The following is a 233830-nucleotide window of genomic DNA, read 5'->3' as shown; positions in this document are numbered from 1 at the left end:
GCCTCAGTTTGAGACTTACGTCTATTTGAATGGCCTTGACCTCCTTTACGATAACAGGTCATAATTTTTGAGGTCATGGTGCTTTGTCCACAGTTTGTAAACTTCTCTAACATTTCTTATGACTTTTCTCAAAAACTAAAAGACCTAGAGACCTGATATTTGACCTGTTGCATGCTGGGATGAAGGGCTACCAAGTTGTTAGAATTAATTACTTTGACCTTCATCCAAGGTCAGGGGGGCGTAATAAGTTGAAAGTCTTTAAAGGGACAATTCAGTCTAAGAGTACATTAAAATTTGCACATATTTCGGAATCAAACCATTTCTTATAGAAATTAGGTTAGTTGGTTTTGCCGTGGTATGCCAGAAAAGCCCACTGTAGTGAAATGTATGTGAAATGTTCAAAATCGCTTACTGTCCGCTATTACACAGAGTGGTCGGATGCCATGTATGCTGAATCCTGGACCTTGCCAGTGTAGTAAAGTGTAGTAAAGAATTCTTTATCTAGAACTACTCAAATCGGTCTTACAGTAGTGTGTTTACCTTAATAATTTCATCAACTCCTCAGTGGTTATGTACTGCATTTGTTTAACATGCATGACTTTGGCAAGGGTATGGGTACAGCGTACATGTTGTACCTGCTTAATAGTATTGATCAACGATTTGGAATTTCAATGGTATCAATCAAAACACTAAACAATGTTGTGAAATTTGTCAATATTTCTTGTCATATGTTTCATAAGGAATGTAGAACAATACATTTATGTCATAGTTTGCTTCGTGCAGATGTAACAGAATTAGCCTCATTGAATTGTCCCTTTAAACTCCTTATTGACAATAACTAAAAGGCCTAGATGTATGTAACCTGCTGATGTGAAAGGCTACCAAGTTTGTTCCAATAAGTTACCTAGTAAAGAATTCTTTATCTAGAACTACTAGAGTCCTGAAATTTGAGTTATAGCATGCTGTGATGAAAGGCTACCAGGTTTGTTCAACTGAATGACCTTGACCTTCATTCAAGGTCACAGGGGTCAAATAGGTGAAAATCTACAACAGACTTCTTTTATATAACCAAGAGGCCTAGAGACCTGATATTAGGTCTGTGACATACTGGGATAGAGGGCTACCAAGTTTGTTCAAATGAATGACCTTGACCTTCATTCAAGGTCACAGGGGTCAAAAAGGCTAAAATCTTTAAACGACTTCTTCTTAATAACCAAACAGCCTAGGGACCTGATATTGGGCCTGTGGCATGCTGGGATGAAGCGCTACCAAGTTTGTTTAAATGAATGACCTTGACCTTCATTCAAGGTCACAGGGGTCAAAAAGGCTAAAATCTTTAAACGACTTCTTCTTGATAACCAAACAGCCTAGGGACCTGATATTGGGCCTGTGGCATGCTGGGATGAAGGGCTACCAAGTTTGTTCAAATGAATGACCTTGATCGTCATTCAAGGTCACAGGTTTCAAATAGACTAAAATCTTTAAACGACTTCTTTTTAATAACCAAGAAGGCTAGAGACCTGATATTGGGCATGGGACATGTTGGGATGAAGCACTACCAGGTTTGTTCAACTGAATGACCTTGACCTTCATTCAAGGTCACAGGGGTCAAATAGGTGAAAATCTACAACAGACTTCTTTTATATAACCAAGAGGCCTAGAGACCTGATATTAGGTCTGTGACATACTGGGATAGAGGGCTACCAAGTTTGTTCAAATGAATGACCTTGACCTTCATTCAAGGTCACAGGGGTCAAAAAGGCTAAAATCTTTAAACGACTTCTTCTTAATAACCAAACAGCCTAGGGACCTGATATTGGGCCTGTGGCATGCTGGGATGAAGCGCTACCAAGTTTGTTTAAATGAATGACCTTGACCTTCATTCAAGGTCACAGGGGTCAAAAAGGCTAAAATCTTTAAACGACTTCTTCTTGATAACCAAACAGCCTAGGGACCTGATATTGGGCCTGTGGCATGCTGGGATGAAGCGCTACCAAGTTTGTTCAAATGAATGACCTTGATCGTCATTCAAGGTCACAGGTTTCAAATAGACTAAAATCTTTAAACGACTTCTTTTTAATAACCAAGAAGGCTAGAGACCTGATATTGAGCATGGGACATGTTGGGATGAAGCGCTACAAAGTTTGTTCAAATGAATGACCTTGACTTCCATTCAAGGTCACAGGGGTCAAATAGGCTAAAATCTTTAAACGACTTCTTCTTTATACCCAAACAGTCTAGAGACCTGATATTCGGCCTGTAACATGATGGAATGAAGGGCTACAAAGCTTGTTCAAATGAATGACCTTGACCTTCATTTATGTTCAGTTGCATAATGGTATGACAGTGGAGAAGGAAGATGAAACGTAATGGGGAGGCAAAGGTCCTCAATATTTCGTAACCCAACCCCCCCTCCCACCTCGCGCGCCACAGGAGATACTTGATTTTTTTCATATATCATTACATATAATCCTTGTACACATCAGTTCTATATAGAAAGTGGCGTCGCTAACAGGAAATCAATGAATACGCAAATTAGCGTGGGATTTTGGGGGGGTCCGCGGTATCCCCTGGAAAAATATTACGATTTAGAATTTTGATGATTTTGCGGAGATTTTGGTGTTTGAAGGGTGTGGGGGTTTACCCCCGGAAAAAAATTGTACAATTTTGAATGAGAGAGATGAGTTTTACAATGCATTTGGTTGAATTTGCAAGCGCTGAAGACGCAATTTTTTGCTGTTTGGTGGGCCTTGGATCTCCCCCGAGAAAAATGTTACGATTTTGAATGGCTGAGATTAGTTTTATAATGTATTTTGATGATTTTAAAGCGTTTTTAACACGGTAAATTTTCGATTTAAAGTTACCTGCATTTAGAAATGATAATTGTGAGTGTCGTCATTTTAATCAGATTGGAGTTTTATGCAAATGAATCCAAAACGCATACATCTGATAGCTATATTTAATATTTTAATGACATAAGTTATAAACGTATATGATATCATAAAATGATGTTTTAGACAAGTAAGGCTACGACTACGGTCATTTTGTAGCAGACAAGTTACATCAAAATTTGTTTAACGAATATTTTGTCAACTTTAGTGCTGTAATAGCATTATATGTTTCTGTCAATGTATGCACCTCATTGCAAAGAAAGCAAAAACCCCCAAAAATAATATGACTTAAATTTTAACTTTACTTAATCTCCACTCGATATTGACACACTTTTAAAAAAATACGGTTATTAGTTACTATAACCTCAGAAACATGGTATAATTCAAATACTAGTAAATTAATTTGGACCTGAATTAATGTGTCCATACAGTTTAAAGGCACACTACCTCTTTACATAAAGGTTTCTCAAAATATTAATAACACTCAGAAAATATATAACGATGGTCTAAGATGAGGTTACAATACCAAACATGCAACGGCGTAGCTAGGTCTGGATAGGCCTGCATGCCTGGGGGTGTCCAGGGGCGAAGCCCCGGTAGGGGGTATGGGGGCGAAGCCCCCCAGAAGCTGACGGGAAATTGTTACAATGTAGTAACCATTTTACTTCTTTGGTAACTTTTAACGTATATACCAATAGTTAAATGGAGGTCACGATATTTAGGTGATAACCATGCAAAACTATATACATTGTATACATACTAGACTCCCGTGACAAGTGCTCGAACAAAAAACACGGATTTTGGCTGTAAATATTAAATTAGTAAGTAATGGGAGAACTTTGTGTTATTTTAACTGATGAAAAACTTATGGAGAATATTTTAAACATATAAAACATATTTTAAATTTTTAAGTTTACGTGTTGGTTTGTTTATGACAGCGAGTCAAAGACCACTGTCAAAATTGTAGAAATTGCGTAAGAAGGGACCAGTCCTCCACCACCTCAATAAGAAAAAATAAATATTGTATTAATGACCTATTTTTCAACTTATTCTGTTCTATTTCTAACAATTACAACAACAAAAATTCTTTTCTAAATAAAAAATCTGTTCATATTCGTGACACCGGAAATCACGGATTAACACGCGTTTTAACGGGGCGGAAAGCGAACCAAAATTGATCAATTCACTTTTTCGTTACTAAGGCCAAGAACATGTTGCAATTGCTTTAAGTTGTTTTGCTATCATTTTTAAGATAATTATATGTTTTTATAATATTTCTAACTTTAATTTCATGCGATGTTGTTTATTTTGGTATTCGTAAGTGTTTCCCGATTCAAAATCCATCCAGTAATTGCTTGAGGGATTTTGGTGAAGAAGTCTTCTTCTTTAGTTTAGTCTAATATTGTCTACGACAAAATTCAAACATATTTAACAACTTGGTAACCGGAAATATATAGACTATTCTAATAAATTTCCAGATTGGCCAATCTTCTGGTCTTTCAAATGTGCACAAAGTTATGTTAGGCATACAGTTGAGCATATCATATGTATTTTATACATAATTTATATTCTGCAGCGTTACGCGTATTCAAATGTTGTGTTTTTTTCTGACTGTTCAAAAATCAAGTCAGATTATTTTTTGCATGATTAGGGTTTACTGTTATTCGTATTAAATGTCTCTATCGTTTAATGCGGGCAAATCACGGCAGAACTATATATAAAATGTCGATGTAAATATATTATCAATTCATTGTTCGACAAAATGGCGAGCAAGGAGAATATTCTAGTTTCACAAAAATTACGTCACCTTCTGCGCCTAAATAAAGACTTAACTTGCAATTCCTTCAAATCCTTTTAGTGCTATTGGTGTGTTTTATCGAGCTTGGTTCTATAGCTATTAAATCTCTCCTACTTCCATTGAATTATTGATTACTATTTGACTAAGTGGGATTGTTTTAATATGAAAGTACACAATTACAATAGCTTAAAACAGAAGACATTGAAGCAGAAAATCTCATCATGTTTCAATGTCTTCTGCATAGATGAAATGCTAAATCAATTAAACTTACTGGTCATTGAGCAATGAATGATCAAGTGAGTCCTTGTCCTATGATCAAGTCGTGGAAAACCACTAACTTGCGTATTATACGCAAACTAGAGTATTATAACCCATTGCAGTATGGATTTGCAAGGACATATATGAGAAGGATAAGTCACACTGGGTTTTGGGGGAGTACAATGAAGGAGCTTTTGTGTTTGTGCACTGACCGTGATTTTCCTTTGATATCCGCCGGCGTAGCCTTTGATGTAGCTTGCGGGTCCGAGGGTTACTGTCTTTCTTTCTGATGCGGAGCCGTCATTTCATGAGCTGTCTTATTTTTTAACGAAGATTTAAGACATGTCTCCTAAATCTTCCGTTTTTAAAGCAAGTGATAAAGGTTGTGAAATTTAATAAACTTTACATTGGTGCTTCGTTTGACTCGATAAGACAAGTATTTGTTGAGAAAAGCAGTTTTTATTCCCGGTTCATAGGCGTCTCGCGTGGTGTTCAGTTGTGTAAAGAGACAGTCACGAATCCTTCTCACTTATAAATCCTTGGGATTTGTTACTAAAAAAAACCTAAATTGCTGAAATCTCAGCTTTTGTTATACTTTTCAAAAAATCACATTAATACATGCCAATATGTTTTTAGTAAGACCATCTTTAGAATATGCCTATAGTGCTTGGGACCCATACACAAAGACTGACATACATCAGATAGAGATGGTACAACATGTAGGGCAGCCCGCTTTGTCACCAACAGACACAGGAACATGTCCAGTGTCAGCTCAATGCTGAGCAGTCTGGGTTAGCCAGCCTTAGAGAAGCAATGCAAGGATACGCGCCTCTGCACTTTCTTCAAGATACTAAGTTGTGCATGATCAAATCGACATATCGAAGGACGCACTTGTAGCTCCTATTTGTCTCACCAGGCACTCCCAAGCTCACACCATCCAGGTCCCTTCATGTAAAACCCAAGTCAGAAAACAATCATTTTTCCCACGAGCCATATCAGATTGGAACAGTTTACATCAAGATATTTGTAAAATCACGAAACTCGAAGCTTTCAAAACAGCCCTCACAAAACTACCAAAAAATTCACAATTTTTTTTTCTACTCAATCCTTGGTATTTAGCACACCACCATATGACATAATCTTCATCCTGTTGAAGGTTTCATTATAAAGTAGAAGTAGAAGATAAAGTGCAATTACTAAAATATGTGCAATAGTATCGTTTGTTACTTATGAACTTGATGCAACTTTTCTGAGTTTTCTCAAAGTATTGCATTTATTTTCAATACTTTCTGACATGCAAATGAATCAAATTTTTGCATGTGTGTACTGTTTCATAGTTAAATAAATGTAATCTGTGAAAATATTTGGGAAAAGTGCATTTTAAAGCTTTTTTAGTTATTTTTAGTAACAAAACCATACTCCAATGATTGGGGTATTATACTCCAGTTTGCGTATAATACGCAAGTTAGTGGTTTTCCCCTCGTGATGACATGACCATGCAGTCACCTGTTCTCAAAGTCTCTGCCCTCAAAGACACCCTCCAAGACAAATCTCAAAAGACTTTGAATTTCACTGTGGACTCCAGTCCTGTAATAAGGGATAATGTAGTGACTACCTGACCAGTTAGAACCGGGATCTATCTGAAAAATTCAGTCCCATTTCATAACTATACAAGTTTCCAATGTGTAAAGTGTTTAATATCCACTTAGGAAGTGAATAGTAAGGTGTATGTTTTTGCATTGGTTGTGAATATTAATATTGCCAATGTATTTTTAAATCCACAAAGTAATGATAAGCTATAATTTACCTGCAGTTAGTATGAAGGAGAATACTGTACTGGGAGCTCATATCTTTTTAATTTGGGCAATGGCATAAGCACATCATTTTTAAGAATGATTTGTAGGTAATTTTATCACTAAATTTGTTGAGTTGCAATTTAAAAAAAAACCCAGTCAAGTTATTAAAATAATATATTAAAATGTTTCTTTTTGCAGTCGTACTATAAGTTGGCAAAAGAATTCCATCCCGATAAGAATCCAGCAGCTGAAGATAAGGTGAGAATTCTACTTTTCTAATGTTCTGAATTTCTTCATTTTATGGCAAGGTTTAGTTTCTGTCACCTTTTAATTTTCAAGTTTTCTTACAGTTTTTTTAGCTCACCGGGCCGGTGAGCTTATGTCGTGGCGCGGCGTCCGTCGTCAGTCCTTCAACATTTCCTTTAAATTACTACTAGTCATAGAGTTCTGCATGGATTGTAACCAAATTTGGCCACAAACATCCTTGGGGGAAGGGGAACAGAACTTGTATAAATTTTGGCTCTGACCCCCCGGGGGCAGGAGGGGCGGGGCCCAATAGGGGAAATAGAGGTAAATCCTATAAATCGCTACTTGTCATAGAGTTCTGCATGGATTGTAACCAAATTTGACCACAAACATCCTTGGGGGAGGGGGAACAGAACTTGTATAAATTTTGGCTCTGATCCCCCAGGGGCAGGAGGGGCGGGGCCCAATAGGGGAAACAGAGGTAAATCCTTTAAATTGCTACTAGTCATAGAGTTCTGAATGGAATGTAACTAAATTTGGCCACAAACATCCTTGGGGGAAGGGGAACAGAACTTGTTTAAATTTTGGTTCTGGTCCCCGGGGGCAGGAGGGGCGGGGCCCAATAGGGTAATAGAGATAAATCCTTTAAATCGCTACTAGTCATAGAGTTCTACATGAATTGTAACCAAATTTGGCCACAAACATCCTTGGGGGAAGGGGATCAGAACTTGTATAAATTTTGGCTCTGATCCCCCAGGGGCAGGAGGGGCGGGGCCCAATAGGGGAAATAGAGGTAAATCCTTTAAATCGCTACTAGTCATAGAGTTCTTAATGGAATGTAACCAAATTTGGCCACAAACATCCTTGGGGGAAGGGGAACAGAACTTGTATAAATTTTGGCTCTGGTCCCGCGGGGGCAGGAGGGGCGGGGCCCAATAGGGGAAATAGAGGTAAATCCTTTAAATCGCTACTAGTCATAGAGTTCTGAATGGAATGTAACCAAATTTGGCCACAAACATTCTTGGGGGAAGGGAAACAGAACTTGTATAGATTTTGGCTCTGGTCCCGCGGGGGCAGGAGGGGCGGGGCCCAATAGGGGTAATAGAGGTAAATCCTTTAAATCGCTACTAGTCATAGAGTTCTGAATGGAATGTAACCAAATTTGGCCACAAACATCCTTGGGTGAAGGGGAACAGAACTTGTATAAATTTTGGCTCTGGTCCCCCGGGGGCAGGAGGGGCGGGGCCCAATAGGGGAAAAGAGAGGTAAATCCTTTAAATCGCTACTAGTCATAGAGTTCTGCATGGATTGTAACCAAATTTGGCCACAAACATCCTTGGGAGAAGGGGAACAGAACTTGTATAAAATTTTGGATCTGGTCCCCCGGGGGCAGGAGGGGCGGGGCCCAATAGGGGAAATAGAGGTAAATCCTTTAAATCGCTACTAGTCATAGAGTTCTGCATGGATTGTAACCAAATTTGGCCACAAACATCCTTGGGGGAAGGGGAACAGAACTTGTATAAATTTTGGCTCTGGCCCCCGGAGGGCAGGACGGGTGGGGCCCAATAGGGGAAATAGAGGTAAATCCTATAAATCACTACTTGTCCTAGAGTTTTACTTGGATTGTGACCAAATTTGACCATAAACATCCTTGGGGGAATGGGAACAGAACTTGTATAAATTTTGGCTCTGACCCCCTGGGGGCAGGAGGGGTGGGGCCCAATAGGGGATTTAGAGGTTAATATTAAAATTCCTTCAGAAAATAAACAATGAACCTGTATTCAGAACATTACTTGGCATTACAAACCAGGAGAGCGATACAGGCCCTCTGGGCCTCTTGTTAATTGCTAGAAAAGTAATGTACGTTACACATTTTCGAGTAATAACCTAAATTTGTAGGCATTGCATGCATTATATCATTACAAGTCTGTTACATTACTTAGTTGTTGATGTTTAGTTATTATATTTTTTTTTCTAGTTTAAAGAAATAAGTTTTGCCTATGAAGTTCTTTCTAATCCTGAGAAAAGGGAAACCTATGACAGGTTTGGGCTTCAAGGACTTAAAGAAGGAGGTGGAGGTGGCGGTGCTGGAGGTAAAATGAATATCATAACTGCCATCGGTTTCTGTTCAACTTAATGATAAGAATATTTTGGAATGATCAGAAATAATACCTTAGTAGTTGATAAATATTATGTTAAGCATTATTCTGATAATTCCGTTCTTGTAGCAGATAATGTGTAGTGTCAGAATTTTATGTTGTTCCTGGACACAAATTAGAAGATATTTCCTGTTTTCAGTAGACTCTATCATATCAAGTTTGTCTTTGTTTGTCCAACCCTAAGCTGGTTTTTAGAAATAATGTTTTGTATATTACAGGTTTCTCAGACATGTTTGGAGATTTGTTTTGGGGAATGTTTGGTGGTGGTCCATTTGGTATGGGAGGAATGGGAATGGGTGGAATGGGAGGACGACGTGGTAGAAGGAAGGGCGAGGACACACTTCACCCTCTCAGGTATTTAACCGTTTAATAAATATATTTACTGTTATTCCCTGAAACATAGATTTTGTATCTTCTGTGATTTTTCAGGAAAATTGCTAATATTATTATTACCAGTAAAAAGTGGAAGGAATTATAAATTGGAGTCTCCAATTATGTGTAGATGTTTATCATGAACTGAAGTCCTGGATTTTGTTAGAATTTTTGATGGAATGTGTATTTTGAAAGTAACTTATGAATATTAATTTCAATTCCATTTTCAAGGTAAAATTTTTCATGTTATTTATCCACTGTATCCTTAATTAGGATTTTGACAACAATAAACATCTGTAATAAGTATGCATCATTTATAACTTTCATTTTCAGAGTAACACTTGAAGACCTATATAATGGGAAAACATCCAAGTTGCAACTCAGCAAAACAGTAATTTGCACAAAATGCAATGGGTAAGTATTGTTAGTAAGACTTAGTGTCAATAATTTGGGCAGCCATAATTACAGCCTAGGCTAATTAAGAAACTAGGAAAAACAAATTGGTTCTTTTTATTTTCTATACATTGAAATATGCTAGCATTACAAAGATTCTTTTTACATTTGTTAAGAATTACTAGTGTTTTTTGAAAATTGAAGATGTGTCTCTTTTCTTTCTAGATCTGGTGGAAAAGAAGGTGCCATGCACAGATGTAGGACATGTAATGGCCGTGGTGTAAAGGTAACACTCCGACAACTTGGCCCTGGTATGGTCCAACAAATGCAATCTGTGTGTCCAGACTGTCATGGAGAAGGTAAATATTTAACTCATCATCATCAGTAGTGGTACATAGTGTTCACCATAAATTACTTGTAATTTATAAGTCACATAGGGTGATGCCACTGATATATATATACACTGCCAATTATTTAGTGAAATGACTCAACATAATCTTTTATGATTTTAAGCCCACCATCATCAGATGGTAAGCTATTCAAATCTCCTTTTGTCAGTGGTCCGTCATCAGTCAGTCTGTCTGTTAACAATTCTTGTTACCGCTATTTCTCAGAAAGTGCTAAAGGGACCTTTTCAAATTTCATCTGCAGGTTCCCCTTTGGCCCTAGTTGTGCATATTTCATTTTGGGACCGATCAGTAAACAAGATGGCCGACTGGCGGTCATCTTAGATTTTGATAGTTAAAGTTTGTTACTGCAATTTCTCAGAAAGCACCGAAGGGATCTTTCTCAAATTTCATATGTAGGTTCCCCTAGGATCCTAGTTGCGCATATTGCATTTTTGGACCGATTGGTCAACAAGATGGCCGACTGGCAGCCATCTTGGATTTTGATAGTTATCGCTTTTTGTCAGAAATTACTGAAGGGATATCTCTCAAATTCCATGTGTAGGTTCCCCTTGGGCCCTAGTTGTGCATAGTACCTTCGGGACTGATTGGTCAACAAGATAGCCAAACGACCACCATCTTGGATTTTAACGCTGTTTCTCAGAAAGTAATGAAGCGATCTGTCTTAAATTTTATATGTAGTATGTTGGAAAAAGTTTGAAAAGCAGGAAAAGATCCCTCTTCCCATTGTCAGACATAGATCATTCTTCGGTGGGCGTCAAGATCCCTCGGGGATCTCTTGTATGAACATACCAGGTAATTTAGACATATTCAATTTCTGGTTTAAGGCTAACAATACCATAACACAATATTTCTAGCCTAAAATGACTGAGTATAACTAAATATCCTGATAAGCTGCACTGAACTTAGAGGGGTTTTTCTGGCTGAATTAGGAATGAACATTTTAACCTTATTTTGAGAATAAAACGGGTGAAATGGAAAACAGAAAATAACTTAGGATCAAGGCCCCATTATCGGCCCAAAAAAAGCCCTGATAGTCTTTATTTTCTTAAATAGTCTATACACATGACCCCAAATTGGCAAAATTTGTTTTGAAAAATCATTTTTGCAGTCCGTAAAGAACTATAATTGTTTACAGGTGAGACTATTAATGAGAAGGACAAGTGTAAAGACTGTAAAGGAAAGAAAGTGGTCAATCAAACAAAGATCCTTGAGGTCAATGTGGACAAAGGCATGAAGGATAACCAGAAAATTACCTTTCGATGGGAAGGTGACCAGCTGGTATGTAATTTAATATACAACACATCATACAGTCAAACCTGCAATAGCGGACACTTCTATATAGCAGACACCTGTCCATAACGGACTGTGCTAGGAATCCCCAACAAAAATCACTATATAAATGTCATGTATATAGCGGACAGCGGACACTAAATTTAGTCCGTAAGTCCGTAAAAATTTCCATATAAGGGACACAAAATAAATTTTTCGAACGTCGGTACTTTCACTCGAAAAAACATAAGCTTTCAGTAGAAGTTAGACTACATAGATATACAGTATAGTGGACACAAAAAAAGACATTGTGTTTGAATGAAAATCACTGTATGAATTGAATGTGTATAGCAGACACTTTCTATGAAGAAAGCGGACACTTAAAATTAACCCTATAATACAAACAGCGAACATCTTATCTGAACCTGTGCATCGGTAAAACAACAAAGGAAGCCATATTGGTAATGTTCTTCTGCGTTAGTCAATTAGGGTTATTTCCCTTACGTCACCTTTTGTAACACTCTTGGGTTTGCATTATATTTGTGTTGGAATACACCATCGGACTCGTTGGGTGTGAACCATTGTTTGTAAAGCGACTTTTTGATGTCAGCCAGTTCATGACTACATGTGTTTTACATTTGTTTTGTCTGAAATAACAGAGATTCAAGACAGCGTGGACACTTTACTCAGCTCATTAACAATGTGTTTTAGAACAATTACATGTACGGACCAATGAGTGGCGAAAAGATGGAATCTTCCAAGATATTGTCAACCCCAAATGGAAATTTTTTGAACAAGCCCAAACATCGGTTTTCTCATTTTGTGCCACTTTTTATTTGGGATTTTACAAACACAGACGATATTATGGCTTGTTCAAAACCTTCACGAAAGGCTCTGTCCCTTGATCAACGTGTAGACAGTTAAAAATAATTGGCCAATTCACTAAATAAATAAAAAGGAAATTGATGTTCTCTGTTTTATAAGAATATCTATATTAATCATGAGGCTAATCAGCCCAAATTAATATGTGATAAATATTTTTTGTAATGCATTTAATTGAATTTTATATTTGTTTCTTCTTCTTCATAGAATTTGAGTGGTTAAAGGAATCAAAATGATTTTTGTGTGTTTGATGTTGTAATAGTCATGGGGCATAACTTGTCAAAACACTGACACCTGTCTATAAAGGACACTTAAGCCTTTTCCCCTTGGTGTCCTTTATACACAGGTTTGACTGTATTATGTTCTGATCTGATTAATCTCAAGTTTCAAACTGTCAACAGGGCTACATGTGCAAACATTCACTTTATTAGCACTAATGATTTATGATTTCGTTTTAGTTTTATTTTTAGCTCACCTGGTCCGAAGGACCAAGGTGAGCTTATGCCATACCGTGGCGTCGAAACAAAGAACGTCCGATTTAATAAAGGAAAAAGGACTTTAATTTTAGGTCCGTCCGTCAAGAAAGAATATAATGAAAGTGTAAAATGAAAAAAAAAACGTAAAGGAATAAAGAAGTCAAGTATTAAATAGTATTCTATAATTTTAAATGATTGAATATTGTTGTATGTATGAAATGAGCTTATATTAAGTTAATGTTAATATTATCAGGGCCAAAATGGAATTGGAACAATATTGGTAATTTTATTTTAACGAGTTAAGAATTAGTATGAAACCTAGCATGGAATACGCAAACATAATGCAATGGTAGCATCCAAATAGTGGTGGGGATTCAATATTGTAAATAATGTTGGGGATGTCCCACCTGGGGCCTGAGGGGCGGGTCAAATGGGTACATTAGGTGCTAGTTCCATATGAACCGACTGATTCTCTGAAACCAAGCATGGGATAGCACCCATAATGCAATGGTAGCATCCTTATGGGTGGGGATTCAAAATTGTACAAATGATGGGGCTGACCCCCCGGGGCCTGAGGGGCGGGGGTCAAATGGGGTCAATTTGGCTATTTCCATATAAACGACTTCTTCTCTGAAACTAAGCATGAAATAGCACTCATAATGCAATGGTAGTATCGTTATAGGGTAGGGATTAAAAATTGTACAAATGATGTGGCTGACCCCCCAGGGGCCTGAGGGGTGGGGTCAAAAGGGGGTCAATTTGGCTATTTCCATATAAAACGACTTCTCTTCTCTGAAACCAAGCATGGGATAGCACCCATAATGCAATAGTAGCATCCTTATAGGGTGGGGATTCAAAATTGTACAAATGATGGGGCTGACCCCCGGGGCCTGAGGGGCGGGGTCAAATGGGGTCAATTTGGCTATTTCCATATAAACAACTTCTTCTCTGAAACTAAGCATGAGATAGCACTCATAATGCAATGGTAGTATCTTTATAGGTTGGGGATTCAAAATTGTACAAATGATGTGGCTGACCGCCGGGGGCCTGAGGGCGGGGTCAAGAGGGTTCAATTTGGCTATTTCCATATAAACGACTTCTTCTCTGAAACCAGCATGGGATAGCACCCATAATGCAATGGTAGCATCCTTATAGGATGGAGATTCAAAATTGTACAAATGATGGGGCTGACCCCCAGGGGGCCTGAGGGGGGGGTCAAAAGGGGCCAATTTGGCTATTTCCATATAAACGACTTCTTCTCTGAAACTAAGCACGGTATAGCACCCATAATACAATGGTAGTATCCTTATAGTGTGGGAATTCAAAATTGTGCACATGATAGGGCTGACCCCCCGGGGGCCTGAGGGGCAGGGTCAAAAGTGGTCAATTTCCATATAAATTGACTTTTTGTCTGCAACTAAACATGGGATTACGCTCATAATGCAATGGTAACATCCTTATAGGGTTTGGATTCAAAATTTAGCTATTTCCATATAAACGACTTCTTCTCTGCAACTAAGAATGGAAGAGCACTTATAATGCAATGGTAGCATCCTTATAGGGTTGGGATTTGAAATTGTACAAATGATAGGGCTGACCCCCGGGGCCTTAGACGGCAATAGATGCGAGGTCAAAAGGTCAATTAGGCTACTATTTTCATATTAATTACTTTGTCTCTGAACCTATGTATTGGATAGCATATTTGTATGGTATCACTAGCATCATTGTATGGTTGTGATTCAAAATTAAACTTTGGGAGTCAATTTTGCTTATTTTTCAAATTGTCTGAGTCTTGTGATAATTACTAACAAAAAAACCAGGTGGAGCGATACAGGCCCTCTGGGCCTCTTGTTTTCGTTTTATAAGTTACTCATTAAATTTCTTTCTTTGGCTATGATATTCTCAGTCAATGTTTTGTTTGTTACAGCCCGATATGGAGCCTGGTGATGTTATAATAGTGCTGAAGCAACAGGAACACGAGCTATACCTACACGTGATGGAGAAAACCTCTTCTGTACTTACAACCTTAGCCTCACAGAAGCTCTCTGTGGTTTCCAGTTTACACTCAAACATTTAGATGTAGAGATTTACTCGTCAAAAGTCCCCCTGGTGATGTCATACATCCAGGTAATCCTTTTAACTACTGGGCTATACAATAGGTCAGTTTACTGGAGAGGTGGGGGTCTACATTTTTTTCACAACAACTTTCACCAGTTGAAAATGACTTCTTGGAAAGTTTGTGTTTCTTCCTACTCATTAGAAGAAATTCATATTAACATTTGATTACATTAGTCTGACAAACTGAAATTCTTTAAAACATTGGAAAGATATCATCATTTTTGCTGTATTAATTCATTAAACTAACCCAATACAACAACATGATAGCCCTGTTGTAGGAGCTGTAAAATGTAATAAAAGGAGAAGGAAAGCCTTTAGTACAAGATCCCATTTGACAAAGGAGACCTTTTAGTCAAGTTTGATATCACCTTCCCACCACAAAACTTCGCCCAAAACACAAGTTACATAGGTAGGAATCATTTTTGTTTCAGTATGATTTCATTTTATCAAATGCAATACCCATATTTTTGCGCAAAAAAGTGTGCACCTGCGTATATTGCGCAGATTGTGTTTTTCAGTTTTATTTTTATTTGGGGTGGGGGCGGAGGGGGGGGGGGGGGGGGGGGGATTTAGCAAAAAAAATCTCAGATGTTGTATCTTCATTTGAAAAACTGTTTTGCTATAGCCTTCACGATACTCAGTAACCCTTTAACCCATAATGTAAGCGCCTTTGGACCCTTACCCCTGCCACATGTAACGCCTCTGGACGCCCTTCACACGATCTCGATGCAAGCGACTCTGGACGCCATTTCTTTGACTATCAATGTTTTGCTAGCTTCGGAATCACGTGATAAAAAAGCGCCACCCATGTTCAGCCTTTAACAATATAAATTATAGACGTGACCAAATTTTTCTACCCAATAAAAAAACAGTCGGCACAGTGTTACTATATAAAACTCTGAATAAATTAACGAGAAAATCACACGTGGTGTTCACTGCTTTCACTCATGTTACCACGGACGCCATCGATGGCTTCTGTTGTTGATATTACAGTAGATATTTTGTAATTATATAGTACGAATGTCATGATAGTTTAAGATATAATTCACAGCCTAAAAGAGGCATATAATCTGACAATGCTTTAGACGATGTTTTATTAATCAAAATTTGACCAATCGAAAATCTGACGGTCATGAAGAACGATGAGGTCCCCGTACTATTGCCATTACTTGACGCCGTGGTTGGAATGGACTGGCAAGTTTACAGCCGTGATGTGTTGATAAATTTTGTTAGAAACTTGTTGTCAAAACTTCAATAAAACCTTTTAATATACTGTCAAAGTAAAGTTGATAGATTATTTTCTTGCATTTTTTCAACCCGGCTAAATAATGTACAAACATCCCACAACAACAAACACAAAACTCAGAACGATAGAAAGTGAAAGTAGCGGTGAATGGGGTGTGAACGGCAGGAACAAAGAAGAAAAATAACAGTGTTTTTCCAGAGCAAATTATATTGACTGAGCCAATTGATTCAGATATATATTAGTTTGTTTACGATATTTCAAGTAATTTGTGCAAATTTTTTTTAATAAAGTTATAAAAATCGGCAATATTTTGCGTATTTCCGACAGAGAAAATCAACCATTTTCTGACCTGTAAGGCCAAAAAAAAATAATTGATAGTTTCTCTAAGGCCATGTCCACTTTTTTAAAAAGTCAGTGCAGGGCGGCGGGAATATTTTTTATTTCTCTTGAAAACAAATGCGGCAGATCAACATTTTATTTTTTTCTCACTTGACGGACAATGAAAATCAATGAAAACTTTGTGTTAGAAAATGTAATTTCCTTACTCAGTCTTTAAGAACAGCTTTTAAAAATCTCAAATTCACTATATCCAAGAAAACCAGTTGAAATACATTAATCCTGGAGGAACATTCCGTATTGAGCAAATTTGACATCGGCGCCATTTTTTACGGAATGAAATGGATATGGGGTGCGTTCGAAAGTCATACTAAATGTGGAAGTCCATTTTTATTGTAGTGCAACATACTTTTTTTTTTAAAATAGAATGTATGAAGTATTACTTGTTAAAGTAATAATATGTCATTGATATATTATTGGACATTTAATGGATGATCCTTTGGAACTACAGGAACAACTGCGATTTTCAAGTAGTTATTCTGCATTGCCATTTCAATATATTATATTCTCTCTTATCCTCGCAATGACGTATATTTAGGTCCGAATTATATCAAAAGCCGAATATCAACTTAACAAATGTCCAATGGGTGAACATTGTTTGTTTAACCCAATCATGAAAATCCGTGTTCACAAGATCAAATCATTAACTTTTCAGTCTCTTAAATGGAGAAGTGTTGTTTCAGAAATTCAACAATGCAAATGTTTTTGTGAAACTTGTGGCTTCTTACAAATATTTGTCTATTGGGCTGGATCTGTGAAAGACATTGCAACATATGAAATTTAAATTTTTCTGTATTCAAACTTTATTTTCATCAGAAATTTGTGGGAAAAAAGCCAGCTATCATACCATAATAAGAAAATGAAGAAAAAAAATCAGATTGTGTGGTAGGTTTATTTAGCTCTTGTCATTCAAAGATAGCATAGTTGACAAAAGAATGTCTTTTGGGAAGTTTTGAAACTTTTAAAATATTAACACACGAGAATTAAAGTCCTCATAATTCCAACGAGGGTGATTGAAGAATTTATTTTCAGTAGTCCTTGTTTTAAAAAATATACAAATTATGATTTAGAAGACTAAGTATATTTTTTTCAGACTAAACAACATCAAGGCATCCCTTACCCTTACGAATTCCCGAGACTAAAAACATGCACCAAGTTTCAGCAATTTTTGCCCCAATTCTAACCCTCTTTCATAAAAAGTTTCTGAAATTAAGACTTTAGTTAATAATTTGCATATCAATAGTGAAATGGTTGTTTTCTCTGGCAGAAGAAATGGGGGGTTCTCTGTGTTTACTTGTTTGCCGCAGAATAATTACAACTGTAAATTTTGTTTATTTTCCGATTTTTTCGGAAGTAATAAATAAAAGTACTCAAATTACCATTTAATGTAAAAATAAAGTGACAAAAGTGTATCATTTCACACATTGATACTCAATATCTTAATTAACAAACCTAGTAAAGGTTTACAGCAAAAATTAGCTTGATACAGCTAAAAATACTGGCACAGTGATGATTTAAGTAAAAGTAATTTAAGTAAAAAATGATAAAACTGTGGCTCTACTCAATTTCAAAGCAAAAAAAAGACACAATTTCAAAATGGCTGCCAAATGGGCCATTTCTTAAAATCACCGTACAATATTTTTTACTAAATATAGAAATGTATTTTATTGACAAAATTTGCAACTGGCAGCTTGCTATAGATGTTGATCAATTGTATTCGAAAATCTCATAACTTCTTTGATCTTTGTCGAAACAAGACTTCAACGGGACTAAAACCTCAGAAGAATACATCCTTAACAATATTTAATATGTTAAAAAGAGTAATCATGCATTGTAATTCCATATATGTTTATGTAATCATTGAAATCTCATATTTAAAGATTGCTAATTGGGAATGAAGAAAGCAAAATATTGAACACTTTGAAAAAGATCTTTTTATACTACCAACTTCTTATAATTTTATAGTTCAACTGAGAAATTGTAATGAAAAATGTATAAAAGAAAAAAGTCTTTCAAAGTTTGAAGTTACTATTTATAAATCACTTAAGTGTTTAAAAGGTATTTACAAGTCATTTTGATATTTACTAGTAATCCAGGAAATCTGACGAAATAATTTTTCTACTGGTGAAACAATCTGTAAAAAGTGAGTAATAATGTACTGTTGGACATACAAAATTGGTATGTCAAACCATTGCGAGCGTTTTTTTGTCTTTATAAAACCAGAATATTTGTGATTTTTTTTTTTTTTTTTTTTTGATGATTAATAAACAGCTTTTTATTTGAAACCATTTTGGATTCTTTTATTTTATTTGATTAAGTTTTAGTAGAAGTTGAAAGATTTATATTTGCTTTTAATAGTTGTAGCAGAATAAAAATGTATGGATATTTATCCATAGCCTTTTTGATAGGGATTACAACTCATCAACAGTCTTTCCATAGGGTTGTGTTTCTGCTGGCAATAGAAGCAGTGGGAGGATAGAAGAACTGACAGCCAGTCTGTTGTTTTGGCTTTTGATGAAAGTATAGGTTGGTGTTCCATCATGTTTTAGTGGTCATAGTGACAGCAACCTTCTACTGTAAACAAACTTATCTGTGTGCTGATTGCCTAACAATTAACACAATGATAAATTCAATCACCATAATGGCTTCATAATCGAGATAGTGAAAATATGATTTGCATGGATATTCTGGTGCGAACAGCACTAAATTATGTATGTTTACATTACACAAGATTGAAGAAAGTATGTGGATGCAAGTCACCAGATAAAAAAGAGAATTTTGTGTTGTGCTATTTGTTGTGTCTTTTGACCATGCTTACTGGTAATAGGTTATCATATATTGACTGTTATGCATAAAAGTTTTCATGAGAAATAATTGCTAAATAAAAGCTGGTGTATCGTTTAATTTCATAGCACAAATAGCTATAAAGATATCATTTACAGTATTTATAAGGAATACTAGATTTCATTTGAGAATTGATTTGAGCATGATTTGGTTTAGATATGAGATACATCAGAAGTATCTTAGCCTGGTGATGCATTGTTTGGGTAAGATTTCATACCTTCTGATCTATTTGAGTTATTTCCCTTAGTTCCACCCATTTAGTGTTGTAGGACCTTGATTTGACAGACTGTAGGAAGTGAGAACACACTTGTTTTTGATCAGTGTGTTTCTTACACCTTCATGACACAAAACCGTGTAGTTATAAGGGGGACTTGCTCAATAATAACATTAATATTTCATTATAACCTAACAACTTATATAAATAACACCTTAAATGGCAGTTTACATTAATCAGGTTCCACTTGAAATTTATTTGATAAGATATTCAGTATAAAAAAAGTATGTAGAAAGGTCGCCGAAAGAAATCCCACTATAAAAATAATTTATTTAAGCGTAAAGAATATTTACCTTAATACTGTCCTATATCAATGGTTATTTTGTATATTTGAACAAATGATATTTAAGTTGCATATTCTGAACAAATCTTGAAATTTGGATAAAAAATTGAAGGGGGGGGGGGAATAAAAATAAAAAAACATTTTGGCATCATGATCAAGGTGTGGATATTTTTCATTTTTTAAAACTCATTTGTACACAAATGAAAATTGTTGTTCATCCAACATTTGTATGTGTTTTTTTATATGCATGCAAGGCCTTGATATAAGTTTAAAGTTTCATTATGGGGTATGTATTTGCTGTTATATAAACAGGATAATTGAATGTCTTCATTCACATTGTACAATTGTTTTTTAAACAACTTTAATTTCTTATATAACCTAATGATTCTGGAGACCTAATATTGGTCCTGGAGCATGCTTGACTGAAGTTTTTGCACATGCATGACCTAGACCTTCTGTTAAACTGTAGTGAAAAAGACTTTAATACTTAGCAACTCATAAACTTTGAATTCTGATCCAAGGTATTTATGGATTGAACACTACAGAGCTTATTTATTGGTAAAGGAATGAATGATATGGATGTTTATTCAAGTATGATTAAATCTGAAACCAAGATACCTGGGGATCAGGCCCCGATTTCTCGAAACAAACTTAAGTCATTGACTTAAGTCAAAATATTTTACATAAGTTACATAAAGGAGAAAAACTTAAGTTCTGACTTAAGTCTGCACTTTTGTTTCGAGAAGTCAGGGCCAGATATTGAACAAGTGGCATGTACCAGGATTTCCAGGTAGAAGGTGAGCCATTCTGGCATATTTGACCAACAATATTATTATTTAATTAACCTAATTGTTTCTATTTCCTTCCGCTAATTTAGAAAATTGAACTGGATATTTATATAAAATAGTTCATACATAAAATAAAGAATATTCTTGAAACTTGTGAAAGGTTTACCAGTATATATTTCTCCTGTGTTAGTGAATGGTAAATCCTCTTCATTATTTGAGGGAGAAATTCAATAAATATTATGCACCAACAGTATTTCTGTTTTGTGTCTAAATGTCAAATGTCATACATTGCTGGCTTTTTACCCATTGTTTTTTGAGTCTAGTTACTGAAACTTTAAGGCAGTGGCTAATTAATACCACAGCCACCCCTCATTTCAGACTATGGCAACCAAATGACATTATTATCTCACCTGGCCTCGTCAGGGGCAGGAGGGGCAGGGCCCAATAGGGGAGATAGAGGTAAATCCTATAAATCGCTACTTGTCCTAGGGTTCTGCATGGATTGTAACCAAATTTGACCACAAACATCTTTGGGGAAAGGGGAAGGGGAACAGAACTTGTATAAATTTTTGCTCTGACCCCCCAGGGGCAGGAGGGGCGGGGGCCCAATAGGGGAATTAGTGGTACATGTAAATCCTATAAATCGCTACTTGTCCAAGAGTTCTGCATGGATTGTGACCAAATTTGGCCACAAACATCCTTGGGAGAAGGGGAACACAACTTGTATAAATTTTGGCTCTGACCCCCTGGGGGGCAGGAGGGGTGGGGTCCAATACGGGGAATTAGAGGTTAATATTCAAATTCTGTCACAAAAGAATCAGTGAATCTGCATTCAGAACATTACTTGGCATTACAAACCAGGTGAGCGATACAGGCCCTCTGGGCCTCTTGTTTTTAAAATTGTGTCTATATTCATTCTGATGCTTCCTTTGTAACCATGAGAACCAAATACATGTACATGATGCCTTGAAACCTGTAACCAAAATATGGATTGTATTTGTCGTCCTTTAAAATCCCTCTGTAGCACAATTTTCAGCTTACTAAGACATTATCCATATTTAAACAATCAGTTAAGTTTCCATGGGAACTGATATCAAAACACATGTGCTGTGTGAAATATTAGACATCTCTATATTACATCATTTGACCAAGTTTTAAACATAAACTACACAAAGACTAACAAGTTAGTAGCCATTTTACAAAACTTGTGTATAGTGACCTGGTTACAATGACACCAAATTTTTCAACAAATTAAAGCTTTCTTGAACATCTTCAATAGGTCCACGACATTCCTGTTAAGTTTCATTGAAATTGGTCATGTATAAGTTTAGGAGTTGTTCGTACAAGATTTGTGGTACTGGTGTAACTTGAGAAGCTTGAAATTGGTCTTGTATTTGGAAACTGATTGTGCAATCATGCATGTTACAAAATGACCACTATTAAAGCTGCCATGTGAATTTTTTTTTAATGATATTACTGTAACCCTAGTGAATACTAGCCACAATATACAGCTGGGCTAGAGAGAACTTCTCTTTAGGATTGGGGTAGCTGGGGTCGATCGGTTGAGCGTCAAACTAGTAAGCCCAGAGGTCCCGAGTTTTGAATTCCTGGCAGAGGGCAGTGAAGTATGGAGTTGTATCAAATCATGTGCTCTGTTAACCAGGGACTCGGCGGAAATAATCAGCCATGGCCGATAGGTATCGCGTTTTATGGTATCGGACGGTTCTTGGTCCTTGAGGGGGGACCCCTGTGAATACTTGCCGCAATATATTTTTTTTTTTTTTTTTTTTTTTTTTTTTTTTTTTTTTTTTTTTTGGTGTGTGTGTGTGTTTTTTTGAGTTTTTTTTTTTTTTTTTTTTTTTCTTTTTTTTTCAGAGACGATTTTTTTTTTTTCTGTCCTTGAGGGGGGAGTATGTAACCCTGGTGAATACTTGCCGCAATATATTTGCTCCGCTAGAGAGAACTTCTCTTTAGCTCGATCGGTTAAGCATCAGACTAGTAACCCAGAGGTCCCGAGTTCGAATCCTGGCAGAGGCAGTGATTATATTTGTAATTTTATCATGTGCTCTGTTACAAATTCTTCTTTTGGTTGTCCTTCTTTTACATCCCTAACACTTACCAGCTCAATCATACCAGTAAAACTTGGAAACATTGGAAAATTAATGTGTTTTAAAGAATGGAAAGCTTCAGATCAATTTACCTAGTGAAAGGTGAAAAATTGTGTCGACAAACAGGATGGCTGATGACCTAAGATGAATGACGAAAGAATATGAAGTACTGTAGCTGCATGTCATTTTGAACCTTGGGGTCACATTGTCTACAATGCTATCAGTGGTTATTCTGATCAAAGGTATGTAGCTAAACTTTAAATAATTTGTGTAACACTACCAATTGAAAGAGAAATTGGGGAAAAAAACGTTATTGCATGCACATATTATTCTTTATTAAGGATATAAAATCTGTTCTAGCATTTCGTATTTAAGGCATTTCCATCATTTGATTCAAACAACTAATCTCCCATCTCTCGCTCACTATATTGTATGGAAAATGGACTTAGTACTAGTATACACAAGAGCTACATTATTGTACATACTGATTGTAAATCAATCACACCAAGCAGACGTTTCATTATCAAATGTGGGCATACACATATTCTAAATTTCATAACAAATTCTGTAGCCCAAAAGAAAATATTTGCTTACAATGCAAATCACAATGCGGTGCAAGTAATGTTTTTCTGAAACGCTTTTTGTATATGGCCTATACTAAAAATGAACATTTCACTTTTATAATACATTTCACAAATTACAAGAATATTACTCTCAAGTTGACAACAGATAATTCATTCAACTTTCTTTAAAAACAATTATGTATTTTAATAGAATATGCAGTATTATGTACAAAGAACCACAGTACGCTTTGACCAGTTTCCCAATAAATATAAAACCTTGTGCATTCCATTACAATCTGAAGTGATGTAAATATAGTCATACATTGATGCTCATATCAACAATTAATTTGTAATTTCATTTGACATATTTGATCAAGAATATGATACAATGTATTGTTAACATACAAAATTAAATCCTTGATGTCCTTTTATATATTGTCAAGTCAATATCCTAGCCTAACCATATATGATCTGTCTTAATAATGTATTTCATTTCATACAAACAATATGTTCATGCCAGTTTCTCGGTTTCCTGAGGAAGAGGCACATGGGGCCTGCTGTGGCCCTCCTCCATGATAGCCTCGATCTCCTCCACTGTCCTCGGAACACAAGTGAGACATTCCATTCCATCTTCTGTTACTGTGACATCATCCTCGATCCTAACCCCACCGAACCCTCGGTACTGGTCAATCTGTTCCCTTACCAGAAAGCAAGACTGCTCAGGGTTGTTCAGCGCTGCATCTAAAAGCTGCAGAGGAAACAACAAGAAAATTATTCTAAAGGTGTATTACCAGGTAAATAATACAAAAGTACACAACATGATGCTTAAAAATAAAACATCAGTAGCTATCTAGGCCAGTGATGTTTTTGTTTTGAACTCTTCAATTGATATACATACCGTATAAAATATATTTTCTACCACAATAGGCAGTGTTATTCAACTCTCAGGGTATCAAATAAATGCAGCTGTTGATTAACAAGTTGTTAATACAACATGTGGTAAAAACTCTGTCCGCATTCTGATTGGCTGACAAGGTGAACTTTGACCAAACTACGTTTTTCTTTGGTGTCATGTCATTATTTGTAGACGTCATCAATAACCGATTGACGTCATACTATGTTGTGATCACCACTTGACATCCGAACAGGTGTTGGAAAGCGTATGTGTTGTGGTGGTTGTCTCAAAATATGTTACTTGTTCATGCTGGGTGTAAAATCAACATGAAATACTAATAATATGTGTTAAGCATTTTGATGGACAGGATTTCACTGATGAATTTAGTAGATTAAACGAGTCTGAAACGGACTTGAACTTGATTTCAATGGTCTGATGATTATTTGGCATTTTTTTGCATGCATTTATATAGTCCAACAATGAGTTTTATATTATTGAACCAACTATTAAAAATTGAACTCAATAAGACGTTAAATGAGTAACATTTCAACTTTAAAAAAAATTCAAATTAGAAAAAAATCATACCAACAGATTATTTATAAGAATTTGACTTTTGAATGTTAATTAGTACCTTTTTGCTGATGAAAATATTACTACACCCTATCTGCATATTTCAGCAAATACATATTACCTTATCCTCACCGTATTTCTATCGGCTAAAAGCCAATATCATTGTAGTAGAAACAGGTCCCACGACTCGTGGATGTTGAATATTGAATTTATTCCACACTGGCTAAAGCTCGTATCTTTGGTAACTTTTAAACAAGAGGCCCAGAGGGCCTGTATCACTCACCTGGTGTGTTTTTTTTTAAGTAATTTAGTAATTAGTGATTCAAAAATCACAAAGACTCTAACAATTAGAAAAAATAGCAAAATTGACTCCATGATTTGTTTAATTTTGAATCCCAACATTATAATGATGCTATAGATACCATACGAATATGCTATCCAATACATAGTTTCAGAGAGGAAGTAATTTATATGAAAATAGTAGCCTTATTAACCTTTTTGGCCCCGCGCCTAAGGCCCCGGGAGTCAGCCCCATCATTTGTACAATTTTGAATCCTCACCCTATAAGAATGCTACCATTGCATTACGAGTGCTATCCCATGCTTAGTTTCAGAGAAGAAGTCGTTTATACGGAAATAGCCAAATTGACCCCTTTTGGCCCCGCCCCTCAGGCCCCTGGGGGGTCAGCCCCATCGTTTTTACTATTTTGAATCCCCAACCTATCAGGATGCTACCATTGCATTATGAGTGCTATTCCATGCTTAGTTTCAGAGAAGAAGTTGTTTATAGGGAAATAGCCAAATTGACCCCTTTTGACCCCACCCATCTGGCCCCCGGAGGGTCAGCCCCATTATTTGTAAAATTTTGAATCCCCACCCTATAAGGATGCTACCATTGCATTATGAGTGCTATCCCATGCTTAGTTTCAGAGAAGAAGTTGTTTATAGGGAAATAGCCAAATTGACCCCTTTTGACCCCACCCATCTGGCCCCCGGGAGGGTCAGCCCCATTATTTGTAAAATTTTGAATCCCCACCCTATAAGGATGCTACCATTGCATTATGAGTACTACCCATGCTTAGTTTCAGAGAAGAAGTCGTTTATATGGAAATAGCCAAATTGACTCCTTTTGGCCCCGCCCCTCAGGCCCCTGGGGGGTCAGCCCCATCGTTTTGTACAATTTTTGAATCCCCACCCTATAAGGATGGCTACCATTGCAGTATGGATGCTATCCCCATGCTTAGTTTCAGAGAAGAAGTCGCTTATATGGAAATAACCAAATTATCCCCTTTTGGCCCCTGCCCCTCAGGCCCCTCGGGGATCAGCCCAATTATTTTGTACAATTTTCAGTCAGTAACCCATAAGGATACTACCAGTCAAATTTTGTTGAATTCCGACCAGCGGTTATGGAGAAGAAGTCGATTGTTGACGACGGACGACGGACGAACGGAAGACGGACGCCACGGTATGGCATAAAAATGACTCACTCATGTGGAATAAATTCAATATTCAACAACCACTCATTGTGTTACCTCTATTTATTTAATAGAGTTTTCTCCATGTTTGACTCACCACATCAATGAAATAGATCCCTGGCTCAACTGTGATGACCATTCGGTGGTCAAGTGTCCGTACTGTCCTCAGTGACCGCAGACCTGGCTTATCTATTCTCTCTGTACCCTGTATCAGTAACGTAACATCAGCCTTGAGCCTCTGGGCTATTTTACTCTTCACTTTTTAATTGTTAAATCTACATGAAAGTTTTTTATAAATGCTGAATAATAATTTTTTAAATATTGTACAGTGTCACACGGCAATTAGCAATTGAATAATGAGATACTAGAGAATAGACAGGTTTTCGTAGTAACGCCCCCTAGCAATGGGTGATAGTGTATTTTTGACAGTGCAAAATGTTAACCGCTCAAAAACGATGTGCATTCGTTTCTTTTTCGATGCCATCTTTGTTTTTTGAGGAGTAATACTTTGAAATCTTGTTTGAAACTATTTATTAATATGTTTGCAAAATGAATACAATTATCATTATTTTTTTTTTAAAAATAACTCCGGAGCTTACCATTTTCCCTGTATTTTTGTTTTTACTATCTCATTGGTGATTACGCTCATGTAAAAATGTGATTACAAGTGTCTTCGTAATATTGCAAATGTTGTAAACAGGTGGCAGGGTGAAGCAAAGATTCATTGAGATTTACAAAAGAGTTAATATTCGCTGAAGTACACATATTTTGAGTTTTGCACATTGCACTTGTTCATCAGCTTTATAGAAGCTGAATTATAATTTTACTGTGAATTTTCAACTTTTGCTAAAAATTTGAAATGAAATGGAAATAAAGCAAAAAGTTTTGTTTCTAAACTTTTGTTATGATTATATAAATACAACCTGCATCAGAGGGTGACACTAGGCACTGTCACCTGAGGAAACCCCTACATTTTGTGTGTCTAAAACACACTCTGTGTCTCTGGATAATAACATACCCCCAACCTCCTATATTATGTGTGTGTGTGTGTCTACTCTCCACTGGATAATAACATACCTCCAAATCTCCTATATCAAGTGTGTGTGTGTGTCTACTCTCCTCTGGATAATAACGTACCCCCAACCTCCTATATCATGTGTGTGTGTGTCTACTCTCCTCTGGATAATAACGTACCCCAACCTCCTACATCGTGTGTGTGTGTGTCTACTCTCCTCTGGATAACAACATACCCCCAACCTCCTACATCGTGTGTGTCTACTCTTCCTCTGGATAAACAACATACCCCAAACCTCCTATATCATGTTGTGTGTGTCTACTCTCCTCTGGATAATAACGTACCCCCAACCTCCTATATCGTGTGTGTGTGTGTGTGTGTGTGTGTGACTGTGTGTCTTCTCACCTATGGATAATAACGTACCCCCAACCTCCTATATTCATGTGTGTGTTTGTGTGTGTGAGTGTGTGTGTGTGTCTTCTAACCTCTGGATAACAACATATCCCCAACCTCCTATATTATGTGTGTGTCTACTCTCCTCTCGATAATAACGTACCCCCAACCTCCTTTATCATGTGTGTGTGTGTCAACTCTCCCTCTGGATAATAACGTACCCCCAACCTCCTATATCATGTGTGTGTGTTGTGTGTGTGTGAGTGTGTGTGTGTGTCTTCTAACCTCTGGATAACAACATATCCCCAAACCTCCTATATTATGTGTGTGTCAACTCTCCTCTGGATAATAACGTACCCCCAACCTCCTATATCATGTGTGTGTGTGTGTGTAAAATACCCAACTGTGTGTGTGTGTCTACTCTCCTCTGGATAACAACGTACCCCCAACCTCCTATATCATATGTGTGTGTCTACTCTCCTCTGGATAATAACGTACCCCCAACCTCCTATATCATGTGTGTGTGTGTGTCTACTACTCCTCTCTGGATAATAACGTACCCCAACCTCCTATATCATGTGTGTGTGTGTGTACTGTGTGTCTACTCTCCCCTGGATAATAACATACCCCCAACCTCCTATATCATCTCTCCCTGGATAACAACATAATCCCACCCCCAACCTCCTATATCATGTGTGTGTCTACTCTCCTCTGGATAATAACGTTAGCCCCCAACCTCCTATATCATGTGTGTGTGTGTGTCTTCTCACCTATGGATAATAACGTACCCCCAACCTCCTATATCATGTGTGTGTGTGTGTGTGTGTGAGTGTGTGTGTGTGTCTTCTAACCTCTGGATAACAACATACCCCCAACCTCCTATATTATGTGTGTGTCTACTCTACTCTCGATAATAACGTTACCCCCAACCTCCTATATCATGTGTGTGTGTGTCTACTCTCCTCTGGATAATAACGTACCCCAAACCTCCTATATCATGTGTGTGTGTGTCTGTGTGGTGTGTGTGTCTCTACTCTCCCTGGATAAACAATATATGGTGTGTTACTCTCCCTGGATATACCCCCCAACCTCCTATATCATGTGTGTGTCTACTCTCCTCTGGATAATAACGTACCCCCAACCTCCTATATCATGTGTGTGTGTGTGTGTCTACTCTCCTCTGGATAATAACGTACCCCCAACCTCCTATATCATGTGTGTGTGTGTGTGTGTCTACTCTCCCCTGGATAATAACGTACCCCCAACCTCCTATATCATGTGTGTGTGTCTACTCTCCTCTGGATAATAACGTACCCCCAACCTCCTATATCATGTGTGTGTGTGTCAACTCTCCTCTGGATAATAACATACCCCCAACCTCCTATATCATGTGTGTGTCTACTCTCCTCTGGATAATAACGTACCCCCAACCCTCCTATATCATGTGTGTGTCTACTCTCCTCTGGATAATAACGTACCCCCAACCTCCTATATCATGTGTGTGTGTGTCAACTCTCCTCTGGATAATAACGTACCCCAACCTCCTATATCATGTGTGTGTGTCTACTCTCCTCTGGATAATAACATACCCCCAACCTCCTATATCATGTGTGTGTTCATGTGTGTGTCTACTCTCCTCTGGATAATAAACATACCCCCAACCTCCTATATCGTGTATATGTGTGTGTCTACTCTCCCATGGATAATAACGTACCCCCAACCTCCTATATCATGTGTGTAATGTGTGTGTTTGTGTGTGTGTCTTCTCTACCTCTGGATAATAACGTACCCCCAACCTCCTATATATGTGTGTGTGTGTGTGTGTGTTTGTGTGTGTGTCTTCTCACTCTCCTCTGGATAATAACGTACCCCCAACCTCCTATATCATGTGTGTGTTTGTGTGTGTGAGTGTGTGTGTGTGTCTTCTAACCTCTGGATAACAACATATCCCCAACCTCCTATATTATGTGTGTGTCTACTCTCCTCTCGGATAAATAACGTACCCCCAACCTCCTATATCATGTGTGTGTGTGTCTAACTCTCCTCTGGATAATAACGTACCCCCAACCTCCTATATCATGTGTGTGTGTGTGTGTGTGTGTGTGTGTGTGTGTGTGTGTCTACTCTCCCTGGATAACAACATATCCCCAACCTCCTATATCATGTGTGTGTGTGTCTACTATCCTCCTGGATAATAACGTACCCCCCAACCTCCTATATCGTCATGTGTGTGTGTGTCTACTCTCCTCTGGATAATAACGTACCCCAACCTCCTATATCATGTGTGTGTGTGTGTGTGTGTGTCTATAAAACTACCCCAACCTGTATCATGTGTGTGTTACTCTCCTCTGGATAATAACATACCCCCAACCTCCTATATCATGTGTGTGTGTCTACTCTCCTCTGGATAATAACGTACCCCCAACCTCCTATATATCGTGTGTGTGTGTGTGTGTCTCTCACCTCTGGATAATAACGTACCCCCAACCTCCTATAATCATGTGTGTGTGTCTCCTCGGATAATAACGTACCCCCAACCTCCTATGTGTGTGTGTGTGTGTGTGTGTCTACTCTCCCTCTGGATAACAACATATCCCCAACCTCCTATATTATGTGTGTGTGTGTCTACTCTCCTCTGGATAATAACGTACCCCCAACCTCCTATATCATGTGTGTGTGTGTGTCTACTCTCCTCTGGATAATAACGTACCCCCAACCTCCTATATCATGTGTGTGTGTGTGTGTGTGTGTGTCTACTCTCCCTGGATAATAACATACCCCCAACCTCCTATATCATGTGTGTGTGTCTACTCTCCTCTGGATAATAACGTACCCCCAACCTCCTATATCATGTGTGTGTGTGTCTACTCTCCTCTGGATAATAACATACCCCCAACTCTCTATATATCATGTGTGTGTGTCTACTCTCCTCTGGATAATAACATCCCCCAACCTCCTATATCATGTGTGTGTGTCTACTCTCCTCTGGATAATAACGTACCCCCAACCTCCTATATCATGTGTGTGTGTGTCTACTCTCTCTCTGGATAATAACATACCCCCAACCTCCTATATCATGTGTGTGTGTTCTACTCTCCTCTGGATAATAACATACCCCCAACCTCCTATATCATGTGTGTGTGTCTACTCTCCTCTGGATAATAACGTACCCCAACCTCCTATATCATGTGTGTGTGTCTACTCTCCTCTGGATAATAACGTACCCCCAACCTCCTATATCATGTGTGTGTGTGTGTCTACTCTCCTCTGGATAATAACGTACCCCCAACCTCCTATATCATGTGTGTGTGTTACTCTCCTCTGGATAATAACATACCCCCAACCTCCTATATCATGTGTGTGTGTGTCTACTCTCCTCTGGATAATAACGTACCCCCAACCTCCTATATCATGTGTGTGTGTGTAGTGTCTACTCTCCTCTGGATAATAACATACCCCCAACCTCCTATATCATGTGTGTGTGTGTGTCTACTCTCCTCTGGATAATAACATACCCCCAATCTCCTATATCATGTGTGGGTATGTGTGTGTCTACTCTCCTCTGGATAATAACATACCCCCAACCTCCTATATCATGTGTGTGTGTGTGTCTACTCTCCTCTGGATAATAACATACCCCCAACCTCCTATATCATGTGTGTGTGTGTCTACTCTCCTCTGGATAATAACATACCCCCAACCTCCTATATCATGTGTGTGTGTGTCTACTCTCCTCTGGATAATAACATACCCCCAACCTCCTATATCATGTGTGTGTGTCTACTCTCCTCTGGATAATAACATACCCCCAACCTCCTATATCATGTGTGTGTGTGTCTACTCTCCTCTGGATAATAACGTACCCCCAACCTCCTATATCATTGTGTGTGTGTCTACTCTCTCCTCTGGATAATAACATACCCCCAACCTCCTATATCATGTGTGTGTGTCTACTCTCCTCTGGATAATAACGTAACCCCAACCTCCTATATCATGTGTGTGTGTGTCTACTCTCCTCTGGATAATAACGTACCCCCAACCTCCTATATCATGTGTGTGTGTGTCTACTACTCTCCTCTGGATAATAACGTACCCCCAACCTCCTATATCATGTGTGTGTGTGTCTACTCTCCTCTGGATAATAACGTACCCCCAACCTCCTATATCATGTGTGTGTGTGTCTACTCTCCTCTGGATAATAACGTACCCCCAATCTCCTATATCATGTGTGTGTGTCTACTCTCCTCTGGATAATAACATACCCCCAACCTCCTATATCATGTGTGTGTGTGTCTACTCTCCTCTGGATAATAACGTACCCCCAACCTCCTATATCATGTGTGTGTGTCTACTCTCCTCTGGATAATAACATACCCCCAACCTCCTATATCATGTGTGTGTGTGTCTACTCTCCTCTGGATAATAACGTACCCCCAACCTCCTATATCATGTGTGTGTGTGTCTACTCTCCTCTGGATAATAACGTACCCCAACCTCCTATATCATGTGTGTGTGTGTCTACTCTCCTCTGGATAATAACATACCCCAACCTCCTATATCATGTGTGTGTGTCTACTCTCCTCTGGATAATAACGTACCCCCAACCTCCTATATCATGTGTGTGTGTGTCTACTCTCCTCTGGATAATAACGTACCCCAACCTCCTATATCATGTGTGTGTGTGTGTCTACTCTCCTCTGGATAATAACGTACCCCAACCTCCTATATCATGTGTGTGTGTGTGTGTGTCTACTCTCCTCTGGATAATAACGTACCCCCAACCTCCTATATCGTGTGTGTGTGTGTGTGTGTCTACTCTCCTCTGGATAATAACATACCCCCAACCTCCTATATCATGTGTGTGTGTGTCTACTCTCCTCTGGATAATAACGTACCCCCAACCTCCTATATCATGTGTGTGTGTGTGTCTACTCTCCTCTGGATAATAACATACCCCCAACCTCCTATATCATGTGTGTGTGTGTGTACTCTCCTCTGGATAATAACATACCCCCAATCTCCTATATCATGTGTGTGTGTGTCTACTCTCCTCTGGATAATAACATACCCCCAACCTCCTATATCATGTGTGTGTTTGTCTACTCTCCTCTGGATAATAACGTACCCCCAACCTCCTATATCATGTGTGTGTGTGTCTACTCTCCTCTGGATAATAACGTACCCCCAACCTCCTATATCATGTGTGTGTGTGTGTGTGAGTGTGTGTGTGTCTACTCTCCTCTGGATAATAACGTACCCCCAACCTCCTATATCATGTGTGTGTGTCTACTCTCCTCTGGAATAATAACGTACCCCCAACCTCCTATATCATGTGTGTGTGTGTCTACTCTCCTCTGGATAATAACGTACCCCCAACCTCCTATATCATGTGTGTGTCTACTCTCCTCTGGATAATAACATACCCCCAACCTCCTATATCATGTGTGTGTGTGTCTACTCTCCTCTGGATAATAACGTACCCCCAACCTCCTATATCATGTGTGTGTGTGTCTACTCTCCTCTGGATAATAACGTACCCCCAACCTCCTATATCATGTGTGTGTTGTGTGTGTCTAGTGGTCTCTCTCCTCTGGATAATAACGTACCCCCAACCTCCTATATCATGTGTGTGTGTGTGTGTTACTCTCTCTGGATAATAACGTACCCCCAACCTCCTATATCATGTGTGTGTGTTGTCTACTCTCCTCTGGATAATAACGTACCCCCAACCTCCTATATCATGTGTGTGTGTGTCTACTCTCCTCTGGATAATAACGTACCCCCAACCTCCTATATCATGTGTGTGTGTGGTCTACTCTCCTCTGGATAATAACGTACCCCCAACCTCCTATATCATGTGTGTGTGTCTACTCTCTTCTGGATAATAACGTACCCCAACCTCCTATATCATGTGTGTGTGTCTACTCTCTTCTGGATAATAACGTACCCCCAACCTCCTATATCATGTGTGTGTGTGTCTACTCTCCTCTGGATAATAACGTACCCCCAACCTCCTATATCATGTGTGTGTGTGTCTACTCTCCTCTGGATAATAACGTACCCCAACCTCCTATATCATGTGTGTGTGTGTCTACTCTCCTCTGGATAATAACGTACCCCCAACCTCCTATATCATGTGTGTGTGTGTGTCTACTCTCCTCTGGATAATAACATACCCCCAACCTCCTATATCATGTGTGTGTGTGTGTCTACTCTCCTCTGGATAATAACGTACCCCCAACCTCCTATATCATGTGTGTGTGTGTGTCTACTCTCCTCTGGATAATAACGTACCCCCAACCTCCTATATCATGTGTGTGTGTGTCTACTCTCCTCTGGATAATAACATACCCCCAACCTCCTATATCATGTGTGTGTGTGTACTCTCCTCTGGATAATAACATACCCCCAACCTCCTATATCATGTGTGTGTGTGTGTCTACTCTCCTCTGGATAATAACGTACCCCCAACCTCCTATATCATGTGTGTGTGTGTACTACTTCTGGATAATAACGTACCCCAATCTCCTATATCATGTGTGTGTGTCTACTCTCCTCTGGATAATAACGTACCCCCAACCTCCTATATCATGTGTGTGTGTGTCTACTCTCCTCTGGATAATAACGTACCCCCAACCTCCTATATCATGTGTGTGTGTGTGTCTACTCTCCTCTGGATAATAACGTACCCCAACCTCCTATATCATGTGTGTGTGTGTGTCTACTCTCCTCTGGATAATAACGTACCCCCAACCTCCTATATCATGTGTGTGTGTGTCTACTCTCCTCTGGATAATAACATACCCCAACCTCCTATATCATGTGTGTGTGTGTCTACTCTCCTCTGGATAATAACGTACCCCCAACCTCCTATATCATGTGTGTGTGTGTCTACTCTCCTCTGGATAATAACGTACCCCCAACCTCCTATATCATGTGTGTGTGTCTACTCTCCTCTGGATAATAACGTACCCCCAACCTCCTATATCATGTGTGTGTGTCTACTCTCCTCTGGATAATAACATACCCCCAACCTCCTATATCATGTGTGTGTGTCTACTCTCCTCTGGATAATAACATACCCCCAACCTCCTATATCATGTGTGTGTGTGTGTCTACTCTCCTCTGGATAATAACGTACCCCCAACCTCCTATATCATGTGTGTGTGTGTCTACTCTCCTCTGGATAATAACGTACCCCCAACCTCCTATATCATGTGTGTGTGTGTCTACTCTCCTCTGGATAATAACGTACCCCCAACCTCCTATATCATGTGTGTGTGTGTCTACTCTCCTCTGGATAATAACGTACCCCCAACCTCCTATATCATGTGTGTGTGTGTCTACTCTCCTCTGGATAATAACGTACCCCCAACCTCCTATATCATGTGTGTGTGTGTCTACTCTCCTCTGGATAATAACGTACCCCCAACCTCCTATATCATGTGTGTGTGTGTGTCTACTCTCCTCTGGATAATAACGTACCCCCAACCTCCTATATCATGTGTGTGTGTGTGTCTACTCTCCTCTGGATAATAACGTACCCCCAACCTCCTATATCATGTGTGTGTGTGTCTACTCTCCTCTGGATAATAACGTACCCCCAACCTCCTATATCATGTGTGTGTCTACTCTCCTCTGGATAATAACGTACCCCCAACCTCCTATATCATGTGTGTGTGTGTCTACTCTCTCTCTGGATAATAACGTACCCCCAACCTCCTATATCATGTGTGTGTGTGTCTACTCTCCTCTGGATAATAACGTACCCCCAATCTCCTATATCATGTGTGTGTGTGTCTACTCTCCTCTCTGGATAATAACGTACCCCCAACCTCCTATATCATGTGTGTGTGTGTCTACTCTCCTCTGGATAATAACATACCCCCAACCTCCTATATCATGTGTGTGTGTGGATAATAACGTACCCCCAACCTCCTATATCATGTGTGTGTGTGTCTACTCTCCTCTGGATAATAACGTACCCCCAATCTCCTATATCATGTGTGTGTGTGTCTACTCTCCTCTGGATAATAACGTACCCCCAACCTCCTATATCATGTGTGTGTGTCTACTCTCCTCTGGATAATAACGTACCCCCAACCTCCTATATCATGTGTGTGTGTGTCTACTCTCCTCTGGATAATAACGTACCCCCAACCTCCTATATCATGTGTGTGTGTGTCTACTCTCCTCTGGATAATAACGTACCCCCAACCTCCTATATCATGTGTGTGTCTACTCTCCTCTGGATAATAACATACCCCCAACCTCCTATATCATGTGTGTGTGTCTACTCTCCTCTGGATAATAACGTACCCCCAACCTCCTATATCATGTGTGTGTGTGTGTGTTTGTGTGTGTGTCTTCTCACCTCTGGATAATAACGTACCCCCAACCTCCTATATCATGTGTGTGTGTGTGTCTACTCTCCTCTGGATAATAACGTACCCCCAACCTCCTATATCATGTGTGTGTGTGTGTCTACTCTCCTCTGGATAATAACGTACCCCCAACCTCCTATATCATGTGTGTGTGTGTCTACTCTCCTCTGGATAATAACGTACCCCCAACCTCCTATATCATGTGTGTGTGTGTCTACTCTCCTCTGGATAATAACGTACCCCCAACCTCCTATATCATGTGTGTGTGTGTCTACACTCCTCTCTGGATAATAACGTACCCCCAACCTCCTATATCATGTGTGTGTGTGTGTCTACTCTCCTCTGGATAATAACGTACCCCCAACCTCCTATATCATGTGTGTGTGTGTGTCTACTCTCCTCTGGATAATAACATACCCCCAATCTCCTATATCATGTGTGTGTGTGTCTACTCTCCTCTGGATAATAACATACCCCCAACCTCCTATATCATGTGTGTGTGTCTACTCTCCTCTGGATAATAACGTACCCCAACCTCCTATATCATGTGTGTGTGTGTCTACTCTCCTCTGGATAATAACGTACCCCCAACCTCCTATATCGTGTCCTGTGTCTACTATATCATGTGTGTGTGTCTACTCTCCTCTGGATAATAACGTACCCCCAACCTCCTATATCATGTGTGTTTGTGTGTGTGTGTGTGTCTACTCTCCTCTGGATAATAACATACCCCCAACCTCCTATATCATGTGTGTGTGTGTCTACTCTCCTCTGGATAATAACGTACCCCCAACCTCCTATATCATGTGTGTGTGTGTGTCTATTCTCCTCTGGATAATAACATACCCCCAACCTCCTATATCATGTGTGTGTGTGTGTCTATTCTCCTCTGGATAATAACGTACCCCCAACCTCCTATATCATGTGTGTGTGTGTGTCTATTCTCCTCTGGATAATAACGTACCCCCAACCTCCTATATCATGTGTGTGTATGTCTACTCTCCTCTGGATAATAACGTACCCCCAACCTCCTATATCATGTGTGAACGTGTCTACTCTCCTCTGGATAATAACATACCCCCAACCTCCTATATCATGTGTGTGTGTGTGTCTATTCTCCTCTGGATAATAACGTACCCCCAACCTCCTATATCATGTGTGTGTGTGTGTCTATTCTCCTCTGGATAATAACGTACCCCCAACCTCCTATATCATGTGTGTGTATGTCTACTCTCCTCTGGATAATAACATACCCCCAATCTCCTATATCATGTGTGTGTGTGTGTCTATTCTCCTCTGGATAATAACGTACCCCCAACCTCCTATATCATGTGTGTGTGTGTCTACTCTCCTCTGGATAATAACGTACCCCCAACCTCCTATATCATGTGTGTGTGTGTCTACTCTCCTCTGGATAATAACGTACCCCCAACCTCCTATATCATGTGTGTGTGTGTGTCTACTCTCCTCTGGATAATAACGTACCCCCAACCTCCTATATCATGTGTGTGTATGTCTATACACCTCTTGATAACAACATACCCCCAACCTCCTATATCATGTGTGTGTGTGTCTACTCTCCTCTGGATAATAACGTACCCCCAACCTCCTATATCATGTGTGTGTGTGTCTACTCTCCTCTGGATAATAACGTACCCCCAACCTCCTATATCATGTGTGTGTGTGTCTACTCTCCTCTGGATAATAACGTACCCCAACCTCCTATATCATGTGTGTGTGTGTCTACTCTCCTCTGGATAATAACGTACCCCAACCTCCTATATCATGTGTGTGTGTGTGTGTGTGTGTCTACTCTCCCCTGGATAACAACATACCCCCAACCTCCTATATCATGTGTGTGTCTACTCTCCTCTGGATAATAACGTACCCCCAACCTCCTATATCATGTGTGCGTGTGTCCACTCTCCCCTGGATAATAACATACCCCCAACCTCCTATATCAAGTGTGTGTGTGTCTACTCTCCTCTGGATAATAACGTACCCCAACCTCCTACATCGTGTGTGTGTGTCTACTCACATCTAGCTAATAACGTATCCCCAACCTCCAATACTGTATGTGTGTCTACTCACCTCTGGATACCCCCCTACATCGTGTGTATCTATCCCCATGAAGTGTCCAAGTCCGTGTGGCATAAATACTGCTCCCAGTCTGACTTTCATCATTTCATCAATATCACCCTGAACCAACCCAATCCTCTTTAATTCCTCTAAGTGGGTTCTGTCTGCCAACAGGTGCATGTCTACCCAGGATACACCTGTACAGGAATTCAGAGTAAAGAAATTAAAATTGAAACTTTACAAAGTACATATAAGGGACATTAAAGACTAAGCAATAACTTAAAATTTACAAGGTAAGAAATGTATGGCTATGAGTAATATGCTGAAAAATAAAACTTTTATCTCTATCTTAAATAAATCATTATCTCTCTCACTAATTTTACCATGATTCATGAAATGGAACTAAAACAGTTGTAAGATATGTTTTCAGCCAATGTTATGTCATGGTGACAATGTTGGATGCTAAAGTTTACTCAGCCTAAAGGGATAATGACAATCATATTCATAAGGTAAGCATATGTTAAAACAGGATGGAACAGACATTGGTATATAGCATTATTTGTATGCTCCGTTTTTTCATTACAAGTGAGTAAGCATCATTAATACATATACATTATTATAGATTTAATGATAATTATATAGATTATACAACAATACTCAATTAATGGATATGAAAAATTGCATTATCACAGGTCATAGTGCTGCAGTGTTTAAATCCCTTCAATGTTAGATACTTTCTTAAAGGTTATTCTTGCATTGAATTACTTTCTGTCGTCAGAACAAACTGTACCTGGTTTCATGGCCGCCATGACAGCTCGACTAGACTTCAGCACAGCCTCATATATCTTACGTTGTTTCTCTGAGAATTTCCCATTGGCTGGGTAGGAACATGTGATATCAGAGGCATAGCAACAATATTCACTGCCCATGTCAAACAAACTAAAAATAAAAAATGAAACGTTTGATTCTGAGATAGCAGCTGTAAACATAGCATATTGCACTATCCTTTAACTGAAAACAATACCATACTTATGTCTTAAATGGACTGTAGCACTTCTAACTACAGGCCTGGTACATTCACTATCCTAATCAAATCTCCTTATACACCCCAACCTTCAGATAAACTGATTTTATATTGTATACTCGATCTGTAAATAAGAAGATTTGTTTTCTCATCTCTATCTTCCTGTGCTAGATAGTTCTGTCCAGGGTAATAAATATTGCACATGTGCTAGGGTATGAAAGCCTTGTGGTCGACTTGAGCGCCAAATTAATCTGTGAGCAGAAAATGCAATATTACCAGCAAATGAGTTGTAAGAAATTAATGATGAAGATAAAAATACTTTTTCAGATGCTGGGTAGGAGGGATTTACTTCAGGTATAATATCCGTATCCTTCTTATCTTGGTATGAAATGGTCTTGCTTACCACATATCTCCATCGTTGACCTGTTTAGTGTTCGGAGCTCCAGCATGTCCATAATGTAACACTGAACCATTGTCACCACTGTAAATAGTAACAGATTGACCAATGACCACTGTAGATCTATCTTAACATGGATACACACAGTATACTGACCAATTACTAAACAATAATCAAAAGGTAATGGTACAGAAATAGACAACATTGTATTGATTTACAAGCAGGCTATCAGAAAATAATCGAAAACTATCATTATTCTTAAACAAGAGGCCCAGAGGGCCTGTATCGCTCACCTGGTTTGTAATGTCAAGTCATATTCTGAATACAGGTTCATTGTTTCTTTTCTGAAGGAATTTGAATATTTACCTCTTATTTCCCTATTGGGCCCCGCCCCTCCTGCCCCCGGGGGGTCAGAGCCAAAATGTATACAAGTTCTGTTCCCCTTCCCCAAAGGATATTTGTGGCCAAATTTGGTTACAATCCATGCAGAACTCTAGGACAAGTAGCGTTTTATAGGATTTACCTCTATTTCCCCTATTGGGCCCCGCCCCTCCTGCCCCCAGGGGGTCAAAACCAAAATTTATACAAGTTCTTTCCCCCTTCCCCCAAGGATGCTTGTGGCCAAATTTGGTTACAATCCATGCAGAACTCTAGGACAAGTAGCGTTTTATAGGATTTACCTCTATTTCCCCTATTGGGCCCCGCCCCTCCTGCCCCCAGGGGGTCAAAGCCAAAATTTATACAAGTTCTTTCCCCCTTCAATCAAGGATGTTTGTGGTCAAATTTGGTTACAATCCATGCAGAACTCTAGGACAAGTAGCGATTTATAGAATTTACCTTTATTTCCCCTATTGGGCCCCGCCCCTCCTGCCCCCAGGGGGTCAGAGCCAAAATTTATACAAGTTCTGTTCCCCTTCCCTCAAGGATGTTTGTGGCCAAATTTGGTTACAGTCCATACAGAACTCTAGGACAAGTAGGGATTTATAGGATTTACCTCTATTTCCCCTATTGGGCCCCGCCCCTCCTGGGGGGGGGGGGGTCAGAGCCAAAATTTATACAAGTTCTATCCCCTTCCCTCAAGGATGTTTGTGGCCAAATTTGGTTACAATCCATGCAGAATTCTAGGACAAGTAGCGTTTTATAGGATTTACCTCTATTTCCCCTATTGGGCCCGGCCCGGCCCGGCCCCTCCTGCCCCCAGGGGGTCAGAGCCAAAATTTATACAAGTTCTGTTCCCCTTCCCCCAAGAATGTTTGTGGCTAAATTTGGTTACAATCCATGCAGAACTCTAGGACAAGTAGCGTTTTATAGGATTTACCTCTATTTCCCAGATTGGGCCCCGCCCCTCCTGCCCCCAGGGGGTCAGAGCCAAAATTTATACAAGTTCTGTTCCCCTTCCCTCAAGGATGTTTGTGGCCAAATTTGGTTACAATCCATGCAGAACTCTAGGACAAGTAGCGATTTATAGGATTTACCTTTATTTTCCCTATTGGGCCCCGCCCCTCCTGCCCCCGGGGGGTCAGAGCCAAAATTTATACAAGTTCTGTTCCCCTTCCCCCAAGAATGTTTGTGGCTAAATTTGGTTACAATCCATGCAGAACTCTAGGACAAGTAGCGTTTTATAGGATTTACCTCTATTTCCCAGATTGGGCCCCGCCCCTCCTGCCCCAGGGGGTCAGAGCCAAAATTTATACAAGTTCTGTTCCCCTTCCCTCAAGGATGTTTGTGGCCAAATTTGGTTACAATCCATGCAGAACTCTAGGACAAGTAGCGATTTATAGGATTTACCTTTATTTTCCCTATTGGGCCCCGCCCCTCCTGCCCCCGGGGGTCAGAGCCAAAATTTATACAAGTTCTGTTTCCCTTCTCCTAAGGATGTTTGTGGCCAAATTTGGTTACAATCCATGCAGAACTCTATGACTAGTAGCGATTTAAAGCAAATGTTGACGGACGGACGACGGACGGACGACAGACGCAGCGCCATGACATAAGCTCACCGGCCATTTCTAGTTCAGTTACATGTATATGTACTGGTTAATAGTATAGAGCATACAACCTTCGCCTTTTCTTCTTTTAACGAGTCAAAAGTAGAAATATGATTCAGAAATGCTAATTTCTATAATCAATATATTGTTTTATCCTCTTGCTTAAATCATGAAGATCATGTAGCTTCTTGACTTGCCAGGCTGTTTTAAATTGTGTTTCAAAGTCTCTGGTAGAGTTTTAAAAGATTCTTGCATTATATAATTTACCAATTGATACCAATAATACTTACATCTCAAAACTAATCAAAACATGCAGGGTTCATAGTGATCTTTTAAAATACTGGTTCATGTATAAAGCAAGTTTGATTCTGTTACCATTACGATAAATCTATACAATAGGCATGTGTTGTTCATTGAAAATGTGTATTATTAATGAACTTACGTTTCACACATTCTGTGCCCCTAGGCTATGTGCCTTGTCCCCCCACTATAGAAGCAGAAATGTTGGAAGATGCTGAAAGTAAAGGCAGATTTCACTTACGTTCCACAGATACAGGTATAAGCTTGGTGCCGCGCCCCACCGTTGAAGTAACAATAATGTCGAAATATGCTGTAATAACAAAAACTAATCTTATTCTGGAATCTGTAAATATGGACAGGTATTTCATTTAAATATTAATCCAATATATATTATATTTTTTTCAATTAGGCCAAAAAAATATATATGTCTGTTTAGGGTTACCCGACTGACCCTAATTTTTACCCACTACCCTAATTTTTTTCCCCACTTTTCTCCAAAAAAAGAAAAAGAAAAGGTGGGGATTTAGATCTCAGACCCTTGTTCCGGCAATTATTTTAGAAATCCCTATCTACCGACCCTATGTTTTTTTGCCAATGTAACTCTAAACAAGCATTTTTTTTTGCCCTTTAATAGCAGCATTTTAATTATGTTAAAAACTTACTTCAACTGCAAATCAACACATGGAGATACAACCTAAAAAGGTTATCATTAAAAGTTGGTACATCAACAATAATACGAGAGTTGATTTTATGCTTTAATTGACATAAAGGCATTGTTAAATGTTATACATAGAAAATTTATCTAAAATAACCTCATAACTTATGATAGAAATCTCCCAGCACCCCACAGTAGGTATAAAGGCTTGTTACCTTTCTAGCTGGTACTCGTACATGCCAGGCCGGATAGATCTCATCACCTGTTGTAACAGTGATCCCCAAATAGAATACTGATAAATCATGACTGTTTCATGGCTATACCTTGGTGATCTGCTGGCAGTTTAGCATTTGAATTATTCTAGCGTTTTGTTGCAATATTTGTGTAGATATCATTTTACTCAAGATTTAAACATGCTTTAATATGAAAATGTCCAAATTCTCGAAGTCAAGCTTTGATCAGGAAAACTGTAATACAAGATTCATGTTTAACCAAAGATAAATGGCAACTATATTATCTGTAAAGTATGTACTGTTAACCAACTTCCTTTCATGTGCTATTTACATTAGTGGTGCAAGGAAATTTACAAAATTTTACCTCAGCAAATTAATATCTGGTCCAATTAAAATATGAATTTTCATTCAATCTTTGCGAACTTTTTTTGAAATTGAAAACACAAAATTTAGTAGCTGCGAAAGGGAGTTGGTTAACAATGTCTCCCCATTCCCTGTACGTTACCTCCTTGTGAGCCTCACTGCTGAGCCGGTTACTATAACGAAGTACCTCAAGTTCCTCATCTGTCTTAAACACACGACTAGTCAAAGGAAAATGGCAGGTTATATTAGTTTCATATATTATTAGATACAAAATAACAAAAATTATTGACATCTATATACTGGTAAATTTCAAAACATTGGACTTAAGATTTTAATTTTAAAACAGGGAATAATTAAGTGCATTCTTAAGATTGGTGATCATTTCACCTGAGGCTAAATGAGATTTTTCTAAGTACAGAACAATGTTCTCAAGCTCAATAAGGTCTTTATTGATCAAAATAATACCAATATATTTTTTCTAGTAATGGATGTACAAGTAAACTAATGATGACATAAATATACATACCACTCCATAATCTGAGGATGAAGGGCTGTGTTGTCCAATTTAAACCTGTATATTAGATAGCTTGTTCTGATTTAATATGATAAATATCACATATGGGAACTATTTTATCCAACAATAAGTGAGTTACTTCCCGTTGTTTATTTCACAGTGTAACCCAGTGGATGATACAGGTATTCCAGGCAGGCTTTTCAATCAAACAGTAGAAAGACTTATAAATTCAGAGAGGTGGGGCCCATTGGGTGTGTGGTAAAGGTGTCTAAAACTAACTTTGAGTCATGAGTTTAAGGCCGTATACTTAGTAGAGCTGGCAAGTACCTGGTAGGTTGGTAGTTTATTTCTGTAAACTCAATTGTCCTCCACCAAGAATATGTTTCACATTCTTATAAATCATCATAGAATACAGAGAGAGACTTTCTGGGGCTAACAGTCAATCCATACCATGGAGGTCCATACTTACTCACTGATACCGTCGAAGGCTGCCGCTCTTGTGTAATTACCACTGTCTGTGTCCATCCCTCTCTGTATCACAAACATATAAAGGTAAATTTCATGCCATGATTAAATCTCTATCTCTCAACTCAATAATCTATCAAATGTATCAGCTTTAATGAAAGTGGTCAATCATGACCTTCAGCTTTTAACCCATACATATTTGACCTAGACTCACATTGATCATAATTAAAGCAGGTGTAAAATTATACGCTTTGATGTTATGTTTGGAATGCGAAACAAATACCTTTCAAAAGAGGTCACATGTGACCTTATAACTGGTATTGGTATTTCAGCATTAAATATATAGGACCTTATAAAAATTGTATAAACATTTATGTTACCAAGGTAAGAACAACAGAGGGTGCTTTAGTCTTCAGAACTTCAGCAATCTGTAAGTAAACATTGATGTGTTTTAGTACACAAAGTAGCCATCAGTTAGATAAAAGTAAAATGTATCTAACGTATTTAAATAAACTACAGATAGTTAAAAATTAAATATAAAATTTCTATGGGTCTATTACCCTACCGTTTAATTGGGTAACCAGTACAAGGCTTGTCCAATACCTGCTAGTCAGTCTCAATATCTCTGTCCATTTTTAATGGACATTGCATTTCAGTTTACATTGTTAGATTGTGCTAAATATAGCATGAAAATTATGACTAACCGTGACAACAACAAAATGTCCATGAAACAAAACAACAGCACTTGAATCTTGAACTGTTATGTAATAATAATACTGTACTAACAGACGATATATCATTCGTTTAGAATAAGACATAGGGATTTATTTCTGAAAGAGGCATTTCACTTTTATAAACAAGAGCCAACCATATCACCTTATAATAGTACACACCTTTATAAAAGACATACATCCTTGTCATCAATCGTAGGACATTTAAGTCAAGGGAAGACATATTACACTATAAATAGGTGATTAAGGTTCCATTAATACAATGCTTTAATAACTTTTAAAGATGCTCCACCACTGACAAATAGTTTTTTTTTTAAAACAAAACCAAGAGCAGAGGATTTTTCTTCAGTTACAAAAGTTACTTACTTTACACCATTATCACCATTGAAAAGTTTAAGCTTCTCATTTTACTTCGAGATAAAACATTAAATATAATTATTTCCATTCCAAAACAATTCTGTGGCACCATGTCTTATACACTATGAAGTACTGATTGCGCATGTGCCAAAGGCAAAATGAATTATTTTATATTATTATTGTGTTCATTAGACATATATATACATGATTAAACACCAATTATTGTTAAAATGATGAGTATCATTCACGGTCTGTCGGCGGTGGAGCATCTTTAAGGGTTTACAGTTATGTAACTTTTGACCTTGTGGTCAATGACTTAATTGCTTCAGATACATAATTTTACTTACATCACAGGCCCACTGAGCTTCATCCACACCATACCTCACTCTAAAGTCTTCCAGTTCCAGAAGTCTAAAACAATACAACAATAAAAACTATGAAAAAGAATAATCCAAAATTGATAACGGAGAAATAGATCACATAATGGCACCAATATCCCTTGTTACTGTAATCACGGTAATTAGCGCCCCTTCCCCTATAAGCACCCCTCCCCTTTTCTGGAGAAGAGTTGTATCAACACCCACATCCCATGGATTTGACAATGTTTTACAACAATTGATTCCTCTGACATCAGCATTGTATCCCATATTACATGAACTTGTAAGTCTATATACTTGAATTACAACATAACAATGCATCTGAAAGGATAAAAGGCATCTTTTAGTGTTAAGTGTTTTGATCAGAAAAGGTTTAAATTATAAACAAATTAAAGCTCAATCACCACATTAAAGAAACTGTGAAAAGAAGGTTGGTGTTCCCATTATTCAACATTTTACATTGATATATGTTTTTTTTCCCTTTTATGGCATATTTTGCTAAGATCAAATTACACAAAAACACAACCACATTAGTCTTAAAGGAAACTGAAGTAGATTGGTCAGTATATCAACAGAAAAGAATAGAATTTCGACCAATAACAACATCAAGGTGACAACAGAGCCAGAATTACCAACGCTTCAATGGAGACATCAATGAGGATACCAGTCAAAGGTATGATGCAGCACTTTATCTTGTATCAGGAAATATGTGCCAGTTGGCACAACAAGGGATTAGTGATGTAATGTGATATAACAGTATAGCTACATCAAAATGTTCCATTTGCAGCAACAGAAAGTTTAACATGTTTTGCACTCACTTTCCCATCCACACAGCATAAGACTCAGGCAACTTTGGAGGGAACAATATACTTTTCTGTGTGTCGACATCTATAGCTCCGAAGAAGTCGGGTTCCTCTACGCCAAAGGTCCAATGGAAGTAGGACTCCTGGTAATGGATTATTATATGACACACTTATAATGATCAAAACACAATACAATGTATATTTGTAATATTTGGTATAGTATGGCTACCATTAATATGTTTTCACTTAAGTAGTCACTGGAAGAAAATTACAGTTAAACCTAACTTTGTTGGATGACAGTTGTATATCATCTGACCTCTTAAGATTATCTACTAGGTAAGTATAAAGTCTATGTTTATTGTAAAACAAAATTGTATGTCAGATTTCTATTAATGTGTAAGATGTTAGTTTATCCAACAAAGTGTGATCTGCAAAATGCACAAGCTGCTATGATTTAGAAGTCAATAATGTATTTCAAATCAGTTTTGTTCAGTTTTACTAACCTGTCTGAATATAGGTTCATGATCTGATGAATGTCGTGTCTCTGACTCGCCACCCTGTAGCAACACCAGTGCCCCTTTAGGAACTTTATTCTTTAGACGTTCACACAATCTTTTCCTGTTTATTTGGAAAAGTTCTGCTGAAACAGCTAGAGTATGCACCCCTCTGCAAAATGCAGGCCTGTAAGTAAAAAAAATGAGTCATTGGTCCAATGTCGGTGAAATATTTTGAGAAAATAGGCTCAACAGACCTGGATAGTCATTCATCTGTCCTGAATAAACCGGGGTAGTTTGAGGATACATGCTTTATGGAAATCAAAGCAATCATTCAATTATTATTTCATTCATGATTAGTACAACAATATGTAACACTACAAAACTTCATCATTTAATGTCAATACTAATACAATATATACTGGATTTAACACCTTAGGGTGTAGTGAATTGGCTTCTTGTGACTTAAAAAGTAGGTGAATATCATTCACATAAAGATCGAACTCATATATATATAAATCAACTCTACTTGTCCAGTCAAATGTCTACTCCCATCACCATAATTTTTTTCAACAAACATTTCTTAAAACTTTGAACACACATAATTTGCCTCGTGACATTTAATACATGTCAAAGTTACCAATTTCAAAAAGTTCATTCATTGCAGTATAATGCCATATGCAATCAACATCATGACCCAGGACAGTGACTTAAGAGCAAAATGAGGCCTTAAGAAATCTATTGCAATTGCTTCTCATAGACAAGGCCTTCAAGTTAAACCAAAGTTTTTTTATTCCAAACATATATGTCGTAAATGTACGCCAAATAGTGACGTGATATTGTATATTGTGACGTAATAATATTTATGACGTCATGTACGTTAAATATAGTTGAAGAAAAGGAAGAAGATGGCGTTGGTCATATTTTAGTCCTCCTCCGCATATACACATTTTGGTGCCGTGACTTAACAACGGGTTTATATATACACAATATATAAATGTGTCGGTCATAACAGAAATATTTATGTACGGCTGGGTAGCAGGAACAAGTTATTGCTTTATAATTAACAGGACATATTCTGTTACAAAGTTGCTATTTACTACTGTAACAGTGTATTAGATACAATGCATATAAATGAGATAGTTTGAAGTATGCAAGGGTTTGAAAATATAACTCGGTCTACAGTATATACATGTATATCATTATTACTGGGTATTCAACAAAAATTGGGCATGTGCAATTTCTAGTGGAGCATATAGGTCTTTGTGGTCAGCTGCCCGACAGGGAAAGTCCTGTCAAAAGTTAATTTTGAGTCCTGGTAACCGGTCAATACTAGCTGCAATATACTGCTCGGCTAGAGAGAACTTTGATCTCTTTAGTTTGATCAGTTGAGCGCCACACTAGCAATTCATATGTCCTGAGTTTGACTCCTGGCAGAGGTAGTGATAAAAGGATTTATTATAAATCCTGCCCCCTGTTAATTATCATATACAATAATAATACATCAAGACATGTAATATGTAGTGTTCTGGCAAATATCATCCTAGATACTCCAGGGGTTACTATCACTGACATTATATCCACTCCTGAACTATCTCATAGTAAAACTGGAGGCAAATAAAGACACAGGTAATATTTGATGATCCTTTGTACACATCAAAGGTACACAGTATTGACAGTATTGTTTTGAAGTTGGGTTTCTCTCTCTGTCTAATCTTCAAAGGAAGTCTTTGTATTCCTGTAATTGGTCATTTTTCCCACTAAACAGCATCATGTTTTACTATAAGATAGTCCAGTTGTGGATGTGACGTCAGTGATAGTAACCCCTGAAGTATAAATGTATGCAAAGTGAAAGTAGCAGATTTCAAGTCTGTTGTTCTAATCTTTTCTTTAAACTATTCCTTCTGATACAAAGAATAATATATAAGATGTGTTAACAACAATTAATGTACATCTTGTAACTTACTGAGCCCTGTAAGCAGCCATCAGTAATTCTAGTAGGAGGCGATGAGAGTGTCAGATGACAGTGACAAGTACCTAAAATATATATATGTAAAGATCGGCGTCACCAAAAGGCTTAAGAATAATCACCGCTTATGCCAAGACAGCAAAAGACGCAGATCAATTTTAACATGGCTGCGCCCATGTTTCAAAGTCCAACTTTGTTGCTCTGAAAATTTTGTAAACGTTTCTTCACAATTTGTAAATATGGCAGCTATTCTAAAGCATTGGAAGGAAGCTGCTACGCTAATCTTAGTTGCTAAAAGAGCTAGTAGTGTCGGCAATAGGATTGAGAATTCTGTAAGAAAAAGATATGATTATGACATTTTGATGCTAAAAAGGAGCAGCAAAAGCAAGTTTATGCCGAAGCTTTACGTATTTCCAGGCGGAGCTGCCCACGACGTTGATTTTTCTAAAGAATGGCTCGACGTTTTCAAAAACTGTAAAAGAGATGAGTTGTTTGAGTTTGTCAAACAAGGTGGAGTGGGACCACCTATGTTTAGCAGACGACGCAGTCCGGAATTTGAGTACATACCCAGTGAATTAGCATTTCGGATTTGTGCTATACGAGAAACGTTTGAAGAATCTGGGATTCTTTTAGTGAGAGATGCTTCTGATCCGCGAAACAACAAAAGCTTAGAACCTGTTCCAATCCTTGGCACATGCAGTGTCAGCATTTCAGATTCGGTTCTTCAAACTTGGCGACACAGGGTGAATGAAGATGCCAATGCATTCTTAAAGATGTGTCAGGAATTGAACATCATTCCAGACGTTTGGTCACTTAATGAATGGTCTAACTGGTTGACCCCAGTCATCATGCGTTCAGGTGAAAGTCGGTCAAAAAGACGATTTGATACTGCATTTTATATGTGTGTCTTGGACCATATGCCGACAGCTCTTCAAGATAATACAGAAACTGTACATGCAGAGGTATTAATTATATAAATAATATGAAAAATGGATAACATTATCTTGCTTGATGAAAATAACCTTGCTATTAAGAAAAGTCAAATTTGTTTCAATGAGGGCATTTTAGGGTAATGTTGTAATTAACTGTTTTCATATGAGTACATATATAATAGAATAAATATTATTAAGGTAACCAAATATGTATGTCAGGATAATCAGTTTATTATTGCACGCAAAAAAATGTTTTAGACTACCAAAATAAACTACTTTTATTTGGATAAAAACAATGTTATCAGGGGAACCAAATGTTATATTAGGGTAACAACAGAGTAAAAATCAGAACACTATAACTGAAAGATGTATCTATTTTCTGTTTACAGTGGTCTTCCCCAGACAAACTCATCATTGATCGATCTGAAGGGGGACTGGCCCCACCACAGGTGTATGAACTTTGTCGAATGTTGAACTTCACTGACGTTGACAAATTAAACCACTTCGCCTGGAAAAGGGCGAAGACTTGCAGTCGTGTGGAGCGTTACTTCCCTGTTCCGTGCTTCTGTTCTGATGACATATTTATCACCTATCCGGGTAAGATCAAACAGTATTTTTTTAGGTTATTTGAGACAGTGTCTTTTTTAAATTCACATGAAACTTTTTTTCTTTCAGAATATAACCTTTAACAAAGTTTGATTTTAAAAGTCACTAGAGATCAAGACTCAACTTAAAAGTACAGAGAAAAAGCAGAAAAAGAGGGGCCGTGGTGGCCGAGTGGTTAAGATGTACCGACATATAACCACATGCCCTCCACCTCTGGGTTGTGAGTTTGAATCCTATGTGGGGCAGTTGTCAGGTACTGACCGCTGGTCGGTGGTTTTTCTCCGGGTACTCCGGCTTTCCTCCACCAACAAACCTGACACGTCCTTAAATGACCCTGGCTGTTTATAGGACGTTAAACTAATCAAACCAAAAGAGAAAAAGTATCATTTAAAAAAAAAACAACACCAGAAGCAAAATCTCAGTAGAATTTTGCAATCTATATACAAAATGTACATACTATATCTTGCAAAGGTTGCCAGTCTTTCCATCTTCCCCTATTAAGTATCAGTCTTCCCTTTTTTTCCTTCAAGTACGGTATATGAGCTCCATATCCAATGATACATCTACACTATTGTTGTAACTGGCTAACTTGTGTTGTTTGTTTGCTTGTTTGAGTTTTACGGCCCATCGATAACTAAGGTCATTTAGGGTCAAACTACAAGTCAGGCATTAGTTTTTTTTTCCAATCTGAACTACCATGCATAATATAAATCCAATAAATTTCTTACAGCAAATACAATAAATTATTGAAACATTAAGACTAAACTCTATTGTTCTCAGGTGACGAGCTGTACCCAGAAGATCCAGATGTTGAGGGGAAGAATCCATTTACAAAGTATGATTGCACTACAGAGGAACTGAAACAGAAATATCCACGAATGAACAGGGCATTTGGTGTTCCTGAAGGACACCTCATAGTTAATGTAGAGCCAAAGGATGGACACAAAATGCCATTGTTAAACCTATCCTACATTGGTATGAATGGAGCAAAACTGTGATGGTTATACAAAACATGGAATTGTCCTTCTAGATGTGTACTTATGTATGTAGATATAAATACAATGTAAATGTGGAGATATATAAGTAAAATGTGAAAACAGACTACGGGTATATATACATTACAGTATGATAATGAATTTTGATAATTTAACTGTTAATAATTTTCAGAATCATAAAACTAGCTGTTATCCCTGAACAAAGGACATAACCAGATGCTTTGTATTGATGTGAAAATGATAAAATAGGAATTAAGAAATACACCTGGAATATACCTGTAATGTTATATTAAAGTTCAATGATCAGTTGTCTACAATAAGTGGTTGTGATGCATTCAAATAATATAAATTATATCATTAAAGTTTTAATATTTATTTCTAGTAACATTCATATTAATTTTAAATTTAACTATATATTATTTCCAATTTTGATATGTACAATAGATCTTGTTTACAACTTGTAAACATGGAAAGATTGGAACATGTTGTAGTTAAATTGAAGATTACTTGGTCCACTGGAGCTGGAGTAAATAAGGGCTTGAGCCAACATGTTTCTTGGGAATCTTTTATTCATAACTTGGGGTAGACTTGTCTCTTTGGCATAAAGCTCGATAGGGTGGCATCTTGACCAATGAGAATTTGTGTTTGTCTATCATACATTGAGGAATGCTTGTAAGGTTTTTGCACATGTTATTGTTAAAAGTTCAGATGTGTACTGTTCTATAAAAGAAAACATTAAAGATGGAATATTTTCTGTTCTTTATTTTAAAATTCCTGAAAAAAATTACAATACATTATTCATATAATTTCAGTCACATGCATCAGTAACCCTGGGAACATAGAGGATATATCCCTGGGTATCCATATTGATATTTTAATCAAAACAATTTTACACAATATATTATTATGATATTAAACACAATCTCATAAAAGCTGGGATCATCAGATTCTAATTCAAAAATGCTGCATAATACCAAAGATATTCAAATTGGATTTGAAAATATTTAAAAACTTATCTTTATGTCAATGTCATTCAAAGCATAGAAATACAAGTATAATCAACTTCCTCTGTCAATATACATGTATAACCTTAACATATGAATTTTATTTCAACACACAGTATGGCATACTTACATGGAATAAATCCAAGGAATTAGTTCTGAGTGATGGATCAGACAGAACTTTTAAAATCAAAGCAAAATCATAATAATGGTAATAATGCAAAATAAATGTAAAATAATCAGAAATGTGTACACAGATGTCATGGGCTAACAGCTCCATAAAACATATCACAATTTCAATCAATGCTTGGAAATTCAAGAGCAGGGGAAGCAGAAAATAAAACTAAACAAAAACAAATTTTAAAAAAACCAAAAAAAAAACAAAACTTTGTAGCATATTGTATATACTTTTTAGCCCACCATCATCAGATGGTGGGCTATTCAAATCGCCTTTTGTCCTTGGTCCGTCGTCCGTCCGTCCGTCCGTTAACAATTCTTGTTACCGCTATATCTCAGAAAGTACTGAAGGGATCTTTCTCAGATTTCTTATGTAGGTTCCCCTAGGACCCTAGTTGTGCATATTGCATTTTGGGACTGATCGGTCAACAAGATGGCCGACAGGCGGCCATCTTGGATTTTGATAGTTAAAGTTTGTTACCGCTATTTCTCAAAAAGTGCTGAAGGGATATTTCTCAAATTTCAAATATAGGTTCCCCTAGTGCCCTAGTTGTGCATATTGCATTTTGGGACCGATCAGTAAACAAGATGGCCGACAGGTGGCCATCTTGGATTTTGATAGTTAAAGTTTGTTACCACTATTTCTCAGAAAGTACTGAAGGGATCTTTCTCAAATTTCATAGTTAGGTTCCCCTAGGACCCTAGTTGTGCATATTGCATTTTGGGACCGATCGGTGAACAAGATGGCCGACAGGTGGCCATCTTGGATTTTGATAGTTAAAGTTTGTTACTGCTATTTCTCAAAAAGTGCTGAAGGGATATTTCTCAAATTTCAAATATAGGTTCCCCTAGTGCCCTAGTTGTGCATATTGCATTTTGGGACCGATCGGTCTACAAGATGGCCGACAGGTGGCCATCTTGGATTTTGATAGTTAAAGTTTGTTACCGCTATTTCTCAGAAAGTACTGAAGGGATCTTTCTCAAATTTTATATATAGGTTCCCCTTGTACCCTAGTTGTGCATAGTATCTTTTAGGACTGATGCATAATGCCTTTCGGGACTGACTATTAAACAAGATGGCCAACCGGCTGCCATCTTAGACAAGTCATTGTTGAAGTTTGTTACCACTATTTCTTAGAAAGAACTATAGTGATCTGTCTCAAATTTTATATGCCGTGTGTTTGAAAAAGTTTGAAAAGCAGGGAAAAGATCCCTCTTTCCATTGTCAGACATAGATCATTCTTTGGTGGGCGCCAAGATCCCTCTGGGATCTCTTGTTTATATATACATACTTCATAGCAGGACATCATTGATTTATCACATATATAAAGTCGTTGTTTGTTTCTAAAGGATACAGACAGCCTACACATCAAACCTTCAAATCCACATTTAATAGAAACCATTAAAGTGAACAGTCGGGCAAGGATGGCTAAAGTCGGTAAAAATGGTGTGAATGTATCCAGTATAATTTCTTATGGAATAGAAAAATAAACGTTCTCGTCAAAATCTGTCTGCGTACGTAGAAATTAACTTAAAGTACAGGAATCCTAAAACGTCCTCCCGGCTGACTACGTCCATGGTTACATTTACACGCAGCCTCGCTTTCAATGCTTTCAGCTTTTCTTTATTTCAATGGTCAGAACTGGGAAACGTAAGCAGAACTTGACCGTTGTATTGATATGTGAGAACTTTTGGAAGGCCAATGAACGCATTTAGACTGGTTTTCTTTGCCCGACTATTCACTTTAAGGAAATTTTACAACCTTTGTATTGACCATTTTATCATCAAATACATAATATACTAGTATGTAATATTGGCACATTTTGAAATAATTTGATTTGTTTTCTAATGAAATCAATACTATACAAGCATAAAGACTGGTACCAAAGTAATTATAAAAACATTTACCATCACAGCTAGCTGCAATATTGTAGCTCAAAAGACTTTTAGACAGAAAATCGTGTCGTCTTTAGAGCTACAATTGGTGCCTATTACTGCTAATGGAGCAAAGTAATGATTATGCAAACCATTATAAAACGTTTATTTGCATTTTAGCTTACTTCTTCGATATCGTTTATCTACTAGGCAATGAAATTGAACCACATTAAATATCAAATCCTAATCGAGGCATTATTTTTTTTATATAATATATATGAAGATTTTTCTGAAGAGCAAGTCCACAAATTGTGAATTTGACGCCTTGTGAGCAGTACGGTAGATATTAAGAATGGTAGTTATGTTTGTTTTGGACAAAAATAATATATAAATGAATGTATACGCATAAGATAATTGGAAACTTATGAAAAAGTATAGAAAACTGTGCCCCAGTGATTTTCGGAGGCAGTGCTCCACTACGACACATAGGGACCAATTTGTACCCGGCCGAAAGGTATAGTAGGCCGGGTACGTATATTCGTTCTACATCACAGCTTGACTGCATATTGTCACATTCCATATGAGAAGAATCAAGAACTTAGATTTGATTTATATGTGTAGCTCATCACTGTTGTGACTAGTATCAAGGGGGATAACTCTGCACAGCTTCTCAAATCCAGTTCATTGTACAAAGCATAAATTAACAAATTAATTTTCAATTAAATAATCCATAGGAATCATTCCTTGTCAGTAGCACCCGATCTATAAAGCAGATATAGTACAAACTCCAAATGAACTTAATTATTGTATGAAACAATCAAAATTAAATACAACGAAAATAAAAACATCTTGATATGCATAGATGTAGTGTAATAAACAAAGTAATAACAATATGCAGCCTTTAAATAGCAAATGTAATCATCGTAATTAACCTGAGATTTTCTCCGCATATTTAACTGTCTTTCATATCAGAACATATAATACAATGTACACAGTACTGAACATAGAAGATATGTCAATTTCAAGGCTTATCATTAGAGTTGTAAATCTACTGTCATCATTGTAATTCTAACAACTATTAGTTTGTACAGGGGTACATCCTTAATAGTAGGTCAACAGCCTATCCTTCAATAGTGTTATTTCAGGGAAGTAAAAATGGTTTACCCTTTTTTGATTTAAGAGAACAAAGTCGAACATTTTGTATAGAAGACATATAAGAATAAGATTTGTTCTTACTGACATACAGAATTATCTACCCTGATTAGAATGTATTGATTATTACATTACAGGTGCAACAGTGGCATCATCAGTTTGTGAAAAAAGACTTTTCTATAAAATTATACATGTAATAATTATGAACTCCTATGGGGAGATAATTCAGTGTAATGAAAAGAACCTGTACATGTGTTTTCATAAAAAAAATTCATAAAAGTCTTATCCCCTAGTACAGAATTTTAGTTCTGAAGTTCTTATTTGCATACATGTATTAGAATAATCTTTTATGTAATTTGAAAAATGTATGGATTTGGAAAGCAGGAGTATCCTAATTTAACTCAATTGGGTACAAATATACAGATAACATTATCATTATGTGTGATGACGTCATAATAGAAATGATGTCACAATTTCAGGGACTTTCCAGTATCATGAAGATTCAGGCTGAAATCATTGAACTATTGTGAATTATTGAAAATCCCCTACTTTAGTGAATGAAATGTTATGAAAATGTCACCCAGGTATGCAGTCCATCTCCAGGAAGCAGATTTACAGAATTGTGAGGTGGTGTGGAATTTCAGGGACAGAATTCATCATGTCATTGAAAAGAAGGGCTGACACTTCGTGCACTTTCTTTGACTGAAAATTATTAATTTTTAGGTCACCTGACCATAGGTCACGGTGACCTATTGCAATAGCCTTTTGTCCGTCGTGCTTCGTCCATCATGCGTTAACATTTTGTTGTGAACAGGATAACTTGAGTAAATGTGAACCGAGATTGATGAAACTTTGTATGTAGCTTAATATTAACAAGATCTCGGACGAGTTCGAGTTTCAGGGTTGCTGGGCCAAGTTCAAGGTCACTGCTACTATTTTTAGAACATCCCCATCAGCACTCTAGCGGCTTCATTCCTTGAGTGATTTTGATCACACTTCACACATAGACAAAGGATCATAATTTCTCAGACAAGTTTGAGTGTGAAGATTGCCAGACTAAGGTCAAGATTACTGTTACTATTTTTAGATAATTTCTTTGTCAGCACTCTAGCGGCTTCATTCCTTGAGTGATTTTGATCAAACTGCACACAAATACAAAGGACTGAAAAAGTTTCAAGGTTGCAGGGTCAAGGTCAAGGTCACCGTTACTATTTTTAGAAAATCCTTTTCAGTGCTCTAGCGGCTTCATTCCTTGAGTGATTTTGATCAAACTTCACACAAATTTAAAGGACCATAATATTTTCGACAAGATACAGTTTCAGGATTGCCAGGTTAAGGTCAAGGTCACTGTTACTATTTTTAGGTCACCAGACCATACGTCATAGTGACCTACTGCAATAGCCTATTGTCCATCGTGCGTTAACTTTACTTTGTGAACATGATGACTTGAGTAAATGTTAACTGAGGTTGATGAAACTTTGTATGTAGCCTAATATCAACAAGATTTTGTACGAGTTCAAAAATGGGAATTATTCGACAGTAAGTTATTGCCCTTTGTTCTTATTTTATCATTGTGCTTGTGAACAAGATAACTTTGGTAAATGTGAACTGATTTTGATGAAACTCTGTATGTAGCCTTATATTAACAAGATCTAGGATGAGTTTGAAAAAGGGAATTTTTCGACGGTAACTAGATGATAGAGTTCATGTCCTTTGTAATAATGCTATTATTGGACCTTGTGTTCTAAAGATATTGTGGTGCTTTATCAGAATTGTGAATTTTATAACCCTTGGCCTCTTTGCTTGCCCCTGGGGAGGAGGCTAAGTTTGCTATAGTTTATATTCAATACTTCTTGGGTATATTTTGTTTATTTTCTACTGGAAATTGTTCAAACTTTTGATTCACATTATAACCACAAGAGGACATTTTGCTATTATGTCATTTTGACCCTGTCTCATCCCCAAAGGCTGAGGGGTGGGGTCCAAATGGCTTAAAGTTTTAGGTCACCTGACCATAGGATGATAAAATTAGAAAGAAAAATAACAACCATATGTCAGTTATGATAAATTGTTCCAGTGTGCAAATTCATCCAAGACCTCATTGCATACAGAGTTTTATCAACATCAGTTCATATTTACTTCAGCTTCTGTGTTGAATACAGGAGGGAAAAAATTAACACACCATGTGTTTAAGTCCCTCATAGCTATTATGTTGGCCCTTAAATGACAAATTACTATTGGATGTCAGATGACCGTTAAGGCCTATGGGCCTCTTGTTTTAACAAATCGCAAAATTAGCGAAATGTGACTTTCTCTTGAGTTTCAATATACCGGTAAGTATTAACGAAAAGATTTTTTCCCAGGTTGTTATATATCGTTGTTCGGAGCAGATAATTAACTTTCTTATGGTATATAGATAAAATTCCCTCTATTAAAACATTTTTCATAAAGCATCAAACTCGGGACATGTTTTTTGAGACACCCTGTATAGCATTGCCTACACACCAGATATGAGATGCAGGACAAATTTTGTTAAGTAAAGATAACTATTGGCTACAAACCAGATATAGTTGTGATCCTGATATTTGCTACGGGTTAAAAAAGTTATTGGTATATGATTGGTAATGATAACCTCATCTACAAACCAGATATGAAAGCAATCCTGATATGTGTTGCAGGACAATTATAGACATGTGGAGATATAACCTCCAGACTAGATATGAATTAGGATTAATATACATCATGACATCATGTAGTCAAATGGGACCAGCATGACTTCTCATGTTTACCTATTTTCATGAGAAATTAATGTTTTTGTCATCACATTACTTTTACAAAAAAATAAATGATGTAAATAAAATTAACAAATATCACCAAGATCATTTAATGTATAAAAATAACAAGAAAAGATCCACTTATGCCGAATATGGATGAGCATGGGGAAACCAAATCAGGTATGGTTTGCCAAGATATAACAAGCGAAGTAGATACCAGTATGTGGCTTATACTATCTTTTACAATATGATGATAGGGGTGTAAACTGTAATCTATAAGCCATGACATATTGTGTTACACGGACTGTAATATGATATCAGTGTCTATCAAACTGACTGAAGGTTTACTAGATAAGATAAAAAGTTTTAAAAAGTTGATACAAACTTGGGCATGATGTAAAGCATAAATCACATGGAAATCATTAAAGGGACAATTCAGTGAGGTCAATTCTGTTACATAACCACGAAGCAAAATATGATGTACATGTATTGTTCTATATTCCTTATGAAACATATAACAAAGAATAGTGACAAATTGCACGGCATTAATAAGTATTTTGTTGACACCTGTGAAATTCCAAATCATTGATCAATACGATTAAACAGGTACAACATGTAAGCTGTACCCATACCTGAGCCAAAGTCACGCACATAAGTCAAATGCAATACATGAACAATGAGGAGTTGATGAAATTATTTTTAGACAAGAACATGCATCTTATAAGATAAACACACTACTGTAAGAGCGATTTGAGTAGTTCTAGACAAAAAAATATCTTTACTACAAGTCATCCAACCACTATATGTAATGGCGGACAGTAAGCGATTTTGAACATTTCACATACATTTCACTACAGTGGGTTTTTCTGGTATATCACAGTAAAACCAACTAATCTAATTTCTATTAGAACTGGTTTGTTTCGGAAATACATGTATATGCAAATTATATATTTGTAGACTGAATTGTCCCTTTAAGAATTTCATATCAATAATAGTGCAATATATTAACACAGTGTTGACAACATGTAAAGCAAACTAGGTTATCAGGTACTTATAAAGCCAGCATACTATCTTTAGATAATTCATTGTATTGATAACACCACTAATGTTTACAAATAATACACTAGCACTAGATAATGGTGTTTGTTTGGCATCAAGCATGTACACATTCTGTACTAAAATATCTGACAATAAGGATTCCTCACAAACTGAGAGTCTGAATCAAACAATTAACTTCAAAGTAATCTTCATTACCAAAAAACATCAATTTTGACAGTAAAAATTCTGACAAGTTCACCCTGTCACTATACAGTAAAACACATTTATAAGGAACATGCTTACAACAAATTCATGGTTTTAATGTATTGATTTTCATTCCCATTAAGGTTCATTTAAGATGTCTGTAATTTGTGGATAACCAAATTAACGAACTATGCTTATAACAAAGTGATTTCGTTGGTCTCTAGTTTTTCGTTATTTATAACTGTATTTTACTGTATTGTGTACATTGCTTCATATTTCACAAATTACTTAATAGATTGCCAACCCATTACTATACTTTGCATAAAGGGCAAAAATAACCCTTGGTGAAAAAAACTATTTTATACATATGTACTAGTATTTCCAAAAATTAGAAAACATCTTCATATGTTCATATGTTCTCCGTGTCCACCCCCAGACTTAGTTATCACATCTGACATCAACATGGCAGAAAGTCTTAAGATATTATGCCCAAAAATTGTCTGTTCCATGGCAACATTATTTTTGAAGATACAGCACATAAAAGATAATGTAAAATTTACTTGTTATCTTAAACCTTATTTCAGCCCTCTGATTCGATTTAAACCCAACAATGCTGAAAGTTCCACATGGTGAAAGGCTTTCAACAAGATCACATTAGATAGTATAACAGTAGATTCTTCATATTGTTACTTTAACATCAGTTGTTCTCTTCTTGTTCATTTTGGTTTCTGTCTTGGTGTTGAAGCCTGGCTAGAATCGCTCTACAATGGTTCTGGACAGAGGGGCTTATGAAGTATAGAAAGATGATGAGAGGTATCACAGTTCGTAGTATGGTGCCAACAGTCACTGTGACAACCTGTATCAAACCATAGGCCATTATCAAAGGTAAAACACATAAAGACACAATCATCTGTACTAGTGATACCAGGGTCTCCACAGTAACGTCTGCAATAGTGGAAGCCACCTCCATGGTGCATAGAAATGAGCAATACAGTGGACGGAAGACAATGTAAACCAAGCATGCCATCAGTTCATGAAAGATGAAGAAAAATGTGTGAAACACTGGAAAGATCACAGACTGTATGAAGCCATCTTGGTGTTTGATGTCTACCATCAAAAGAACCACAAGAACAGCCAAGGAAATAGCCACGACATGTTTCCAGTCCTCCGACAGTCCATCCCACTTCCTCTTCAGGGACTCTGTAAGGTAAAGAACACAAAATTAAAACAAAGAAGGCAAAAGATACCCAGTGAATGAAGACTTTAGAAAGACAACGACATGATGTTCACATGGTTCGGAATACAGTTTCAGCCGTGCCACCCCAACTGAGAACAACACGTGTATATAAACCCCTACCGCTCTATCGCTGACTTGTATCAATGTATTGAATGAGTGTACTGTAGCCGTCTTATTTATAGACTCGAGTACTGTCGCCAAATCCACAGGTAAATTGGTACTAGATGCTACGCTCGTGCCTCTCATCCAGCTTAACGAAACTGAATGGCTAATCAGCTTTACCGATCTATATATCATCAACAATGCGTCTGTATCTACTTAAAAACAAAACAAATATTCTTCAAATTGCATCAACATTCACTTGAAGAGTATGTATTTATTTTAGATATTTTAAGAAATCTTCATATTTCTAGTAAAATTGCAAATGAAACTCCTTTTAGATCTAGTAATGCTCAATAGGGAACCGTCATGTGTCCCGGCTGCAGTCCGTGTGCAAAAAGTCAAAACACAAGTGGGATTTATAAGATAAGTCCTAAACTGTCCTATTTTTAGGATTTTCAATAAGTAGTTTGTAATATTATTACAGCAAAACTAACAAGCTACAAGGTTAGTGGCATTTTTAACCGTACTGTTTTATATAATTAGCCATCAGCTTGGATCTCGTTACCTACAAAATGTAGTGGGTTTACTCACAATGTGATTATTTCAAGCCAACGTATCTGCTATCTGATTGCTCTTTAAAGTTTGTTAATGATTTAAAACACACTAATAACTTATTGTGGCAATTTTAAGTAACTAGATTATAATATTTTCAAATAGTTCTGATAACTATTCATGTGTAATATCTCCAGATATTGACGTGTACGGAGTACGGCGGACTGCCAATATTTTTGACATGTTCTGCAAGATATATTTCACTGTTTCAGTTACGGTGGCCAATAAAAGAAAACAAGCACAATGCATTTTTATTATGTTATTTCTTCTAAATACATTACTTTTTTGTGCAAGTTGTCAAGCATTTACTGTAAATGGTTTGCAATAAAATTACCATCTTTATAACATTGAATTTGTGGTTCCCCGGACATCGTTTTCCCCAAAATTTTTGAATGCTCAAAATATACCAATAGTAGATTTTTTCAACATTTTCAGCCCCAAGAAAAAATAAATGTGCAAAGTACACTGGTGTGTAAGTTACACAAGTTTTTACAGTATTTGTAACTAGCTACACTCACTCAATGCATCGATACAAGTCAGCGGTAGAGCGGTAGGAGGTTTATATACACGCGTCGTTCTCAGTTGGGGTAGCAAGGCTGTACCTACTTACCTGTATGTCTATGATGCATGACTTTATGTTTACAGTGACTGAAGCCCTGATGTAGGCGCACCTTTACTAGGTTCACTTTATTCTCCAGACCTAAAATAAAATACCATGTAGCTATAATTATCCAAACCATTATAATCCTATTCACATATACAGATATGTCAAATATATTACATATCTTAAAGTATTCTGTCCATGTTAAAGTCATCATGAATTCACTGAAATTGCAGATATGAAAATACAAGAGTAACATACAAAGGCAAAATATAAAGTCCAAATAACTGCATGTTCTGCAATTCTGCAGAAAGTAAGGAAATAAAGAACTTCACTAAAACTTACCATCACATGAATGGACTTCTCCTGCAAAACGTTTTCCAATTTTCCAGCCATTCTGGGCACAGAGCCACATGTTTTTAACCCAGTCATATGACAGTATTCTGTCTGTAATTGATAAATAGGAATATATTATTATCATTACTAAAATACTCATAAGGAGAAGTGTTTTCAGCATCGAACTCCTTCTCAAATAAAGTACCTGTGGGTGAAACATTTGGAAATACTTTGATAGAAATGACTTTCTGGATTTATTTTACAAGTTACAAAATTTAAGAGTGTCAAAAATCTTTTCTTAAATAATATACATTGTGTACATGTTACTATTGGTTCATATTTTTAAATCATTGTTCATCTGAACTCATCATTCACCTCTGAAATTTCATAAACAATGTTATTCTTACAGTTAAAAGAGTTTGATGTGTCTTCAATGGTAAGTAGAGTAATTTGTCAGTCCTTAGTCTTTGTTTAATATGTACACTGTATCTTGTTATTCAGCTAAAAATAAAGACTTGATCTTTTTCTTATTCAATATCAACTTGGTTCTAATTTCCAGGTGTATTATTTTCAGGTATATCATAACATACAAGTCCTTTTAGTTGTCTTTACCTTGTCCTGACTTTAAAATTTGCCTTATTTGGCTCCTTTTCCAGATATTTCCCAGGGATTTCAATATTGTTCCCACATCAGATTCATCCCAAGGGTTTTCAACAGCGTCGTCATACTCTGCAAGTAGAAAATCTTAATATGCAGGCATTTGCATAATAAACCATCAAACTAATGATTTCCCCATAATATCAACACTGTAGTAAAAATTTCATCAGTGAAATAATAAAATATGAATGAATGGAAGATATTTATAGCTAAATTATATTTAGTTAAATTCATTAAAAGTAAAATACTTTGTGAACTTTTTATAAATTCCAATATTAAGATCCATGAAAAGAGATTCTTCTAAAGAATGTTGTAATATTCTATGATATTTTATAACTATAACGAAAACTGCATTATAAGTATATATCATCAGGGTTTTTGCCAGGCCTTTATAGGGTCCAGTAAACGGACCCATTCCCAATTGAAAAATAGCATTGTATTTTCCCAAATCAGTCACTATTTTCCCAATCATGGCATTAAGTTAAAACCGCACATGATGTCTTAATATACCTTCGGTTTTGGTTATTAATATATAATGTCCTGTACGAGTCCATTCCACATGGGAAACATCATTTTTTAATAGTTTATGTTCGCGGAAGCGTCCCGATTTCTAACCGAGGTACGGACGCAAAACATCAACCAGACATAAAAATAGGATTATAAATGGCTATCACCAATTAATTAACCCCTCAGGCACAATATCTTGGGTCCTGTCAGTTGGTGTTTTTGACACGTGGCCCACTTTCAGTGTGGTAAGTGACAGTAGGGTTGAGCCAGATGTTTCGTCTGCTATTCAATTTGTTAAGTATCGGTTGTAAATTAAAAATTTTGTTTGAATCCATAGATTGTAGTTTGTGTATATACATGTAGTATGTTTCATTTTCAAACGTCTTTGACAATTTACATAGACCTCATGTATTTGCATTTTACCATAATTTCTGCATTGATCAGTTAGGTACTACCTACATTTGTACATTCCTAGTGTTTTATTTTGGACGCTCCATCACCGACAGAGCATAAACTACTCATCATTTGAACTATAATTTGTGTTTAATCGTGTATGTATATGTCTCATTATCACAAAAGATAATATAAAATAATTCATTTTGCTTTTGGTGCATTCGCAATCAGTACTTCATTCCATATGACTTAGTGCCACAGATATTTTTTGGGATGCAATTAGGCTAATTATTTTCATATTTTTATCTTGAAGTAAAAGTAGAAGCTCAAACTTTTTAATTGTGGTAATGGTGTACAGAAATTAAGCAACTTTTGTAACTGAACAAAAATATTTAATCGTCTGCTCTTTTCTTTTTGATAGAGAAAAAATACTGTTTGTCAGCGGTGGAGTATCTTTAACATGCAATAAAAATTACGTACAGCATCAAAAATAATTAAAATGATAAATTTATCATTTTTTTATATTACTGAATACTGACTCAATAGTTGATGAATATTTTGAGTCAGACTTAAATTAAAATGATGAAGATAATTTCCCAATTTTTTAAAAACACTGTTAAAGGCCCACTACCTTTCCGAAACGGTTTTTGATTTTTAAAATGGGAATGTAAAACGAGATTAATAATTTTGTCGAGTGGCAAAAGTTATTAACTTAACGTTAATACTACACTTATTATCACCTCCTAAACAATTTAATTAAAATAAATAATGTTAATTTTCATAACGCGGGTCGTCTTATAATTTCCCCCATCATCCTAAATACCGCGCGGAAGTTGACTATCACTGCGGCAGACGGTAAAACAGCGAAATGACTCGCCATTGTTATCATATATTACACAGGAAATATTGCATATGTTTGATGTTGTAACCTCATCGTAGGCCATCGGGATATATTTTCTGAGGTAATTAATGTTTTTAAGAAATCTTTATATTTTGCTCCGGAAAGGTAGTGGGCCTTTAATATTTTCCCAATTTTTGCTCAGGGTCCTTTTCCCAAAATAGCTAGCAAAAACCCTGATCATGACAACGTGTTACTATTTCAGTCCCTTGGTTTTGAAGATAATAAGATGTTTCTAGTAACATATAACATTAGATATAGTATACCTATGTTATCGACTTCCTCCGAGGTGTCAAACCGGATAATCTGGGCATGTTCTATCTGGTGCCTACACTGTGGACAGTCCTTGGTAGCACCATTGTAGACATTCTGTCGCTGCCATCGTCCAATGCATGCATTACAGAAAACATGCCCACATGGAATACAACAAGTTGGTGTCTTGATGGCGTCTAGGCAGATGGAACAGTTCACCATCTCGTCATTTCTCCTTCTACAACGTTAAGGTTTTAAAGCATATGACTAACATCACTCTTTATTTTGACCTAATGGTTACTGTCCCTAATCAATTCTGTATTTGCATATTACAGAGTATCTGCCCTTGTGGGTTGGTATTGATTGTGATATCATGTGCTGGCAAGCTTAATGTAACACTTTTCCGAGAAAGCAAGGTGAATTGTGCCCACAAAATAATGATGTCACAATGGATACCTACCCGCAATTTATGACAGGTGTATAGATTGGAATACTTTACACTATATGTACATGTACATTGTATTTAGAATGACGAACGATGCACCCACTTGCCAAAAATGCAAGTACAATATTTTTCCACTCACCATTTCAAAAACCAACTCCCTTTTGCCTAGTGAGTGAGTGTTTATTTTGAACCCTTACATTACTACAAGACCCATATCAGGTCTCTATAGACCTCTTAGTTTTTTAATTTAAGTAAGTTAAAGATATTAGCCTTTTAAATTCCTGTGACCTTCAATTAAGGTCAATGTTATTCATTTGAACAAACTTTGTAGCCTATAACTATAATCTCAGCAAGGTACTAGGAATCCTTGATACTTCAGGGGTTACTATTACTGATGTTATATCCATCCCTGGACTATCTCTAGTAAAACTGGAGGCAACAGTTCAGTACAGAACAGGTACTGTAATTTAGTCATTTGATGTACATCAACAGCATTGTATAACAGTACACATAGGGTGGTTGACTGTGTAGCTTTGAAGTTGTGATAGTAACCCCTGGAGTATCGAGGATGTGTACAAGACCAATATCAGGTCTCTATAGGTATATTAGTGTAAATATTTGTTGACAAGAAGACTTTTGACACGTGGTTGATGGGCGCCGGACGCTGCACAACCTAAGTGCGAACAAGTGAAACTGGATACGTAAAAAAACTTCTGTGATGAAATGAAGACTTATAATTACATATAATTTATGTCTATTGTCACTCTCTATCAATAGTGAACTAATCATATAATGATATTATATCAAATAATCATATTGAAAATGACATCATTAGATTAATAACTGATTAATGGTGGACAATAAAATCACACATGGATTATCAACTGGACTCCGTTCCTGATGCAAAACAAATCCAGTGTTGAATCTGAAAGTTCGCTTTAAAACATTGCTGTGGAATTTTCATTAGAACTATGTAATTACTATAACTGGAAAACATGCTTGTCTTAATACGTTGAAAGGGTTGCTTAAATATTCAAAATATTTAAACTGATAGGTCTACTAACCTCCAGGCTTTTTACAAAGAATAGAAACACTTTTTGGCAGCAAACACAATATTATGATAGAGTGACCTCCCCTGGCGGAAATTGTGCCGGAAATGGTCTAACATCCGGGTTCTGTTGCCTGGACAACAAAGTAAAGCCATCTTGGTTGCAAACGGAAAGGGACCGATACCTAACTAACAGTTTTGGCTTAAAACAAACAGAATGGTAAGAAATGCATCTCTTATGCTTCATATTTTGTAATCATATATATCGATACAACGTTTGGCGATCGTTATTATTCAAGTAATGTGTAAAATGTATTGATAAGTTTGTGAATGATTGATTCAAAACAAAGTTTTGTACTGAGCTAAATTACAAAAAGTTACCGTGTTATTCCGCAATTTTTTTTGACGGTTGTGGCTAAAAAGGGTGGTTCATGTCATAGGTAATAGACAAAATGGGGAAATCATATTTAGCACAAACAATCGAGTTTACAAAATGTAACAAAATGAAATGTAACTCATAGATGCTTGATCACTAATGTTCTTGTTCAGTTGTAATGTTGTCATATTGATAAGATGAATGTCAGAATTGTCTTATTAGCTGGTCACTGAGGATGGACCTAGTCCAATTTCGCTATACCTCTATATGAGTATTTGACATGCTGCTGACAAATTACTGAGGGTAATTTGCTCAAATCTCATGTTTTTATTTAAACTGTGAGATTGGGTGGATTTAGATAATTTGCCATGATAAGCAAGGTGATTACCTCTGTAAAAGACAAGACAAATTGTAGTACTATTTTGGTTTAATATTGCTAAAATGTAAGTAAAAATTAATTTAATACATCAGTCATATGATAAAAGTTTGAGTCAATGCCATTTAAGGTTTTAACAAAACTGTGTAACAGACTTAGTTATGTGATCGATAAAGATAGAAGTCACATTAATTTAAAACTACAATGTCCAAAGTTTTTGACAAAATGCTATCATTAATTGTTGTAAGTTAGTTCAATAGTAATGATGTTTAATGTAAAATGACACTTATTTCAGCCTCCTAAAAAGAAGAAGAGTGGGAAGAAGGGAAAGAAGGGGAAAAAGTCTGGAAAGGCAAAAACTCCAACTGTTATCGATGGAATATCTACAGAAGAAATGTCAAAGGAACAGGTAATGCCTTGTAAATGTAGAAATTGTTAAAAACAACAGATACTTTTCTTTCACCAAAAGTGCTTTACATAAATTCATATTAAAATCTCAGATTATGAAGTTAAATATTGACCTGTTTCAGTGAAGTGCAAGTAAAAATTAAAGTTCAGTGATATCTTGTTTCAGTAAAGCACTAGTAATCAAAACCTTGAATCAAAACCTTGAATCAAAACATTTTTGAAAAAACCATGAAATGATTTCACATTTTGCTAGCATTAAGTATCAATTTTGTTAACTATTTATAATATCACTATTCTTGTCGTTGTTGAAGAATCTTGATAGCTAGATGTATGATACATGTATATATATATATATATTATTTTTCTAGTTGGAAGAACATATTGTCCGTCTTCGTGAAGAATTGGACAGAGAACGTGAAGAGAGAAATTACTTTCAGCTGGAAAGAGACAAAGTCAACACATTTTGGGAAATTACAAAGAGACAGCTTGAGGAAAAGAAAGCAGAACTGCGTAATAAAGATAGAGAAATGGAAGATGGTGAAGAAAGACATCAGATAGAAATTAAGGTTATATAATAATTCTTATTTAAACCTGTTTCATGCTTTAGAATATGTAATAGAATTATTAAAAAAATGATCACATCAGTCATTGTCAGAAGTTTATCAAAATAACAGAAATTATGATTCCCCAAGTTCAACTGGACGCCAAACTGTGTTTTCCTTAATCTACAAACAAGAGCTGTTGGAGAACAGCAAAGCTCGCCTATTTACTATTTAAACATGGAAATATGACAAATTAACAGACTCAAAAACTCCCTAAAGGGCCCCAAATTGGTTGTATTATCACGTTCAGCATCCATACACATTAGGAAAATAAAATCATAAACATTTATGATGACTTAAGCTTAAACAATAGACAAAATAGAAACTTGCTCAAAAACTTTAACGTGAAATGGGACGCCAACGCTGACGCCGACGCCGGGATGACAACATTAGCTCCCCCTATTCTTCGAATAGGCAAGCTAAAAAGAAAAATAGTGTTAGAACTCCTCCAAAAAAGTCTTAATTTATTTTGAATTAGTTGATAGTACAATGTCAGTATGAAATGAAGTTTAATACATTTTTATTTTTCTTGCATAGGTTTATAAACAAAAGGTGAAGCATTTATTATATGAACACCAAAACAACATATCCGAACTGAAGGCTGAAAGTGTATGTGCCATCAAATTGGCGCAGGATGAACATAGGTCTGGTGAGAACGAGTTACGGAAAGATAAACGAGGTCTCAAAGTGGAGCTTAAGGAAAGAGAACTCTCTCATGAGGACTACATTAAAAATCTTAAAAAGGTATATATTAACTATGAAAAACCTATATATAACATATCCTGCCTTAATAGGTCATTTTAAGTTATTTTATACACAGTAGGTGATCAGTGAAGTAATCAACCCAAAAAGACACAATTGAATTCATTTATGATATTTAGGGCTGAAAATTGAAATAAAATCAAAATATAAACACATATTGTAAATGACTGCTGTTTATTAATTATTATTGTTTATTTCTCTACAGAAACATGATGAAGTGGTCACACAGCTGAGATCAGACTTTGAAAGACAGTCTCGAGAAATTGAAGCCAAATATGAGAGAAAGATGAGAACTCTAAGAGATGAATTAGATCTGAGGAGGAAAACAGAAATTCATGAGATTGAAGAGAGAAAGAATGGTCAAATAAATGAACTTATGAGAACACATGAAAGGGCTTTTAGTGATATCAAGAACTACTACAACGACATCACACTCAACAACTTAGCACTCATCAATACACTCAAGGTAGACATGATTGTTAAATTTGTGTAAATTATCATTTTGACACGAAACATTGACTTAGATATAGTGTCTGCATATGTATCTAACAGATTGATGCTCCTCAATTGGGGTTGAAAGATGTACATGTGTATATTTATTATTTGATGATATTGAGTTGGGACCAATGTCATGCACACATTTCTAGTGTTGCAAATTGAAAATATTTAAATTAATATTATGGAAATGGTATACAAACTGTGATTTATTTTTTGTTATCCAATCATTCACAGGAGCAAGTTGAGGAGATGAAAAAGAAGGAAGAAAGGATGGAGAAGAGGATGGCAGAAGTTATCCCAGAGAACACACGACTTCGGGAACAGTTGGAGAAGGCCAACGGAGAAGTGGATGATCTCAGAAAACAGCTAGCCAACTATGAGAAGGATAAGGAGACTCTGAGGGTATGTAGTAGACAGTTGTCCAGAAATATTGGATTATCTCCCTTGGTATTTGTAGATGAGTCATAAGATCATGCAGTATTTTCACTGACAGTATATTTTTATATGACATAATTTGAGATTAAAACTTTGCTGGAGTATTTTTCCATACTTTTAAATGTACATGCACAATGAAAAGATTGAAATTGATAAGTAATACTCTGACACCTAAAATATTATTGACTGTATTAATAGAAATACATTTATTTCTTGCTTTTGTATTTTAACAAAGATTGTATACAGTATGTTATTCCAATTGTCTTATGTGTAGATGACCAAGGCTAGACTGAGGGTAACAGAGGATGACCTGAGAGCCATGAAGTGGGAACATGAGGTGCTGGAGCAGAGGTTTGAAAAGGTGAGGAAATGTTAAACCTTTGATGTTAGTAAGCTTAAAAATGGATCCTTCATACGTTTTCTACCCAAAAGAGTAAAGTTCTATTTGGTTTTCCCCAAATGTGAATCCTTTTGGAAGTGTTATTGCCAAAATGAGAGGGGTATGGTAATGAGATTCAATAGTTTCATGATTCAATGGAAAAACAATATATTCACATTATATACCCTAGCTACATAATTTTACTTTTATGCTAATGTTACCGCAATTCTTTACTTTAGCGTCACTGTTGGTATATCAAAATTGTCCTGATGACGGCCGCCTAGCGGCCGAAACATGTAGACAATTTGTTCCTCAAAATAATAAAATCAACTGCAATGGATCTTGAGTATACTTTTATTCTTTGATTATGTCTTCACATCCTAAGGATCTCTGTTGAATATCATGTGATATCCATCCAGCAGTCGTGGCACCGCTTTTCAACACTTCAGAGCGTTGGTTCTCTTACTCTACGTGTTTTATGCTGAAAGTATTAAACAACTTTTAAAAAGCAAACTGTTTTGAAATCAAAGATTTATTTTTTTAATCTTTCTAGACACAAGGTGAGAGGGACGACTTATACAAGAAGTTTGTGAAGGCCATCCATGAAGTCCAACAGAAGAGTAACTTTAAGAATCTGCTATTAGAGAAGAAGCTTGGTGCTCTGGCAGACACATTAGAGAAGAAAGAAGCACAGCTAAATGAAGTGTTATCCGCTTCCAACCTTGATCCCACCGCACTCACTGTCGTCACACGCAAACTTGAGGTATAGTTTCGTTTGCTAATATATTTTTGTACTCGTAATTCTTCTATTTTTATACTTGCCATTCTTCTTAATCCTTTGTTAATAGGTATATTATCTTTTAGACATCTACCTGACCACAGTTCTGAAACATAATGTTTATCCCTAATTAGAATAGATAATAGCAATGTCTTTTTTAACTGTTTATGTAACTGTAAACTACTATAATATTTACATTACAGGATGTGCTGGACTCCAAGAACAGTGCTATCAAAGATCTACAATATGAATTGGCTAGAGTATGCAAGGTAATTACAGTTTTCTACTATAGCATGTAATAGTAATTACATGATTTTCAGTATACATGTAATGTCTGAAACAATCAGCTTTTGCTATAGAATTGATTGAGTTTTTATATTGTTCTTCTTTTATAAAATCATGTTCAAAACAGTGTCACCTGTTATAATACGGTGAGATTGTTTTTTTCTTGCTGAGTTACTTCACTTTGATAAAATTACTATACAGCTATACATACATGTATATTGTAATACAAATGTAACCGTAAAGATAAATGCTATAGTTAGAAAAACTTTATTATAATAGTTTAACATGTGTTTTATTTCAGGCACACAATGATTTACTGAGGACTTACGAGGCAAAACTTATGCAGTTTGGTATACCCACAGAAGAACTAGGCTTCAAGCCCCTGGAAAGTACTGTTGGTGGCCAGGCATTAGGACAGGGACCTGCTGGTCTGGTGTCTGCTCCATCATAGCATCTTAATACATTCTCAACATTCCTCTTATGTCATTCCGTCCAATGGAAATCATGAAAACTAAAACTAATTACATAATAATGCCAACAAATTTGAAAGCATTGATTTTTGATACATATAATAAATAATAATTAAAGTCCAAATTTAAAATTCAAAATAAGTACAAGAGTACTTCATGGACTTTGTGGTGAGAATCAAGGGCAGAATCTAATGTGTAAAAATTGAATACGGGAAGCTTTTTATTGCACCTTTGAATAATGTGAAGTCACAAACATTTTTTCTCAAGGTACGATTTTTGAAAACGCTGTATAACGTACTTGTTTATTTTTTTTAATTTATTAATTCTGCATCATTTTCTTTTTTTTCTGTACATTATTAGTTTGGTATGGATAACTTGCTGGCAAAATGTTTGTGATATCTATAGGGTTGTAAGCAAACAAATATTATAGGCTAATACAATGTAATACGATCTATCTATCGCTAAGGGTGCCTTTCAACGTGTCTTCTGATCTAAATAATTCTTTACCAATATAACATCATTTACACATCCTTGCTACCAAATTGTTGTACTGGAAATGAGAAGGATTGTTGTTGTTATTTATTGAGGATTTTATTTTGTAAATACTTTTTGTACAGTCACTTTTCATTTATCTGTGATAGCTACTCTGTATGTGTACATTTTAAAACAACAATGTATACTTACAGGATAAAATTAAAATAAAAATCGTAATAAACAAACTTGTATTATTTAAATTCATTGTTGTCCTGTCTGTTAACATAAGCTGTGGGTAATACATGTAGATTGTAAATGTATTTTATCAAAACAGATCTTAACTTTTCAGAGTCTAAATCTGGTTCCAAGATCACGAAACAGACTTTTATTCGTCTTTAGCCTTTAAACAGTCTTAAGTTTAGAATTAGCCAGCAAATAGAAATGTTACAAAAAGTTCTGTATTATTTTGTTTACAAAGTCCAAACTTAAGTCTGAGATCTTTTCATGAACCTAAAGCCTGTAGGTGTCTGGTCCAGAGTAAACATGTACATGTAAAACATGAAGATGATATTGATACATGTACATGTATTGATCTTTTCAAATGAGTCAAATTAATAGTACAATCAAAGCTGTCTAAAAAGACCACCCAAGGGGCTAGGGAAACATGGTTCTATAACTAAGTGGTCATTATACACAGGTCAAATTATATTATAAATGACCATGTGGGATCTACGGAAGTGGTCTTAATCAGCAAGTTGAAGAAACGCTAGGCATTATGTCTCGGGATTTGAGATGTAGATCCAAAATGTTCTTGGCCATAAACAGCTTACATTAGTCTATGATGGGGCCAAGTTGTGCATCTTGCATTTTGGGACCAATCGGTCAACAAGATGGCCGACCAGCCGCCATCTTGAATTTTGGTAGTTAAAGTTTGTTACCGCTATTTCTCAGAAAGTACCGAAGAGATCTTTCTCAAATTTCATATGCAGGTTCACTTGTAGCCCTTGTTGTGCATATTACTTTTTGGGACCAATCGGTCAACAAGATGGCCAACCAGCCGTCATCTTGAATTTTGGTAGTTAAAAGTTTGTTACCGATGTTTCTCATATTTTATACAAAGTATGTTTGAAGTTTGAAAAGCAGAGAAAAGATCCCTCTTTGGATTGTCGGATGTAGATCATCCCTCTGGGATCTCTTGTTTCTCTCCACCTTTTCAAATAATGTTTATGAATCAAAGGAGTATATTTTAATCTTCTGAAGGATTGAAAGTAATTTGGCTGACGGGAAATAAAAATCGACGCCGTTAGCTGGTCTAGGACAGGGGGTTGTATTTTACTACATTTAGGTGATATTTGAGAAATAGCAAACGTCGTCTTCCACATATACGCAAACTCTGATTTTTAACCAGCATAATGGTTTTGACTAATTTGAAAACGTGATTGAAGGTGAACATAGGTCCTGGCAGTTCTTGGTATTAGATACGCCTATTTGTTTGTTTGTTTGGTTATTGACAGCCAGGGTAATATAAGGACGGAATCCGATGTATGCGGTGTTTTGCGTGTGTGAAATGCAGATGGGTGTTTTGGGAGACTATGTTATATTCGTGTTGTGTCTTCTTGTATAGTGGAACTCTTGTGCTTTCACTGAAGCATTCCGCCGAAGACAACAAGCAACACACCCCACCCGGTCAAATTATACTGACAACGGGCGAACCAGTCGACCAATTCCTTTAATGCTGAGCTCTAAGCACTAAAGGAGTAGCAGAAACGATTCCTTTTTAGACTTTGGTGGGTATCCACCAAGGGACAGAGCCCAGACCATTCCTCACAGGGAACCAAAGTCCAAAAGTGATGTGGTGTCAAGGAAGACGAAAGTGAGGTAGGAAGAATCGCCTTTTACGATCATGCAAAAGGGGCAGAAGGTACAATTCTTACGCCTTACCTGCAGGGCAGACCCCGATTGATTACTTGATCATTGATAATATATTAAAGAGGGTTAATTTTCACAGACCCTTAAACCATCTATAATTATCAATATAAACGTAAGATGTTTTATCATCACAGATTTTTCACAATTAATCTAGACACCTAAAACGTCTAAAATTATATATGGACTAACAACGCCAAATAGATACAGAATGTTACTAATTTTCGTATTTCTTTGCTGTTTGCAGTAAGAACCCTTCGGATTGCGTGCAAGTTTCCTGAAAGGGAACAAACATACAATATAGTGATAAAGTTGACAAGTCTTGCTATGCAGCAATTTTCATACATGCATACAATGTATTACCTTAATTCAAACCCTGAATTGTAGCTGTACAGACGCCATCAGAGATTTGGCTTTCAGTGTTTGTTTCAAATCCTAACCTGGAACGTCCTCCGGATGGAGAGTAAAAAGCGGGTAACTTTATTCTACACTATTCCATGCGATACTTCCAACTCTCCAGACTTCATCTTCGTTCAATGGAATACAATCACATTGCCGATTGTGACCAGATGAGAATATCTATCTAGATGATGTCCTAAGTTTATATGTCTCATACGTGTGCATGAATTCTCTTTTGAACTACTGCAGAGGTCTGTCATCCCTGCAAACCTTGAACAAAGTTGAAAATATACCTTTTTATTGTTTTCTGCTTCTTTGTTTTTTTTTCTATTTCCAAGTTGTCTGCCAATTCGTTAAGTATCTTGTCAGGGCGTCAAAACAATGCTCATTGGAATTATATCCACGCCAGTTAGGGTTTTCCGATTTCCTTCCTTCGCCACTGTCTTTCCCTAGATTTATCTGACAGTGCACCATCTTCCTCTTACCGGCTTTGCATACTGTTTTTCAGTGTTCTAGACTTTTTACCATTCTTTGTGTGTTAGGTAATCTCAGTGTTTTACTGCACGGCTGACATCGCTTCCTCCATATTAATCCACTGTTATCACTTGCCCTACCTTCGCAATCTTGAATTCCTAAACCAGTGATGAGGTTGGAAGTTGTAGCTCGTAGAAAGCTATTAAAGTCAACATTTAGGATACTTTGATGTACTCTTGAACATTTTCGTAAGAACTTGCTTGTGGTTTATTCTAATAGCTCTTATAAAAGAGATAACCACATACGTCTGAACGGTACATCTCATATGAGCTAAAGTCCACGCTTTTGTCAGAGGATCCCCTCTTGAGTCTGTCTTATGCCTGGATCTATACATAGTCTCCAGGCTTCAAAAAGGATCCAATCCACTTCTTCTGGTTGGTAACGATAGGTGGAATCTCTTTACCCTGCATCCACATCTAGAATTTCACTGAATGTCGTCTATGTGTTAATCTAAGAATGACAAATAAAACAACGATACTTCTCCCGTTTAATAATCTCAAGGATTATTGTCATAACCTAGTTATATTTACCATCGTGCATTATCTACATTATCCGGTAAAAGACCGCCATTAATTATCTACATAACCTGGTTATATTAACCGCCATGAATTATCTAAATAAACAGGTTATATTGACCGCCATGAATTATCTACATAAGCAGGTTATATTGACCGCCATGAATTATCTACATAACCTGGTGATATTGACCGTCATGAATTATCTACATAACCTGGTGATATTGACCGCCATGAATTATCTACATAAGCAGGTTATATTGACCGCCATGGATTATCTACATAACCTGGTTATATTAATAACCACGAATTATCTACATAACCTGGTTATATTGACCGCCATGAATTATCTACATAACCTGGTGATATTGACCGCCATGAATTATCTACATAACCTGGTGATATTGACCGCCATGAATTATCTACATAACCTGGTGATATTGACCGTCATGAATTATCTACATAACCTGGTGATATTGACCGCCATGAATTATCTACATAAGCTGGTGATATTGACCGCCATGAATTATCTACATAACCTGGTGATATTGACCGTCATGAATTATCTACATAACCTGGTGATATTGACCGTCATGATTTATCTACATAACCTGGTTATATTGACAGCCATGAATTATCTACATAAGCAGGTTATATTGACAGCCATGAATTATCTACATAAGCAGGTTATATTGACAGCCATGAATTATCTACATAAGCAGGTTATATTGACCGCCATGAATTATCTACATAACCTGGTGATATTGACCGTCATGAATTATCTACATAACCTGGTGATATTGACCGCCATGAATTATCTACATAAGCAGGTTATATTGACCGCCATGAATTATCTACATAACCTGGTGATATTGACCGCCATGAATTATCTACATAACCTGGTGATATTGACCGCCATGAATTATCTACATAACCTGGTGATATTGACCGCCATGAATTATCTACATAACCTGGTTATATTGACAGCCATGAATTATCTACATAAGCAGGTTATATTGACCGCCATGAATTATATACATAACCTGGTGATATTGACCGCCATGAATTATCTACATAACCTGGTGATATTGACCGTCATGAATTATCTACATAACCTGGTGATATTGACCGCCATGAATTATATACATAACCTGGTGATATTGACCGCCATGAATTATCTACATAACCTGGTTATATTGACCGCATGAATTATTATCTACATAACCTGGTGATATTGACCGCATGAATTATCTACATAACCTGGTGATATTGACCGTCATGAATTATCTACATAACCTGGTTATATTGACCGCCATGAATTATCTACATAACCTGGTGATATTGACCGCCATGAATTATCTACATAACCTGGTGATATTGACCGCCATGAATTATCTACATAACCTGGTGATATTGACCGTCATGAATTATCTACATAACCTGGTGATATTGACCGCATGAATTATCTACATAACCTGGTGATATTGACCGTCATGAATTATCTACATAACCTGGTGATATTGACCGCATGAATTTCTACATCTGTATATTGACCGTCATGAATTTATCTACATAACCTGGTGATATTGACCGCCATGAATTATCTACATAACCTGGTGATATTGACCGCCATGAATTATCTACATAACCTGGTGATATTGACCGCCATGAATTATCTACATAACCTGGTGATATTGACCGTCATGAATTATCTACATAACCTGGTGATATTGACCGCCATGAATTATCTACATAACCTGGTGATATTGACCGCCATGAATTATCTACATAACCTGGTGATATTGACCGCCATGAATTATCTACATAACCTGGTGATATTGACCGCCATGAAATTATCTACATAACCTGGTGATATTGACCGCCATGAATTATCTACATAACCTGGTGATATTGACCGCCATGAATTATCTACATAACCTGGTGATATTGACCGCCATGAATTATCTACATAAGCTGGTGATATTGACCGCCATGAATTATCTACATAACCTGGTGATATTTGACCGCCATGAAATTATCTACATAACCTGGTGATATTGACCGCCATGAATTATCTACATAACCTGGTGATATTGACCGCATGAATTATCTACATAACCTGGTGATATTGACCGCCATGAATTATCTACATAACCTGGTGATATTGACCGTCATGAATTATCTACATAACCTGGTGATATTGACCGCCATGAATTATCTACATAACCTGGTGATATTGACCGTCATGAATTATCTACATAACCTGGTGATATTGACCGCCATGAATTATCTACATAACCTGGTGATATTGACCGCCATGAATTATCTACATAACCTGGTGATATTGACCGTCATGATTTATCTACATAACCTGGTGATATTGACCGCCATGAATTATCTACATAACCTGGTGATATTGACCGCCATGAATTATCTACATAACCTGGTGATATTGACCGTCATGAATTATCTACATAACCTGGTGATATTGACCGCCATGAATTATCTACATAACCTGGTATATTGACCGCCATGAATTATCTACATAACTGGTGATATTGACCGCCATGAATTATCTACATAACCTGGTGATATTGACCGCCATGAATTATCTACATAACCTGGTGATATTGACCGCCATGAATTATCTACATAACCTGGTGATATTGACCGCCATGAATTATCTATACATAACCTGGTGATATTGACCGTCATGAATTATCTACATAACCTGGTGATATTGACCGCCATGAATTATCTACATAACCTGGTGATATTGACCGCCATGAATTATCTACATAACCTGGTGATATTGACCGCATGAATTATCTACATAACCTGGTGATATTGACCGCATGAATTATCTACATAACCTGGTGATATTGACCGCCATGAATTATCTACATAACCTGGTGATATTGACCGCCATAAATTATCTACATAACCTGGTGATATTGACCGCCATGAATTATCTACATAACCTGGTTATATTGACAGCCATGAATTATCTACATAAGCAGGTTATATTGACCGCCATGAATTATCTACATAACCTGGTGATATTGACCGCCATAAATTATCTACATAACCTGGTGATATTGACCGCCATGAATTATCTACATAAGCAGGTTATATTGACCGCCATGAAATATCTACATAACCTGGTGATATTGACCGCCATAAATTATCTACATAACCTGGTGATATTGACCGCCATGAATTATCTACATAACCTGGTGATATTGACCGTCATGAATTATCTACATAACCTGGTGATATTGACCGCCATGAATTATCTACATAACCTGGTGATATTGACCGCCATGAATTATCTACATAACCTGGTGATATTGACCGCCATGAATTATCTACATAACCTGGTGATATTGACCGCCATGAATTATCTACATAACCTGGTGATATTGACCGTCATGAATTATCTACATAACCTGGTGATATTGACAGCCATGAATTATCTACATAACCTGGTGATATTGACCGCCATAATTATCTACATAACCTGGTGATATTGACCCCATGAATTATCTACATAACCTGGTGATATTGACCGCCATGAATTATCTACATAACCTGGTGATATTGACCGCCATGAAATTATCTACATAAGCTGGTGATATTGACCGCCATGAATTATCTACATAACCTGGTGATATTGACCGCCATGAATTATCTACATAACCTGGTGATATTGACCGCCATGAATTATCTACATAACCTGGTGATATTGACCGCCATGAATTATCTACATAACTGGTGATATTGACCGCCATGAATATCTACATAACATATTGACCGCATGAATTATCTACATAACCTGGTGATATTGACCGCCATGAATTATCTACATAACCTGGTGATATTGACCGCCATGAATTATCTACATAACCTGGGTGATATTGACCGCCATGAATTATCTACATAACATGACGCATGAATTATCTACATACCTGGTGATATTGACCGCCATGAATTATCTACATAACCTGGTGATATTGACCGCCATGAATTATCTACATAACCTGGTGATATTGACCGCCATGAATTATCTACATAACCTGGTGATATTGACCGCCATGAATTATCTACATAACCTGGTGATATTGACCGCCATGAATTATCTACATAACCTGGTGATATTGACCGCCATGAATTATCTACATAACCTGGTGATATTGACCGTCATGAATTATCTACATAACCTGGTGATATTGACCGCCATGAATTATCTACATAACCTGGTTATATTGACCACCATAAATTATCTACATAACCTGGTGATATTGACCGCCATGAATTATCTACATAAGCTGGTGATATTTGATCGCATAACCTGGTTATGTTAACCACCATGAATTATCTACATAACCTGGTGATATTGACCGTCATGAATTATCTACATAACCTGGTGATATTGACCGCCATGAATTATCTACATAAGCTGGTGATATTGACCGCCATGAATTATCTACATAACCTGGTGATATTGACCGTCATGAATTATCTACATAACCTGGTGATATTGACCGTCATGAATTATCTACATAACCTGGTGATATTGACCGCCATGAATTATCTACATAATGTATATGACCGCCATGAATTATCTACATAACCTGGTGATATTGACCGCCATGAATTATCTACATAACCTGGTGATATTGACCGCCATGAATTATCTACATAACCTGGTGATATTGACCGCCATGAATTATCTACATAACCTGGTGATATTGACCGCCATGAATTATCTACATAACCTGGTGATATTGACCGCCATGAATTATCTACATAACCTGGTGATATTGACCGCCATGAATTATCTACATAACCTGGTGATATTGACCGCCATGAATTATCTACATAACCTGGTGATATTGACCGCCATGAATTATCTACATAACCTGGTGATATTGACCGCCATGAATTATCTACATAACCTGGTATATTGACCGCCATGAATTATCTACATAACCTGGTGATATTGACCGCCATGAATTATCTACATAACCTGGTGATATTGACCGCCATGAATTATCTACATAACCTGGTGATATTGACCGCCATGAATTATCTACATAAGCTGGTGATATTGACCGCCATGAATTATCTACATAACCTGGTGATATTGACCGCCATGAAATTATCTACATATCTACATAACCTGGTGATATTGACCGCCATGAATTATCTACATAACCTGGTGATATTGACCGCCATGAATTATCTACATAACCTGGTTATATTGACAGCCATGAATTATCTACATAAGCAGGTTATATTGACCGCCATGAATTATCTACATAACCTGGTGATATTGACCGTCATGAATTATCTACATAACCTGGTGATATTGACCGTCATGAATTATCTACATAACCTGGTGATATTGACCGCCATGAATTATCTACATAACCTGGTGATGTTAATTATCTACATAACCTGGTGATATTGACCGTCATGAATTATCTACATAACCTGGTGATATTGACCGCCATGAATTATCTACATAACCTGGTGATATTGACCGCCATGAATTATCTACATAACCTGGTGATATTGACCGCCATGAATTATCTACATAACCTGGTGATATTGACCGCCATGAATTATCTACATAAGCTGGTTATATTGACCGTCATGAATTATCTACATAACCTGGTGATATTGACCGTCATGAATTATCTACATAACCTGGTGATATTGACCGCCATGAATTATCTACATACCTGGTTATATTGACCGCCATGAATTATCTACATAACCTGGTGATATTGACCGCCATGAATTATCTACATAAGCAGGTTATATTGACCGCCATGAATTATCTACATAACCTGGTGATATTGACCGCCATGAATTATCTACATAACCTGGTTATATTGACCGCCATGAATTATCTACATATAACCTGGTGATATTGACCGCCATGAATTATCTACATAACCTGGTGATATTGACCGCCATGAATTATCTACATAACCTGGTGATATTGACCGCCATGAATTATCTACATAACCTGGTGATATTGACCGCCATGAATTATCTACATAACCTGGTGATATTGACCGTCATGAATTATCTACATAACCTGGTGATATTGACCGCCATGAATTATCTACATAACCTGGTGATATTGACCGCCATGAATTATCTACATAACCTGGTGATATTGACCGCCATGAATTATCTACATAACCTGGTTATATTGACCGCCATGAATTATCTACATAACCTGGTGATATTGACCGCCATGAATTATCTACATAACCTGGTGATATTGACCGTCATGAATTATCTACATAACCTGGTGATATTGACCGCCATGAATTATCTACATAACCTGGTGATATTGACCGTCATGAATTATCTACATAACCTGGTGATATTGACCGCCATGAATTATCCAGGTTATATTGACCGCCATGAAATATCTACATAACCTGGTGATATTGACCGTCATAAATTATCTACATAACCTGGTGATATTGACCGCCATGAATTATCTACATAACCTGGTGATATTGACCGCCATGAATTATCTACATAACCTGGTGATATTGACCGCCATGAATTATCTACATAACCTGGTGATATTGACCGCCATAAATTATCTACATAACCTGGTGATATTGACCGCCATGAATTATCTACATAACCTGGTGATATTGACCGCCATGAATTATCTACATAACCTGGTGATATTGACCGCCATGAATTATCTACATAACCTGGTGATATTGACCGCCATGATATTACATAATTATACTGAATTATCTACATAACTGGTGATATTGACCGCCGTATGAATTATCTACATAACCTGGTGATATTGACCGCCATGAATTATCTACATAACCTGGTGATATTGACCGTCATGAATTATCTACATAACCTGGTGATATTGACCGCCATGAATTATCTACATAACCTGGTGATATTGACCGCCATGAATTATCTACATAACCTGGTGATATTGACCGCCATGAATTATCTACATAACCTGGTTATATTGACCGCCATGAATTATCTACATAACCTGGTGATATTGACCGCATGAATTATCTACATAACCTGGTGATATTGACCGTCATGAATTATCTACATAACCTGGTGATATTGACCGCCATGAATTATCTACATAACAGGTTATATTGACCGCCATGAATTATCTACATAACCTGGTGATATTGACCGTCATGAATTATCTACATAACCTGGTGATATTGACCGCCATGAATTATTTACATAACCTGGTGATATTGACCGCCATGAATTATCTACATAAGCAGGTTATATTGACCGCCATGAATTATCTACATAACCTGGTGATATTGACCGTCATGAATTATCTACATAACCTGGTGATATTGACCGCCATGAATTATCTACATAACCTGGTGATATTGACCGTCATGAATTATCTACATAACCTGGTGATATTGACCGCCATGAATTATCTACATAACCTGGTTATATTGACCGCCATGAATTATCTACATAAGCAGGTTATATTGACCGCCATGAATTATCTACATAACTATATTGACCCATATCTGGTGATATTGACCGTCATGAATTATCTACATAACCTGGTGATATTGACCGCCATGAATTATCTACATAACCTGGTTATATTGACCGCCATGAATTATCTACATAACCTGGTGATATTGACCGCCATGAATTATCTACATAACCTGGTGATATTGACCGCCATGAAATTATCTACATAACCTGGTGATATTGACCGCCATGAATTATCTACATAACCTGGTTATGTTACCTACATCTACATAACCTGGTGATATTGACCGCCATGAATTATCTACATAACCTGGTGATATTGACCGTCCATGAATTATCTACATAACCTGGTGATATTGACCGCCATGAATTATCTACATAACCTGGTGATATTGACCGCCATGAATTATCTACATAACCTGGTGATATTGACCGCCATGAATTATCTACATAACCTGGTGATATTGACCGCCATGAATTATCTACATAACCTGGTGATATTGACCGCCATGAATTATCTACATAACCTGGTGATATTGACCGCCATGAATTATCTACATAACCTGGTGATATTGACCGCCATGAATTATCTACATAACCTGGTGATATTGACCGCCATAAATTATCTACATAACCTGGTGATATTGACCGCCATGAATTATCTACATAACCAGGTTATATTGACAGCCATGAATTATCTACATAAGCTGGTGATATTGACCGCCATGAATTATCTACATAACCTGGGTGATATTGACCGCCATGAATTTCTACTAATTAATTATCAAACCAGGTTATATTGACCGCCATGAATTTATACAAACCGTTGATATTGACCGCCTTCATTTATCTACATAAGCTGGTGATATTGACCGCCATGAATTATCTACATAACCTGGTGATATTGACCGCCATGAATTATCTACATAAGCTGGTGATATTGACCGCCATGAATTATCTACATAACCTGGTGATATTGACCGCCATGAATTATCTACATAATCTGGTGATATTGACCGCCATGAATTAATTAGATAACCTGCTTATATTGACCGCCATGAATTATCTACATGTCCTGGTCACATTTACCGCCATTAATAATTATCTACATAACCTGGTTATATTGACCGCCATGACGTATCTACATATCCTGATGATATCGACCGCCATGAATTATCTACACATCCTGGTCACATTTACCGCCATTAATAATTATCTACATAACCTGGTTATATTGACTACCATTAATTATCTACATAACCTGGTTATATTAATTACAATAAACTCTGTCAGGCGTCCCCTGGTTATAACTTTGATGTTCATCACCATGAATTATCTACGTATAACATGATTTTATATGATAAATAAGATTATTATTTTTCGTCATTAATTATCTACATACTAATTACAGAATAGATTTTCCGATTCATTCATTAAGTCGCCATGTTTCCTACTTTTATTAACACTTTATAGGGGACCCTCTTTCTAGTTTTGTATCATGGTTATTATGTGTAGATGAGTGCCTATAACACATTAATCGTTGATTTCTTGTAAACTTCACAATAACAAAAGGATGTTTTGATTCTGACTTACTCAGTATAAATAACTTATCATGCCATGATGATGTGAACGACTTCACTGCCAAGTTGCGTATTTTTCTGCATTGTGTCCTTATCCTGGTCTTCGTGGCATATTGCCAAATCAATCTGAGGATTTTTAGAAACGAAGAAAAGGGTTCAGATGAGATCAGTTACCCCGGAATCAGGTGTATATATTACTTTGTTATTGTGTTTAGGTATTTACAAATATGTAGGCGAAGTAAAAGGGTACACTGAACTCTAAAGCGTGCCGAAATTTGCAAATAATTGGTAATGCGCAATTTAGTCAACTGGCATAAATCGGTGTTCCAAGTGATACTTAAATCACACACGTTTGGTATGTATTTATAACCATATGAAGAAGCATGCCTGAGAAACCAAAATGTTTTGTTACGATATAACTGGAGAAACCAGGTCTGCATCTAGGTCATTAGGTTTATGTTAATGTATCCAGTATCACTGAATCAAAAATATCTGGATCTAGTGTATTGTCTCGTCTCCATAAAAAGGGCGCTATCTTTCTGAACTCCTCACCCTGTGACCTAGTCATATCAAAACACTCCAGAGCTCCTGTCAGAACCTTATCTGTCACTAGTTACAAATATATTTTCTCCTTTAAGTTCAAATGGTGGATATGTCAGTTAAAATTCAGTTCAGTCTTTATCTGGGGAGAGAGGGGGAGAGAGAGAGAGAGAGGGGGGAGGGGGGGGGGGGGGTGGGGGGGGGGGGGGGGGGGTTACACAGAGACATATAAAATTGTGCATCAGATGATAAGGATACACAAGAATTTTCCGATGTTTATTCTGCCGTATTATTAATTCAAAACACCAATTTTAGATATTCCTTTTGCCTTGTAAAACAAGATAAAATTTTGCAGAACTTTAGTTCAGATAAATTATTTTCACTTTATATAATTAGAAATGCACGTTAATATGGCGTGACAGTACTAATACGACTCAACATTACTAATATGACACTGCGAGTAGAAGATAATATTTGTATGTTGTTTTTTTTTCTTCTTTTCTGTTACCGAGTACAATTGGCATATCCTCGTCTAGAAAAAAGACTGAACTCACACACTCGCAACTTAACAAGGACACGATAGGTAGTCTGTAGGATTTTTATGAGTCTAGATTAAATTCGATATAAAGGTTTAGCGCCAATTTTAAAGTACATAAGATTTTTGCAGAAATATGTTATCGCCAAAACTTACACTTTTGCCAACGTGTACGCCATTTCATCACAGTATTTTTTACCAGATCAATTAGCCTCAACTAGCTGCAATATTGTAGCTTTAAAGACTTTTAGACAGAAAATGCTGTCGTCTTTAGAGCTACAATTGGTGTCTATTACTGCTAATGGAACAAAGTAATGATTATACAAACCATTATAAAACGTTTCTTTGCATTTTATCGTACTTTTTTTTTATATCGCTTACTTACTAGGGAATAAAACTGAACTATATAAAATATCAAATTCTCACCGATCATTATTTTTTTTACATAATACATATGAAGGTCTTTCTGAAGGGAATTTATGCGGCAAGTCCACAAGTCGTGAATTTGACGTCTTGTGAGCGATACGGTATTTTAGACAAAAATAATATGTAAATGCATGTATACGCTTAAAGATAATTGGAAACCTACAAAAAAAAGTATAAAAAAACTGTGCCCAAGTGATTTTCGGAGGCAGTGCTCCACTACGACACATAGGGACCAATTCGTACCCGGCCATTCGTTATAAGCCTCAACATGTCGTTCAAGATACGCAATGACTTTGCATTATATCACGCCGTGTTATTCTGCTTTGGCTCGTTGGTGTCACATGATCGAAATCAGAGGTAGTCTGCGGAGCATGAGCCCAAGTGATAGTCAGTGATAGTAACCCCTGAAGTATTAAGGATGTCCTTTCCCAAAAACAATAATAATGATATGAAAAGATGACAGATCTAGGCTAATGTGTAAAATACTGATTTTATTAAAATATCCAGTGACTCCCTCCCAACTGTACTGCATGCAATTCTTTTTCATAAACATCCTATTAGGTATTAGATAGACATATTTCATAAACATATGGTATCTATTATAAGCTCTGGTTGCATGGATCCATATATTATAATGACGCAATATTTTGATTCTTTTTTTTTCATTTCACGTTGCAGCAGATCTAATAATAACACCCAACCAAGCTTTTAAATAACACGATTGAGGTCTACGCACGTGTATTTCTAGGTCAAAATATTTACAAGTATCGTCCTGAAGGGGTCAACTCCGCCTTATGGAAATTAGGCGGGTCAAGGTTGGTGACCTTAAGAAAGCTTATCGCTGATTGGCTGAATTACTTCAGTGTCCATGTGATCAACTTCTGACCTACATGCTGTGTGTATATCAGTTGCAACGGAGATTGAAACAAGCAGATTTTGTGGTGATAAAATGTAGGAACGACGATTAATGTTAACATTTAAATGATTTCAAGATGCGCTTTCAAATAACACAACCGAATTCCATAGTCTTAGAAGTGGATGTAGACCCCAAATCAAACGGACAAGAAGTTCTTGAAAAGGTAAGTTGACATTTTACCTATGAAGTCCCCTTTGGAACGGTACAGACGAGTTTGTATTTTCATGAAAACAGGTCAGAAGTAATTTTGTTAATTAATTTGTTTAAATGTTACATATTTTTACTTTATTGTTTACTACAAAAGCATTGTCATGTTTCTATAACACGTTCCTGAATAACTCTCCATGCTGTGATCGATGATCGACCAGGGTCCAAAGTCCAACCTCGAGTTTCACTGGTCGTTTTGTGTATTGGAACAAAGAAAGAACCCGTCTTTGCTATTTCCCTTCTCTGACATCAACATGAATTGAATACAAAGCATTAATATAAGATGTAAATTGGGTGTTGGTGTTGATTTTTACTTTGTTATGTGTTATTTTAAACATTTCTAACAATATTGTTTATCTGGCAGACTGCGATCAGCTGTAGTGAACGTGATCTATTTTTAGAACATTCCTCGCTTAGCAATCGTTCTGTCTTAGAAACTTTCCCCACATTTCTTCGTTATTCTTCTAATGTTTGTTTAAGTTAAACAGTACTGGTGACACAGACTCCAACTCTCAACCCGAAATTTTGTAATCCCATTTTAAACTATTTCATAGATACTTTCATTTCATTAGAATATTGAAATTGTGATGCAACACAGAATAGATTGTTAATTTTAGAAAGTACATTATGTTACACATGCTCTTATAACATGTCATTCAATTTTTTTATACATTATTTACATTTAAATTACTATGAAAGAATGCTGGAATTACCCAGTAATCTTGAAACTATATAGTAAAAATTTGTTTGTATAAATTTTAATTTAACAGATATATTCAATTAATTAATTTAGTTAGTTAGTAGGTTACATCCTAACATTACTTCCTTTTTGAATACTGTTTATGGGCCTTCATTGTCAAAGAAACAAAGTTTGTACCGGGTTATACATATATATGTTTATTGAATATCTTTATCAAAATCTGTTTATTGAATTAAAAACTTCAAAATATTTTATGTTTGTGAATATAGATAAAAATGACATATCTATTGTTCATGTAATTAATACTATTAAGTCTTTGAAGACTTTGACATTGTCTTATATTTTACTTTAAATTACCCAATATATAATATGATAAATATCTATAGTTATCAGCTTGTTTATATTTTGTTTTCCTTATGATTTATATAGAAACTAATATTTTCCTTGATGAGTAATAAAAAGATGAACCATAATCAGGATGACAAAGTTTGTTTGTTGTTTGATATATAATGTCAACTTTGCTAGCCAAGGGATTCAGTATATGATACTGTCCCTAAAGCTTCATACTGAATACCCATGGCTTAGGTGCATTTGTGCGCGCATTCAAAATATAGCTGTACATATGCTAGGATATCATACAAAATTTGAAAGAGTAGAAAGAATCATTGAGGTACTGAATGTATATACATGTATATATATATATGTGTGTGCACATAAGTTTTACCTTTTGTTTAATTGTTACATTTCCTTATATAATACTCTCTTTCAGATTATATTGTTTCATCAGCAAACAGCTATTATACAATATTGAAAATATGATATATGATATGCACAATATTTAGTATAGAACACTATTTTGAATAGTAATAACCTTTGAATACTGTTTTTGAAATTATAGGTTTGTCAGCAACTTGGGATTGTTGAACAAGACTACTTTGGCCTCCAGTTCCATGGTGCTAAAGGAGAACTTTTGTGGCTAAACAGCAGAAACCCTGTTTGTAAACAAGTGAATGGACCTGCCCCGTACAGATTCCAGCTACGAGTGAAATTCTATGTTCAACCTCATATGCTTCTGCAAGAAGAATGCAGGTAATTGTAGAACTTAGTTAAGAACTTGATTCTTGATCAAATATCTAAATATTTATACCAGTTATTGCTATGCAAACTTAAAGCATATGTGTATTCCTGCTTCCCTATATTAGTCTCTTTATACCCCCATTCGTATATATTAGTGTTATATGGGAGATGTGGCAGTCTTTCGGGTGCTGTCAGGTCTTGTCATGTCATCCGTTGATATATGGAGCTGGACACTATGTCCTGCATACATTTCTATATTAAATTTTCTGTACTTGAGTTCATTCGTTCCAATCCCCTTATATAATTAATTTCCACAGTCAGTTGGAACACCTGATTCTCTAATGATGCATCAGCATGCTGTAAATTAGTTACAATTAACATATGTTGTGTTGTTAATGGAATGTATTATGTAATCATTGGTTTGTTGTCTTTCTTCAAATTAATATTTTAATTATGAGAAGCAAATTCCATCAAATTAACAGAAGTTTAAAAAATTTGAATTATGCACATGAAAATTGATGAATTAACTGTCGTGGGATTGGATTGAAAATTGCTTAACAAAGAATTTAATAAGAAAAAAAGTGGACATGAAATTTATATGGTACACTGTAATAATTAAGAAACAAGAGATATCTTACTAAGCTATTTGGTGATTGATCTATTCTGTGTATGACAATAGTTTCTTTCATTGGATAATATAACTGTCAAATGCTTCGACCGAGATTGATTACTGTCACTAGGAGATAGGCCCAGGGTCATGGTGTCCTGTAGATTCAAATTTATATACCATATCAAAACAGGGGATGTCAAAGTTAAATTTAACTTAGATAATGTGGCCTGCATATAGGTCATATCTGTTAGGTAAAATAGAAACTCTACATCTGAAAAGTTGTTGAACTTTGAACACTGCTGAACTTTAGACTGCCAAGGAATAACAACTTGAGCTCTTTATCAGCTGTAGTTTGAAGGGCCACTCTTCAGAAGGTGATCGGAGGTTTTTGAAGGTAGACATGTATACATTTTTTAGAACAAAAACATATTCTTCAGAATATTTTGTATATATATATACATATATACATGTATATATATAAACTTTCTGGGTAAAGGTAGACAACAAAGTGAGTATTCACCAGGTATCAAACACCTACATAAAATCCTGGACTTTGACCCCACATCCAAACAATGCAATGTGACTCAGAATCAGCTGGTTTGGCCAAAGGCTGGGTTTCACTCACAGCTAGTGTATTAACCTAATGAACAGAGATGAACTTTATATACTTGTAGACTATTTTAAATTAGTTATCAACAACCAACATTTGAATCTTTAACAGGGTTAATAAGGTCATTAACTGAATTTATAAGTTGAATTCCTGGAATGAAGCTAGACCAGTGTCATTGATCTATGGGTAGGCAGGACAATCAATACTTAAAGCCTTATCAACATTGCAGTAGCTACATGACCTACATATATAAAAAGCTGTAAACAGGATCTAGAAACTCGGTCATCCAGGATTACTGCACGCTATACAAAATGTACTTAAATTATAGACATTATAAAAACATGAGTGTCAGGTGTCCACAAACCTAAGGATGTTTTGTATAAAAAAATCTCTGACAATGTTTTAGTCTACTTTCATTTTATTTGTGTGTTAGTTGGGTTTATGTGTACTAGATGCACTCATGAAATCAATTAATGTGTGTGTATTGTCTATTTAACAGGTTAAGTGTTGTTTTGATATTTTATATACAGTAAACCGTTATCTGACCGTATCTACGTTTTAAGACTATGTTGGTTAATATATTCCTCTGTCCTTTTTGTATAAGCTATTGTCATATAAGCCTCTCTGACTCATGCTTTGTTATTGTAAACATGCAGCTTCTGTTATATATTCAGTTTCTGTGACTTTAAACTTATCACCATGCAATATTTATATATAATATTATTTACATGAAATATATGATGCTACACAGAATACCAGTACATCTCCAGTTGGATTGGATCAGTTAAAGTAATAACCTTAATCTTCATTCATTAGTTGAATTGATTTTGGATTGTTTGAGGTGACATCTGTTGATAAAACATGTTTATCATATGTTTATATCATGAATTTATAATTATGAGGTAAAATCTGGTAGGGTATGTGTAGCCCGAGATACTCTGGCCCTGACACCAGACTTAGACATTTTGACAGATGTCTGGTTTAGGGCTAGAGCGCAGTAGTACTCGAAAACCTGGAATAAGCCGACACCGTTTGGTATCGGGCCAGGTACTCTTCGATTCAGACTACTTACAAAATATTACCACCGAGAATCGCCACTTACCTTAGTCTTTTCAACAAATGAATAATTTATCTACTTTAAAATATAGCCATCCATTTCATCACGCATGCATGTTCTATTGTGTCAACACAGTAGTTTCTTTTCCGCAACTTTAAATTTCCCTCGTTGTTGTCGCCATTTTCTCGTAGTATGCAGATCATCTTTAATCTCGACGGATTGCTGTATTTGGGTAGATATGATATTCATTTGTTGTATAGACTAAGGTTAGTGGTGCTTCTCGGTGGTCAGTCTGAATCAGAGAGTACCTGGCCCAATACCAAACGGTGTCGACTTATTCCTGGTTTTCGAGTACTACTGCGCTCTGGCCCTAAACCAGACATCTATCTGTCATAATGTCTAAGTCTGGAGTCAGGGCAAGAGTATCTCGGGCTAGAGTATGTGATGAAATGGAGAGGATTAGAAGATTTAAATTTAGAATGATTCTCTTCAGATATAATGGCATATACATGTCAGAAAACTGGTCAGGTATATATATACAAACCAATTTGCACGGTATATCAGAGTTCAAAATTTCACTTTTACTACCTCAGTATCTATGTCAAATTTTGTTCCCTTGTCAGCTGAGCAATGCACTAGTCTGTACAGTTGTATCCATAAGCAAGATGCTTTACCCATATTGCAATTGATGGCATGTGATATGGTAGTTTTTCTCCTGTTCAATTTAAAATGTTCAATATCAAGAAGTCTCCGGTTGCATAGTGGTTTAGGTCACTAGCCCTCTACTTCTTGATTTTGAGTCTACATGGAGCAGGTGCTAGCTAGGTACTGATCATAGGTTGGTGAATATTCTCATGGTACTCTGGCTTTCCATCATCTTAAATCAGCTGAGGCACATCTTAAAAATGAAAAAAAATGACCTGAGATTTGATCTTATAACTCATTTTATAAGTCTTTCGGATCATCTACTTTACTGAAATTGTACATATTGCAGTACCTTTAACTTTGACAGTAATTTATGTAATTGTATATGGCCCCTATAAAGCACTTCACTGATTTCAAAGCAGATTGTATGACATCAAAAAAGGCAGTGGAATTTCCAAATGTGTGTATATTGATGTTATTAGTTTAAAATAGAACCATCTAATATTATGTCATACATGAAAATACTTTGGGTTTTCCAGTGATGCACGCTATGTGTATACATGTGATGTAATCTTGCTCAATTTACATAAAAAATTATATGAATATTCATGTCTTTGCATCTTATTACAACTTTTATAGCTTGTTAATTTGATTAGTGAAGTCCAAATGAGTGAAGTCACTTTGAAAGAAAATATTTAATTGAAGATGTTATTTGTCACATATGAAAACAAAGTGCACAGGAAAAAAGACCGTTAACCCCGAAGCTATTGTTGCAACCAAGTAAAAAGATCTGTATGACATTATTTACATTCCAGAATGAAGTAATTTAAATTACACGTAAACTCGATTTTGTTCACATGATAATTCTGGGTTTACGCTGGGTTGTCAGTTAATGGGATCCTCCCTAGATCAAATGGGGGCCTTTTATATAATTGGAATGGGCTTTCAGAAAAAAAGTTATTTTCCAAAAAGTATATCCCAAAACGATATGGGGACAGCATCCAAGCAAATCCTGTAATTTACTGGTATTTTGTTTTGTTCAATATGAAAGCTAATTACTCCTTCAGACTTTTATTTAAAATGGACAAATTCTAGATAAATTAATTAATGACTTTTTTACTGTTGAAATGGTTCCAATTGACCAACTTCTCTAAAAGTTTACTTTATATACAAACTTGTGTTAAACTAGATAAATTATTTGACTATACACTAATTAAGGACACTTGAGATCAGTTGCTATTTATAGATATGATGGCCAATTGCAGCTCATTCTGTTTACTATCTAGGTTAGAAGCTTCTTAAGTCATTTATTGTATGGAGTAATTCATATGTAAATTTTTAAGTGTTGGCGTTGTTAATCTACATTTGAAATCTAATTTACCTGTAGTTGTATAGTGTAGTGTATCACCACCTGTAGAATGGGTCACACATCGGTGAATGGTGGTTATGCTCCAGGCTTTACGGTACACAGTGTATATATATCAGATACACATATTAACCTCATTATGTAGTCACTATGAACAGTGAAATGATTAACTTCAAAAAATAATGTAAATATGTACAGTTTTTCTCTGCAATTTGTTGATTTATTTATTTATAAACATATTATTTTACTGCTGTATTAATATTATAGTGTAAATTTAAAAACATGTAATGTAATCCATATGTATCATCAGTTTAAGAATTTTAGCACTTCCTAACAAGAGAGGAACCCTTACAAGTAAAAGGGCTGCATAAAATGATAAAAAAGTAAAGGTATCCTACTCATAAGATAAAGAATGTATATGTATCGGTAATGTGTACCTGATTTCCATGCAGAAACTCTCGAGCTCACTGACAATAAAAAATTAATACGACATACTTCAATTGAAAACATTGATCAAAATGACGCTTTCATTTATAGGACAATAATTCATAAAATTTATATTGCTTTTTTCAGGCATTTATTCTACCAACAAGTGATTCAAGAGTTGAGAAGCGGAAAGCTCCATGTAACAAATGAGGCCCAACTGGTGCGGATTGCCTCCCTTTGTGCCCAGGTGGATTTAGGGGACCAGAGAGATAATCCCATGCTACTGCAGCTGTATGAGAAAATTCTTGAACATTTCACCCCTGACCCCACTAGTGACCTTATCAGAGAGGTCATGATAGGTCATGAAAATCTTATAGGGGTGACCAAAGCCCAGGCAGAGTATCGCATGCTACAAGAGGCATCCATGATACAGAACTATGGGACAGAATATCATGAGGCAAGGAGTGTTAATGGCAATGCCCTCCATGTAGGGGTCGGACCAGAGGGCATTTTCTTGTATGATCTCAATAATGAGTTGATTGAAAAGTAAGTCAATTTACATGTGTTTTTTGCCTTCCAAATTTATTTTATTTCATTTTTCAAGAAGATACAAATATTTTACAAAATTGTGTTTCATTTAAAAGACCGTCAGGAAAATGAATGTATAATCCAATATGTTATATTTTTTTTTACTTTTCTAACTTGGTATATGTGTTCAAACAGATATCTCATGATGAAATGTTAGATGAGACATCATAAATGCAATGTATAACTTTTTTTTTTTTCGAAATTCTGAATCATAACATCATAAAAGGTCACTTTGATCAGGTATAACCCATGCTGTCTAATATAATTAACAAGTGCTTTATAATTAGTATGTTCTACATAGATACGCATTTGTTTACAAAGTTGACAAGATTCACCACATGGGTTTAGTAAGATTCACAATCCATGTGTATATATATACAACAGGATGGTTATCAAGTACAGTATATCACTTGGTAGGAAAACAAGATCATTCTACAATAAACAGCTGACCCTATGGTCATTGTGTGGTCAGTGCGTTTAGCCTTCAGCTCTGTCTGATGGTTGATGGGATTATAGAGTTGGACTTTGGACTGTTCAGTACATGATAAATAACATCAATGCACTGGTCATTGGTAAACACATAGGTCATTTCAGGATTGAGTTTAATATATAAATATCATGCATATAACCCTACACTCATGACCAGCCCAAGATAGTCTTTCATATTCAAAATATTCTTTCATGATATTCAATACATAAATTTTCTGTAATGTTCAGACTCATTACCTTCAAAACATTAATACAACACACTATTACATCTAGCTTTGTGTCAGCTTCAAGTCAATAACTTTTTATATATTTCCCTTTATGATTATTTTATTTCAAAAACGATGCTTCGTGGTGAATGCCATATGTCAAAAAAATAATGATTAAGCCGTTATAATTATATGAGATTGAATCATTTGGAAAGCAAACCAGTGATCAAGTCTGTGTTTATGATAGAATACTGTCTGATCTACACAGCGAAATCTTGATAATCCGAACATTTGTGTCCCCGTCCCAAACTGTCAAGTCTTCCAGATTCAATTAAAATTAGTCAATAATAAAAATTTGTTCCTTGATATTTTCTTCCTAAGTTTTCTGTATAGCTATCATAATACACTGTTTTTGATATACAGTGGACCTGCCATAATCATAGGTGTCTAGATTATGGCAGGTCCACTGTATATCAAAAACAGTGTATTATGATAGCTATACAATCATTTTGTGAAGAAAAATAAAGTAATGTTCTGATCAACTTTTGACAGGCTGGAGTACTCGATGGTAACGAAGGCTATCCACGACAGAAACAAGGTTATTTTGGAGGCCTTAACTGATGAGGGGGACACCAACAAGTTTGAGTTTAAGCTGGTCAGTACAAGAGCAGCCAATGCTCTTTATCGCTGTATAACAGAGATGCATTCCTTTTTCCGCTGTGATACCGTCCACGACGAAGTCAGTTTACAAGTGAGCCATGACCTTAAAGGGATGCTCGCTTCCATCTTCAGCGACAATACAGCATGTGGTTAGTATGTCCGTAAGAAAGAATAAATAAATAATAACTAAATAAAAATTAATTGATATTCAATAGAAAAATCCTTGATAAGATATCTGTTCTGATGATATAATGATATTCAATAGAAAAATCCTTGATAAGATATCTGTTCTGATGATATAATGTCAAACTTATATAAGAGTTACTGCCCAGCACATCAGATTTGATATTCACTCTGTTGTAAATACTCACTGTATACATTTTGGCCCTGATAATATACATGCCTGCAGGTCTGATGGAACATGCATATTCATAAAGTTATATAGCCTTGGACATATCAATTCTACCTGGGAGTAAATGTCAGTTAATGTTAATTGTTTCCATATGATAATCCTATGTTAGCCCCTGTGCTTAGTAAGAATCTGTAGTCTTGAATGATTCAACTTTCTGTTATCTACCACAGTATATGTCAAATCATTTTATAAAATATCAAATTTCTTTTAAAACATTGAGATTTACCAAAATCATTTGAAGGAAATGAAGATTTTATACCAAAGCAAGTTGTCACACAAAATTGTCTCTTGTTTTTCAGGCCAAAATTATGTTTTTGATGTAAAGCAGACCTGTAAAGAAGTGTATGATAGCACTCGCAGAAAACTTTTAAAACAACAACAGGTTCCCATGACACCAACAGCTTGCCATGAGGACCGAGTACAGGTCTCGGATAACCGGGAAAACACAGAGCAACAGCAGGTCCAGGTGTGTATACAATATAACAAAGCGAAAGGCCAGGTGTTGTTGGAGTAAACCCGTCCCCTAAAGAGGGCACTTAATCACACTCTTACCCTACAGAAATGGGGTTGTTGAATAACTATATTTATTTTGAATGCTGAGTAATATTTTTATGCTAGTAGGGGTATAGGTACTGAGTAGTTTTATCAACCCCCTCCTCCTCCCCATATTGGTTCATGGAGGAGGGCTTCTTATCAATCAAAGTTCTTGTGGAATTTATGTTTGTGAATAAGCAAAGTAGTAAGATTGAAATATCTTGCCACATACATGCTGGTGTATACCTACAGTATAAATTATGGGAAATGTATGTGTAACAAAGTAGATTAAAGTTGTGATAAAAATGTCTTGGCAGCCTCAAGGGGCCAATTAGGAGTAGGAGGAAAAACAACATGAGAAAGAAGGTCAATGGATATAACAGGATATATTTGTAGACTTTGGGCCCTGTATATTTCCTGTCTCTAGGACATGTGATTTTGGTGTCTGTGTGATCGGTACACAGCCTCGTGACTATATACTTAATGCTTAGTAAGTAGGTAGGGGTACATATTTAGATATAACCACATCAAATGTTTCCGTTTTAACAATATTTCTTTGTATGATAGTCACTTATACATGTTGATGAATAAAAACCCCTCTGTCCCGTTTGTCACGAAGTTGTCCTATGAAGTGAAACGGAACAAGAACAAAGTCTTTTTCACCCAAGAATATGTGTTATTCAGTTTGGTTTCCCAAAACATTTTTATGTCATACGCTTCAAAGTTCAATTTTGTTATCCTATTTGTTAAATTTTGTGTTTGGAAAATGAAATTATCTGATGTGAGCAGAAAAAAGATAATCTTAAATAGGGTGTTAATAACATTGTTCATGAAAGTGTTAAATAATAAATACTTGGTGTTTTGTTTCAGATGCTGAAAGAGAAATTGGAGACAATCCAAGACTCGTTTGTGTGTAAAGTGTGTATGGACAATGATATCTCGACAGTTCTGTGTCCGTGTGGCCACATGGTTTGTTGTAATGACTGTGCCTCTCAGCTGGCTGAGTGCCCATTGTGTAGGACTTGTATACAAACAATACAACCGGTGTACCTCCCGACTGCCTTTGCGATAAAAACGTGACACATGGAGAGAGGGAAATTCAACTCTTCATGACACGAAAGACAAGATGCTGTGGTTCTGAAACAATGAATATCGATGAACTTGTGATAACAGTGGTCTTCCAAACTTTGGATGGTTGACTTGATGAAAGGTTGTACTTAGTCATGAGTACAGCTATCGGGATTGTGCATTTAAATCATGATCAGTCATTCACATTACTATATATTTTTACATTGTTGGAACTCTCGCGTCTCATTATTTATTATGATTTTCATTGTTCATCATTCAGTATTGTCCACAAAACTTCACAAAAATAATCAAACTTCATGTTAGTAGTTACCATGTACTTAAGATAGCAATAATTGTTGATAAATGTCAGTTACATGTATATGTTATGTTCTGAATAATTTCCTCACACCAAGGACTATATTTACAAAAAAAACCAAAAAACATGTGTAAATATTTTCCTATTTTATTGAATACTTTGTATTTTCCCATCATCAGGGTATGTCTATGTGTAAACATCGATATCTATAGGAAAATGTAAAATCGGTCCTCCAAAAACAGCTTGTTTGAACATATCTAATTCCCATTTATATATTGTAAAATAGTAAAATAATATCACAAACAACTATATCGTTGATTACTATAATCTAAGATTACATAAACTGTAATAGATGTTTTGTTATTTTAGTTATGTTAGTCATGTACAAATTGAGATGTAAGTGTTTTGGATATCATTTATCAGTCTTTCAACACTTTGTTACTTGTAGTTAGTCTGGCATACTTCGTATAAAGGGTATGATAGTTCACGCATGCAAGACTGTACTACAACTGATGACTATTTTCTGTCAACGGGGATAAGAACCAAATGTATAGACTCTGCAGGAGTATCATATTTTCTTGGCCTACTACCTCTTTCTACCAAATTTAAACATTCCAGAGTCTAAAATCGTGGTAGTAGAGCGGTATTCATTATGACTTTTCCACAACGAAAGGGGACTGACATTTGGACTGTATTAAATGGCATTTGTTAAAAACTGTGAAATACTTTTATGAAACCCCTGTGATATTTGATTTTAGATTTTAATTTTGTGGCTTCTATAGATATTGCTTTTGTTAATTGATTGAAGAAATTTGAGCTTCCGTGATGACGAAAAACAGGGGCTTGGATTAATATTTAATTAACGCAAGAAGGCGTACTGGGTTCTTATATACAGTTTTAATATGGCTTCAAGATATGTAGATTCAATTATATCGTTCATTTTCATAAATTATTAAAATGGCATCAGAGTCACAGGGTTTTCATTTTGTACAGTAAAGTTGAAGCTATACACTAAATTTGTAGCAGATATTATTTTCTATAGTGTTTTTTTAATTTGTTTGAAAAAGTAGTTAGAAGTGAATGCCTTGACACTTATGATAATGGAGGTTTCTTTGAGTTAAAGATGCTCCACCGCTGACAAATGGTATTTTTTCACTATAAAAAACAGGAGCAGACGATTTAGTATTTTTCTCCAGTTACAAAAGTTACTTACTTTACACCATTACCACCATTGAAAAGTTTGAGCTTCTAATTTTCCTTCAAGTTAAAAATATGAAAAATAATTAATTGCATCCCGAAAAAATTCTGTGACACTATATCATATATGAAATGAAGTACTGATTGCGCATGCACCAAAGGCGAAATAGATTATTTTATATTATTTTTTTGTGTTAATTAGGCATATATATACACGATTAAACACCAATTATTGTTCAAATGATTAACATCATTTATGCTCTGTCGGCGGTGGAGCATCTTTAAATTATTAAAGTTATGAAAATTGTATCTCTTGTGATTTCCAAGAGCAGTAATGATTTAAATAGAAATCTTAGTTTGGTGCCTTACATACACTGAATGCAATTTTGTATTTGCCTATTGATATCTGAGAGACATATATATTGTACAGAATTTATTTTGCTGACATGAATTGATATAAATACTAGAATCTTAATCTTGTCTTTTAATCTGTATTTTTATAAAGATTCACTGTACACTTACAATTTCTTTCCATATAACTATTTAGTTGTGGGATGAAGAATCCTTTCCATGTTTTATACATGGAATGATGATAACAGCCCCAATTTCCATGGAATATGGAATATGGTCATAACAGCCCCAGTTTCCATGGAATATGGAATACGGTCATAACAGCCCCAGTTTCCATGGAATATGGAATACGGTCATAACAGCCCCAGTTTCCATGGAATATGGAATACGGTCATAACAGCCCCAGTTTCCATGGAATATGGAATACGGTCATAACAGCCCCAGTTTCCATGGAATATGGAATACGGTCATAACAGCCCCAGTTTCCATGGAATATAGAATATGGTCATAACAGCCCCAGTTTCCATGGAATATGGAATACGGTCATAACAGCCCCAGTTTCCATGGAATATGGAATACGGTCATAACAGCCCCAGTTTCCATGGAATATGGAATACGGTCATAACAGCCCCAGTTTCTGTGGAATATAGAATATGGTCATAACAGCCCCAGTTTCCATGGAATATGGAATATGGTCATAACAGCCCCAGTTTCCATGGAATATGGAATACGGTCATAACAGCCCCAGTTTCCATGGAATATGGAATACGGTCATAACAGCCCCAGTTTCAATGTCTTATGGCAGAATTGCTTAGTCTGTTTATTTATACTTATATATAGCTAATACATGTTTCAGGGATAGTGATCAATTAACAGATTTGAATGGTTGTGACCAAATTTAAACATCTCCCTAACCATAAAGCCCTGCAGACTTCATATTTAAGCTAACTTCTGTATCTTAATCACCACTACTGAAATTGTATATGATAAATATCAAACTGATCGAACCTTTGAAGTGGTATAGAAGTGTCTTCTGTGGGATGGGATTCGGGGAAACAAACGAAAGTAACTCTGTTAGATCGGAAGAGTGTCGCTCTCTTTTAGTCTACATTTCGTATTAGGTTGACTGAGGTTTATTGACAGACTATACCAATTACTGTGATAGGATACAACTTAAATTGATACACTTATTCAGTAAAATTGTGATTGAAAAATCTACTGTATTGTATATATATGTACATCATGTACGTGTGTATATGTCATTTGTCATTAGTTTTACTTTCCAGCTAAATATCCTTTACTGTCATTTTATTTTGTGTCATTTGTAAATATTCATTCTCATCTTCTTGATTTTAATTTAATGCTTTTTCATCACACACTATTTTATGAATATTTATCTATTGTAATCCTAGAAATTCATCTATGTGCCATAACAATATATGTAATTTACACCAAGAAACGTTTTAATGGTTTTGTTTGTTTCAGAAGATGTACATTTTGTTTTACTAATGTGCTTACTAGAATTTGCCCAGTAGCAACATAACATGTGCATATAAGATTATTGTTCGACAAACTGTTGCCATCACAAAAAAATAAAAGATAATGCATGTTTTATTTCCTACTATGTTGCAACTTAAACATGTAGAATATGTACATTTAAAGATTATGTAAAGTTTGATTGGATGAGGTATTCCATGTCTGGACTATGTTGTAACCAGTGTCCTTGGATAAAAATTGAAAACTTTTATTTTTATTTTTGTAAGACAAAAACATACCTATTCTGAAGTGATAAATTATTGCTAATAAATAATAAGGAATATTGGTGAGGATGTTTAAACAATATTCCAGACATTCTGTTTACTAACTCTGTTGATATGTTACATTGCATTAACCCTCATTATTCCATCAGAATTTATTTATTGTTGTAACTTTTCACCATTTTATTTTACATCCACATGCTTGGTTAAGACAAACTTTTATATACTTTAATTTGCATAGCAAAGGAATTAAAAATGTCATAAGTTGACATGAATGTATCAAGATAAAATTGAAATACGATACTGATGATTTACTGTATGTCCTTTTTTGGAATCATCTGTTGGAAAAACTCAACCTGTTGAATATCAAAATATGGGAGCAATTTACAAGCAAATGTAGGCTGTTTGTATTATGAAGTACTGCATTAGATATTTTTCAATAAAAATCAAACACAAGTTCAAATGGAAAAGAACAACCAACTTTTGCAATAATTATACTTATTTAGTATATTTCCCATGAAAAGAAATGCTGTTATTGGTAAAATCATTGTAGTGTGAGTTTATGACTGAAGAAATTACCAGTATTTTGGACGAATTTTCAGACCAACCAGTTATTTTGGTTAGCATAGCGCAGAGTGTGAAAACCTGTTTGAAATTTTTAATAGAGTAAGAAAAAAAAAATCTTCAAGTGTTTAAGATGACCATTATGATTATGATTAGTTCATTTATCTGAAATTTCATTTTTAATCAGAATAGGTAATAAGTCCAAAATAATGTAATTTTGATTTCTTGCCTTTTCTCACAATTTTTATTAACTTATACAATATAAACAAAAGTTGAGAACAGTGGATTTTGAGTTTTAAAAGGTTATGATCTTTGTGATACTTGTAATTAGTAGTTTGATGACTGTTTGTCATTCCACACAACGTTGGTAGTGAAGTCCTGTCTTATTGTGTCTATATTAACCTTGTTACATTCCAGCATTTTATATATAACAATGATATTGTATTGTTTGAATATCAGCAATGATTCATTTCATACATGTATGATTGCCTGTTCAAAAATTTAAATCATCTGTTTACCAAAAAAAAACTATCTTTGGAACTGTTGAAAACCTTTTTACGACAAACAATTTTTGAAATACAATGAAAATTTAACTCTTACCTAGATTTTCTGTTCTTAAGTTACAAGCTAATGCTATTCAAAAAGATATAATTTGTTGAAAAGACAAAAATTCTAACATATCAAAATTGTTGTTTTCCCTAAAGTCAATGAGAGATGTTTTAATACTTCATTAAGTTTGGCAGAAATTGAGGTGCTATATGTCTGTGAAGCTGTGAGGAGCTGTAGAGAATATATTGGTGTATAATAGCACCAACTGTTGAAGGTTCTCAGGTACACGGGTAATACAATGTATTAGGAATGTGATGCGATAAGTTATCTTTTATAAAAAATCATTGTTGAGTAGATGTTTGTCTTTCACTTCTTATTGAAGTAGTTCGGTGAACACTGTCGAAAATGTAGATAATTAAAAAAACTGGAAAAACAATATAAAAAAAATAAAACAATATAATAAAATAAAATGATGTCTTTGTTCTTTTTAGCTCACCTGGCCCGAAGGGCCGGTGAGCTTATGTCATGGCACGGCGTCCATCGTCCGTCCGTGCATCAACATTTCCTTTAAATCGCTACTAGTCATAGAGTTCTGCATGGATTGTAACCAAATTTGGCCACAAACATCCTTGGGGGAAGGGGAACAGAACTTGTATAAATTTTGGCTCTGACCCCCCGGGGACAGGAGGGGCGGGGCCCAATAGGGAAAATGGAGGTAAATCCTATAAAATGCTACTTGTCCTAGAGTTCTGCATGGATTGTAACCAAATTTGGCCACAAACATCCTTGGGGAAGGGGGAAAGAACTTGTATAAATTTTGGCTCTGTCCCCCCGGAGGCAGGAGGGGCGGGGCCCAATAGGGAAAATAAAGGTAAATCCTATAAAACGCTACTTGTCCTAGAGTTCCGCATGGATTGTAACCAAATTTGGCCACAAATATCCTTGGGGGAAGGGGAACAGAACTTGTATAAATTTTGGCTCTGGCCCCCCGGGGGCAGGAGGGGCGGGGCCCAATAGGGGAAATAGAGGTAAATCCTATAAACCGCTACTTGTCCTTGAGTTCTGCATGGATTGTGACCAAATTTGGCCACAAACATCCTTGGGGGAAGGGGAACAGAACCTGTATAAATTTTGGTTCTGACCCCCTGGGGGCAGGAGGGGCGGGGGCCAATAGGGGAAATAGAGGTAAATCCTATGAATCGCTACTTGTCTTAGAGTTCTGCATGGATTATAACCAAATTTGGCCAAAAACATTCTTGGGGGAAGGGGAACAGAACCTGTATAAATTTTGGTTCTGACCCCCTGGGGGCAGGAGGGGCGGGGCCTTATAGGGGAAATAGAGGTAAATCCTATAAATCGCTACTTGACCTAGAGTTCTGCATGGATTGTAACCAAATTTGGCCACAAACATCCTTGGCGAAAGGGGAACAGAACTTGTATAAATTTGGGCTCTGACCCCCAGGGGGCAGGAGGGGTGGGGCCTTATAGGGGAAATAGAGGTAATCTTATAAATCGCTACTTATCCTAGAGTTCCGCATGGATTGTAACCAAATTGGACCAGAAACATTCTTGGGGGACGGGGAACAGAACTTGTATAAATTTTGGCTCTGATCCCTTGGCGGCAAGAGAAGTGGGGCCCAATAGTGGAAATAGAGGTAAATCCTATAAATCGCTACTTGTCCTAGAGTTCTACATTGATTGTACCAAATTTGGCCAGAAATGCATCCTTGGGGGAAGGAGAACAGAAAATTGTATAGATTTTGGCTCTGACCCCCCGGGGGCAGGAGGGGCGGGGCCCAATAGGGGAAACAGAGGTAAATCCTATCAATCACTAATAGTCATATAGTTCTGCTTGGATTTTAACCAAATTTGGCCCAGAAACATCCTTGGAGTTAACAGAATTTGTATAAATTTTGGCTTTGACCCCCTGGAGCAGAAAGAGTGGGGCCCAATAGGGGAATTAGAGGTAAATATTCAAATTCCTTCAGAAAAGAAACAATGAACTTGTATTCAGAACATTCCTAGGCATTACAAACCAGGTGAGCGATACAGGCCACCTGGGCCTCTTGTTTGTTGTTGACGGAAATGTGATTGTATCTCAGAAAATGGTTGTTAACTTTGTATTTCCATAATACATGATGGATGCTTGTTTTTAGCCCACCATCATCAGATGGTGGCTATAGGATATTTCAGAAAAGATGGCGATGACGTCACACAAAGGTACATCCGGGCGCTCAAAGGTACAACTCCGTATACAGCCGCTTGGGATGTTTGTTTACATTTTATTGTAATAAATAGTACGACACTCCGAGAACTATTGCGTTATTTTAATTATAAAAAGGGTAAATAAAGATATTTAACAAAAATATTAAGATATAAACATGTTGTATTCATATACTTTACTCTGTTTATATTCCATTTTCGACCGCCACGAGAAAAAAACACGGTCGCCATTAGACCTACGTATAAACATTGACAGAAGTTACAAAATTGACAAAAACTACAAATTAAATTCCAAGTTTCCCCAAATATTATACTGACATTTTAATATGCGATTAATGTTTTCAAAGTCTAACTTGGTAAAACACCTTACGATGTGTGATAATGACCAAATTAAAATTTGCCTCGTAGATCACCCCAAGCGCACGGCAGCCATTACGTACGGTACTGCCGAGATCCCGAATTTCGTCATTTTTTCAGAGTCACAAAATTATTCTGGTTAACTTTTCGTCAGAAATTTTGGAATTTAGTTTATGACATTCAAATGAGTCATTTTATAGTTACTTTTTATCATATTTTAAAACAAAACTTCGAGTATTTTAGGATTCTCGAAGCCGTGCGCAATATGTGTCCTGGTCGGCATTTATAGTAATTACTATCTACCTATATATATCTAAATGTAGTCTATCTAACATGTATTCAAATTATTTAAAAGTAATACCACCTCAATATGAACTTCACATAACGGCACATGGAATAAAAATGGCTAAAAATTAAAAAGTAAACTCATGAAATTGAACGATTTCACTATTTTATTTTTCGAGATATCGGCAGCCATACTGTACGTGTGCGTACATGTACACATACATCTTTATTTATGTGTAACAGTGGTTTATACCATTCATTAAAAATAATATATACATGGGAAATAACGAAATATATATATTTTACAAGTACTTATTGAGATATGTGTTGGTAATTACGCATAAATAGTATTAATTTCTCAATTATTGGCTGTTACCCGAGGTGATCTACCAGCTAAGCCATGCACGAGCGGCCGTGGTCTGGCCAGGTGGTTTACATTTCGTTATATTTATATTAATTAGTGTTATGAACAGATTTTTCGTGTATAAAAGAAATCCTGCATTTAACCTTGTATTCAATCCACAACATCAAGAAATATTTACACAAAATCAAAAGCTCATACCAACATTTGGCATCAGAATTTCAAAAGTTTTACTGGAACTTAATATAACTTTCGACACCATTGACGAGTACACCGTATCGGATGTACCACCATGGCTCATTCAAACACCTGATATCAATTTATCTCTACATGAGAGGGCAAAATCCAGTGCATTACCCGAAGATCACAAATCCTCCTTTCGGGAGTGCATTAGGGCTTTCCCTGACCATGTTCAGATCTACACTGACGGATCAAAAGATGGTGATAATGTTGCGGCAGCATGCTGTAAATCTATTCACTGCTCCTCTATCCGACTCCCGGATACTGCCTCCATTTTCTCTGCGGAAGCATGTGCTATCGGTCTGGCGCTTGACCATATCGAAGAACACCGCATTGAAAAGGCAATCATCTGTTCAGACTCTCTTTCGGTTCTTCAGGCTTTGAAATCAAGAAGCCCTAGAAATACTCTAATCCAAAATCTTTTAATCCGAACATTTCGATTATCTTCTAAAACTCAAATTACTTATCTCTGGATTCCCAGCCATGTGGGTATAAAGGGGAATGAACAGGCTGATAAAGCAGCTAAGACTGCTCTTCGCCTAGCACAAACAGATTTGAAACTACCATACACCGACATCAAACCTTCAATTCAGTCAGCCATCAAACACCATTGGCAACAAAGGTGGTCTACCGAAACAAACAATAAACTGTTTAAAATTCAACCTACACTTAATCCTAAACTGTCCAGTCGGAAAGACCGCAGAGAGGAAGTTGTTCTCTCTCGGCTCCGAACTGGACACACATATTTTACACATTCCTATCTATTGAGAGGGGAGGATCCTCCCACATGCCATGCATGTGATTCTCCTCTCACAGTGGAGCATATTTTATTGCATTGTATTGATTTTAAACACATACGAGATAAATACTACGATGTCTCCGACATGTACACTTTGTTTCATGCCGTGAGACATAATCGTATTTTTAATTATCTCAAAGAGATCGGTATTTTAAGCAAAATATGAACGTTTTCTCATCATACATCGTATCAACTCAACATTTTATCGTTTCATCAACTTTTTGCATGAGTTTTCTCATGTGTTTTAGCCAAATTTATTTTATCCCATGCAATTTTTTTTTTTTTTTTTATCAAATTAACGTTTACAATCTGTGTTTTAGTCCTTACTTGCTTTTTCTTACCCTGAACTTTTATCCTGATATTAATGCATGACTTGTAGTTTGGCCCTAAATGACCTTAGTTGTCGATGGGCCGTAAAACTCAAACAAACAAACAAACAAACAAAATAAAAGAAATATGATACATTGAAATCAATTATCTATTCATAACTTTTTCACAACATGGATTTCTACGTGTGAACAAAAAGCGGGTACGTGTGACGGCCCGGCACCGCTTCGCAAGCTGGCTTCAACACTAAATCTACACAAATATATTTAGCAATGAACAAGTTGTAAATATAAATGTCTGTAACCTCTGAAACAATAAGAAGCTATTTAAAAAATCAGAATTTGCAAGTATGAAAGTGTATACTTTTGCCAGCGTATCGATTGTGTAGCAGGGATGTACATATCTGTTATTGTTTTTATTAGTCGCCATACTGTGTACCTTTGAGGACCCGGATGTAAACTTTCTGTGACGTCACGCCATCTTTTCTGAAATCTCCTATTCAAATCGCCTTTTGTCCGTGGTCCGTCCATCCGTCCGTCCTTCCATCCGTCCGTCTGTTAACAATTCTTGTTATCGCTATTTCTCAGAAAGTACTAAAAGGATCATTCTCAAATTTCATATGTAGGTTCACCTGGGGCCTTAGTTGTGCATGTTGCATTTTGGGACTGATCGGTCAACAAGATGGCCGCCAGGCAGCCATCTTGGATTTTGATAGTTAAAGTTTGTTATCGCTATTTCTCAGAAAGTGCCAAAGGAATCATTCTCAAATTTCATATGTAGGTTCCTCTGGGGCCCTAGTTGTGCATATTGCGTTTTGGGACTGATCGGTCAACAAGATGGTTGCTAGGCAGCCATCTTGGATTTTGATAGTTAAAGTTTGTTATTGCTATTTCTCAGAAAGTACCAAAGGGATCATTCTCAAATTTCATATGTAGGTTCCTCTGGGGCCCTAGTTGTGCATATTGAGTTTTGGGACTGATCGGTCAACAAGATGGCTGAGCGTCCGCCATCTTGGATTTTGATAGTTCCCGCTATTTCTCAGAAATTACTGAAGGGATCTCTCTCAAATTCCATATGTAGGTTCCCCTTGGGCCCCAGTTGTGCATAAGTACCCTTTTGGACTGATTGGTCAACAAGATGGCCAACCGCCTGCCATCTTGGTTTTCATTGTTGAAGCTTGTTACCGCTATTTCTCAGAAAGTACTCAAGCGATCTGTGTCAAATTTATATGTAGTATTTTTTTAAGTTTGAAAAGCAGGGAAAAAATCCCTCTTTCCATTGTCAGACATAGATCATTCTTTGGTGGGCGCCAAGATCCCTCTGGGATCTCTTGTTTAATTTTTGATCGTATTTAATTTAAATGATGGGATTTGCGTTCTAACGTCATGGCCAAAGGGACATAACTCTCTCACATCTATTGTTACATTTATATGGCCAACCGAGTTATAGACCTTTACGCAATATTGTCCACAAAGCCTAAAACCTGTGGATTTATCAGAACGCCTTTAGCTTCAATTTGCATACAGATGGAAGATCATAATTCTGTCACCAACTCATATTATTTACATACACTGTAAATGTATTTCGACAGAATTTTATCAACGGTTTGTAGATGGGGACCGTGAAAAAACCTGAAGAGCAGCAATGCATAACAATAGAACACCGCGAGTTAATTGATCGATTGAATGAGATTTATTGTTTGGTATAAGGGTTCCATACTTGTATCATATATATGGTACTGAAGGATTACGCGAGTTTTTAATGCAACAATAGTAAGATGTATAATGTGAAAATTCTTTGATAAAGCACAGGTGTCTGCATCTGGTTTTGGAAAAATAAAATACCCTACCCCTACCATATGAACATTAGTAGGGGTAGGTTATTATATTTTTATCAAACCAGAAGCAAACGCCTGTGGTAGAGTACTAACGTGACGCTACCCAAATTGGTACACTTTTAATATAAATCAAGCAGAATTTTCAGTTAAAACTATTAACTGACACTAACTGTCGTGAACAAAAATTAAGGTGACTGTGACAATTTTTATATGTCATATTCTATCCTCAAGTGCATCTGATATTTGATAAGTATCAGGATGTAACTCCAGAACGTGTCAATGAAAGTCTGAACAGTACCATTAGAGGGCCAATGAATGTACCAGAGAACTGCACAACCATCTAAGATAATTACATCTGGTTTCAAAGATGATGTAGGAGATTGAATGATTTTTAATTTCTTTTTCAAAATGGATTTTGATGGTGCTATTCTCATATTGCCTTTCTCATCAAACATAAAGTTGGTAGTGGGTAAGCTCATGGTGGAAACGAGCTTTTAGCTCAATGTTTCTACTTGATGCCAATCCCATAACCCTGCAGTAAATTAACTCAGTGTTACATATTGATCCTAGTTACATTTCACATCCCTTTTACTGCTTGCCATGGTAAGCACAGTATTTGACAAGGTTTGGTGAAAACTGTTAGGCCATGTCTGCTCAAAGACTGACGTTTGATCTTTCGATATGCTGACTGCTTTATCAACAATGACTGATTTAGGACCAATCTTACTTGTAGTGGAGCGGCTAAGCATAAGAATCGTTCAAATTTTGAAGAAAGCATGAAACTTTGCATATGACTTCTACATGACATGTAGTTTAAGAAAAAAATGGACCCCAGAAATTAACGGCCCTTGGAGGCCGCCATATTGGATTTCAAAATGACCGTCAATATTACCTTATCTTTGCTATATCTCATCTTCTGTAACAACTAGATCCAAAATTTAAAGGTCTATATCCATAATTTTGATTACTCGAAACAATATGGCATTGTCTGAATTGGTTTTGGTAGTCGCCATTTTGAATTTCAAGATGGCCGCCAAATTATATGTATATTATGTAGTAAAACGACTAATAAAACCAATCAATTGTCAAATGTAAAGGTTGATACAATTTTTTAAAAAATGCAAAATGCCTCATTAGATATCTAGAATCAAAATTTGAAGCCATGTGTAATTCTAAAATGCCGTCATTATTGTAACCACTTCTTTTAAAGCACAAGAAATATACATTACTAACTTATTTGATATATTACAGGTTAACGCTAATGTAACAAATAATGTCAAAACAATTTAGAATTGAGAAGCAAAGCTAAGTATTCCAATTCCAAAGGCCACCAATAAACTGGGACATTTGCATCCTGTGTCAGACCGATTCATAAGAAGCTCTTCAACAACCTTGGAAAGGAAAGGGTAGAGGAAGGGACGGATGTGATACCATAGGGTCAGGTTATCGGTCATTTGCGACAAATCTCGCAAAGTTCAACAACATTGGCCAAATTCCTTTTGGTCTCGTGCCTGACCAATCAAATGATAGATCTGGTGTTGCAGAGACATTGCAAAACAAAAAAGCAGCCTGGCACAAGACTTTTCGAAACTTGTTCAGCGACTTTAAGCTGAAACGACTAACCAAATGGACATCAGATTCAGACACTGGCGACGACATTGGAACAAGTCCAGTTAAACTGAGAAGGTCTAGTAGTTTCCCAGATGCTTATTCATCTGGATTTGACACTGACACGCCACTTTGCTTTTTCTGCGACAGAAATGCAGGAATTGGAGGACTCCATGAAGTTAGGACCATGGCAAGTTGGCACCCGGTGATATGGTGGCATTAAGGGCAAAGTACCACAAGAATTGTTTGTGTGATTTGTATAATAGGTATGCTATAACATTATCACTGTGTTTTTAAAACATGCGTACATTAAAAAATATTAACTCATTAATTGTCGCTAATGGAAACAAACTTCTTACTTCTCTCTTTCAGGCATAAACAGGTGGTTAAGGTCCGATATCTTACCCCTACCACCAGTGACTATCAGATATTAAATCCCAGGAAGACATTGCACTAGCGGAGTTGATATCATTTATAGATGAACGAAGAATGTTTGAGACTGTTGTTCCTGTCTTCCGCCTCGCTGACCTTATCTCTGTGTATACGGAACGCCTGTTAGAATTCAATCCAGATAGTACAGTGAATGTAAATTCAACACGGTTGAAGGAGAGCCTCTTATTACACTGTCCTTACCTTAAAGCAGCGAATCAAGGATGGGATGTTCTCTTGACATATGACACTGCAGTTGGAGATGCGATATCGCAAACATGTTCTGACAAAGACTCCGAAGCATTGCAGCTAGCAAGGACAGCTTTAATCATCAGGAAACAGCTGTTCTCACATGGTCAAGCATTCAATGGATCTCTATGCACAGATTCAGAGGAAAACTCAGTTCCAGGTAATTTGTTAGCACTCTTAAATATGATACTTCGCGGCCCTACATACAATACACATACAATTTCCGAACTAATCATTTTCAATAGCATTCGAGGTGGCAACCAGTCAAGAAAGGATATGGATACCGCTCGCCATAACAGTGATAGGGAGATGCCAATACCAGTTCACGTTGGTCTGAAAATCCTGTTGAAATGGATTCGGAGAAGCGTATACCGACTCTTCCATTGACATATACAAACATTAAACCAGCGCCACCAATGCCTAACACTTTCAGGGTACCTCCAATCGACGGTCCTGTCCGACCAGGCAAACAAACATTTGACGCTGATCGCAAAAAGAGTACATTTGGCTTTCCAAACAACTTTCATTAATGGAGATCGTGAAAATACGGAAGGCGAATTTGTGTCATGGGCTGCATATCATGCAAGTAAACATTTGGAAAGAAATAGACCTCCGACAACTATTGCATTGATGCCATTGTTCCGTGATGTAGCGCACTCATTTGCAACAATATTGCATTGCATGCAGACTAATCAAGCAGCAACGCAATTTCTGAATTATGGACAAACCCTTGTCCTGACAATGGATCAACCATCGGGAAGCAGATACAATGGAGATTCCCGGATCTGTTTGGTGAACAGAAATGTGTGTTAATGATGGGTCCTTTGCATACTGAAATGGCAGGCTTTAAGGTCATTAGAAGGATGTGGTTGGACCGAAGCTATCGTCCAGGCAGATATCGCTTCAAGAGGAACAGCTGACAGCTTTATTCATGCTTCTCACGTAACGAAAACAAGAAGAGTCCTACAAATCACAGCGGCATCACTTTACATTCTACAGAGAAAAGCATTCGAGAGAGAAAAGGGAGATGTCCATGGAACTGAAGACAGTGATCAAGAAGAATTCATGGAATAGTGCAAGAGGATTAGGAAGGCTCATCCTGTTTCATTTTGGAGCACAATGCTTGAACTCGAATTAACTTTACTGTCGTTTGTGCGCGCCATTCGGACATCAGACTTTCACTTGTATGTGAAAGCAAATTCACAGCTTGTTATAGGACTTACAGACAAGAGGCCCATGGGCCTTAGCGGTCACCTGAGTTCGGATACAGAATGAAACAAAGACACAAAAACACTATATATTGGCCCATCAGGCCCTTGAAACCAGTCAGTGATTTTATAACTGACTTTTACATCTATGAAGAGTATCTGGTTCCATCAAATCTGTGAATTCAGAAGATTTTTTTCTTAGTCATTTTTACCTCTTTTTGCCTTGCCCATCTACCCCTGGAGGTTGGCCAGGACCAATATGGATATGATGCTAAAATGCTATCACAGGGTAATAATTCTAACCAAGTTTGACTGTTTCCTATGAAAATTAAGCAAATAATGCTCATAAATGTGTTTTTCCAATATCAATTAAAATAGATTTGACCCCTAATCAGGGGAAAGTCTGAGATGCCAGGGCCATGAAATTCACAATTTTTGTACAGGGCCTTTAAAAGACCTTCCAATCTATGAAGAGTATTTGGTTCCATCAAAGTAAATTCAGGAGACTTTTGAAATTTAAGCCATTTTGACCAATTTTGGACCCACCCTCTGGCCCCTGGGGGTCGGCCAGGACCAATATGGATATGATGTTAAAATACTATCTCAGGCTAATAATTCTAACAAAGTTTGAATCATTTCCTATTACAAATGACCAAATAATGCCCAAAAATGTGTTTTCCCTATATAAACTATAGTAAGCTTAACCCCCTCCCCAGGGGCCGCGGTGGCCGAGTGGTTAAGATGTCCCGACATATTACCACAAGCCCTCCACCTCTGGGAAGCGGGTTCGAATCCCATGTGGGGCAGTTGCCAGGTACTGACCGTTGGCCGGTGTTTTTTTCTCCGGGTACTCCGGCTTTCCTCCACCAATAAACCTGACACGTCCTTACATGACCCTGGCTGTTAATAGGACGTAAAAATAAACAAACCCCAGGGGGGAACGTGAGACCCCAGGGTCACATATTTCACAATTTTTGTAAAGGACCTAAAGACCCTTCAATCTACGAAGAGTATTTGATTCTGCCATTTCTGGAATTTCAGATGAAGATTTTTGAAGTTTAAGCCTATTTGACCCCTTTTGGCCCCACCTCTCTGGCTCCTGGGGGTCAGTCGTGGAAAAATTGTTAATAGGATTCAATGGCCTTCTCATTACTGATAATTCTGACAACATTTGACTTATTTCCTATTACAAATGACCAAATAATGCTCAAAAATGTCTTTTCCTTATATAAACTATAGTAAACTTGACCCCCTCCCCAGGGGGGACCGTGAGACCTCAGGGTCATAAAATTCACAATTTTTGTAAAGGACCTCAAGACCTTTTGATCTATGAAGAGTATTTGATACTACCATTTCTGGAATTTCAGAAGAAGATTTTTGAAGTTTTAGCCTATTTGACCCCTTTTGGCCCAAACCCTCAGGCCCCTGGGGGGCTGGGACCATATAATTCACAATTTTGATTGACCTTTGGCTATGGAAGGTTTCTGTAAAATTTCAACAAATTTGGTTCAGTAGTTTTGTAGAAGTCGAAAAAGTAAATTATTTATCGCCATACGACGGACGACGCACGACGACGGACAAAAGGCGATTAGAATCGCAAAGCACCTGCATTTTTAGGTCACCTGAGACTTCGTCTCAGGTGACCTAAAAATGCAGGTGCTTTGCGAAGGTGGATGGTGGCCGGACCGCAATTGGCCACTATTATCGAGGAATATGAAAAAACGAAAGACATTTCACACTCGAACAGTAACATCAAACATCATGAGCAGAGTACCACCCATCAAAGAGCATTTGCTTAAGATGTGCGTTCTCTTGTTTCTACGCTGGATGAAATGGGAAATCCTTTTCTGGATCGTACTAAGGACCTAGTCACGATTCATTTGCAGGATGTGATGCCAGTTGCTGTGGTTAAAAGTATCCAAGGGATCCAAACTCTAGGAGAAGCTAACTACAGAATCTTTACTGAAGAACGTCTACAGAAAAATGAGACATTACTAAGCGCACCCGTTCCACGAAATTCACTCCCTCTTTTCAGTAGACCAAACCAAGCGGAAAAAACCCAAAGATAAATAGAAATTATCGGAACTTTCAGTGACAGTCGCCCCTTCTGTGGATGTGCAGATCTTAGATGGTGCAGCTGTAGTTCACTTTCTCCCTGTTGGAGAATCCAGAACTTTTGGAGAATATGCAAACGACATATTCATTCCACATGTACTTTTGCAACTTAATGTTATCCCTATAAGTCCTCCTGGCCCATGTCCGTATCTCATGAATGTGCTCTCATGTCTGACCAAATTGCATTCCTAATGCCAGCTTTATTTCGCATGACATGCTCGCCATTCAAAAACCTGGATAGCACTTCTCCAGATAGGTTTTCCATGGATCTGAGATAGTATATGCCATACCTTTCATAATTTATGTGTACTGCTGCAAAGAAGTAAAGCATCATCAAAGACGTTGCATACAAATGCAAGGCCCAAACATCATCATTATCAGGACTGGTTTAATTAGGTAATCAAACCAAAGTTTTGCTGTCCTGCTCTTAGATGCCTGCATCTCTAGAAGTGTTGCGTGTATTAAAATTGCGTGGTGCCCACCATTTCAGATGCTTCAGATATTTTTAAACACTGTTATGAATATTGAGTTTACTACAATGATTTGATTAAGTTTATGCGTTCATACATTGTAGAATGATTATTACCTCACTACATAAGGTCTATTTCGGGGACAAGCATGACAAGTTCAAAGTTGGAAAATATTGTTCAAACAAAGATAGTTTTCAGAATTTCATAGACTTCATCTACATGTACCAACAAATAATTGATTGAGTATATCATGACTCTATCAATGTGACACGATAATTGTTTGTTGGACACATCTGTAAAAACACTGGCTGAGTACCGACTCTAGATTGTGATTGTAACTGTGTTGTGTGGTAGAGCTTAGTTCCGCTTGATAGATCACACAATACAGGTGACAGTGTCGACTGTGTATTTTAACGGTAATGTAAGGTCTTTTCCACGAAATTAAGTGCCAACGAAATTGTAAAATTTTAGAATCCATGAAAATTCAGCCCAACGAAAATAAATTATTTCACAGTGTATGAGGTAGATTTTGACGGGCTTACGTGTATATTTTTCATAACTATATCATGAAATCTATTTTCATTTCTTTTTCTCAAGATAACTAAATGTGTAGACTGTGCAGCTTAAGGAACAGTTTGTTTTTATTATGACTAAGGAATCATTACAACCTCTTTTAGCTTAAATATATTTTTCCTTTTATGAAAAGGAGACGGTACAAACTATGATTTTTTAAATATATGTCAATTACAAAAGTATAAAATGTTTTTTTATGAATAATTTTCATATTCTGTGATTTTGTGATAGAATTGCAGGTATGGGGCCCTAACTACGTTTATACTTTCTCCGCCACTGGTTGGATACCTATCCAATAGTTTATATCAAACACATTAATTTGATGATTCTTAGTATTTTACTATAATTCCATCTGTACTGTTTTATTAAGTAAACTGTATTGCCTATGATGCATACATAATACTATTATATGTCGAGCACATGTCAATGTCACGTCGGACAGGTTCGTCCACATATCACAGTACAGGTACATTGGACAATTACGTAAACAAGTCACACGTGTATACTACACAACACATACACAAAATAACAATGCCAGGTGTACACACCTGGAATATACATGTATACATGACCTCCTTGGTCACATGTAATTAATTCATGAGTGAATGTCGGTAGGGGATCGTCCAATCACTGTTGTTCAGAATTGTGTGTCAGTAGTGTCTTTTTTTCAGTCGACATTTTATAGTGACGACTATATGCCATACATAATTCTAGACAAACCGATACCTTAGTTCTATTGCAACGCTCTTTACTTTTCTACATTGTATAACATTCGGACCAAAGTTTTAAATCGGAGCGAATTTGCTCGTAGTAGAATTGGTAGTATACACAAACATACACTTTTCGTACGCTTTCTGTGCTAAGACGGGGCCATTCACTGTTCATGTGATATTGTCTAAATTTTATAGTCTACATTCAATTGCACATCTAACCTTTCTGGTAGAAAACATCATGTTAATTGTTAATTCTTTGGTTTTAAAAAAGGATGAGTAAACACGTACCGTTTTGGATTGATGAGTTGACACGAACTGCTACATATTTCCTTCAATTTGACTAATCTGGCAAATATTGATATTGTATATGTTTAAGTATGTTTACAGGATTAACTAAAACCAGTTAAACTAAAACCAGTTAGAACAAGGACATAGTCATTCAGATCCCCCGCGCCAATGGAGATATCAAAGCTGAAGTAAGTTTGATTGTAGAGACTTATGTGTATGAAAAACCCCAGGAAAAAGGAAGTTGAGCTAAAGAAAGATGGAGTATAATTCAAGTAGAGTGGGGGTGCAATTGTTGAATCAGGTATACAGCCTTGACATTTATATTAGACTATATACACAAAGATGGGTGGAGTTTTGCAAAGTAACATTTACCATGATATTTTCAGCAATGTTTCCATGGTAACGAAAAAAGTGCAAAAAATGAAAACCTAAAAATAGCAAAAGGTACAACTAGACCATAAAAAGAATGTGTTTTAAATTGTACAAATAACAGAAAATAGTATGTATTTACAACATTTAATAAAACAATATTTAAACCATCATCACATTTAAATTTATAACATAATGAAATAACAATACCTATAAATTCACACATTAATTTACACAAACATGATATATAGTTCACAAACACTGTATAACATATGTCTATACTAAAATGGTTTGGCATCTTTGGGGTAGACTCAACCTGACACTTATACATGTGATACCATTCCTTCTCTCGGTTTAGGCAGTGAGTAAATTTGTAGCTGTGTAGACTAAGTATGGTATTCGGAGGCTTTCAAATATGTGGAACAATATAGTCATATTCTTGTGCCCGTCCTTCCCCGGTTCTTCAAAAGTGATAAAATCATCCAATAGATGAAGAATGTAAGAAATACCATAATTGTTTTTGGCAATCCAGCATACTGCTGTTGATAGAGTGTCAAAAATCTTTGGGCTTGACCGACAACGAAATGCTAATTTGTTATAGTAATAATACATGCCGTTCCATTGAACGCAATACAAATGCCATTGTGATGGATGTATTGGTATCAGTTTAAACGCATCAGAAATGTCGGTCTTACACATAGTTGTGTCTTTTCCTAATTTTTGGATTATCGCGATAGCATCGTCAATACGAACATAAGACAATGAACATTCTTCTTTGTTTATAAGGTCATTTACACTTGGATGACTGTCATTATCGTGTGGTGATGAAAGATCTACAATCAAACGTGGTTTTCCTGAATACTTCCCATACGCTACACCTATTGGACTGACTCGGTATTGTTCAAAAGGTAACTTCTTAAAAGGACCGCAAAGAAAATCTTTTTGAATCTCGCTGTTTATTAGTTTTTCTACAGTCACTGGATCCCTGATAGCAGATTGAAGGTTTTTACACTCCTTAGTTGTCAATTCAGTTTGTGACACCATAGTATCGAAACCATAAGTGAGCCCCTCGCACAAATAACTAACAAAATCCTGGTCGGGATGTTGTGCTAACTCCTCTCTAAGTCTTTCGATGTTTATCGGAGTAGTAACCATGCTATCGGAGGTTGGTAATGATACGAGTGATGTGCTGTCACTTTCAACGCGTCCCTTATTTTTTCTGCATGCCTTTGCTCCATGACTAGTTTTTGTTTGTTTGTTTGTTTGTTTGATTTATTAACGTCCTATTAACAGCTATGGTCATGTAAGGACGGCCTCCCATGTATGCGGTGTGTTGCGTGTATGTTGTGCGAGGTGAGTGTACTGGGAGACTGCGGTATGTTCGTGTTGTGTCTTCTTGTATAGTGGAACTGTTGCCCTTTTTATAGTGCTATATCACTGAAGCATGCCGCCGAAGACACCGAGCAACACACCCCACCCGGTCACATTATACTGACAACGGGCGAACCAGTCGTCCCACTCCCTGTATGCTGAACGCTAAGCAGGAGCAGAAACTACCACTTTTATAGACTTTGGTGTGTCTCGGCCAGGGGACAGAACCCAGAGCCTTCCTCACAGGGGCGAACGCTCAACTCAAGGCCAAAAGTGAGGCGGTAGTAGCCTTGCATACCGAACAAATATGTTTAAAATGACAGTTCAACTCAAAATGGCATCGTCCATCATTGAAGTTGTTACAGACTTCCACACCATCTATTCTGATCTTTGGCCGTCCATTTTTATCAGTGTCTTTGGTCGCACTTTGATTGGTGTGTGTTGACTTTGCGTTGTTGTTGTGATTCTGCTGTTTCCTATTCCTTTGCTGGGGACAGAACGAAGTAGAGTGCGAAGTCAAAGAACAAAGTTGACACGTGTTCACTTTAGAATTTCCTATGACCAGACTCAGTAGTCTATGATCTTTCATTGACCAGTTTACCTTAATGTTGCTGTCTCTAAGGGCTGTGGCCGCCTTCAGTGCAAACTGACAATGATAGTCATAGAACTTTGGTCCGTAAATGTTTGAAATTTCAATGATGTGGGCCTCGTATGTGTCCAATTCTGCTCTCATTTCCGGAAATTTAGAGCACATGGTCCGCTTGTACTTCCCAAAAGCTGTGATGAATTCAGCTATGGTCAATGATTTATTAAGACGTTCATCTTCCTGGTCATTTAAATTGATGAAAATCCCTTTCCTAATGTGCTCCTCTGACCTCTCGCTGTCAAATTTCGGTATCAAGAGAGACGCTAGATTTACATATCTACCTTCTAAGATCTTCTTTTTATTTTGATCTGATATAATATCGAGATGAGGCACATTTTCAGGGGAAATTCCGTAATCGTTTTACCCACCTTGCATCGTTTGTGTTGACGCCGGGTTTCTGTTAATACTGCCCTCTCTCATGGCGGCGTATGCTGTCGAAAGATTGAACGATCCGTTGTCACTTGGTCGTTGTTGATCTTCACGACTGTTTATCAACGTCATGACCGTCTGTTGAAGGCCCATGACTGTCTGCTGCATAGACTGCATCGATGACAACATGCCGTGTATCACACTATTGTCAATGGGCGCCGCCATATTGTTTACCGCTGTCACTTCCGCCTGAGATTGCGCACGCTGCCCGGGTACTATTGTAGTACTCTGCTCGCCTTCCCGAAGTGAGTTGACACTGGCAGACGGAGCTTCCGCTGCAGAATGTAGTCCACTCGAACTATTAATCCCCGTACTGTTTGTAGCTTGATTGACAATATTGTCATTGTTTGTCTCTTGTTGAGATGTTCGATTTGCTATATTAGTAGATCTACGTAACGGTGTCGAGTTACGCTGAGCCTGTGCATTTTCAATGTACATAGTTTTTAGCGCGGCTTTTGTAATGCCGCTTGCTGGCGCTGTAATCCCAATCTTCAGCAGCTCTTCCCGTAGTTTCTTTATTGTCCAATTGCTTGGATTCGAAGAATCCCACGGATTGTCCCTTGAACTTGAATTCAAACTAGGCCTAGGCATAGGTTCTGTACGACGAGTAGCCATGATAAAATAACTAGAGGAAAACTTTGTCCAAATATCGTCTCTTAACACACACTAAGCTTTCCTAAGAAGATATTTGATAGATCGCCATCTATAACAGGATTTAGATTAGCATATTTACGAAAGTTTGTCTTTAAAGTTCTTTCCTTGAAAGGCACTGGCTACGGATCATATACACACTACTGAAAGTTTGTGAAAACATCGTCATTCCTTGTTAGTGAAACTCTCCGATTACAAAGTAATCCTCGTATTAAAGTCACACAGAAAACGTTCATTATGAGTAAAAATCCATGGGAAGTAGATGGTAGAAATTGATGAATCAATTGGTGAAAATTCCACGTTGAAATAACAGATTTTCTTCAGAGATCAAGTTATGACACCATCCTGTTACTGAGTCTGGGAGAACAATGACTCTCCCGCCTATATCGCTCGGCCAATCGGATTGCTCTATTAAGCTTGTCACTATAAATTTAGGATTAGTATATGATATGGAACGTAATGACATGCCCATATAGATAGTAATTAATAAGCTATAGACTAATTGGGATACATGGTAAGGTTGATAAAACAACTTATTTGTACATTTAAACCTGGCTTATCTTCATAAGCCTCAACTATGAAGTTTCGTGGAAATATCTCTGCTGGTTTTAGAGTTATGCTCCGGGAATGAACCTGCTACAAAAATATGATATTTTCAGAATTGTTTCTATGGTTACAGAAAAAAGCACAAAAAGTGAAAACCTAAAAATATCAAAAGGCACTACTAGACCATAAGACCAATGTGTCTATGAAGTTTCATGGAAATATCTCTACTGGTTTTAGAGTTGTGCTCCGGAAACGATTCTTACACAAAAATCTGCCTTGACATTTATATTACACTATATACACAAAGATGGGTGGAGTTTTGCCGCGGTGGCCGAGTGGTTAAGATGTCCCGACATATTACCACAAGCCCTCCACCTCTGGGATGCGGGTTCGAATCCCATGTGGGGCAGTTGCCAGGTACTGACCGCTGGCCGGTGGTTTTTCTCCGGGTACTCCGGCTTTCCTCCACCAACAAACCTGGCACGTCCTTACATGACCCTGGCTGTTAATAGGACGTAAAACTAAACAAACTAACCAAAATTTTGCAAAGTAACATTTACCATTTACCATGATATTTTCAGCAATATTTCCATGGTTACGGAAAAAAAGTACAAAAAGTGAAAACCTTAAAATAGCAAAAGGCACTACTAGACCATAAGACTAATGTGCCTATGGAGTTCAGTGCATATATCTCAACCGGTTTTCCAGTTATGCTGCGGAAACGAACCTGGTACAAAAATATGATATTTTCAGCAATGTTTCCATGGTTACGGAAAAAGTGCAAAAAATGAAAACCTAAAAATAGCAAAAGGCACTACTAGACCATAAGAACAATGTGTCTATGAAGTTTCATGGAAATATCTCTGCTGGTTTTAGAGTTGTGCTCTGGAAACGATTCTTACACAAAAATCTGCCATTTTCAGCAATGTTTCCATGGTTACAGAAAAAAGTACAAAAAAGTGAAAACCTTAAAATAGCAAAAGGCACTACAAGACGATAAGACCAATGTGTGTATGAAGTTTCGTGGAATATGTCTACTGGTTTTAGAGTTATGCTCCGGAAACCATTCGTACGGACGGACGGACGGATGGAATGTCTACTGGTTTTAGAGTTATGCTCCGGAAACCATTCGTACGGACGGACGGACGGACGGACGGAAACCCATTTGTATATCCCCAAAACGCATGATGAAGTAGGTAGGCGGTCAAAATTTAACGGAATATGTTAACAAGCTATCGTTCAATATATATGACAACTGTTATAATATCCAGGACTTTCACAGCCAACTGCACCAAAGCTATGACTTCATATCATCTGGTTGAGGAAACAAAAGGAAAGATTGGTGAATGTCATAACACTTGCAGAGTGTCTCTGTCAGACAGATCAATATAGATATAAACGGTTTCTAACACACACGTTTAATGTTTTTAAGCGTTCGTAATGTTGAGATTTGTTTGTTTATCAGTTTTACAGATGAATATGATATAGAATGAACCTACAACTTAGTCCTTTGTTTGTTTGATTTATTAACGTCCTATTAACAGCTATGGTCATGTAAGGACGGCCTCCCATGTTATGCGTGTGTTGCATATATGTTGTGCGAGGTGCGTGTTTTGGGAGACTACGGTATATTCATGTTGTGTCTTCTTGTATAGTGGAACTGTTGCCCTTTTTACAGTGCTATATCAATGAAGCATGCCGCCGAAGACACCAAGCAACACACCCCCACCCGATCACATTATACTGACAATGGGCGAACCAGTCGTCCCACTCCCTGTATGCTGAGTGCCAAGCAGGAGCAGAAACTACCATTTTTATAGACTTTGGTGTGTCTCGGCCAGGGCACAGAACCCAGAGCCTTCCTTACAGGGGCGAACGCTCAAACAACTTAGTCAAGTTAGTCACAGAAAGATATTGATGGTTTCCAATTTAGGCTGACATAATACTTACCATAACTTTATTCATCCAAAGGGAAAATCTCGAAACAAGTTTAAGAATAACAAATAAGTATAATGTACACCATCAATAATACACATCTGGTATTTTCCAGAGATCACTACTTTCATCAAACCAAAACGTTACGTGTTTACTCATCCTTTTACAAAACCAAAGAATTTAAGAATGAACATGATGTTTTCTACCAGGAAGGTTAGATGTGCAATTGTTTGTTTGTTTGTTTGATTAATTAACGGCCTATTAACAGCTATGGTCATGATGTATTATTGAATGTAGACACAAATTTGGTATCGGTTTGTCTAGAATTCTATATGGCATATGCTCGTCACTATAAAATGCCGATACAAAGAGTATTTTCAGTGACTTACCTCCTTTTCTCCCAAAACTGCTAGCGACCGCCATTTTGATTCGTGCATCACACCAACTACAGACCACGTGATTCCCACCGTGTTATATGTGGCGATAATGATTATGTTAAAATATGTTGTAAAATGCGTGTGACACTTGAACAAACAAATAAATAATAATTATTATATTATTATTATTGCTATTATATTTGCAGTTTTACTTCACGGAATGTGAACGCAAGTTTGTCGCATACGGTTAAAAATCCTAAAGAAAAATTCCGAAGTCTTCGGAGAGGCACTTTTGACGGCTTGACGACGTTTCCTCATACCGTTTGATTAATTTTGGTATTCCACTGAGTGACTAAAAAGGACATATTCCGCTATTAAAGGAAAACGAATGACATTTATCGTCGTGGTTGTTTGTAAAACTTCTCCAAAAACGTGCCAAACATACGTACAAACAAATGAACATAATGCAAGGAAGCGGATATGACGTGCCAAATGACGTCAATGATGTATCGATGATTTAGGAAGGCGTCATTATGCTAATATATTGATTATTAACCATTGCAAACCTGTATCGGTGGATCCAGAAGAATGCACATACAGATTTCAAGCAATATTGCGAGAAAATGATAAGATATTTCAAGATTTTTTCTTTATTGACTATATCATGACAGTAATAGAGCCCATTTTAAAAAGCGTTTTCATTGCAAACGAAGAAAGTGAAAAATTCCGTAATTTGTTCATCAAGTGTTTTTAATTTACGTTTTGCAAATATAAAGATTTTGGTGCATATCACAAAATATTGCATATAAATTTAAAACCATATTAGAAATTTGTCTGAACTAAACATTAAAAAACACTCTTTATTTCGAGTGAACGATTTATAATAAAACAAAGAGACCCATGGGCCTTAACGGTCATCTGACTATTAGTACAACACAGTCGTTTAAAGATTTTAGCCTATTTGACCCCTATGACCTTGAATGAAAATCAAGGTCATTCATTTGAACAAACTTGGTAGCCCTTCATCCCAGCAAGCGACAGGCTTAATATCAGGTCTCTAGGCCTCTTAGTTATTCACAAGAAGTTGTTTAAAGATGCTCCACCGCTGACAAATGGTATTTTTTCACTATTAAAAACAGGAGCAGACGATTTAGTATTTTTCTTCAGTTACAAAAGTTACTTACTTTACACCATTACCACCAATGAAAAGTTTGAGCTTCTAATTTTACTTCAAGTTAAAACTATGAAAAATAATTAATTGCATCCCGAAAAAAATCTGTACCACTATATCCTGTATGAAATGAACTACTGAATGCGCATGTACCAAAGGCAAAATAATTTTTTTTATATTATTTTTTGTGTTAATTAGACTATTATATACACGATTAAACACCAATTATTGTTCAAATGATGAATATCATTTTTGGTCTGTCGGCGGTGGAGCAACTTTAAAGGATTTTAGCCTATGTGACCTCTGTGACCTTGAATGAAGGTCAAGGTCATTCATTTGAACAAACTTGGTAGCCCTTCATCCCAGCATCTCACAGGCCCAATATCAGTACCCTGGGCCTTCTGGTTCTTGAGAAGAAGTCGTTTAAAGATGTTAGCCTTTTTGACCCCTTTGACCTTGAATGAAAATCAAGGTCATTCATTTGAACAAACTTGGTAGCCCTTCATCCCAGCATCCTACAGGCCCAATATCAGGTCTCTAGGCCTCTTAGTTATTCACAAGAAGTTGTTTAAAGGATTTTAGCCTATTTGACCCCTGTGACCTTGAATGAAGGTCAATGTCATTCATTTAAACAAACTTGATAGCCCTTCATCCAAGCATCCTACAGGCCCAATATCAGTACGCTGTGCCTTCTGGTTTTTGAAAAGAAGCTGTTTAAAGGATTTTAGCCTATTTGACCCCTTTGACCTTGAATGAAGATCAATGTCATTCATTTGAACAAACTTGGTAGCCCTTCATCCCAGCATCCTACAGGCCCAATATAAGTACCCTAGGTCTTCTGGTTCTTGAGAAGAAGTTGTTTAAAGGATTTTAGCGTATTTGACCCCTGTGACCTTGAAGGAATGTCAAGGTCATTTATTTGAACAAACTTGGTAGCCCTTCATCCCAGCATGTTACAGGCCCAATATCAGTACCCTGGGCCTTCTGGTTCTTGAGAAGAAGTCGCTTAAAGATTTTAGCCTTTTTGAACCCTTTGACCTTGAATCAAGGTCAAGGTCATTCATTTGAACAAACTTGGTAGCCCTTCATCCCAGCATGCCACAGGCCTAATATCAGGTCTCTAGGCCTCTTAGTTATTCACAAGAAGTTGTTTAAAGGATTTTAGCCTATTTGACCCCTGTGACCTTGAATGAAGGTCAAGGTCATTTATTTGACAAACTTTGTAGCCCTTCATCCCAGCATCCTACAGGCCCAATATCAGTACCCTAGGCCTTCTGGTTCTTGAGAAGAAGTTGTTTAAAGGATTTTAGCCTATTTGACCCTTGTGACCTTGAGTGAAGATCAAGGTCATTTATTTGAACAAACTTGGTAGCCCTTCATCCCAGCATCCTACAGGCCCAATATCAATACCCTGGGGCTTCTGATTTTTGAGAAGAAGTCATTTAAAGATTTTAGCCTATTTGACCCCTGTGACCTTGAATGAAGGTCAAGGTCATTCATTTGAACAAACTTGGTAGCCCTTCATCCCAGCATCCTACAGGCCCAATATCAGTACCCTGGGCCTTCTAGTTCTTGAGAAGAAGTCGTTTAAAATTTTCAGCCTTTTTGAACCCTTTGACCTTGAATCAAGGTCAAGGTCATTCATTTGAACAAACTTGGTAGCCCTTCATCCCAGCATGCCACAGGCCTAATATCAGGTCTCTAGGCCTCTTAGTTATTCACAAGAAGTTGTTTAAAGGATTTTAGCCTATTTGACCCCTGTGACCTTGAATGAAGGTCAAGGTCATTTATTTGACAAACTTTGTAGCCCTTCATCCCAGCATCCTACAGGCCCAATATCAGTACCCTAGGCCTTCTGGTTCTTGAGAAGAAGTTGTTTAAAGGATTTTAGCCTATTTGACCCTTGTGACCTTGAGTGAAGATCAAGGTCATTTATTTGAACAAACTTGGTAGCCCTTCATCCCAGCATCCTACAGGCCCAATATCAGTACCCTGGGCCTTCTGATTTTTGAGAAGAAGTCGTTTAAAGATTTTAGCCTATTTGACCCCTGTGACCTTGAATGAAGGTCAAGGTCATTCATTTGAACAAACTTGGTAGCCCTTCATCCCAGCAACCTACAGGCCAAATATGAGTACCCTGGGCCTTCCGGTTATTGAGAAGAAGTCGTTTGAATGAACAGTTTACGGACGGCGGACGGCGCACGACGACGGACGGTGCATGATGACAATAGGTCATCCTGACCCTTTGGGTCAGATGACCTAAAAATAACACGCCATGAAATGTCCACTTTGAAAACAACATAAAAACGTGGTTACGTTATACGTTCAAAGCGAAACGTAAAATATGCATTTAAATCAAGATATGTTCAACGAATCGTAGAGCCATGTCGTAATGCAATATTTGAATAATTATGTAATCTTTTAATTGTAGGACATTGATTTACACTCGTGCACCTTAACTGCAACGCAGCGTATCAAAATATACAAACATGAACGTCAAGAAGCACGGAAGAGAAAACGAAGAGAATATTATGAAAATGAAAAGAAATTTGTTAAAAAAATTCAAATACCCGTATCAACTTCAGCATTACTTAAACGCAAGCAACGCGCTAAATGCAAAGAACACGTAGATAAAAAATGAATAAACAAAGGCTTAAAACTAGAGAGCGGGTTAGAAAATATAGAGAGAAAAATAAAGCAAAAATTATGAATGGCGATCAAAACGTGACATGTACTCTAGTAACACCATTTAAAAACAGAATGAGTAAATGTCGATCTTTACTCAGACTAAAGGAGAATTTACCTAAAACACCCGTAAAGAGAAACGCCGTTATCTCTGCATATTAAGAGTCGAACTCACCGACGTCAAAATCTCCCCGATCAGAGAAATACACTTCCCATGGGGACGTTGAAAACATCGAATTTGCTAACTGTATACTTGGTGACACGAAACTGGCAATAGACAGCACAAAATTCAAACGTTCAGATGATACCAGGTCATCTATTAATTTTTTATGTGCTAACGGATCAAATTCAGTGGAAAAGAAAATCAAAAAGAGAGTAGCTCTCAAACTTGATTTGCCAGTGCGACGCATATCTAGCGGCAAACGTATACGTTTTAAAATAATGACTTCTGAAAAATCGTCATGGACGCCCACTTGCCGGAAAACACGTTTCGATAAAATAACGAGCTCGGACAGAGAAAATGCTTATAATTTCTGGACGTTGTACTCAAGTCACATGGTACACGTTTTAGAAAAAACCACAAACTTAAGTTTATCTTAGTTTCAGAGAAACATATCCTGAAATCAAAATGTGCCGTAATATGTTGTGCCGACGCGCCCAAAGGACCGGAATACTTGCGGTTGTAGATATCACGTCGAAACAAGAAATGTGTTCAAGGATTGCACGACTTTTAGAAAAAACAATATTGAAATGAATCAGAAGACCAACAGAGAGAATATCCAATATACAATTACCTTAACGAAATAATATCGACAAGATTTTGCCAAGAAAAGGAGTACGGATATCGATTTTATAAACAGAGAATGGAACAACTGCGGCGTACAATTACTAAAACTACTTTCGGAAGAATGTGATACATCTGAGACAGATCTACGAGTGACTTGGTCAAAATATGAATAGGTCAATGTCAATCTATATAGGCCTACTGTACGTATAACACTGACTTTACATAGATTAAGGTATCGGCCTTTTTAGTAATATATACATGTACAAACATGTACACCTTAGCATGAATATTACTTGCACAACGTAGATACTTTAAATGTCCCATGTATCACGTCATATTATTGGTTAAACGCCGACTCTCTATACGTTTATTGCAGTGCCCGATAATTTGTCTTAAATGTAATGTTGTCGTCCTTGACATGCTTTCTACACTCCGCTCCTGAGAAAATAGAACCGGAACGTGTCCAAGGAGATTTACCACAGACCCTATTAATCTTTCTAAACTGTTTCTTTATTTTAAACTCAGAGATCTGATATGATCATATTTTGATCGATACATTATCAAATGTGCTAATAGAGATTACCGCCTTCACGGGTGCACGGAGAATAATGTACAATTATTTGGATGGCGACAACGACATATTCTCAGAAGCATGATAGCGAATGAAAGAACTGTTGCAGTGATGTACATCCAAAGACCATGTCACATTTATATAATATCGTGGAAGAAATAAAACGAATATCACTATGAAATGTATATTCCATTGTTACAAATGAATTAATTAAAGTACATTTTATGTTTTCCAACTTAGTGCACACACATTTATTATAATTATTAAAAACTAGACACATTTATTTATCGCCTACATGACTTTTCCAAATTGTTTGGAAGTATGTTCTAACATGATTATTTTTTAATCTACATAAATAATTCGAAAATACATTGCAACAATTTCAATGTAGCCTCGGTACTGTCAGCGCTTTTATTTCACATTTAATCACATGGTGACAGTTGAGATTGCTACAATAAATTCAGCCTGCATAATTTGTTTGTTTGTTTGATTTATTAACGTCCTATTAACAGCTATGGTCATGTAAGGACGGCCTCCCATGTATGCGGTGTGTTGCGTGTATGTTGTGCGAGGTGAGTGTACTGGGAGACTGCGGTATGTTTGTGTTGTGACTTCTTGTATAGTGGAACTGTTGCCCTTTTTATAGTGCTATATCACTGAAGCATGCCGCCGAAGACACCAAGCAACACATCCCACCCGGTCACATTATAGTGACAACGGGCGAACCAGTCGTCCCACTCCCTGTATGCTGAACGCTAAGCAGGAGCAGAAACTACCACTTTTATAGACTTTGGTGTGTCTCGGCCAGGGGACAGAATCCAGAGCCTTCCTCACAGGGGCGAACGCTCAACTCAAAGCCAAAAGTGAGGCGGTGCCAAGGGAGGCATTAGGACGCTATATAACAAAGTGTCTTGGTGGTACGACATAAACGTTTTTAGCGGCATCTCTGGCATGGGCATTTTAGTGATATCTCCTTGGCATTTAAGTAATTTCTCCTTTTGGGATCGGCAGACGCCAGCTGAAGATAGAACTGCAACGGTCTGCAAAGACCTTAAAGTGAACAGTCGGGCAAGGATGGCTAAAGTCGGTAAAAATGGTGTGAATGTATCCAGTATAATTTCTTGTGGAATAGAAAAATAAACTTTCTCATCAAAATCTGTCTGCGTACGTAGAAATTAATTTAAAGTATAGGAATCCTGAAACGTTCTCCCGGCTGACTATGTCCGTGGTTACATTTCCACGCACCCTCGCTTTCAATGCTTTAATCTTTTCTTAGTTCAATGGTCAGAACTGAGAAACGTAAGCAGAACTTGACCGTCGTATTATTATGTGAGAACTATGTATTATGTAAGGCCAATGAACGCATTTAGATTGGTTTTCTTTGCCCGACTAAACACTTTAAAATCCAAACTCCATTCAAAATTGGAATTCCTGGAAAGAAGTGGTGGGACGGTTTCAAAAGGAGAAATCCAACAGTAGTTCCCCGGCGCCCGGAAAAGTTCTCCACAGTCCGTTCGCGCATGCTGAATGCGGCTACTGTAGGTACTATATGAAGGAACTCAAAGGTTTATCTAATCTTAATCCGACATCCATCTGGAACATGGATGTGACCGGGATAAACATGGAGCACCAGCCAACACGTGTAGTCGCTCGCCAGGGATCGAAATCTGTGCCAGGCCGAGTAAGCAACTCTAGGGAGAACATCACATTCTTGCCATGCGTAAATGCAACGGGTGAAAAATGTCGCCATTCATTGTTTTAAAGGGAAAGATAACTCGCTCCCTTAGGTCATACAATATGCATGAAGGTCCCTCTGGCTCAGTTTGGCGCTTTCAGCAAAATGCGTGGATGGGCGACAGCTTATGACTAAATTGGTTCCTTCAGGAGTGCGGCGAAGATCGTCCTCGGGTTCTCATCCTAGATTCCCATCATTCACAGGAGTGAGTCTTCTAGAGGCGGCCGCTAAAATGAAATCAATGTTTAAGCTATCCCGCTACATACCACCCATTACCTTTGCCTACAAGATCACAAGATAGGTGTGTTATCGGGCCTTTTATGGAAGAATACAACAAAGTATGCACAAAATACATGTCTACTAAGCCTGATAACATGATCAATAAGGAATCCGCTCCTGCGTTAATATCAAACGCATACTCCAAGGCATTTACAAGAACGAACATCGTTTCGGGATTTGAACCAACAGGTATAATCTTCCATTGGAATCCGTTGGCCATCCCAAAAGACGCTTTTATTACCTGAACGAACGAAAAAACCGAAAACCGATCTGCCAATATCCCCCGCATTTGGGGGATATACAAAGAAAAGAATTTGAACCAACAGGTATCTTCCATTGGAATCCGTGTCCCAGCAGCGGCATTTGACAAAGAAAAGAATGAGGCACCTGTAGCAGAGTCCGACCACCCTTTAGACTGGGTTCTTCGAGAGTGTTGTTTGACCAGTTCAAGTGATATGTCCAATATACCTCACGATGCGTCCATCATTAGTGTCACTACAAACACCTCAATCTACCACATCTCCGTTTATACCAATAACCCCTGTTACTTCGGCTACGATTTCTCGTATTTCTGCCACAACGCTCACTTCCATCACGTCTGGGAATGATGTTATAGCTTTTCCTTATCTGTGTCTATAGCACTCCAAGCTCTTACCACTTCCCCTAGTTGTCATACAGCAGAAAATGATGTCACCACGATTCATTTTGTATCTACTATAATTCCTGCTTCATCCCTTGCAGCTTCGAATCCAATCCCGTCGTCAAACTCCACGATCTCTACGTCCAATCTACGTCTGACTCAGTACTGTCGACAGCACCAAGTGTTTTACTGACATTCCATCGTCTCCGCCTTCACAACAACTGATATCTCTTGTTTCTGATGTTACTTCAGATCCCTGTTTATTTCCCGCGTCCTTGGATTCTCGTGTATCACACATTGATCCAGTGGTATCAGGTCAGATATCAGACATGGATACCGCCACCATTCTTGCCGGTCTGGTAGATGGTGTATCGAACTAGAGTATAACGAAACAGTTGTGTCTCCTACAATCGATTGGTCATCTCAATGGAACTCAGAGCTTGACCAAATTTTATAGCTTCCAGCATCGTCTGAAACGAACCAAAAACGTAAAGGCAGAGAAGGATTTGAAATAGAGGCCAGGGTTGTATTAAAATTTAAATGACTATTTTCACATTACATATTTGGTTGGTTGATTAAATTAACAGCCAGGGTCATGTAAGGACGGCCTCTCATATATGCGGTGTGTATGATCTGCCTGGTGGTTATTTTGGGAGGCTGCGGTGTGCTCGTGGTGTCTTCATGGATTGTGGAACTCTTGCCCTTTTCATAGTGCTATCACTGAAGAATGCCGCCGAAATCTCCAATCAACACACTCCATCCGGTCACATTATACGGGCGAACCAGTTGTCCCACTCCCGTTATGCTGAGCGCTAACCAGGAGTAGAAACTACAACTTTTATAGACTATGGTGTGTCTCTTTTTTGTTTGATTAAATTAGCGTCCTATTAACAGCCAGGGTCATGTTAGGACGGCCTCCCATGTTTGTTTTTTGTTTGTTTGATTATTCTAACGTCCTATCAACAGCCAGGGTCATGTAAGGACGGCCTCCCATGTATGCAGTGTGTAGTATGTGTGAAGTACGAGGTGCGTGATTTGGGAGACTGCGGTATGTTTGTGTTGTGTCTTCCTGTATAGTGAAAATACCACCGAAGCATGCCTTTTGTTTGTTTGATTAATTAACGTCCTATTAACAGCTATGGTCATGTAAGGACGGCCTCCCATGTATGCGGTGTGTTGCGTGTATGTTGTGCCAGGTGCGTGTTTCGGGAGACTGCGGTATATTCATGTTGTGTCTTCTTGTATAGTGGAACTTTTGCCCTTTTTATAGTGATATATCACTGGAGCATGCCGCCGAAGACACCAAGCAACACACCCCACCCGGTCACATTATACTGACAACGGGCGAACCAGTCGTCCCACTCCCTTTTTGCTGAGCGCTAAGCAGGAGCAGAAACTACCACTTTTATAGACTTTGGTGTGTCTCGGCCAGGGGACAGAACCCAGAGCCTTCCTCACAGGGGCGAACGCTCAACTCAAGGCCAAAAGTGAGGCGGTGCCAAGGGAGGCATTAGGAAGGATAAAGTCAGTTAGGAAGAATAGAAAAGATAAGATCCTAAATTTAGTCGCCTTTTACGATCATGCCGAAGACACCAATCAACACACCAACCCAGTCACATTATACTGACTGTAAATCAATGTATTGCGTGTATGGACTGTGTGGTGGATGTGGGAGGCTGCGGTATATTCGTGGTGTGCCTTCTTGTATATTGAAACTTTTGCCTATTGTATAGTGCTATATCAATGAATCATGCCACCGAAGACACCAAGCAACTGAACACACCCATCCGGTCACATTATACTTACAATGGGCGAACCAGTCGTCCTACTTCCGATATACTGACCGCTAAGCTGTAGCAGCAACTATCACTTTTATAGGCTTTGATGTGTCTCGGCAAACCGAGGCAAGCACTCAACTGAACCCAAAAGTGAGGTGGTGTCAAGGGAGAGGTTAGGAAGATATAAGATCCTAAATTTAGTCGCCTTTTACGACCATGCAATAGCGAGCGCAACAGGTATAATTCTAACGCCCTACCTGCACGATACTTTGGGGTTTTTCGCAGATGACTGGGAAATATCGGTCATAATCAAGATATGAGTACTTCCTTGGTTGAACGCCAAGTGATCTGAAGTACTCCAAAAGGCGAATAATTTATATGGAATTGATGTCAGTGATGATTCAATTAAGCAACAGAAGTGCAAGAAGATAAGAAAGCTGTCTTTATCCACCAGAAACTCTAGAGAAGGAAGGCTGGGGTAGTAACAGGGACCGGTCACATCATACCGACAACAGGTGACCGGACAACAATCTTTCAGTCATATTCCGTAATAGATTTCAAATTCAAAACATTCTCAATACATTCCAATTAAACACTGTAAATTTGGTATTAAAGTATGGATACTTGGTGAGTCTGTCAGCGGATACATTATGCATATGTCCGTATACAGGGGGAGACGGTATGACCTGACGGGCAACCACAATTAAGCCTCCCTTGTGGTATTTTCGTTGATGGGGCAGCAAATCTCAATAATGGCTACCATTTATTTAATATTTACTTATGTCTTTTTCCTCATCTCTGGATTTAGCTAAACAATTGTTAGATGCCGGAACAAGGTTTGCAGGGACTTTACGAGCCAATGCAATTGGACAGCCACATCCCATCAAGCATCAGTTCTAAAATGCAGGGACAAACCGAGTATACATACGACAAAGGCATTGGTTTATTTTAGTTTTTACGTCCTATTAACAGCCAGGGTCATGTAAGGACGTGCCAGGGTTTGTATGGTGCGAGGAAAGCCGGAGTACCCGGAGAAAAAACCACCGGCCAGCGGTCAGTACCTGGCAACTGCCCCACATGGGATTCGAACCCGCATCCCAGAGGGTGGATGGGCTTGTGGTATTATGTCGGGACCATCATCTTAACCACTCGGCCACCGCGCGACATGCTAAATAGTGCTTAGAGAGAAACCTATAAGGAAACCTGTTCGTCTTGTTAGATCATTTGTCGAAGTGTCAGAATGACATATAGTTACTTTTCACATTTTGAACTTCTTCTCAAGTTCTACCAGTGCGATTTAGTTGAAACTTCGATGAAATGATCCAGACATGGTCCTGACCAAGTGCTGTTATTTTTCGGGTCGACCTGAAATCCAAGATGGTCGCTAGAGCCGCCACAGCTGACATTTTGAAAACATTTTGAACTTCTCAAGTTCAACCAGTGCGATGTAGCTGAAACTTCCATGAAATGATCCCGACATTGTCCGGACGAAGTGTTGTTATTTTTCGGATCAATCAGAAATCCAACATGGCCGCCACAGCCGCCATTTTGAAAACACATTTTGAACTTCTCAAGTTCTACCAGTGCGATTTAGCTAAAACTTGCCTTAAATGATTCTGACATGTTCCTGGCCAAGTGCTATTTTTCGGATCAATCCGAAATCCAAGATGGCCGTCAAATCTGCCATCTTGAAAACACTTTTGAACTTTTCTACTGGTACGATTTGCCTGAAATGATCCCGATATGATCTTGACAAAGTGTTGTTACATGTGCGGTGGATCCCAAATCGACATCATATCTAATAAATTTCCTATATGAGTACTGCAAAGATTGTCAAATGACCGTTGGGCCTCTTGTCTCTAATATTGAACAGTGACTAATTGCAGACAAAGAACGGAAATGGTCAGTGATTACAACCGTTTCATGGGAGGTGTTGATTTACCTTTGGTTTGTTTGTTTAATTAATAAACATCTTATTAACTGCTAGGGTCATGTAAGGAGGGACTCCCATGTATGCGATGCATTGCGTGTATGAAGTTTGCGGTGTTAGAAGACTCGTGTTATCTTCTTGTATAGTGGAACTGTTGCCATTTTTATAGTGCTACATCACTGAAGCATGCAGCCGAAAACATCAAGCAACACACCCCAACCGGTCACATTATAATGACAACAGGCAAACCAGTCGTCCCACTCCTGGTATACTGATAGTTAAGCAAGGACAGAAACTACCACTTTCACAAACTATGGTGTGTCTCGGCCAGGGCACAAACTATGGTGTGTCTCGGCCAGGGGACAGACCCTACCTCGCATGGGCGAGCGCTCAACTGAAGGACAATTTTGTTTGTTTGTTTGATTAATTAACGTCCTATTAACAGCTATGGTCATGTAAGGACGGCCTCCCATGTATGCGGTGTGTTGCGTGTATATTGTGCGAGATGCGTGTTTTGGGAGACTGCGGTATATTCATGTTGTGTCTTCTTGTATAGTGGAACTGTTACCCTTTTTATAGTGCTATATCACTGAAGCATGCCGCCGAAGACCCCAAGCAACACACCCACCCGGTCACATTATAGTGACAACGGGCGAACCAGTCGTCCCACTCCCTGTATGCTGAGCGCTAAGCAGGAGCAGAAACTACCACTTTTATAGATTTTGGTGTGTCTCGGCCAGGGGACAGAACCCAGAGCCTACAAAAGAGGGGTTATGTCAAGGGAGACGTTAGGAAAAATTAAGTCGGGTAAGAACGAGAGAAAATATAATATTCTAAATTTAGTCGCCTTTAACGATCATGCAATATGGGCAGCAGATGACAGAATCCAGAGGCGAACGCACAATTGACTAAACTTTCATTCCGATATGTCAGTACGAACTATGCAAGTAGGGCGTAAGATTTTGAAACAAACAAAATACACTACATATAACCGCATACATGGGAAGCCGTCCTTACATGTATACGATACAACGGCGAATTCATATTAAAAATAGCATTTTCCGGATAACGTTTATGGCTGGGTTGGACACAGTAAAATGATCCTGCTTCGGTGAGAAGAGAAGCCATACTTTGATATTTCTAGAGTACACAATGTTTACAATCGTTAAAAATATGTACATTTTATGTGACAGACCTCAGTTTACTGTATCTGCAATTCTAATGCATGTTTGTTTGTTTGTTTGATTAATTAACGTCCTATTAACAGGTATGGTCATGATAGAATATGACCTCTCTTTACGTAATGTACTTTTTTTTGCATCTGTCTTTTCTATGTTAAGTTATATGTGCCGTAATTTGCATACTCACAAAGTAAGAAGAGCGTTTAATGTGTTATTTACTACACAGTTACCAACAGTTTGAGGATTACGAATTACAATACTTATAATTCAAAGGTTTGAATTTTAGAAGTACAAATAAGAGAATAAGGGATGAATATTATTTTTGCAGTGCTGCGAATAACAATTATATTTACATTTACAACGCAGTGAAATTTATACAATAGACCATGCTGTTTCTGTTGTTAAAATGCATAGATTTTAATTTTACAGGTACAACTTTGAGGTGAAAATTATTTTTGTGGTACTGCAAAAAATCATTGTATTCACATCTACACTGCAGTGAAATGAGTACAAAATTTACGTACGGTCAGACAATTTCATACATATTCAACAGAGTTATTAGTGATTGTAAGGTGATACATAATGCATGAAAGCAAGAATTTTAGAGTGCGTTGTATTTGTTGTAATTAAAGTTTATAAAGCACCATACATGTTTGTCTGTTGTCTATTTGAATGATTTTCTTCATTTATGAAATCTATGGCCCTGCAGGTAGGGCGTTAGAATTGTACCTGCTGCCCCTATTGCATGATCGTGTAGCGTGACTAGAATTACGTCTATTGAACATATATCTATAGATGGTTATTATTGTCATCATTCCATGTATTAAGTAAAGATAAGTTTGTAATGTTTAATATACGATGACATGTTTACGTTTACAGTTGTACTAGCCGGCCATGTGACTGGATGAAGTTTGTGAGATTGTCGTATTGACCCGCGGTAACAATACGTGTTACGATTATTCTAGGTTTTAGCGAGTTGTATCTTATCTACGCGATGTCGAGTTTACCTATATTACGGTCGTTAAGTGATGTTATTTGCCATCTTAGGCATCGTGAATCTTGCAAACTTCAGACAGCCTTTTCCGCTTCGACTATTGTGTTGCGCATGTCCGCGGTTGGGAATCACATTTCCGGTTTGGTTATTTTGGCCAGCCAATCAGCGTGACGGAGTGCCCGCACGCGAATTCGGGGCATCGGGGGGCATCTTATGCCCCCGGGTCAGTTCGCCCCACTGTAGTCAATGAGGTAAGTCGTGTTCTCGATCTCGGAAACGATAACCTAGGGTCTACGTAACTCAGCCCCTATCTTCCCATGTAAATGGCTTTAATGGCTTTGGTGTATAGAACAGGGTTTTACAGCTTGTCTATTCGGTTTATTTACATTAGCGAACGCTGTCAAGGTCGTAGACTTGCGGTAGTTCCAGGATAGTGTGGTACTACAATAGAGTAGTGGGAATAGAAATAGTATTAATTTGTTGTGGGATACTACTATAAAGAAAAAATAGTATTTATCTGTAATAAGTGAATTAATGTGGAATTATACTATTGAGATCTATTCTACTGTAGCTATAATGTATTATAACTGTTAGATATTGTACTGTGTGTTATCTGTAATCTCCTGGTTGTTTGATATGGCCATGTAAATAATAATACAAACACTGAAACTTGATTTACTGAGTTTGTCATTTCTGTCACTGAGTGGTTGAACTTAAATATCTATTAGCCTTGCTACCAAAGGCGTAATAGTGATACCTCGCCCTACCAGAGGTTGTACCTGTGGAAAACCTTGTTTACCAAAGGTGTAAGTTGTACCTCGCTACCAGGGGTTTGAACCTTGTTGCCAAAGGTTATAGAGCACCTCGCCTACCAGAGGGCTATACTATTTAAGTAGACTCGAGCACGTTACATTGGGGCAGCGGTGGGATCCAGTATAGAACTAGTACCTTATAGAACCACTCAGTGCCAGTGACAGTATTATTGTAGTTTTGAAATCTCAGTATTAAGATTAGCCTAAAAATTCAAAGAAACGTAGAGCACAGACAGTTGCTAGGGAAGATAGGGACACCGATAGGAATTTAGGCCAGAAACAGTCAGAAAGGGTAGTAGAGATCAGTGGGAAAGGTTTGGGGGACATTATAAATGTTGAAGTAGAGGGTAAAAGAAAGAGACAAAAACCTATAAGATATAGGGATGATAGTGGTGATGAAGTAGAAGATATACAAACCCCAGAGACCAATCCTGACCAGGGAGACAATACTGACCAGTTGGTGACCATGGAAATGTTTACAAACCATCAGAAGGAAATAGGAACCATGTTGTCAGAAATAATGGACAGACTAGATAAGATGGAAGTACCTAAGACTCCTACTCGGTTATCAGACAGTGAGAGTGACTGTTATTATGACCATGATCAGTGTAGAGAGGAAAGTAGACAAGACCAGTCTACTAGGGTTATCCCTGAACGACCATATAGAGTGTCACACCAGACAGAAAGAGACATTAATAGACATGACCAGTCTAATAGAATAGATAGACCATTTTATCAACATGACCAGACCTGCAGAGACATGAATAGACCTGACCAGTCTAACAGGGTAGATAAACCGTCATACCAACATGACCATAACTGTAATCAAAGTTATCAAGGAGAGTCTCACTGGACAGATCACCACAGAGCTGACCATGCTGACCAATTTTACTTCGGTGAGACACATGACCAGTGTTATGGAGATAAGGGGAGGGAGATATGTGTACGTCCTAGAGATGATATAGAGTTAAGCCCTTACCGATACCATAGCAACACCAATCAGGACAAAGTTTCGTACTCAAAACCTGACAGCTATGATGGAAAAACCAGTTGGACCGAGTATTTGACTCATTTTAATCTGGTGGCTTCAATCAACCGTTGGACTTCGGAAGTAAAAGCTTTAAAGCTGGCCTCTTGCATGACAGGTACAGCACGAAGTATATTAGGGGATCTGAAACCTGAGCAGTTGAGAAGTTTTGAACAACTGGTACCAACACTTACCGCCAAGTTTGAACCAAGGAACCAGTGTGAGATGTATAGGGCACAGGCAGAGTCAAGGACGAGAAAGAACAAAGAATCTCTGGTATCATTAGCACAAGATGTGAAAAGATTAGTTAGGCTAGGATACCCTACTGCACCCACAGAGGTCAGGGACAGTTTAGGTTATCGATACTTTAGAGATGCTTTAAATGACCAAGATATGGAATGGGCTGTTTGTCAGGGTAGCGCTGAAAACATAGATGAAGCACTGAATTTAGCCCTTAAATTTGAGGCTTTCAAGACTGGCAGAAGTAAAGGGAGAGGTGACCGCCAGAGTTTCAGACAAATAACAAATGATGCTGATGAGATCAGTGAGGATGACCCGATTGAACACTTGGTAAGGAGAGTTGATGATTTACAGAAACAGGTCCAGAATCCTAATAATATCAAATGTTACAAATGTCACAAACAGGGACATATAGCAGCAGAATGTAAAACGAGACGTGTCTGTTTCAACTGTCAGAAACCTGGACATTTTGCAGCAGACTGCAAGGAGGCGTCTCAGCAAAATCAGAAGAAATATAAGAGTCAAGGTCAGAACCAAGGTCATAAGAAAGGTCAAGGTCAGAACCAAAGGGGAAAACAAGACAAAGCCGAGCATTTAAACCACTAGAGGTTGAGACAGAGGGGTATGCCTCAGCCGAAACATTACTTAGTAATGAAGAGAGACCCCAACATGTTTTTGAGATTTCAAATAAGGGAACCAAAGAAGATGGACTTTTCATATGGACCAAAGTATATCAAAAAGAGGTAGATTGTTTAATTGATACAGGAGCAACCATATCAGTAGTGCACAGTAAGGTGTACCAAAGTTTACCTGCTGGAGTGAGACCAACATTGGTGTCTGGATGTGGAAAGCTTAGAATGGCAGATGGAGAATTAGTTACAATCAAAGGAATAGCTACATTTCCTCTTAGAATTACAGGAAATCTTTACACATGTAAAATGATTGTGGCGGATATAGAAGTACCTATAGTACTAGGATATGACTTCCTAAAGGACCTATAACGGGGAAATAAACATAGGGAAAGGAACAATTAGTTTGAATGGTAAACAGATACCATGTCATTTAGAGAGCCAGAGGTCTAAAACGGTATTTCGTATAAGAATGGTTCAAGATACCGTTATACCCCCAGCTGCTGAGGTCATTGTATCGGCAGAGGTCATTGGTGATAGTCCTGTAGAGCCAAATGCTATGGTGGAAAGGGGAAGTAAGTCATTAAATGATAAAGGGATCTTGGTCGGAAGGTGTATATTTGATACGCGAGAGGAGTTAATACCAGTAAGAGTAGTTAACCTGTCCGATAAACCCCAGACATTATTTAAACGAACAGTTACGGCCGAGTGTGAAACCATAAGACCTGATCAAGTGACATCCATTCCAGACAACAGCGTGTCTGACAGAGATACAAAACTTAGGCATATGGATACTGCAGAAGGAACTCTACCCCCTCACATGGAACAAGTATTGGAATCATGTGGAGATCATATCAAAGATGAACAGAGAGAGCAAGTAAGGGCAATACTACAGAAACATAGTAAGGTCTTCGCTAAAAACAAGGACGATTTGGGGAAAACAGGAATTGTCCAACACAAGATCGATACTGGACATGCACATCCAATCAAACAACCACCTAGGAGAATACCATTGGCTAAAAGGGAAGATGCAGAAGCAGAAATCAAAAGGATGTTGAAGACTGGAGTGATCAAACCCTCAAAATCACCATGGGCTAGTGGCATTGTGCTAGTGAGAAAGGGAGACAACTCTTGGCGTTTTTGTGTAGATTACCGTAAGCTCAATGAAGTAACCGTAAAAGACTCGTATCCATTACCCAGAATAGATGACTCACTGGATACCTTAAGGGGATCCAAATGGTTTTCAGTCATCGACCTTCAAAGCGGCTACTGGCAAGTAGAAATGGATCCAAAAGACAGAGAGAAAACAGCTTTCTCAACCACCAGTGGATTGTTTGAATTCAACTCCATGCCTTTTGGACTCTGTAATGCTGCTGCAACCTTTGAGAGACTCATGGAGTGTATCTTAGCTGATGAGAGGGGCAATTCAGCTCTGATTTACATTGATGATGTGATTATTTTTGCCGATACATTTGAACAACACTTGGAAAGGTTAGATGTTATACTGGGAAAGATAGGGGGAGCAGGTCTTAAAATATCACCAAAAAAATGCAGGCTTCTACAAAGAGAGGTAAAATTCCTGGGCCATATAGTAAATGAGCAAGGCATAGCACCAGACCCATCCAAGTCGGATGCAGTTTCAAATTGGCCGCAACCTAAGTGTGTGAGAGAGATACGTAGCTTCCTAGGAACAGTCTCATACTACAGGAAATTTATTAAAGGCTTTGCAAATATAGCCAAGCCTTTGCACAAGCTCACAGAGAAAGAAGAGAAATTCCATTGGACCGAGGAATGTCAGACAGCATTTATGACTTTGAAAACGGCTCTGATTACCTCCCCTGTACTCAAGTATCCAGATGTAAAGAAACCGTTTGTTATAGACACAGATGCTAGTAACTTCGGAGTGGGAGGTGTCCTATCACAGCAATATGAAGATGGCGAGCACCCGATCTGTTACTTTAGTAGAACATTGACAAAGGCAGAAAGACAGTACTGTGCAACTCGGAGAGAGTTGTTGGCAATGGTTGAAACAGTGAAACACTTTCATCACTACTTATATGGGGCAAAGTTTCTCATAAGAACTGACCATGGAGCCTTAAATTGGATTAAGCGTTTCAAGAATACTGAAGGACAACTAGCCAGATGGTTGGAATTATTGGACACATATGATTATACTATTCAGCATAGACCAGGGCGTATACATGGTAACGCAGATGGTTTGTCGAGGAGAGGATGTGACCAATGTAAATTCTGTCAGAAAGTGAAGGAGGCTCGTCAGCAACAGGACAATGGAGATATTTTACCTGAAACAGAAAACAGAAATGATATAATTAGAACGGTAACAACCAAATCCAGTGGTTGGACACAGGAAATCCCACAAAATGAGTTGAGAGACCAGCAACAGAAGGATGAAACCCTCAAATATATATGGCAGTGGAAAAAGGCTGGATTACGTCCTAAGTGGAAGGATATTGCATATTTATCAGGGGACGTAAAAGCATACTGGGCTCAATGGGATAGAATTGAGTTAAAAGATGAAGTACTACGTCGTCGTTGGGTCAAAGAGGGATCAGAAAATGTAGTGTGGCAGTTGATCTTACCAAAGAAGTTCACCGAAGACATTATACGGAAGTTACATAGAGATCCGGGATCAGGACATCTGGGCATTGCTAGAACGGCAGCCAGAGTAAAGGCCAGATTCTATTGGACTGGAGTAAACAGGGCAGTGAGGAGAGCGGTAGCACACTGTCCTGAGTGTCAGTCCCGGAAACAACCTAGGCGCAGTACCAGAGGAAAAATGGGACAATATCAAGTAGGAGCTCCCATGGAGAGAATAGGGTTGGATATTATGGTTAACTTACCAGAGTCTTCGAAGGGTAACCGTTATTTACTAGTTATAACTGACTACTTTACACGGTGGGCAGAAGCTTTTCCGATGCCAAATCAGGAGGCTAGTACTGTAGCTGATATCTTGTTGAACAATTTCATTACTCGCTTTGGAATACCAAAACAAATCCATTCGGATCAAGGGAGGCAATTCGAGTCGAACCTCTTCAAAGAATTATGTAAGCGGCTTGGAATTGAGAAAACCCGCACTACTCCTTATCATCCACAAGGAGACGGTCTTGTAGAGAGGTTGAATCGCACGATAGAGGATATGCTAAGCAAGATGGTGTCTAAGGACCAAAAAGATTGGGAAGAGAAATTACCACTAGTGATGTACGCATATAGGTCGTCTGTACATGAAAGTACTAATGAGACCCCAGCTATGATGATGCTTGGACGTGAAGTGGAACTTCCTGTGGACCTTTTATATGGCAAACCCCCGACAGATGAGACTCATCTCGAGAGAACCTCAGTGGATTACTTAGAGAACCTTTGGACCAGAATGTGGGCTGTACATGACCTTGCACGTAAACAGATGACTCGAGCGAGTGACAGACAAAAGAGACACTATGACCTAAATGCTTCGACGACAGTATATAAACCGGGAGATGCTGTATGGGTATACAACACAAGGTTACAGGGTGGTAGTAGAAAGTTAACCAGACCCTGGGAAGGTCCATACATTATAATTCAACAGTTGTCAGACCTAGTGTACAAAGTAAAGAGGGCACCTCGTTCTAAAGTAAAAATAGTAAACATGCAGAAGTTAAAGCCATACCTGGGCAGGGTAAAGAAGTGGTTCGTACCCTCGTCAGATAGGATACTCAGGCCATAGAGACAATCAGGAGAAAACCTATATGGATATTTGATAGTACACCAAATATTAAAAGATTGTTTGTATTCATATGTTTCAGAGAAACATATCACCATGTCTCACCAACATTATGTTACCTACAAAGGAGAGCGTTACCTGCAGGCAGCGCAACCAACCCCCCTTCATCAGTGTGACGATTGCGGCAAGAGGTTTTACAGCAGAGGCCAGCTGAATCGGCATGTCAAGTCGGTACATGGGCCACGTTTGTATTGCCATATGTGTAACTTTTCTACTCCTGGAGCGAGGGCCTACCGATTGAGGGAACACATGAGGGACCATCAGGAGAGACCCCGTCCTAGAGGGAACCCAAGAGGGAGACGGCCGAGGGAGGTGGCGAGGGATCAGGTGACATTTGACCCACCTAGGAGGACGGACATCACACCCCCTCAGACCAGTATGTTGGATAGGTGTCCTCCATCCCCTCTGTTGTCAGAGTGGGGGACTTCGCCGCTTGTGGTTCTGGGAGAGGAGGTGGACCTTTTGGGCCTGGGCGACATGGAGCTCCCTGAAGTGACCAAGGAAGCCAGGGTAGGAGAGGAGGCTGGACCAGTGATAGGAACCACCCAACTGGATACCAGACAAGTACTAGCATCTACACCAGTGGTGGAGACAGCGACCAGTGGGACTATTGTGGCTCAACAATCGACACAGGGTGGCGCCGAGATGGTGGAGGATGTAGTTGTGCCGGAGGATATCCTCATACCCGGGGCGGCTGTGACGGCTGAGGAGCCTACGCCTACTGAGACAGCACAGGTACCCCAGGCTAGCCATGACCATAGTATGTTGGACAGTAAGCAGACTGCTTTGAACTTCGAGTACTTGGCAGAGGATCCGCGGTTCTTTTTCTTGGGTGCCCCTAGTTCTATCCTGGAGGGGAATACTGCACAACTCTTGAAGAAGAACAAGAACAGAGCGAGGAGCCAGGGACAGCAATTCAAACGATATTTTGTGCCCGAGGGATTTCTCAGTGTGCGACGTGTAGAGAGGGCGACACTTCCAGACGGGACGACGTATCAATTGACCGACTTTTGGACCAAGGACCCTGAATGTAAGAAGACTTCCGACAAGGCGACGCAGACGTAGACCAATTTTAGTAGGTAGTTGGGATGGGGGGTGGATATTTCTAATATTTTGATATTAATAGGCCTATGTAAATGATTTGTATCTTTATAGTAATTACTAGCGAGTAATTTTAAACTTTTCACATAGTGCCACAATAGTGTGTTGTGTTAGTATAACCAAACACTAGTAAGAATGTTGACGAGTGACGGTGTATATTATATAGGTACAGTGTGTATTTAGTACCATGCTATTGTCATATAGTGTAAGAATTATTATAATTGTATAGTGTTATACAAGGTAAATATTTCTGTGAGTGGTACATAGAGATTTATGTGAAGACTGGTGAGAAAGTGTACATGTTTGTACATCCAATATTTTATACTAGAAGAGTTAGCAGTAAACTCAGAAGTATGATACAAGAGAATAGAGAATATTTAGAGAGTTTGAAAGTGGTGTGTAATCATTAAGCACATTTATCGATAAATAATTTTTAGTCCATGTTTATTAATTTAATTGTTATATCCTTGATAGTGTAAATATAAACGACGTAATTTAAGACGAGTGTAACCGAAGAATAAGAATTGTACAGAAATATCATGTTTATGTGTATATCTTTAACTAATTCATTATTTGTGATAGTTTAGCCCACAATAGCATAAGTATAACTACATGTGAAAGATTGTAAACTACACCTTATGTTGTATTTAGGTATGTCCGGGGCGGACATTTTAGTGAGGTGGGAGTAATGTAGCGTGACTAGAATTACGTCTATTGTACATATATCTATAGATGGTTATTATTGTCATCATTCCATGTATTAAGTAAAGATAAGTTTGTAATGTTTAATATACGATGACATGTTTACGTTTACAGTTGTACTAGCCGGCCATGTGACTGGATGAAGTTTGTGAGATTGTCGTATTGACCCGCGGTAACAATACGTGTTACGATTATTCTAGGTTTTAGCGAGTTGTATCTTATCTACGCGATGTCGAGTTTACCTATATTACGGTCGTTAAGTGATGTTATTTGCCATCTTAGGCATCGTGAATCTTGCAAACTTCAGACAGCCTTTTCCGCTTCGACTATTGTGTTGCGCATGTCCGCGGTTGGGAATCACATTTCCGGTTTGGTTATTTTGGCCAGCCAATCAGCGTGACGGAGTGCCCGCACGCGAATTCGGGGCATCGGGGGGCATCTTATGCCCCCGGGTCAGTTGCGCCCCTGTAGTCAATGAGGTAAGTCGTGTTCTCGATCTCGGAACCGATAACCTAGGGTCTACGTAACTCAGCCCCTATCTTCCCATGTAAATGGCTTTGGTGTATTAAGTGTGATGTCATAGTTAGGCTATTAATAGAACAGGGGTTTTACAGCTTGTCTATTCGGTTTATTTACATTAGCGACGCTGTCAAGGTCGTAGACTTGCGGTAGTTCCAGATAGTGTGGTACTACAATAGAGTAGTGGGAATAGAAATAGTATTAATTTGTTGTGGGATACTACTATAAAGAAAATAGTATTTATCTGTAATAAGTGAATTAATGTGGAATTATACTATTGAGATCTATTCTACTGTAGCTATAATGTATTATAACTGTTAGATATTGTACTGTGTGTTATCTGTAATCTCCTGGTTGTTGATATGGCCATGTAAATAATAATACAAACACTGAAACTTGATTTACTGAGTTTGTCAATTCTGTCACTGAGTGGTTGAACTTAAATATCTATAGCCTTGCTACCAAAGGCGTAATAGTGATACCTCGCTACCAGAGGTTGTACCTGTGGAAACCTTGTTACCAAAGGTGTAAGTTGTACCTCGCTACCAGGGGTTTGAACCTTGTTGCCAAAGGTTATAGAGCACCTCGCCTACCAGAGGGCTATACTATTTAAGTAGACTCGAGCACGTTACAATCGTAAAAGGCGACTAAATTTAGGATCTTATCTTTTCTCTTCTTCCTAACTGACTTTATCTTTCCTAATGCCTACCATGGCACCGCCTCACTTTTGGCCTTGGGTTGAGCGTTCGCCCCTGTGAGGAAGGCTTTGGGTTCTGTCCCCTGGCCGAGACACACCAAAGTCTATAAAAGTGGTAGTTTCTACTCTTGCTTAGCGCTCAGCAAACAGGGAGTGGGACGACTGGTTCGCCCGTTGTCAGTATAATGTGACCGGGTGGGGTGTGTTGCTTTGTGTCTTCGGCGGCATACTTCAGTGATATAGCACTATAAAAAGGGCAACAGTTCCACTATACAAAAAGACACAACACGAACATACTACAGTCTCCCAAAACACGCACCACGCACTTCACACACGCTACACACTGCATACATGGGAGGCCGTCCTTACATGACCCTAGCTGTTAATAGGACGTTAAACTAATCAAACAAACAAAATTATGAAATCTGATGGTTTTCAGTAGATTACTGAAGAAAAAATATGTAACAAATTTCGCCCCAATTAGATTTTTGGTAAATGTTGATGAAAACATTAATTGAAAAGGTGATAAAATGAAGAATATGTTAGTGAAAGTGTCGGGGACAGATTCTATCAATCGCGACAAGATCATCACAAAAGCATTTGAAAGCATAGATACAGATTTAACATTTTAATATATTTTCAAATGATTTTGAATTGAATACATTCTCAGAGGAAAACGTTAAAAAGTTACAATATATTGAATAATGCATTAGAAATAACACAAGAATAGATAACCCAGAATGAATTAATTTATATTGCCAGTCAGCTTTGGTCCAGAGGTCTTTGAACCAAAATATGCATATTTTCTTTAAGTTTAAGAAGATCAATACCAGATTCGACATAAACAGCATAAGTAATGTGATTGATGGTTGTCGGTGATGTATGCAGTACTATTGTACGCCGTACACATGTGTCATGCTGATGTGACCCACTTTAGGCAGCGTATGTCATAATTTTAACATGTACATTTGTATTATGCTTAAATATGGTACCAGACACTGAGACTCCGATCCCAAAACATATTTTTGCAGTTGCTGTGGATGACAGTTTAATACCAGTCTTATAGTATCACCTTGACCTATAAATGAAGATGACGTCGATTAAGATTTTATCCCTACTCTTCGCGTTGAAATTACAGAACGCATTATTTCTGTTGATATACGAAACCGGTGTTAAACGATGGTCATAACAATGTCAATAAAGCTCGATGTATGATATTACAACGGCAGCAGGTGAGCCCGGCAGTGACCGTTGATATGCATAGGAATAATTTCCCTTTTCATCTTTTAATTGAATTCATTTTGCTGCGGGACGCCATAAAACATCGTATGGCCACGAATCACTGGATTGAACAGAAAGTCTTGCAGACGGGTTTTCAACACGGAATGGCTCAAATTTCAAGTCGGCCATTCGCTTTAATATTTCCTTTCCTGATGCCATTTTCCTGTGGAATTCCCATTCCATGATAAATCCCTGTACATCCACAGATTTAAAGAATTTTTCTGATTTAGCGACAGCTTTATGTTCAAATCCCTCAATATCCATCTTTATTATGACTTTGGTGAAATCTTTAAAAGCTGGAAGATCCACAAGATCATCCATTGTAATAGTATCAACCTCACCATATGTTCCTTGTGCGCGACCCTCCTTCAGCATTTTTATATGTTTCGAGTCAACATCAACATATGTGCCACCCATGTTATTCTTATCTATGCCGAGATTCACCGTCGCATGACCATCTGATATGGCGTTGTGTACGATTGTGACGCCGGCTAAATTGCCGGCTGCTACGGAGGCACAAAGATGTTGAACGTTTTTGTCTAATGCCTCAACAGCTATAACTTTCCGACCCATTTTTGCAATAGTAAGGGTATGAACACCTATATTAGCGCCTATATCTATTAAATGTAAATTGTCGTCCGCCTTTAATAATGCTGCTATTCCGTTAGATTTTTCGGCTTCGAATGATCCAGTGTTCTTTATAACACCAGAAACCCATATATCATTTTCACTTGGATATATGAATATTGGTGTCTCTCCAAACTGTGTTTTCAATGTTGCTTTTGGGAAATCATGACATTCTTTACACACACGTTCATTAAGCTTCCATTGTGTGGAATCATAACTGTATATATTTTTCAGCTCACTACTTGGACATTTGATTTTAGTAGTCTGACCTGTCGCAATTCGGTCCGTTTCTAATTTTAAAGTCTCTTCCAAAGGTAGGTTGAGGCTCTGGTCCGTCCTTGCAGATATTCGGTAAACCACAATGACACCAGCCAGAATAACTAAAGCAACAATGGATGTAGCTTTGAAGTTAAGTCCTCCCCGTGCCATTGTAAAGGCGGAGTCGTGTTAGATGAACAACCTGAAACAAAATACAAGAAAAATATATACTTGTATTTAAACAATTACGAGGTAAAACATTCTAATTGTCCATACACCATGTATATTAATCCAATTAAGTGAGTTATTTTTATGTATCATTTGTATTGTTTGGTTTGGTTTTATTAACATTTAAGATAATTCGTCAAGAACACTTTGCCGTGTGTTTATCCTGCAGGGCGTAAGAATTGTACCTGCTGTCCCTATTGCATGATCGTAACAGGCGACTAAATTTAGGATATTATATTTTCTCTTGTTCCTATCGTCTTCTTTGACACCGCCTCACGTTTGGCCTTTTGTTGAGCACTAGCCTTGAGGTAAGCTCTGTCTTCTGGCTGAGACACACGAAATCTTTAAACGTTGCTAATCCCGTTGTCAGTATAACGGTGAGTTTTTTAATGGATCCGAACAGTTCAGATAAATCAGTCATATGGAAGAGGACAAGAATTTCACGGAAGTGGATGTGTCGCCTCCGCAGTATCACAAAAATAGTTATTTACAGTTGAAAATATTGTTAATAATTAGGTAAAGTTCCGTAACTCTTGCATATATTGATGGATTTCGACCAGTATCAAACTACTTTGAGATTTCATTGATATAAAGCAATATACCAAATTTGGTTGAAATTGGACAATAAATATTTAATAAAGTTATCGATCGGAAACCATGGATTTATCTGTTTTGACAATTTTAAAGTCCCGTAATTCTTGCAAATATTGAAGGATTTTGACTATTATCAAAGTCATCCGAGATCTCATTGATATAAAACAACATGTAAAATTTGGTTTAAATCGAACAATAAAGTTATCGAGGGAAAACATGGATATATCTGTTTTGACTATCTTAAAGTCCCGTAACTCTTGCAAATATTGACGGATTTTGACCATTATCGAACTCATCCGATATCACATCCTTATATAAAGCAATATCCCAAATTTGGTTGAAATCGGACAATAAATACTAAAGTTTTCGCACGGTGATCATTTCCCGGACGCCAACGAAGCCGACATACCTACGTACGTGTCGCCCTTGCGTTGCAGGTGACACACAAACTATGTAATGATTATGTAGCATATGAAGGGAGATAAAAAAATCTCCAACCGTTTTGAATTTCTCACACAGATGTTGTAACTTCAGAATACAAATGAATCTATAAAACATTTTGAATACCCAATAACGATTTAAATATTTCATAACATCTAAAATCATTCAGACTGGAATGATATAATATTTCATGCCATTAAGGCTGGAATGATATAATATTTCATGTCATTAAGGCTGGAATGATATATTCTTCCATACCTACGGGTGTAATACTAGCTGGTCTAGGACAATAAACTCATGTCACCTGAGGCTGTATTGAATGGCTACCCATGCAATAAATTCTCGTGACGTCAAGGCGTCAACGAAGTTTCTATTTCTTGGGAAAAATTTTAACATTTTTTTTCACAAACTTGACTGGTTTTATTATAAAAGATTCAAACAACGGAATTTTTGTTGAAAATAACACGTATTTTTTCATGAATAGAAAATTGACTTTCAGTCGTGGATTTCTTCGAATTTATTTCAAAATGGCGGGATATTATAGTTGTAAAATTGCAATAAAACGTCAAGGTATGAAAGAAAAATACTCTTTCATAAGTGGATATGAAGGATAGGGATATAAAACCCTCGGGATCACAAAATGTTGCAAAACCCTCGGGTTTTACTACATTTTGTGACCCTCGGGTAGAGTATCCGATTCCCTAGCCTTCATATCCACATATGAAAGAGTCTTATAATATTTCATGTCACAAAGGCTGGAATGATATAGTATTTCATGTTCAAGTTAGAAACATATGAACTGATATCTATCTTGCACGCAAACACGTTGCATATACAGGGGAGGCCGTCCTTAAATGTACCTAGCTGTTAATATGACATAAATAAAGCAACTGACCAGCCATAGAAAGCTTGATTAACATTCATTTTACCACTGACCAATACTATCTGTATATTAGCTATCACTATAACACATCACTTTGTGTAAGTCGGGAGAATGACTTCTTTAACTCACCCCAAATGTTCTGTAGCTATAGGTTATAATAACTTCACCTACTACCCGTCTAAATGCGTAAGTACGACCTTACCTTCGCAGTCGACATTTACACAAACATCTGTCACACGTATGCGTACTTGTCATATTGAGCTAACATAAAGGTTACGCCACTGTGATAAGGATATTGGACAAAGACACTGGCCTCGGACAAGCCAGGTATCGTATCTACACACAATGAAAACGTTGCCGCAATGAATGCAAACAGTGTTAAAAGAATATGCTAATCCTTCCGCAAAGTTTGGATATTTTTATTTCCCCATCAATTCTCAACAGTACCGTTTTGAATTACCCATTAAAAGCATGAACTACTATGTAATGCGGAAGGTGACTGATGTTTCTATTGTGTATAGGGCTATATCGGGAACAGACAATTATAAAGCAATAATTTCATTTACTCCCCAACATAATTCCATTACGTCTACTTACATGAAAGCAATGTATTCGATTGTCATTCAACCAGTTATATATTCTTTTTCTGCAGGCAAGAACACAGGTTTTCGTATCTTTCAAAATGGCGGCGTTCAGATAAATAAACCCAGTATCATAGGAAGAATCCCTTACAACCTGACTGCAGAAAATAAACCTAACATTCCTATGTACTGTACTCCAACACTACAGCGACCCCCGTGGACCGATTCCTTTTATACAGGGTTTCTGCAAAATTATGAGGAGCTAATTATATTCTGAAAATATTCCGATCTATGATTATATCTTATGGATATAGCGAATTAATCATTAGGCATGGTAATGCGAATCATAATAAAAGCCTACACACATGATGTTTTAAATTATCAAAACGTCATTTTCCAGTCACTTTTCAGTAATTACGAAGTCATAATCGTTCATATTAAGTTCTGAGTACCAAAATATGACACTGGCTACTAATAGGACGTAAATATTATCAACCAAAAGAAACCAAATTAGATAATGTTTTCTCTTTCTCAACATTTCCCTAATCATCAATCTGTAAGATCACAGTACCAAATTTGGATAATGTGTTAGAAACATCCAATATATTCTCATTTTTCTGTATGTTAGTCCATTAAGGCAAGATTCGTTTAATCAGTTTACGTGTCATTTTTATAGCAAACACCTGTACCGAATTCATTATAGAATCTTACCTTTGTGTTTTGCGCCTTGGCGGTTTACTGCAGTTGAAATGACTTAATTATCCTAATTCTACATCCACGCAATTGTAAGAGTAAAATCACTGAACGTTAATTCAAGGGAAGGGATTACCGAGTTTATGACATAGTAATGTCCACAAGCGTTATCAGTAACCTGATCAGTCGTAATCAAGCCTGTCTAGGAGCAGTGTAGATAGAGCGAGTGGAGTGAACGGTCTCCGGTAAACCTGTTATCATCCTTCAAACAATCTACCCACAGGCATACCCTTATCTACCCAAACTTGTACAGACGTGCTAAACTCGTGGTACAGTGTATATATACAACAGTAGAACACCATTGTCAAGCTGAAAGGCTTTCGAATCGCTATTTGTCATCACCAGTCTCCTTGCCAACTAACATTTCTGGCGTCATTTCTTATAAATGTTGGTTCTCTAACGTGTGCCGATTCAATTTTAAGAATCGGACAATTTGAAATTATCAGAAATGATATGCTGAAATGCGGAAATCTAGTTTTTGTGAGTACAAACGTAACCACTTATTCCTACGTCGACTACAAAAAGTCTGCACAAAAATGTATTGCAATTAAAAAAATGTTTGTAGCTTTAGCAACGAAATTCATAGAATGCAATTTTTGCCAAAACAAGACCAAAACAACGTCATTCTTGGCGTTTGAATAACTTAAAAACGCAAGATTTTAATGATTATTATTGTTTTAATTGGAGAGTTTCTCAAGATTTTCTGGATAGGCCCTGCAGGTAGGGCGTTAGAATTGTACCTGCTGCCCCTATTGCATGATCGTAAAAGGCGACTAAATTAAGGATCTTATCTTTTCTCTTCTTCCTAACTGACTATCTTTCCTAATGCCTCCCTTAGCACCGCCTCACTTTTGGCCTTGTGTTGAGCGATAGCCCCTTTGAGGAAGGCTCTTGGTTCTGTCTCCTGGCCGAGACACACCAAAGTCTATAAAAGTGGTAGTTTCTGCTCCTCCTTAGCGCTCAGCATACAGGGAGTGGGACGACTGGTTCGCCCGTTGTCAGTATAATGTGACCGGGTGGGGTGTGTTGCTTGGTGTCTTCGGCGGCATGCTTCAGTGATATAGCACTAGAAAAGATACAACATGAATATACCGCAGTCTCCCAAAACACGCACCTCGCACAACATACACGCAACACAACGCATACGTGGGATACGCATATTCCCGTTGTCAGTATAATGTGACCAGGTTGAGTGTTGCTAGGTCATAAAAGGTGATGGGTGTCTTCGGCAGCATGCTTTAGTAATATAGCACTATTAAAGGGCAAGTGTACAATACAAGAAGACACAACAAAAACATACTAGTCTCCCTAAAAACACACCTCTCACTTCATACATGCTACACACCGCAAAGACATACATGAGACCGTCCTTCCACGTTTCTAGATGTCCTCGGTAGCATTCTTCAGCGATATAGCACTCTTAAAAGGACAACAGTTCCACAATACAATAAGACACAACGGAGATACAGCAGTCTCCTAAAACACAAACCTCACACTACTTACAGGCTACACTAACACACCGCATACATTGGAGGCCGTCCTTCCATGACCCTGGCTGGTAAAAGGACGTAAATTAATGTTAATAGGACGGTCTCTCATGTATGCGGTGTGTAGTGTGTGAATGTGGTGTCTTGCTTGTGTAAACTGTCTGTTTTGGGAGACTGCAGTATATGTGTAATCGTGTTGCGTGTTCTTGTATACAAAATGTACACGCACCAAACACTTACAACTGAAACTGAGTGATGCTCCTCTTACAAAACTTGCAGTAACATTCTTTTGAATTATGGGCCAACATAACCCTGGCCGAGAAACACCATTTTCTAAAAGCGGAAGACCCCCAAAATTGCTTTAATGGCAATAACCTTAAATGTGCGACAAAAGAGAAAAAATAAGGTTCGAAAGACGGAATTGGCGAAAAAAACCCACCCCAGATTTATTGTGGTTATTAAAGTAAACCGGTGATTAGTTACCTTGTATGAAGTCCACGTGGTCTGTGTAGCTGGCGATATATGAGCAGACTATGATCACTCGCTGGACTGTTCAGGAATACTGTAATGATAGAATGTCTATATATGAATGCCACAATGTATATAGGGGAGACTGTGGCTGGTCCGGCTTCGGGCATGTTCGGCACCCAGCAAAATTTCGCGTGTAAAAGCAGGTAGATGACCGTCGACAATTTTTTGACGTCACCTGTGATGACGTAATCATCGTCATTTGAACGATGGCCGCTCTATGACGTTTTGGCTTTGTTTGTTTGATTAATTAACGTCCTATTAACAGCTATGGTCATGTAAGGACGGCCTCCCATGTATGCGGTGTGTTGCGTGTATGTTGTGCGAGGTGCGTGTTTTGGGAGACTGCGGTAAATTCATGTTATGTCTTCTTGTATAGTGGAACTATTGCCCTTTTTATAGTGTTATATCACTGAAGCATGCCGCCGAAGACACCAAGCAACACGCCCCACCCCGTCACATTATACTGACAACGGGCGAACCAGTCGTCCCACTCCCCGTTTGCTGAGCGCTAAGCAGGAGCAGAAACTACCACTTTTATAGACTTTGGTGTGTCTCGGCCAGGGGACAGAACCCAGAGCCTTCCTCACAAGGGCGAACGCTCAACGCAAGGCCAAAAGTGAGGCGGTGCCAAGGAAGGCATTATGAAAGATAAAGTCAGTTAGGAAGAAAAGATAAGATCCTAAATTTAGTCGCCTTTTACGATCATGCAATAGGGGCAGCAGGTACAATTCTAACGCCATACCTGCAGGGCTCGATTGCGTTTTGGCAGGATTCCTTATTATTTCATCTGGTAACTTTTTGCACTCTCATACAAGTTTAAATTTTTTCTTGTCGTCTGCTTTGATTATGATGAAAACCTAATCCGTATGTTAAAGTAGGGTAATGTGCCTTTCATACACTGCAAATCAAATTCCCATCAATGTAAGTATTATCTAGATAATATTTTATTTATTGTAGGCGGAAGAACCATTTGTAATATGTATACAATATTACATGCAATACCTGTCTCGCTACACACCCCACTTGTTCTTCGGCAGTGTACTGTACTTACACACGTGTGTCGCGTCTGTGTATATTTACGTCCTACACACCCCACTTGTTCTTCGGCAGTGTACTGTACTTACACACGTGTGTCGCGTCTGTGTATATTTACGTCTGTGTAGTGTAACTTCCGGTTTGGTGCGACTCCTCATTTTGTTATCTTTCGTTGTACATGCCCGCTTTTAAATTTAGATTACAGTTTAGGAATTCGCTTTACATGTACACACTTTCTAGATATTTCCTTTTTAACGAAATTAGTGTTTATTAACAATGTTTTACCAAGTCTCGCAAGGTCTCGTTAACGTGGTTTACTGTCGTTCGAGTCTCTCGGACTTTTCCATGCGTCGTAGATATGTAAACAAATGGAGAGCGTGTTGTGATTCCCCCTGGGACACAACAACTCTACGATAGGGTAGGTAGCATCCAATCGTTTTAAAACTTGCTCCAACCTCTGATATGTATATAGAAAATTCAAAGTAAAGCGTCACTTTCAAATTTTCGGCCGTGCAGAACAGATCGCGCTTGTTCGCAGTGAAATTCAGCAAAGATTCTTGCTGGTTTTGGTACATTCGGCCTCAATATTCTTGCTATATTTTGGAACATTTTATCACAGACGATCTACACATTCAATATTCTTGCTGTATTTGGATCATTTTATCAAAGACGATCAAAATTTGAAAACTTCAAAATGCCAGAAAAGGAAATACGTTAATTCTTTAAAATTCCAAATGACGTTTCTTTGGACACATACATGATTCAGAGGTTGGAGAGCATCATGAAAACGGCAAAATCTGTAGAGCAGGCATTGTTTGCCATTCAACTAGACTGTGCGGCCTTTTGTGACGGCTGTTACTTTTGTGGTCAATTTTAATTTTGGAACATCAGTCAATTTTATAAGAAAAAGAACATAAATTCAACTTTAATTCGGCCTGATTTTGGAAAAAATACTAATCATGGATTCCTCTGATTTGAACGCGGAAATGAAAAAAGTGGAGATCTGGGCAACACAGAAAAAAATAACTGAGGATTCACTAAATTTACTGTTCAATTTGGGTTTTTGTTCAATGGAGGCCCTATCTTGCCTCACTTCTGAGGACCTGGCCAAGTCCAAGATCCCTGTAGGCCAGGTCAAACTCATTTTCAAAGCTGTGAAACAAACTTTTTCGACGGATCCGGTAGAGGCAGTACAGCGTAGAGCAGAAGGAGCCACAGGCGGCTCCACATCCCAGGTCCAGGAATCGGCTACACCTGATGACAATTCCCAGGATGAAGACTTACTGATCAGGGAAGTGTTGAACAACCTGCAGAGAGGTCAACAGACCACAGCTGGATGCCGTGAAAATACTGATGAAACACTGCAAGGTGGGTTTTCATGGCAGGACCGTCAGGTAAATCACTCGGGCAGGCCCGTGATAATAACTACTTAGATATCACAGATTTTGTTAATGGGGGGTATGCAGACTGAGAAAATTGTGTCTGAAAATGAGGTCTTTCAATTTATTTATAAAGCTGGGCCCCAAAAACCTAAATTAGAAAATATCTCTTTGTCACAATGGTCCAATGCTAATTTGGCTATATTACATAAACTTGTACAGGATGGTACTCTGTCCAAAGACCACATTTTTGATTACCTATCACACACTTCTAGGATATATCGTTTAATATCAACACATGGTATGATATCTGTCTTCCTATATGATAGGGAATACAGACGTCTCCAACATGTCCACAAGTTCCGTTGGGGTACAGCTGTCTCTCACCTATCGGACGAATTTTTGCGCCTCAGACCATATCAGTCATCAAATTCTCAGTCTGCAAAACAGAGGAAAAAACCTTTGGCCCCCGGTACTCAACAGAAATTTGCTAATTTTACAACCCAAGGGAAGGAAATATGCAAAAGATTCAATTCTAAAGGGGGATGTCAGGCACAGCAGTGTCGATACGAGCATGTTTGTTCAATACCAGCATGTTTTGCGTCTCATGCTAGAGGAAACCATAGTTTAAAAAACTAGGTGTAGCTAAGCAACCTAAGCCCACTGCTTGTTTGAACATAACGGCCTGGGAGGATGAATTAGGCAATGATTTTGACAAGACTTACACCTTAAATGGAATTAGGAATGGTTTTGATATTATTGATCCTGTATCTAGTCCTGCCAGAGCTTATCTAAAAAATCACCCATCAGCTAGACCCTCAAGTCCTTTATATCAGAAAGCAACAGAGCAAGTTTTGACCGAAATTGAGAATGGTAATTATGTTAAAGTGCCCTTTACACCCAAGATAGTCAGTCCTTTAGGGGTCATACCAAAGCCTGATGGAGGTGTACGACTGATACATGACTGTAGTAGACCTGAGGGATTAGCAGTGAATGATTATGCTGAAAACATTCCTAAACATAAGTACAGCACGGTTGACTCTCCTGCCAGAAACTTCCGATTACTCCCATTATTTTAATGCAAATCTTACCCCAGCTTGACATTAAGTCCCCTCGTGATATTTGCTTTTGGGCTGCTTTCTTGGTTGCCTTCTCCTTCTTCAGTAAGTCTAACCTTTCCCCCCTCCTTGAAGGACTTTAATCCTAACATACATCTAAGTCGTCATAATGTGTCCTTTAGTCCTAAGGGAGTGATTCTACATGTGCATTGGTTAAAAACTATTCAGTTTAGAGAGAGGTCACTCTCTGTACCTTTACCATTAATTCTTTGCTCTCCCCTCTGCCCCACCCAAGCCCTCCTTTTGCTGTTCAGGCTGTGTCCATCAAAAAACTTAAAGATACCGGTCTTTATGTTCCCTACTCCAGGGGGATGTAGGTTGCTTAGCTATGATATTTTCCTCTCTCGTCTTCGAGAGTGCCTTGGACATCTCAGGATAGATCATTCAAAATACTCTGGGCATAGCTTTAGGCGGGTTGGAGCATCCTTTGCACTTGAGTGTGGCTGACCACATTAAATCATTCAAGCGCAAGGGGATTGGCGTAGTGATGCATATAAGAAATACATAGAAACGTCTCTCGCATATCGTCAACACCTCAGTACTTCACTTAGGGAAGCTATAAAGAAAAAATTCTGAATTTTTAAATGTCTGTGGTCAGCCATGAAGACCCATCTCTGTAGTGTGCATGTAATAACAGTGACTTAAATATACTTGTACAAACATTCTGAACAGTGCGTGGTCTGTTCGATCACAGACAGTACATGGACATCGATGGACCTCTTAAACCGAGTTCAGGAGAACATAATGTTAATTATCCCCCGCCCAACGAAGTTGGCGGGGATATACAAATGGGTTCCGTCCGTCCGTCCGTCCGTACGAATGGTTTCCGGAGCATAACTCTAAAACCAGTAGAGATATTTCCACGAAACTTCATACACAGATTAGTCTTATGGTCTAGTAGTGCCTTTTGCTATTTTTAGGTTTTCATTTTTTTTTGCATTTTTTTCCGTAACCATGGAAACATTGCTGAAAATATCATATTTTTGTACCAGGTTCGTTTCCGGAGCATAACCCTAAAACCAGAAGAGATATTTCCACGAAACTTCATTGACACATTGGTCTTATGGTCTAGTAGTGCCTTTTGATATTTTAAGGTTTTCATTTTTTGTACTTTTTTCTGTAACCATGGAAACATTGCTGAAAATGGCAGATTTTTTGTACAAGAATCGTTTCCGGAGCACAACTCTAAAACCAGCAGAGATATTTCCATGAAACTTCTTAGACACATTGTTCTTATGGTCTAGTAGTGCCTTTTGCTATTTTTAGGTTTTCATTTTTTGTCCTTTTTCCGTAACCATGTTCGTTTCCGTAGCATAACTGGAAAACCAGTTGAGATATATGCACGGAACTCCATAGGTACATTAGTCTTATGGTCTAGTAGTGCCTTTTGATATTTTAAGGTTTTCACTTTTTGTACTTTTTTCTGTAACCATGGAAACATTGCTGAAAATGGCAGATTTTTGTGTAAGAATCGTTTCCGGAGCACAACTCTAAAACCAGCAGAGATATTTCAAAGAAACTTCATAGACACATTGTTCTTATGGTCTAGTAGTGCCTTTTGCTATTTTTAGGTTTTCAGTTTTTGCACTTTTTCCGTTACCGTGGAAACATTGCTGAAAATATCATGGTAAATGGTAAATGTTACTTTGCAAAACTCCACCCATCTTTGTGTATATAGTCTAATATAAATGTCAAGGCTGTATACCTGATTCAACAATTGCAGCCCCGCTCTACTTGAATTATACTCCATCTTTCTTTAGCTCAACTTCCTTTTTCCTGTTCTTTTTTCATACACATAAGTCTCCACAATCAAACTTACTTCAGCTTTGATATCTCCATTGGCAGGGGATCTGAATGACTATGTCCTTGTCAGGGATTATTTATGGTGTCGACTTTCTGTGCTGCTGGTTATATCATTGAACTTCATATTGTTTCATGGATTGACTTTGGATTTATTTTGTGTTATACCATGTGGAACTGTGTATGATATACCGTGATGGACATGTGCACGTATATACCATGGACCTGTAATTATATGAGTCTTAACTTATCATTGCAGTAACAGGCAGTACAGACTGAATTCATTAATGGTCACTACTCTCCTTTGAACCTTTTTAAAAAACTACTTTATACAAATATGTAATTTTACTTAATATACTTACCAACTCAGGTTTGGGTGTTTGGACAAATTACTACCTGGTTTATTACATGTGGTTCTTCCACTTACTGTAATCATAATTATAAAAAATATGTTATGCAATAATATTTTGCAATATTGTGTCATGATTATATCATCTATCTATAATTATGTAACATTACATAATACGATGATACAGTAATAAACCTTGGCTACATTATCACCCAAACCTGAACGACTTTAGTTTTTATTTATTGCTTTGTAAGGCAGAAAGTTCGTTTAATCAACTTTCTGCTTTGCAACATGACGACTGTACTATTAATGCACCATACAAAGAGGTATACATGGTGTTTTTGACAAATAATGCCAGGGGCAAGTTCGGTCTTTTCAATAGGGGCACATTCGGCCTGTGACCGAACTTGCCCCGCACTAACACTCTTAGCCAGCATTGCTTTCATTTAAAATCTTATTTGGCACTAAATTGATTTATTTTTAGGTTTTTTGTTTATATGAGATCCACATTATTATTGTATATACAGCTGATATTTAACATAATGATATAAATTAAAAGGACAATTCCGTGAGGGTAATTCGTTACGTAACCACGAAGCAAATATGACATAAATGTATTCACGTCGCGCACAATGTTCGGTCACTTTTATGTAACGTTATTGAATGTAAAAGACGTCATTATCTTATAACATTACGAGCGCAATTGACGTCATTTCCGACATTCGGCAAACCTGCAAGACAAAGAAAAAACGCAATTTTTCGAATACTTTTTTGAATTTTCAGTAGAGATTTCGCACACGTATATTTGAGCAAAAACGTATTTTTTTATTCTGAATAGAAAACATACTTCCTAATATAAAGTCATTTTTCAACGTCGTGAACTTGCGTGACAGAACAGTCAATCTAAAAATTTCATTTTGTGTCATTTCTGCAAGACAAAGGTTTTGTTCGATAAAAAAGTAGAACGACGTCGCAGTCTATATTTTCTGACATGTTATTAAAATAGAAGAAAAACGTATTTTTATATTAACAATTCATGTCTCTATCTCATGTATTTTTTTTTATCTTTTCTCTTCGGATCTGTCGATCGGCAAGTCTACAAACAAAGTCCACCATTTTGAAGTATGACGTCACAATTCATTATAACGAAATGACATCATGATAGTTCGTTTTTGGGGAATCTCAAATTTTACCGCCATGTGGTGTTCACTATGACCACAGTGACACTTTAACTGAAACCGCATACAGGTGCGTGTTACATCTGTCGCGCCAAAAAACGTCATTTTCTCAACAAAAACACATCAATAGAAAAATAAATATTACAAATATTTTGATAAAAGTCCTCCCGTAATTTAATAAATATATCCTTTCTGTTTTTCAATTAAAAAAATAGTATTGCGCTTATATTATTTTACTGTTCAACGCTTTTTCCAATGAAATTCCGGCGTGACGTAAAAGTGACCGAACATTGTGCGTTATGTCATTGTTCTACATTCCTTATGAAACATATGACAAGTAATTGTGACAAATTCCACAACATTGTTTAGTATTTTGATTAATACCATTGAAATTCCAAATCGTTGATCAATACGATTAAGAAGGTACAACATGTACGCTGTACCCTTACCCGAATGAAAGTCACGCACGTTAAACAAATGAAATACATAACCACTTCGGAGTTGATGAAATTATTTTTAGACAAAACATGCTTCTAATAATGTTAACACAACTGTAAGAGCGATATGAGTAGTTCTAGACAAAACATCTTTACTACACAGGCAAGGGTCAAGGTTCGGCACACAAGACTATGTGTAATGGCGATTGATCTTTTCACATACATTTGACTATAGTTGGCTTTTCTGACATATCACCGTAAAACCAACTAATCTAATTGCCATTAGAACTGGTTTGTTTCCGAAATATGTGCAAGTTTTAATGTACTCTTAGACAAAATTGTCCCTTAAATAGCAAGCTTTTAACGTCTTGTATATTCTAGACCTACACAGAGTCCATGCATATTATCGTGTTGCGAAGTTTGAAATGTTTGTATTTCTATTGAGGTCGTCTGAAACGGCATATTTTTTGTGAATGAAACCTACCATGACAGTGGCCAGAATCATCAAAAAAGAGACAAATAAACCCTCAGTATACTCCACACCCTTTGAGTACATTTCAAATCACGATAATATGTTCGTCACGATAATAGGTATGGACCCTACAGAGATAACACTTCAATTGAGGAAATTTTGATGTTTTACTTGAAACCCAATCTCAGAATTATATCATGGTGCGAACATACAATAGAAAAGGGACCGACACCACGTCACCAGACGTCTTGCGAAATGCCATAAAATCACTATAAGAATACTAACGATGGTTACGAGAAAACAGGCCAGTTGTTTGGTGTGCCGCGTTCCACTCTACAAGGTTATATGAAAAAAATAAACATGCTGCCCGATAGATCTACATCAAATTTGACATTCGGATATCAATGAACGTACGCTGGTAACTTTTTTAAAGCATGCATCTTTAATTTACTTTGGGCCTAGCCCAAGAGAAGTTCGATTTTTAGCATACGAATGTGCGAAACACAAACAGTTAAATATAAGTATGCCAGCATTGTGGGCAGAAAAAGAAACAGCAGGTGTTGACTGGTTCGCATCATTCTTAAAGCGTCATTCGGACCTTTCAATGAAGACACCAGAGACAACCAGCATCGCTCGAGCTACAGCATTTAACAAAAACAATGTGTTTGATTTTTTTTTACAAAATTAACTGAAGTGATGGACCGACATTTGTTTGATGCATGTAGCATTTGGAATGTTGATGAGTCAGGAGTTTTGACAGTGTTGAAACCCAAAAAGATCGTAGCTGATACTGGTGTAAAGCAAATAGGATTTTTGACATCATCTGAGAGGGGACAGCTATTCAATTTATGTATAGCGGTATCAGCAAGCGGAAACAGCATTCCACATTTCCTTGTTTATTCACGTGTGCATATAACATAACCTAAGTGACTTGATGGATTCAGCTTCATCGCTCCTTAACTAAGTACTTTTCATAGAATAAACCTTCCTTATAGTATATCCTCCAGGTCTACATGTCTCCAGACTCTGTTCCCATCAAATTCGAAAAGATGCTGCGCCTGCGCATTTGAGTCAGAAGACATTAAATCCATTGAATGAGGCCCAAATCGTTCCTCTACAACCTGCCAAGCCTCACTGTCTAGCATAGTTTCAGACAAATCAACAACACGAGAAGGGGCATCTGCTGGATTGTCACGAGAAGGAATGTACTGCAGCTGGAGGTCAATTTTGTTTGTTTGTTTGTTTGATTAATTAACGTCCTATTAACAGCTATGGTCATGTAAGGACGGCCTCCCATGTATGCGGTGTGTTGCGTGTATGTTGTGCGAGGTGCGTGTTTTGGGAGACTGCGGTATATTCATGTTGTGTCTTCTTGTATAGTGGAACTTTTGCCCTTTTTATAGTGCTATATCACTGAAGCATGCCGCCGAAGACACCAAGCAACACACCCCACCCGGTCACATTATACTGACAACGGGCGAACCAGTCGTCCTACTCCCTTTTTGCTGAGCGCTAAGCAGGAGCAGAAACTACCACTTTTACAGACTTTGGTGTGTCTCGGGCAGGGGACAGAACCCAAAGCCTTCCTCACAGGGGCGAACGCTCAACTCAAGGCCAAAAGTGAGGCGGTGCCAAGGGAGGCCTTAGGAAGGATCAAGTCAGTTAGGAAGAATAGAAAAGATAAGATCCTAAATTTAGGGGTCAATATTATGCAGGAAAATGAACTATAAATATTGACTTCATGATCAGATTCAGTGCTTGATCTCTATCTCCCTAGTTCTGCCAGGAATGTAGCACTGCCTTATTATCAGTCAAGATGTCTACTCTATGGTTATACATTCGCTCCCCAAGAGATACAACCGCCTTTAAGAGAGCATCAGCCTGAATAGGGCGTGAATCATTCTCTAACCAGAAATCTCCAAATGTAGTAGGGGTCAACCAACTAAATAAAAAAAAGACCTTCGAAATGGCCCCTGTGTATAAAGATTGAGCCCAGGATAGAATTTTAACCCGGCCGCTGTCTGGCTGGGTAATTATGAATTTCAAAAGTAAAAATGTTTTCTGACAGGTAATTATTCCTAGATAACCATGATATGAATTTGGAAATTCATATTGAGATTTAGGTTCAAAATATCAACTTTGATAATGAATAGATAAACGCATTAGAATTAGTGCAAAATGCGCCTGATTTCAATAAAGCTACCCTGGTTGGAGTTTGAGCAGAAGAACCCAATTTTTTTCTCTCTATTTAGTGTTATATGAGAACCTAAACTTTAATTATAGAACACAATAGCTAACTAATATTCCTTTGTTTTAATAATACAGTACAAAACTTTAACAGAGTTTAACACTGTGGTCTATGTAAAATTATTTAGCTGGTTGCTCTCTATATGGATCAACCAACTAAATAAAAAAAGACCTTCAAAATGGCCCCTGTGTATACAAGATTGAGCCCAGGATAGAATTTTAACCCGGCCGCTGATTGGCTGGCTAATTATGAATTTCAAAAGTAAAAATGTTTTCTGACAGGTAATTATTCCTAGATAACCATGATATGAATTTGGAAATTCATATTGAGATTTAGGTTCAAAATATCAACTTTGATAATGAATAGGTAAAAGCATTAGAATTTCAGGATTTTTTAGTGCAAAATGCGCCTGATTTCAATAAAGCTACCCTGGTTGGAGTTTGAGCAGAAGGATCCAAACTTTTTTTCTTTTTTGTGTTATATGAGAACCTAAACTTTAATTATAGAACACAATAGCTAACTAATATTCCTTTGTTTTAATAATACAGTACAAAACTATAACAAAGTTTAACAATGTGGTTTATGTAAAATTATTTAGTTGGTTGCTCTCTATAGGGATCAACCAACTAAATAAAAAAGACCTTCGAAATGGCCCCTGTGTATACAAGATTGAGCCGAGGATAGAATTTTAACCCGGCCGCTGATTGGCTGGCTAATTATGAATTTCAAAAGTAAAAATGTTTTCTGACAGGTAATTATTCCTAGATAACCATGATATGAATTTGGATATGAATTTGGAAATTCATATTGAGATTTGGGTTCAAAATATCAACTTTGATAATGAATAGGTAAAAGCATTAGAATTTCAGGATTTTTTTAGTGCAAAATGCGCCTGATTTCAATAAAGCTACCCTGGTTGGAGTTTGAGCAGAAGGACCCAAATTTTTTTTCTGTTTAGCGTTATATGAGAACCTAAACTTTAATTATAGAACACAATAGCTAACTAATATTCCCTTGTTTTAATAATACAGTACAAAACTTTAACAAAGTTTAACACTGTGGTCTAAAATTATTTAGTTGGTTGCTCTCTAGTACCTTGCAGTACAGAGTCCCCTGATAGGAAAGCCATACCATAGCTGTACAATGAGGCATCTGTGGCCAGTAATATCTGGGCATGATGTTCAGGACGCCAGGTAACACACAGCCTTCCCAAGTATCAAGAAAACGCCAGTGGAGCAGTTTTTCTTTGAGGCTGTTTGTCACCTCCACAGACCTGCTATTCTTACTCGCAATGGAGATGCAGCGATTTGCCTCTCGTGTATATAACCTTGCTGATGGAACAGCTAGATTCATAGACACACATTTCCCTGCAAATCTTTGAAGTGTCATAAGATCAACCCTCTTGCAAGAATAAATTAATTCAATGAGCATGCAGAGAGATTGTTTCTTCTCTTGGGGATGTTTGTTTGTTTGTTTGATTAATTAACGTCCTATTAACAGCTATGGTCATGTAAGGACGGCCTCCCATGCATGCGGTGTGTTGCGTGTATGTTGTGCGAGGTGCGTGTTTTGGGAGACTGCGGTATATTTATGTTGTGTCTTCTTGTATAGTGGAACTGTTGCCCTTTTTATAGTGCTATATCACTGAAGCATGCCGCCGAAGACACCAAGCAACACACTCCACCCGGTCACATTATACTGACAACGGGCGAACCAGTCGTCCCACTCCCTGTGTACTGAGCGCTAAGCAGGAGCAGAAACTACCACTTGGGGAAGGATTAAGGCGAACCTTTCAGAATCCACAAAGAAACCTAAAAACCTCACACATGTTTTAGGATCAAGCTGACATTGATGGAGAGACAAAGTATAGCCAAGTCTAGTGAGAATCTCCAATACACAGTAAATGCTACACTGTGCGTAACTATCTAGAGGATCATCATCGTCCACTTTTCCTGCACTACTACTCACAGACTGTGTATCAGTCCCTATATCAGTAATCTGTAAAGAGTTATGAACGATATTACAGACCACAAAACCATCATCAATATACTGAAGATTTTGAATTCATAGTCCCCTCATATAAGAGGTTACCTGCATACGTATAGTCTGATAGATATATGGTGATGCCTTCCACCCAAATGGAAGGGTAGTATACGAGAACACCCAGCCCTGGAATACAAAACCAAAGTAGGTCTGTGATTCTCTTGTTAACCTAACATGGTCATAACCAGATTTCTCATCACAACATACCATCATTGCTCCTTTCTGGACCAGGCGAGGGACATCCCTCAATGTGTCCAATTTAAATGGCAAATCTTTCATCCATAGATTGAAGTAGCGCTCATCATGACAAAGCCGGGGCTTCGATGGCTCTACGGTCAATGGCATAATCAGTTTTGGAAGTTCACATTCTCCTAACTTTCCCCATGAGCACACTGATCCATTTTTAAGGCGCTCGGTAATCTCCTGAACAATAAATGGCTGGAAACCGATACAAGAGGGTGCATTTTTCATAAAAACCTCAGGTGGGCTAGTAGTGTCATAAGCCTTTCCCTTAAACATATCCTTAAAAGGTTGGAATAATTCTTGGACATCAACACCATTTTTCAACCAAGCCAATACATTCTTAGCCTCCAAACTCTGATTGTCAATTATTTCTTCCCACTGGTCTAAATAATTATGTAACTGACCAGACACAAAACATTCCGGAGCCCTTTTTATTTACATTAAAAACAATGTTTCCCCCTAACACCTGTTCTGCCGTAGAATGATCATGCGCTGTGAGATGAGGCCTGTCTGACTCCAGAGTCAACCAAACTGGATGCCTTCTTAATGATTTTGCTGCCTCTTCCGGGACAAAAACAGGATGAGGCTGAAAATGGTGAAAAACATTCTCACACCAGTTTTAATCTTCAGAACTCTAGTGAAATTGGTTTTTTCAATATTACGCCTTATAAAAAGCATCCAGATGGCCTTCACTGCAGAAAGACAGCCACACCCGGCAGCCCATGTGAACCAAGGTCCACAAGAGAATAAGAATTTCTTGGGCTGGAGATCTAGCTATCATTAACTAAAATACCTAACATGTCTAAATAACAAAGTAACAATAAACTTAAACTATGAATTAAAAAACTCAACTTATTCAGCACAATGCCGAATCCATGAAATTCACATTATATAATATATTTTTATATATCACTATAATGTAGTTAATAGCCATTTAAGACCTAACAACTTCATTCATTTTTCAATGTTTGATAAATCTTTGATATGATGGCCCATAGTGTCACAAAATAAGCATGGTCCCACTTGTCTTATACCAGAAGCTGACGCCGACACCCTTCCCCTATATTGACGTGATCTGTAACCCCAACCTGGGGAACTCTGGGGTTGTTGGCCAAAATGGTACCCAACCTGACTATAGTAGGGTTGATGTGTCATAGGCTGGCATTGAGGAGCCATCATCATGCCATTTGGATATAGTGGAGGAAAAGTATTAGGGTACAAATTAGCCAATGGGGATTGGGTACTAATTGGAACTTGTGTTGGTGTCACAACTGGTTTTTCTTTTGGTAACTCTTCAACTTTTTTACATTTTGACAAGGCTCTGGATATTAAATCTGAAGCCCCACCCCCCAGAACAGTTAAAGCCAGAAAGGGAATTTGTACTTTCCCCTGATTTCTTTGGGCCTGCCTTCAGAGTTCATCATATAAGTCTGCATCTTCTGATGAAACCTTCTTTGCAGCATGTGCCAGCTCGTCTAGGGCCAGCAGAATTAGCATCTCACTTGGGTCATTCTGTGTGCAGAGGAATTTGACACGATCCCTTAGAACATTTACCTCCTCCGAAGACACACATTCTTCTTTTTTTTCGATGGTGGCTCTAGATTCCCCTCATAGGTCTCCTCTCGATCACCTCCACCAGTAGCACCTGACTTGTCAGTACATCTAGGGGGTATTCGAACCGGTTGGTAATAAAATAAATTACAGATTGCATTTAATATCTACCCAAAACTAATGAAGAACAATCCGCAAATGTGCCCATGTTATCAATAAAAATGAAATAAATATATAGATAAACATTAATTACTGAATCATGTCATCATTGTTATACGTGTATGGAGATGGTAATAAAGTTACAAATAAACAAAGAAAAGAGTAATGACAACAGGACAATGAGGACAATATGTTAATCAATGAATTCTTTTTATGTTATATTGCCATATTGCACATTCATAGACTAGGCCAAGGCATTGATCGCACAATCTCCTGTCGTGAAACGATAAACTATGTTAATGGACACAAACAGTTGTCCGACCTATGCGTACCTGTATATGACAGAATGAGCAATACTTTGTTTGTTTGTTTGATTAATTAACGTCCTATTAACAGCTATGGTCATGTAAGGACGGCCTCCCATGTATGCAGTGTGTTGCGTGTATGTTGTGCAAGGTGCGTGTTATGTCTTCTTGTATAGTGGAACTATTGCCCTTTTTATAGTGCTATATCACTGAAGCATGCCGCCGAAGACACCAAGCAACACACCCCACCCGGTCACATTATACTGACAACGGGCGAACCAGTCGTCCCACTCCCCGTTTGCTGAGCGCTAAGCAGGAGCAGAAACTACCACTTTTTTATAGACTTTGGTGTGTCTCGGCCAGGGGACAGAACCCAGAGCCTTTCTCACAGGGGCGAACGCTCGACGCAAGGCCAAAAATGAGGCGGTGCCAAGGAAGGCATTAGGAAAGATAAAGTCAGTTAGGAAGAAAAGAAAAGATAAGATCCTAAATTTAGTCACCTTTTACGATCATGCAATAGGGGCAGCAGGTACAATTCTAACGCCCTACCTGCATAGTCCATACAACCATCCCTCTAATGGGTAATAGGCAATTGTCGATACCCTCTAGGAAGTATTGACGCAATACTTTGTTTGTTTGTTTGTTTGATTAATTAACGTCCTATTAACGGCTATGGTCATGTAAGGACGGCCTCCCATGTATGCTGGTTTTTGCGTGTATGTTGTGCGATGTGCGTGTTTTGGGAGACTGCGGTATATTCATGTTGTGTCTTCTTGTATAGTGGAACTGTTGCCCTTTTTATAGTGCTATATCACTGAAGCATGCCGCCGAAGACACCAAGCAACACACCCCACCCGGTCACATTATACTGACAACGGGCGAACCAGTCGTCCCACTCCCTAGTAGGCTTACGCTAAACAAATATATGTACGTATCCAAAAACAAAGTCACAGGATATCATAAAACAAAAATTTCCTGCTGCAATTCCTGTCCATCCAGGCCGCCAACATCGTTTGCATGCAATATAGACAAATGAAGCAGGATCATTAAATTGTCATTATTGAACTCACGCCCCGCCATCTCCAAAATCTCCTCATTTTCTCCAGTTAATTCACGAAAATGTTTGATAAGTTCAGCAGCCGGTAAATTCTCCGTTTCCAATGAGGATCTCAATATGGCATATGTGAAACCAGATATGTCACCATGGAAATCTCGAAGCTTTTTTATAAGTGGAAGCAAATCTTTTCCCACGAGGGTGTGTCGTCTTTTAAGGATTTGTGGGGCCATGTTTACTCTCACATCCTGTAAACCATACAAAATATGTATCATTATACCACAAGAACAACATCCCATAAACTTTCTCCGAATTTAACCATAAAAATTAGTTTCCGATATAAAAACCAAGTATTCTCCCTAAAAATTCCAACATGGCCGCCAGCCATGAACGCTGCCACTCCAGGTACAGCTAACCAAAAACGAGACCACCTCGTTATAAAGAAAATCCATGACACGTACCATACGTGAAAAAATAACCAAGCCACCAAGGCTAGCATAATCACCGCAATTATGCAAACAAACTCAAACGAGAAAATATATATACCTAAAATCCGGAGGTCGGCAGGAACGCGCTGTCTCGTCTCCCATCAAATTCGAAAAGATGCTGCGCCTGCGCAGAATCTCTCTGACATCACTGAGGAAATTCAGGGATTCTTTTCTGACTGGAGCACCAGCTGGTTCCAAGGGAACTGCCCATCCTTCTGGTTGGATGACGGCAGACAATTTTCTTTTGTTTCTGAAACACTTTGAAACATGTGAAACCAGTCAAGGACAACCCAGTGCTCATTTTGTTGGATAATCATGACTCATTTCTCACTAGATGCTCTTAACTATGCCAAGGAAAACGGAACAGTTTTGTTATCATTTCCGCCACAATGCTCCCACCGTTTGCAGCCACTGGATCTGTCGGTTTTCGGACCACTGAAAAGAAAGCTTTCAACATTTCAAAGTAACTGGCTACGTTACCATCCAGGAAAGCCGATTTCTATTGATGACATTGCAGGTATTTTATGTGAACCTTGGAAGGAGGCATTAACTATGTCTAACATATGTAGTGGATTCCAGAAGTCCGGGATTTTCCCACTTAATAGTGCCATATTCATCAATGAAGATTTCATACCGGCGACCGTGACTGACAGACCATTGGAAAATGGATCAGACAATGGAGATTCCCACACATTATCTGTATCAGAACAATTATCTAATGTTTCCGGTGAGAGAGACGTATATTCAGAACAAATAGGTTTCACGTACACCAAATCTGACGGAGATACACTCTTGGATAGCTACCTTCGGAAACATACTATTTCAGTCATACCAGTGAGAGGTGACGGGCGTTGTCTCCTCTACGCCGGTAGCTCTTCTTTGCATGCTGTTGAAAACACGACTTTTACTGACGAATATTTGAAAAAATGCCTATCTGAAGAAATTCACGCTCATCGCCAATACCAAAGGGACTTCGCAGTAATGGGCGAAGTGGACATACTTGTTACAGTACAGAAGTACATCGATGAAAAGCAATACGAAAATAAACATTTGTGACCTTTTCCTGCCCTTTGTAATGCTATGAACATAAAAGCAGATTTTCATCGAGAAGTGAATGGCGTAATAAGCAAACTGGACATGCTTCCTGGCAGACTCGGAGTGGAACCTCAACGTACAATATATTTGATATTGCAAGGCTCTGGTGCTGAGGCACATTACAGTGGTGCTATTTGTAAGACATATGAAACCACAGCTGATGATCAATTTTGTTTGTTTGATTAATTTACGTCCTGTTAACAACTATGGCCATGTTAGGACGGCCTCCCATGTATGCGGTGTGTTGCGTGTATGTTATGTGAGGTATATTCGTGTAGCGTCTTCTTGTATAGTGGAACTGTTGCCCTTTTTATAGTTATATCACTGAAGCATGCCGCCGAAGACACCAAGCAACAGACCCCACTCGGTCACATTATACTGACAACGGGCGAACCAGTCGTCCAACGCCCGTTATGCTGAGCGCTAAGCAGGAGCAGAAACTACCACTTTTATAGACTTTGGTGTGTCTCGGCCAGGAGACAGAACCCAGAGCCTTCCTCACAGGGGCGAGCTCTCCACTGGAGGCCAAAAGTGAGGTGGTGTCAAGGGAGACTCTAGGAAGAACAAAGTAATTTAGGGAGAAAGAAAAGATAATATCCTAAATTTAGTCGCCTTTTACGATCATGCAATAGGGGCAGATGATCAAATGCAGGGGTGCCAATCTACGTCATCGATAGGTTGTTGTATACTCCATTTTTTTATAAAACGGCAGCCATATTGATCCGCTTCGCCGGTAAGTTCGCCATATTAACCACATATAACAGCCACCAGTGTTAAAGAGACAACGCTCACGGAACCCAGACAATTATATAGAACCTACGTATTATAAAATATCTTTTGTATACTGTCTGATTTCTTAGATTACCTGGTGCACATAACAAAGCCGTGGCAAGGTGGTAGTATAATCGTATGTCGATATCAACAGAAATTCAGGTTTTCTTCGTAATAAATGTTTTTCTGACACATTCAACTCTTCCTATTCGTCAATTACGTGACAAAATGATCTTAAATGCTTTCTTGGTGCAACAGTTTGTACGGTAAACCTACCACAATGCCGAAATCCAATCTTGGTGACCCGGTTGTGGTATAAACGTATTTTACAGCACGGTTGTAGTAGAGTCTGGACTCATTGCTAACTGCTATCTGGAGATAATGCTATATTAATTCATTATATTTGTAGAGAAAATGGTTGAACTTTGCCGTTTTTGTGGGAAGACGTTAAAAAATAAGTATTCGCTCAGACATCATGAAATGTCCCATACAGGCAAGGGGAGGTATACATGGCCTCATTGCAACAAGGTTATGAATAGCCAGTCTCTGTATACCAGACATTTATATATGCATGGAGGTGGGAGTAAGAATTTTGCATGTGCAAAATGTGGTACTGCCTTTTTTACTAACTATGAACTTAAACGACACGAGAGGAGAGAGGAGAGGTTGTTTTCCAACAAATGTAAGGTATGCGAAAAGTCCTTTGAGACCAAAGACCAACTAAAGGATCATATTGGGACCCATGACACGAGAAATGCAGCATGTCATGTACGCAATATTTGCTTTAAAACTTTTAAGTTCAGAAACAGTTTGAATAAGCACCGGTTGATACACAGGGAGGAGGAGCATAGATGCAATGAATATGATAAAATGTTCAAGTCCCGACGTAGTCTCCGGGATCACATAACATGTTTAGATTCGGAAAAAAAACATTTCAATGTAACAAATGTCAAAAGGTCAAAAGAATGTCAAAAAATGTCAAATGTCAAAAGAAAACATACTTATGCTGAGTAATTTGTTTGATTTTTACATGGTTGAACAGTATCGTTTTATGTTTTCAAAACAAAATTTAAAGGCCTACTACCTTTGCGCAACAAAAGTTTTAATTTTCTTAGAAACAATAATAATATACGAAAATGTATATCAATGGCCTAAGAGGATGTTACAACACCGACCAAATGCTATGATTCATGTCGCTGTTTTGTCGTCTGGCGCAGTGATAATCAACCGACGCGCGGTAATTATGACGACGACGGGACATAAAACGACCCGCGTTATGAAAATTAGCATCGGATTTATTAAAATTAAATTGTTAAGTGTAATATTAATGGTAAGTTAACAACTTTTGTGACTCTATAAAATTATCAATTAAGTTTTACATTCCTATTAAAAAAAAATAAAAGTCGTTTCGGAAGAGTAGTGTCCCTTTAAAGTCTATTGGTTAACAACTTCAATGTATCACCAAACAAATCCACCTTTTGTAAATCTATGTTAAACAATCGGAAAACATGGCGGTAATTACGACGAGGAAACATGAGACGACCTGCGTTATGGAAATTAACATTTACATGTCCCAAATTGTTCGTGATGTGATGCTATAGGGAAAGATTAAAATAAGTAACTTATATTACGTTTGGAACTCTACAAAATTATCAAACTTTTTTTACTAGTACAAATGTACATGGCTACACTTTTCCTGTTTATAGACAATACTTTAATATTTACCTTTCAATAGCGTAATATCAAGCAAACAATTTGAACCTAAAATATAAGAATTCATAGTGATACGAATATCTAGAATTACAAGAACAATTTGTCCCATACATATGCATGCTTCACAATGGAAAAACCATGTCCATAGCAGTTGGTTATCGTTAACGTTTTTGTTTGCACCTATGGCACCTCTCATTAGCCATTTCCAACCTATCTTCATTCTGATTGGCTTTAAAACTTTGGGCTACTTTTACAGCGCATTTTCTTTTAAAATTCATTCATAAAAGGTATTTACTTTTTTTTAAAAGTATAAGCAATATAATATCGCTAAGATATTTTGATACAATATATATAATGGTTGGCATATCTGAATGTGACCAGAAACAACTGATCATCACAGTATAAAGATCTATAAACAGGTCGATACGTTTTGATATTTCTGTTGTCCTCATTACTAAGTAGAGTTACATATGTATATGGGCTATATGTTAGATTTTAAACACTCGAAAGGACGACTTCTGGACACTTTCATTGTGAAATATCTCTAGATAGTAGTTTGCAATGAGTCCAGACTATACTACAACCGTGCTGTAAAATACGTTTATACCACAACCGGGTCACCAAGATTGGATTTCGGAATCGTGGTAGGTATAACGTACAAACTGATTCATCAAGAAAGCATTTCAGATCATCTTGTCACGTAATTGACAAATAGGAAGAGTTGAATGTGTCAGAAAAACATTTATTACGAAGAAAACCTGAATTTCTGTTGATATCGACATACGATTATACTACAACCTTGCCACGGCTTTGTTATGTGCACCAGGTAATCTAAGAAATCAGACAGAATACAAAAGATATTTTATAATACGTAGGTTCTATATAATTGTCTGGGTTCCGTGAGCGTTGTCTCTTTAACACTGGTGGCTGTTATATGTGGTTAATATGGCGAACTTACCGGCGAAGCGGATCAATATGGCTGCCGTTTTATAAAAAGTGTCATAACTGTGATTCGGATACGGATTAGAGTTAAATGACAGTCATATTATTAACGTTAACGGTTGGTTCTAGGGGAAAATGTTTCCCGTTCAAAGATAACTCGTATCAGTTCAATTAAAAAAAAAAATACTGCTTGTGCAGGATTTATAGTCCCCCGAAGAAATTTAGTAACAGCACATGTATATAATCTACATTCAGAAAAATGTTTTTTCCGGCAATTCAACTGTTTATATTTTGATATATATTATGTATAAATAGATGTTCTTGATTTTCCCAGTATATAAGACAGATCTATTGAATGATTTGTTTCGAAAAGTGTGTGCTGTTAGCTGATTTAAGCTTATTTATAGAAAATACGCACATGCTCATACATATCATTGGTTGGTTAAACTAATAAAATAACTACTTCGATGTAAAGAATTATAACCCTTTTCAAATTGCAAAGTAAGGTTCACCTCCTCGAATATGTTACATTTGCGTAGTTAATTTGGTAAAGACATGTTGTAATAAAGTACATATCCATACCCATGATGGGAAGAATATAATACATATAAATATGATGAAGTTGAAGATAACTTTAAGTAAAATCCACAATATCTGGTCATATACATATTTTTTTTCATTTTAATCCCGTCTACACACGTATATATAATTATATATGCTTGTGCAGATAACGAATATATGAAGTGAATATTATGTGACGATGTAAGTAGAATTTACATTGAATATGGTTTTATTCCCTTTCCGCATGTGTTCTGATCGTATATCACTGATATATAAATATGGACACGCGCGCGCACACACACATGCAGGGAATGTTTTTGTCGTATTCTTGTAGGCCTTTGGGTGTCAATGTCGATGAGATCGAATAGTCACGTGCACCTCTACAGCTAAATTTATTAGTAACACCCTCTTATTAGTTTAACGTCCTATTAACAGCCAGGGTCATTTAAGGACATGCCAGGTTTGTTGGTGGAGGAAAGTCGGAGTACCCGGAGAAAAACCAACGGCCAGTACCTGGCAACTGCCCCACATGGGATTCGAACTCGCGACCCAGATTTTGTTTGTTTGTTTGTTTGATTTATTAACGTCCTATTAACAGCTATGGTCATGTAAGGACGGCCTCCCATGTATGCGTAGTGTTGCGTGTATGTTGTGCGAGGTGCGTGTTTTGGGAGACTGCGGTATATTCGTGTTGTGTCTTCTTGTATAGTGGAACTATTGCCCTTTTTATAGTGCTATATCACTGAAGCATGCTGCCGAAGACACCAAGCAACACACCCCACCCGGTCACATTATACTGACAACGGGCGAACCAGTCGTCCCACTCCCTGTATGCTGAGCGCTAAGCAGGAGCAGAAACTACCACTTTTATAGACTTTGGTGTGTCTCGGCCAGGGGACAGAACTCAGAGCCTTTCTCACAGGGGCGAACGCTCAACTCAAGGCCAAAAGTGAGGCGATGCCAAGGGAGGCATTAGGAAAGATAAAGTCAGTTAGGAAGAAGAGAAAAGATAAGATCCTAAATTAAGTCGCCTTTTACGATCATGCAATAGGGGCAGCAGGTACAATTCTAACGCCCTACCCGCGACCCAGAGGTTGAGGGCATGTGGTAATATGTCGGTACATCTTTACCACTCGGCCACCGCGGCTTTACCACTCGGCCACCGCGGCCCCTTAATATGCGAAATGGGACTAACAACCTTATATGGTCATATAATAGGGGATGTACACTAGTGTTTGAATTAGTGTTTATGCATGTTTGAGTGCGTTGTACAATGAATAAATATATATTAATTCATTTAAAAGTCCGCCTTCACATGTATTTATATAAACTTATACAAAATAATGAACATAATATGTATTATTATGTGACTGTATAGGCGTAGTTCGGTTTGAAAAAGGTTTATTCACTGATGACTTTCCGCATGTGTTCCGATCGTAATCTCTGAATACATACACGCGCGCGAGTACACATAAATGCGGTGGATGTTTTTTGTATTATTTTATAAGCCTATGTGTGCCAATGTCGATGAGATCGTATAGTCACGTGCACTCTTACAGGTAAATTTAGTAGTAACACGTGCGGAATAGGACTAAAATTATCGGCGTGGCTCAAATGTACACCACTATATGGTCATATATTCCGGAATGTGCATTGGTGTTTGTATAAGTATATATATACGGAATGTAGTTGTATTTTATTTGTCTCAAGGCTTGTGGTATGTATACATACACTGAATAGTAAGACTACTGTGTAGTTGGCAAAGACTATTCCAAATCATTTTTCTTACTCTTGTTTATTTTCATATTATATCACGATTGTTTTTCGGTCTTTATTTTTTAATTCATTTTTATATTTTCTTTTCTATCACTACCAAGGGAGGTAATTGGTTTAACTTGCTAAGGAATATGCTATTCTTTACTCTTCTGTTCAGAATATAAATAAGGTGTGCAGAATATAAAACAAGAGGCCCATGGGCCTTAACGGTCACCTGAGTTAGAATATATCATGAAACAAATAATGAAACAAATTAAAGACATATAAACACTATATGCTGGGCCTTGAAGTTGGTCAGTGATTTATAAATTTGACCTTTTTAGACTATGAAGAGTATTTGCTTCCATCAAACCTGTGAACTTAGAGGTATTTTTGAAATTTTAATCAATTTGACCCTGTTTGGTCCTGCCCCTCTGGTCCCCCAGGGGGTCATCGAGGACGGATATGGATGTTAAAATGCTATATCTTCGGCTAATAATTCTAATCAAGTTTGACTAATTTCCTACGAAAATTGGCAAATAATGTTCACAAATATGTTTTTCCTATATAAACTAAAGTAAACTTGACCCCTCCCCAGGGGGTAACGTGAGACCCCAAGATCATATAATTCACAGTTTTTATAAAACACATGAAGACCTTTCCATCTATAATTATTTGATTCTACTATATCCAGAATTTTAGAAGATTTTTGAAGTTTTAGCCTATTTGACCTTTTTTGGCCCCGCCCCTCTGCCCCCAGGGGGTCGGCCTGGACCAATATGGATATGATATTAAAATGTTATCTCAGGCTAATAATTCTAACCAAGTTTGACTCGTTTCCAATGAAAATTGAGCAAAAAATGTTCATAAACGTGTTTTCCCTATTTAAACTATAGTAAACTTGACCCCCTCCCCAGGGGGAAACGTGAGACCCAAGGGTCATATAATTCACAATTTTTGTAAAGGACCTTAAGACCTTTCTATTTATGAAAAGTATTTGATTCTACCATATCCAGAATTTCAGAAGAAGATTTTTGAAGTTTTAGCCTATTTGACCCATTTTGACCCCGCCTCTAAGGCCCCTGGGGGTCAGTTATAGAAAATTTGTTAATAGGATTAAATGGCCATCTCATACTGATAATTCTGACAACATTTGACTCATTTCCTATTACAAATGACCAAATAATGCGCAAAAATGTGTTTTCTCAATATAAAGTATAGTAAACTTAACCCCCTCCCCAGGAGGAAACTAGAGACCCCAGGGTCATATAATTCACAATTTTTGTAAAGGACCTTAAGACCTTTCTATCTATGAAGAGTATTTGATTCTACCACATCTGTGAGTAGAGAAGAAGATTTTTGAAATTTTACTCAATTTTACCCCTTTTGGCCCCTCCCACAGCCCCCTGGGGGGTGGGGACCATATAATTCACAATTTTGATTGGTCTTATGCCTTAGAAGGTTTGTGCAAAATTTCATTGAAATTGCTTCAGCAGTTTTGGAGAAGAAGTCGAAAATGTAAATTGTTTACGGACAGACGACGCACGACGACGGACAAAAGGCGAGTAGAATAGGTCACTTGAGACTTCGTCTCAGGTGACCTAAAAATATGGATTTAGAATGTCAACAACGGAAGAGTTTGAAGCGTTTTGCTTAATGATTTATTTTCTAATATCTTTTTTGTTAAAATATTTAGCTTCAAATTATCAACATGTATCTCAGAATATGAAGTCATACGTACTATCTAATCCTCAAATATAGCCAAGATAAGTCTCCATATCTTAAGGTTTATGTAATTATCACTCATGTTTTACTTCTCCACAATTATATCTCTTATTAACTGTGATGATTTTTGATAATGGTTGATAAATTATATTGCTCAGATAGGGTAGGAACAGTGATTGACTTTTTATCAGAGTGGTGTATTTGTCCTTTTTCAAAAATATCAATTTCCAATTATACAAATATCAAATTTTATCTATTTGTGGTGATATTCACCCGAATCCCGGTCCACAATACAATACTCAGTTAGAAAACTTATATTTATGCCATATCAACATTTGCTCTTTACGTAATAAACTTGACACTCTGGAAGCAGAATTCTCAGATTATGATATACTCTGTATATCTGAAACACATTTACATGATTCTATACCTGATTGTAATATTTGCTTGGAAAATTTTGACAATATGTTGAGGAAAGATCGCGATAATAATGGGGGTGGTGTGCTTATCTATGCTAAAAATAACATTAATATTAAACGCAGACTAGACCTTGAGTCGAACAATCTTGAACTCATTTGGACTGAAATATCTACTAATAACAAGTCTATTCTAATTGGATGTATCTATAGGCCCCCTAACTCATTAGTGAATTATTGGGATATTCTTGATGATAACCTCAACAATGTAGTTGATTTACAAAGAGACGTTATACTAGTGGGCGATATAAATCAAGATATGATTAATCTGAATCCAAATTCTCACTTTCATAGAATTCTATAAAAATATGGATTAGAAAATACCGTCTCGGAACCCAATAGAATTACTTCTTTGTCTTCAAAATTAATAGATGTTATCATAACTTATAATACTAATCTTGTTACTAATACCTTAGTGCATAGTCCGTCCTGTAGTGATCACTGTCCAATAACTACGGAGCTAAATTTCAAATCTCTGAAGAAGCATGCTTTTAAAAAAACTCTTATACTTTAATAACACAGACTATGATGGGTCTTACAACTTTCTTAATTCTATCGATTGGAATGAACGCTTACAAGGTGATATTAATAACATGAATGATATTCTCACTGATACAATTCTTTCAGCTATTGACCAATATGTTCCCAAAAAAATGTAACTATTAGGCCCAATGATAAAATTAGATGACGAATGACAGAGTAAAAATACGACAGAGAAATCGTCAGCATTCTAAAGCTAAATTAACCAATACCCCTGCCTCTTGGAACAAGTTTAGAACCATTCGAAACCAAGTAATTTCTTCTATCCGAGAGGCAAAGGAAAAGTACCTTTGTAAACTCCAATCATCCTTAGTTGATAAGTATATCCCTCCTGGTAAATGGTGGTTTATCGCCAAATCAGTTATGAATCTAAAATCAAAACATGAAACTGATGCCCCATTGGTCATAAATGGGGAGTTAAAATTACATCCTATTGATAAAGCTGAATCTTTTAACGATTATTTTACTTCTATATCTGTCTCCAATAAGAATGCTGATGATTTACCCCCTAACTGTCCCCAACCTCAACATCTCTTCTCTAATATTAATATCACTGAACAAGATATTAAAGACCAGTTACATCTCCTCAACGTTAATAAACCAGCTGGGCCGGATACTATTCCCCCCAAATTTATTAAAAATGTATCTAATTGGCTAATTAAACCACTACACATCATATTTAACAAGTCTATTTCTACCGGTACTCTTCCAAATGTATGGAAACATTCCAATGTCACTCCAATTTATAAAGGCAAAGGTCTACGATCTGATCCATCAAATTTTCGACCAATCTCTGTAACCGCTATTTTTAGTAAAATACTAGAAAAGATTGTTTTCAAATACATGTTTAATTTTCTTTCAGAGAATAATATTATTTCCAAAAATCAATCAGGGTTTTTACCTAAAGATTCAACTACTTTTCAATTATTGAATATATATGATACAATTGTTAAACATTTGGTGTTAAACATATGGATAAGGGTAAAGAAGTAAGAATGGTTTTCTGTGATATTAGTAAAGCATTTGACCGCGTTTAGCATGATGGTCTTATATATAAATTTTAAAAAATGGTATTAGCGGAAACATGATTAAGTGGTTTTCATCGTACTTATGTAATAGGATGCAGAGAGTGGTCGTTGATGGATTCAGATCTTCTTGGAAAACCATTCAGGCAGGTGTACCACAAGGTTCAGTGTTAGGTCCCTATCTCTTTCTTTTATACATAAATGATATTAGTGAAAATTTAAATTCTAACGTAAAACTATTTGCTGATGACACATCATTATATACACTTATAGAGGGAGACGGACATGAATCTGCAAATATCTTAAATTCTGATCTTAGAAAAATCACTTTGTGGGCAAACGCTTGGGGAATTGTTTTTAATCCAGATAAAACAGTAGCTCTTCTATTTTCAAGGCGGACTGACTCCCAGGCTTTACATCCTGACCTAGTCTTTAATAACCGTACAATAGTGAATTTAACTTACCACAAACATCTTGGTATTTTCTTTAATTCTATGGTTAATTGGTCGAATCATGTCAATTTCATTTATGAAAAAGCATATAAAAAGATAAATATACTCAGAATTTTAAAAAACAAAATAGATAGAAAGTCTTTAACAACTGTATATACTTCTTTTATCCGACCTATTCTTGAATATGCTAGTATCATGTGGTCAAATTGTACCCAGGCAGAATGTGACCTCTTGAAGTCAATGCAGCTTGAAGCAATACATATAATTACAGGTTTAAGAAAGGGGACTAGTCATAATATATTATATAATGAAATTGGTATTGTACCTCTCATTAAGAGAAGACATCTTCATCAAAATATCACTTTTTATAATATGTTCAACAACAACTGTCCCAACCATATAATAGACCGACTACAACCATTCATTAACACCAGTACTGCCTATACTTTTACTAGATTGTTTAATATTCCAACCTCCAGAACTCAAATATACAATAATAGCTTTTTTCCGTCTTTAAGGTAGCTCCATACTTTTGGGAAAACCCATGTCATTTTTTTCTAACAGGTCTTATTTTCTTGCATCTTTCATGTAGATTTCAAATCTGTAAAGATAAATGGGTGTTCTCGAACTACTTTTTGAGATATTTGAGCTTGAAATGTACCATCCATGCAAATTTGCTGACCGAAAATAGAAAAATTCATAAAATTATGTTTTCTGTAATATTAGGGTGAATATAGTCTCGATCATGTTGTTTTTTTGTCCTAAATTTCTTACAATAGAACAATATACAGAACTATTTTATTTTTACAAATGCTAACTAATTTTTGTTATTTCCCAGGACCGTTTCTATACGTAATTGTCATGTTTTGCCATATTTTCGCCCGTAAAAAATCAATGAATTGGCCAAAAAGGAAATGAAAACCCATGTCAATTTCACAGTATTTGTATATGATATGCCCAAGGTAATATGTTTTTCAAATATCATATAAAGACACGGGGTCCTCGATCAAAATTTCACAATTTTGTAAGCTTGAAGTTTGTAACTCGCAACCCTACCCCCATTTCATCCAGTGCTAAGATGGGTTATATTTGACTATTTTTTTGAAAATCATGCCGCAAAAAAACCCATTCCACATCAGTTCATACGTTTTTGAGATATTATATCTGGTTTATGTCTGTTTATTTTTATGATTTTCTCCAAATTGTGTGTTAAAAGGAAATCCGTATGCGATTTTTTAGAATTCCGGAATTTCGGTCCGGCCGGGTCCCCTCTTATGATTTATAGCGACGAACAGACTTCCGGTGTTTAATAGACTGGTTCCCTTCCCTTAGTTCTCTACTCTCCGCCAGGCTTCGCTCCGCTCACTAGGGACCGGTAGCGGGTAACCATGATGATTTTTTTGATTGGTCAATCTACATATCCGGTTTGCCTGCATCACTTTTTTTTAGGCGTGGGAAACCCCTTTACGCACGAAGCGACGGATCTTAACGTAAAGAATAAATAATTTATTTGAACGATATATAAACAAAAGTAAATAAGATCTTAAGTTTTGAAATCATTTCGTGCTAACAGAGTTTAGAGTGTTCATAGGAACGACGTTAATGACGTTATTTTCTCTTAACGGAAGTAGCCGTCTCTACGAGGACATATCATGCGCAGAAATGATGCGCACTACTCTGGAGTTGGAATTCCCACTCAAGATGGCTACCCGCTACCGGTCCTCAGTGAAGCGTACGCAAGGGAGGTAACTGAGGCGGGAACCAGTCTAGGTGTTTAAAAATCCATTCCCATTTACGACAGGGACCGCAAAAACCTCAGAGATAGCATATAATTTTCACTTCACTGCTTTTGTTTGATTTAATTAATGATTTTAAACATTTAATGTTATATGTAGACAATTTTCACCTATTGAAAAAATATCCAAGTGTGATGTCGTGGCGTATCGGAAACCATTCTGGAATTCAAAACAACCTCCGCAACTTCCGGTATAGCGTCATATGAATTGGCGCGATTTTCAAAAGTATGGACCTACCTTAATGTCAGAATTGAACTCTCCGTCCTGTCCGTTTCCCTCTATGTCATCCATACGTGCAATAAAAAAAGGAATGTTTACAATCTGGTATTACCGATAATTTTCCAATATGTTCGGAAGCATTTAAATATTCTGGCGAGAGGCAAACAAATATTACATTGTGCCAATTAAGAAATTCCGCTAGTAATCTAAACTCTGATTTATTTAGTAATCTAAACTCTGATTTATTTATCTCTCATTTAACCGACAGTCCTGCCTGCCTGTGTGGTTTTTCCAATTGAAGATTACTATTATTATTTCCTATATTGCCCTCTCTATAATAATCAAAGAACTCGCTTGTGTAATTCTATTCTTGCACTAAATATCAACATTCCTCATTCTATCGACACTTACCTCTATGGATATAATCGCCATTATTTTAATTCAAATGATAAATTATTGAAAATTGTACATAAATACATTAGAGATACCAGACGTTTTGTATGAGATGTCATTGACACTGAGAGCATTTCAATTCTATTCATTAAGATATTGTGAACATTTATCAAATATGCTTTTCCACCAACGAATGCTATTTTCTCTCCATCAAATACATGAGCAAACGAATTGATGTTTTCTACAGAAAGTCTTAACTTCTTTTCTACTTCTAAATGAGGATATAAAATAATTTATGACATCCCGAGAAATGTCCATGCCACTGTGCCTTATATGGAACACATTCACCAAATGTATTGTAAATTACTTCAATAGATATATATTAACATGAGTAAATGCTAATTATTGCTCAAATAATGAAATTCATTTATTCCTTGTTGGTGGTGGAGCATCTTTAACATATTGTAAAAATTGTGATACTTATCTGACAATAATTTCTTTTGCTTTATTTTAAAGTGAATAGTCGGGCAAAGGAAACCAGTCTAAATGCGTTCTTTGGCCTTCCAAAAGTCATTGCATACCATAATGATGGTCAAGTTCTGCTTACGGTGTCCAGTTTTGACCATTGAAATTTTGGGGAAGCCCCGTGTAAATTTAGCACAGTTCTAAATATAAATTCGCCAAACTCTTTGAAAACGAGGCTGCGTGGAAATGTCAACATGGACATGTGTTTCTCAGTCGTGTCGGTTTCGTTTCGTGTGATAAACCACTAATGCGGTATGTAAATTGTTGTTTTGAGATGATACATTTGATGCAAATGAAGTATTCTTACATTAATGACAATGCTTTGTAATCATTTTCACATGGAAATCGACACAAATATTCGGCCGATGCAGAGATGGGGCCCCGGCAAGGGGCAATTATTGCAGCATCGCATTCGTCGTATTTTACATCAACCGAATCATGAAGGTTAAATACAAATAATCGTAACATAATTTCCCATTTAAAACCACACGAAAACGTTCCATACAACGTCCATGCATGTAGCTGTCAAAGATGTGAAAATAAATTAGCTCATACATAGATATTTTACAAGTACAATATATGTGTTCAATTATTCGTGTAGTTTTTTGCAGAGATTTAATTAAATTATCTATGTCTCTGTTTTTTTTGTTTTTTTTTTTGTAAACAATATTTGAGTTCTGGAGAGAGATGACATGAATGTCCAGCTGGAAGGAAAGAAACTTTTATGATGTATATGTATTGTACAATGTATATATGTAAACGTACATTCCATGTAGCTGCTATAGAATTACAACTAGGAAATTCTCTCAAACATTGATAATAGTTAATTCTTCACATTCATGTAGGCCTATGCTGTGAGAATTAACACATCATATATATTTCCAGAAAACATATAGGCCTACATGTATGTTACTTTCATTTTCTGTTGTTTCCTGTTTTTTTTTTGTGCTCTGGAGAAAAAGATGATTGAGTTGGAAAAGTAATTAATTAAGAGAAATGTGTACCACAGTACTTTGTCTGTAGCCGAGGGATTCTATACTGTTTTAATAGTCCAGTAATTAATAATTAAATTGAAAATTTCAAAATTAAGATGAAATTGTAAATTCCATTTTTGAATGAAGTGGTTCCCCTCCTTTGGGAGTACACAGTGTGTATACCCTTTTTGGTTTTTAGGAATAATACCTGAATAGGAACCTGAAATAACATAACAATCAATCAGGTATGTGTGTGTTGGGGGTGGGGGGGCTAACAGACAGAATAATCATGAGGTTGGGAAGTTGTAACTTGGGTGGGGGGTTGAAATATAGAAGAAATAGCTACAGATAACTGGAAGTGGAAGGGTGCTTTATCATTGATCTGGTCATTGCATATTTGGGGTTTACATGGCTTTTTTTTGGTTATTTAGTCTCATTGATTTTGGAGCAACTTTGAATCCATATGGTACTGTATATCTTTCTTTTTTCCATGTGTAGCTATTTCTTCTGTATTTCACCCCCCGCCCAAGTTACAACTTCCCAATAGGTACCACTTTTTTGTTTAGAACTCAAATCAAAGACAGATGTACATAGTACTACATACTACATTTTAGTCTATGTGTTTGTAATCACTGTTACTACGGAGGGCTGAAGTTGGTTGCGAGTTCCTAGTTCCTAGTTCCGTTTAATAAACGGAACTAGGAACCAGACCCGAGTTCCGTTTAAGCATATACGGAACTAGGAACCAGACCCGAGTTCCGTTTAAGAAAATTGTTGGTCAACGAGCCGAGTTCCGTTTATTAGGATTTCTACCTCTAATTGCATGTTCAATTACATATTATATATAGGAATCGAGCTCTGAGCTTTCAGCAACGATACAACACAGAATTAATCTCTATAACACAGATTTCCTTAAACGGATCTGATACCTAGACCTCAGTTCGGCCCTGCAGGTAGGGCGTTAGAATTGTACCTGCTGCCCCTATTGCATGATCGTAAAAGGCGACAAATTTAGGATCTTATCTTTTCTCTTCTTCCTAACTGACTTTATCTTTCCTAATGCCTCCCTTGGCACCGCCTCACTTTTGGCCTTGAGTTGAGCGTTCGCCCCTGTGAGGAAGGCTCTGGGTTCTGTCCCCTGGCCGAGACACACCAAAGTCTGTAAAAGTGGTAGTTTCTGCTCCTGCTTAGCGCTCAGCAAAAAGGGAGTGGGACGACTGGTTCGCCCGTTGTCAGTATAATGTGACCGGGTGGGGTGTGTTGCTTGGTGTCTTCGGCGGCATGCTTCAGTGATATAGCACTTTAAAAAGGGCAAAAGTTCCACTATACAAGAAGACACAACATGAATATACCGCAGTCTCCCGAAACACGCACCTCGCACAACATACACGCAAAACACCGCATACATGGGAGGCCGTCCTTAAATGACCATAGCTGTTAATAGGACGTTAATTAATCAAACAAACAAAAAACCGTTTAACTTAAACGGAACTGGGAACCAGACCCGAGTTCCGTTTAACAAAAATACTGGTCAACGAGCCGAGTTCCGTTTATTAGGATTTCTACCTCTAATTGCATGTTCAATTACATATTATATACGGGAATCGAACTTAAAGCTTACATTCATAATACAGAACAGAATTAATATCTATAACACAGATTTCCTTAAATTGATCTGATACCTAGACCTCAGTTCCGTTTAACTTAAACGGAACTGAGGTCTAGGTATGGAGTTCCGTTTAACTTAAACGGAACTAGGAACCAGACCCGAGTTCCGTTTAACAAAAATACTGGTCAACGAGCCGAGTTCCGTTTATTAGTATTTCTACCTCTAATTGCATGTTCAATTACATATTATATACGGGAATCGAACTTAAAGCTTACATTCATAATACAGAACAGAATTAATCTCTATAACACAGATTTCCTTAAACGGATCTGACACCTAGACCCCAGTTCCGTTTTGCTTAAATGGAACTAGGAACCAGACTTTAATTCCGTTTAACACAAATACTGGTCAACCAGCCGGGTTCCATTTATTAGAATTTCTACCTCTAATAAGATGTTTAATTACCATTGTAATACAGGAATCGAACTTAAAGCTTCCATGAATAATACAACACAGAATCAATCTATTTAACACAGAATTTCACCAGCGGGTTTGACACCTAGACCCCGGTTCCGTTTAACTTAAACGGAACTAGGAACCAGACCCGGGTTCTGTTTAAGCTCAAACAGAACTAGGAACCATATTCGAGTTCCGTTTATTTGATCGGAACTAGGAACCAGACCCGAGGTCAGTTTAGAGCTGACGCTCGAAACCTGTTCTGTTCTGTTTAATAGTATACGGATCTAGGAACAAGATCCTAGTTCTGTTTAAGCCGATGTTGGCCTATACATTGCCTTTAAAGACTTTAATGAATATCCTGATGCTTAATAGGGCCCCGTATCGCAATACGGGTGCCTTATAGTAATCAGGTTGTCGGTCTATCTGTCCGTCCGTCTGTACGTCCGTCCGTCCGCCTGTCCTTTTTTAGTTTTTTTTTTGTTACCAAGAAGTCTTAAATTGCAGATGTAGGTTACCTTAGTGCCCCTGTTCTGCATATTAAATTTTAGGGTCAATCGACATGTGGCCGATAGAGAAACAACTTTAGTCAAGAGGCTGTTGCGTCTCTCCATCCAGAATGTCATATATAAACTTGAATATTTCTGCCCTGAACAGGACATTGAGATCATTGGCTTCTTTGAAGGTGCCATTGCTCGTCAATGTCTTGTTGGCTAGGAGTTTCTCTCTGTTTTGAAAACAAAACCGCTCTGTCGAAGAACCTTACCGGTCCAGTTTGATGATTACCCTTTCTCAGAGCTCACTCTTCCTTCTGTTCTGCTTTGAAGCAGGACGTGGTCCCTTCTTCCCTTTGTGAAGAGAATTCAGAGGTTGAAGGCCATTACCTCACAGAGGTCAGCACCACCAAAGAAGAAGGCTAGAAATTCTGCTCCCACTGTTATATGCGACCGAAGTCAAAGCCTTATTTCAAGGATAACATTGGGAAGGGTAGGAAGAGTACAAACCCTCATTGGGACAAGACGAAAAGTTCTTGATTCGTTTCTCCGTCCTTGATCGTTCCATACGAAAGGTCTGTTCTTGAGAATTCAGCCAGTCTCAGATTCAAGTCCTCCTCTCGTAAATTAGGGTTTGGGTTAGGCAACAATTCTCCATCTGTGGAGGTCTCGATATTCCTCGTTTTAATCTTCCTATAGGAGATCGTCAGTCCACCTTCTTTCTAGAGTCAATGGAAGAATATCACACAGGACTCTTGAGCCTTTTCTGTAGTGAAGGAGCGGTTTGGCATTCCATACTTGCGGCATCCACACTTTGTGTCAAAGTAGGTTTTTTTCCCTTCTTCGGGGGATCCGGAGAAGGCAGTTTCCATCCGGGAGGAAGTAAGGACCATGCTTTTAAAGGGCGTGGTCGAGGGGTGCCTATTATGGACTACACACTCGGCTTCTATTCCAGAATATTTCTGATCCGCAAGAGGTTGGGAGCTTGGTGTCCCATCAACTGCTGTTGGTTGTAGTGTGATTTCTGCACTCTAGGGAAGACATGTTCACAACTATGTCGACGAATTGCTAATGATACATCTAGTTTGGGAATCTGTGGATCGGAACACCCGTCTGGTCATGAAACTTTTGCTTAAAGTTGGCTTAGTACCTTAAAGAGTATGAGGTGCCCCTTCTTAAAACATTGTCTTCTTGGGAAACCGTTTCCACACGGTTCATAGTATTGTAATTCCACCTTTCCAAATTCGAGAAGGCCAGATATCTTCCTCTGACCTTCATCGACCGGTCCCTCGTCGAAATTCGTTGGTCTCTAAATATTCTGTGTTATCTCAACTCAAGGGGTTGCTCGGTGGTGTACTCTGAAAGGCAATTACAAATGTTCTTCAGGGGGTTTCGTTGTCGTCCATGCCAGCTCCCACCGTGACCATGTTCATGGATGCGTTCATGGAAGTGTTAGGGGCTTCCCTCGACATCCATTGCCAGTCGATAGAGTGGTCTGGGGAACATGCAGAAGATGATGGCTGTTCTGTTTTCTCTGCAGACTTTTTAGAGGATTCTGCATTCCAATGCGGTTTGAATGGCTACGGATAACTCTACAGTGGTCGCTTATCTGGAGAGACAGGGACATTAGCTTACCTCCTTTGTGCCCTCGCTGTCCGTATTTCCGTATTATTCCTATGTCTAAGGAAATGCAGTTAACAATTTTAGTCAAGCATCTTCCAGGAAGTGCAAATGTTCTGGCGGATAATCTCCAGGCAGCGCCAGCTGGTTATGACAGAACGGCATCTATATCCCTCGACCTTTTTGCCTCTTTTCTCAATAGTCAGTTGTCAACCTTTGTGTCTCCGTGCCAAACCAAATGGCTTGGGCCGTGGACGCAGGGTTCTACAGAAGTTTCCGGGGCATTATTGCTCCCTCTTTCCGATAGCGCCACTGTTGCCGCGACAACCCTGGTTTTCGGAGCTCTTGTCGTTTCTGGTGGCTCGTCCTCTGGTTCTCCCACCAAAAGCAAATGTCTTTCGTTAGAATCGGCCCCAGGCGTTACCTTCACGCTTGGACATGATTTCAGGAGTCCTAGCTCAGACAGGCTTTTTTTCGGATATGTCAGCTCGCATCGCCCGATCAATTAGGTCTTTCTCCTCTGCCGTCTACCAGTCACGCTGGAAGATCTTCTTTGATTGGTGTATCGTCAGGAGGATTGATCCGGTCATGGCCTCTGCCCAGCTGATTGCGAGTTTTCTTCTCCTTGTTGTTTAGGGAGCGCAATAATGTACTATTGCAGGCTATCGCACAGCTATTGCCAGTGTATTTTCTTTCCGTGGTAGACCAGAGGTATGATCTTCATTTTTTTGTCTGTCTTGATTCGGGGGTTGTGTTGCTTGGTGTCTTCGGCGGCATGCTTCAGTGATATAGCACTATAAAAAGGACAAAAGTTCCACTATACAAGAAGACACAACATGAATATACCGCAGTCTCCCGAAACACGCACCTCGCACAACATACACGCAACACACCGCATACATGGAAGGCCGTCCTTACGTGACCATAGCTGTTAATAGGACGTTAATTAATCAAACAAACAAACAAACAAACAAATGATTCGGGGGTTCAATCTGGACAGGCCTAACGTCAGCTCCACAGTGGAACCTAGAACTCGTGTTAAAGTCACAAATGGGGGCTTCGGCTTCTAATGTGCCTTTAGGATCGGTCTCCATAAAGTTTTTAACTTTAAAGACTGTCCTCCTGCTTGCTGTTGCCTCAGGCCACAGGAGAAGTGATATTTATGCATTGTCTTTTCGCTCTTCGCGTATTTCTTGCGACTTCTTTGGTTCTCCGCAATAGGTCCTTGTACCAGGACATGATGTCTTCTGCCGTTTGGCGTGGTTAGTCTTCTTTCACCTCCGGTCTCCGTCCTTCCACTCTGATGGACTGTTTTCCTTGGGCCCAGTTGTGATGACTCAGTCTGTGACTGTTCCTCCTCAGTAGACATTATATACATATATAATCTTTTAACATTATGCGAGCAGGTTTCACAATGGTGCACCTCTTTCCACGAGGAGGTATATTAGTTTTTTCCTTTGTTCATTCAACCCTGTTTTATATTCTCTGCCTGGGGCCTTTCCCCTACATTTGCCATTTGACTGGGCTGCCTGGCTTCGGACTCTCCATTACGGTAAGACAAATTCGCGTACTAAAGTTATGGTAGCGTATTACTGAAAAGAAATTGAGGTTTTTCAATGTAAAACCAATTAACATGATGTAAAACTAACAATAACTTTATGGGGTTCCACCCTTCTGTCCTCCTTCCCTTTCCTCCTCAGTCACTTGTCATCGTGGCTACATAGAGGTTTTTAGAAAGGGACACCGTTCTATATACTCTCGTCGAGTACGAAATAAAGTACGGTAGGGAGACGGGATTCTCAAATATAATGTTTTCAGGGCTATAAAAATTGATGTATGTAGTGTATTTGAATTCTAAAGTTATGGTACATGTAAGTATCATATCATGAAAAGTGGCTTAACATTGAAAAAACTCTAATTTCCTTATAAAAGACTTCTTCTCTAAAACTTAGCACGATATATAACAAAAAATATTGCAAAGGTAGTATCTGTATGGGGTAAGGATACAAAATTATACAAAGGGTGTGGCTTATCCCCTTTGGCCTGAGGGGCGGGGCCACAAGGGGTCAATGTGTTTATTTCCATATAAACGAATTTTCTCTGAAATTAAGTATGGGATAGTACTCATATTGCGATGGTAGCATCCTTAGTGGGAATTCAAAATTGTAAAAATACTGGGACTGACTCTCTACCGTACGGCGGCGTATTAGGGCCACTACAAAATTTGATTTATCTTGTACGTACAAGTTATTATCTTGTACGTACAAGTTAATATCTTGTGCGTACAACTTAGTATCTTGTACGTACAAGTTACTATCTTGTACGTACAACTTAGTATCTTGTACGTACAAGTTAATATCTTGTACGTACAAGTTACTATCTTGTACGTACAACCTAGTATCTTGTACGTACAAGTTACTATCGTTACTATCTTGTACGTAGTACAACTTAGTATCTTGTACGTACAAGATACTGCAAGATAGTATCTTGTACGTACAACTTAGTATCTTGTACGTACAAGATAGTATCTTGTACGTACAAGTTAATATCTTGTACGTACAAGTTATTATCTTGTACGTACAAGATAGTATGATATTGAAACTCTCGGTATTAAAGGATGTGACTGGTTTACTGTCACAATGGCATCGCATGAAGCTATACGTATATTACGTACCCTTTGTTTAAGCCAAATGGAAAAAAAGAATACCTTGCGACATTTTGTGGAGTTGTGATGCTTTGATAAGTTTCCGAACATATACATGTAAATGTTTATAACGGAGTAATAACTATGATCATCATTTGGACAATAATTGATGTGTGTATATATGTCTAATAAACACAAAAAAAAACATATGAAATAATTTGTTTTGTTTTTGTTGTCTGTGCAATCAGTGCAATCAGTGCAATCAGTAACTCGTTCGAATTAGGGCATAATGCTTAGGATTTTTTTCGGAGGCAGTTAATTATTTTCAATACTAATATTCTGATGTAAATTAAATGCTCCAACATTTCCAATAATGGCACCAGTGTGAAGTATTTAACTTTAATTACTGAAGAAAAATACGAATTTGTTTTCTCCTCTTTTTAATAGATCAAACTTATCATTCATCGGAGATGTATCATATACATATTATCACTAAATATATCTTATCTATAAAACAAGCGACTATACAGTTTCCTCGAAAGGAACTATACAGTGTCAGTTTCAAAATAATGCAAGTGACTATACAGTTTCAACTCATAATCCGGCAATTTCAAATTATGATTGTGAAAAAGATATTGTCCTCATTAATATATATTTATATTTTTAATATTGTCAAATAAGTTAATAAACCTGTGATCGTGCTTGAGGCAATGAAAGTAGACCGACTATCTTTAATTACGAAAAATATCAGGCAGAGGACTCAATTCTACGGTGATGAACAGCAGTTCAACTCAACTTGTATGTACAAGTACTAAGTTATACGTACAAGATACTATCTTGTTCGTACAAGATACTATAAGATACGTACAAGATAATAACTTGTTCGTACAAGATAGTAACTTGTACGTACAAGATACTATCTTGTATGTACAAGATACTAACTTGTACGTACAAGATACTATCTTGTATGTACAAGATACTAAGTTGTACGTACAAGAAAATAACTTGTACGTACAAGATACTAAGTTGTACGTACAAGATAATAACTTGTACGCACAAGATAAATTAATTTATATAGTGGCCCTAATACGCCGCCGTACTACCGCTATTGAATAACACTCATAATCATATGATATTGAAAGCATCATTATATGATGGAGATTTAAAATTAAGCAAATCGTGGAGCCTGTTTTACTATTTCCAATTGTTTTTGTGACAATTACTTCGTAAAACAGGTGATTCTTTGTGATCTATTTTGTTGACTCATGGAAGGATATTCTTAACCAAGATCAATAGGTACAATATACATGTATATTTCAAAGGCAGTTTTGGTTTATGCTTGAAGTTCAATAAAATGCACATCAATTTAACAGAAAATTAAAATATCAGAAAAATATAAATTTGAAATACTCTTTCACATAAAAAATAAAAATAAAAATAAATGGAGAAACATAATCTGGAAATCTGAATATTTCGAGAAAATATTGTTAGATTTAAATTTTAAAATAAAATCCTTTTACCATGGGGATTAGATAAAGATATCTGTAAAAATCGTATGTACTGGGCTTAAACGGTCTGTTGCCTAGAATTTCCATTTAATTTCAACGGAATTCCGGACTCATTCATAAACGCCGCACGTCGCGCTATCGCATAACTTAACTCGGTCCTTTGGACCAGTTGAGCTAAAATGAGTAAATGCTATGTCAAGCCAATTTAAAATTTATTGAAGGAGCAAGGTCCATCCAGAATTTAATCGAATTATATAAGATATCTTATATTATTATATTCGATATCTGGCCCTTCGGGTCAGGTGAGCTTTACAAATGTCTATGTAAGCGAGGGGTTATACGGAACCCGGGTCTGGTTCCGAGTTCCGTTTTAGTTAAACGGAACTCTGGTCTGGTTCCTAGTTCCGTTTAAGTTAAACGGAACTGAGGTCTAGGTATCAGATCCGTTTAAGGAAATCTGTGTTATAGATATTAATTCTGTTCTGTATTATGAATGTAAGCTTTAAGTTCGATTCCCGTATATAATATGTAATTGAACGTGCAATTAGAGGTAGAAATCCTAATAAACGGAACTCGGCTCGTTGACCAGTATTTTTGTTAAACGGAACTCGGGTCTGGTTCCAAGTTAAACGGAACTCGGGTCTGGTTCCTAGTTCCGTTTAAGTTAAACGGAACTGAGGTCTAGGTATCAGATCCGTTTAAGGAAATCTGAGTTATAGAGATTAATTCTGTGTTGTATCGTTGCTGAAAGCTCAGAGTTCGATTCCTATATATAATATGTAATTGAACATGCAATTAGAGGTAGAAATCCTAATAAACGGAACTCGGCTCGTTGACCAGTAATTTTGTTAAACGGAACTCGGGTCTGGTTCCTTGTTCCGTTTAAGTTAAACGGAACGGAGTTACTGAGGTCTAGTATCAGATCCGTTTAAGGAAATCTGTGTTATAGATATTAATTCTGTTCTGTATTATGAATGTAAAACTTTAAGTTCGATTCCCGTATATAATATGTAATTGAACATGCAATTAGAGGTAGAAATCCTAATAAACGGAACTCGGCTCGTTGACCAGTATTTTTGTTAAACGGAACTCGGGTCTGGTTCCTAGTTCAGTTTAAGTTAAACGGAACTCGGTTTAAGTTAAACGGAACTCGGGTGTGGTTCCTAGTTCCGTATATGCTTAAACGGAACTCGGGTCTGGTTCCTAGTTCCGTTTAAGTTAAACGGAACTCGGGTCTGGTTCCTAGTTCCGTTTATTAAACGGAACTAGGAACTAGGAACTCGCAACCAACTTCAGCCCTCCTGTTACTACAGTATTAATACATAAATGGTCTATGTACAAGTTACACATAGACAATAAATGTGAAATTTGGTTCAGACAAAAAGATTTGTAACATTTTTGATAACTTGCTAGTTTATGGTTTTATTGATATGTTGAGTCTACTCTCTTGTAAAGTAGAATTTAGAAATCCTAAGACAATGGTATCTATATTGCTATATGTAAAAAATATCCTTATATTTTAAAAGTAATTGAAAAGCTATCTCACAAGCCCTGACAAACAAATGGGCAGGCATATGGATGCAAGAATTATAATCACTGGATCTAGAGGACTAATATAAACAAATATTTCTACAAAGTTAAACAATGAAAAAGTATTGCATCATAATTTTATTTAATGATTACAGTTGAAAGGAACATTTAATAAATTAATACTGTTTAAATGTTCTGTTCATGATCTTCTAGGTCCATATTGGTAAAGTTTACTTTCAAGAGCACTCAAATCAACATTCTTCAGTCTTCATATGATGCTAATTGTATGTATATGTATACATACACTTGTATACAGGTCCAAGGGATGAACTTTCTGTATTCATGTCACTATGCATGCATGGAGCCTGAAAAAAAAGAACCAACAATTTTTTATATCTGTTTAATATGACAAAAATTGAAATGATCTATTTCAAATATATATAAATGAATAACTGTAGGTATATTCTACAGCTTTTTTTTATTTTAGAGAAAACATTTTATAAGTTGTGAATGTGTCACTGATGCATTTAACAGAATCAAATATTGTTTCAAAAAAGATACAAAATTCATTATCTATAGTTCCAACAAAAATTCAGAATAATTATAAATGATACATGGCTGCAGTACATTTCAACTCTGTAAAGTTTGTCATATACACATGAACCAGGTACAGTTGTAATAAATATACAAACACTATTTATTATTTTATAATTTACTTTTTATTCAGGTTTTTCATCAATACATGTACAATATACAATGTATGAAAATGCTTGCACTCATCTTTCATTCATTTGCACCCACTTAAAGATATTGATTTTTTATATTCTTTCAAAAAGTATTTTACATGGTAATCAAATACATTACTAACACACATAAACACATATATATATCTACTATTTATTCCTAACAGGTTGCATATTGTGTTTAGTTTATATTAGCATATATTAGTTTAAAGTTAAAGATTATGTATTTTATTATGATTTCAAAGTGTGAAAACTATAATACATACAATTATTACAAATAATTTAAATCAAATACCAAATGCAAGCATTTATAATTAAGTAAATTTGATGTTACCAATATAATGTATTGACTTTATGGAAAGAAGGAGATTGGTAGAAAGAGAAAAAGAAGACAGAAAAAGAGAGAGAGAGCAGCTGGTAGAAGAGAGACAGTAGATTAATTAAGTATGTTTATTTGGAGTGCGATGGCAGAGCTATGAATACTTGCAAATATAAGTTTTTTTCTTATAGTATTGCAAAATATATATGGCTTTGTGAAGGGCTATCAGCTGTATCACAGGATTTAAGGGAGAAATTTTTTCTGGAAAATATAATCCCGGGTATCTCAAATAACACTAAATTAGTCAAATTTGTTTGCTCAACATGAGATTTTGCATGTCTACATACAATGTATGCATAAATTGCCAATGTAATTATAATAATGATAAAACACTTTTTTTTTCATTAACTATAGCTGAATCAGTTTGTCCCATTTCTTCCATTCAATTTCAAACTTCTTTATAGTATTTGCATCTCTACCATTAGATATGTATTTCTGTATCTTGTAGTTATCTTTTTTTCTGTATCTTGTAGTTATCTTTTATTATGTTAATTAGAGAGTAAATATTCAGTGAACTATGTAAACATCTCATTCTATAGATGTATTGTTTGATAATGATAATAATTTCATTATCAACTCTGTTACTTGGCAAACTATTCTGATGAACGAATCCAAAAAGAATTTTTTTTTATTAATCGAGAATGGAATTAACAGTGCCGTTAATAACGTTTCGAGACTATCTAGAAGTTTTGAGTTTCTTGACAATCCCAAAAAATGTGGGTTATAGTTTCTGGTTCAGAGTTACACAGAATGCATAAAGGGGAGGCAACTACTCCAATTTTGTATAAAAATGAGTTTGTAGTAAGAATATGATGAACCACTCTATACTGGAACCACTGAAGTTTTGTGTTTTTTGTTACATGGAAAGGAATTTTATAAATGTTGCTCCAAGTTGTTTTATCGATAGTCTCAAAGATATCATTCCACTTTCTTGTACCTGATGGTGTCACATCTGATCTTATTACAATATTATAGAAGATTTTCGACCCTTTTTCATGTTTAAGAATAAAATGAAGATTTAATGGTATATATGGGTAGGAAATCTTACAGACAGATGTATCATATGCTGAAATATAGTGTTTCACTGCAGATATAAGGCCTTGGTATTGTAAGAAATTAGTGTTTACCTCATATTTATGAATAAAATCTTCAAAGGAATAGAATTCACATGAGCCTTCTTTTATTATATCATTCAAAATGCAAGCATTTTTCTGGTAAAATGCCTTATAGAAAATAGCTTTTCCACCAATCTTTATTTTACTATTGTACCAAATTGGGACTTTAAGTATATTTTTTTTTAATAAATCTATCGTGGTATTTAGCAATCAGATCATACCAAGAGTTAAAGACATCTATCCAGAATCTATTTGTACACTTATTGATGCATACTTTTATATATTCTAAACCACAATTGGCAAGACGGTCTTCATCTACATAAGTTTTTACTATATGTTGCCACTTCTCATTAGTTTTGAAAAGCCTTCTTATCCATGTCAGCTTCAGAGAATTTATAAAAGCAGTAATATTAACCATTTTCAAACCACCATTGCAGTAACTTTGAATAATTTCCTCCCTTTGAATTTTGTCTGGTTTTCCTTTCCACAGAAAATCATATATCAAAGAGTTTAGTTTCTTAACAAATTTGTCGTCTGGGTTTGGAAGAGATATAAATAGATGATTAAATTGAGATATAAGTAACCATTTTATGATATGAATTTTACCAATAGGTGTTAAAGACCTTCTTTTCTAAATCTTAATTAGTGATTTGAGTTTTATTAGTTTTTTGTCATAATTAAGTCTACGAATCTCATGAAGATTTACACTAAATTCTATTCCTAATAGTGTGAATTTCTCCTTCCCCCACTGTAAGTTTAGCTCAGGTAAATAACAGTCTTGACTGTACTTTTTGCTCCCAATCCAAACTACCTGAGTTTTTTTCTACATTCATCTTTAATCCTGAAATTATTGCGAATTCTTTCAGTTCACTAACTGATTCCTTAAGTGACCTCTCATTTCCATCTAGTATAAGTGATGTATCATCAGCGTATTGTGATAATAAAATAGGACAGTTTTCAATATTCATACCCTTTATATTTTCATTATTTCTTAATTTTGTGGCTAGCACTTCTGCACAGAGTATAAATAGGTATGGTGCCAATGGGTCCCCCTGTCTACAGCCCCTCTTAATGTCAAAGAATGAAAATAAGTTACCCCCCCCCCCCTGATTTATTGTAGAGTGAACATTTTTGTGTAAAGTTTTAAACCAATGGATAATACTTTTGCCAAAACCAAAGAGAACAAGAGTTTTTTCAATAAATAGCCAAGAAACTGAATCAAACGCTTTTTCAAAATCAATCATCAGTAGCATACCCGGTATATCATTTTCTTCAGAATATTGCATAATATCATATATCAATCTTGTGTTCACACCAATATAACGTCCTGAAATAAAACCAGTCTGATCATCATTTATCAATTTATTAAGAACAGTTTTTATTCTATTGGCTATAGTTCCAGATGCAATTTTGTAAACAATATTAAGAAGCGAAATTGGTCTCCAATTTTTGATAAAGTGTCTAGGTTTTTCTGCTTTAGGATACAAGTTATAATTCCTTGTCTCTGCGTAATTGAAAGTTGCCCTGTCTGATACCCAAAATTTATCGACCTAATAATAAAATCACCTAATTTTCCCCCAAAACATTTAAAAAATTCAGTTGTGAAACCGTCCGATCCAGGGCTTTTATTGTTTTTCATATTCTTTAAAGTATTACCTGCCTCTTTAAGCGAAATTTCCCCTTTAAATCGTCAGACTCATTTTTAGTTAGCTTTGGAACATCATAATGATTAAGATACTGATTTAAATTAACATTGTGTGCATCAGTTGTATTTGAAACATTATATAGATTTCTATAAAAAGAACAAACTTCTTCCAGTATGTTTTCCTGTTTAGATATAATGTCTCCATTATCAGTTTGTAGTTTTGGAATAATTTTTGATGTATAGTTTCTATTTTCTAGATTGAAAAAATAACTTGTGGGTTTTTCCCCTTCTTCTGTCCATTTGGCTCTTGCTCTTATGAAACTTCCTTTAATTTTATGGGATCTTATTTTTTCTAACTCTTTCTTTTTTTCATTTAACTCATCTAAGTTCATAATTTCCTGTTCCTCAAGATCTATGATCTTTTTCCTGAGAGAATCTTCCTGAAAATTTTGCTGCTTTTTCTTAAAGGCTGAGTATGATAATGTTTTTCCTCTAATTTCCATAAGTAGTGTTTCTAGGAATAATTGATCAGTAATCGTAAATTGGATCTCAGAATTAGAAATAGTTTCAATGTTATTTAAATCATAAATAGGTAGACAGTACTGTTTCTTGACATCATCAATACAATCATTTACCATTTTCAAGTATTCTAAATCGTATGTAAGTGAGTTATTAAATTTCCAAGTTCATTTACCTCTTTTAAAATTATTCAACTTCATTAGTATTTTTGGAAATGAATGATCCGATCTGTAGCCAGGGTCTATACCTGAATAGTTAACACTGGGTAATAAACTTTCTGAAACAATAAAATAATCTAAACGTGCTTGCTTAATCGGGTTCTTTTTTCTCCATGTAAATCTCTTGACATTTTCATGTTGTTCTCTAAACACATCAATAAGACCAAAATTGTCAATTATTTCCAAAATTTTATCTCTAGCTTTAGGATTATTAATATTTTTATATGTGTTGTCATAGTCAAGATCAGGGTTTAGAACAAGGTTAAAATCACCACATATAATAACATGTGCACAGTTGAATTCTTCTAATATATCAGAAATTTTTGCATAGAAGTCAGGACTGTCCTGATTAGGACCATATATATTAACAAGTAAAATATGTGAACCTTCAATTTCTATCTCAAGTGCTAAAATATTTCCAGTCTTGTCAATCTTTTCTTTATGAACTTTAAATTCGAAGTTATTGTTAAAGAGAATGGCCACACCACGAGAATTTCCACGAAAAGATGAAAAATAAGCATTATATCCCCATTCGTTTTTGATGAACTCTTCTTTATCTTCGGTGAAATGCGTGTCTTGTAAACAGAAAATATTATAATTAGAATTCATTAAGTATGAAAAAACATCTTTACGTTTTTCTCTACTCGATAGCCCTTGCACGTTAGCCGACATAATCATTACACCCTCCACTTATAGATGAAAATCAACAAGTTCAGTTCTGCCAGTTCGCACCAAACAATAAAGAGACTTACCAGGGTAGAGAGAGGGTTTGCTAAGAAGTAGTGCACTAGTAAGAGCGTAGAGCGAAGCTCTACTAACCATAACACGTGTGTGAGCATATAGAATCCAATACATTCCAGTACTCCTTGGACTTTGAAATCGTGTCCCGCGGGAAAAGTCTCGCGCCTCCATGCAGGCAGCCATGTTTTAATTCTCGTTATCAGCACGACGATATTTTAAATTTTCTCTGTAGGCAAAACTTATCACCAGGATACACTTTGAAATTACTGTAAGTTGTTTTAGATAACTACACAAGGATAAGAACGACAAAATAAATGTACTGGTCAAAATGGTATTCTGTCTGTGTGTTGCCAAGCGCACGGCACCGTCAGCCGTGACGTCAGGAAGCTTGGTGCTAAAGATGACGCCACATATTCCCGCGGATTTTTGATACATGGCATGTTGCCGAGTTTTCGGCAATGGAGAGAAACTAGATAGAAAAAAAAATGAAATAATCCAGTTGAATATTTCTTTCTGACCTGTATATGACGACTGCTAGACACAAATATTGAAGAATAGCATTTACTAACAAGAGGCCCATGGGCCTTAACGGTCACCTGAGTTAGAATATATAATGAAACAAATAATAAAACAAATTAAAGACATATAAACACTATATGCTGGGCCTTGAAGTTGGTCAGTGATTTATAAATTTGACCTTTTTAGACTATGAAGAGTATTTGCTTCCATCAAATCTGTGAATTTAGAGGTATTTTTTGAAATTTTAATCAATTTGACCCTGTTTGGTCCTGCCCCTCTGGTCCCTCAGGGGGTCATCGAGGACGGATATGGATGTTAAAATGCTATATCTTAGGCTAATAATTCTAATCAAGTTTGACTAATTTCCTACGAAAATTGGGCAAATAATGTTCACAAATATGTTTTTCCTTATAAACTAAAGTAAACTTGACCCCTCCCCAGGGGGTAACGTAAGACCCCAAGGTCATATAATTCACAGTTTTTATAAAACACCTGAAGACCTTTCCATCTATAATTATTTGATTCTACTACAGTGGAACCTCCCGAAACCGATCATGATCTGTGCATATAATTTCGGTCGGTTTAGAGAGGGTTCGGTTTGGAGAAGTGAACCGAATACCGATCATTACGATCCGAATTTAATCGATTGGAAGTCGTTTTTAAACTAGTGTACCGCATGTATGGCTAGTGTTCGTTAAAACCGACCGATATTAATTGTTAATGTAAATGTTACCACAAAAGAGAGAATCATACGTTTAAAAGGAATGGATTACAACAATCTTGACTTTGTTACCGCTTATAAACGTAGTTTAGTTAGTTAGTTGCGTGAATGTTCTTGGGGATGTTCTCGTCTGCACTAACCTACAGTTTACATACGGCCGATCGCTTCCAGTTAAGTCAAGAATCAAATTATATGGTCTAAGTACACGATGATCAGTCGATGCCGGTCATTATGTGACATAGTCGTTTTCTAAAACAATACATGGCTTCGGCTTCTTCATACAGATAATTTACGTTATCCGACGACTACATAAGTAAATAAAAAACCCGTGTGATTTGAATACGAAACTTTCTCTTTATTACTAGCTCTGCTTGTTTTCCCACAGTAAACAAACCGCGTGCACGTGGTAGACCTTCGTTAAATATCTAAACAATAGACATTATCAAATAATTACACCCCCATCTCGGGTATAATTACCATGTACCTATAACCTTCACATCTGTATACATGCCCCAGGACATGGCATGCGACAACTATGGTACAGGTACGTGTGTATTTCACGGTCGGTTGATCAGACCTCAATGCAATCTATCGGTGTCGCTCAGGTAAGGCCGGTTTTCAGAAGTGTATTTTAGTTACATTTGACTATTTCGATCTCGAAATCGGTCCGGTATTCGGAATTGGGAGGGATCGGTTTTGGGAAGTTTTATATACCATTAATAAAGAAGAATTAATTCCGTACATGACATCCATGTTCGGTTTCTAGAGGTGATCGGTTTTGAGAAGGTCAGACATGTTAACCTTTGGTGAGCAAAAAGAGGTAGATTTTTGACTCAAAAGCGGTAGCATTGCACGCGGCATTTTTCGCGACATGTCAGAGATGTATAAATATCAATAATATGCAAAATAATTACAAAAACATATTTTGTTAACAAATTATGATTTTACTTTAGTTATTACCATAGGCCTTGCATTGGTGGCTCATTTTGTATTTTTAAATGTTTATTAAGGCTTACATTAAATATAGAAGATGAAAAATGCCAATAAATACATTGTATACTTTTATTTCAATGCTATTTATCTCCTTTTTTATTATACATTTTGTCTTATTTCTTTTGTTTTTTTTTTCACTTTTTTTGTTTTGTTTGTAATACATACTGGACTCATTTTCTTTTGATTTATGCAAGAAAAATTCTCAGAAGGTTCGGTTTTGGGAAGTTCCACTGTATATCCAGAATTTTAGAAGATTTTTGAAGTTTTAGCCTATTTGACCCTTTTTTGCCCCGCCCCTCTACCCCCAGGGGGTCGGCCAGGACCAATGTGGATATGATATTAAAATGCTATCTCAGGCTAATAATTCTAACCAAGTTTGACTCATTTCCTATGAAAATTCAGAAAAAATGCTCATTAATGTGTTTTTCCTATATAAACTATAGTAAACTTGACCCCCTCCCCAAGGGGAAACAGGAGATCCCAGGGTCATATAATTTACAATTTTTATAAACAAACTTTAAGACCTTTTTATCTATAAAGTGTATTTGATTATACCATATCCAGAATTTTAGAAGATTTTTGAAGTTTTAGCCTATTTGACCCTTTTTTGGCCCCGCCCCTCTGCCCCCAGGAGGTCGGCCAGGACCAATATGGATATGATATTAAAATGCTATCTCAGCCTAATAATTCAAACCAAGTTTGACTCGTTTCAAATGAAAATTGAGCAAAAAATGCTCATAAATGTGTTTTCCCTATATAAACTATAGTAAACTTGACCCCCTCCCCAGGGGGAAATGTGAGACCCCAGGGTCATATAATTCACAATTTTTGTAAAGGACCTTAAGACCTTTCTATTTATGAAAAGTATTTGTTTCTACCATTTCCAGAATTTCAGAAGAAGATTTTTGAAGTTTTATCCTATTTGACCCTTTTTTAGCCCCGCCCCTCTGTCCCCAGGGGGTCGGCCAGAACTAATGTGGATATGATATTAAAATGCTATCTCAGGCTAATAATCTTAACCAAGTTTGACTCGTTTCCAATGAAAATTGAGCAAAAAATGCTCATAAATGTGTTTTCCCTATATAAACTATAGTAAACTTGACCCCCTCCCCAGGGGGAAACGTGAGACCCCAGGGTCATATAATTCACAATTTTTGTAAAGGACCTTAAGACCTTTCTATTTATGAAAAGTATTTGATTCTACCATTTCCAGAATTTCAGAAGAAGATTTTTGAAGTTTTAGCCTATTTGACCCCTTTTGACCCCGCCCTTAAGGCCCCTGGGGGTCAGTCATAGAAAATTTGTTAATAGGATTATATGGCCATCTCATACTGATAATTCTGACAATATTTGACTCATTTCCTATTACAAATGACCAAATAATGTGCAAAAAAGAGTTTTCTCAATATAAAATATAGTAAACTTAACCCCCTCCCCAGGGGGAAACTAGAGACCCCAGGGTCATATAATTCACAATTTTTGTAAAGGACTTTAAGACCTTTCTATCTACGAAGAGTATTTGATTCTACCACATCTGTGAGTAGAGAAGAAGATTTTTGAAATTTTACTCAATTTTACCCCTTTTGGCCCCTCCCACAGCCCCCTGGGGGGTGGGGACCATATAATTCACAATTTTGATTGGCCTTATGCCTTAGAAGGTTTGTGCAAAATTTCATTGAAATTGCTTCAGCAGTTTTGGAGAAGAAGTCGAAAATGTAAATTGTTTACGGACATACGACGCACGACGGACGACGCACGACGACGGACAAAAGGCGATTAGAATAGGTCACTTGAGACTTCGTCTCAGGTGACCTAAAAATCAATGATCGGACTACAAGTTAAAACAGTTTTAATCTCATTCTGAGGTTATAATCCTATATTTGCATTTCTTAAAAGTAGCTGCGCTCTTCTGAGGCATTGCCTTAAATTCATATTACTGCATACTCTTCGTTACAGTGAGAAAGGAAAGGGGAAAGAGTAAGGAAGAAAAACGAAAAAAGGAACAAAGACGAACATTTGTGGTCAAAGTCGTACAACTACTAACTCTCACACCTTACTTGGTCAAAGTCGTACAACTACTAACTCTCACACCTTACTTTCACTTGATTCCACACCAATACCGCCGGAAGTAAATTTAGAACAGGAAGTCGCATAGGAATATTTGAACCAAAAAGCGGTATGTTGAATCCGGAAACATTTTTTACCGAAAAAAGAAAAACATTTTTTATATATCATTGCAAAAATTACAATACTACAGTAAAGTTAAATTGATGCGTTAGTTTTCTTGATATCATATCATACCTGCATATTAACTGATTAACAAAAATAATTTTATATGTACAGCCGTAACATTAGTTAAGAAAAAAAAACCCAAATCACTAGTATTTGACCTTACCTGTATTAATCGGGAATATATACTCCTTTTCACACAAGTAAATCCTCGTAAAACTCACATTTACACACAGAATAATGACACAAAATTTTAGCACGCACTGAGTGTCCTAAGAATGATAGGAAAAGTAGTTATCGGCGACCGGCGGATTAAACCCCGGAAAAAAGTAACTGCCGATATATTGAATAAGTCTCAGCTCTATATTGCGCGTTTTATTTATAAAGTTTGAGTCATCTAAGAGGCAATCCTCATCCAAAGGCGTGTTTGGTACGATTCGGCGAATTAAAAATAAAAATAATAATAAAAAATAGAAATAAAAATAACACTATTTACTATTATGACCAGAAATAATACTGTATGTGTCCTCCAAATATATCTAAAGAACAAGCTAAAACCTACATGTACATATGTATATGTGTATATCAGAACATATACAATACAATTTTACCAATTAACCTACAATGTAAATCCTACATACAATGTATGTGTATAACTCTACCAGAACATATACAGAACAATAATTTGCAAATTAAAAATCTATAAATATATACATCAGAACTGTATGAATTGACCGGTAGCATAATATTATAGATTAATTGAAAAAAATCTTAGCTTGATAATGCACTAGCGGTAACATTCTAACTGTACATGCATTACAACGGTACATTTTATAAATATACAGGGCATTCATTACGTATACCCCTAAAGAGGCCCCACGAAAGAACCGCTATTTACCCCAGGGTTACGTTTTACGCGATTGGGGAACAGGTATGAAACATGTGACCATATGTGACCACTCATTCATGAAAAAATACTGCTATGGACTATTTACATAATGATCAAAATACGAAGACTCACTCACTATCAGCTGAGCAGGGAGTACCGGGTAGTAGGCCTAGGTACGTGCAGTAGCGGTCCGGAGCCGCGTGCTCGTTTGAACTGTTCTCTTCACTATAGCAAGTTGTATTAACACTCTCCATGCGTCGTAATGTTTACCGAGTCATTTGTTGGGATTGTCGCTGCTCCATTGCCTTTTACTACGGAGAGTGGTGGATGTTGCGCATGCCTTTTACTACGGAGAGTGGTGGATGTTGCGCATGCGTTAAGATTGAACTGCACTGATAGCCGGTCGGGAGGACGCATTAGGATTCCCATAATAAATATTAATTTCTTCGCATACAGAGCGATTTTGATGGGGGATTTCATTTTTCTATTTCATAAGAAATTATACTGGATATATTAACACCATTTTACCGATTTTAGCCCTTCTTTGCCCGACTATTCGCTTTAATGTAATGATTGCTTCAAATATCATAAAACAGTTAATACTACATGTATACTTTCAATGATTTGGTTACAATTAAAAAGATATAAGATAGAATAATAAAGTAATATAAACATTTCTTGTTCTTTGAATACATGTAGCTATACATAGATGTTAACAAATAAAAACAAACTTCTAATTCGTTGTGAATGTATTTTTATTAAAATATGTTACATACTTTCTTGTTTTCTTGTAAGCTCCATACATATAAATATTTAATAGTTGTCATATTTTGTCTGTAGAGAAAGTTTTATATGTCTATTTAATATTATATACATACTTATTTGCAGAATGTCTTCAACAGAGAAAGAATATAAAAAAACGTCAGGTCCACTCTGAAGAAAATTTGGCACTTGCCGTTAATGCTGTGAGGGAAGGGCTTTCAGTCCGCAAAGCTGCAATAAAATACAGAATTGCCAAGTCTACCTTAAGTGACAAGGTAACAAACAAATCAGAAATAGATGCTAAGATAGGGAGAAAACCTTCCCTTCCAGAGGATGTTGAAAAGAAGATTGTTTCAAACATAAAGACAAGTGCCGACCGGGGTTTTGGAGTGTCGCGACAGCAACTTTTAACCAGGACCGGAATCTTGTGCCAGAGAATGAACACCTCCGTTTTCAAGAATGGGGCTCCACTGGTGGAATGGATTGAAAGCACGCCACCCAGACCTAACACTACGCAAGCCAGAACCGTTAGGAACGGTTAGAGCACGGATGCTCAACAGTTCTGTCGTAGATAATTATTTCCATACTTTATCTGAAGTTGTCGCAAAGTTAAACCTCCAGAATGCACCCGAACGCATCTGGAATGCTGATGAAACGGGTAAGCAACTTACACATACGCCCGTGCGTGTAATTGCCGCGAAAGGATAAAAAAGTGTTGTCGACAGAACTGCAAATGATAGAACTAATATTACAATAATGGCAACAGTGAACGCAAAGGGAGATGCCATGCCTCCTATGATCATCGTGAAAGGCAAGACAAAGAAAAGTCTGTACGGATATAATACCGCGGCTGCCCCTCCTATGTCCGTGTGGACCTTCAATGACAAGGCTTGGATGAACGAGGAACTTGGGGAGGAATGGTTCCGGGGGTGTTTTTGCCTAACTGTGGGCCTGAAAGGCCACAGCTTTTAATCCTTGATGGGCATGGGTCTCATGAAACTCTTGGGTTGTTGGAACTCGCAGAATCGGAAAATATTCATATATTAGCTCTACCGCCGCACACAACACACTTTTTACAGCATCTCGATAGGTCTGTATTTGGCCCATTTAATAAGGCGTACAACCGAGCCTGCTCCGATTTCCTGAGTGCCTCCGCTTGTAATGTCATCAACAAGTGGACTTTTCCATCTTTGTTATGTCAGGCTTGGGAGGCAGGTATTACTACTACCAATATCGTAAGTGGATTTAGAGGGTGTGGCATCTTCCCCGTAAACAAAGACGCGATACCCAGAAGTGCTTACGCGCCAAGCCATCTTTTCGATAAGCCTTCGCCTCCAACTACCAGCGTATCTCTGCCGACTACTGACACCTCTCGATCCCCTGTCTCTGCCTACTACTTACACCTCTCGATCCCCTGCCTCTGTCAGCGTATCTCTGCCGATTACTGACACCTCTCGATCCCCTGTCTCTGCCAGCGTATCCTTGTAACTACTGACACCTCTCGATCTCCTGCCTCTGCCGCCTAATGACACCTCTCGATCCCATGTTGTGCCATCTATTTCCTCTGGCATATTTCAACCTGTCACTACCTTATTGTCACCGAGCCTAAGCTCGTCAAGTGTTTCTGTCGCCGACGAAAATCTTCTCGCTACAGACATGTTCACAGCAAATTCATCCACAACTGTTTCTCCCACGGAGATTTCGCTCGACACTATTAACTCAATTTCTTCAGAACTTCCCTCAACGGACTTATCTACTTCTTTATGTCCTCCTGTAGATGACCCTCAGCAATTATTAGAATTAATAAAATCAGGAGAAATTGAAATTATTGCAACAGCCGATGACAACGGCGTTGCTCTTATCGCCGATTCTACATTATGGAACTCTAACGTTGAGGAGATCTTCACACCTGAAAAGAGTAAGGGTAAAACTGAAAATCTTCAAAGCAAGCGTGGTCGCGCGTCAATAAAATCGTACAGATTACTTACAAGCGATTCAATCATCAAAGAGAAACGCGAGGCTTTTGAAAAGAAACAAAAACTAGAATTAGCAAAACTGGAAAGAAAGGCAAAACGCGAAGAAAAGAAACAGAAAAAATGAAAAGAAAAAAAATCATTCCATTGACATATATTGTATTTCAAGTGTTTTTGTTTTAATAATAATAATGATAATACTTTATTTATTGAGGATGGCATATTTAGCATGGAGCTAATCATACAAACAAATTGACATAAATCATCAAAAAAACATCACGTGCATATTGATAACAATTTTGAAAGAGCAAAATTGAATTAAAAATGATGTGCATTAAATTAAATAAAAAGTGTTGAAGAATTGATTTGACAAGCGTTGTTGTTCACTACGACTACTGTACGTATATGTTCAAGTTGGTTAACACCGCGAAATTAAAATTTACTTCAAGTTATATTGCCTTTTGATTTCTCTGTAACGATATGTCACTTAAACATTTAATATGATCTAGCTCCCCAAAAGCACATGTCGGCCTATAAGAGAGCAGAAATCTAGGGATCATATATTCTCGGTTTTGAATAATTCTCCCAGTGCTGCAACTTTATAAAAAGTTGTAAAATCAGAATGTTTAAAACTCGGACAGTCGGAGAAAAATATGGTTTTCACTATGACAAAAAGAGCGAAAGTTAAGACCATACAACTTTAATATCATGTTATCATAATGAGTTACACGTAGTTACATTTATTTAGCACCAACACACATTGCATAAGAAAAAAAATGATTTTGCATTTAAAATGTCCATACGAATACACTTACGTGGTCATGTTCATTTGGCCACGTGGTCCCGGCAATAGCGGCGATATATTATGCTTCCTAATCATCTACTTAAAGTACATTGATATATATATACAAACATAAATATTAATGTAGTTACATTGGTTTTGACTGAAACACACATTGAATAAGAAAAAAACCCATAATTTTGCATTTCAAATGTCCACATATGGCCATGTGGTCCAATAGCGGCAATATATTATTCTTCCTAATCATCAATTCAAAGTACATGTGATATATAAACACAAACATAACTATACATATACTATTTTGATTCCTGTGTAATACCACAATCTTAAGATATTGTTGTTAGAATATTGTAATCCACCTGTCCGGAATTGCCGACCGGCTGTCCGGAATTGGCGGTCATACATGCAACATTGTTTTTTTTTTTACTAGAATACGTATGTCACTTGTCATTCGAGTCATCTCTGCGTTTTCGTTTAGCAAAGCTGGTGTCTTTATACAATTCATTCGTAATAACTCCGAATCGGGTTTGTACAGTACAGGCCAGGTGGACGGGATCTTTCCACTCTGTCCAATGGGCAGAAATCAGCTGTCCACTCAAATGTCCACCCAGTGGACAGCTGTCCACTCTATAAAGTGGACAAGAGTGGACAGCTGTCCTCTCCACAGCTGAACACCGTATCCAGTGGACCACAAATATGATGGTACAGTGTAGTCCACTGGACGCAGTGGACCACTATATATCGTGTCCGTTTAGGTAAATTTGTGTAGCATAGAGTATTGTACTATAAAGACCACAATCTCAGTTCTGATATCGGTAAAAAATTCTAACAATGCATTATTTTAATAGTGTCATGATACACCTGTCTATCTATTCCATCTATTTATTTTTATAACGTAAATGTATTAGTATCCATAGATAACTATTTTAGCTCCAGCATAACGAAAATCGTTTGAAGTAATAATTGATTTAATGTGTTATCCACCATGTATGTATAAAAGGGTGTAAGTAAATTCCTTTGCAGACTTTTTGAAGCTCTCTCTCTGATGGGGTTCAGCGGTATTTTAGGCAGTTTTCTGCTGCATTTACTTGTATGTACCTTTACGGTTGTTTTGTCCGGAACCAGTATCGGCTGGTGGCGTCATAATATCTTCCTGTCATAAAATATAGTGCCTAAATAGAGATTCCATATTCTATTGTTTACACTTTTGATATGCACCTTCTGTCATACAGCAAATGAATTGGAATTTAAAGAAACTGTGGCATAAATAGTAGTTGAAGTTGAAAGCCTGCTGTGTCCTCTTGGAATATAGGAACGTGTAAAATTAAATGATAATTACCATTATTAAAAGGCGATACTGTACTCATCTACGTCCTTGTGATCCAGATACGCCGGAGGAGCCGCATCAGGGATCGTTATTTTTCCGATTTTCTAACAAGACTGTGATGCATTTTTGTTAACTCATAAGTTTTTTTTAAATAGTATTGTCTTAAACTATCTTCTTCTTAAGTTAAAATTAAAATGGCTATCAATGAGGAACAAAGGCTTGTGGGAACGGCGATGAACGACCTATAACCCTGTACAATTTTTACCTGGAGGCTGAGGCTGGCGGTAGATAGAGGATTATGTATATTTAATGGGGATACAATGCAACTTTCGTTCAGATTTCTTACTTAAGCCCTTTCTGAAGAGAGTAGAATAAGTAACACGTTAATGTTCTTTTCATCTTACGATTAACCTTTTTACAACTGTACTACTCTCTCCCTCCTCTCTGAGTGTCAGGTCATTCAGTTTTACATGTAGGTTGTCGCCATGGTTACTAATGATAATTACGTATACGCTTCCCATGTATACTGTATGGACCACATCAATCCGCAGGTGTCACAACACTGGCCAATAACCAAGGATTTATAATACGGCTAATTAATCACGAAATTATTGGTATTTGGAAGTCATGGTAAATATCATGTAGCTTTAGCTGACCACAGGGGTCCATCTCCATCCATACAGGTAAGGGTGACACGTGAGCTGATCCTCTCGTTGTGCCTGGAAACAAAGTACCTGGAAACTGTCAATCAAACTGATATTATCGACAAATCAAAATAATGACTGCACGTTTCATGACTCAACTGCTACCACTGGTAGCCCTATCACAAATAGCGTAAAACATTGTTCTAATTTGACACGTACCTGTTCCTTGATGATTGGTTTGACGTCACAAATAGCGTAAAACAAGGCTGTAATATTTCGCCGACAATTTTTACGATTTATATAAACGACCTGGCTGCCGAAATAGCCTTCAATGTCTCTATTTTATTTTACGCAAATGGTATTGCACGATACTTCACTATAAGCTATGACAACTAGTGCGTATCTAACTTTCATTTTATTTGTGGTTATCTGCTAATCGACATTACCGACAAATACAAATATCTTGGATTATGATTTACCGAATTTCTGAATATAGAAATGCCAGGGCGTTAGAATTGTACCTGCTGCCCCTATTGCATGATCGTAATAGGCGACTAAATTTAGGATCTTATCTTTTCTATTCTTCCTAACTGACTTTATCCTTCCTAATGCCTCCCTTGGCACCGCCTCACTTTTGGCCTTGAGTTGAGCGTTCGCCACTATGAGGAAGGCTCTGGGTTCTGTCCCCTGGCCGAGACACACCAAAGTCTGTATAAGTGGTAGTTTCTGCTCCTGCTTAGCGCTCAGCAAAAAGGGAGTGGGACGACTGGTTCACCCGTTGTCAGTATAATGTGACCGGGTGGGGTGTGTTGCTTGGTGTCTTCAGCGGCATGCTTCAGTGATATAGCACTATAAAAAGGGCAACAGTTCCACTATACAAGAAGACACAACATGAATATACCGCAGTCTCCCGAAACACGCACCTCGCACAACATACACGCAACACACCGCATACATGGGAGGCCGTCCTTACATGACCATAGCTGTTAATAGGACGTTAATTAATCAAACAAACAAACAAGTATGATATTCCCTCTCTGAACCCTATACGCATCCACTTGGCCAAATAACATTTTACCACCTTTGACATAGGGGCTACCTCTTTCCACTAAGGCCGTTTTACCGCTCCGTTTTAATGCCCACATGTATTTCAGGTCTGGGTCCTCCTTTTGACCTTCAATCCACTCTTCAGCTGTGTGACCTTGAAACCAGTCGGTGAGTTGTTCTAGTCTTATTTTTCTAATTTTCTCCTCTCTATTGTCTGATGGTTCCTCCGTTTCCTCCATCATATCATTGGCCTGATCTGGTAATTTCTTACAAAATTTACAGCTGCCACATGTACAGATTTTTCGAGATAAACAATCAGCGTTAATTAATCAAACAAACAAACCCGCACGAGAACTAACAAAATCTACCGTCGTGCCAATGTTTTTAATATTTTATTCATAAATACCGTTTCGTCCAGTTGTTAAAAAAACGTTCCTTTACTTTCTCGGTTCCGGTACAAATGCATCCAATGTCGTCACAAAGGATGATCTAGGATGGAGATTTTGTAATGTGAAACAAAAAATAGAGGTGTGTAGGCTGTGGCTGACGACTCAAAAAAAATCATCAGTGGTCAAAAGGGAAATGGAGAAGCTGGGAATGTCGGGTAGACAAATAACTTACCTAACGATCGTTGTTCGACTTCTATGTACCTATTCCTAATGTTAAACAGTGCCTTCTTAAAGCATGGTATATATTTATCCAGGAAGATACAGCCGACTGATATCGACGACTATGGAATGACATTGGCCAAATAAATGTAAATAACCATATAACGTACAGTATCGTACATTTAAGAATAAATCATAAACAAATCTTAGCAAAATTTCGTTGTGGTAACCTATGCTAAAAGTCGAAACATTTAATTACAGGATCATTTGTGTACTCTATATATGCTTCAACACGAGCCTCACTATTTATATTTGTAAAACGAGTTAATATAATAGCTATAGTTTTATCCGCTGCGCACGAACCGTCTCTGTTTCCACTGTGGTGGAATTCATATTGTAAGGGATGCAAGGCATGTATACATATAATCCATTGTATTGACGATGGCCGCTGATTAAGTAGTTGTGCATTGTACATTTATAACTTGTGGGAGTGCATGGCCGTTTACTTGAAGTAGATAAATGCACAACTACTTCAGAGTATATGGTTATGTACACTTCGTCAAGTTATAAATGTACAACTAGTTCTACTTCAATCAAAAGTTGTAATTTGACGGCTCAAATGGGCCACCGTACATTTGTAGTTTACCTGTACAGGATTTAAAATTGTGTAATGCATAGTTAAGAGAACACACCTTGAAATGTCCTTTACACATACCAGTCTCGATATTTGATCCTTTGTTTTGTTAGATTGAATTTAAACAAAACGTGCTGTCACGCTACTGATCTTAGAATCTATGTAACTTTGTCTTCTTTCAAACAAAAATGAGATGAGTCATCATTGACACTTAACCTGACAAATAATATATAGTTAATGTGACATTGGGCAAGTCTTATATAGTGTTACTGCACATTTTTTTTCTCTTAAAGATGCATATGTCTGTAATTTGTGTCAGATTTTGACCCGAAGTGGAATCCAATATACATTTCTTTTTCTTCGTCACATATATCAAACGATGTTTTAAAATTCATATTCTAAAAATAAATTTCTTTTGTGAATAAATTTATAGTTTGAGAAAATCAACTAAAAATCTATGCCCATCTTGATCTCACATGTGCTTGTTTTGTACCGATGAAGTTAAAGTTAGAAATTGTACCGTGCCGCGATTTCCGCCGAAGTCATTATCTAATTTGTAGAGGCGATAAAAAACTTATTTCGGCATGTTATGAATTACGTATTTGAGTATTTTGACCAATGGATTCTCGGTTTTCTTGATATGTATAGTAAATAGATAATTTTTTTTATTTTTTATTAGGATTAAGTTTACTGTGTAGTACACAATATACTTATCACATGTACTTAATCTACGAGAAAAATTATTGCTTGAAGAGTGGATTTCTTTCAATATAAGTGGTCACACATAAAATTGACAATATCAACTACAAAAACTGTGAAACACAAGCATTAAATCTTGCTACTTGTTGCATATTTCGAGACACAAATTCGAATCTACGCTCCGATTTTACATACATTGTATACTTTATTATAGTTTTAATTAAAATTTATCTGTAATCGTAAATATTAAGGTAAATTTTGTATTGAATACAAAACAAAAACAAAAAACGAGCTACCATATTTCACACCCACAATCATATATACATTTTTCATATATCATTACAAATAATCCTTGTACACATCAGCAGTTAGAGGGCACAGGCGTTGGTAACGCGGAGAAAATTCTACACATAGCTATATACGTAATGATATCATTCAGATATATATGATATAAATTGACTGGATGAAAATAAAAAGAAGTAATTACTCTTAAAGTGAACAGTCGGGCAAGGATGGCTAAAGTCGGTAAAAATGGTGTGAATGTATCCAGTATAATTTCTTATGAAATGGAAAAATAAAATCTCTCGCCAAAATCTGTCTGCGTACGAAGAAATTAATTTAAAGTATAGGAATCCTAATACGTCCTCCCGGCTGACTATGTCCGTGGTTACATTTACACGCAGCCTCGCTTTCAATGCTTTCAATTTTCCTTTACTTTATTGGTCAGAACTGGGAAACGTAAGCAGAACTTGGCCGTCGTATTAATATGTGAGAACTTTTGGAAGGCCAATGAACGCATTTAGACTGGTTTTCTTTGCCCGACTATTCACTTTAAACAGATTGACAATTAAAATATTTCTGACAAAATGAATTTTGACTCGATTTAAATGCTATAGTTATCTGCAGCTTTTGCGTGATTTCAATAGATCAAATTTCGATAGGTATACCACCAAAAAATAAAATACATGTATATAAATCAAAATTTATTTCACAGCTTATGATTGAATATTTATGTCTACAATATTAAGGATTTAAAAAACTATTAAGTCTCTGGTTTAAATATCGCCAAACACAAGGACGTACATTTTTGTAGATGACTTTAAGTATGCAAATTGGACTTATTATTTTTTTAAGTGAGGGGATCATTCTGAAGATTACGTAACGTAACCACCCACCCTAGAACGAATATACGTACCCGACCTAGTAACCTTTCGGCCGGGTACGAAATGGTGCCTATGTGTCGTAGTGAAGCACTACCTCAGAAATCACACGGGCATAATTTTCTGTACTTTTTTTGTAGGTTTCTAATTATTTCAAACATACACATGCATTTAGATATTATTTTTGTGTCCAAAACAAACATAACGACCACTCTTAATATCTACTTTACCACTCATAATACATCAAATCATACTTTGTAGGCATGACCAAGGACGTATATTAGATTATAAATCCTTGGCATGACGTATAATTTTCATTCGAAAAGAGTATCATATTTATTGTGAAAAATGTCTCGCTGTATATTATACGGTTATTGCCGAGTAGGTAAGTGATATAAAAAAGTACAATAAAATGCATACAGACGTTTAATTTATGGTTTCCACAATCATGTCTTTGCTCCATTAGCAGCAATGGGCACCAACTGTAGTTCTAAAGACGACACCTTTTATCTAAACTGTCTAAAAGACTATTCTATTAGTAGAAAAAAAAAGTTAACAAAAATAAAACACAGTCGGATTAGAAAATTGACGAAACAACCATCCCCGATCGCTAAAAATAGGTTTTCGAAAATCACAGGTAGGTGTGTCGGCGCTGTATGCAAGTATTGATAGTGATGAGCTGCGCTGCGCGCTGCCTCGCAGAGGGTCGATTACGTACGTCACGCACCAAATATGTCTCGTAGTCGTTACCGCAATACATATCCTGATAACAGAAATGCAGATATCTTAGGTGTCCGGTAACTAATGACTCCGAGTGACTGCATCTTGGTCTTGAAAGGAGAACACACTTCATTTAAGCGTGAACAATTGCAAAGTCAAAAATCGTGACACAAATTCTTTGACAGTTTTGATATGTATATTCACAATATCAGAAACATATATACATAGAGATTGGAAACTCCTTCTTTGTCTATGTTGACAGGCAGAGGGACCTCCGGTTTGTAGGCTTTTTGCCTTGGCTAACTACTTTTAAGTGTATTCTTTTAAACATGATATTTTTGCATCAACACAAAGTTTAAACATTATATCATGGTTTTATGTGATAAGTTTTCATGAGCGGTCGTATTTTTTAACGATAGTTTAAGACATTTCTTCTAAATCTTCCGTCTTTAAAGCAAGCTATAAACGTTGTGAAATTTAATTTACTTTACATTGGTGTTTCGTTTGACTCGATAAGACAAGTATTTGTTGAGAAAAACGGTTTTTATTCCCGGTTCGTAAGCGTCTCGCGTGGTGTTTAGTAGTGTAAAGAGACAGACACGAATCCTTCTCACTTATAAATTCTTGTATTTGCTGATGCAATTTTGTAAAATATTTTTTAGAATTCTTTCTATTTGTTTTTCTGGTCTGGACTACGATGAAAATGTGTAGATAAATATTGGTTCATATGTGTGGGTTAAGATATTTCTAATCATCCATCACGTCATTCAGTAATTTCACTTCTTGTTACACATGGTATCTAAGTGTAAAAAATTCTTGACATCTTGGACCAGTTTTTCAGGTACAATGTACTTACAATATACAATGTACCTGTGAGTTGCTGTTACACATGGTATCTAAGTGTAAAAAACTCTTGGACCAATTTTTCAGGTACAATGTACTTACAATATACCTGTGAGTTGCAGTGACGTGGACTGTCAATCAATCACGGTAGGTATTTCCTTGTGCTAAGAGGTATGACTCCCGTTGTCTTAGTCACACTACGATCTACCAGCGAAACCATCCACTGGTAATTGACATTACAGGATATGATTGTCACAATTTATATTTCCCTAAGTGATACTACTAACTAACTAGAGTATGCAGAGTCATTTCATTATATGTATCGTCTTGTGTTGAAATAAATATTTCCAAGGAAGCGTATGAACATATGCTGAAATAAGTTTAAGATTTTTACGTTAAGCAGAGAGTCACTTGTTGGACATGGAGAAGAAATAGATATGGTCACAATCCCTGGATATGAATTAAAAATTAATAAATAAATGTTCTCCTTTTATTCACTAAAACACGTAACATGGATAAGAAGATTTCAAATATATTGGCAGATTTAGTTAATTGAAAGATATCGCTCATCGCTGTCTCTCTGGATCTCATTCGGACAAAAAACACAAAAAAAATGCATGACATTATGCACATCTCAAGAAAAATCGTCTGGGTAACGATACCACTGTCGAAGTACCTCGCTCATGTTGACTCGCTGACGTACACGGGACTTTAAATTTTATATTTTGAAATGTTCTGTTTAATTTCCTGACAATGATGTCGAAACTACATAAAAGTCGGCCACAGTACCGAGATACCGCCCTCAAAATTGCTCAATTTGTACCTGTATATCGACTCATGTGACTGCTGATTTGGGGTAATAACCTATATTAAATATACACAATTATGATGATGATATGAATATATTACGAAGTATTGCAACTGAACTAATGCAAAAAAATACATAGTCCAAAGGGATCACCTTGTATACGTAATAGTTGTGGACATCTAGGAATCTTGTTTACTTAAATACGTTTCTCATGCTGATGCAATTTTGTAAAATATTTTTTAGAATTCTTTCTATTTGTTTTTCTGGTCTGGACTACGATGAAAATGTGTAGATAAATATTGGTTCATATGTGTGGGTTAAGATATTTCTAATCATCCATCACGTCATTCAGTAATTTCACTTCTTGTTACACATGGTATCTAAGTGTAAAAAATTCTTGACATCTTGGACCAGTTTTTCAGGTACAATGTACTTACAATATACAATGTACCTGTGAGTTGCTGTTACACATGGTATCTAAGTGTAAAAAACTCTTGGACCAATTTTTCATAGGTACAATGTACTTACAATATACCTGTGAGTTGCAGTGACGTGGACTGTCAATCAATCACGGTAGGTATTTCCTTGTGCTAAGAGGTATGACTCCCGTTGTCTTAGTCACACTACGATCTACCAGCGAAACCATCCACTGGTAATTGACATTACAGGATATGATTGTCACAATTTATATTTCCCTAAGTGATACTACTAACTAGAGTATGCAGAGTCATTTCATTATATGTATCGTCTTGTGTTGAAATAAATATTTCCAAGGAAGCGTATGAACATATGCTGAAATAAGTTTAAGATTTTTACGTTAAGCAGAGAGTCACTTGTTGGACATGGAGAAGAAATAGATATGGTCACAATCCCTGGATATGAATTAAAAATTAATAAATAAATGTTCTCCTTTTATTCACTAAAACACGTAACATGGATAAGAAGATTTCAAATATATTGGCAGATTTAGTTAATTGAAAGATATCGCTCATCGCTGTCTCTCTGGATCTCATTCGGACAAAAAACACAAAAAAATGCATGACATTATGCACATCTCAAGAAAAATCGTCTGGGTAACGATACCACTGTCGAAGTACCTCGCTCATGTTGACTCGCTGACGTACACGGGACTTTAAATTTTATATTTTGAAATGTTCTGTTTAATTTCCTGACAATGATGTCGAAACTACATAAAAGTCGGCCACAGTACCGAGATACCGCCCTCAAAATTGCTCAATTTGTACCTGTATATCGACTCATGTGACTGCTGATTTGGGGTAATAACCTATATTAAATATACACAATTATGATGATGATATGAATATATTACGAAGTATTGCAACTGAACTAATGCAAAAAATACATAGTCCAAAGGGATCACCTTGTATACGTAATAGTTGTGGACATCTAGGAATCTTGTTTACTTAAATACGTTTCTCTTTGAATATAAAGTTACTAGGCCTATCTTCATAATAAAAATTTATTGCGCAGTTCAATATACGTGATTTTCTTTCTTTTAAGAAAAAAAAATAGATAGTATATCATACTATTCTAAATCTCTCTTTTAAGCAATCATCTACGGAGTGATACAGTACGTTTATTGGTCATATAAACTATCATCATACATGTATGTATATCAAATAATGATCATATTGACCAAAACTCACAAAGAATTGAATATCCGAAATCGAGCAATTATCAAAAATATCATTTCTGACATTTTGCATTACTTTTGACAAGGATTTATTTATTTTCATTATAATCCTTGCTTTTGAATGGTTCTTTTTTCGATATGCCATTGTAAATAATGTTACTGTTTCTAGTATAAAAATACATCCATATGATTAGACTTTCAAACTATTTATCAAGGATATATTTCAGTTGTCCTCAAATAGATTGCTAACTAAAGTTTTCTTGATGCTGACATATTCAGCTAATCAAGTGAGACTATAAGTGAGTCTCATATACGTCCTTGAGCTAATTTACAAATATTCACTATGTAATTGCATTTTATTTGTTTGTTTGTTTGATTAATTAACGTCCTATTAACAGCTATGGTCATGTAAGGACGGCCTCCCATGTATGCGGTGTGTTGCGTGTATGTTGTGCGAGGTGAGTGTACTGGGAGACTGCGGTATGTTCGTGTTGTGTCTTCTTGTATAGTGGAACTGTTGCCCTTTTTATAGTGCTATATCACTGAAGCATGCCGCCGAAGACACCAAGCAACACATCTCACCCGGTCACATTATACTGACAACGGGCGAACCAGTCGTCCCACTCCCTGTATGCTGAACGCTAAGCAGGAGCAGAAACTACCACTTTTATAGACTTTTGTGTGTCTCGGCCAGGGGACAGAACCCAGAGCCTTCCTCACAGGGGCGAACGCTCAACTCAAGGCCAAAAGTGAGGCGGTGCCAAGGAAGGCATTAGGAAAGATAAAGTCAGTTAGGAAGAAGAGAAAAGATAAGATCCTAAATTTAGTCGCCTTTTACGATCATGCAATAGGGGCAGCAGGTACAATTCTAACGCCCTACCTGCAGGGCCAATGTTTGTTTGTTTGTTTGTTTGATTAATTAACGTCCTATTAACAGCTATGGTCATGTAAGGACGGCCTCCCATGTATGCAGTGTGTTGCGTGTATGTTGCGCGAGGTGCGTGTTTTGGGAGACTGCGGTATATTCGTGTTGTGTCTTCTTGTATAGTGGAACTGTTGCCCTTTTTATAGTGCTATATCACTGAAACATGCCGCCGAAGACACCAGGCAACACACCCCACCCGGTCACATTATACTGAGGGCCAATGTAATTGCAACATAAAACTTTATTAACTTGTACAAAGATGCGTTACGTGCCAATAAAGACTAGTTTTACTCGTTTTTTTTCTTATAGTATGATAATTATAAGGACGTATATGAATAATCACTTATAAATCCTTGGATAATTACTATAATCAGAAACATATATACATATAAGATATATTTCTGATATAATATATCAACAGTTTTTCAGCATTCAACATTTATTTATCGCTTTGCGGTCATGGGTTGAGCCCACCGAGCGTGACGTATACACTATGCAGCGAGGACCAATTAGATGTCTGTGTGGTTGTGAGTGACAGGTGAATATCAGACATCCACCAATCAAACGCGGACACCTATTTTGATTGACAGTTATTTGGGCTACGGTAGTACATGTACTTCACTGCTGTACAACTGATGTGTGTGTTTGTGCCTAAATCCAGGAGTTGCTTTTTCCTGCCAATGTCAATTTTCATTACTTTTCTGTTGGCTTATTCGATATTTGTGTTCACCATTTAGTTTAGTGCATGTAGATAATACAGAGGGTTAGCAATCTTTGTCATTTATTTGCCGAAGTATTTTCTTTTTACTTTATGACAGCGTACACTTGTTTTACGCTTTGATAATACCTGTTATTATATCATTATTGTCTAACCGATGGGAATATGTCCATTAATCGAGAATTTCGCATGTTTTACAAGTCAGCTGCGGTTGAAAAACAACCTATGGTACAAGAATGATACAAGAGTAATATTTTAGATCACATTTCATACAAACTATAAAGATAATTATGCAATAATTTAGAAAAATAGGGCTTCGTGCGGTCTTAAAATAGTTTACATAAATATTTTTTTCTCATGTCATTGGATTTCAAGCAAAGTCTCAAAAATCGTTGCACAAATTATATTTACAGTATAAAATGCTGATACAATAGTAGAGTAAATTTATCTTCGCTGGTACATGTAGAACACCTCATGATCATGCCACGGCCCATAGTTGGGGAATTTATTAATATTAATACGTAATTACCACAACTTATCTCAATAAGTACTTGTTAAAGATATCAATTTTGTTCTTTACCAAGTATATCTTCTTTTAAATGGATGTTATAAACCACTGTGTTACGCGTACATGCAGATCTACATGTGTACATACACGTATGGCTGCCGATATCTCGAAAAATAAAAAGGTGAAATCATTCTATTTCATGCTGTAGAGTTGTTGTTTTTTTTTAATTTTCAGTCGCTGTTATTCCATGGGCTGCTATTCGAAGTCTCAGATTGAAGTGATATTACTTTAAAATAATTTGAATACATGTTAGATAGACTACATTTAGATTTATGAATATAGATTGTAGTACTGTAAATACCGACCAGGACACATTGCGTACGGCTTCGAGAATCCTAAAATACTCGAAGATTTGTTTTAAAATATGATAAAAATATGATAAAAAGTAACTATAAACTGACTCATTTGTATGTCAAAAAATAAATTCAAAAATTTCTGATTCAGAAGAACAAGTTATCCAGAATACGTAATTTTGTGACTAAAAAAGGGATGAAATTCGGGATCTCGGCAGTACTGTATACGTAATAATGGCTGCCGTGCGCTTTGGGTAATTTACGAAAGCAAATTTTACTTTGGTCATAATCACACATCGTAGGTGTTTTACCAAGTAATCGCTTATTAAAATGTCAGTACGATATTTGGGAAACTTGGAATTTAATTTGTAATTTCAAGCTGATATTTGCAATATCCTGTCAATGCATATACATATGATATGTTGTATGTGACTTACTCTGACTGTTTTTCTTATACAAGAAATATGAAAGAACGATTCCTTTTGTATTCGATGCAAAAGCAGACATACAACTACCACAGCACCAATTTACTAGCTTGAACACCTTATCAATATATTGTTTTGTTCGGTGTTGTTAATATATTGTTTTGTTTAGTTTCCCTTTTCTAACTAGAACACTGACACGTCAGAAAGGACCCCGCTATGTGTCTGACGTGCCAAGATGACTGATTTGCAGCCTTTTTGATTCTAATCATATCATGTAGCCATTTTGATTCAAATCATATTGACTTTAATTAATATATTAAGCAATGAATAATTTTATTTATGTCATAACAAATTGTTAATAAGTCCAAAAATGGAAAATGTGTCCACAACCTTTGATGCAGTGACCCCATGATCTTACCTTTGGTCAGTCAAAACTTTGGTGAGTTGACTTCTTGTTTACTTCTGAACAACTCTGCTTCAATATAAATGTTGTAGCAAAATGTTCATGAGAAAATAAATTTTTTAAATTTGACCTTGACCTTTGACTTAGTAACCTTGGCCCATGACCTTACCTTTGGTCAGTCAACTCCTTGTTTAATTCTGAACAACTTTGCATCATAATGTTATAACAAAATGTTTATCAGTTAAGAGCAACAACATTGTGATTTTTTTAAATGTTAAAATCCAAGATGGCCGATTTTTTAATTTAATTTCAGCCTGAAAAATTACCAAGCAGATCTAGGATGGATGGGGAATCATCATGTAAAATATGGGGAAAATACTCCACTCCCTTCCATCATTAATGTGCAAAAGAAAAAAAACGGACAGACGGACGGACGGACAGACAGACGGACGGACAACCTGATTACTATAGGGCACCCGCATCTCGATGCGGGGCCCTAATAACATACGAGATACAATGGACGTTGTGAAACGTTCCCGTTTTGTCTTCAGACACGTCCGCAAATTCTGCACAATATACATCACTATTTGAAGTAACGTTACATTCCGATTCCTCAGTCGGTGGACGAGTGGACAAGCGCCCGTCCACTTGGCCTGTACTGTATGTCAGAAAAATACTGGCCTATTTGTTGTGTTGCTCCAAAGCGTCCGGAATTACCGGCCTTTACCCTATGTGACATTCCAGGTAGTCTGCGACTTCCACATTCGTTATAGGCCTACTGACGAAGGACCGGAGGCGGAAATCGTTACATTTCAATTACTGTACCGGGGACGAATCTAACTTGACTTTATGTTGATAGTTACGCGAAATTGCAAAAGGCGACTAAATTTAGGATTTTATTTTTTTGCCTGAAGGTAGAGAGTAAAAATGTACCTTCTGCTCTTCTAATGACTAATCGTAAAAGGCGACTAAATACATTATTATCTTTTCTTTATTTCTATTCTTCCTTATAGTCCAGCGGATTCGCGAAAAAATTGTGCATTTTGCAACATTTTGATAAAAGCATGAAACTTAGCACAAATATACTTAAGCATATAGGAAACAAAATAAGGACCCGGGCCACCTCAGATTTTTAGGTCAGGATGACATGTTTCGTCCGTCGTCGTCCGCCGTGCGTTAACTTTTCACATTTTGAACTTCTTCTCCAGTTCTACCAGTGCGATTTGGCTGAAACTTGCATGAAATGATCCTGACATGGTCCCGACAAAGTGTTGTTATTTTTCGGGTCGATCCGAAATCCAAGATGGCTGCCATAGCCGCCATCTTGAAAACACATTTTGAACTTCTTTTCAAGTTCTACAGGTGCGATTTGGCTGAAACTTGCATGAAATGATCCTGACATGGTCCTGACAAAGTGTTGTTATTTTCCGGGTCGATCCAAAATCCAAGATGGCCGCCACAGCGCCATCTTGAAAACACATTTTGAACTTCTACTCAAGTTCTACCGGTGCAATTTGGCTGAAACTTGCAGGAAATGATTCTGACATAGTCCTGAAGAAGTGTTGTTATTTTTCGAGTCGATCCGAAATCCAAGATGGCCGCCACAGCCGCCATCTTGAAAACACATTTTGAACTTCTTCTCAAGTTCTACCGGTGCGATTTGGCTGAAACTTACATGAAATGATACTGACATGGTCCCGACAAAATGTTATTACATCTCTGGTTGATCCCAAATCGAGGATGGCTACCATGACACTATATCTAATTTATTTCCTATATGATTATTGCCAAGGTAGTCAGATGACCGTTAAGGCCCTTGGGCCTCTTGTTTCTAAATATAGAAATGGCAGCCATTTTCCAAGATGGCCGCCAATTTAAAAAGAAAAATCACTGTATCTCACTATCTCCTATAGATCTATATGACTATTTTTTGTTGGACTTTGACATATTTAGTAGTATTTTTACTTAAGTGTTTCAGCAATTTGAATTAGATCATAAATTTATGCTTTTAATCCCATAAGTTGACTTATGGCGTTATAAAAGACATTTTCAAAGATGGCCGCCAATTTATAAGAAAAATTACTATATATGACTATTTTTTGTTGGACTTTGACATATTTTGTGGTATTTTTACTGAAGCATTTCAGCAATTTGAAATAGATAATAAAATAATACTTTTAATCCCCATAAGTTGACTTCTGGCAATATAAAAGACATTTTCCAAGATGGTCGCCAATTTATAAGGAATAAGGTAACATCATTATATCTTCTGTAATTGAGAATATGTGTGTTGTACCTTGACACATTTGGTATTAATTTTACTTATGGACATACGCATTTATTTCAGTATATTGCAGTCTCTAATTGGCATTTTCCAAGATGGCCACTAGTTTATAAAAAAATATGAAACTGTTATGTATATATCTATTAAAGTTTAAAGATGCCAGAGAGCATAAATGATATTCATTATTTGAACAATAATTTGTGAATAATCGTGTATATAAAGTTATAATTAACACAAAAAATAACATTAAATATTTTATTTTGCCTTTGGTGCATGCGCAATCAATACTTCATTCCACATAGAATAATAGTGCCACAGATTTTTTTCGGGATGCAATTAATTCTTTTTCATATTTTTAACTTGAAATAAAATTAGAAGCTCAAACTTTTCAATGGTGGTAATGGTGTAGAGTAAGTAAGTTTAGTAACTGAAGAAAAATACTACATCGTCTTCTCCTGCTTTTGATAGTGAAAAAATACCATTTGTCAGCGGTGGAGCATCTTTAATATCCTTCAAATATATATATATATTAAAGATTAATATCCACAACTTGGGAATAGATATTTGAAAAACTTCGGAAGTGAGATTTTCATTAATGGTATGAATGATAAATTTGTTCTATATATATCAATCTTTTAACTATCCTCCCGAGGAAGGGGGGGGGGATTATCTGTAACATGTAACATCTGACATTAAATTCTACATTAACATAGTATTATAAGTGTTGGGTAGGAACAATCATTTTAAGGAAGAAAATGCGGAATTTTGATGACTTCAAGATGTTCAATGGGTCGAAATACTAGGTTAAGGTTTTGATGCATGTTGTGAAATGCACTAACATGCATTATCTCAACAATGATATGGATTTCAACACAGATAATGGATTATAAGTATTGTTTTTTGTTATGGGCAAATATTAAAAGGTAAATTTCAAGAATTTCAAGATGCTCATGGGGCCAATCTGTACTTTACTTTTCCTCACCAACTGATATTGATTTCTGCATTGGTTTGTTTGTTTGTTTGTTTGATTAATTAACGTCCTATTAACAGCTATGGTCATGTAAGGGCGGCCTCCCATGTATGCGGTCTGTTGCGTGTATGTTGTGCGAGGTGCGTGTTTTGGGAGACTGCGGTAAATTCATGTTATGTCTTCTTGTATAGTGGAACTATTGCCCTTTTTATAGTGCTATATCACTGAAGCATGCCGCCGAAGACACCAAGCAACACACCCCACCCGGTCACATTATACTGACAACGGGCGAACCAGTCGTCCCACTCCCCGTTTGCTGAGCGCTAAGCAGGAGCAGAAACTACCACTTTTATAGACTTTGGTGTGTCTCGGCCAGGGGACAGAACCCAGAGCCTTCATCACAGGGGCGAACGCTCAACGCAAGGCCAAAAGTGAGGCGGTGCCAAGGAAGGCATTAGGAAAGATAAAGTCAGATATGAATTCTGCATTGGTATATGGTCTTAGGATTACATTATATGTTGTTCTGGAGATAGGCAATCATTTTAGGGATAAAACATATTATTTTTAGAATTTCAACCTCTTCTCTGAAACTCAGCATGAGATAGCACCCGTATTGCAATGGTAGCTTCCGTATAGGGTGGGGATTAAAAATTGTACAAATGACGGGGCTGACCCCCTGGGGGCCTGAAGGGCGGGGACAAAAGGGCTCAATTTGGCTATTTCCATATAAATGACTTCTTCTCTACAGCTAAGCATGGGAGAGCACTCATAATGCAATTATAGCATCCTTATAAGTTGGGGATTTGAAATTGTACAAATGATAGGGCTGACCCCCCGGGGCCTTAGACGCGGGACCAAAAAGGTCAATTAGGCGACTATTTTTAGCTCACCTGGCCCGAAGGAGAAGGGAATCAGATTTTGCATAAATGGTGACCCTGACCCCCCTGGGGCAGGAGGGGTGGGGCCCAATAGGGGTTATAGAGGTAAATCCTATAAATTGCTACTTGTCCTAGAGTTCTGCATGGATTGCAACCAAATTTGGCCAGAAACATCCTTGGGGGAAGGGGAACAGAACAATCTTCCAATGACACCAATATGTCGCATAAATAAAGAACAATCAGTAAATAGTTTAATTTTATGAAATGATGCAACATAAAAGTGATCAAAGAAAATAATCACCACATGCTCTTTTGATATGAAAAGTTGCATTGCTTATCTACAGAGAATAACCTTTTGGTAATGAGTGCCTTCAAAGCGGGAACAACACTTGCCTGAACAATGACATATTTTAATAAAACAATGTATTAAAAATTAAAAGCTAATTTGAATTAAAGTAAAAATTAAAAGCTTATATGAATTAGATTAATTATTTACATATCACAATTGAATTCCGATACTCCTGTAATAAGCAAAATGAGTGTGGCGGCCATATTGGAAAATGGCCGCCATGTCGTCATAGGCTATTTTTGGAAATGGCCCGGGTCCTCAAAAGTTTCATTTGGTTGTATTCTTAATATGTGCCAAGTTTCATGCTTTTATCAAAATGTGCACAATTTGACCAAATTTCTGCACGAATCCGCTAGACTATTAATAGAATCTTTCAACCCCATAGGGGTGAGACAGGAGGGTAAGATTCTTAAGTTGTCAAATGTTAACCCGAGGATTGAGATCTCCTGTCTCACTCCAAAGGGGGTGAATGATTCTTTTTCTCTTACCCCGTGCACCACTTTGTGTCTCTAATAAACGTGTCAATTAGGCAAGCGAGGATGACGTGACCTCAATGAGTCGCCGTATTTGTGACGTCATTTCATTGTTTTGACGTTATAATACTATTACCACGAAGTCATGATGCTGTTGTCATGGAGTCGTACCATTGTTGAGCACGTGCGAAGATCTCGTGTAGAACGTCTTTACCATAGGGTAAATCTAAAAAATCTCATACTGGTAAAACTGTTGATATCCCTGTCTGTGTTAAGAGAAAACGTATTCTTAGACGTAGTCTGAAGGTTCTGTCCCCTGGTCGGGAGTAGAGTCTATAAATGTAGTAGTTTATGTTTCTGCTTAGCATTAAAAGAGTGGGACGACTGGTTCGGCCATTGTCAGTATAATGTGACCTGGTGGGCTGCGGCATGCTTCAGTGATATAGTACAACACGTATATACCTCCCACAACAGATACACGCAACATGGGAAGCCGTCCTTACATTACCCTGGCTGTTAAAATGGACGTCTGGCCTGCAGGTGGGGGGGGGGGCTTAAGAATTGATCGTAAAAGGCGACTAAATTAAGAATCTTATAGTTACCCTTCTTCCTAACTAACTTTGACACCGCCTCACCTTTGGCCTTCTGTTCAGCGCTCCGCCTTTGTGAGGTAGGCTCTGGGCTCCTTCCCCTTGCCAAGACGTACCAAAGTCTACAAAAATCTGCTTCTGCTTAGTGGCTTAGTGCTCGTCCTACAGTGGTTTACCGTTGTTAGTATAATGTGACCGTGTGAGGCGTGCTGTTTGGTGTCCTCGGCGGCATGCTTCAGTGATATAGCACTATTCAAAGGGCAAGAGCTCCACTATGCAAGAGGACACAGCACGAATATAAAGCAGTCATCCAAAACATGTACTGCGCATTTGATATATGCTATACACCACATACAGGGTGTCCCAAAAACATGTCCCAACTTTGACAGGTAATATCTTTTCCAATATATAACTTTATTTGAAAATTCAAAATACTTTGGATAGCAGGATTTTCCTAATTTAACTTGATTGGGTACACATATACTCATTACATCATCATTACGTGTGATGACGTCCTGATTGAAATGATGATGTCACAATTCAGTGCTCTCTCCAGGAAGCAGATTTATAGAACTGTATCTAAATTTGAAGTTCATGGATGTGTTACCTATCGCAGGAAAGTAAGAAGTGGTAGACGAAGGAGTGCTAGGTGCGACGAGAACATCAGTCAAGTACAGACCATTATAGAGGAAACACCACGAAGGTCTATTAGAAAGGTACTATCTGACATGAACCAACATCCAAGTAAATCATCTGTGCAAAGGATTCTGAAATTCGATCTAAAATAGACACCATATAAAATATCTGTAATGCAACACCTGAAAGAAAGCTATATTGCGTTGAGCTTAAGATTCGCTAACTGGGTGCTGGAACACGACCACATTTTGGAGAGTGTGTGGTTTTCAGATGAGGCTCGCTTCACATTGAGTGGCCAAGTTAACAAGCAGAACCTGAGGTTTTGGGGACATCCAAACCAGACTTTCATGAAGAAAAACCTCTGCATAGTGACAAGATAACTGTATGGACAGCTTTAAGCAGACATGGGATCATTGGACCTTTTTTCTATGAGACGGCAGGCGAAACGGCTACTGTGACGTCAGATCGATACCTTCAAATCCTCAGCGGTTTTTACCAGCACTGAGGTTTAGAAAAGGACACGAACTAAACGATGTGTGGTACCCCACACAGCATATCGAGTGTTGACCTGGCTAGCAGACACTTTCGGTAATAGACTAATATTATTGCATACTGACATTGAGTGGCCCCCTCATTTTCCAGACCTGAACCCGTTAGATTACTACCTTTGGGGCTACCTCAAGGGCCGTGTTAACACTCCTGCTCCATCCAATCTCCAAGAACTAAAAACTGCTATTATCAGAGAGATCAGGAACATCCGGGAAGACACATGCAGGGAGGTGGTGAGGAATTTTAGGGACATTTCAGTATGTAATTGAAACAAGAGGCCCAAGGGCCTTAACGATCATCTGACTACCTTGGCAATAATCATATAGGAAATTATTTAGATATAGTGCCATGGTAGCCATCTTCGATTTGCGATCAACCAGAGATGTAACAACACTTTGTCAAGACTGTGTCAGGATCATTTCATACAAGTTTCAGCCAAATGGCGCCGTTAGTTCAAAATGTATTTTCAAGATGGCGGCCATCTTGGATTTCAGTTCAACCCGAAAAAATAACAATACTTTATCGTGACCATGTCAGGATCATTTCATGCAAGTTTCAGCCAAATCGCACCGGTAGAATCTGAGAAGTTCAAAATGTGTTTTCAAGATGGCGGCTGTGGCGGCCATCTTGGATTTTAGATCATCCCGAAAAATAACAACACTTTGTCGAGACCGTGTCAGGATCATTTCATGCAAGTTTCAGCCAAATGACACCGGTAGAACCTGAGAAGTTCAAAATGTGTTTTCAAGATGGCGGCTGTGGTGGCCATCTTTGATTTCAGATCGACCCGAAAAATAACAGCACTTTGTTGGGACCATGTCAGGATCATTTCATGCAAGTTTCAGCCAAATTGCACCGGAAGAACTTTAGAAGAAATTCAAAATGTGTTTTCAAGATGGTGGCCATTTTGGATTTCAGATCGACTCGAAAAATAACAACACTTTGTCAGAACCATGCCAGTATCATCATGCAAGTTTCAGTCAAATTGCACAGGTAGAACTTGAGAAGAAGTTCAAAATGTGTTTTTAAGATGGCTGCTTTGGCCGCCATCTTGGGTTTTGAATCGACCCGAAAAATAACAACACTTTGTCGGGACCATGTCGGGATCATTTCATGCAAGTTTCAGCCAAATCGCACTGGTAAAACTTGAGAAGTTCGAAATGTGTTTTCAAGTTGGGGGGCTGTGGCGGCCATCTTGGATTTCAGATCGACCCGAAAAATAACAACACTTTGTTGGGACCATGTCAGGATCATATCATGCAAGTTTCAGCCAAAGTGCACCGGAGAACTTTAGAAGTTCAAAATGTGTTTTCAAGATGGTGGCCACTTTGGATTTCTGTTTGTTTGTTTGTTTGTGTGATTAATTAATGTCCTATTAACGGCTATGGTCATGTAAGGACGGCCTCCCATGCATGCGGTGTGTTGCGTGTATGTTGTGCGAGGTGCGTGTTTTGGGAGACTGCGGTATATTTATGTTGTGTCTTCTTGTATAGTGGAACTGTTGCCCTTTTTATAGTGCTATATCACTGAAGCATGCCGCCAAAGACACCAAGCAACACACTCCAGCCGGTCACATTATACTGACAACGGGCGAACCAGTCGTCCCACTCCAGATAGACTCGAAAAATAACAACACTTTGTCAGAACCATGTCAGTATCATCATGCAAGTTTCAGTCAAATTGAACAGGTAGAACTTGAGAAGAAGTTCAAAATGTGTTTTCATGATGGCTGCTTTGGCCGCCATCTTGGGTTTTGAATCGACCCGAAAAATAACAACACTTTGTCGGGACCATGTCCGAATAATTTCATGCATTTTTCAGCCAAATTGCAAAGGTAGAACTTGAGAAGAAGTTCAAAATGTATTTTTAACATGGCCGCTGTGGATGTCGGATCGACCCGAAAAAAATTTTTGTCGGAACCTTGTCAGGATCATTTCATGCAGGTTTCAGCCAAATCGCATTAGCAGACCTTGAGAAGAAGTTCAAAATGTGTTTTCAAGATGGCTGCTGTGGCCGCCATCTTGGATTTTGGTTCGACCCGAAAAATAACAACACTTTGTCGGGACCGTGTCAGGATCATTTCTTGCAAGTTTCAGCCAAATTGCACCGGTAGAACTTGACAAGAATCTTTGATTTCGGATCGACCTGAAAAATAACAACACTTTGTCGGGACCATGTCAGGATAATTTCATGTAAGTTTCAGCCAAATCGCACTGGTAGAACTTGAGAAGAAGTTTAAAATGTGAAAAGTTAACGCACGGCGGATACCTCGAACACATTCTTTGACTGAAAGGTACCAGTTTACTGAATAAATTGCAAAATAAGCGAAATATGTCTTTCACATGAATTTCAATATAAGGGATCAACCAACTAAATAAAAATAAAAGACCTTCGAAATGGCCCCTGTGTATACAAGATTGAGCCCAGGATAGAATTTTAACCCGGCCGCTGATTGGCTGGCTAATTATGAATTTCAAAAGTAAAAATGTTTTCTGACAGGTAATTATTCCTAGATAACCATGATATGAATTTGGAAATTCATATTGCAATTTAGGTTCAAAATGTCAACTTTGATAATGAATAGGTAAAAGCATTAGAATTTCAGGATTTTTAGTGCAAAATGCGCATGATTTTCAATAAAGCTACCCTGGTTGGAGTATGAGCAGAAGGACCCAAACTTTTTTTTTTCTGTTTAGTATTATATGCGAACCTAGACTTTAATTATAGAACACAATAGCTAACTAATATTCCTTTGTGTTAATAATACAGTACAAAACTTTAACAAAGTTTAACACTGTGGTCTATGTAAAATTATTTAGTTGGTTGCTCTCTATAGCGAACGCAACCGGAAGTATAAGAGTCAGTCACTGGAGCCGAGTGAGTCCATAGATACAAAGGTAAGTCGCCAAGTTTTAGAATAATACATGTCACTGTGACTATGCATGCAGTTTATTTAGAATTGACCGGTAAGTTAATGGTACATATAACGTAGATTCAGGTAATTAGCATTAATAAATTGATATTTTACCGTTTTGTTATATATCGTTGCACAAAGTAGATCATTACCTTTCGTACATGTATGATGTATACATCAAATCCCTCCGCCTATTAAAACATTTTTTGTAAAGCGTCAAATAAGGAACATGTTTTTTTGGAACACCCTGTACATCAGGTTGTTAATAGGACATAAATTTAATCGAAGAAACAAATCTGCATTTGAGAGTGACACAAGGCACTCACTATCTTATCAGGTATTTATATATGGCGCTTCCCTCCCCAAATTATGTTTCACACCAACTTTGGCTGTAATCCAAGTCAGGATAAAAATGTTCGGCAAAATTTGTTTTTGTTTTTTGTTTATTAATTAAAACACCCCACCCAATCACATTATACTGACAATGGGCGAACCAGTCTTCCCACTCCCCATATCCTGAGCGCTAAGCACGAGCAACAATTACAACTTTTTATATGCTTTGGTGTCTCTGCCACGGGACAGAACCCAGAGCCTGGTGCGTTGATGTTTTCCTTTAGTGTCTCTGAATCTGGTGCAAAAAGCTCATAACGCTATCGGTCTTATTCGTCGTCATTTCTGATTCATACGCAACTCTGCTAATCCTAGAACGATAAAGAAGTGTCTTTCATGGGTTGTCGTTAAGTACTATGCCAGTGATTGGGACTTTCATTGTTTAGTTAAAATGTTCAATTAAATGAATAGGTCCAATGATACATAATGGTACATCAATCTTGTTGACAACAAACTTTCCACTAATGAACTTTTCTGAACTGATACATCGGGATCGTTATGCTCCATGTCTGACATGTAGTATTATGCCATCCGTACGTACTTCTGTTTATCAAATGCAAAGAAAAAATTGCATAGTGGTTGCATTAATGCGATATGTAGCAGTCCCTTGTGGCTCTGACAAAGCTTCAGATGGCACGTACCGTGCGCATATAGATTGTGTAAACGTTCACTCTCCATTTGTTATTGTTCAACTCGATGTTTATCATCTGGACGCGAAATATTACGAAATATACTTTAATGAACAGTTTCTTACAAAGTGTGTTGATATCGGGATTTGTTCTGTACAGCTTTTGTACAGAGTTGTCCTAGTTCTGATAGAGGAGACTCCAACACCTGTTCTTGGTGGACCGACTCGTATGCATAAAAATCCGTAAATGGTTAAGAATATGCGTAAGTTAAAAATTCTGCCAAGTATATTGCTTATCTTGTTAAGTGGCTAGCATAATTTTTCTTAACATTGAAGAATATTCTTAACATTAATCAACCACCTTACCCGTCTTAAATCATTAACCAAGATGCTTATCTTT

General features: G+C 37.3%; 7 protein-coding genes, 1 long non-coding RNA gene and 2 pseudogenes across 11 annotated transcripts; 6 read left to right on the top strand and 4 right to left on the bottom strand.

Annotated features, from left to right (window-relative positions):
• The first annotated feature begins 6853 nt into the window (after positions 1-6853).
• On the top strand, positions 6854-15890 carry LOC138316708 (dnaJ homolog subfamily A member 2-like; annotated as a pseudogene).
• A 7427-nt stretch (positions 15891-23317) lies between these two features.
• LOC138315864 (xaa-Pro dipeptidase-like) lies at positions 23318-49163 on the bottom strand. Its single transcript, XM_069257173.1, has 15 exons — positions 49045-49163; positions 47088-47265; positions 46600-46727; positions 45752-45815; positions 44697-44744; positions 44321-44382; positions 43864-43908; positions 43480-43555; positions 42957-43003; positions 42328-42396; positions 39808-39885; positions 39171-39319; positions 38393-38577; positions 26607-26714; positions 23318-24318 (listed from the first exon to the last, which is right to left on the bottom strand). Exons 1-15 carry the CDS (start codon positions 49062-49064, stop codon positions 24082-24084), a joined length of 1494 nt encoding a protein of 497 aa, XP_069113274.1. The 5' UTR covers positions 49065-49163; the 3' UTR covers positions 23318-24081.
• A 23-nt stretch (positions 49164-49186) lies between these two features.
• Positions 49187-52332, top strand: LOC138315869 (acyl-coenzyme A diphosphatase NUDT19-like). Its single transcript, XM_069257182.1, has 3 exons — positions 49187-50009; positions 50369-50576; positions 51366-52332. The coding sequence occupies exons 1-3, from the start codon at positions 49287-49289 to the stop codon at positions 51581-51583; spliced, it is 1149 nt and encodes a 382-aa protein (XP_069113283.1). The 5' UTR covers positions 49187-49286; the 3' UTR covers positions 51584-52332.
• On the bottom strand, positions 52328-66981 carry LOC138315871 (uncharacterized). Its single transcript, XM_069257188.1, has 6 exons — positions 66906-66981; positions 65411-65634; positions 63302-63418; positions 62699-62800; positions 62363-62452; positions 52328-61001 (listed from the first exon to the last, which is right to left on the bottom strand). The coding sequence occupies exons 2-6, from the start codon at positions 65616-65618 to the stop codon at positions 60499-60501; spliced, it is 1020 nt and encodes a 339-aa protein (XP_069113289.1). The 5' UTR covers positions 65619-65634; positions 66906-66981; the 3' UTR covers positions 52328-60498.
• On the top strand, positions 56280-229509 carry LOC138315873 (uncharacterized; annotated as a pseudogene).
• Positions 66963-72992, top strand: LOC138315865 (dynein regulatory complex subunit 4-like). Its single transcript, XM_069257174.1, has 10 exons — positions 66963-67109; positions 67937-68050; positions 68418-68615; positions 69189-69395; positions 69619-69879; positions 70146-70313; positions 70621-70707; positions 71279-71488; positions 71707-71772; positions 72090-72992. Exons 1-10 carry the CDS (start codon positions 67107-67109, stop codon positions 72237-72239), a joined length of 1464 nt encoding a protein of 487 aa, XP_069113275.1. The 5' UTR covers positions 66963-67106; the 3' UTR covers positions 72240-72992.
• On the top strand, positions 87598-103507 carry LOC138315859 (E3 ubiquitin-protein ligase MYLIP-B-like). The gene is made up of 6 exons (XM_069257169.1): positions 87598-87811; positions 89454-89644; positions 94494-94892; positions 96182-96438; positions 97001-97167; positions 98106-103507. The coding sequence occupies exons 1-6, from the start codon at positions 87725-87727 to the stop codon at positions 98313-98315; spliced, it is 1311 nt and encodes a 436-aa protein (XP_069113270.1). The 5' UTR covers positions 87598-87724; the 3' UTR covers positions 98316-103507.
• LOC138315858 (uncharacterized) lies at positions 142651-146534 on the top strand. Its single transcript, XM_069257168.1, has 2 exons — positions 142651-144755; positions 145598-146534. Exon 1 carries the CDS (start codon positions 143717-143719, stop codon positions 144743-144745), a length of 1029 nt encoding a protein of 342 aa, XP_069113269.1. The 5' UTR covers positions 142651-143716; the 3' UTR covers positions 144746-144755; positions 145598-146534.
• Positions 147431-152585, bottom strand: LOC138315870 (uncharacterized). 4 transcript variants are annotated; one of them, XM_069257183.1, is made up of 2 exons: positions 152304-152585; positions 147431-149067 (listed from the first exon to the last, which is right to left on the bottom strand). In XM_069257183.1, the coding sequence occupies exon 2, from the start codon at positions 149034-149036 to the stop codon at positions 147996-147998; it is 1041 nt and encodes a 346-aa protein (XP_069113284.1). In that variant the 5' UTR covers positions 149037-149067; positions 152304-152585; the 3' UTR covers positions 147431-147995. The 4 variants fall into 4 exon arrangements, with proteins under 4 accessions (XP_069113284.1, XP_069113285.1, XP_069113288.1 ...); XM_069257184.1 differs by lacking the exon at positions 152304-152585 and adding an exon at positions 151609-151825; XM_069257187.1 differs by lacking the exon at positions 152304-152585 and adding an exon at positions 151214-151238.
• On the bottom strand, positions 206645-213060 carry LOC138315875 (uncharacterized). The gene is made up of 2 exons (XR_011207547.1): positions 212718-213060; positions 206645-211339 (listed from the first exon to the last, which is right to left on the bottom strand). It is a non-coding gene; the product is annotated as an uncharacterized lncRNA (long non-coding RNA).
• Positions 229510-233830: the final 4321 nt, after the last annotated feature.

Source organism: Argopecten irradians, chromosome 2 (assembly GCF_041381155.1).
Source record: "Argopecten irradians isolate NY chromosome 2, Ai_NY, whole genome shotgun sequence".
Lineage (NCBI taxonomy): Eukaryota > Metazoa > Mollusca > Bivalvia > Pectinida > Pectinidae > Argopecten > Argopecten irradians.
Note: the sequence above shows the minus strand (reverse complement) of the source record. Positions and strands in the feature narration are given on the sequence as shown.

What these genes read in the sequence shown, in the direction of transcription:
- LOC138315858 (XM_069257168.1), top strand. Translation starts at nt 143,717, where the DNA reads ATGTCTCACCAACATTATGTTACCTACAAAGGAGAGCGTTACCTGCAG.
- LOC138315865 (XM_069257174.1), top strand. An exon ending in GACATCAGATAGAAATTAAG is followed by an intron (nt 68,616 to 69,188) that starts GTTATATAATAA and finishes TTTCTTGCATAG; the next exon opens with GTTTATAAACAAAAGGTGAA. An exon ending in AATTGGCTAGAGTATGCAAG is followed by an intron (nt 71,773 to 72,089) that starts GTAATTACAGTT and finishes GTTTTATTTCAG; the next exon opens with GCACACAATGATTTACTGAG.
- LOC138315864 (XM_069257173.1), bottom strand. Translation starts at nt 49,064, where the DNA reads ATGGCTGCTTACAGGGCTCA. An exon ending in ATGGCTGCTTACAGGGCTCA is followed by an intron (nt 47,266 to 49,044) that starts GTAAGTTACAAG and finishes TTTTACTTACAG; the next exon opens with GCCTGCATTTTGCAGAGGGG. An exon ending in GGATCTATTTCATTGATGTG is followed by an intron (nt 24,319 to 26,606) that starts GTGAGTCAAACA and finishes TTTCCTCTGCAG; the next exon opens with CTTTTAGATGCAGCGCTGAA.
- LOC138315859 (XM_069257169.1), top strand. Translation starts at nt 87,725, where the DNA reads ATGCGCTTTCAAATAACACAACCGAATTCCATAGTCTTAGAAGTGGAT. An exon ending in GACAAGAAGTTCTTGAAAAG is followed by an intron (nt 87,812 to 89,453) that starts GTAAGTTGACAT and finishes TTGAAATTATAG; the next exon opens with GTTTGTCAGCAACTTGGGAT. An exon ending in AATAATGAGTTGATTGAAAA is followed by an intron (nt 94,893 to 96,181) that starts GTAAGTCAATTT and finishes AACTTTTGACAG; the next exon opens with GCTGGAGTACTCGATGGTAA.
- LOC138315869 (XM_069257182.1), top strand. Translation starts at nt 49,287, where the DNA reads ATGGCAGCTATTCTAAAGCATTGGAAGGAAGCTGCTACGCTAATCTTA. An exon ending in CAGAAACTGTACATGCAGAG is followed by an intron (nt 50,010 to 50,368) that starts GTATTAATTATA and finishes TTCTGTTTACAG; the next exon opens with TGGTCTTCCCCAGACAAACT. An exon ending in CATATTTATCACCTATCCGG is followed by an intron (nt 50,577 to 51,365) that starts GTAAGATCAAAC and finishes TATTGTTCTCAG; the next exon opens with GTGACGAGCTGTACCCAGAA.
- LOC138315871 (XM_069257188.1), bottom strand. Translation starts at nt 65,618, where the DNA reads ATGGTGAACTGTTCCATCTGCCTAGACGCCATCAAGACACCAACTTGT. An exon ending in GGAGGAAGTCGATAACATAG is followed by an intron (nt 63,419 to 65,410) that starts GTATACTATATC and finishes TTCTACTTGCAG; the next exon opens with AGTATGACGACGCTGTTGAA. An exon ending in CATGCATCATAGACATACAG is followed by an intron (nt 61,002 to 62,362) that starts GTAAGTAGGTAC and finishes TTTACCTTACAG; the next exon opens with AGTCCCTGAAGAGGAAGTGG.
- LOC138315870 (XM_069257183.1), bottom strand. Translation starts at nt 149,036, where the DNA reads ATGGCACGGGGAGGACTTAACTTCAAAGCTACATCCATTGTTGCTTTA.